General features: G+C 52.0%; 2 protein-coding genes across 2 annotated transcripts; one reads left to right on the top strand and one right to left on the bottom strand.

Moving 5' to 3' along the window:
- The first annotated feature begins 52,291 nt into the window (after positions 1 to 52,291).
- On the top strand, positions 52,292 to 68,838 carry LOC144947889 (inactive hydroxysteroid dehydrogenase-like protein 1). The gene is made up of 5 exons (XM_078877268.1): positions 52,292 to 52,532; positions 60,206 to 60,406; positions 61,876 to 62,120; positions 63,390 to 63,617; positions 64,163 to 68,838. Exons 1-5 carry the CDS (start codon positions 52,292 to 52,294, stop codon positions 64,241 to 64,243), a joined length of 996 nt encoding a protein of 331 aa, XP_078733394.1. The 3' UTR covers positions 64,244 to 68,838.
- A 5,699-nt stretch (positions 68,839 to 74,537) lies between these two features.
- Positions 74,538 to 254,426, bottom strand: ADGB (androglobin). Its single transcript, XM_078877269.1, has 36 exons — positions 254,314 to 254,426; positions 213,509 to 213,671; positions 211,474 to 211,566; positions 210,627 to 210,698; positions 199,737 to 199,964; positions 195,769 to 195,908; positions 185,429 to 185,518; positions 183,873 to 184,141; positions 182,619 to 182,720; positions 178,078 to 178,190; positions 177,107 to 177,284; positions 165,545 to 165,635; positions 152,809 to 152,905; positions 136,650 to 136,692; positions 134,137 to 134,278; positions 133,418 to 133,481; positions 130,430 to 130,552; positions 128,387 to 128,510; positions 117,555 to 117,699; positions 107,373 to 107,487; positions 106,340 to 106,513; positions 100,859 to 100,994; positions 97,311 to 97,445; positions 96,738 to 96,831; positions 94,939 to 95,073; positions 94,448 to 94,616; positions 93,603 to 93,787; positions 92,937 to 93,124; positions 88,753 to 89,000; positions 86,263 to 86,377; positions 84,400 to 84,590; positions 83,821 to 83,976; positions 82,915 to 83,008; positions 80,927 to 81,020; positions 77,255 to 77,441; positions 74,538 to 76,497 (listed from the first exon to the last, which is right to left on the bottom strand). Exons 1-36 carry the CDS (start codon positions 254,391 to 254,393, stop codon positions 76,297 to 76,299), a joined length of 4,974 nt encoding a protein of 1,657 aa, XP_078733395.1. The 5' UTR covers positions 254,394 to 254,426; the 3' UTR covers positions 74,538 to 76,296.
- Between the last annotated feature and the right edge of the window lie 33,932 nt (positions 254,427 to 288,358).

Genomic DNA, 288,358 nt, shown 5'->3' with positions numbered 1-288,358 from the left:
GAGTTTGGATCGTGTCATCTCACGCGCGTCTCCTCGTCTGTGCGGAGGGAGGAGAAGGGTGAAGCGGTGAGACAACTGCTGACCGGCTTTCCTCCTTCTTGTGGCTCATCAGCACCGTGCGGACAACGAAAAGGCTCACTCACGGCCGCAAAGTCTGCCTCTGGAAGCCTTGCACGCAGGGCCCTCAATGCCACAACGTGGGACCCATTGGCTTGGTTTCTCACAACAACAATAATCGCATCTGTAAATGACAATAAAACCTCGTGGTAACAGAACCGGAATGGCACGCGTTGTTGTCAACATTTCTATGCGTGCTCGGCAAACCGGTAACCGTTTACTAACACCGTTTTGTTGAATTTCGATTTAAAGCTTCTTTCGTGACTGCAGGGATTCATCTTCTTGGTTCTTTCGGTAAAGTCACGTAGAATGGAAATAATAAAATAATAAAAATAAAACATAATACAATTATTATTTTATTATGTTTTATTTTATTATGTTTTATTTTCATTATGTTATTATTTCCATTCTACGTGACTTTCCCGAAAGAATCAAGAAAACTTTTGTTTTTCATCCGGTTACCGGTTTTAAAAAAAAATAAAAACCGTGATTTTCGGAACGTTGCTTTTAACCACTTTTAAACATTGCGAAGGGCATCACTTCTGCTCACCTGTGGGGGTGGAGGTGTGGGCAAGGTAGACGACGTCACGCCACCTGTGTGTGAGACAGGAGGAGATGCTTCACAGCTCTTGCCAACTGTTCAAGTTCATTTATTAGGTATAGCCCTGTGAGCCATTCTGCTCTTGAATCGGGTGCAACAAACAAAAAACAAAAACATGAACAAAAAAACATCTTAAAGTGACTATGTGACTGAGTGCAAACAGAAAATCCAAGAAAAGACAGCAACATATTGCAGAAAAAAATCACCGTACACCAACGCTGTGTGCAAAAATCCCAGTGGGATGCAAGTCAAACAACCAACAACAACCACAAGACAACTTAGATTAAGGCCATCAGTCTAACTCTGTACTACAACAAACAAACACAGGCTAAACCAATACACTTTTCGAAATCACCAAAATAAAGCCATAAAACCAATGAAACAGTGATCATAGGATTGCCTGGTGATGTTGCTGGTTCATGGAACGCTTGCGCGCAGCTCGTCCGCCGTGGAGACGGAGCGATGTGTGCGACTCGTGGGGCAGAGCAATGCCAGAGGCATTTGCTTGTTGCATCACCACACGGCCGTGCGAAATGACCACGGCTTTGGAAGAGGCCATCACACAGCAGTGGAGAGATCATGGCCGATGACGATGACAATGATTTACAGGAAAGCGGACGCGAGAAGATGCGAGGTGCATTGACTCGCCATCTATTGAATACAGGTGTTCCCATATGCTGGGCGAAAAGAGCCGATAATGATGATTGATGATGGATAATGATGATGGATGGTGATGGCTGATGATGATGATGGATGGTAATGAATGATGATGGTGATGATTATGATGAATGAGCGTGATGCCTTTTCACTGCTCTGGTTGCATCGACTTATCTGAGTTTGCTTCCGAACTAACATTGAAGTCACCACGGTACGACAACGCTGCCTTAGAGAAGTGGTCTTTACTGATGTTCAGACGCGACGAGGGGTGGAGGGCGGGGGGGCATTTTCGCCGATAAGACATCATCAGTGGGAGAGCCGCCACACATGATTTGAAACCATTGGGCAGCACAATGATGATGATGGGGATGTTGTCACTCTTTGTGTATTGTCGGGGCCACCAGGGGCAGGCCGCCAGTGACCCATGGGCCTTGCAATAAAGAACAATGGGATAGAGTGTTACCCCTTGCAATGAAGAACAATGGGATAGTGTGTTACCCCTTGTAATGAAGAACAATGGGATAGTGTGTTACCCCTTGTAATGAAGAACAATGGGATAGTGTGTTACCCCTTGCAATGAAGAACAATTGGATAGTGTGTTACCCCCTTGCCATGGAGAACAATGGGATAGAGTGTTACCCCTTGCCATGAAGAACAATGGGATAGTGTGTTACCCCTTGCAATGAAGAACAATGGGATAGTGTGTTACCCCATGCAATAAAGAACAATGGGATTGAGTGTTACCCCTTGCAATGTAGGACAATGGGATAGAGTGTTACCCCTTGCAATGAAGAACAATTGGACAGTGTGTTACCCCAATGCCATGGAGAACAATGGGATAGAGTGTTACCCCTGCCGTGAAGAACAATGGGATAGAGTGTTACCCCTTGCAATGAAGAACAATGGGATAGAGAGTTACTCCTTTGCCATGAAGAACAATGGGATAGCGTGTTAACCCCTTGCAATGTAGGACACTGCGTTCATGTAACATACACAGCAATGCACGCCCCTGTTCGCGTCTCTCACACACGTGGGCTCGAATCTTTCCAAATCGCAAGTCGCGTTTGCCATCCACAGCTAAGATGAAGGCCGGCACGGCACACGAGGGTGTGGGTGGCCAGCACCACGCCCCAGCCCCCTGTATCTCCCCAGTGGCGATGTTTACACACCGCACCAGGTACTAATTTCAGGCCGAGTCGACCTAGGGGAGGCACAGGACCGGTTCAGATAATCGTCACTGGTGTTGGCCGTGAACGAGAATTGAACCCTGATCGCCGGGTTCATAGCGCAGCGCGCTAACCGCTACACTACCACGCAATCTCTCACACACACACAATCACACACACACAATCACAATCTCACACACACACAATCTCACACACACACAATCTCACACACAATCACACACACACACAATCACACACACAATCACACACACAATCACACACACACACAATCACACACACACAATCTCACACACACACAATCTCACACACACACAATCTCACACACACAATCACAATCTCACACACACACAATCTCACACACACACAATCTCACACACAATCACACACACACACAATCACACACACACAATCCCACACACACACAATCACACACACACACAATCACACACACACAATCACACACACACAATCTCACACACACACAATCTCACACACACCATCTCACACACAATCACACACACACACACACAATCTCACACACACACACACAATCACACACACACAATCACAATCTCACACACACACAATCTCACACACACACAATCTCACACACACCATCTCACACACAATCACACACACACACACACAATCTCACACACACACAATCACACACACACAATCACAATCTCACACACACACAATCTCACACAAACACAATCTCACACACAATCACACACACACACAATCACACACAATCACACACACAATCACACACACACACACAATCACACACACACACAATCACACACACACAATCTCACACACACACAATCTCACACACACACAATCTCACACACACAATCACAATCTCACACACACACACAATCTCACACACACACAATCTCACACACACCATCTCACACACAATCACACACACACACACACACAATCTCACACACACACACACAATCACACACACACAATAACAATCTCACACACACACAATCTCACACAAACACAATCTCACACACAATCACACACACACACAATCACACACAATCACACACACAATCACACACACACACACAATCACACACACACACAATCACACACACACAATCTCACACACACACAATCTCACACACACACAATCTCACACACACAATCACAATCTCACACACACACACAATCTCACACACACACAATCTCACACACAATCACACACACACACAATCACACACACAATCCCACACACACAATCACACACACACAATCACACACACACAATCTCACACACACACAATCTCACACACACCATCTCACACACAATCACACACACACACAATCACACACACACAATCTCACACACACACAATCACACACACACAATCACAATCTCACACACACACAATCTCACACACACAATCTCACACACAATCACACACACACACAATCACACACACAATCACACACACACAATCACACACACACAATCCCACACACACACAATCACACACACACACACAATCACACACACACAATCACACACACACAATCTCACACACACACAATCTCACACACACACCATCTCACACACAATCACACACACACACACAATCACACACACAATCTCACACACACACACAATCTCACACACACAATCACACACACACAATCTCACACACACACACACACAATCTCACACACACAATCACACACACACACAATCCCACACACACACACAATCTCACACACGCACGCGAATCAAAATCCTCCTTTCTGCTCGGATCTGCCCCCCAACCCGCTCACCACACCCACCGCCCGCATCTCGCTGGCTGCCCTTGACTCGGGCCCGGCGCGAGGAATCAAAGCGTCGCTCTTGTGGTGCTCTGCCCGTAATTGCTCGATTCGCGGGGCTCTGCATTTGTAAAAGATTCATTAGTAAAATAATCCCTTTCGCCATTGCCTCCCCCCCCTCCTGCCTTCTTCTCTCACTCCGCCGAAGCCGGTCCCCGAAGCCACGTGTTGGTGGGATTTATTAAATCCTTTATATTAAGTTCACTTGCTTGCTCGCTTGCGCGCTTACGACCATGCAAATCTTTCGGTCGTTTTTTAACCCACTTCCCGTGATCCAATCGAGCTGACATTTTGCACACAGACTCGTTGTGCGTGACAATGTATTTTCGTGAAAAAATTTTTTTGCAAAATTTTACACTTTTTAGGAAAAAATAAATTATATTTAATTACCAATTTCTTAATGGTGGCAGGCAATCATCTGACCCATAGGTGGCAGCCATCTCAAGCCAGAGGACGAGAGGTCTCTAGCCGCCACGCATATAAAGGATTTATAGTGAAAAACTTTGTTTTTACGGGTTAATTTATTTATTTTGGGTTGCAGTTTCTGACATTTGTCACTTTGAATAATGTCACGATGCTCTCTCTCCACCCCCGTCAAACCCACTACTTGCCCACCCTCCCCGAGCCAGCGGCACCACCCCTGTCCGCCTTTGTATCTCACAGACAGCGACGGCTGTGGCAAGTGAGTTGCTCAAATTAGAAATTAATCCTTGCCACGGCCACCTTTTAGCAGGGACATCACTGACCAATCCCGCGCTTCTAGACGCAGACTTCCACTCAGAGGGGGCATAGACGGAGAGAGAGAGAGAGCTTTATAGCTCATCGGATTCCTCCGATGCAAATAAATATTCAGATTCCCACTTCTCATCCGTGGGTGTTTCCATGTTGTTGTTGTTGTTGTCACGTGTGCGGGTCACGCAACTAACTTGCTCAGAACAAAAGTTTTTAAAAAACTCCCCCACTCCCCAATTCAAACTCGAGGCTCGTTACGTCTCCCCCCATGACATCGAATTCCTAAAAGCAGCTCCAGCACCCACGAGCATCTTCCTTCCCGTCACTCAGGAAGCAGCAATCGCATCGCTGCTGCCACAGTCGCCGTGAACATCGACTTCGCCCCTCCAGAGAACCGAACGACGCGTGTCGTTCTCGTAACCGTGGCGCATTAAACGCCTCCGCCAATCGCCGCCGTGTGTGTTACTCGAGTACGGTTACCACCCGATGCCTTTTTGGTGTTTTCAACTTTGGGCCCGCGGCAGGAAAATAAACCCAGGCACGCTCACGACTCAACACGCCGCTGCCGCCACTGCAACCAGGACAGGCGTACCGAGACACGAACGAAACGACGGAACCAGAGCAGGCGACGTTTTTTCATTTCTTTATTTTAACACATTCCTCCTGCGGAGGGAGCTGGTAGGAACCGTTGGGTTGCTCGGTCAATGGTCAGGGTCAACGGCGGCGTGGTGGATTCCGCAAATATGCCCGACTGTGAGGGCGGGCACAAGCCGGCGTGAGTAGGTTAAACGTTGAGTTTTATAAGGGCACCACGGGGTGACCAGCCCCTCCCCACCCAGCCCCACCCCTCCCACCCAGCCCCACCCTCCCCACCCACCCAGCTCCTCCCCACCCTCCCCACCCACCCAGCCCCCACCCTCCCCACCCAGCCCCTCCCCACCCAGCCCCTCCCTGCACGACGGACGGACGGACACAATAATCCCCTGAGGGCTGGTGGAACCAGTGGGTTCCTACCACTATATTCACGAACCCTTGAAATCGACGTGGCCCGCGTACCTCCCGGCTGAGTCCCTAACAGCAGCGCCAACGTCACGTGACGTTCGTTCCCTTCGTTGTCGCATCATCGTCACGAGCGCTATGCGATGTCCATTGCAGAGCACGTGACTTGGCAGTGACGAGCGTCCACCCACCTACTCACACAGCCCCCCCCCTCCTCATCCCCCCCATCCCCCAAACACACGTGTCGCATCATCACCCCACCACTTGCAATCCCAACTCGCGTCACGCATTACGCTTCGTGGGGTTACAAGCCGCGCGCGCCCGATGATTGGGAAACCCGTCCCGCCGAGTGACGTCAGAACGCCGACTCGTATGACGATGGGGTCACGTGTGTGTGTGGGGTGTGTGGCGTGTGTGGTGTGTTTGTGTGGTGCGTGTGTGGTGTGTGTGTGGTGTGCGTGTGGTGTGTGTGGTGTGCGTGTGGGGTGCGTGTGGGGTGCGTGTAGTGTGTGTGTGGTGTGTGTGGTGTGTGTGATATGTGGTGTGTGTGTGGTGTGTGTGGTGTGTGTGTGGTGTGTGTGGTGTGTGGTGTGTGTGGTGTGTGTGTGGTGTTTGTGGTGTGTGTGTAGTGTGTGTGTGGTGCGTGTGGTGTGTGGTGTGGTGTGTGTGTGGGGTGTGTGTGTGGTGTGTGTGTGTGGTGTGTGTGGTGTGGTGTGTGTGGTGTGTGTGTGTGTGGTGCGTGTGTGTGGTGTGTGTGGTATGTGGTGTGGTGTGTGTGGTGTGTGTGTGTGGGGTGTGTGTGTGGTGTGTGGTGTGGGGTGTGGTGTGTGTGGTGTGTGTGTGGTGTGTGTGTGTGGTGTGTGTGGTGGGTGTGTGTGGTGTGTGTGGTGTGTGTGGTGTGTTGTGTGTGGTGTGTGTGGTGTGTGTATGTGGTGTGTGTGGTGTGTGTGTGGTGTGTGTGTGTGGTGTGGTGTGTGTATGGTGTGTGCGGTGTGTGTGCGGTGTGTGTGTGTGTGGTGCAGTGCTCGCGTGCACAAGACGACACGCAGGCATCATCTTGCTGATTGTGCACACTCCCATTAGCACGGTTGGCTACGTACGGTGCGAAAGACGTTCAACGTACAGTGCACAATCAGTCATGGTCAATCCACTGCTGGATGAAGGCCTCCTCAAGCCGCCGACACCTCTCCGGAGCCTGCAACGTGATACTCCACCCAGCGTCCGTGCTGAGCCAGTCCACTCGGGAAGCGTTCCACTCCTTGGCTGCAACTCCACGACCACCCTCGACCATCGCCCCCCCCCCCTTCCCGCACCTCCGATTTACACAGTTAGCTAGGTAGGGTGCGAAAGAAGTTCAACGTACTGCACAAACATCCCTTCTTCTCGCCGTGTTCTGTAATGTGCTCTATGATGTACGTTCAATAAAGTGTGTCCTGTAATGTGTTCTAAGATGCAGGTTCTCTAACTGGTGTTCTGTAATGTGTTCTGTAATGTACGTTCTGAAACGTGTGTTCTGTAATGTACGGTCTCTAACGTGTGTACTGTAATGTGTTCTATGATACACGTTCTATAAAGTGTGTCCTGTAATGTGTTCTAAGATGCAGGTTCTCTAATTGGTGTTTTGTAATGTGTTCTGTAATGTACGTTCTGAAACGTGTGTTCTGTAATGTACGGTCTCTAACGTGTGTTCTGTAATGTGTTCTATGATACACGTTCTATAAAGTGTGTCCTGTAATGTGTTCTAAGATGCAGGTTCTCTAATTGGTGTTTTGTAATGTGTTCTGTAATGTACGTTCTGAAACGTGTGTTCTGTAATGTACGGTCTCTAACGTGTGTTCTGTAATGTGTTCTATGATACACGGTCTCTAACGTGTGTTCTGTAATGTGTTCTATGATACACGTTCTCTAACGTGTGTTCTGTAATGTGTTCTATGATACACGTTCTCTAACGTGTGTTCTGTAATGTGTTCTATGATACACGGTCTCTAACGTGTGTCCTGTAATGTGTTCTATGATACACGGTCTCTAACGTGTGTCCTGTAATGTGTTCTATGATACACGGTCTCTAACGTGTGTCCTGTAATGTGTTCTATGATACACGTTCTCTAACGTGTGTTCTGTAATGTGTTCTATGATACACGGTCTCTAACGTGTGTCCTGTAATGTGTTCTATGATACACGGTCTCTAACGTGTGTCCTGTAATGTGTTCTATGATACACGGTCTCTAACGTGTGTCCTGTAATGTGTTCTATGATACACGTTCTCTAACGTGTGTTCTGTAATGTGTTCTATGATACACGTTCTCTAACGTGTGTCCTGTAATGTGTTCTATGATACACGTTCTCTAACGGGTGTTCTGTAATGTGTTCTATGATACACGTTCTCTAACGTGTGTTCTGTAATGTGTTCTATGATACACGTTCTCTAACGTGTGTTCTGTAATGTGTTCTATGATACACGTTCTCTAACGTGTCTTCTGTAATGTGTTCTATGATACACGTTCTCTAACGTGTGTTCTGTAATGTGTTCTATGATACACGTTCTCTAACGTGTGTTCTGTAATGTGTTCTATGATACACGTTCTCTAACGTGTGTTCTGTAATGTGTTCTATGATACACGTTCTCTAACGTGTGTTCTGTAATGTGTTCTATGATACACGGTCTCTAACGTGTGTCCTGTAATGTGTTCTATGATACACGTTCTCTAACGTGTGTCCTGTAATGTGTTCTATGATACACGTTCTCTAACGTGTGTTCTGTAATGTGTTCTATGATACACGTTCTCTAACGTGTGTTCTGTAATGTGTTCTATGATACACGTTCTCTAACGTGTGTTCTGTAATGTGTTCTATGATACACGTTCTCTAACGTGTGTTCTGTAATGTGTTCTATGATACACGGTCTCTAACGTGTGTCCTGTAATGTGTTCTATGATACACGTTCTCTAACGTGTGTCCTGTAATGTGTTCTATGATACACGTTCTCTAACGTGTGTCCTGTAATCTACGTGTTCGTCCTCCACGGCTCTCAATGTGATTGCACTCGCTTGTATCACCCGCTCAGATTGTTTCACAAAACCTCTTGCACCCAGCCCCCCCCCCCCCCCAAATAAACAGATTACCAATATCCCAGACAAAAAACTATTCTACACAACAGCTGATTCTATATCGGGCTCCCAAATCCTTAGTTGACATCACGGTGGCGAGATGTTATCTACCTCGCCTGGTATACAGGACGTCGTGGGTTCGATCTTCCGATCCTGACGATGCCGGACTATCTGGAGCATGCATGTTCTCCCCGTGGTCGCGTGGATTTTTTTTTTCCCGTCCCCACTTAGAATCAACATCAACGCGTTTCGAGTATTTGGCTGCTATAAATTCCCACGTGACAAGCCACTTTGTTGAGCTATCATTTGCGATGGCCAGAGGTCGCCTGTGAAAAAGAGCTACATAGCTCAGTGGGCCTTCATCTTCTTGGTTCTTTCGGTAAAGTCACGTAGAAGGGAAGTAATAAAATAATAAAAATAAAACATAATAAAATAATTCTCGGTGAGAATAATTTTATTATGTTTTATTTTTATTGATATTATTTTATTACTTCCCTTCTACGTGACTTTACCGAAAGAACCAAGAAGATGAATCCCTGTAGTCACGAAAGCTTTAAATCGAAATCAGTGGGCCTTACCTGGTAAAACCAAAAAGTTAGAGCTGATCGTCTTGGTTCTTTCGGTAAAGTCACGTGGAAGGGAAATAATAAAATAATAAAAATAAAACATAATAAAAGAATAAAGTAATATTAATAATTTTCTTATATTATTTCCATTCTACGTGACTTTACCAAAAAAAAACAAGAATATGAATCCCTGCAGTCACGAAAGCTTTAAATCGAAAGTAAAAAAAGTGGTAGTTGAGTTTTAGTTCTAATATCACCACGAGGCGAAGCCCTCTCTCTCTGTCTCCCTCCCTCCCCCGTGTCCCATTGCCCCTGCAGGCTCGCGCCACGTGTGCGCGCAGAACGTGGAAGCGATTAGCCCAGGCGCTCGCCCCAATCACACGCTCACTCCCGCGTGGGATGAACAAACAAACACTGGGCACTGTGCTCCGGGGCTCGCGCGAGGCTTCAGACAGACTCAGAGGATAGAGACCCTGGGGCTCTGTAACTCACGTCTGATCCAACACGTTTGGAAGGATGTAAAAATCCACCCCGGGTTTTCCCAAGTCTCGGGCGATGATCACGTGGCAGCGTGCGCGTGGATTCCGTGAGATATTTGGAACGCGCTGGTCGGGGCTTCACCGTTTAGCAGCGCTTTCTTTATTGAACAAAACTATAGATTCGCTCAGAGACTCGTAGACTCACGCTGAGACGCATAGATTCACAGGGAGAACTACAGACTTGCCCACAATTGCATAGACTTACGCTGAGACCTATAGACACACACAGAGAACTATAGCCTCGCCAAAAATCCAAAGACTTACACGAAGACATATTTACAATAGATACGCCCTAAACCCATACAGAGGCGTTGTCCGTGCCACGTGGAACACGCGCGCACTGAGACCTCAATCTTAACTCGAATGGGCTCTCTATTAACGCAGGGAGCGTGCATTGCGTGGCGCGTCGCGTGAGACGTGTTTAATAATCATCGGGTGCGTGCAGCGTGCGTCGAGTTAATTTGTATTCGAATGCGGTCGCGAAGAAAAGCCTCAGCTATACCCTCCGGCACTCGAGAGCAGAGCAGCTGTAAGCACACGGATGATGCCGGAGGTGATCTGCAGCGAAACGTCGGATAGAGTTGGTTAGCAAACATTCGTGATCGATTTGCATCAACGTCACAAGTTTTTTCGTCCGAAAACAACAACTCCAAATGTGCACAACTTGGCTCAATTGGTGCAGGGTTATTGCTGAAAATGTTCATTATACCTACACCACCGATCTAACGTAACAATGCACTAATCTTGAATCTCGATTTAAAGCTTTCGTGACTGCAGGGATTCATCTTCTTGGTTCTTTCGGTAAAGTCACGTAGAAGGGAAGTAATAAAATAATAAAAATAAAACATAATAAAATAATTCTCACGACGTTTCGGCCACAACGCAAGCAGCCGTACTCAGGTCTTCCCGACAGACCTGTTCTTCACCTGAGGACGGCTGCTTGCGTTGTGGCCGAAACGTCGTGAGAATTATTTTATTATGTTCTATTTGTATTATTTTATTATTTCCCTTCTACGTGACTTTACCGAAAGAACCAAGAAGATAATCTTTAATCGCAACATTGATTCGTGTAAGTTGCTAAACACAGGCCGAAAAAGCCAACCCCCCCGCTTCCCACCCCCCCAAAAAAAACGCCAAGCGGCCAGTAACAAACGCCCTACCACCACCACTTCCTTATTGGCAACGCTGAATCTTCAAAGACGCAGAGAAGCCGGCGCTTCTCATTGTTGCATTTGGACGGCAGAACAAAGGGGAAGAGCGGCGAGGTGGTGGGGGGAGAGGGTCGATGACGACGGTACCAGACGGCTTAATCCGAAGCACAATAAACACCCAATTTAATAATAATCATCATCATCATCAAGCGGCGCTGGGCGCGTTCGTGACAGTCGACGTTCATTCATTCATCAGCTCCAACGTCAACAAACTCACGCGCCCCGCGCTCTTCCGAGACTCGCAGGGCACAGAGACCACGATTTCCCCTACCCGGGGAGCCTTTTAAAAGGCGGCCGAGTGCGCCGAGGAGGGGGTGGAGTGGAATGACAGCCACGCCCGGCCGCCTTTGTCTCCCCGATGCCAAATTACACAGCACGGGGTTTTGTCGGCGAAAGCTGGAGGCTGGGGAAGCCCGAATGATGAACCCCCCCCCCCACCCCCCCGTGCAGAAGAGGAGGGCGAATATACAAACATACAAACACACGAACATACATACAAACATACATACAAACATACCTACACACGAACATACATACAAACATACAAACACACAAACATACATACATATAAACATACATACAAACATACATGCAAACAAACATACGTACATATAATCAAACATACAAACATACAAACATACGTACAAACATACACACAAACATACAAACACACAAACATACAAACACACAAACAATAGGCTCAGTCAACCATTCTACACAACAAAGACTCATTTCCTGGCAGCGATTTCAGCCGCATCATCTCTACATAACAAAAAGGCTCAGTCCCTTTTACACGCACCTTTACATCATCCGCACCAAGTTTACGCAACAAAGGCTCATTCCTAACAGCGTGCTTCAGCCGCACCGAACCTCACAACAAGTAAACCCGTTAAAACAAAGTTTTTCACTCTAAATCCTTTATATGCGTGGCGGCTAGAGTCCTCTCGTCCTCTGGCTTGAGATGGCTGCAATCTATGGGTCAGATGATTGTCTGCCAGTATTAAGCAATTGGTAATTAAATATTTAATTTGTTTTCCCTAAACAGTGTAAAATTTTGGAAGAAAAATTTCACGAAAATTAATTGTCACACACAACGAGTCTGTGTGGAAAATGTCAGCTCGATTGGATCACGGGAAGTGGGTTATAAAACGAGCGAAAGATTTGCACGGTCCTAAGCAAGCAAGCGAACTTAATATAAAGGATTTAAAATATATTCGCCTGTGGAGGACGCGGGGATCGATCCCGCGACCTTTGGCATGGGAAGCGAGGGCGCTACCAACTGCGCTACTCCACCACGGCCTGTGGAGGGGTTACGCTCTGGGCTCTTATACTGTGACGTTCAGCCAAAGCGATGAATGAGTTATATTTGAATATATGTAAAATATATTTTTTTTGCCTAAAACGTGTAAAATTTTGGGAAGTTTTTTTTCACGAACATTAATTTTCTGGCACAACGAGTCTGTGTGGAAAATGTCAGCTCGATTGGATCACGGGAAGTGGGTTAAAAAACGACCGAAAGATTTGCACGGTCGTAAGCAAGCAAGCACGCAAGCAAGCACGCAAGCAAGCACGCAAGCAAGCACGCAAGCAAGCACGCAAGCAAGCACGCAAGCAAGCACGCAAGCAAGCACGCAAGCAAGCAAGCAACCACGCAAGCAAGCACGCAAGCAAGCAAGCAAGCACGCAAGCAAGCACGCAAGCAAGCAAGCACGCAAGCAAGCAAGCACGCAAGCAAGCAAGCACGCAAGCAAGCAAGCACGCAAGCAAGCAAGCACGCAAGCAAGCAAGCACGCAAGCAAGCAAGCATGCGAACTTAATATAAAGGATTTAAAAATAATATTCAGGGCCTACCTTGGCTCCTCCCACCCTCAACCAGTATAAATACAAATACTGTTTTCTTGGTATTTCTCTCACTTGATACAGCTATCGTGCTGTGACGGTTCCACCTGAAGACGGAAGCTTGTGTTGCCTCCGAAACGTCGTGATTTTAATTTTATTTTAATTTTACTTTTATTAATTTAAAATTTTTACCTACGTGACTTTACCGAAAAAAACCTCAGAATATACATACAAACACACAAAAATGCGCCCGAGTCGGGAATCGAACCCAGCCCGTGGGTGACCGCGTGAGTTTCTGGTTCTAAGGGCGAGTCCATCGTTCCCTGTGTGTGAGTACAGGAAAGGATCCTTCGAGTGAGGCTCGGGGTGTCAGCGTGAGTCGTCTGTGGGTCTCTGTCGAGTTGCCTTGATGTGTTAGAAAGCGCTGCTCAAGCAGTCGCTCGATCAGAAGAATCAGAATCTGTGTTCATACTGCGAGGAGGAATCCGATGAGCCATGAAGCTCTTTTTCACACGTGTTCAATAGGGGCGGGTCAGAAAGTTACAACAAAAAAATGTTCCTCCTCCCTCCCAGCTTAAATATACGCTCCAAGCCTGGGGTGTGTCATTCAGACTCTGTCGTCTCGACAGACCTGTTCTTCACCTGAGGACGGCTGCTTGCGTTGTGGCCGAAACGTCGTGAGAATAATTTTATTTTATTATGTTTTATTTTTATTATTTTATTATTTCCATTCTACGTGACTTTACCGAAAGAACCAAGAAGATGATTTCCTGCTGTCACGAAAGCTTTAAATCGAAAGTAAAACAATTCTAGATTTTAAGTTTTCTTGACTGCAGTGACCCATACTCTTTGGTTCTTTCGGTAAAGTCACGTCGATATAAAATAAAATAAATTAAATCACGACGTTTCGATCGCAACACAAGCAATCATCATCAGATGGGAAACCCACAGAATTGTTTTTTTACAACGGCACGATAGGAGTGTAAAGTAAGGTAAAGGTAAACAAATCACTCTTTTAAAAATGCTAGCAGATAAGGCGCAACTGAGCTTCAAGTTTATTTTCAGAAGCGACCTGGCCACTAACGATAGCTCAGCGAAGCGGGGATTAGCAGCACGCTGACACTGACAGCAGCATCTCTTCACAAGGCGTGCAGTGCGATTTGTACAACACGGGGTGGAATTGGGGCCAGGACCGCCTTTGTCTCTCTCCAGTTCTAGATTTGAAGCTTTCGTGACTGCAAGGATTCATACTCGTCGGTAAAGTCACGTAGGTAAAAAATTAAATTAAAATTAATAAAAGTAATAAGATAAATAAAATAATAAATCACGACGTTTCGGAGGCAACACAAGCTTCCGTCTTCAGGTGGAACAGTCACAGCACGATTGCTGTATCAAGTAAAGAGAATTCCCAAGGGACCCGACCTTGTATATATACTGGTTGAGGGGGGGGGGGAGCCAGGGTAGGCTCCTGGAGAGGAGTTTTTATGTTAAGGTTGGTACGGCTGTGGCTACTGCCGGGACTGAGCCTTTGTTATGTAGACTGGTTAAGCGTAGAGGAGTCAGGGTGGGCCGCGAGAGAGGAGTTGTTATATGGTTGGTGCGGCTACGACTTTCTCCGGTGCTGATGTTCGCACACCGCGTAAGGGTGCTCGTGTTAGGCCGAGTCGGATCAAGGTCGAGCACAGGGTCACATTGATACACAGAGATACTTTACCGTATACAATCATCATCATCATGAAGGCCTCCTTTGCCAGTAGCAATATATAATAATAGGGGTTTTCCACTTTTTTCTGGCGACAAAACTTAAACATTTTGCAAGGAATCATGTTTAAATTAACCACAATACTTGCAGTCAAAATGCAAACAAAAAACAACACTCTGATAACATTGGTCAACACACTTTTTCTGGCATAAGGTATTCCAACGGTTTTAAGGTAATTTTGGGGTGCTGATTCCAAATCTGGCATTTTCTCATAGTGTAAATGCTTACCCCGAGCTCTCAATACTCTGATAGTGCGCTGTCTTTGAGTTGTACGCCTTTTGGCGACATCTGGTCCAACACCAATGGAGACTAGGCTCTAAGAAAAGCTGTCTCGGGTGTGGACCAATCAACTTCAATGACAGTGCATATCATTATCATTATCAGAGTTGTTTCTTTTTGTTTGCATTTTTACTGCTTGTGTTGTGGTTATTGCAAATATGATGCCTTGTATAAAGGTGTCAGTTTTTGTACCAGTTAAAAGGGTAAAAACCTATTACTATATTTTGCCACTGGTAAAGGAGATGTCTCATAGTGTAAACACGGCTTTGTTTCGCTCCCTCTGAACGAAGTACATCGACAATCGCATCATCCTTCATCATTAGTTTTATACGATTGTTGTCATCGTTACACTTGTTTTAAACAGAAGAGGCTCAATGGGTGACTCCTTTAATCGAGTCCTGAAAATAGTTTATATTGCAGAAGCGGAGCGACGCTTGCTCTGTATGTCTATTTTAATTTAAGGGGCCGTCCATAAATGACGTCACGCGATTTTGGACGATTTTGGACCATCCCCCCCTTCGTCACACGGCGTCGCAAAAAGTCAGACCCCCCCCTCAAATATGACGTCACAAAGCTCTGCCCCCCCCCCAAATATATAAAACATGCTTCAAATCGCTTTAAACTTTTGTCATTGTAGTGCGTATTTAATGTGGCGCTGCACTCTGATGTAAGAGAAAACATGTATTAAAAAGTGTATTTAATGAAGTAGAACGTGTTGTATACATTTATTTAAAGTTATCCACGTGATGATAACCCATTTCGTTGAGCTATCGTTTGCGATAGCCTGGTCGCTTCTGAAAATTGAGCTTAGAGCGAGCTCAGTCAGCCGTACCTGGCAAAATCGAAAATCAAATAACAAAGGAAAATAAAAAAAATACCATTTAGTAGGGAACTCTTAAGAACTAAATTTCGATTTAACGCTTTCGTGACTGCAGGGATTCATCTTCTTGGTTCTTTCGGTAAAGTCACGTAGAAGGGAAATAATAAAATAATACAACTAAAACATAATAAAATAATTCGCACGACGTTTCGGCCACAACGCAAGCAGCCGTCATCAGGTGAAGACCAGGTCTGTCGGGGAGACAGCGTCTGAATGAAACAGCACCATGCTTGGAGCGTATATTTAAGCTGGGTTGGAAGGGGGGGGGAAGGGCGCCTTGACAAAATAATTTGCATATCAAGAGGAATTTTGCATATTTATGGGTATATTTATGGGAAATGCAGGTATGTGATTAGTACTACTTATGCCCGTGCATTATGCAGGACTAGCAGCATCAAAGGGAGGGGGTAGGGGTAGCACTAATACAGGGAAGGAGTGTTAATAGTATGTAGCTGCCGCAACTAGAAACCACCACTTTATTATCTTAAGAACTACTTCGAGTGAAGGCCTTTCCACCAGCAGTGGCATGAGCAAGCATTTGCAGGGCTGCCCCTTTACCTCCGTTGACCAATTCACGGAACTTGTGGGTAACGTGCGGACGGATACAGACAGCGACCGACGCACATATAAGGGACCGTGAAAATAAGCATCGGATAGTTCATTCAGGTTAAAGCAAGACTCGCTCTGTTGATGAGACACTGATTGTCGAAACCGGCCCTGGGTCGTGCTGCTAAGACGGACCTCCCAAAAGGCCGTGCGGCCAATGTGTCGTATGTAAAACGAGCAAATACTTCTATTTAAAAAAAAAGACTTTTATAACAAAAAAAATCGCGAATGATGTTACTATTTATTCGGGAGACAGGGTGGGAAACTGGGCAGAATGTTAAATTATTCCCTACGGAAGAAATCTAAAATGTGACACTTCCAATTCTCTGTTTTTGTTTTTACAAATCTCAGTTTCATAATACTGTACAGCTTTTTGGATTAGATCACGTAAACAAAAACTGTATTATGATTTAACCCAGAAAATGTGTATTATGGATATTGGTGGCGAAAGACTCCTGCGTCTTAAACAAACCTCACTTTAGCATCCCCCACGCCGGCTCTCTTTCCTCTCTCTTCCCTCTCCTACTCTCCCCCCCTCTCCTACCCCTCCCCTCTCCCCTTTCCTCTCCTACCCCCTCTCCTCCCCCCTCTTCTACCCCCTCTCCTCCCTCTCCTCCCCTCTCCCCCCTCTCCCTCCTCTCCCCCCCCCCTCTCCTACCCCCCTCTCCTACCCCTCTCCTCTCTCGTACCCCCTCCCCCCTCTCCTCCCCCCTCCCCCCTCTCCTCCCCCCTCTCCTACCCCCTCCCCTCTCCTCCCTCTCCTCCCCTCTCCCCCCTCTCCCTCCTCTCCTACCCCCCCCCTCTCCTCCCCCCTCCCTCCTCTCCTACCCCCCCCCCCCCTCTCTGGCCCTTCTCCTGCTCCCCTCCCCGAGCGAACAGCTGCTGCACAAGAGCTTGAGCGGTGCAGATTACGGAGGCTATTGCCCAGCACAATGCCACAAAAGCCGTGTTTGTTTATAGGTGAGTGCCGTGGCGAAATGGGCCAATGTGCGTGTGTGGGTACGTGTGTGTGTACGTGTGTGTGTACGTGTGTGTACGTGTGTGCGTGTACGTGTGTGCGTGTACGTGTGTGCGTGTACGTGTGTGTACGTGTGTGTATGTATACGTGTGTGTGCGTGTACGTGTGTGTGTGTACGTGTGTGTTTGTACGTGCGTGTGTGTACGTGCGTGTGTGTGTATACGTGTCTGTGTGTACGTGTATGTGTGTACGTGTGTGTGTGTACGTGTGTGTGTACGTGTGTGTGTACGTGTGTGTACGTGTGTGTGTACGTGTGTGTGTGTGTACGTGTGTGTGTACGTGTGTGTGTACGTGTGTGTATGTGTGTGTACGTGTGTGTTTGTACGTGTGTGAGTACGTGTGTGTACGTGTGTGTGTGTACGTATGTGTGTAAGTGTGTGTGTACGTGTGTGTGTGTACGTGTGTGTGTGTACGTGTGTGTGTAAGTGTGTGTGTACGTGTGTGTGTACGTGTGGGGAGCGGTAGTGTACCGGTTAGCGCTACGCTGCGCTATAAACACGGCGACCTGAGTTCGATTCCAGCTCACGGTCACCACCAGTGACGATTATCTGAAACGGTCCTGGGCCTCCCCTAGGTCGAGTCAGCCTAAAATGAGTACCCCTCGCCATGTGTAAACATCGACACTGGGGAGACAAAGGCGGCCGGGCGTGGTGCTGTTCACGCTCCCTCTCGTGTACTGTGCCAGCCTCCGCGATTAGCACTTGCCCCAACAGTCTGGCTAAGGCTATACGGGGGATCTTTGTCTTGTGTGAGAGCGTGTGTGAGAGACCACGTGCGTGTGTGTGTTTCATAGGTGCTCGCGATCAGCACTTGCCCCAAGAGTCTGGTTAAGGCTATACGGGGGATCTTTGTCTTTGTCTTGTGTGAGAGCGTGTGAGAGACCACGTGCGTGTGTGTGTTTCATAGGTGCTCGCGATCAGCACTTGCCCCAAGAGTCTGGTTAAGGCTATACGGGGGATCTTTGTCTTGTGTGAGAGCGTGTGTGAGAGACCACGTGCGTGTGTGTGTTTCCGCCGCAGGCAATCCAACACTCGTTCACTCCACCTACTCAGGTTCACTTACCCACCCATTCACACACCCACTTACGAAAACAAAGATCCCTCCTATAGCCTTTTAACAGGCTGTTGGGGCAAGTGATGTTAGAGCGAGGATACGCCGATGAATGCGGGCAACAGCGCACCAGGCGGTGGCTGACACCACGTCCGGCCAGCTTTGTCTCCCCGGTCATGATTATTTTTTGTCTATGACCGACTTACCCATTCATACACTCACACACTCGCTCACTCACTCACTCACCCACTCACTCACTCACCCACTCACACACTCACTCACCCACTCACTCACACACTCACCCACTCCCACACTCACACACTCACACACTCACTCACTCACCCACTCACACGCTCACCCACACTCACCCACTCACTCACCCACTCACACACTCACTCACTCACACACTCACTCACTCCCCACTCGCTCACCCACACTCACTCACACACTCACACACTCACTCACACACTCACTCACTCACCCACTCACTCACACACTCACCCACTTACTCACTCACACACTCACTCACCCACTCAACCACTCACCTATTCACACACTCACCCACTCACTCACAAACTCACCCACTCCCACACTCACACACTCACACACTCACCCACTCACACGCTCACCCACACTCACCCACTCACTCACCTACTCACACACTCACTCACACACTCACACACTCACTCACTCACTCACACACTCACCCACACTCACCCACACTCACTCACCCACACTCACTCACACACTCACCCACTCACACACTCACTCATTCACTCACCCACAGACTCACTCACCCACTCACCCATTCACTCACTCACACACTCACTCACTCCCCACTCGCTCACCCACACTCACTCACACACTCACACACTCACTCACACACTCACTCACTCACCCACTCACTCACACACTCACCCACTTACTCACTCACACACTCACTCACCCACTCAACCACTCACCTATTCACACACTCACCCACTCCCACACTCACACACTCACCCACTCACACGCTCACCCACACTCACCCACTCACTCACCTACTCACACACTCACTCACACACTCACACACTCACTCACTCACACACTCACCCACACTCACCCACACTCACTCACCCACACTCACTCACACACTCACCCACTCACACACTCACTCATTCACTCACCCACAGACTCACTCACCCACTCACCCATTCACTCACTCCCCCACTCACACACTCACCCACACTCACCCACCCATACTCACTCACACACTCACTCATTCACACACTCACTCACCCACTCACACACTCACTCACACACTCACCCACTTACTCACTCACACACTCACTCAACCACTCACCCACACACTTACTCACCTACTCCTACACTCACCCACTCACACACTCACTCACTCACCCACTCACCCACTTACACACTCACTCATTCACTCACCCACTGAATCAACCACTCACTCACTCACCAACTCACACACTCACCCACTCACACACTCACAGACTCACTAACCTACTCCGTCACTCACCCACTCACTCACTCACCCACTCACACTCACCCACTCACAAACATCCGAATCTACTCACCCACCCACTCACTCCCACACAACTACTCTCCCGTTCAGACACCTGCTCACTCACTCACTCCCCCACCCACAATCCTACCCACCCACACGCCTACTCACCCACTCACTCACCCACCCACACAACTACTCACCCACCCACAATCCTACCCACCCACACGCCTACTCACCCACCCACACGCCTACTCACCCACTCACTCCTCCACCCACACGCCTACTCACCCACTCACTCACCCACCCACACGCCTACTCACCCACTCACTCCCCCACCCACACAACTACTCACCCACCCACAAACCTACTCACCCACACGCCTACTCACCCACTCACTCCCCCACCCACACAACCACTCAACCACCCACACGCCTACTCACCCACTCACTCCCCCACCCACACAACTACTCACCCACCCACAAACCTACTCACCCACACGCCTACTCACCCACTCACTCCCCCACCCACACAACCACTCAACCACCCACACGCCTACTCACCCACTCACTCCCCCACCCACACAACTACTCACCCACTCACACGCCTACTCACCCACTCACTCCCCCACCCACACAACTACTCACTCACTCACACGCCTACTCACCCACTCACTCCCCCACCCACACAACTACTCACCCACTCACACGCCTACTCACCCACTCACTCACCCACCCACACAACTACTCACCCACTCACACGCCTACTCACTCACTCACTCCCCCACCCACACAACTACTCCCCCACCCACACAACTACTCACCCACACGCCTACTCACCCACTCACTCCCCCACCCACACAACCACTCATCCACCCACACGCCTACTCACCCACTCACTCCCCCACCCACACAACCACTCATCCACCCACACGCCTACTCACCCACTCACTCACCCACCCACACAACTACTCACCCACTCACACGCCTACTCACCCACTCACTCCCCCACCCACACAACTACTCACCAACCCACACTTCTACTCACCCATTCACTCACCCACCCACACAACTACTCACCCACTCACTCCCCCACCCACAATACTACTCACCCACCCACACGCCTACTCACCCTCTCACTCCCCACCCACACAACTACTCACCAACCCACACGCCTACTCACCCACTCACTCACCCACCCACACAACTACTCACCCACTCACTCCCCCACCCACACGCCTACTCACCCACTCACTCCCCCACCCACACAACCACTCAACCACCCACACGCCTACTCACCCACTCACTCCCCCACCCACACAACTACTCACCCACCCACACGCCTACTCACCCACTCACTCACCCACCCACACAACTACTCACCCACTCACACGCCTACTCACCCACTCACTCACCCACCCACACAACTACTCACCCACTCACTCCCCCACCCACACAACTACTCACCCACCCACTCCCCAACCCACACACCTACTCACCCACCCACACGCCTACTCACCCACACGCCTACTCACCCACACGCCTACTCACTCACTCCCCACCCACACAACTACTCACTCACTCACACGCCTATTCACCCACTCACTCCCCCACCCACACTACTTCTCACTCACACGCCTACTCACCCACTCACTCCCCACCCACACAACTACTCACTCACTCACACGCCTACTCACCCACTCATTCCCCCACCCACACTACTACTCACCCACCCACTCCCCCACCCACACACCTACTCACCCACCCACACGCCTACTCACCCACACGCCTACTCACCCACTCACTCCCCCACCCACACAACCACTCAACCACCCACACGCCTACTCACCCACTCACTCCCCCACCCACACAACTACTCACCCACTCACACGCCTACTCACCCACTCACTCCCCCACCCACACAACTACTCACTCACTCACACGCCTACTCACCCACTCACTCCCCCACCCACACAACTACTCACCCACTCACACGCCTACTCACCCACTCACTCACCCACCCACACAACTACTCACCCACTCACACGCCTACTCACCCACTCACTCCCCCACCCACACAACTACTCCCCCACCCACACAACTACTCACCCACACGCCTACTCACCCACTCACTCCCCCACCCACACAACCACTCATCCACCCACACGCCTACTCACCCACTCACTCCCCCACCCACACAACCACTCATCCACCCACACGCCTACTCACCCACTCACTCACCCACCCACACAACTACTCACCCACTCACACGCCTACTCACCCACTCACTCCCCCACCCACACAACTACTCACCAACCCACACTTCAACTCACCCATTCACTCACCCACCCACACAACTACTCACCCACTCACTCCACCACCCACAATACTACTCACCCACCCACACGCCTACTCACCCTCTCACTCCCCACCCACACAACTACTCACCAACCCACACGCCTACTCACCCACTCACTCACCCACCCACACAACTACTCACCCACTCACTCCCCCACCCACACGCCTACTCACCCACTCACTCCCCCACCCACACAACCACTCAACCACCCACACGCCTACTCACCCACTCACTCCCCCACCCACACAACTACTCACCCACCCACACGCCTACTCACCCACTCACTCACCCACCCACACAACTACTCACCCACTCACTCCCCCACCCACACAACTACTCACCCACCCACTCCCCCACCCACACACCTACTCACCCACCCACACGCCTACTCACCCACACGCCTACTCACTCACTCCCCACCCACACAACTACTCACTCACTCACACGCCTACTCACCCACTCACTCCCCCACCCACACTACTTCTCACTCACACGCCTACTCACCCACTCACTCCCCACCCACACAACTACTCACTCACTCACACGCCTACTCACCCACTCATTCCCCCACCCACACTACTACTCACCCACCCACTCCCCCACCGACACACCTACTCACCCACCCACACGCCTACTCACCCACACGCCTACTCACTCACTCCCCACCAACACAACTACTCACTCACTCACACGCCTACTCACCCACTCATTCCCCCACCCACACAACTACTCACCCGTTCAGACACTTGCTCACCCACTCACTCCCCCACCCACAAACCTACTCACCCACACGCCTACTCACCCGCCCACGCACCAACTCCGCAGAAGCGTGGGGCTTTGGGGGTCGGCAGTGAGGAGGGAAAATCCGGCTGTGAACTCTGCGGGCACCGCACTCACGGATTCCTCACGAATTCCTCACGGATTCCTCTCGCGCTCAGCCGCGCCGCTGCTGTTTGCATTGTGAGTCCTCGCGGGAGGCTGCCTCCTTCCCCGGCTCGGACATTAACATTAAATCCCAAGGCAGCCTTAGCCTGGCTCTGTGAGTCTCGGACATAAACACTGAACCCCCAGACAGCCTTAGCCTGCCTCTGTGAGTCTCGGACATTAACACTGAACCACAAGGGGGCCTTAGTCTGGCTCTGTGAGTCTCGGACATTAACACTGAACCCACAGGCAGCCTTAGTCTGGCTCTGTGAGCCTCGAGCATTAATACTGAACCACAAGGTGGCCTTAGTCTGGCTCTGTGAGTCTCGGACATTAACACTGAATCACAAGGCAGCCTTAGTCTGGCTCTGTGAGCCTCGGACATTAACACCGAACCCACAGACAGCCTTAGTCTGGCGCTGTGAGTCTCGAACATTAACACTGAACCCAAAGGTGGCCTTAGTCTGGCTCTGTGAGTCTTGGACATTAACACTGAACCCAAACGTGACCTTAGTCTGGCTCTGTGAGCCTCGAGCATTAACACCGAACCCACAGGCAGCCTTAGTCTGGCTCTGTGAGTCACGGACATTAACACCGAACCCCAAGGCGGACTTTGTCTGGCTCTGTGAGACTCGGACATTAACACTGAACCTCAAGGCAGCCTTAGTCTGGCTCTGTGAGTCTCGGACATTAACACCGAACCCAAAGGTGGCCTTAGTCTGGCTCTGTGAGTCTCGGACATTAACACTGAACCCACAGGCAGCCTTAGTCTGGTTCTGTGAGTCTTGGACATTAACACTGAACCCCAAGGCGGACTTAGCCTGGCTCTGTGAGTCTCGGACATTAACACTGAACCCCAAGGGGCCTTAGTCTGGCTCTGTGAGTCTCGGACATAAACACCGAACCCCCAGACAGCCTTAGTCTGGCTCTGTGAGTCTCGGACATTAACACTGAACCTCAAGGCAGCCTTAGCCTGGCTCTGTGAGTCTCGGACATTAACACCGAATCCCCAGGCAGCCTTAGCCTGGCTCTGTGAGTCTCGGACATTAACACTGAACCTCAAGGCAGCCTTAGCCTGGCTCTGTGAGTCTCGGACATTAACACCGAACCCCCAGACAGCATTAGTCTGGCTCTGTGAGTCTCGGACATTAACACTGAACCTCAAGGCAGCCTTAGCCTGAATATCACCGGACGTTGTACTTAGAGAAATGTCACGGGTGTGAGTGGAGCCAAGTGAAGTTCAGTCTGAGAAAAGTCAAGTTTGAAATCGTCAAAGATTTACACGTTGACTAAAAAAGAAGCGTCGGTTTCACTGACGTTGGTCGAATGGCGCTTTATACGAGGGGGGAGTTGGGAGTATGACGTCCCATTGGGGCCCTAAAGGGGGCCCTGGGGGAGGCGGGGGGGGGGCAGGGGTAGAGGTCAAGGGTCAGTGGTAGAGGGCAGATTCATGGGAAGTCGTGACTCATGGCATGGTGAAAAGGTGAGCTGGTGAATAAATAGGTAACAACGCACGCGTGACAACACAACGACGTTAGGCCGACTCGGTCAATATGAATAGCGGCCCTGCCACACAGCCACCCTCCTCAACCACCACCAACCACAACAACGAGGATCATTAATCCATTGTTGCTGAATGCGAGGGATTGATGCAATGCGAGTCAGAGGGCTCGGCCGAGACTGACTGAGGCCACGCGAGGTCGTGTGCACAGCACGCGGTTGTGCCGCTGCTGCTGTTGTTGTTGTGCTGCCACGAACGAATGAGATCACAACGTGACGTAAGATTTATGCACGCACGCGGTACGCATTTAGCCCCGCGCACGTACACACGTGGTGCGTATTTAGCCCACGCACGCACACACACACACGTGGTGCGAATTTAGCCCACGCACGTACACACACACGTGGTGCGTATTTAGCCCACGCACGTACACACACACGTGGTGCGTTTTTAGCCCACGCACGCACACACACACACGTGGTGCGTTTTTAGCCCACGCACGTACACACACACGTGGTGCGTTTTTAGCCCACGCACGCACACACACACACGTGGTGCGTTTTTAGCCCACGCACACACACACGTGGTGCGTATTTAGCCCCACGCACGCACGTACATACACGTGGTACGTATTTAGCCCACGCACGTACACACGTGGTGCGTATTTAGCCCCACGCACGCACGTACATACACGTGGTGCGTATTTAGCCCACGCACGTACGTACACACGTGGTGCGTATTTAGCCCACGCACGTACACACGTGGTGCGTATTTAGCCCCACGCACGTACACACGTGGTGCGTATTTAGCCCCACGCACGTACACACGTGGTGCGTATTTAGCCCCACGCACGCACGTACATACACGTGGTACGTATTTAGCCCACGCACGTACACACGTGGTGCGTATTTAGCCCCACGCACGCACGTACATACACGTGGTGCGTATTTAGCCCACGCACGTACGTACACACGTGGTGCGTATTTAGCCCACGCACGTGGTGCGAATTTAGCCCACGCACGCACGTACACACGTGGTGCGTATTTAGCCCACGTACGTACTCACGTGGTGCGTATTTAGCCCACGCACGCACAAATACACGCGCGCACACAGGCACGCACAGGCGCGTGGAGACAGGAAAGGAAGTTGTTCGCGTCTGAGATGGCGACGTCGCAAGTGGCGCGGGATGAGGTCAGCGGTAAAAATATGACACGGGGGGCGAAAATGGAACGCCGCGTGCACAAAGACAAAACGTCCCCCCGCGTATAGCCTCAACGGGCCGCTGGGGCAAGTGCTGCAGCGAGCAGCAACGTTGGCGCACACAAGGGGGCGGTGAGACCCGACCGTTTTTGTCTCCCCGTTGCTGATTTTTTTATGTTTTATACCGCACCTGCTACTAGATTTCTTTTTGAAGGCTGAGGCTACCTAGGAGAAGGCTCAGGACCGGTTCATATATTCGTCTATGATGGCCTGCACGTATGAAGCACCACGCCTGACCGCCTTTGCCTTCCAAGTGGCGATGTTTTACACACCGCGCCAGGTACTCATTTGAGGCCGAGTCGACCTAGGGGAGCTTCAGGAACGGTTCAGATAATCGTCACAGGTGTTGGCCGTGAACGGGACTCGGGTCGCCGGGTTCGTAGCGCGCGGCGCGCTAACCGCTGCACCACCGCTCGGCACTAGTTCACAGTTTACTCCGCACGCACGCGTCAAGGTAGAAATCCGCGGCAGCCACCCGCCACATCCATCAGCACCCGAGGAATCGTGAGCAGAGAGCGAGCGAGCGAGCGAACGAGTGGAGCGCACCACGCTAATCGCGGGCACACACACGGGTGTGCCTACACACGTGTGCGTACACCTGTAACGACTCATGCCTCAGATGGTATGCCATTGAGTGTCCGCGTGTGTGTGTGTGTGTCTGTGTGTGTGTGTGTCTGTGTGTGTCTGCGTGGGGAGCGGTGGTGTAGTGGTTAGCATGCTGTGCTATGAACCCGGCGACACGGGTTCGATTCCCGCTCACGGTCAACACCCAGTGACGATTATCTGTACCGGTCCCGGGCCTCCTCTAGGTCGACTCAGCCTCAAATGAGTAACCTGGTGCGGTGTGTAGTAAACATCGCCACTATGGAGACAAAGGCGGTCGGGCGTGGTGCTGGCCACCCACCCCCTCGTGTACTGTTCCGGCCTTCATAGGTGCTCGGTAACAGCACTTGCCCCTACAGTCTGTTAAGGCTATACGGGAGGGGGGCGGCTCTTTGTCTTTGTTGTGTGTGTAGTGGGGAGCGAGCGGTGGCGCCGTGGTTGGAGCGCAGCGAAAATCAATAGAGGACCGCAGAGCTCGGGGGTGGGAATTGACGTCGGCCTTCCCACTTGCCTGCAGTGCCCCCTCGCGCATCAGAATCGCCCTCTTTGCTCTGCGAGAGTGGCGAGCGAACGCTGCCTGGAGGCGGCGGCGGCTCGTGAGATCGCGTCCGAGTTAAACAGTAAAGCGATGTTATTCATCTTCTTGGTTCTTTCGGTAATGTCACGTAGAATAGAAAAAATGTAATAATAAAAACAAAACATAATAAAATAATTCTCACGACGTTTCGGCCACAACGCATTCAGACTCTGTTTCTCGACAGACCTGTTCTCCACCTGAGGACGACTGCTTGCGTTGTGGCCGAAACGTCGTGAGAATTATTTTATTATGTTTAATTTGTATTATTTTATTATTTTCATTCTACGTGACTTTACCGAAAGAACCAAGAAGATGAATCCCTGCAGTCACGAAAGCTTTAAATCGATGTTATTCACCAGGTGAAACCCACAGGGATATCGCCTCCTTTTTAACGGCGACGAAAGCTCATCCTGACCACACGTGGGAATTTGTAGCATCATCAAGCTATTAAAATATGTTTTAACCAGGTTCGGCACACTGAGATATACATATTGTTTTCAAAAGCTACAAATGATAGCTCAACGAAGTGGCTTATCATGTGGAAATGTATAGCCACCAAATACTCTAAACGCGTAGTTGTTGATTCCACATGTGGAGGGAAAAACTCCAAATATACAGCAGGCGTCAGGGTCGGGATGGAACCCACGACCCTCCTGTACACCAGGCGAGGCCGTTAACATTTCGCCACCCGGGCATCTGAAACGCGAGTTGAGTCCAAATGTGCAGGAGGAGGAGGAGGAGCAGGGCAAAAACCGGAGCAGGAACTCAGAGGGCACTCAACGCTGGGACCCCCACGGCATGAGCGAGAGAACACGCGAACTCCAAACACACAACAACAACAACAGGCATCGGCCAGGGTCAGCCATCGAACCCGGTCGGCTCCTGCGCGCGCACCGGGCGAGGGGGGCCAGCATCTCCAGGCGAAGGGACGACAGCCCCCCCGATGGTGACCACGCGAGTTGGTGAAATGCTCTCGGTGCGTTCTGCCATGCGGCGGTAGGAGGAGAGGGGGGGGGGGGCAGGGGGGTGGGGGACGTGGAGGAGTAGGAGGAGGAGGAGGGGGGGGGGGCATCAGCAGGAGGAGGAGGGGGGGGGGGCATCATCATCAGCAGCAGCGGCGGCAGCAGCAGCGGCAGCGATGTGGCGGTGCTGTCACTAATTCCGCCGGCCCGTGTCGCGGTTGGCACCTGCTCAACGCGTGACCCCGCAGAACGCGCCTCGCTCTCGAGAAGGTCACTGGGAGCCGACGGGGGTGGGTGGGGGGGTGTGTGAATTGTGCAGGATAGGAGGCAGTGGGGGTTGTGCGGAGGGTGATGGATGGAGGGGGAGGGGGGGGGGGTGTTGGAGCGGTGGGGCAGCGGTTGGCACGCTGCGAGACCCGCGTTCGATTCTCGCTCACGGGCAACACTGGTGACGATTGTCTGAATGGTTCTGGGACTCCCCTAGGTCGACTCAGCCTCAAATGAGTAACCTGGTGCGGTGTGTAAACATCGCCACGAGGGAGACAAAGGCGGCCGGGCGTGGTTCTGGCCACCCACCCCCTCGGTGTGCCTTGCCGGCCTTCATAGGTGCTCGCTAACAGCACTTGCCCCTACAGTCTGTTAAGGCTATACGAGGGATCTTTGTCTTTGTGGTGGCGGGAAAGGGGAGGAGGGGCGGGTGGAATGAGAGGTTAAGGTGCGTCGAGGGTGTTGGGAGCGGTGGCGCAGTGGTTAGCGCATCGCGCTACGAACCCGGCGCGCCGAGTTCGAATCCCGCTCACGGCCAACATCAGTGGCGAGCGCCATCCTAGACCGGCCCTGCCTGGAATGAGAACCGCGAACAGACATCACTACTGGGGAGACAAAGGCGGCCGGGCGAGTCGTGGCCACACCACTTTCGTGCCGCGCGACCTGAAGAAGCGCCACTCGCTCACCGCACTTTGCCCCCCACCCCCTCCAACGTCCTGCGCAGGCTACACGGGGGAGCTTTGTCTTTGTGGCAGAGTGTGGTTGTGATGGGGTGGAGGGGGGTGGGTGAAGGGGGGGGGTCCTCCCTGGCGCTTCATGGCAGCTGTGCGTTACAAATTCCCCGAGGTCGTGCGGAGGGGCGGGAGGGAGGGGGGCGTGGGGGGGTGGGGGGCGTGGGGTGGGGGCTGTGGGGGGGGCTGTGTGGGGGGGTGGTGGTAGAGACTTTGCGTTAATTATAGGCACTCGGACACGTGGCCATAAATATACGCTTAAAGGTTATTATGATGGCGTGGGGTGTTTTTTGTTTAAATATCTGTGGTGCATGGGCCGGAGTGGTGGCGCAGTGGTTAGCGCGCCGCGCAACGAACCAGGCGGCCAGAGGCTTTGATCTCCGCTCACGACTAACACCAGTGGCGGGTGGCATCGGCGAGCGCGCTGCCACCTGAGCCCCATGTCACCAGCCACGTCTCTGGCCGGGTCACCAACGACTGCAAAGAGACAATGCAAAAAAGATCCCCCGTGTAGCCTTCACAGACTGTAGGGCCAAGTGCGGTTAGCGAGCAGCACCTATGAAGGCCGGCATGGCACACGAGGGCGTGGGTGGCCAGCACCACGCCCGGCCGCCTTTGTCTCCCCAGTGGCGATGTTTACACACCGCACCAGGTACTCATTTGAGGTTGGGTCGACCTAGGGGAGGCCCTGGACCGGTTCAGATAATCGTCACTTGTGTTGGCCGTCACCGCTCCCTACACACACAGAGACACACACACACAGAGACACACACACACAGACACACACACAGAGACACACACACAGACACACACACACACAGAGACACACACACACAGACACACACACACAGGAGGTCACGGGGCAGACACAGCTGCCACGGGTCGACTGACCGAGATGACCGAGATGACTGGCTGATGCACCACATGTGCCACCTACTGTACCAACTTGCTGTGCTTTAGCCACCCGGCGCTCCGCTCGTTGTTGTGAGCGTCGCTCCTCCGCCCTCCGTTGTTGTTGGAGAGCGACTGCCTCCAACTGCCCAGTAGCGTCCTTCACGAGCCTCCTCCACAGAGGCCGATCTTGGCACCGCTGGTACCAGTCATCGGCAAGTCCACTCAGCTCCACGTCCTCCTGTACCACATCACTCCATCTCTTCTCTAGCCCGTGCCGCACACAGACACAGACAGACACACAGAGACACACACACACAGAGACACTCACACAGAGAGACACACACAGAGACACACACAGAGACACACACACAGAAACACACACGCAGAGACACACACACAGACACACACACAGACATACACACACAACCAATGCAATAGCCGCAATCAACACGTTCCACCTCTGAGACCTCTAACTCAATGCCATTCTCGACGGGCCATGCAAACAACATCCCTCTCCGTAGTAGCAGGGTGCGCGAGAAAGCGCTGCCCTCCAACGCCGACAAGAGGTGACGGCGAGGGGATCTCGGAAGTAGATCCGCGGTAGCAACTTCCGCGGAACTCCCTGCTGGTCTCCCCATTGCGAGCGCGGCAACACGGACGCGACACTCAGAGCAGGAAGAGGCCAGGGCGACATCGTGGCTCCGATCAGACCGCGTGTCGCTATCGAGCGCGCAGGCGGTGCAACTGCACCGGGACCCGCGGGTCGCTGGGTTACAGACGTAGGGATGCAAATACGGTCGGGTTTGGGGGGTGCAATAGACAGGGCGCCATCCCCCTCCCCCTCCCCCGTGCTCTCCTATCCCCTGCCCCCCATTTTGTTATTTAATTCGTTGCAGCAGGATCCATGCCAACCACGTGACTCGACTGGCGAGAAGCTGAGGTTGGCTGGGGGGGGGCGGAGGAATGAAGGGAGGGGGCGTATGGTTGTGATGATAGTGGTGATGGTGGTGGTGGAGGGGTGGTGGAGGAGGAGGAGGGAGGAAGAGATGGAGGAGGAGGCGATTGAGGAGTCGATAGATGAGGATGTGATGGAGGAGGAGGTGGTGGAGGAGGAGGTGGAGGAGGAGGTGATGGAGGAGGAGGAGGTGATGGAGGAGGTGGAGGAGGAGGAGGTGGTGGAGGAGGAGGAGGAGGTGATGTAGCAGGAGGAGGAGATGGAGGAGGAGGAGATGGAGGAGGAGGAGGTGATGGAGGAGGAGGAGGAGGTGATGTAGCAGGAGGAGGAGGGAGGAAGAGATGGAGGAGGAGGCGATGGATGAGGATGTGATGGAGAAGGAGGAGGAGGTGATGGAGGAGGAGGAGGAGGAGTAAGAGGAGGAGGAGGTGATGGAGGAGGTGGAGGAAGAGGAGGAGGTGATGGAGTGCGCTCCACCGTGTCTCCCTACTCCACGACCTCGTGATGGTCTGATGGCAGTCGCCATCTCGAGCGTTACCGCTCCTTCTCAATCCCTAACAACCTCCTCCAATCCTTCGCTTGCTTCGGAGTTTATTTTCTTTGCCGAGCCTCTGCTGATTTCCATTGTAATTCTCTCCATCTAATAATACATAATAAGCGTCGTAGCACTTTTATTTATTTATTTTGAACCCAAGACCACATTTTTGACTCATCTAATGGGCTCTGACAGTCGCTGCATAGGAACCTGGAATATTTTTCTTTTTGCTGCTGCTGCTTCAGCAAAATTCGTGGCATTTCTCTGTAAATATGAAACACTTGTCTTCTTAGAGAGAGAAAGAGAGACAAGAAGAGAGAGAGAGGAGCAATCATCGCCCTAGATTTGAAGCTTTCGTGACTGCAAGGATTCATTTTCTTAGGTTTTTTCGGTAAAGTCACGTAGGTAAAAAAATGCAATTAAAATTAATAAAAGTTAAATAAAAATAAAATAAAAATCACGACGTTTCAGAGGCAACACAAGCTTCCGTCTTCAGGTGGAACGGTCACAGCACGATAGCTGTATCAAGTAATTTAATTTTTTTAGCTACGTGACTTCACCGAAAAAACCTAAGAATATAATCATCGCCCTCCCAGTGTAGCTGGGGTACCGTGCGTGTTGTGGTGTTGGAGCGGTGGCGCAGTGGTTAGCACACCGCTGTATGAGCCGCGCTGAGCTCCGATTTCGAGTCCACGGTCACGGCTATTGTCAGTGGCGAGTAAGATCCGAACAATATCTGAATCGGTCCTGCGCCCCACAACCTATTCGCGCCGAGCTAAACGGACCAGCGTGGTGAAGTATGGCCACACAGAACCCACCACCTCCGATTGGCATGGTCGGCAAGGCACGGTGCGAAAGAAGTTCAACGCACACACAAAGAACCCGGATGACCGACGTGGTGTACGGAGTCCTTCGTCGAGCATTGGATTGATGAAGCGATGTTAATTGATAACAAAAACATCGCAATCAGAAAAAGAAAAAATAATAAATACTGCACATATTGGAAAAAAAAATCTTTAATCGAATCGCGACCAGATATGGCTTGGCAAAACATTAAAAAAAGGTGTCAGTTTTGTTGCCAGATAGAAGGGTAAAAAAGCAATTATCATATTTTGCTACTGGCAAATGAGGTTCTAATGGTGTAAATGCTTACTCCGAGCTCTCATACTCTGATGGTGCATTGTCTTTGAGTTGTGCGCCTTTTGGCGTCATCTGGTCCAACACCATGTGAGACTAGGCTCTAAGAAAAGCTGTCTCGGGTGTGGACCAATCAACTTCAAGGACAGTGCATACATTATCAGAGTTGTGTTTTTTGTTTGCATTATGACTGCAGGTATTGTGTTCAATGCAAACATGACTCCTTGTAAAAAAGGTGTCAGTTTTGTTGGCAGATAGAAGGGTAGAAACCAATTATCACGAGATGGGGGTTGTTTGACCATACTTCACCACACTGGGCAGGTACTCATGTGAGGTTCATGAATGTGCGAGGAAGGGTGGTATGGACCGGTTCGTGTTGATTACTCGCCGCCGGTGACAGCCCTGGCAAGAACTCGAACTCACGATGAACATCGCAGGTTAATTTGTCGCTTCTCTCCTTTTGTGGCACGATGCGCTAACCGCTGCGCCACCGCTCACTCCACGCATTCCCAAGAAGACCAGCGGGAGGGGGGGGGGCAGATCCCCCCCCCCCACCATGCTAAAAGTAGGGCCCTATTTAGAAAACCTTTAAATGTTTAGACCGCTACCCCCTCCCTTGCAAAGTTCCAATATCCACCGCCTCTGCTCATGAACATTCCGAAACCGCCTGTATGTGATGAACACACTGACACAGCCTGTGTGTAGTAGTAGTAGTATCACTCACACACAGCTGTTGAACACACTGATACTGCCTGTATGTGTGTAATAGTAACACTGATTTTTCTTTTCGATTTAAAGCTTTCGTGACTGAATGGATTCATCTTCTTGGTTCTTTCGGTAAAGTCACGGAGAAGGGAAATAATAAAATAATACAAAATAAAACATAATAAAATAATTCTCACGACGTTTCGGCCACAACGCAAGCAGCCGTCCTCAGGTGAAGAACAGGGCTGCCAAACTTAGCAGTGTTCATTAGGACGCTGTCTTTCCGACAGCCCCGTTCTTCACCTGAGGACGGCTGCTTGCGTTGTGGCCGAAACGTCGTGAGAATTTTATCTGATTATGTTTTATTTTTATTATTTTATTATCTCCCTTCTACGTGACTTTACCGAAAGAACCCAGAATATGAACACTCTGATGCTTCCCTTTCCTATACGTTGCACTCCTACTGGAAGTCTGTTAAACAAAAAGAGCTTCATAGCTCATCGGATTCCTCCTCCAGTCTAATTAAAAATTCTGGTTCAGATAATAATCGTCACAGACGTTGGCCGCGATCGGGAATCGATCTCGGGTGGCCGGGCTCAGCCGCTCCCCACTTCGGCAACGAAGATCCCCCCTTTCTATAACAATAGAGGTGTTACCCTTTCTGGCAATATAACACGAGTTGTGTTAAGACGTAACAACACCAAACAGAACCCTTTTGCAAGGAAGCATGTCCGCATCAACCACACGCACTACTTTGTGCTGAACATGCAACCAAAAACATGCTTTGGTAATACAGGGTGCTTGAAAACACATTCCTGCGGAGGGAGCTGGTAGGAACGTTGGGTTGCTCGGTCAATGGCCAGGGTCAACGGCGGCGTGGTGTATTCCGCAAATATGGCCGACTGTGAGGGCGGGCACAAGCCGGCGTGAGTAGGTCAAACGTTGAGTTTCATAAGAGCACCACGGGGTGACCAGCCCCTCCCCACCCAGCCCCACCCCTCCCACCCCCCACCCAGCCCCTCCCCACCCTCCCCACCCAGCCCCTCTCCACTCTATCCACCTAGCCCCTCCCCACCCTCCCCACCCAGCCCCTCCCTACCCAGCCCTTCCCCACCCAGCCCCTCCCCACCCTCCCCAGCCAGCCCCTCCCCACCCTCCCCACCCAGTCCCTCCCCACCCTCCCCACCCAGCCCCTCCCCACCCTCCCCCACCCTCCCCACCCAGTCCCTCCCCACCCTCCCCTCCCCACCCTCCCCTCCCCACCCAGCCCTTCCCTCCCCACCCAGCCCCTCCCTGCACGACGAACGGACGGACACAATAATCCCCTGTGGGCTGGTGTAACCAGGAGGTTCCTACCAGTGAAATGCTAACACTTAAATGGGACCATCGTTTTTAATGGGAAAAGAACGGATACATCACTGTAACATGATAACACATTTAATGTTAATGGCTTTAGAAAGTCAAAGCGTCTCTCCACTTGTCTGCCGTCGTTGTCAACGCGTGGCCTGGAATCTTCTCCAGGTGGTCTCCAGAGCTCGGAGGCGGCGCATTTCTCGTGGTGTCGTCGCAAATTCTCAGAAGTGTCAAAAACAAATGTGTTTTGAAGCATCCCTGTATATGCGTTGTCTTTTTATTTCCATAAAGGGTCAAACCTATTCTTCTTGGTTCTTTCGGTAAAGTTACGTAGAAGGGAAATAATAAAATAATAAAAATACACATAATTAAATAATTATCACGACGTTTCGGCTACAACGCAAGCAGCCTTCCTCAGGTGAAGAATGGAAACGTCGTGAGAATTATTTTATTATGTTTTATTTTTATTATTTTATTATTTCCCTTCTACGTGACTTTACCGAAAGAACCAAGAAGATGAATCCCTGCAGTCACGAAAGCTTTAAATCGAGGTCAAACCTATTGTTACACTTTGATACTGGCAAGGAAAGTTCCACGTTCTCCCCTCCCCATCTGCCGGAATCTGAATGTGCATTTACGCTGGAGAAATCCGATGAGCTATGAAGCTCATTTGCACGCACGCACACACGCATCTTAAGGCAGGCTCCAAGAACGAGTGTGAGAAGCTGTTCACAAACCGATGAGATAGATAGATCGGTGGGTTGCCTTTTGTCGAGGTTGTATTTATTTCAGCAGGCAGGGCCCAGTGCGATGTGAGACTCGATTTGAAAAGTGGTTCCTTTAGAACTGCTGTTTGTGCTCAGTTTGTTGTCCATCGCCCGCAACACCGACTACCACGGTCGTCTACGTACGGTGCGAAAGAAGTTTAACATACATCCACTCGCGCGCGTCATGCGACGGTACAGATGTTATGCGGTATCGTGCTTAGTTACAAATATAAAGTTACAAATATATCACTCCAGCCCCCCTCCATCCCTCCGTCCCGCCCGTCGCCCCCCACCTCACCTCGTAAATCTCCCCCTTCTCTAACCCCCACCACCATCACAACCACCACAACAACCACAACCACCGCCCCCGCTCACCTAAGCTCACCTCCAAATACCGCCGGTGGCTCACGCAGCGAACACACCTGCATGACGTCATGGTACAGACACGCAATGCACGGTGTGTGTGTGCCCGCCCCTACGCACAAAGACAAAGACCCCCCCCCCCCCCCCCCCAATATAGCCTCTACAGACTTTTGTGGCAAGTGCTGTTAGCGAGCACTTGCGAGGGAAGTGGGTGGCCAGCATCGCTCCCGGCCGCTTTTGTCTCCCGAGTAGCGATGTTTTGGCACCACACCAGCTACTGACTTGAGGCTGAGTCGGTTCAGATTTCGTACGCGCACGAGTGGATTCATTGCGCGTGGGTCAAGGCAGCTCTTGGGTTTGTGAGATGAAAGGGCCAGGAGCATGTATTCGTGTCCACCGCGATGACTCATTGATCAGGAACGGGGACGGGTACATACACACGCACACACGCGCACGAAAAAAAATGGAACGAAATCTCAAAAAACGCAGCGATATTAGCAGTTAAAAGTCAGGAACCGGTCATTGTAAAGTCCAGGAGCGGATCATTGTAAAATCCAGGGTCAATGACCATAAAATTCAGGCACGTATCACTTCAAAATCCAGGGACGGATCACTGTCGATTTCAGGAATGGATCATTGTAAAATCTAGGGAGGTATCACCACAAGATGCAGGCCCGGAACACTTTAAAATCCCGGAATGGATCATTGCAAAATCCAGGCACGGAACACTTTAAAATTCCGGAATGGATCATTGCAAAATCCAGGCACGGAACACTTTAAAATCCCGGGATGGATCATTGCAAAATCCAGGGACGGATCACTTTAAAATCCCGGAATGGATCATTGCAAAATCCAGGCACGGAACACTTTAAAATCCCGGGATGGATCATTGCAAAATCCAGGCACGGAACACTTTAAAATCCCGGAATGGATCATTGCAAATTCCAGGGACGAATCACTTAAAAATCCCGGAATGGATCATTGCAAAATCCAGGCACGGATCACTTTAAAATGCAGGCACGGATCATCGTAAAATCCAGGATTGGATCCCCCGCCCATGTGTGCGAGTCGTGGGACTTCAGTGCGTGCATTCTTCACCTTCAGACATCAAACTCGGGCAACCCTAGAGATGACCTCACTCATGCCTCCTTCCCCCCCACCTCCACTCCCCCCTCAACCCCCTCTCTCATCCACCCCTGCACCCTCTCCAAGTCTCCCGTCAACATGCACGACTTTGCGATGCTGTCAAAAGTTTAACCTTTCAACCCCCTTCATAGCTCTGCTGCTGCCCCCCCCCCACCCCCACCTTCGGGGCAGCCAAAAAACAAGAAATTGTATTTTTTTCATCTGAGCGGAGGGAGGTTTAAGGGGTAGCGGTGGTGGGGGTTTTTCTTTTATTTCTAAAGAAAATTCTGGAAGAGTTTGTGTGTGTCCTTCTGGTGCTGCACGGAGCGTTCAATGAAAATCAAAGCGATGCACGTGGGGGGGGGGAGGGAGGGGGGGTGCCTCCACGCCGAAAATAAAATTAAGTTCTCGATCTGTGCGCGTTGATGTCTCCTTTGAACGTAGCAGTGGACACATACATTTTAGGTGTAATTTGTTGTTGATTTTTGTTGATTTTTTTTATTTCGTTGAGTTTGCACTCTGCCGTTCTGCGAGGTCACTTTTGGTCATCCGTGAGAAGAGAGCCACTTGGCTCGCTGGGTACTCACCACCTCCAATCGTCCGAGTCTCGATGTAGCTCTTTTAATGTATATACATCTCTATGAGTCTCTATGTAACTCTATGAGTCTCTGTGTAACTCTATGAGTCTCTGTGTAACTCTGAGTCTCTATGTAACTCTATGAGTCTCTATGTGACTCTATGAATCTTGATGTAACTCTATGCGTATCTATGTCACTCTATGGATCTCTATGTGACTCTATGGATCTCTACGTGACTCTGAGTCTCTATGTGACTCTATGGATCTCTATGTAACTCTGAGTCTCTATGTGACTCTATGGATCTCTATGTGACTCTATGGATCTCTATGTAACTCTATGGATCTCTATGTGACTCTATGGATCTCTATGTGACTCTATGCGTATCTATGTCACTCTATGGATCTCTATGTAACTCTGAGTCTCTATGTGACTCTATGGATCTCTATGTGACTTTATGGAACTCTATGTGACTCTATGGATCTCTATGTGACTCTATGGATCTCTATGTAACTCTATGGATCTCTATGTAACTCTGAGTCTCTATGTGACTCTATGGATCTCTATGTAACTCTGAGTCTCTATGTGACTCTATGGATCTCTATGTAACTCTGAGTCTCTATGTGACTCTATGGATCTCTATGTAACTCTGAGTCTCTATGTGACTCTATGGATCTCTATGTAACTCTACGGGTCTCTATGTGACTCTATGGATCTCTATGTGACTCTATGGATCTCTATGTGACTCTATAGGTCTCGATGTAACTCTGAGTCTCTATGTGACTATGGATCTCTATGTAACTCTATGAGTCTCTATGTGACTCTATGGATCTCTATGTGACTTTATGGATCTCTATGTGACTCTATGGGTCTCGATGTAACTCTGAGTCTCTATGTGACTATGGATCTCTATGTAACTCTATGTGTGTCTATGTGACTCTATGGATCTCTATGTGACTCTATGGATCTCTATGTGACTCTATGGATCTCTATGTAACTCTGAGTCTCTATGTGACTCTATGGATCTCTATGTAACTCTGAGTCTCTATGTGACTCTATGGATTTCTATGTAACTCTATGGATCTCTATGTAACTCTATGGGTCTCTATGTGACTCTATGGATCTCTATGTGACTCTATGGATCTCTATGTGACTCTATAGGTCTCGATGTAACTCTGAGTCTCTATGTGACTATGGATCTCTATGTAACTCTATGAGTCTCTATGTGACTCTATGGATCTCTATGTGACTCTATGGATCTCTATGTGACTCTATGGGTCTCGATGTAACTCTGAGTCTCTATGTGACTATGGATCTCTATGTAACTCTATGAGTCTCTATGTGACTCTATGGATCTCTATGTGACTCTATGGATCTCTATGTGACTCTATGGATCTCTATGTGACTCTATGGATCTCGATGTATCCGCGGGGTGACTGCCGCCACTGCCGACGGCCCTGGCCCAGTGGCTGTCTCAGGTCACCTGACTCACGAGGGGCCTTGCCAGCTGAGATGACCAAGTGCGAGTCTCGGAAACACGGGACATTGAAAACGAGATTGAAACAGACATTGAAACGTGCGCACAGCAGCAAGATGAGCGCGCGTGGGCCTTGCACTGAGACAGCGGTTGAGGATAATGTACACTAAAGACTAAACTCATCAATAGTTAATTTTTACCAGGGTAAGACCGACGTTTCGAGAAGCGACCTGGCCACAAATGGATAGGTCAACCGGAGTGGCTTCGTCATCGTGTGGAAATGTAGAGCGGCCGTACGCTCCAGCGAACGCGTGAGTTTGATTCTAAATGTGGAGGAGGAGGGGGAGGGAGGGGGGGATTGGGAGGACCCTGGAGAAAAATCCACGCGACCACTGGGAGAGTCAGAGAGAGTTAGAGACGCGCAAAACTCCAAACAAACACTAAATCAGAGGGCATCGTAGCCTGGGCAAAGGGCACGTCAGGACGATGGCAGGCGGTCGAGCCTACGGATGGAACCGCAGCCCAAGTAAGGGACACGGCAGCTCGAGAGAGACACGTGGAGCGATCGCATCGGATGGAGCTGCGTGGAGTGGATGAATCTTGGGAACGTGGGAGGGGGGGGGGCCCTCCGACTCGGGGGGGGGGGGGTGGGAGCGACATCGTTCGTGACCGTTACGGAGCGTGGAGCGAAGCTGACTTAATTCTAGATTTGAAACTTTCGTGACTGCAAGGATTCATACGCTTAGGCTTTTCGGTAAAGTCACGTAGGTAAAAAATTAAATTAAATTTAGCTGTGACGGTCCCACCTGATGACGGAGACTTGTGTTGCCTCCGAAACGTCGTGATTTATTATTTTATTTCTATTATTACTTCTATTATTTTTTATTTTTTACCTACGTGACTTTTCCGAAAAAGCCTAAGAGTATAATCTGATCTTATTGGTTCTTTCGGTAAAGTCACGTAGAATATTTATTTTTTATTTTTTAAGTTTTTTTTTATTTCTATTCTACGTGACTTTACCGAAAGAACCAAGAAGATAAATCCCTGCAGTCACGAAAGCTTTAAATCGATGTATAATCTGACTTAGCCAGTAGGTGGGGGGGGGGGTTGCCGGCTCACGATGGGACGGGTGTCACAAGGCCACCAGAGGAACATGTGTAGGCCATTACTCGCCGCGTCCATCAAAGGGTGGCGGCAGGCGATGGCGGTGGGAGCACGGTGGCCGCGCTGCACGGGAAGTGGCCAAGGGGAAGGAATTGAAGGACAGGAGGCAGGAGGGGATGGGGTTGGAGGGGAGGGAGGAAGGGGAGGTAGGGAGGGGGGAGGGGAGGAGGTAGGGAGGGGGGAGGGGAGGAGGTAGGTAGGGAGGGAGGGGAGGTAGGGAGGGGGGGAGGGGAGGAGGTAGGGAGGTAGGGAGGTAGGGAGGGGAGGGAGGGGAGGTAGGGAGGGGAGGGTTGGAGGGAGGGGAGGGAGGGGAGAGGAGGGAAGGGAGGGGAGGTAGGGAGGGAGGTAGGGAGGGGAGGGAGGGAGACGGTAGGGAGGGAAGAAGGGGAGGGGGGAGGGTTGGAGGGAGGGGAGGGAGGGGAGGGAGGGCGAGGGAGGAAGGGAGAGGAGGGGAGGCAGGTGCCTTCGCCGCTATGGTGCTGGTAGCGCAGCAGCAGGGGATCTGGTGATGGGTTTTTGAGGGTGATTTGTTTTCTTGTTGGGGTCTATGAACACAGTAACACACAATGGGACTAATGTTACAAGGGAAACTCGCGCTATATCTTTGGAAAAAAAAATACGAAAAAAACGACATGATGAACGAAGTAAAGTGCCGAAAGACCGAGCATCTTTCTCGTCTGATCGTTAAAAAAAAAGGAGGGAGAGAATTGTCCGGTGGTTCATCTCTTAGTTGCGTTTCCGCGGTTTGCTACCGCGCGACGTCCAACGTTTCGCTCCCCCGTGCCCGGGAGATTCTTCTGGAAAAAAAAGTAATATTTTAAAAAACGTATTTAAAAACACGCTTTAATGAAATGTACCGCACTAGTAATGGAAGAACTCCACGACTCCAGGAAGTGGCCCCGAAGCTTGCCATAACGTAAAGGGGCCGTGGTGATTTACAGCCAACGTCAGTTCAGCGTGGACAATTAGACCCAAGCCGAAACATGACATATAAAAAATAATGTTTAAAAATATATTTTTTATTTTTTATGATAGAATATAGCAGTGGTGTGGACTCGAGTCATGTGACTTGGACTCGAGTCAGACTCGAGTCATGAATTTGATGACTTGCGACTCGACTTGGACTTGCATAACAATGACTTTGTCCCACCTCTGGAATATAGTATTGTCATCAGTGTGAGATAAGTATACCAAGTTTGCAGTCGATACCGCATTGGAAAGTGGGTTAAAGTTGAGTTCCAAGATTTGAGGATACAACAACGACGACAGAGTGAGTTAAATAAAAGCGTGTCAAAAGGAATTGCTGGTCCCGTAAGGTTTGAAAACGCAGTGCGCTGACCACTGCGCCACCGCTCCTCATGCGACAGTGTTTTATATATATCCGCACGTGTATCGGTGCATGTCAGCCCTGTACGTAGGGAGCGGTGGCGCGGTGGTAGGCACACTGCGCCACGAACCAGGCGACCCGATGTTTGATTCCCGCTCACGGCCAATACCAGTGACGATTATCTGAAGCGGTCCTGGACCTCCCCTAGGTCGACTTAGCCTCAAATGAGTATCTGGTGCGATGTATCAACATCGACACTGGAAAGATAAAAGCGGCCCGGCGTGATGTTGACCACCCAAGATCCCCCGTTTAGCCTTTAAGAGACTGCTGGGGAAAGTGCGATGTTTACACACTGTACCAGGTACTCAGTTGAGGCTGAGTCCACCTAGAGGAGGCCAAGGACCGGTTCAGATAATCGTCACCGGTATTGGCCGTGAGCGGGAATAAAACTTCGGGTCGGCGGTGTTGTTTTTTGTTGATGACACAACCGATTTAAGAGCTGCTTGCCTCACAGGGTAATTCAAAATGAACTATTACTACTAACCGTTGCACTACCGCCAACTAGCCCCAGCCACCCACCCACCCAGACACCCACCCAGCCACCCACCCACCCAGCCAGCCACCCAGTCACCCACCCACCCAGCCACCCACCCACCCAGCCAGCCACCCAGTCACCCACCCACCCAGCCACCCACCCACCCAGCCAGCCACCCAGTCACCCACCCAGCCAGCCACCCACCCACCCAGCCAGCCACCCAGTCACCCACCCAGCCAGCCACCCACACACCCAGCCACCCACCCACCCAGACACCGACCCACCCACCCAGCCACCCACCTACCCAGCCACCCACCCAGCCACCCACCCACCCAGCCACCCAGCCACCCACCCACCCAGCCACCCAGCCACCCACCCAGCCATCCACCCAGCCACCCAGCCACCCACCCAGCCACCCAGTCACCCACCCAGCCAGCCACCCACCCACCCAGCCACCCACCCACCCAGACACCGACCCACCCACCCAGCCACCCACCTACCCAGCCACCCACCCAGCCACCCACCCAGCCACCCACCCAGCCACCGCCCCACCCACCCAGCCATCCACCCAGCCACCCCCCCCCACCCAGCCACCCACCCAGCCAGCCACCCCACCCATCCACCCACCCATCAACCCAGCCAGCCACCCACCCAGCCACCCACCCACCCAACCACCCAGCCACCCACCCAGCCAGCCAGCCAGCCACCCACCCACCCAGCCACCCACCCGCCCAGCCACCCACCCGCCCACCCAGCCACCCAGCCACCCAGCCACCCACCCACCCACCCAGCCACCCACCCAGCCACTCAGCCACCCACCCAACCACTCACCCAGCCATCCACCCAGCCACCCAGCCACTCAGCCACCCACCCAGCCACCCACCCAGCCACCCACCCAGCCATTCAGCCACCCACCCAACCACTCACCCAGCCACTCACCCAGCCACCCAGCCACCCACGCACCCAGCCACCCACCCAACCGAGGGAGGGCCCATGTAAAAACATCACCACGAATGTTGGCCGCGAGTGGGAATCGAATTCGGGTCGCCGAGTTCGTGGCGCGGCGCGCTAACCGCTACGCTACCGCTCCCCATTAGTGAAGACTTTTACTACACACGCGCGCGCAGACGTGACGGTAGAAATCTGCGCAGCTACCCGCCCCATCATCACCACCCGAGGAATTGCCGCGCTCTGCTCCCCCTGCGTGGAGGAGCAGCAGAGCAGCAGAGAGCAGAGCGAGCGAGCGTCTCTGTCAACACCTGCACAAAAAAAGTTGCTGCTCCCTGCTAAAAAAACGTTCCCGCAAAGCCCCGGGTCGGCTTAGCGAGAGAGATCTCACACGAGGGACATTCCTCTGTGCGCGCACACTGAGAGAGAGAGAGGCGACAACGGAGCACGGCGAATGTGGTGGTGGTGGTGACGGAACGAGGACGAGAAGGATTTAGTATGAGAGAAGACAGGTCCTGAAACTCACCTGCGCTCGTGTCACGTGCTGTATTGTGGGGAGCGGTGGCGCAGTGATTAGCGCACTGCTCGACGAACCCGGCGACCCGAGTTCTATTCCCGCTCACGACCAATACCAGTGGCGAATACCTGAACCGGTCCTGGGCCTCGCCACGAATCTGATCTCATATTTCGTCATCAGGCAAAGGTGCCCGATCGCATTTAACAGACTGTTGGGGCAAGCGCCGGTGGCGTTCACCTATGAAGGCGGATACGGTGCGCAGCGAGGTGGGGTGGAGTGGCTGGCACCAAGCCCCTGCTGCCTGTCTCTCCAGCATCGACGTGATGGTCGGCCGGTGCTATGTTAGCCGTGGGCAGGGTTCGTACATGAGCAGTGCGCTAACCACTGCGCCACCGCTCCCCCCACCCCTCCCCCCCCCGACGCGCACGCCAGAGCCCCCGCTCGATGTTTTGTACACACGTGCCTCCATTAGCTGCGAGCAGGTCGAGTCGCGGCTTTCGGAAAATATTCAGGGGCTGTTGTCATTCCAGCGCGTAAATGAACACAGCATGAGTCACCACCATTACCACCACCACCACAAAGACGCCCCGTATAGCCTCAACATACTTTTGGGGCAAGTGCTGTTAGCGAGCACCTGCGAAGGCCGGCACGGCACACGAAGGGGTGGGTCGCCCAACACCACACCCGGCCGCCTTTGTCTCCCTCGTGGCGATGTTTACACACCGCACCAGGTAGTACGTTGAGGCTGAGTCGCCCTAGGGGAGGCGCATGTAAATACTCGTCACTGGTGTTGGCCGCGTGTGGGAATCGAACTCGAGTAGTTGGTTTCGTAGCGTAACCCAGCAACGTCTATGGGCAGTGTTGAATCTATGGGCAGTGCTGAGTCTATGGGCAGTGTTGAATCTATGGGCAGTGCTGAGGCTATGGGCAGTGCTGAGTCTATGGGCAGTGTTGAATCTATGGGCAGTGCTGAGTCTATGGGCAGTGTTGAGTCTATGAGCAGTGCTGAGTCTATGGGCAGTGCTGAGTCTCTGGGCAGTGCTGCTGACTGTACAAGGGAAGTTGATTCCAATTGGAGGGGTGCAAGGAGGGAAAAGGACTAGGGCTGAACGATTAATCGATTTCAAATCAAAATCGCAATTTGAAACAATGCGATTAGCAAAACGCAAAGGCTGCGATTTTTTGCAATTTGAAAAGTCCTATTACTTTCTTATTGTAATTGTTTTATTTTTTATTATTTTAACTTTATATATTTAACTTAAGAAATGTTCTATGTGTGACTGTTCTATTTCCATTAAAACATTTTAATAAATACATGTTGGACGCAAATGATATCTTTCAAGTTCTCATCCTTGCATTCGTATAGAGCAGTTCATATTTTTGATGGTACCATGTGGTAATGCTCCATCACATGTTTTAAATCTATTACACAGTGAATATTGAACTGAAGCTTGACTTAAAATAATTTAATCGCAAATCAAATCACAATCGCAATATCTGCAATTTCATATTTTCCCCAAATCGTTCAGACCGCGAAACGTGATTGGGAGAGACAGAGAACAAATTGCAGAGGAAGGTGGCGAGAGAGAAAATGTAGCTCGTGACCAGATCACCTTGGACGCGCCCTAACTCGTCGAATCTCCAAAGCTAAGCAGGTTTCAGCCCGGATAGCGCATGCAAGAAACAGGTGCTATAGGCTGCAGCTGCTGCGGGGGTCTCTACTTGCGAGCAGAAACATTTGTTTTTGCGCTGCACGTCTCGGCTCCCCGACTTCATCAAACCGCACTGACCAGCGTGGTGAAGTATGGTCAAATGAACCCCCACGGCGTGGGGGGAGAAATGCCTCCATCCAGCAGTGGATTAACAAACAGGGCTGGTAAATATTTGCACCGATCCTGGGCCTCCCCACCACCACCACCACCCACCCCCTTCCCTGGGTACATTGCGCGGTGTGTAATCAGCCATGGGAAGACAAAGGCGGAAAGGGCTTGGTGCTGGCTACCCACTTGGTCGCGTGCCGTGCCGATGGTCTTAATAGGTGCTCGCAAACAGCACTCGCCCCGACAGTCTGTCTAAGACATCACGTGGGGGGGGGGGGGTGGTCGTTGCCTTTACGTGAATGGGGAAACCGGCCACGTGCCTGGCTCCACGTTGCCCTGGAGGTTGTCGCCATCTGGCGGTGACGCTGGGGTTACGCAGCTCTTAAGAATAAATAAATAAACTCTCAACACAATCGCCAATAAAACACATTCCTGCGGAGGGAGCTGGTAGGAACGTTGGGTTGCTCGGTCAATGGCCAGGGTCAACGGCGGCGTGGTGTATTCCGCAAATATGGCCGACTGTGAGGGCGGGCACAAGCCGGCGTGAGTAGGTTAAACGTTGAGTTTTATAAGGGCACCACGGGGTGACCAGCCCCTCCCCACCCAGCCCCACCCCTCCCACCCCCCACCCAGCCCCTCCCCACCCAACCCAGCCCCACCCCTCCCACCCCCCACCCAGCCCCACCCTCCCCACCCAGCCCCTCCCCTCCCCATCCAGCCCCTCCCCACCCTCCCTTCCCTACCCAGCCCGACCCCTCCCATTTTTGGATGGACGACGGACTGACGGACACAATAATCCCCTGTGGGCTGGTGGAACCAGGTGGTTCCTACCAGTATAATTGCATCTAAAGATTGCACGTAAAACACGAGACGCAGTGGGCCCCTCTTCGGATCACCAACACGCGCCTGTTGCTTTGTGCACTGCTGCCCAAACGCAGCGAGCAGCATCGCCGCCTTAACACGCGACAGTTCTCGAGTTATAATCTCGGGCCACCCGAGTTAGATTCCAGTCCACGGCTGATATCCGTGACTAATGATATCTGAACTGGTCCTGGGCCTACCCTAGGTCGACTCAGCCTTAAATTCGTAACTTTTCCATATGCGTATGCTTGGGGTGGGCAGATATGCGTCCAGGTTTGGTGCCAATGGGTGCGTAGCTCCTGGCCAACCACTCCTTCGTGTGCCGTGCAGACCTTAATAGGTGATCGCTAACAGCACTTGCCCCGACAGTCTCTCAAGGCTATACGGGGGGGGGCATCTTTGTCTTTGTGACTCAATAACCACAGCTGGGATGCCGCGGTGGCGAGATTTTAACTACCTCTCCTGGTATACCGGCGGTCGTGGCTTGTACCTGCTGTGTTTTTGGGAGTTTGCGTGTCTCTCTCCCCGTGGTCGCGTGGATTTTTCTCCGGGTTCCTCCGGGTTTTCCACTCCACGTCGAGGATAAGCGTCACGCGTTCAGAGTTTTTTTGGCCGCTAGAATTTCCCACATTTTTCTATTCTTGGGTTTTTTCGGTAAAGTCACGTAGGTAAAAAATGTAAATGAATAAAAGTTAAATAAAAATAAAATCACGACGTTTCGGAGGCAACACAAGCTTCCGTCTTCGGGTGGAACCGTCACAGCACGATAGCTGTATCAAGAAACGTCGTGATTTTTATTTTATTTTACTTTTATTAATTTAATTTTTTTACCTACGTGACTTAACCGAAAAAACCCAAGAATATGAATCCTTGCAGTCACGAAAGCTTCAAATCTAGAATTTCCCACCTGGTAAAAGCCCACACTCGGTCCGGGCTCATCAATGTGCGATTGCCATGTCGCTTCTGAGAAAGAAAACAGCACAGCTCAGCAGGTAGGTGGGGTGGGGTGGCGCTTCCTTACCTGGTAAAATAAAAATAAAATAGTTGAGCAGTGTTCGTTGAGCTGGCGCCGTCTTCTTTCTCACGCGCGCGCGCGCGACGCAACTGCTCCAGAAATGTAAACAAGGCGGTCGCGAACGTCTAAAGGCGTGACAAGTTGAACCGCCCCGGGTCCATCAACGGAAGGGTGGAGGAGGAGGAGGTGGAGGAGGACGAGACGCCAGCCAAGCCCGTGAGACCGAAGTTGGCGAATGCAGCTGACAAAACAATCCTTGCGGTGTGGTTTGGCTGTGGTTTATTGCGTGCGGATACATCATCAGCATCATCAGCATCAGCATCGCCACTAAAAGACAACAACGATTCCCCCGTATACTCTTTGGTTCTTTCGGTAAAGTTACGTAGCGTGTAAATAAGTATAACCCGTAAAAACAAAGTTTTTCACTATAAATCCTGTATATGCGTGGCGGCTAGAGTCATCTCGTCCTCTGGTTTGAGATGGCTGCCACCTATGGGTCAGATGATTGCATTGCACCATTAAGCAATTGGTAATTAAATATAATATTTTTGTCCTAAAAAGTGTCAAATTTTGGAAAAAAAATTTCACGAACATTAATTGTCACGCACAACGAGTCTGTGTGGAAAATGTCAGCTCGACTGGATCACGGGAAGTGGGTTAAAAAACGACCGAAAGATTTGCACGGTCCTAAGCAAGCAAGCAAGCATGCAAGCAAGCACGCAAACAAGCGAACTTAATATAAAGGATTTAAAAATAACACTGGTCAACAACAACCAAAACTTTTTTTCTGGCCTGGACTTTTGCAGCTGTTTTAGACTAATTTCAGGGTGCTGATTCCCAATCTGATCTCAGATTTGATCTATCACATCTCATTTTATGCTATCGGCATACCCCATTTTCATTGATTTTACCCGAAATTAACTCCGTCACTTATGATTGCAAGTTGTTGCGAGTCAGTGACTGCTTTAGTGTTCAAATATGGTGCTGTATTTTTAGGATAGTGTGTTTTAATATAATTTTATGTAGATATCCACATTTATTTAATATTTTTCTTCTGCAGTTTTTATTGAAAATGCAATATTTGATATCTCAAAAACCTGATGTGATAGACAAAAACTGATGCCAGATTTGGAATCAGCACCCCAAAATTACCTTATAAACCCTTGGAATACCTTATGCCAGAAAAAGTGTGTTGACCAGTGTAATTGATCACGACGTTTCCATCGCAACACAAGCAATCGTCATCAGGTGGGACGACTACAGCAAGAAAAACAACTGCTAAAGTAGGCGAGAGAACTGCCGTGTCACGAGGTCATGCAGTGGTGGGGCACGTCCGGCCCGCGGGCCATGTAAGGCCCCGCGAAATCATTTGGTCTCTGGCCCTGCCAAGGCAACCGCAGGCGGGACTCGAAATTCAATAAATCTCGGAACAAACCTGGAAAAGCAATTGCGAGTAGCAGCAACATCATCGATACCAAGGATGGCACAGTCGTTTTTTTTACAATCGGGTTTGTCTTTTTAAATTAAACCCGATCATCTGAGATTGGGAGAAATCCGGTTGAATTGGTTCTAATTGCAGAACCGCACTTCGCCAACTTCTCAACGATGGGCTTCATCCATTCCAAGCGAAGGAACCAACTGGCGCCCACGATTGTGGAGGAGAAGCTCGTGTTCATCAAGACCAACCTGCCCGCCGCATTCTACGACCACCCCGTGCCCGACGACTCCCCCGAGTACGATAGCAGCACCGACGAGGAAGCAGCCTAAGCCTTGGATCAGAGTTTCGTATTCATTAAACCAGGTTTTAATTCCCCGAAATCGGGTTTAATTGTATTAAAGAAAAAACCCGATGCCTGCCGCTGGAAAAAAATCGGGTTTTTTCCAACCATGATCAATACCAGCTAACATCACACGCCTCGCCCAAAGAGAAGCAGTTCCAGCCATCACATTAGGGGTGCCGGGTTTGGTGGTACATGTTGTTTATGTCGTTTATTGTGAAAATTCGGTCACAGTTCCTATGATCACTGTTACATTGCCTTTATGGCTTTATTTTGGCGATGTCGAAAGTTTTTTGGTTTGGCCATGTTTGTTTGTAGTAGTACGGAGTTAGACTGATGGCCTTAATCTAACTTGTGGTTGTTGTTGTTGTTGTTTGACTTGCATCCCACTGGGATTTGTGCACACAGTGCTGGTGTACGGTGCTTTTTCTGCAATATTTTGCTGTCTTTTCCTGGATTTTCTGTTTGCACATCGTCAAATAGTCACTTTAAGATGTTTTCTTGTTCATGTTTTTGTTTTTTGTTGCACCCGATTCAAGAGCCGAATGGCTCACAGGAATATACCAAATAAATGAAACTGAAAACTGAAAGGGGTGAGTTAATTAAATGTTTGACCAAATATAACAGGCGAATTTGTGACTTTACCAAAAGAACCAAAGAGTATAGATTCCTAGTCACGAAAACTTCAAATCAAGATTGCCCCGTATCGCCCGGCCGCCTTTGTCTCCCTAGTGGCGATGTTTTACGGAGCACCACGTCCTATCCGGGCCCAGCAGAAGGTCCTCTCCAGACGGTGCGGGTTGTTTGACCATACTTCACCACGCTGGTCAGTGGCGGGATGTTGACGACGGGGAGCATAGTCGAGTACAGTACAACTGATTCGTGTTCTCCACTGCCCTCTGGGTGCTCCCCACGGCGTCAAAGCCTGAATTGACATGTAAGGGGTTGCTACCTAACGTACAGACGACCGGGCCACGTCATGGCAAGAGCGGAAAACCACGCCGTGCACTAAATGCATCGTCTCGAGCGATGCACTTTTAAGTTGAGTCAAAACCCGTGCAACCAGTTGCCGCAACCAGATCGCTTGAGTGTCTCTCGCCTGTTCAGCAACCCGTTGCGCAGACGTCCAGACAGCGAAGATCGAGTTGGGCAGACCAGTTGCAGAGACGTGCAAGGTGTAAGCGATTCCGTTGCGCTAACCACGGCACCACCGCTCCCCACACACAGTGCGCTAACCACTGCGCCACCACTCCCCACTCACACCGTGCGCTAACCACTGCACCACCGCTCCCCAACACAGTGCGCTATCCACTGCACCACCGCTCCCCAACACACAGTGCGCTAACCACTGCACCACCGCTCCCCCCACACACACAGTTAGCTAACCACTGCGCCACCGCTCCCCACACACAGTGCGCTAACCACTGCGCCACCGCTCCCCACACACACGCAGTGCGCTAACCACTGCGCCACCGCTCGCACACACAGACAGTGCGCTAACCACTGCACCACCGCTCCCCACACAGCCAACCACTGCACCACCGCTCCCCACACACAGAGTGCGCTAACCACTGCGCCACCGCTCCCCACACACAGTGCGCTAACCACTGCACTACCGCTCCCACACACACAGTGCGCTAACCACTGCGCCACCGCTCCCCAACCACAACTCTCTCCACGTGGTCGCAAGTTCCGGTCAGAGGCGGAAGTTTCGCGCAGCCTCGAATGTGTCCGTACCACCACTGACTTCCGGTTGTCAAACTCTTAAATAATTCTTTAAACCTTTGCCTTGCGTATAATCGTAAAAAATGTGAGAGTTTAACGAGTTAACGAACGGCAAGTTTTTTTGTACTAATTGCGATATAACTAATCGAATCCGAGTGTTAAATGCGCGTTGTTTTTCTTAAGGGAAATGGCTAATTTGTTTCCACGGGGTTCCGGGTTGACGTGTTTTGGTTCCGGGTTGACGTGTTTTGGTTCTGGCCGACGTCCCGGGTCTGCGTGCCCGGTCGGGATGACACGAAGAGGGGGCGGCGAGGAGGAGGAGGGGGGGGCGGCCCCGGGGTGACCTTACACCTCTGCCCTTTGGACACTGAGACTCCTCCTCTCCTGGCGCTCACTCGGGGACTGGGCGAACGAGACACCCTTTTGCTTCGAGCGCAGGAACCAGAGATCAGGACTCGAGACTTCGCCTGGATTCAACGCCGCCTGGAGCCCTTCTCACCAGGACCAAGACTTCACGCCTCTCAGATCCCCTCTGACCGCTTCTTCGTAGCCGCCTCGTCGCCCCAGTTGCACACACACACAGCTACACACACCCCAGTTGCACACACACACAGCTACATACACACACAGCTACACACACACACAGCTACACACCCCAGTTGCAGCCTTTCCCCCAGCCATCCCGACCCCTCGACCGGACTCCACACCGCGTCCGCTCCCTCCCCTACCTGCACCACCACCACCTACCACCCCCTACCACCACCTACCACCCCCTACCACCACCTACCACCCCCTACCACCCCCTACCACCACCTACCACCCCCTACCACCACCTACCCCCACCCCCTACCCCCACCCCCTACCCCACCCCCTACCCCACCCCCCACCACCACCCCCCACCACCACCCCCCACCACCACCCCCCACCACCACCCCCCACCACCACCCCCCACCACCACCCCCCACCACCACCCCCCACCACCACCCCCCACCACCCCACCCCCTACCCCCACCCCGCCATGGCCACTGCGGTGGACAGCTTCGCGCTGCTCTGGAGGGAGCTGTGCGGCTCGCTGGCCCCCTACCAGGAGGCGCTGGCGCTGCTGGGCGCCCTCTGCGCGGGCGCGTGCGCCGCGCGCGCGCTGCGCGCACTCGTGGGCGCCGCGCGCGTGCACGTGGGGACACGCCCCCTTCTCCTCCTGGCGCCCTCTGCCCCCCGCTCGCTCGCAGCCTCGCACGGAGCCTGGGCTGTGGTCACCGGTGAGGCCGTAGCGGGGGGAGGGTAAGGGGGGAGGTGTTGGTGGTGGTGGTGCAGGTAGGGGTGGTGGTGCTGGTAGGGATGGTGGTGGTAGGGGTGGTGGTGCTGGTAGGGGTGGTGGTGGTGGTAGGGGGTGGTGGTGGTGCTGGTAGGGGTGGTGGTGGTAGTGGTGGTAGGGGTGGTGGTGGTGGTAGGGGTGGTGGTGGTAGGGGTGGTGGTGGTGCAGGGGTGACGTCGGCTGCGCCCCCCTCCCTCCAGTGTTTTGCAAGTAAAGGTGGGGGTGATAGAAGGGGGGTGAAAGAGGGGGTGGGTGAGGGAAGTGGGGAGTGAAGGAAGGGGGCGGGGGGGGTGAAGAGGGAGGGGGGATGAGGAGGGAGAGGGGGGGGGTCCCATGCAAAGGTTGCTAATCCTGACCACGTTTCTGGAAGGCTCAACAGGTACAAAAGAGGGGGGTAAGAGTGTGGGTGTGGGGGGCACGAAGATGAACACTGCACCACCACCATCGTCCTACAAGAAGGGGGGCTTGGTGAGAGCCAGAGGCAGCTAAGGCTGCCCCTTTCTGGGAAGGCTCAACCTGGACACGTGGTGAAGCTGGCAGCGCCTCCCCCGCCAGCAGACTCCAATTCATAATTATGGATGATCAATCCACTGCTCGATCAGGCCCTGCGCGAGCCATCACCCAGCCACCCTTCACGATCTCGCGACGTTCACGATCACCCACAAAGTCCACCGCCTCCTGGGACCGAGGTGGACGTTCCTCTCCGGCCACTCGCCGTTCGACATAGGGGCAGCGCTGGCGACGTGATCGAGATCGTCCCCTCTCTCACTCGCCCTCTCTCCTCTCACTCGCCCTCTCTCTCTCTCGCCCCCGTGCGGAGAGGCCACACCTAGTGGTCGCTCCTGCTCCACCAGGTGAGCGGACAGAGGCCTGGGCTCAGGTGAGAGCCTGTGCCTGGCCTGAAAGGGAGAGTCATCGTTCTTTTCGTTTCCCTTTCTCGCTAAGACCTGCGGTTACTGCTGCCTTTCCACCATGGCGCAATATCCAAGGCTCGAGTGTCTTTCGCGAAGGAACGGTTTAATCTGCTATCCACCGCCCGAGATCACAGCCGACATCGTCGCTGCTGCTGTGGCCACGTGTGTGGGCCATGCGGGCATCCTCACCGCCCAAAGGCAAGATCGAGGTGTGGTGGTGTACGTGACCCAGGAGAGTATGGTGGCGCGCCTGGTAGAGACGGGGCTCGACGTCGGGGAAGGGCTGTTTGTGCAGTGCACCCCGCTCTCGTCGCCCGCCATCAGGGTGATGCTCTCAGGTGCGCCGCCATTTCTCAAGGGCACCGAACTGCGCCGAGATCTACAGCGCTTCGGCACAGTGATCTCGAATATAATTATGCTGCCTTTGAGGTCGAAAGACCCAAAGCTAGCACACGTTTTGTCGCTGCAGCGTCAAACGTTTATGATCTTAAAGGAAGGCAACACGGAATTGGATGTGAACTTCAAGTACACCATTGATGGTCACGTCTATACCGTGTATGCCTCCACGGCCGCGCCGAAGTGCTACGGGTGTGGTGGTGTCGGACACACCCGAAAACACTGCACGGCAAACAAACAGGAAAGGGGAAAAGCAGCTCCGCCTGCGCAGACAGCAGCAGCAGAAGTGCGGGAGCAGCAGAAGCAGCAGCAGGCGTCGCCGCCGCTGCAGCAGCAGCAGCAGGCGCCGCCACCGCGGCAGCAGCAGCAGCAGACCCCCACCGACTCTGCTGATGGTCACGCGCAGCCAATGACTGACGGCGGGGAAAAGGGTTTCACCGTCGTTGAGTCGAGAAAGCGGAAGGCGAGAGGAGGCAATGCGGGGGGGGGGGCGCGGTGGCACCTTTCCAAAACGCGTGGCCGCCGCCGCCGCCGAGAAAGACAACAGCGACAGTGACGAACGGGACAACCGCCCGAACGCAACAGCAGGGCGCGGCGGTGAGGCCGAGCCACAGGGTGAGGTGATCGTCATTGACGAGGCCCACCGGCCGGTTGATGCCGAGGCAGAGGGGCGACCACCAGACCCGGACTCAGCTGCCCCGGAAGGGGGGGGGGGTGCTGGAAGCCACCGATGAGCCTGCCGATGACACGGCGCTCGGGGGTGACGACCAGCTCACCTCCTCACCCGACCAGGTGAGGGAGGCAGAGGCCGCAGAGGGGAGCCGGCCCGAGTTGGAAGACACCTCCGATCGGCACGGTGCGTTGGAAGAGGTAACCACCGAGCCTCACACAAGCGTGCCGGGAGACTCAGACGACGGAGGGTCGGAGTTAGAGATAGAAGACAACTTGAGTGAGGGGAGCTACTCACATGTTAAGAAGAAACGAGAGTACACACCCGGCAAGATTGTCGAATTCCTCCGAACTAGTTACAAGAAGCGGGGGGTCGACATCGGAGATTCTTTCCCCGATGCGCAGGCCTTCTTGAAGGTCGCGCAGACAATCATCAGCGACATGGAAAAGCACAAATGCACCCCGCAGGAAGGCAATCGGCTGAGGGGTTTCATGCAGAAAGCAAGAAAGGGGAGCATGTCCCAACCGGAGTGCCCCCCCGCTGATGCTGTTGCTGAAGCCGACGCCTAAAGCCATGGCTTCCTCAGGTGTAAGGATCGCGAGTTTAAACTGCAACGGAGCTCGAAGCGATCAGAGGTGGCACCGCATCTGCAGCTTCATTAGCGAGCAGAAAGCGGATGTGACGTTTCTGCAAGAAACGCACCTTGACGCAACTCTGCAGGCCCAGCGCCAGCACCTCTTGGGCAGTCAGACCTTTTTCAGTCACGGAGAAGACAACCGCGCTGGTGTTGCAATTGTGTTTAGTCCAAAGTTTCTCCCGGAAGGCGTGGCCTTCAGAGAGATCCAAAAAGGCCATCTGATATCTGTAGACTTCGTGTTAAACAACACGAGGCTACGGTGTTTCAACGTTTATGCGCCGAGTAAGACCAGTGAGAGGAAACGCTTTTTCTCCGGCACACTGCGGAATGCCTTGGAGGCAGGCAGTGCGGACGGGGTGCTCACGGTCGTGGGGGGAGATATGAACTGCACCCTCGACCCGGCTCTCGACCGCAATAGTGCTGAGCCCCACCCGGAGTCCGCACGGCCATTAGCCGACATGGTGCAGCAACTGGGTTTGCTCGACACGTGGCGACTGCAACACCCAGGCCAGAGGCAATACACTTGGTGCCGCGCGGGCCTGCAGGGGAGGATGAGCCTCGCCAGGCTGGACCGGCTGTACATCAGTGCGGACAGCGCTAACCGGCTCGGGGGCAGCAACATCACCCCATCCGGTTTCTCTGACCACCACCTGGTCTCAGCACTGCTGCGAGTCCCCAGGGAGAGGCGTCGCTGCCCCTACTGGAAACTCGACGTGCAGCTGCTTGAGGACGAAAATTTCACAGAGGCATTCAGGGCCTGTTGGTCACACTGGGCAGCAACTAGGAGCAGTTTCAGCTCTGGTCAGAGATGGTGGGAACACACTAAAGCGCAAATTAGGGCCCTCTGTCTACAGCTTTCGAGCCAGCACGCCGCCGCCAAGGAGGAGACGGTGAAACACCTGGCGAGCGAGCTGCTGCTGCTCGAGGCTGAGATGGGCTCGGCCCAGGACGCGCACAACAACGAGGGCGAGGTGCTGCTGGAGAAGCGGCGACTTTTTAGGGCCGTCACGGACCAACAGGCACATAGTTCGTTTGTGCACAAAAAGGTGCAACACCTGGCACAGACGGACTCTCCCTCAAAGTATTTCTTTAGGCTAGGCAATAGACCCTCGAGCAATGAGAACAACATTTCAGAGTTGCTTACCCCAGAGGGGAAGACAGCAACTGCCGAGGGGGAAATTGCTAGGATCGCGAAGGACTTCTATTCACACCTGTTCAAGGCTGAGCACGTACAGGACGAGGCAGTTGAAGAACTACTAGCTGCGGGCCCTACTCTGGGGGACGCGGAGAGAGACAAACTGGAAAGCCCTGTCACCCTGGAGGAGCTGCACACTGCCATGAAAGGTCTGGCAGCTGGCAAATCCCCAGGGATCGATGGGCTGCCAGTTGAGTTCTACGAGACCTTCTGGGATGTACTCGGCCCTTGCCTGCTGGGGCTGCTGGAGGAGAGCCTGCGGGACGGGGAACTCCCGCAGAGCTGCAGGAGGGCGGTGGTCACCCTGTTGCCTAAGAAGGGGGACCTGCGTCGCATAGAAAACTGGCGGCCCGTCTCCCTCCTGTGCGCCGACTATAAAATATTCGCCAAGGCGCTGGCAAACCGCCTCAAAGAGGTGGTGGGTCAGCTCGTGCAACCCGAGCAGGCGTATTGCATCCCCGGCCGCTGCATCTATGACAACATCGGCACGGTCAGGGATGTGATCTCCCTCGCCGATATGCACGACATGGATGCAGGTCTCCTATTCATGGACCAGGAGAAGGCGTTCGACAGGGTAAGCCACGAGTACCTGAGAAGACTGCTCCTCTCCTTAGGGTTCGGCCAGAACTTCACGGCACACGTGCACCTCCTATATACGGGCATATCCAGCCTCATAAAAATCAATCAAAGGCTGGGCTGCCCTGTTCCCGTGACAAGAGGAGTCAGGCAGGGGTGCCCTCTCTCGGGGCTCCTCTACACCCTGTCCCTTGAGCCGCTCTTGCGACGCCTGAGAAACACCTTGTCCGGGTTCGTGGTCCCGGGGCCGGAGAATGCAGTCATAAAGCTCTCCGCATATGCGGACGACGTATGCGCCGTGATCAACGACGCGCAGGACGTCGCTGCACTCTGCCGGGCGGTGGAGGTCTATGAAAAGGCCTCCTGCGCCAAAGTCAACTGGCGGAAGTGTGAGGCGTTATGGATGGGGTCACAAGGTGCAGTGAGTTCCGTGCTCCTCCCAGGCGGAGTCGCCTGGCAGGGTGAGGGCGTGAAGTATCTCGGAGTGTACCTAGGGAAGCCCCAAGTCGTTCACAAAAACTGGACCGAGATGAGCGACGTATTTGATGCTAAACTGAGAGCGTGGGCACATCTTGCCCCACAAATGTCCTTCAGGGGGAGAGTGCTCATAGGGAATAACCTGGCAGCCTCGGTGCTGTGGCACAGAGCCAAGGCCCTCCAACCCCCGGGCTGGTTACTCACGAGGGCGAACAGGTCGCTTGCCCACTTTGTCTGGAACGGCAAGCACTGGATGAGGCCAGGGGCCCTCTGCCTGCCGGTGGGTGAGGGCGGCCAGGGCCTGGTAGACGTCACCGCTCGAGTGATGAGCTTCAGGCTCCAGGCCGTGAGAAACTTGCTATATGAGCAAGAAGAGCTGCCCCGGACGTCGCTGGCCCTCGCCCTGCTGAGAAATGCGGGCGGGCGGCTGGGATATGGGAGGGAGCTCTTCCTTATGGACCTGTCCCTAGTCGATTGCACCGGACTGCCGGGCTATTACCAGAGCCTGTTGGAGGCGTGGCGGAGCCTGGAATGGAGCAGGGCGAGCCCGCACCACGGCCTTAACGGCTTCATGACCGAACCCCTGTTCCACAATAGCCTCCTCGATGGAATCAGGGAGGAGGGAACGCTGGCCCTCCGTTTCGCCTCGGCAGGAGTGCGAACGGTTAGGGATCTTGTGAAGAGCCAGGACGGCCGCTCCAAATGGAAGAACGCAGCTGAGGTGAGCGGCGCCGCTGGGCTCCGCTCCATGATGGCCGGAGAAAAGTTGTTGCGAGAGGCGATCGCGGCGATGCGGAAGCTGCGTTTGCAGCTAGAAACGCCAGGAGACAGCGGTGCCGCACGGCCGCCGCCCTCCTCCTCCCCCCTCCCCTCCCCCCGCTTTCCAGGAGTTGCGCGTCTCCTGCATCCAGCCCCCCGGGCGCTGTGAGGCAGGGAGGTTGCTCAAGCTCGCGAACTGCAGAGACGTGGCCCTCAAGGGTGCCTCCAAGCGGGTGCTGTACGACTGCTGCGTCAAAACACTGCGGTGTCGAGAGCTGGAAAACCTACCGGACACGAAGTGGAGGGAGTTCTTCTCTCCCTTGATCGACACCACCCCCCAGTGGAAACAGCTCTACAAGGCCCCCGTGGCAAAGCGCAGCGGGGACCTCCAGTGGAGGCTGGCGCATTGGACGCTGCCCTCGGCGGCGTGGATCAGCAAGGTCACCCCGGGGGCATCAGACCTGTGCGTGTTCTGTGGCGCGAGGGAGGACCTCGCCCACCAGTACGTGGGGTGCTCGCGGCTGGACCCGCTGTTCAGACTCCTGGGAGCCGTGTTTAAGAAATTGGGGGTGCCCTTCTACAAGAGCGTCTTTATATGCGGGGTACCGTACCGGGCGGACAAGCGCCACATCCTGGCAAACTTTGTCTGCGCGCAAGCCAAGATGGCAGTATACAAAACGCGAAAAAGAAACTGCGAGGTGACACGGACGATAGTTGTTCAGCGGAGGCAACGCTGAAAGGTCTGCTGAAAGCGAGGCTCCGGCTGGAGCACGCGTACTTTTCCCAGGTTGGAGATGCGCACGCCGTGTTCCAGGAGCGGTGGGGGGCCGGTCAGGCCCTCTGCACCAACACGAATGGTGAACTGACCTTCACTTTTTAATGATCGAGTCGAAACGGGCGTTAGACGCGGCGACGCGGGCAGGACGTATGCGGCGGTACAGCGCGCGTGGTGGAGCGGAGCGCGTGACAGTCCGGCCGTGCAGCGCACGCGCCTGGCAGTGCGGCACATGTGCTGAGGTGTGGCGCACGCGGCGGTCTGAATAATGTGGTGTGTGCGCGGCGGTGTGGCGCGCTTGGCGGCGCGGGACACGCGCCGCGGTGTGTCACGCGGAGTGAGGCGGCGTGACGCACGTGGCATGGTGTAGCGCGCGTGGTGGTGCGGAACTCACTCAGCGGTGTGACGCACTTGGCGGCGCGGCACATGTGCTGAGGTGTGGCGCACGCGGCGGACCAAAAATGTGCGCACGTGCGCGGCGGTGGGTCGCACCAGGCGGTGCGGCGCACGTGCCGCGGTGTGGCGCAGGGCGTTGTGGCACGCGTACCTGTGGCGTGACGTGCGCGTCGCAGTATGGTGCATGCGGTGGTGTGACACACGTGTCGCGGAAATCTCGCGGGGTGGTGGTGCGTGCGCAGCGGTGTGGCACATGTGACGTGGATGAATGTGCATGTGGCGGTGTGGCTCGCGCGGTGGCGTGGCGCACGGGCCGCGTTGTCTAGCGGTGGTGATGTTACCGATGACTGTGACCTCGAACCATCAGGGGAGGAAGTGTGGAATAAGCGGGGGGGCCCTGCCAAGCAAAGAGGTGCCAAAGCTCGAAATGACACAGCGCGTCGGATGCTGTTGCGCGGCCGGTGCGTTCGGATTGTAGTGCCGGCGTTGCGTGTCGCGGGGCGGCGGTGGGATGGTGAGCTGTGCTTTTTGGTGTGGCCATTAAGGCTTGAATATTGCGAAATTCCAGGGCATTTTGCCGCTGGTGAATAAACTTATAAAAGTCAAAAAGTCTCACTCGCCCTCTCTCCTCTCACTCGCCCTCTCTCTTTTTTTACGATCAGTGGAAACAAGAAGATACTCGGTGTAGTCGGCATTTTGTTTCATTCATCATTTCGTAATATTTTTTTTTACTTTGCTTTATGTAAACCCCCACCTCTCTCTCATTCTCTCGGTCACTCTCTCGCTCTCTCACTCGCCCTCTCTCTCTCGCTCCTCCACCAGGTCCCACGGCCGGCATTGGCCGTGCGTACGCCCGCGAGCTGGCGCGCCGCGGGCTCGGCGTGGTGCTGGTGGGGCGCGACGCGGCCCGCCTGGGCGCCTTCGCCGAGGAGCTCCGTGGAGACTTCCCCGTGCGGACCCTCGAGATCGTGGCCGACTTCAACCACGGCCCCGCGGCCTACGGGGATATCGCGCGCGCGCTCGGTACAACGGGGGGGGGGGGGGGTCGTCGGTGCATCTGCCGCAGAGATCGCAAACGGGTTTTGATTCTTTACCCGTACCCGGCTGCACCAGGGTCGCAAACGGGTACCCGTACCCTACCCGATACCCGGCTACCCGTACCCGGCCGGGTATCGGGTAGGGTACGGGTACCCGATTGCGACCTCTGGGATGAAGCCATGTTGCAGGAGCGGGTGGGTTGATTCTAGGAACTTGGAATTGTGAGAAGAGACAAGACGTTGGGAAATGAGTGACAAACGGTTACTCACCAGTGACTCACGGTCTACCCGTACCTGGCCGGGTACGGGTAGCCGGGTATCGGGTAGGGTACGGGTATTGGGTACCCGATTGCGACCTCTGATCTGCCGGTCATCTCGGTCAGTCAAAACCCGTGGCACCACCCGTGGGTGGGTCTGTCCCGTGACCCTCTGCCAGCGCAGCCTTCCGTACTGCACGTGGCCTCAAGTTGCACCGAACCTGTCACGTGAGCGCAGTGGCGACCTGCGGCTCTTGGTACGGGGGGAGGGGTCCAGGAGTGAACTCGGCCCCCCATCATGTTGCAAGTTCAGGGGGTGGGGTGGGAGAGGGGTCGGGGGGGGGGGTGAGAACCGCGCATGGGTAGCGAATCTTGATTTGAAGTTTTCGTGACTGCAGGGACCAATACTCTTTGGTTCCTTCGGTAAAGTCACGTAGGTATCAAATAAAATAAATTAAATCACGACGTTTCGATTGCAACACAAGCAATCATCATCAGGTGGGAAAACCACAGCAATAAAAAATTTTCAGCAAAAAATTGTTACCCACCACATCGTTACCCACGCCACCGTTACCCACGCCACCGTTACCCACGCCACTATTATCCACGCCACCGCTACCCACACCACCGTTACCCACCACATCGTTACCCATCACATCGTTACCCACGCCACCGTTACCCACGCCACCATTACCCACGCCACCATTACCCACGCCACCGCTACCCATCACATCGTTACCCACCACATCGTTACCCATCACATCGTTACCCACGCCACCGTTACCCACGCCACCATTACCCACGCCACCGCTACCCATCACATCGTTACCCACCACATCGTTACCCATCACATCGTTACCCACGCCACCGTTACCCACGCCACCATTACCCACGCCACCGCTACCCATCACATCGTTACCCACCACATCGTTACCCATCACATCGTTACCTACGCCACCGTTACCCACGCCACCGCTACCCACCACATCGTTACCCACGCCGTCTCACCGGGAACATCTCGGCTGCCACGTGACCTCCACACACGCACTCTTTCTGGCTCCACCACCATCAGCGTGCTCGCTCTAAAATTCACTTGACACGAGCGCTCGCTCTCTCTTCCACATTTCAGACTCGCAACCGCGCTTGCACATATTTGTAATCTATCCCCCCACCACTCCACTACCTGCGCCCGTTCCAGAGGGAATGGACGTGGGCGTGCTGGTGAACAACGTGGGCGTGATGCCGGTGGTGCCGGGCCCGTTCCTGACGGCGGGCGAGGAGCACCTGTGGGAGCTGGTGAACGTGAACGTGGCGGCCGCGATGCTCATGACGCGCCTGCTGCTGCCCGGCATGCTGCAGCGAGGCCGTGGGGCCGTGGTGAACCTCTCCTCGGGCAGCTGCCTCCGCCCCATGCCCTACATGGCCGCCTATGCCGCCACTAAGGTAGGCCCCCCGCTCTCTCTCTGCTGCTGGGCGAAGGCCCACTACCCCCCCCCCCCCCCCCCCCCCGGTCTCTTGCGCATCTCTCACACCCGAGACGGATTTTGGCACTCCATCTCGCTTGGGCTACCACCGCCGCCGCAATTGTCCACCACCATCACAGCGAGTCGACCGCACCGGCCCGCTTGCTTCCTCTCAACCCATTCCAATTCCGATGACGCATGTGAAGAACTAAAATAAAGTAACTTCGTAGTAACAGGTTTTTACCCTTTTAACTGGTACAAAAACTGGCACCTTTATACAAGGCATCATCATAATTGGTTTTTTACCCTTTTATCTGGCAACAAAACTGACACCTTTGTTGCCAGATAAAAGGGTAAAGAACCAGTTATATTTTTTACTGGCAAATGAGGTACCAATGGTGTACAAGGCATCATGTTTGCAATAACCACAACACAAGCAGTCAAAATGCAAACAAAAAGAAACTGATAATGATATGCACTGTCCTTGAAGTTGATTGTTCCACACCCGAGACAGCTTTTCTTAGAGCCTAGTCTCCATTGGTGTTGGACCAGATGACGCCAAAAGGCGTACAACTCAAAAATGCATTGTATAAAGGTGCCAGTTTTTGTATCAGTTGAAAGGGTAAAAACCTATTACTATATTTTGCCACTGGTAAAGGAGACGTCTCATAGTAAAAGAACTTCATATTGTTAGGTTTTTTTTTTTTCGGTAAAGTCACGTAGGTAAAACATTAAAATTAAAATAAAATAAAAATCACGACGTTTCGGAGGCAACACAAGCTTCCGTCTTCAGGTGACAGCTGTATCAAGTAAATGAGAGATTACAAGAGCTACCACTCCGTATATATAATGGTTGGAGAGGGGGAGGGCCAAGTACGGCACACTTTTTATTAATATGGTAAGGTGAGGCTTAAGAGTAAGAATAGACTTGCATAACAAAAAACAAACCTAAGAAAAAAACCTAAGAATATGAATCCTTGCAGTCACGAAAGCTTCAAATCTAGAATTAAAAGAACTTCATCGCTGTCGAGGCTCCCGCAAGGCCATGCGGGCGTGTGCGTGCGGCACGGTGTTGGCGCCTGCTCTCACAGAGTGCAGCGTTCGCTACGGTTCTCTGCGGTGAATGTCTTTAAAAAAAACACCGGCGCTGCTACGCCCCTCTGAATGAAATGAACGCCGTACTGCTCGCGCGTGCCCAGATTCAGCGGCGAACGGGACCCAACCTCATCTCGGGCTTTTGCGCCCACAGGCCTTTGTGGACAGCTGGAGCTGCGCGCTGAGCCGGGAGTGCTCCGGCAGCGGCGTCGCCGTGCAGACTCTCATCCCCTTCTACGTGGCCACGCGGATGACCGCGCCCGGCCGCTACTTACGCCGGCCCTGGCTGTTCGTGCCCTCGGCGGAGGAGTACGCACGTCACGCCGTCGCCACGCTGGGCGTCGCGCGACGCACCACGGGTTACTGGCCGCACACTCTGCAGGTGCGCGGCCACCCACCCCCCCCCCCCGTGTCCTCCCCCCCACCGCCGCCACCACCCCCTCCGCGTGTTCCAGCGTCAGGTTTAACAAGCCACAGCGTGCAGGTGGATTCATTGCTGTTATCTGCCTCGCCTGGTATACAGGAGGTCGGAGGTTCGATCCCGACCCCTGACACCTGCTGTATTTTTGGAGTTTGCATGTTCTTGCACACGTGGATTTGTTTTCTCGAGTTCATCTGGTTTCACCACCCCCCCCCCCCGCACATTTAGATTATTTAGATTATTTCGCTGCTATAAATTTTCACGTGATGATAAGCCCACTTCGTTGAGCTATCATTTGTAGCCAGGTGGCTTCTGAAAAATAATCTAATGGCGTAAATTTTATGCCAAATTACACCGCAAATTATTAAATTGAGATAAAACACAAGACAGCAATCATCGCCCCCTACTGACAGACCGATGCCCCAGGTTACCATTGCAAATGAGTGCACCTGGTTAATCAACGTGAACTCGACAGTAAACTTGAAATTTCCCGTGTTGCTCAACAGATGTGGTTCACTCAACTCATGCCGGAGTGGCTGTGGACGTGGCTTGTGATGCACATCAACATCCACCTCTGGAAGCCGTGAAGACAAGGGCGGGATCCGGAACAATGACACCACCACCACTTGGAATCCGAACCCGATGAGCTATGAATGTATGATATCCACTCCGCTATTAGTCTTGGGCATGTTACACTGGTCAACACACTTTTTCTGGCATAAAGTATTCCAACGGGTTTAAGGTAAATTTGGGGTGCTGATTCCAAATCTGGCATCAGTTTTTGTCTATCACATCAGGTTTTTGAGATATCAAATATTGATTTTAAATCAAAACTGCAGAAGAAAAATATTAAATAAATGTGGATATCTACATAAAATTATATTATAAACACACTATCCTAAAAATACAGCACCATATTTTAACACTAAAGCAGACACTGACTCGCAACAACTTGCAATCATAAGTGACAGTTAATTTCGGGTAAAATCAATGAAAATGGGGTATGCCGATAGCATAAAATGAGATGTGATAGAGCAAATCTGAGATCAGATTTGGAATCGGCACCCTGAAATTAGTCTAAAACAGCTGCAAAAGTCCAGGCCAGAAAAAAAAAATGTTGTTGACCAGTGTTAGTCTTGGCCATATTCCATCATCTCTTCTATCCGTGACGCGTCCTACCCAAGCCCACTGACCTCTTCTTTTTCTTCTTCTATACAACGTTTATTTTACAAGAACCAAACCTTGCAGTCCTTCGCAAGGTATCACGTTTTGCGGGGGTTGAGACCTCTGAGGGCAGGTTGGATCCATCACCCCGTGCGTTGGTGATCGTGTCTACCACCACCCACTGGCTTTCCTTAACCTGCCGTACGTTCTCTAATTCCACGCGTTACTCTTTCCGTCACTCTGTGCACTTCTTCTGCACGCACATTCACGAACGGTGCACGAGCATCCCAACATAGGACCACAGAGTTTGGGAAGTTGTTGGTACAGCGCCGGTCCCTCTGTGCGCGTCATAAATCCCACGGCGTTTTGATCTGCTATTTACATGAACGACGGCGCCGCCATACAAAAGTGAAAGTAGATTATTATTATTCTGACGCATTCATCTCCGTATATATAAAAGGCAAAGTTGTGATTACGTGTGTCTGTTCAAAATGTTTAGCGTACTTCCCGACATGTAACAAACTTGAAATTTGCATTGTGGGTACTTTCCAGACTGTACACCATGCAACAATTAAAAAAATAAACTTTTTTGGGGGGAGGGGGGGAGCTCAATAATGCATATAGTTTTTTCACGGCAAGTGAGCTGTGACGTCACATCTGTCACGTGACCCGCGCACGTGGAAGCGTAACGCATTGTAGTGTAGTGGTTAGCGCGCCGCGCTACGAACCCGGCGACCCGAGTTCGATTCCCGCTCACGGCCACCACCGGTGACGATTATTTTAACCGGTCCTGGGCCCTCCCCTCGGTCGAAATCGCCACTGGGGAGACAAAGGCGGCCGGGCGTGAATCCAAGTCCCGGGCACAGCCGGGTAGTCAGTGGGAGACGTGTTAGAGGCTTTGAAATCAAAAGTCGATTCCTTTATAATTCCCTGTTCAACCACTGGCGAAGATTCGTTGCACGGGTGTTGCAGCATATGTGTGGGGGCCCACATCTTGTCCTGATCTCCAACTTTGCAGCCAAAACGAAGGTGATAGACTTTTCATCTTCTTGGTTCTTTCGGTAAAGTCACGTAGAATGGAAATAATAAAATAATACAAATAAAACAAAATTATTCTCACGACGTTTCGGCCACAACGCAAGCAGCCGTCCTCAGGTGAAGAACAGGTCTGTCGAGAAGACAGAGTCTGAATGACACACCCCAGGCTTGGAGCGTCTATTTAAGCTGGGAGGGAGGAGGAAGAGCGCCTTGACAAAATAATTTGCATATCAAGAGGAATTTTAGCATATTTATGGGAAATGCAGATATGCGATTAGTACTAGTGAAATGCGTAGGAGGTTTGGCGGGGGGTTTAAGACTTTCTTAACCATAGTGGTTGTACCGCGCTTTTGTGATGCAAAAGTTATTTCACAAACATGGCAGAAGTTATCTGCTCTGCTCACTCTGGCTGAACAGAAATGTGCCCATTTGCGAAATCAAACACTGACAAATACGAGAGCACGACACAGATTTCTGGAGCTGACATAGCTTAATGTGTTCAGCACAGGGATGTAAGCCTAGTTATGATTGCATCACCCATGCAATGAATATCATGTATGACGCAATACCAGGTTCAGATTGCATCATTCATTGTTTTGCTAAAAAACAAGTACTGTCCAAACCCAGTCATAGATTTATTCATCGATCCAGTCAAATATGTATTTTAGTCAATTCTGGTTTAAATAATAGCTCACTTAAATCCTCCGCTATTTCCAAGTCAAGGGTCGTATATACTGACCCAGTAGCATATCTTGAAAACTAGAGACAATCAACAATTTCAAGGATCAAACTTAATTTGGAGCTTTCGTGACTGCAGGAATTATTCTTTGGTTCTTTCGGTAAAGTCACGTATAAAGATAAAATAATAAATTAAATTAAATACTAGCATACGACGTTTCGATTGCTCTCTCTCTATGTATCTCTGTGATATCTGTCTGCTTATATGTCTGTCTATATGTTTCTGGTTGTGTTTAATCTCTCTCTCAAATTTAGCATTCTCAGGAAGAACGTAATCAACCAGGTAGGGTGTTGACTGTTATGTTATCCGACTCTCTGTTGTATTACATTAAATTTCTAAGTATACTAGATTTGTGTTTCTATTTAATTTATACCTGATGATGATTGCTTGTGTTGCAATCGAATCGTCGTATGCTAGTATTTAATTTAATTTATTATTTTATCTTCATACGTGACTTTACCGAAAGAACCAAAGAATAATTTCGAGGATCATTTTCATTCTCAGTGACCCACAATTAGCGCAGTTGGACTACATTTATTTCGGAAGCACTGTGGCTGTAGACCAGTGTAATTCATCCCGTCATTTTGGTGGGGTATTTATAAATGGATCGGCCTGTGTATTTGCTGGATTCACTGGGCCAAGTTTTGGACAGCACAGCAAAAATATCGTTGTTCTGTACTTCTATGTGACTGCGTCTCTTTCTCCTCCACATTCACCAAGCCGTGCCGACGAGCGAGAGAAAGTATGGTCACATAACCCCCATGACCAGCGGCCGTCACATGGATTGACAAAGGGCTGTAAATTCATAATCACTACATTTCGATTTAAAGCTTTCGTGACTGCAGGGATTCATCTTCTTGGTTCTTTCGGTAAAGTCACGTAGAATGGAAATAATAAAATGATAAAAATCAAACATAATAAAATAATTCTCACGACGTTTTGGCCACAACGCAAGCAGCCATCCTCAGTGTCTGAAGTCTGTCTTTCCGACAGACCTGTTCTTCACCTGAGGACGGCTGCTTGCGTTGTGGCCGATACGTCGTGAGAATTATTTTATTATGTTTTATTATTATAAAACACTTAGAAAATTAACATCCAACCTGCATTTTTCTGCGTGTAACATTGTGGTTGGTTTAGCGAGACGAATGCGTCCTTCAGGATACTTAGGATGCAATGCTATTTGACGGACACTAGGAGAGGCAGTACCATGAGTGGCACAAGCACTCCACACATTCGGTGCGTTGGGGTACTCGGCAGACTGGCGACACTCGCGTATCTGCCGTGCACGGTGTGTCCACTGGAGGGAGCGTTGTGCAGAGTCGATTGGATTGGGTTGGGCCCAGAGGTCGCAACCGGGTACCCGGTACCCGTACCCTACCCGATACCCGGCTACCCGTTTGCGACCCTGGTGCGGCCGGGTACGGGTAGACCGTGAGTCACTGGTGAGTAACTGTTTGTCACTCATTTCACAACGTCTTGTCTCTTCTCACAATTCAAGTTCCTAGAATCAACCCACTCGCGCCTGCAACATGGCTTTATCCCAGTGGTCGCAATCAGGTACCCGATACCCGTACCCTACCCGTACCCGGCCGGGTAGCGTACGGGTACGGCCGGGTACGGGTAAGGAATCAAAACCCGTTTGCGACCTCTGGTTGGGCCACCTTTGGTTCCAACCACATGTCCACGTTGAGTAGTTAAATGACACTTATCTATTCCACTACTTACCCCACCCGGCTATAGATGTGTCGTTTTTTTTTGTTAGGTGCGGAGACAGAGAACACTTTGAATGTCATGGATATTCACTCTTTCAAACCCACCGAGGAGAATAAACGACCCACCAATCACACTCGCTCTTGCAACGTTCACTCTCGGGGAACAGACTGAGACCAGTCCAACCGATGACGTCACCCGGCTGCTGCTGCTCTATATAAGACCGGGAGACACAGCAGAGCCTCACCATTCTGGCGAATTGCCTGATGATGCTGGATGCAATTACCAGCGAAACGTCGTACTACTCAAAAATTGTAAATGTTGTGGTTTCACGCTTCAACACACCGGTGGGCTAAAGCAGTGAACTATTTGTCTTTTGTCAACGTGACACTTTTTTACTGATTGGCCGTGTCGGGTGGTGGAGGGTTACGACACATTTATAAATAACGCGATCTAAACCCAAAAACGTTGATTATGAAGAATATTGGTCGCGAAAGCCTACGTGTTAAACAGTCCCACTTAATTGGCTTCTCAGGGGCACTGTGGGGGGGGGGGGGGGTGCAAGTGGCCAATCAAATGAAGGGGGGGGGGTGCAAGTGGCCAATCAAATGAATCCAGCACAAGTGGCTGTGAATTTTGAAGGGACCCCAAAAATAAATATAAAATCAAATTCCAGCCGTTCGTGATCCACAGATGGACAAAGGCTCCCACTATGCCTTGTTAAGTCATGGAAATTCTATTTTGTAAGCCATACTTCACCGCGCCGGTCAGTGTGGGTTGAAGGGGGTGGAGGGCAGGATCGATCCTGATGTTGGCCATGGCCAGGAATCGAACTTGGACGGCCGGTTTTCAAGCACAGCGCGCTAACCATGATACCACCACTCCAACACAACATCGCATGGTCATGACAGGAACGTAACAATGTGTAATAGTACTCTTGGAGACGGCTTGTGGAATCGGTCCTTTTATTTACTTATTTCAGTTCACAAGCACTCCCCGTTGCTGGCAGGCAACGGGGAGTGGGCAGACAGATCGCAAGAGACGCACCGCCACGTGGCACTCGGAGCCCCACTCGCGCGTGGCCCCTCTCTCTCTTCGTTCCTCGTCTGACCACGTGTCCCTCGGCTCCTCCCTTATTTAATGACTGGGTCACGTGGTACGCTCCAGCCAATCCTTAATAGCCTGCGCTGAATGTTCCAGATTCCCCATCAACTCCCGGGACCACGCCCCTGACTTGTCTTCCCATTGGCTGAGGCCAAGATCAGCAGAACCAATCATCCTAGCTGACATCCCTCGATCACGCCAGGGCCATGCTCCCAGGCTCTCCCCCCATTGGCTGTAGAGCAGGACCGGCAGAGCCGATCACCACGTGAGCCGGACATAGGCTCTCATTACAAATGTAGCACTACTACCACTTGAGCAGTGGTTCTTAACTTTTACTGCAGCCTTGCACCCCTTTGGTACTCAATCCTTAAACAATGTATGATTCTAATTACACGCATAGGTTTGATGAAAAAAGTTGTACGTACGTGCCCGTGCTTAATTTGTGTTTCGATGATTTACCTTCTGAAAAAATCTGTCCGTGTCTCGCACCCCCAGAAAGGGCACCCCAGGTTCAGGAGAACTACTACTCTAATGGTAGTAGTCGTAGTGCCTTACGCCAAATAAGCGCTACTTCAAAGCCAGCCAGCGCTAGCGGCGTGGCAGAAATTATCGAGTGAGAAGTGAAGCTCTGAGCACTTGGTATCACCGTGCGTGGGTGGTTTTAAAACGAGATGTTAACTACCTCGCCCGGTATACAGGATGTCGTGGGTTTGATTCCTACCCTGACGCCTGCTGCTGTATATTTGGAGTTTGCATTCTCTCCCCGTGTTTGCGTGCATTTTTCTCCGGGCCCTCCAGTTTTCCCCTCCACATTTCGAAACACGCGTTTAGATTATTTGGCTGCTAAACGTTTTCATGTGATAAGCCACCTCGGTGAGCGATGATTAGTGGCCAGGTTGCTTCTCAAAAATAAGCTAATAATAGTTCAGTGGGCCTTAGCTGAAACAATAAAAAAAAGTTTAATTTGTATTTGTTTGAAGTGATTTGTTTACCTTTCCTATACTTTGCACTCCTATCGTGGTTTTTGTATTGTTATGTTCTGACCTGCCCCTACCGGACATGTGAAAAAGAGCTTCATAGCTCATCGGATTCCTCCAGAATTTATAAAAAGGACCCCCCAAAGATATAATAACCCTGGGCCCCCCATCAAACTGAGTCACACTGAAGATGTGTTGGGTGTGGGGGTCAGGGCATTGCATAGTTTGTTCATCGCTGACCGACACAAGATCCCGATCTGAACTTTGCTCACAAAGGTCAACGTGTTTGTCTTGACGTGCGGAGAGGGTCAAGTGTTTTCACTCTCTCTCTGTACACACAGATACCATCCATCTCTGTACACACACAGATACCAGAAATCTCTCTACACACAGATACCATGCATTTCAAGATGCCCCCGCAAAAATAACAAAACACATTCGCATTCACTTCCTGGCGAAGGGTCGCAGCACGCAGAGCGAAACGACGGACACTGTGTGGAACCACGCGCGCTGCAGCCGGGAAGACGCGTCGCAGAGCTGTGACACGGTATCCCCCCCATAGCCATCAAAGACAAAGATCCCCCGTGTAGCCTTAACAGACTGTTGGGGCAAGTGCTGTTAGCGAGCACCTATGAAGGCCGGCACGGCACACCCCGGACAGCGATATTTTCACACCGCACCGGGTACTCATTTGAGGCCGAGTCGACGTAGGTGCGGCCCAGGACCGGTTCAGATAATCGTCACCGGTGTTGGCCCGTGAGCGGGAGTCGAACTCGGGTGGGCCGGGGTTCGTAGCGCTGCGCCGCCGCTCCCCACCCGCCTCAGCTACCTCAGTCTCTCTCACACGCAACCTCCTTCACCTCTCTCCTTCACCTCCTTCACCTCTCTCCTCCTTCACCTCTCTCCTTCACCTCTCTCCTTCACCTCTCTCATTCACCTCTCTCCTTCTTCACCTCTCTCCTTCACCTCTCTCATTCACCTCTCTCCTTCACCTCTCTCCTTCTTCACCTCTCTCCTTCACCTCTCTCATTCACCTCCTTCACCTCTCTCCTTCTTCACCTCTCTCATTCACCTCTCTCCTTCTTCACCTCTCTCCTTCACCTCTCTCATTCACCTCTCTCCTTCACCTCTCTCCTTCTTCACCTCTCTCCTTCTTCACCTCTCTCATTCACCTCCTTCACCTCTCTCCTTCTTCACCTCTCTCATTCACCTCTCTCCTTCACCTCTCTCCTTCACCTCTCTCATTCACCTCTCTCCTTCACCTCTCTCCTTCACCTCTCTCCTTCACCTCTCTCATTCACCTCTCTCCTTCACCTCTCTCCTTCACCTCCGATAACACTGGTCAACAAAAAAAAAAAATTCCGGCCTGGACTTTTGCAGCTGTTTTAGACTAATTTCAGGGTGCCGATTCCAAATCTGATCTCAGATTTGCTCTATCACATCTCATTTTATGCTATCGGCATACCCCATTTTCATTGATTTTACCCGAAATTAACTCTGTCACTTATGATTGCAAGTTGTTGCGAGTCAGTGACTGCTTTAGTGTTAAAATATGGTGCTGTATTTTTAGGATAGTGTGTTTTTAATATAATTTTATGTAGATATCCACATTTATTTAATATTTTTCTTCCGCAGTTTTTTATTAAAAATGCAATATTTGATATCTCAAAAACCTGATGTGATAGACAAAAACTGATGCCAGATTTGGAATCAGCACCCCAAAATTACCTTCAAAACCGTTGGAATACCTTATGCCAGAAAAAGTGTGTTGACCAGTGTAATCTCACGGAATCTGAACTAACCCCACGGGCCCCTCATATCGGACAGATTCAACCGCTCGGGTTTGACGACGACGACGCCACCGCCGCCTGCGCCGGTGTAGATCGCATCAGGGCCCAGATTCGCCACGTTGAAGGACGCTCCTTTTGGTCCAACATTTTTCGGTAAAACCGTGCCGATGTTGTACGTACGCACGTGGAACTTCTCTCGCACCGTGCGTAGCCAACCGTGCGAATCGGGAGGTGCGGGGCAAGGACGACGAATTAACCACAAAAAGCAGTTCGAAGGAAATTAGTTTTAAATCCAGATTTAAAAGTGCATAGCTAACGGTGGCTTCCGAATATCCGAAGAGCAATCCAGACGGCCGCAGAGGCGTGTCTGTAAGCGTGCGATGCGGTGAAATTCTTAAGAAAAAAACTATTCGATGAATTTGACGATTGGATTCATTGCCACGTTCCGATTCAAGCATTCCTTTCGAGTTGATTTTTGTTGAACCAAGTGGGACCTCGAGAGAAACCGGGGACGGACGCTTGTGTTGTGACCGAAACGTGTTTAATTTATTATATTATTTTTCTATCTACGTGACTTTACCGAAAGAATCAGAGTGGGGCGGGGGGGTTACTTTATTTGAATATTGTTGTGAACGTAGCGGCCACAACTGGGCTGCAAAGAACACGTGAGCCCATTGCATGCGACATTTACTAATCAAACTACAAATATTGATTTCTTACACACGCACAATCACTTGACAATCACTATTCATAAATCGATGCATTTTGCAACCCCCACCCCCACTGAACATGGCCATTAAGACTCTTTGAGACTTTCCTGTATAAGCATGTATGTATGTAGAACTTTTTTCTCACCGTACGTAGCCAACGTAATAACCGGAGGTGCGAACCACACTTATAATAATAATGGTTGCCCTCTTGATGAAACTGCCCCCCACCATAGCAACGTGGAATTCCCACTATCATGGTTAGATAAGCATCGGCCCACATTTTTCGATTTAAAGCTTTCGTGACTGCAGGGATTCATCTTCTTGGTTCTTTCGGTAAAGTCACGTAGAATGGAAATAATAAAATAATAATAATAATAAAACATAATAAAATAATTCTCACGACGTTTCGGCCACAATGCAAGCAGCCGTCCTCAGGTGGAGAACAGGTCTGTCGAGAAGACAGAGCCTGGGGTGTGTCATTCAGATTCTGTCTTCTCGACAGACTTGTTCTCCACCTGAGGACGGCTGCTTGCGTTGTGGCCGAAACGTCGTGAGAATTATTTTAATTTTATTATTTTATTATTTCCCTTCTACGTGACTTTACCATCGGCCCACAGTTCGCTACAGCGGGGCGGCTCGTGGCGGCACGTGGTGCTCGCGTGTCGGCGAGGGAACACAAGACAGCGAGTGGAGTTCGCGCTCGACAACAATATTCATCTCTTGCCCCCAATTCTATCTCCATCGCGCCGCGAGGGAGAAGAATCCAATCGGAACTCTCGCCGCCTCCGTGTTGGGAGAGCGGCCCACGGAAGCGGATATCACAGAGCTCCTTCGGATCAATTCTTCAAGACCACACACTGTCCCATCTGCTCTGCCACAGAGACTGATGGTTATCGCGTGACGGTCACACCAATATTTATTAATTCCCAGAGCTGGAATTTAGCCAAAGTAAGTGCAGAGACACATTTAACGCAACTTTTTTTTCTTTCATTTGGTCTTTATTGTTGTTGTGCGTGCATTTATAGGGTGACCGGGCTGAGACCATGGACTCGCTATACAGGGACTCCTCTAAGTACAAACATTCAACTTGTGAACTTTCAGAGATACGAACAAACCTGTCCGTGTGTCCAGTTGCAGCTGTTCGGATCGAGCGGCGTAAGTTCAACCGCCGCGCAATAGATGGCGGTGGTGGCATCTACATCTGCAGAACGTGAAGAACCAGTGGCATCTACATCTGCAGAACATGAAGAACCAGTGGCATCTACATCTGCAGAATGTGAAGAACCAGTGGCATCTGCATCTGCAGAACATGAAGAACCAGTGGCATCTACATCTACAGAACACGAAGAGCCAGTGGCATCTACATCTGCAGAATGTGAAGAACCAGTGGCATCTACATCTGCAGAATGTGAAGAACCAGTGGCATCTACATCTGCAGAATGTGAAGAACCAGTGGCATCTACATCTACAGAACACGAAGAGCCAGTGGCATCTACATCTGCAGAATGTGAAGAACCAGTGGCATCTACATCTACAGAACATGAATAATCAGTGGCATTTACATCTGCAGAACATGAAGAACCAGTGGCATTTACATCTGCAGAACATGAAGAACCAGTGGCATTTACATCTGCAGAACATGAAGAATCAGTGGCATCTGCATATGCAGAACATGAAGAACCAGTGGCATTTACAGAACACGAAGAGCCAGTGGCATCTACATCTGCAGAACATGAAGAACCAGTGGCATCTACATCTGCAGAACATGAAGAACCAGTGGCATCTACATCTACAGAACATGAAGAACCAGTGGCATCTACATCTGCAGAACATGAATAACCAGTAGCATCTACATCTGCAGAACATAAAGAACCAGTGGCATCTTTATCTACATGAGATTGTACAACTTTTAATGCTATTTCCTGTGTTTAATGTACATGCCGTACAACATGTTTGGAATCTATAGGTGTGAAGTTAGGCTTGCGAACAAATCGAGGTCCGAAAAGAATCCCTGTACTTGATACATCAATGTAAATCGATAGGCTCTATGTTCGAGTCTGCCAGCCTCTATCTAATCCGGTGGGTCTCTATGTTAAGTGATTGGTGACCGGGCTGAGACCACATAACAAACTCACTACATCTTCTTGGTTCTTTCGGTAAAGTCACGTAGAAGGGAAATAATAAAATAATACATACTAAAATAACATAATATAATAATATAAGACAATTTTTGTTATTTTTTTATTTCCCTTCTACGTGACTTTACCGAAAGAACCAAGAAGATGAATCCCTGCAGTCACGAAAGCTTTAAATCGAAATTTAAACTCACTACAATCTTACTCTTAGGTTTTTCGGTAAGTAAATCTAGCTGTGACGGTCCTACCTGATGACGGAGACTTGTGTTGCCTCCGAAACGTCATGATTGATTATTTTATTTCTATTATTATTTCTATTATTTTTTATGATTTATCTTTTACCCACGTGACTTTACCGAAAAACCTAAGAGTATGAATCCTTGCAGTCACGAAAGCTTCAAATCTAGAATCACTACAATCTAGCGAAGCCGATTTAGTCAGAGTGCTTGTGCGGCTGGAACCCGGTCCTCAGTGGTGCTGCCGCAGCGCTTCTGACCTCTGCGCTGCCACCCGACAGAGGCGTAGCTAGGGGGGGGGGGGGGGCAGGGGGGTACATGTGTCCCCGGACGCCAAGGTAAAGGGGCGCCAAAATGAGGCTTACGACGTTTCATTATAACTTATTGCGGCGGGCGCGGCAGCCTGAAACTACCGCACAAATCTACACCTCAGCTTAAAAGTTTATATATCCCGCCACACACAGCCTACATGTCATGCAATTACATTTTGGTATGTGATTAAACGGGGGGGGGGGGTGGGGGGCGCCAATTTTATAGTTTGTCCTCGGGCGCAAAATATCCTAGCTACGCCTTTGCCACCCGGTCACCTTCCCAGGAGCTTCCCCTTGGATTTCTAGTGGGGGGGGGGGGCTAAAGGTCAATTGTTCACCTCCCCACAGTCTGCCAACTGCCCCCAAAGACAAAGACCCCCCCCCCCCCCCGTATAGCCTTTACAGACTGTTGGGGCAAGTGCTGTTAGCGAGTGGCACCGATGAAGGCCCGCACGGCACACGAGGGGGTGGGTGGCGATGTTTACACACCGCACCAGGTATTTATTTGAGGCTGAGTCCACCTAGCGGAGGCCCAGGACCGGTTCAGATAATCGTCACTGGTGTAGGCCGTGAGCGGGAATCGAACTTCGGGTCGGCGGTGTTGTTTTTTGTTGATGACACCCGAATTAAGAGCTTCTCGGCTCACAGGGCAATTCAAAACAGACCATTACTACTAACCGTTGCACTATCGCCAACGTCCCCAACCCAGCCACCCCCTGCCCCCCTCTACTGCCCCCTCTTCTTGACGGCGCTGCCCTTGGGGCTCCGCTTGCGCGCCGATTTGGGGCTCGGCGCCGGCTGCGGTGCTCGGAGCGCCGCTTCCCGTGCCTCCCTCTCGGCCGCGTGGAGGCGCGCCGCCTCTTCCAGCCGCTCCACGAAGACGTCGCGCGGGACCAGCGCCCTGCACCGCGCCTCGCGCACGGCCGCCTGCGAGGTGAGGGGGGGGAGGCAGGGGGCGGCACTAGCGATGAGACGGTGGGTCGGAGGGCAGAGGTCGCTCTATAGAGTACGGGGAGGCCGTTGGAGGGCACGCGGCGAATGTGCATCGGCCAGTCGTCTCGGTCAGTCGATCCCCGTAACTCCTGGATCTGTCCCGTGACCTCCTCGCCCAGCAGCGAGCCTCAAACATTTCACGTGACGGCCTCAAGGTGCAGCTGGCCTGGCACCGATGCCGCGGTGACGAATGGCGGCTGTTGCGTTTGTTGTCGCTGCTGTTGGTGATGAGCAGCATTGCCGCCCCATTATTTGTGTTTGATAGCAGTGCGCTAACCAATGCGCACACACATAGACAAAGATCCCCCGTATAGCTTTAACAGACTTGGGGCAAGTGCTTTTAGCGAGCACCTATGAAGGATGGCACGGCACACGAGGGGGTCGATGGCCAGCAACACGCCCGGCCGCCTTTGTCTCCCCAGTGCTGACGTTTACACACTGCAGAAGGTACTCATTTGAGGCTGAGTCGACCTAGGAGATGCCCAGAACCGGTTCAGATAATCGTCACTGGTGTCGGCCGTGAGCGGGAATCGACTTTGGGCCGTCGGGTTCGTAGCGCAGCGCCCTAAACACTACACTACCGCTCCCCACACACAAAGACAAAGATCCCCCGTATAGCCGTAACAGACATTTGGGGCAAGTGCTGTTAGCGAGTAGCACCTGCACACAGACAGACAGACAGGACGGGCACCTGCAGCTGCTGGTAAATCGTCGTCAGCCGAGCGGCGTCTTCTGCCCTCTCCTTCCTGCCCCTCTCCCTCCTCTCCAGCAGCTCCTCGCGCCTCTGACGGAATTGCCGGATCTCTTCTTCGGCGCGCTTCTGCTCCTCCTCCTGCACCGTCGCCCGGTCCTTCACCGCGGCCTCCACACACGAGCCCCTGCGCTCCCCCCAGCACCACCACCGCCCCCCAGAGTCGACGCGTTAATCCTGACCCTGACCCTGACATGGACTCTGACACAGCGGCGGATCTGGCGCGCGCGGGCGGGCGGGCGGGCAGGCGATATGGGCACAACTAAAACTGTTTATCTTCTTGGTTCTTTCGGTAAAGTCACGTAGAATGGAAATAATAAAATAAAACATAATAAAATAATTCTCACGACGTTTCGGCCACAACGCAAGCAGCCGTCCTCAGGTGAAGACCAGGTCTGACGCTGTCTCCTCGACAGACCTGGTCTTCACCTGAGGACGGCTGCTTGCGTTGTGGCCGAAACGTCGTGAGAATTATTTTATTATGTTTTATTATTTTATTTTATTATTTCCATTCTACGTGACTTTACCGAAAGAACCAAGAAGATGAATCCCTGCAGTCACGAAAGCTTTAAATCGAAAAATAAAACTGTTTAGCCGAGCCACGGCTGAGCCGCTCGCTCAATGGCAGCAACTGGGTGACGTGAGCCTGAGAGCTGAGCCGTGTCAGAGGTCAAGCCAGAGGCGAGCCGCTACTCGGAAAATTGACGAGCAGGTTCATCGCGGCAGATTGAGTTACCTTGACAAATTCTGGTTCAGTGTTATTGACCGAATTGGAAGATTCACGACACGAGCCACAGCAACTGTGAGCATGCAACCCAAACTGTGGACCACGTAGTGGACCACTGTCGTCTGTGACGATAGCTCATCATCGCAGCGGCTGATATCATCATCATCATCATCACACAGGGGAATTTATAGCATCAGCCAAATAATCTATTAAAACTATTTAAACATTTTTTTTTATTTTACCAGGTAAGGCCCACTAAGCTATTGGATTCTTTTTCGATTTAAAGCTTTCGTGACTGCAGGGATTCATCTTATTGGTTCATTCGGTAAAGTCACGTAGAAGGGAAATAATAAAATAATAAAAACTAAAACATAATAATTTTATTTTATTATGTTTTATTTTTATTATTAGATTCTTCTTCAGAAGCGACCTCGCCACAAATGATAGCTCAACCAAGCGGCTTTTCAACGTGGAAATGTATAGCAGTCAAATACTCAACGCACGTTTCTAAATGTGGAGGGAAAAACTGGAGGACCCGGAGAAAAATCCAAACGACCACAGGGAGAAAGACACACAAACTCCAAATATACAGCAGGCGTCAGTGTCGGGATAGAAGTGACAACCTCCTGCACACCAGGCGAAGGAGTTAACATCACGCCACCGCACTGCCAAAAGACCTTTACAAGTTGAACATTTCCCTTCCTGAACCACAGCACTGCCATCAAGCGCAAGAACATAGCTGAATGTGATGATGCTCAAACAGAGACAGCTGGTAAAGCACGTGGTTTGTTGTACGTAGCTACGCATGTTGAACTCCTTTGGCACCGTACGTGGCCAACCGTGCTAATCGGAGGTCCAGGGGAAGGACAACGAACTAAACGCAACAACAAAGCAGTTCTAAAGAAATTAGTTTTTCAATCGAGATGATTGAAAAGTGCGCAGCTCCCAGCGGCTTCCGAATATCGCCAAGTGATGGGGTTTGGCAAAGAGAGTCGCTGTCACCGCAGTGACTGGAAACGCCACGAACGTTGCCGAACAAAACGCCGAACACCCGGCACGCGGGGGCAAGAGTCAAGCGCGCAAAGAATGAATGCGTCGGAGGGCCGGCGTCGCTGGCCGCGGTCGTGGCGCGAGATAGAAGGACCGTTGGGGTCGTTAACAATCGACAACTCCTCGGTGCGAGATCGAAGGACCGTTGGGGTCGTTAACATCGACGACTCTTCGGACCGAGATCGAAGGACCGTTTGGGTAGTTAACAATCAACGACTCTTCGGAGCGAGATCGAAGGACCGTTGGGGTCGTTAACATCGACGACTCCTCGGTGCGAGATCGAAGGACCGTTGGGGTCGTTAACATCGACGACTCTTCGGTGCGAGATCGAAGGACCGTTGGAGTCGTTAACATCGACGACTCCTCGGTGCGAGATCGAAGGACCGTTGGGGTCGTTAACATCGACGACTCTTCGGACTGAGATCGAAGGACCGTTTGGGTCGTTAACAATCAACGACTCTTCGGAGCGAGATCGAAGGACCGTTGGGGTCGTTAACATCGACGACTCCTCGGTGCGAGAACAAAGGACCGTTGGGGTCGTTAACATCGACGACTCTTCGGAGCGAGATCGAAGGACTGTTGGGGTCGTTAACATCGACGACTCTTCGGAGCGAGAACGAAGGACCGTTGGGGTCGTTAACATCGACGACTCTTCGGAGCGAGAACGAAGGACCGTTGGGGTCGTTAACATCGACGACTCTTCGGAGCGAGAAGGAAGGACCGTTGGGGTCGTTAACATCGACGACTCTTCGGAGCGAGAACGAAGGACCGTTGGGGTCGTTAACAATCAACAACTCTTCGGAGCGAGAACGAAGGACCGTTGGGGTCGTTAACATCGACGACTCTTCGGAGCGAGAACGAAGGACCGTTGGGGTCGTTAACATCGACGACTCTTCGGAGCGAGATCGAAGGACCGTTGGGGTCGTTAACAATCGACGACTCTTCGGAGCGAGAACGAAGGACCGTTGGGGTCGTTAACATCGACGACTCTTCGGAGCGAGATCGAAGGACCGTTGGGGTCGTTAACAATCGACGACTCTTTGGAGCGAGATCGAAGGACCGTTGGGGTCGTTAACATCGACGACTCTTCGGAGCGAGATCGAAGGACCGTTGGGGTCGTTAACAATCGACGACTCTTCGGAGCGAGATCGAAGGACCGTTGGGGTCGTTAACAATCGACGACTCTTCGGAGCGAGATCGAAGGACCGTTGGGGTCGTTAACATCGACGACTCTTCGGAGCGAGATCGAAGGACCGTTGGGGTCGTTAACAATCGACGACTCTTCGGTGCGAGATCGAAGGACCGTTGGGTTCGTTAACAATCGACGACTCTTCGGAGCGAGATCGAAGGACCGTTGGGGTCGTTAACAATCAATGACTCTTCGGAGCGAGATCGAAGGACCGTTGGGGTCGTTAACATCGACGACTCCTCGGCGCAGAGCTCTCGGCTGGCAACCGCTGGGATTCCAGGTTCCAATCTTGGTAGCGGCCTACGGAAAAACTGCGTTCTCAAGCGCAGTGTGTTGGTCTCAGCCCAATCAGCAAAACAAACAAAAATCCTGATCTCATTCAATTTGATTACGCGTTTAAGTTCCAGCCATGATAATTAACATATTAGTTTGACTGGCACGCAACGATCGTTATTTCTCGTATGCTCAGCGGGCGGGATAGTGCTGCCCCAAACTGTGTATGGGTCAGAGGTCATCTGAAGGGTTTCTCAGAGGTGGCTCTGCGACGTCCGCTTCCGCGGGCCGTTCTCTCGCGCGGGACGAGTTGCACCGCCCTGCGAGGAGACCCCGAATGGAGAGACGGCGAATCATTCCGTGCGATGCTCACCTGAAGAATGGCGAGGGGTCGAAGGTCAGGCGAAGCGGCTCGGCAGGAGGCTCATCGCACGGCACGTTCGCCTCTTGCCCTCCGCTCTCGTCGGCTGAAATCACGGGTCACACGCGCGCGGGAGTCACAGCTCGACACCCAGACCCCGACTCCAACCCTAACCCGCAGAGTTGGCGCGTTAACTCCCAAGCTCCGGCCCCGGTGCGGTGAAACGGCCCAACGGTGGCGTGTCCGCCACCCGTTGCAGAGGTGCGCGGTTCGAATCTGGCAGGCCGTCCTGGTTGTTGCTGCGGTGACGGTGTGTACGAACCGTACAAATACTACACGCCGTCCACTTCGCAATGGATGTGGAAGATTCCTTGAATCTGGCAGGCTGCCCTGGTTATTACTCATAGGTGGGGACATCACCGCTTAAAACGCAAACGTTTAGGTGTTCAGATGTCTCTATCTGCGAGGAAAGACGCAGAGGGGCTTGACGTCAGCCGGGTTTGTCTCCAAATATATTTCCGCACCCGGCACACCACATCCAGGATACGTCTGGGTATGGCTGTGGCTACTAGTGGTTCCGTGCCGCCTACTGCAGTCCATCAACCGGCCCGGACAATATTCGTCGGGAAATTAATTGGCAAAAATGTGAAGCCTTTCCCCAGCTCTTCCATGAAACCCGAATATAAATCAGTCGCTCAGTCACAATTGTGCGTGTGTGTGTATTAATTAGCCGAGAGCGATCGTTCTCAGGGGCAGGTGACCACAACACAGGGCGCTCCAATTCCTCTCGATGACAGGGGGAGGGAAAACATAAAGCAAAGCCCTGTCTCTCATGGTTAAATTTTCATGGCTCTATTTGCATAAATATTCCCCTCGCCTGACATTTCAAACATTGCGAGGGTGACATTCAGTCCAGCGATGTGACACCTTTGGTGCACACAGACAAAGGTGCCCCGCGTAGCCTTTAACAGACTGTTGGGGCAAGTGCTGTCACCACCTGTGGAGGCTGCCGCGGCACACGAGGGGGTGGTGTGGCCAGGGCCACCCCCACACCGCACCAGGTACTAATTTAAGGCCGAGTCGACCTAGGAGAGGCCTTGGGCCGGTCCAAATTTTCACGCCACTTCTTATTGGTCATGAATGGGAATCGAACTCGTGTCCCCCGGGTTCACAAGTTCAGTGCAGTAGTAACCACGATGCACACTCGCCCCTGTCTGCAAGCACGCAAGGCAAAGTAGAAACCAAGTGAATCCTCCATCATGAATAAGAATAAACCACTGTTGATTATATTTAAAAAAACCAAGAAGATTAAATCATAGTTCCTGAGCACGGGCCCAAAAGCTCCTAGATGATGTTGCCCGCAACAACATAGCACGATTAAAGTCTTAAGAGATTGGAGCGAATACGTTTCTTAAGTTGAGCAAAGCTGAAAGCACCTGGGAAAAGGGATGATGACGATGATGGGGAAGGAGGGAATTCTAAATTGGAGCGAAGCGAGGGGAAGAAGCCGAAAGAGGAGTCATGTGACCTGCAGTGTGGTGAGTGGGAGGGGGAGTTGAGTGAATGGGAGCGGTGGCGTCGCGATTAGCGCTACGCGGCGCTATGAACCCGGCGACCCGAGTTCGATTCCTGCTCACGCCCGACACCGGTGATGATCATTTAAACCGGTCTTGGGCCTCCCCTAGGTCGACTCAGCCTGAACTGAGTATCTGGTGCAATGTGTGAAAATATCGCCCCCGGGGAGACAAAGGCGGCGGGGCGTGCTGACCGCCCGCCACCTTGTGTACCGTGCCGGCCTTCATAGGTGCTCGCGAACAGCGCTTGCCCAAACAGCCTGTTAAACGGGGGATCTTTGTGGTGGTCAGTTAGCTAGCTCACTGATCTACGAACCCGGCAACCTGAGTTCGATACCCAGCCACGGCTAACGTCGGTGGCGAGCGATATCTGACCCTGGTTCCCGCCCCCCCCCCCCCGGTGAGGGTGGCTGCGGTTGTTTGTACCGAGTAGCGCCGGCGTCACTTCTCCCGTGGGCGGTGGGGCCGGTGTCTGAGCGGCGCGCATTTTGTCCAGGAATTCCTGCCGAGACTTCAGCGCCTGTGGGTCGGGTGGCGGGGTGCGTGGCACGCGCGCGCGGCACGTGCAGTGCAGGCAAGAGGGCACGCAGGGGGGCTCACGTCAAGTACGGCACACACAGCACAAAGACATAGAAACCCCCCCCCCCGTAGCCTTTAAATAGACTATATTCTTTGGTTCTTTCGGTAAAGTCACGTAGATAGAAAAAATTATAATACAAATAAAGTGAATATTCACGTATATATATATATTTTTTAATAATAATACAAAAGTTAATATTCACGTATGTAGAAACAATAATAATAATAATAAAATTAAAGTGAATATTCACTTTCTACGTGACTTTGCCAAAAGAACCAAAGAATATGAATTCCTGCAGTCACGAAAGTTTGAAGTCTAAATTTAATAGACTGTTGGTGCAAGTGCTGTTAGAGAGCACCTATGAAGGTCGACACATCACACGAGGGGGTGGGTGGCCAACACCACGCCCGGCCACCTTTGTCTCCCCAGTGCTGATATACACACCGCACCAGGTGCTCATCTGAGGCCGAGTCGGCCTAGGGGAAGTCCAGTACCGGTTCAGATAATCGTCACTTCACTGGTGTTGGCCGTGAGCGGGAATTGAACTCTGGTCGGTGGGTTCGTAGCACAGCGTGCAAATATCCACACATCATCACCATCACCACCACCGTGCACTTTGCTTGATCCCTTGCTCATGAGAATTCGGGTAGCTGTGTTCGTAGCGTAGCGCGCTAAGCTTGACACCACCGCTCCCGAAACACCCAAGAACACACAGCACCACACATACACCCGTGCCGCCCCCCCCCCGTCACCTTGGCCGCCCTCCCGGGTTCGGCGAGCTCCCACGCGAGCTTGACGTGGCGGACGCCGTCGGCCCGGTCGGTGTCACGCCACAGCGCGAGCGGCTCTTCCGTCGCGTCGCTCAGCACGCGCAGCGTCCAGTGCGGGCGGCCCACCTCCAACGCAGGCTGGGCACCCGCGCACAAAGCCAAAGATCCGTTAGCGAGCAGCAGCACCTACGAAGGCCGGCACTGCGGCACACAAGGGGGTGGGTGGGTAGGGTGGGTGGCCGGCACCACGCCCGGCGTACGCACGGCGTACGAAGAGAGCGGTCCCCTCCGCCCCGAGCGCCCTTTCACAGGCTGGTCACAAGCAATTAATTAATAAACATTCTACGGTCACGGGGGCGGGTAAAGCAACCCCAGTATTCTATCTCGGCAGCGCCGGCTCAGAGTCCACAAACCCTCTGCGACCCCACGACCTCCCGATAGAGAACCCGCAGACAATACACCTCCCTGCGGGTTTGGCAACGGGGAGCTGGACGGCAGGCTGAACGGGACGCTTTACGGGAGACTGGATGGCACGCTGGACAGGAGGCACCGCGTGCCCACCTGTGTGTCGGCCGGAGCGCCGCCCTGCTTGCCGCGGTCCTTGTCGCCAGCCCCTTTGCCGCGCCGTGTCGTCCTCGGGGTGGAACTGCCGCCGGCACCGGCGGCGCTCCCCCTCGGGGCATCTGCCTGCGCCGCCGAGGCGGGCGCCTCCTCCGTGCCCGCCGGTTGCTCCTCCGGCTTCTCCACGACCACTGCAGACGAAGGCGACACGTGCGGGCGCGTCACGCGCGTGCCCACGTGTGGACAAAGATAAACGACACCCCCCGCCCCTCCCCCCCAACAAAGTAGATCGTAAAGAATTCCAATGAAACTTGAATGGGTTTTAGAATACACGTGGGTTATCAAGTTCATCCATAACCCTCTAAATTGATCAGAAGCTGCATTGCCATCGACTGTTGTACAATCCGCAGAGCAGCGCCGTCTCTAAGAGCTGAAAGAACGTCTCTGATGGCTGTGAGAAAGTCAGAGATGGCTGGAAAAAAAGTTTCAGATGGCTGGGAGAAAGTCTCATATGGCTAAGACAAAGTATTAGATGGCTGGGAGAAAGTCTCAGATGGCTAGAAGAAAGCCAGAGATGGCTGAGAGAAAGTGTCAAATGGCTGGGAGAAAGTTAGCAATGGCTGGGAAAAGTTTCAGATGGCTGGGAAAAAGTTTCAGATGGCTAAGAGATAATCTCAGATGGCTGGGAGGAAGTTTCAGATGGCTGGGAAAAGTGTCAGATGGCTAAGAGATAATCTCAGATGGCTGGGAGGAAGTTTCAGATGGCTGGGAAAAGTGTCAGATGGCTAAGATATAATCTCAGATGGCTGGGAGGAAGTTTCAGATGGCTGGGAAGAGTGTCAGATGGCTAAGAGATAATCTCAGATGTCTGGTAAGAAGAGAAGAAAACCGAATTGGGAATACCAGGGCAGATAATGAGGCTGACCTAGAAATAAGTGGCTCCAAGTGATCAGCTGGAATATTAAGAGCTGTGGTTCAGGACGATGTGGTTGATGGTCTGGTCGTTGTTTCTGCAATCACTTTCTTTGAATATCCTCTTGTGAACGTAGTTGTGTTTGTCAATGTAAGTGTGTGTGTGCGAGGCTGTGTTGGCTGGGTAATATAGCCCGCATGCCCAGCCACCACATGTCCAAGCAGCTTTTGTGTGCCTAAAGAGGACTAAATAAGTGTGGCATGGGCTACAGATCAGATAGGCTGATGGGGTACAGGAGGATGTGGAGCTTAGTGAATTTGCCAATGATTGTTACCAGCGGTGTTAAGATCGCCCTCTATGAAGGAGGCTCGTGAAGGACGCTACTGGGCAGTTGGAGGCGATCGCCCTCCAACAACAACGGAGGGCGGAGAAGCAAAGCTCACAACAACGAGCGGAGCGCCTTGCGGCTAAAGCAAAGCGAGTTGGCACAGTAGGGAGCACAGGCGGTGCATCTATCAATCATCTCAGTCAGTAAACCCATGGCACCTGGATCAGTCACGTGACCTCTTGCCAGCAGTGAGCCTTCCACACTTCACGTGGCCTCGAGGTGCAAAGACAAAGATGCCGTGTATAGCCTTAACAAACTGTTGGGGCAAGTGCTGTTAGCGAGCACCTATGAAAGCCAGAAATGCACAACGCCCAGCCACCTTTGTCTCCCAAGTGGTGATGTTTACAACACACCGCACCAGGTACTCATTCGACCTAGGGGAGGCCCAGAATCGATTAAGATAATCGTCGCCGGTGTCGTCCGTGACCGGAAAACGATCTTGCGTCGCCGGGTTCATAGCACAAGCGCACATACCGCTACACTACCACTCCCCATGTCATCACCACCACCATCATCATCACGACCAGCATCAAGGTGCACCTAGCCTGGCACACACACTCACGCTTGAGCTCGGCGCGCTCCTTCTCGCGCAGCGTCTCCGCGAACGCGGCGTCGTCCTCGCTGAGCGGCCACGAGTCGCGCAGCACCCGCATCTCCAGCACGTACACGGGCGCCGGCTACACACGCACACAAAGACAAAGATCCCCCGTAGAGCCTGAACGGACTGTTGGGGCAAGGGCTGTTAGCGAGCACCTATGAAAGCCGGAAATGCACCACGCCCAGCCACCTTTGTCTCCCAAGTGGCGATGTTTACGACACACCGCACCAGGTACAGTGAGGGAAAAAAAGTATTTGATCCCCTGCTGATTTTGTACGTTTGCCCACTGACAAAGAAACGATCAGTCTTTAATTTAATGGTAGGTTTATTTGAACAGTGAGAGACAGAATAACAACAAAAAAATCCAGAAAAACGCATGTCAAAAATGTTACAAATTGATTTGCATTTTAATGAGGGAAATAAGTATTTGACCCCTCTGCAAAACATGACTTAGTACTTGGTGGCACAACCCTTGTTGGCAATCACAGGTCAGACGTTTCTTGTAGTTGGCCACCAGGTTTGCACACATCTCAGGAGGGATTTTGTCCCACTCCTCTTTGCAGATCTTCTCCAAGTCATTAAAGTTTCCAGGCTGACGTTTGGCGTATAGCCTGAACGGACTGTTGGGGCAAGTGCTGTAAGCGAGCACCTATGAAGGCCGGAACGGCACATGAAGGGGAAAACACGCATAACAGAGTTTGACTCCCGAGTGGCGATATTTACGCATCGTACCATGTACTCATTTGATGCTGAGTCGACCTAGGGGAGGACCAGGACCAGTTAAAATAATCGTCACTGGTGTTGGCCGTGAGCGGGAATTGAATTCGGGTCGCCGGGTTCGTAGCACACAGCGCGCTAACTGCGATACTATCGCTACAACAACAACAACAACCGCAATTCACCACTAAGTGGCGGTGACGTCACCACGGCACTTGTGCCAGGCTATGTGCACGTTGAGGCCACGTGAAGTGTTGAACGCCCGCTGGCAGGTCACGGGGCAGACCAAGCAGGTGCCACGAGTCGGCTGACTGAGATGAGTGGCCGATGCGCCACCTGTGCCCCCTACCGTGCCAACTTCCTGTGCTTTAGCCACCCGGCATTTCGCTCATTGTTGTGAGCGTCGCTCACAACTGCCCAGTAGCATCCTTCATGAGCCTCCTCAACAGAGGCTGATCTTGACACTGCTGGTACCAGTCATCGGCAAGTCCATTCAGCTCCACATCCTCCTGTACCACATCACTCCATCTCTTCTCCAGCCCGTGCCGTGCCCGTTTAGCCCTCTCTATCCGGCTGAACAAAAGTTGTTTAGGCATGCGGTGGCTGGGCATGCGGGCTACATGACCCAGCCAACGCAGCCTTGCCTGCCGGAGGAGCTCACCGATGGGACTTTGTCCAGATCTTTCAAGGATTTGTGAGCTCCTCACACAATCCAGCCTGGTTAAACCAAGGATGGATCGTAGGCAGGCCAACCTAAATGTTTCTAACCGGCGAAGATGTTCCATTAGGGGGGTCCACGTTTCGCAACCGTAGAAAAGGGAGGGCATGACTGTGGCCGAGAAGACCTGAAGCTTTGTGCGGAGTGACAGACCAGGTAGCTTCCACACAGCGTTACGCAACCAATGAACAGATAATGCCGCTCGACTGATTCGAAGTGAGACATCTGCTGTCAAACCGGAGCCGGTCATGAGCACACACTACCACTCCCCACATGCACACACAACACACGCACACATGCATGCACACACGCACGTACACACACGCACACGCGCACACACACACGTACACACACACGTGTACACACACACGCGCACACACACACACACATGGTGTACACGCGCAGACACACGCGCACACACAGAGCACACTCACACACATGGTGCACACGCACACACACACCTGCGCACACACACAACAAAGACCCCCCCCCCCCCCCGTATAGCCTTTAAACAGACTGGCGGGGCAAGTGCTGTTAAAACTCAACGATAAATTATTGAAATTTTACCAGGTAAGGCTCACTGGGCTGTATGTAGATTTTATTTTCACAAGCGACCAGGCCGCATATGATCGCTCAACAAAGTGGCTCATCGTGTGGAAATCCATTACATGTATTCCCATTGATTGTGCGGACATTGTCCAGGCCACAATGCTCTTCACCAAAAATTATATCGTAACCAATTTCATCCCGAGCGTTGCTATCAGTGTAACGTCACCACGTGACGGCAGCCCATCCGAGCGCTATCCAGGCTCAACCCCCGCTAAGCTTCCGAGACCGGGCGAGATCGGCCAGAGAGCCGTACGTGCAAATATCCGCGCCGAGACAGGAAGACAAGAGGTGGACTGTCAAGAGCGGTGGAGAAGATACAACGGGAAGCCGCCGTTATTGCCACCGCCGGTTCCGTCCGTGCGCTTTCTCCCTCTCTCACTCCCTCCGCACGACCCTCTCCCGCCGCTCACCTGCTCCGGCTCAACTCGCAGCGTCTCCGGAGCTGCAAGGGTCTGAGTTCGAGCCTCCGCTTCGGCCTGTGGGGGCGCGGGAGCCAGGCCGCTGGGGGGCCGCGACGTCGTCGTGGATGACGACGTTGACGACGCCGCGGTCGCCCTTCCCGTCTTCTGCCCACCGCCGGACTTCCTGGCGGGCGGCGGCGCCGGGTTCGCGGGGGTTGGAGACTTGGCACCGCCGTTACTGCCGGTGCTGGCCGGAGCTATCACGGGAGTGGTGGTGTGCGGGGGGGGGGCAGGGTGGGGGAGGGGAGATGGGGTGAGTGGTATTATGGACCAGCGATGTCGTATTAGCTGCTTGTTGTGGAGATTCGCGGTTGGAATATATGTAAGTTTAGATTTAAAGCTTTCGTGACTGCAGGGATTCATCTTCTTGGTTCTTTCGGTAAAGTCACGTAGAATGGAAATAATAAAATAATAAAATAAAACATTATTAAATAATTCTCACGACGTTTCGCTCACATGAAGACGGCTGCTTGCGTTGTGGCCGAAACGTCGTGAGAATTATTTTGTGTTTTATTTTATTATTTCATTATTTCCATTCTACGTGACTTTACCGAAAGAACCAAGAAAATATAAAGCCCACCGAGCTATGCAGCTCTTTTTCAGAAGCGACCTGGCCACAAATGATAGCTCAAATAAGTGGCTTATCACGTGGAAATGCATAGCATCTAAATACTAAGTGTGGAGGGAAAAATACACGCGGCCGCGGGGAGAGAGACACCGCAAACTCCAAATATACAGCAGCAGGCGTCAGGGTCGGGATCAAACCCACGACCTGCTGTACACCAGGCAAGGGAGTTAACATCTTGCCACCGCGGCGCTCCTTAACGGAACAATCACGCTCTGCCTGCGTCATTCGTAAAAGAGTGGGACATTGCGTGCCCGGTGACACGGGTCAAAACATCACACCGGCAAACGCTCCAATGGGGACCACGCATGATGGTGGTGCCCTTCTGGTGACGCGAGATGTACGGCGGTTGTCGCGCGAAGGAGGAGGGGGCGTCTCCATCAAAGACCGAAATCATCGTCGCCGTCGTTATGACGACGACGACTGCTATTCATACACCAATCGTCTCGGAGGGGCGACGCAAGGAGACACGTTGCTGAAGGGGACGCCACTCGCGACCGCTCGCCGCCGATTGATTTGCCCGAGTGTTGACGGACGTCGTGACAAACGACACTATTTTAGGATTATCTTGGCAGGGCAGTGTGCTGCATCGAAAAAAATAAAAAAACGAATAACGATGATAGTAATTTATACTTTGTAAACATTGCAGATATCCGAGGGGAGGTGCAGAAGTGTTGCGGTGGTTAATGACCGCACTGCACTGTAAACGCAGTGAGTGATATGACGTGTGATGTATGTGTGTGTGTATGAGCGTTACGAAACCCAACTACCCGAGTTCGATTCCCACTCGCGGACAACACCAGTGACGATTATTTACACGCGCCTCCCCTAGGTCGACTCAGCCTCAACTCACTACCTGGTGCAGTGTGTAAACATCACCACGAGGGAGACAAAGGCAGCAGGGTGAGGTGTTGGCGACCCACCCCCTCGTGTGCTGTGCCGGCCTTCATAGGTGCCCGCTAATAGCACTTGCCCCAACAGTCTGTTCAGGCTATACACGGCATCTTTGTCTTTGCACCTCGAGGCCACGTGAAGTGTGGAAGGCTCACTGCTGGCAAGAGGTCACGTGACTGATCCAGGTGCCATGGGTTTACTGACTGAGATGATTGATAGATGCACCGCCTGTGCTCCCTACTGTGCCAACTCGCTTTACGTGGGATCTTTGTCTTTGTAAGTGGGTGGGGAGCAGTGGCATAGTGGTTAGCACACTGTGCAATGAACCAACCAAATGAGTTGCAACACCGCTCATGGCTAACATCAGCGACGAGTGTTACCTAAACCCGTCCTCAGCCTCTGCGCACTTCACCAACTTGCACTGACCAGCATGGTGAAGTATGGTCGAACGACATGCATGACTGGCACCCTCTGCTGCCCATGACGTAGCCCCACAGCCTATGACCACCACCCAAGCATCATCCAGGTTCAACCTCGCTTAACGCCCGAGATATGACCAGGCCAGGTGCATTCTGGGCAATTTGAAAGTGCTCATCTCCGGTTTCACAGCCTTGAGCCAGTTCACCACGGAAATTCCACATTCCCATGGCAGGGGTGAATCTATCCAGAGGACAAGCACCGTTGACCTCTCAACAAAGTGGTACTAATTTTATCGACCCCTGGAGGGACAATGGGCTGAGTTCAAACCCCCAAACAGAACTTGAACCTGCGGCCCTTCTGTTGGCGAGCCGTTCGCTCTCCCGCTGCGACGCACGGCGCAGGGCACCGGGCCAAGCGCGGCCTCCCCTAATGCGCTGGCCTGCCCGGCTTGTCGATCGATCGGCAAGGAGCGAGCGTGCACGGGGCGCCCGGGCCCGGCCTTTTAATTTTACAAAACCGCACAGAGTTAGCTCTCGCGATCGAGACGCTTGCAAGACAGCCGCGTTCTAACGTAAAGTAATGGGTTTAATCACTCGGAATGTTGCTTTCGCTGCCTTGGGGGGGAGGGGGGTAGGCTGGCTAGTAGAGAAAAATGATTACGGCTTTTCTACCGCTTGGAGGAGACCTTTTAAAGAGCCGGGAATAATTGAAAATCGGTGCGGCGGGCACCCGGCAGGAATTGGCCTTTAGCGCAGCCTTGCGGGCTGGACCACTTCCGTGGGTCTCTGGGGTCGTGCCGTACGGCTCTCCCGTGTGCCACTCGCTCTGGGTGTGTTCTGCCACGCGATGTCCGACGTTCCGCTCCGCGTGCCGGGAGCAGTACGGCCCGACAGCGCGTTGGAGTATAACCGCGAGCGAGCTCATGGAAGTCGACCGAAGCTTCTGATTTGCATTCACCTGTCCGTGTGTTAATCGGTTACTGACGGAGACCCCGGCACGTGCAGCGAAACGTTGGACAACATGCTGAAACTGGTGTAGACTGGTTTAAATAGGGTAAAAAAACACGACCTCCGCTGAATCGAATCACCCGTAGACTGCGCGGATGTCATCAGATCGCGGAGGCTAAGCAATGGCTGGGCCTTGCTAGCCCCTCGAACGGGGAGACCGTCATGCATAGCAGCGTGTGATCACACACAGATGTCGTGAAGCTCACTTGCCGTGAGCATCGCGATGCCACACACTTGCTCGCCAGGAGATGCCAGTGGACCAAACGTGGACTCCACCCGTTCGATTCGTACGGGACAGAGCGTTGAGCCCTCACGCGCGGATATTCTGGCTGAGAACACCTCGATATGCAGAGGACTGCAGAGCTCGGGTGATTTTTTGGTCGCGCTTTCCCACTTGTCCGTCCTCGCACCCCTCTCATCGACAACGGTGGCGCGTTACGACTCGAAATTAATTAATAAGAGTTTTTTTTTGGGGGGTTAGATCGCATTAGTGTGTGTCGTGAACCTACCACCACCCGACACACTCAATTGGTAAGGTTTTATCAAGTAAACAAATCGTGCCAATTAGTTACTACTTCACCACGCCGGTTTCGTTGGAGAGTGAACCCGCGACGTTTACGATTCGAGTACAATGTGACGTTTCTTTGGTTGCTGCAGCTCCTTACTATTAACATTCCTTCCCTTTATTACTGCTAACCCTACTTCCTCCCTTTGTCGCTGCTAATCCTACATAATGCACGGGCATAGTATGACTTTGAGACCCCCCCCCCACCTCCTACGCATTCCACAAGTAGTGACTAATCCCATATCTGCATTTTCCATAAATATGCTAAATTCATCTGTTTATATGCAAATTCCTTTGTCAAGGCGCCCTTCCTCCTCTAACCCAGCTTAAATATACGCTGCCAAGCCTGGTGGTGTTCATTCAGACGCTGTCTTTCCGACAGACCTGTTCTTCACCTGAGGACGACTGCTTGCGTTGTGGCCGAAACGTCGTGAGAATTGTATTTTATTATGTTTTATCTTTATCATTTTGTTATTTCCCTTCTACGTGACTTTACCGAAAGAACCAAGAAGAGGTTTCTCTGGTGATTACAACAACCAGCTGGAAATGAGCCTGCCCACTTGCCCCCCTCCCCCTCTCACCCTCCCTCCCTCTCGGTGCGTGCCCACGCGCGCCGTCTCACCGAGCTGGGTGGCCGAGCGGCGCCGGGCTCCCCGCAGCGCCACCGCGACGATGCAGGCGTCACCGCTGCCCGTGGCGTTCGCCACCGTCCTCTCCCCCTCCAGCAGCTCCAGCGAGAGGCGAGCGCTCGCCAGCGACGCGTGCACGCGCAGAGACACCAGCTGGTCCACGCTCACTTTCATGCGGTACCTGTGCGTGCGTGCGTGTGTTCGCGGGCAAACGGCGGCGGTGCAAGTGGTGAGCGCGCTGCGCTACGAATCCGGCGGCCCGAGTTCGATTACCGCTCACGTATGCCGACACTGGTGGCGATTATCTGACAAGGACAAAGATCCCCCGTATAGCGTTAACAGACTGTTGGGGCAAGTGCTGTCAGCGAGCACCTTTAAAGGCCGGAACGGCACATGCCCGGCCGCCTTTGTCTCCCCAGTGGCGATGTTTACACACCGCACCAGGGACTCATTTGAGGCTGGGTCGCCCTAGGGGAAGCCCAGGATCGGTTAAGATAATCATCACCACCGTTAGCGGTGTACGGGAATCGAACCCGGGTCGCCGGGTTTCGCAGCCCGGCGAGCTAAACCACAACACGCGCGCAAACACACGCAAACACACGCGGGGTCGCCTCGACCCCTGACCTCATCGCAAGCCCCTGCACGCCTTGACCTCTGACCTCATGGCAAGCCCCTGCTCGCCGGGGACGTAGTATCTCCGAACGTCGCGGGCGGCGAAGGCGACGGAGATCGGCTCGGGCACGGGCAGCGCCCCGCCGGAGCCCACGATGCGCAGGAGCCAGCGCCCGCCCCCGCCCACGGGGGACTCCCCGCTCTCCGCGTCGCCCACAAACGTGTAGCCGCTCTGATCGGGAACACGGTGGGGGGGGGGGGGCAGCAGCGCTGAGTGTGGGGGGGGGGGGTGGGCGGCATTGGTTGCTGTCCGTGGCGTCTAGACAGGCATTGTGGGAGTATTCAAGTGCATTTCATGCACGTGATATACTGCGGCGTGAGAACAGGACAAAGAGAAAGATCCCCCGTACAGCCTAAACAGACTTTGGGGCAAGTGCTGTTAGCGAGTAACTATGAGAAAGGCACGACACACGAGGGGGTGGATGGCCAGCACCATGTCCAGCCGCCTTCGTCTCGTTTGTGCGATGTTTACACGCCGCAGCAGGTGCTCATTTATGGCTGGGTTGACCTATGCGAGGCCCAGGACCGGTCGGTTCAGATATCATCAAACTCGCGAACCCGGCTCAACGTTGTGGTACGTCCCATCTGCGACGTCACCACCGCCCGCATGCCAGTCAGGAAGCCAGCCAGCCAGAAATAAACTCTTTTCCTCGTCGAGTGCGATACAGCCACAGCGTCAATCAGGGCGACCAGCTGGATTTAAAATGCGAATATCTGTTACACGTGCCAAACACGCTGCCGCTAGGCGATGCCACGGTCCCAGTTTTAGAACCCTGTGTATCCCTTGCATATCTCCTGTGTATCCCCCGCTGCGTATCCCCCGCTGCGTCACCTTGTTGGGAGCGAACACAGCCGGCCTGACCAGGCAGCGGGGGCCGCCACGTCCGCTGCGGTGCAGCAGTCGCCCCGTGTCGTTGTCGACGATGCGGAGGGATGAGCGCGGAGCGGGCGAGTGGAGCTCCGCAGAGAGGCGAGTCTCCTCGGGCACGCGGAACACCACCCTGCACGCCGCACCGCACACGCCATTATCCGTGTTTCACCGTCGTCATCAGCAGCAGCGGCAATCGCTCACTACCTCGCCTGGTATACAGGAGGTCGTGGGATCGATCCCGACCGTTACGACTGCAACGGTCGGGATGTTCTCCCCGGGTCCTCCGGTTTTTCACCTCCACATTTATCAACGCGCATTTAGAGCAACCTGGCTGCAATAACGATAAGCCACTCGGTCGACCTGTCATTTGTGGCCGGGTCGATTCAGGAAAAAGGTCTACACAGCTCAGTGGACCTCACCTGCTTTAGCTAAATAGTTTAACGATCGCTCACCTGAAGAGCAGGAACCAGGAGTGGGGCGGCTGGTCCGAGCAGCTGCCCGAGTAGTCGGCGAAGGACGCGCGGCTCCCCTCGTCGGTGGCGAACGGGAAGCGCCCCAGCAGCCGAGCGTCTTGCGTCAGCACGTGCCTGTAACTCGCAAGCGGGGCGACGGGCAGGCCGGTGATGGCTCCGATGCGTTATCGGTCGCGGGGGTGGGGGTGGGGGGGAGGTGGTGTTGTACCGCGCGTTGTTCGGCACGATGTCCGACGTTTCGGCGCGCGTCCGCGAAGAGCCTCTCGGCACGTCGGGCATCGTGAGCGACGGCACGCAGGCACAACCCATTCTGCGCGTGGTCATCGCCCGCCCAGGCCCTATCTAGGCTCCAGCCCGCTTGGTTTACACTTCCGGCTTTCGGGATCCGAGAGGATCTGGAAGATTCCGGGTGATTCGATCGGAGGCGGTGGTGGAGCTCATCGAGTGTGCAGGCGGTGAAACTGCCCCACAGCCCATGAGCACGGGGAGGCCCAGGTACGTCCGGAACGCTCTCTTCCTTCCGATATTAGGAAGCCGCTGGAGCTATGCACTTTGAAATCGTCCCGTTTGAAAGCTCATTTAATCATCAATACTGATTGTTATGTTTAGTTTGTAGGCCATCACCCGCACCTCCGATTTGCACGGTTGGCTACGTACGGTGCGGAAGAAGCTCGACGTACATACACCTGGCCATGGTGGCGAAATGTTAACTACCTCGCCTGTTAACCAGGAGGTCGTGGGATCGATCCCGACCATTACGCCTGCACATGTGGAGTTTGCATGTTCTCCCCGGGTCCTCCGGTTTTTCACCTCCACATTTATCAACGCGCATTTAGAGTAATTTGGCTGCAATAACGATAAGCCGCTTGATCGAGCGATCATTTGTGGCCAGGTCGATTCAGGAAAAGAGCTACACAGCTGAGTGGGCCTCACCTGGTTGAGTTAAATAGTTTAGCACGGACAAATTCAGCCGTGTATATACATATTAATACTGGTCCTCCAACAATCCGAAACTAATTGCCTGCCTTAAAGAACATCCGTCAATAGACATTTCCACAAACGCATTGGCAGGGCGTCCGACAAAGGGTGACGGAGATGGGAGGGTGTGTGCCCGTTGACTCTCTCCGCATGCAACAACAACTGCTGCTGCTGAATGACTCCATTACCACATACAAAACAACTGGGGTAATTGGACAGGACCCTCCACTCACGTGTATACCGTTCCCTCTCAGTTTAACACGTAGGCTTTCGCGACCAATATTATTCATAATATAGGTTTTTTTGGGTCAGATCGCGTTATTTCTAAATGTGTCGTAACCCTCCACCACCCGACACGGCCAAACGGTAAAAAATGTGTCACGTTTTTTCAAAGGACAAAATAATTCACTTCTTTAGCCCGCCGGTGTGTTGAAGAGAGAGAATCAACAGCATTTAAAAATTTGAGTAGCACGACGCTTCGCTGGTAATTACAATCAGCTTCATCGGGCAAGAATACGTGCAGCTCTTCCGTTACTCCCGGTCTTAAACAGAGCAGCAGCAGCAGGGTGACGTCATCATTCAATTCAATCTGGTGCAGTGATTCGAGGCAAAGAGGGGTGGGGGGGGGGGGTATTGTAATTATATAGATTTGTGATCACGCGTCGGACGACACGGGACGCGTTCCTGCAGGGTTCGACGTGCTCGACGGGAACCGCGGGATTGGCCACCGGCGCGACGCCGACGGGGCGGCAGGCCGGAGTTCGTTCCGCCGCCGGCGTCGCCAAAGCGGCCGCACGTACCGCAGCAAGGTCGCTCCGTGCCGCTCCAAGTTCGGCTCGAGCAGCGCCCACACGCGGCCCAGCGTCCCCTTGACGGCGGCGCTCTCCGCCGTGCCTGCGGCGTCACACGCAACGTCGCGCCAGGGTCATCGCGACAGCGTCGTGCCAGTGTCAACCCAGCGTCACGCAAGCTTCGTGACGTCACACCAGCATCACACCAGCGTCACGCCAGCGTCACGCCAGCTTCGTGACGTCACACCAGCATCACACCAGCGTCACGCCAGCGTCACGCCAGCTTCGTGACGTCACACAAGCATCACGCCAGCTTCATGACGTCACACCAGCATCACGCCAGCGTCACACCAGTGTCACGCCTGCTTCATGACAACGTCACACCAGCATCACGCCAGCTTCATGACGTCACACCAGCGTAAACCCAGCGTCAACCCAGCGTCAACCCAGCGTCACACCAGTGTCACACGAGTGTCACGCCTGCTTCATGACAACGTCAACCCAGCGTCAACCCAGCGTCACACAAGCGTCACGCCGGCGTCACACGGCATCGCTGGTGTGTGTTTCGCGAGCGCTTCACACCTGGCTTGCGAGCGTTGCACAAGCGCCGTGTGTAGTGGCCCCTCCACAGCGCCTGCACTCTGACCGCCGCCGCCGCCTCCTCGCTGGTCACTAGCCGGGCCCCCCCCCACGTCTCAGGCGGCACCCCCACCCTGCCTGACGGGAGGGGGGGGTCAAACAAAACAACTACTGAAGGAAATAATGAAATTTTGTCGCAGTATCAGAAGAAAGGGAGCACTATGCTTGAATTTGTTGTTTTGATTTTTATTTCGATTTAAAGCTTTCGTGACTGCAGGGATTCATCTTCTTGGTTCTTTCGGTAAAGTCACGTAGAAGGGAAGTAATAAAATAACAAAAATAAAACATAATAAAATAATTCTCACGACGTTTCGGCCACAACGCAAGCAGCCGTCCTCAGGTGAAGACCAGGTCTGTCGAGGCGACAGCGTCTGAAGTGGTTTTCACCTGAGGCCGGCTGCTTGCGTTGTGGCCGAAACGTCGCGAGAATTATTTTATTATGTTTTATTTTTGTTATTTTATTACTTGTTGTTTTGAATTGGTGCACACACAACGCAAGACGACAATGACCACGACACCTTGGCGATCTCGACAAGGAGCATAAACCATCACCACGCAAACTCCGGTGGTCACCCTCGCAGTGGTCGCGGCTTTTGGCTGGCCGTCGAACAAAGGCTTTGTGGACACCGAATCGAGCAGCGCTTTCAGACGCGCTTCTGCGTCCGTCTGGAACGTTCTTCCTTCCGTTACTAGGAAGCCACCGGAGCTACCCACTTTTAAATGATCATCGAGATTGACAAACTCAGTTCTTTGTTGTTTAACTTATTGTCCTTCCCGCACACCTCCGATTAGCACGGATGGCTACGTAGGGTACATTCATACATGATCATTATTGACAAGTAGGCGTTCGCGACCAATATTATTCATAGTAAAGGTTGTTGGGTTAGATCGCGTAAGTATAGATATTGTCGTAGCCCTCCACCACCCGACACGGCCAGTACGGTTTGTCACGTAAAGAACGCGCCAATTGGTTTACAACTTCAGCCCACCGGGGTGTCGGAGAGTAAATCCACAACATTTACAATTTGAGTAGTACGACGTTTCGTTGACAAACCTTACTGGCTGTGTCGGGTGGTGGAGGGTTACGACACATTTATAGTGACGCGATCTAACCCAAAAAACTTTTATTATGAATAATCATTATTGTTGTCACAAAGAGTGCAAACGGACTTTTTAAGTCCCAAAAGAGCTGACAGACTACTCAGTACGGCACGACAACTGCTTCCTCAACAACACGAGGGGGCAATCCTGGGAAAACCAGGGCGGGTGGCAACCCCGACCCAGCTCGCACGTGCACAGCACACGCGTGTGGCGGTGAGTGGAGAGGGGGATGGAGGTAACGATGATGGGAAGGGAGCGGAGCGTAGGGGAGGGGAGGAGAGGGGAGGGGAGGGGAGGGAGAGGGTAGGAGAGGGGAGGGGAGGAGAGGGGAGGAGAGGGGAGGGGAAGGGAGGAGAGGGGAGGAAAGGGGAGGGGAAGGGAGGAGAGGGGAGGAGAGGGGAGGGGAAGGGAGGAGAGGGGAGGGGAAGGGAGGAGAGGGGAAGGGAGGAGAGGGGAGGAGAGGGGAGGGGAAGGGAGGAGAGGGGAGGGGAAGGGAGGAGAGGGGAGGGGAAGGGAGGAGAGGGGAGGAGAGGGGAGGGGAGGGGAAGGGAGGAGAGGGGAGGGGAAGGGAGGAGAGGGGAGGAGAAGGGAGGGGAGGGGAAGGGAGGAGAGGGGAGGAGAGGGGAGGGGAAGGGAGGAGAGGGGAGGGGAAGGGAGGAGAGGGGAGGAAAGGGGAGGGGAGGGAGAGGGGAGGGGAGGGGAGGAGAGGGGAGGGCAAGGGAAGGGAAGGGAGGAGAGGGGAGGGGAGGGGGAGAGAGGGGAGGGAGAGGGGAGGGGCGGAGAGGAGAGCGGAGGGGAGGGTGGCTTGTCAGAATTGAAACAAGAGATCGCGTGATGAGTGAATGAATTAAACAAAGCTCCATTACATGATTAATGGGGTGTGGATTTCAGTGTGGGCACGTGGGGTGCTGCTCGTGGCGGGGGACAAGGCTGTCGACTCACGCGCCCCGTGACTGACGGAAGAAATTGGGTTAGCGTCAAGCACACACCGACTCTCATTTGCAATTCCCACTTTTGTTGTTGCTGCTGCTGCTGCTGCTGTTGTTGTTGTTGTCTCGTGCTTGACCATTAATAAGGGAAATCATCAGGATAAGTGACATCTCCAGACAGCGACACTGACAGTGGCAGCCTCTGTGATGCATCCGTGCGGCATTCCTCTCTGCTATTACCCCCCCCCGCCACACAGTGTGGAGTGTGTGTGGGTGTGTGTCACTGTGTGTGTCACTGTGTGTCACTGTGTGTGTCACTGTGTGGGGAGCGATAGTGTAGTGGTTAGCGCGCTGCGCTATGAACCCGGCGACCCGAGTTCGATTCCCGCTCACGGTCAACACCAGTGACGTTTATCTGAACCGGTGCTGGGCCTCCCCTAGGTCGACTCAGCCTCAAATGAGAACCCGGTGCGGTGTGTAAACATCGCCACTGGGGAGACAAAGGCGGTCGGGCGTGGTGCTGGCCACCCACCCCCTCGTGTACCGTTCTGGCCTTCATAGGTGCTCGCTAACAGCACTTGCCCCTACAGTTTGTTAAGGCTATACGGGGGATATTTATCTTTGTCACTGTGTGTGCGGAGTTTGTGGGGAGCGGTAGTGTAGCGGTTAGCGCGCTGCGCTATGAACCCGGCGACCCGAGTTCGATTCCAGCTCACGGCCAATACCAGTGACGATTATCTCAACCGGTTCTGGGCCTCCCCTAGGTCGACTCAGCCTCAAATGAGCACCTGGTACGGTGCGTACACATCGCCACTGGGGAGACAAAGGTGGCCGGTGTGGCTGCTGGCGACCCATCCCCTCGTGTGCCACGTTGACCTTCATAGGTGCTCGCTAACAGCACTTGCCCCAACAGTCTGTTAAGACTATATGGGGGATCTTTGTCTTTGTTTTGGAGTTTGTATGTTTTCCCCCTGTTCTACACAGTGTGGGTGAGTGGGTGAGTGAGGGAGTGAGTGGAGTTTATGTGTTCTCCCCCTGTTCTACAGAGTGTAAGTGGGTGAGTAAGTGTGTGGAGTTTTGTGTTCTCCCCCTGTTCTGCACAGTGTGAGTGAGTGAGTGGGTGAGTGTGAGTGAGTGGGTGAGTGTGAGTGAGTGGGTGAGGGAGTGTGTGGAGTTTGTGTGTTCTCCCCCTGTTCTACAGAGTGTGAGTGAGTGAGTGGGTGGGTGAGTGGGTGGGTGAGTGTGAGTGAGTGGGTGAGTGAGTATGTGGAGTTTGTGTGTTCTCCCCCTGTTCTGCATTGGGTTCCTCCGGGATTTCCAGATTCCTCCCATGACTGAAAACATAACTACGTAACTAGTATCACCAGCTAATGATCCCAATAACTATCGGCTTTCCCGGATAAACAAGCACGCTTTATTATAAGCATCATAGACTCGGCAACAGTCAAATGCGCGCCGCACCTTCTGGGACCGTGCCGGTGGTGAGGCCAGGGAGGCTGAGTTCGCCTGTGAGGGCGTGGAGGGCGAACGGAAGGTCAGAGGGCACCGCTCCGGACAGGGCGCTGGCCAGCACGTGGCACAGGCCCCGCGTGACGATCTACACGCGCACACGACGACAAAGAGTACCCCGTAAAGCCTTGACAAGACTGCTGGGCACGGCACACGAGGGGGTGGGTGGCCTGCGATCAGCCCATCATCCTTCTCGGGCCGATAATTGAAGTGCCGCTTCGTGTCGAAGCCAACAGTGGCTGGCCAATGGATTGACGCTCTTATTTACACGGTCACCGCCCCAGGGCCGCGAACTGGAGATCAGCATCAATGCTTCGATGCGCACTTGAGCAGGAAGTCACTTTGACTCAATCCTTGTCACTCAAACCACCCCGACCATCGTCCGATCTCCGCACGCTCAGCGGGGTGTCGAGCAAGGATCGCGATTGGATGGATGTCAGCTGTGGGGGGGGGGGGTGGCGATTAGGTGATGCGCAGCAGGGGACAGTATGGCAGAGCTCACGTTGACTTGCTGCGCCCGGGACTCTACGCTCCAGCGTGCGCGTACTTGAGGCAGGACCCGGAGAAAAAAAATCCATGTGACCACGGGGAGAGAGAAAAACGCAAACTCCAAATAGACAGCAGCAGGCGTCAGGGTTGGGATCGAACCCACGACCTCCTGTATACCAGGCGAGGTAGTTAACATCTCCTAGCCACCGTGATGATGATGATGAGGGAGAGAGAGAGAGAGACGCAAACTCCAAGTATACAGCAGCAGGCGTCAGGGTTGGGATCGAACCCACGACCTCCTGTATACCAGGCGAGGTAGTTAACATTTCCTCGCCACTGTGGCACTCACTAATTTAACCTCGCACGGCACCGTGTCACTACCACTCACGTGTCAGCTGTGTCCCTGAGCCCCCCCCCCTGAACAAAATCCTGACCCCTCCCCATCCTCCCCTCCCACCTGCCCCCCCCCTACCCCACGAGATGAATCCAGTGTGACAACTCCCTCTGCCTCTGGCCAGCGCCGGCTATTTGCGGAGGTGGCGACGGCTCCTGGTGCCGCTCTCTGCGTCCCGAGAGGGCACTGGGGACAGGCGACACGGCCGAGCGTCGAACCGCGGCCAACGCCAACGCCGCCGCAAGTAGCAGCGGCCCGCAGGTTTCACGGTTCCAGCCCCGGCGGCCGCTCCCCAGTTGAGAACGGTGAATCGGCGCGCGCCACCACCAGCGCCACCACAACCGGCGCGCCGTCCGCTACGCGGCGGGACGTGAGAAACGAACGGAAGGGCAGGAGGCCGTGCGTGCCGCCGTCAGCGGTCGCAACGCCCGGCAGAGTCACACCGGGAGCCACGGTTACTCGACTCACTCGGGTGGTGCCGCCCAGGCAACATTGTGAAACAATGCCAACTGCACCAGACTTTCGCGACAGCCTCGCGCGATGAGACCGGCGCGTTCACGAAATGCACTCAAGAGTTGGGTTGTACCGGGGAGTCTCGCTGAGAACGCGGAGAAACCCCAGGACGCGCACGAGGGGATCGCACTGCAAGCTCCACACTGCTAGATTCGAGAACCCATTGCTGTGCAATGGATGTTCGGCCAAATCCATCTTTATTGAGCGTTTGGCTGCGTGTGTGGGAGGAGGAAACCGGAGAAGCACTGCCGGAGACGAGGGGGCGGCACTCGTCACAGTTGGGAGTCACTCTCTGCTCGCTCTGGGTGCTGGTGGTGCTGGTTGTGGTGGTGCTTGTGGTGGTGTTGGTGGTGCTGATGGTGGTTGTTGTGGTGGTGCTGGTGGTGCTGATGCTGATGGTGGTTGTGGTGGTGCTGGTTGTGGTGGTTGTGGTGGTGCTGATGGTGGTGGTGCTGGTGGTGCTGGTTGTGGTGGTGCTGATTGTGGTGGTGCTGGTTGCGGTGGTGCTGGTGGTGGTTGTGGTGGTGCTTGTTGTGGTGGTGCTGGTGGTGCTGATGGTGGTGCTGATGGTGGTGGTGCTGGTGGTGGTTGTGATGGTGGTGCTGATGGTGGTGGTGCTGATGGTGGTGATGGTGCTAATGATGCTGGTGAATCTGGTAGTAGTGCTGGTGGTGCTGATGGTGGTGGTGCTGGTGGTGGTTGTGGTGGTGCTGGTGATGCTGGTGGTGGTGGTGCTGGTGGTGCTTGTTGGGGTGGTGCTGGTGGTGGTGGTGCTGGTGGTGGTTCTTGTGGTGGTGCTGATGGTGGTGGTGCTAATGGTTGTGGTGGTGCTAGTAGTAGTGCTGGTGGTGGTGATGGCGGTAGTGCTGGTGGTGCTGATGGTGGTGGTGGTGCTAGTGATGCTGGTGATGCTGGTCGTAGTGGTGGTGATGGTGGGGGCAGTGGCTGTAGTCATCGCAACGCTCAATGATTTCTGTCCAATCACAGCCAGCGTTGACAAGGAAAAAACCTCCACTTCGTTTGGCAAATTATTTTGTCGCTAATCTCGTTAACAAAATTAATGCCGAACACAACCCGCTGGGTTCCGTCAGCGGGCGTTGAAATCTATTCTATTGCCCATTGTTTATCGTGTTTGCGATAGCAATAGAACAAAAATATGGATTTATTTTTCCACTTATTTATTTCTTCAATCGAATTAGGGCTGCCATGAATTTTTAATGACACACCCCCCCCCCGACCCTCGGAAAAATAAATAATGAAAACTTTCAAAAAACCATTCCCCTCTAATGGAAGCGAGCGCGGCGAGAGATGAGCGTTTGAAGTTGCGTGCTTCTCGCTTCTCCTCCCGCTCCTCCTCCTCCCGCTTAACGCACGTATACATATTCTTAGGTTTTTTTCGGTAAAATAAAAAATAAAATAATAAATCACGACGTTTCGGAGGCAACACAAGCTTCCGTCTTCAGGTGGAACCGTCACAGCACGATTACTGCATCAAGTAAGAGAAATTCCAAGAAAACAGTCCTTGCATATATACTGGGTGAGGGTGGGAGGAGCCAAGGCAGGCACCTGGACATTGTTATTGTGAGGTTCGGTGCGGCTGAAGCACGCTGCTAGGAATGAGCCTTTGTTGTGTAGACTGGTTGAATTGGGAGGTTCCAAGAGTTGTTAAGGTGCAGCTGATGTAAATGTGCGTGTAAATGGGACTGAGCCTTTGTTATGTAGAGGTGGTGCGGCTGGAACCGCTGCTAGGAATGAGTCTTTGTTGTGTAGACTGGTTGAAATGGGAGGTTCCAAGAGTTGTTAAGGCGCGGCTGATGTATGATGCTCGTTTACCCCCCAGAAAAGCCTCGGAGTCTCTGAACTGTTTTCAAATTTGGAACCATGACGCCCGGCGCACACCGGCATAGGCTCGCGAATGACGTCACCGGACCTTTTGACGTTCCAGTGTGAGGCGGACGTGCGTTGGAATGGTTCATTCACGCTGCGGTATCATCGGAGACTCTATTGAGATTCTAGATTTGAAGCTTTCGTGACTGCAAGGAATCATACTGTTAGGTTTTTTCGGTAAAGTCACGTAGGTCAAAAAAATATAATGATACAATAATAATAAATGAAAATAACTAATTTAAATCACGACGTTTCGGAGGCAACACAAGCTTCCTTCATCAAGTGTAAAAAAGGCACAGCAAAATAACTGTAGCACAGTTATTTTGCTATTTTGCTGTCGTGATTTAATTTAGTTATTTTCATTTATTATTATTTAATAATTATATTTTGTTACCTACGTGACTTTACCGAAAAAAACCTAAGCGTACTCTATTGAGACTGCAGGAGGAGGAATCCGATGAGCCATGAAGCCCTTTTGCGCAGATGTCCAGTATGGGCAGGTCAGCAAGTCCAAACAGCAAACAATTCGGTAAAAAAATTAACCCGTAACAACAAAGTTTTTCACTATAAATCCTTTATGTGCGTGGCATCGGTTTTATTTTATTATTCATTTCTGTTTTTCTTGAGTAAGAGTTTCATTTTTATCACATTGGTATTTTAAATTAAATATGAAATATTTTTTTTCCTAAAAAGTGTAAAATTTGGGAATTTTTTTTCTCACGAAAATACATTGTCACGCACAACGAGTCTGTGTGCAAAATGTCAGCTCGATTGGATCACGGGAAGTGGGTTAAAAAACGACCGAAAGATTTGCACGGTCGTAAGCACGCAAGCAAGCAAGCAAGTGAACTTAATATAAAGGATTTACAAGTATAACCCGTAAAAACAAAGTTTTTCACTATAAATCCTTTATATGCGTGGCGGCTAGAGTCCTCTCGTCCTCTGGCTTGAGATGGCTGCCACCTATGGGTCAGATGATTGCATTGCACCATTAAGCAATTGGTAATTAAATATAATATTTTTGTCCTAAAAAGTGTCAAATTTTGGAAAAAAAATGTTCACGAACATTAATTGTCACGCACAACGAGTCTGTGTGCAAAATGTCAGCTCGATTGGATCACGGGAAGTGGGATAAAAAACGACCGAAAGATTTGCACGGTCATAAGCGCGCAAGCAGGCAAGCAAGTGAACTTAATATCAAGGATTTAAAAATAAAAACCCTCAGTATGTCAAGAGCCGCGATGCGCGTGAATACGAGACGCTGGTCGTTAAGCCTCTTCCGTTGGGCGACGCCTGCAAGTTGCAGGGTGGGGTGTCCCGTTCACCGCCGAATCTCAGAAACGTCGAGCGGCTGAGTGTTAACGTCGTTAAGAGAGGCGTGGTAGCGGCGCTGTTTTCGAGGACATTGTTACTCACCGCAGAGAACCGCAGCGACACGACCGCCGCTGTGCCCGCTCGCCCTCCCGCATGGCCTTGTGGGAGGAGCTTCGCTGCCCATAGAGTTGTATCACTTCAGTTTTTATTCAGATTCCGTCACTGTGACGTACGCACGCATTGCTTTTATGGCTTTATTTTGGTGATTTTCGAAAAGTTTTTTGGTTTGGCCATGTTTGTTTGTTGTAGTACAGAGTTAGACTGATGGCCTTAATCTAAGTTGTATTGTGGTTGTTGTTTGACTTGCATCCCACTGGGATTTTTGCACACAACGTTGGTGTACGGTGATTTTTCTACAATATTTTGCTGTCTTTTCTTGGATTTTCTGTTTGCACTCAGTCACATAGTCACTTTAAGATGTTTTTTGTTCATGTTTTTGTTTTTTGTTTGTTGCGGTTGCACCCGATTCAAGAGCCGAATGGCTCACAGGGCTACACCTAATAAATGAACTTGAACTTCACGTTGAACGCGAAAGGGTCAAGAATAAATAACACGACGAAGCAGGTCCTTGAAGAGGCGTGCGCGGCCAGTGGTGAATGTACGCACGCGTGGTGAACGTCTTTCGCACAGCACGTAGCCGTGCGAAATCGGAGGTGCGCGGCGGAAGAAAAAAAACGTACGGCCCCAACCGTGAAGGTGCCGAGCTGGCGATGGCCGACTGGCCCCCCCCCCCCACCACTCCGGCCGCCCCCGCGAGGTGCCGCGGCGCGTCTCACCTGCCGCAGCGCGCTCCTCTCGCCGGGCGCGCTCGACCCCGCCGCCGCGTCTATTCCCAGCAGCCCGTGGGGCGTCAGGGGCGGCTGGGGAGCGGGGCCGTCGGCCCAGCTGTGCGCGACTCCCCCGAGGGTCCGCATGGTGGCCAGCGCGTGCTCCGTGAAGCGGCAGCTCTCCTGCGCGGCGGCAACATCGATAATGTCAACGACAATGTCGTCGTCGTCGTCGTCGTCAATAACGATGTCGTCGTCATCGCTACGATTTCATCGTCGACATCTTCATCGTCAACAATGTCGTCGTCGACGTGATCGTCAACCTACGATGTCATTATCGACATTGTCATCGTCAACAACGATGTCATCGTCAACGTCGTCATCATCATCAACAGTGATGTCATCTTCGACATCGTCATCGTCAACAACGATGTCATCGTCAACGTCGTCAGCATCGTCAATAACGATGTCATCGTCGTCATCGTCATCATCATCAACAGTGATGTCATCATCGACGTCGTCATCGTCAACAACGATGTCATCGTCAACGTCGTCATCATCAACAATAATGTCATCTTCGACGTCGTCATCATCAACAATGATGTCATCGTCAACAACAATGTCATCGTCATCGTCATCATCATCATCGACATCACTATCATGAAGGACGACATCATCGTCATCACCAATGTCATGATGGCCATCATGATCATCATCTTTATCGCTATCATCAGCATTATCAATGTGGCCATTGTCATCATCATTGTTATAATTGTCATCACCACCATCGTTATCACTATCATTTTCATCAACATCATCACCACCACAACTATCACCAAAATCGTTATCGTCACCATCACCATAATCATTCGCCATTATCATCATTATCAGCATGATGATAATGATGGATGAAGAGACCCCATCGCCATCTCTCTCACGTCCCTGCGATCACCGTCGCACGTAACGTCTTCACGTGTTCGCACACGCGTGTTCACATGCGCGTGTTGACGTGTTCACACGTGTGTTCACACGCGAGGATGACCTTGGCGAGGTGTGGCAGAACGGAGTCCTCATCTCCGAGCAGGAAACGCGTGGAGCTGCACGCGTGCAGGTGCAGCCCGTGCGGCGCCGTCAGGCGCAGGCACAGCACGTGCCTCCTGCAAGCGCGCGCACAAAACCACGACATAAGGTCGTACCTCTTGGGACTTCTCTTCACTTGATACAGATATTTTGCTGTGACAGTTTCACCTGAAGACGGAAGCTTGTGTTGCCTCCGAAACGTCGTGATTTTATTTATTTTATTTTTTATTTTTATAAATTTTAATTTCATTTTTTTACCTACGTGACTTTACCGAAAGAACTAAGAGTATGAATCACTTGCAGTCACGAAAGCTTCAAATCTAGAACAAAACAGAAACATCACCCGTGGAGCCTTTACGGACTGTTGGGGCAAGTGTACGCACGCACGGGCGCACGCACGGGCGTACACTTGGTCACGTGTGTGTGTGTACGCACGCACGGGCGTACACACACACACACACACGACCGTACGGTCAAATAGATGTAGACCTACACGCGTGCGTAAATCATGTTTACACATAGAATTGGAATATTTATTTAGACTGTCCGGTAGTTCTCACAGATGTCCGGTGAAGAAGAGCTTCATAGCTCTTCGGATTCCTCCAGGGCAATTACTGATTCTCATTCTGATACAAAGAACTCCCGTGTAGCCTTTACCAGCACACCAGAGGGTGGGTGGGCAGCACCGCGCCCGACACACACGTACACAAAGACACAGATCCCCCGTATAGCCTTTACAGACTGTTGGGGCAAGTGCTGTTAGCAACACCTATGAAGGCCGGCACGGCACACAAGGGGGTAGGTGGCCGCCTATCTCTCCCTAGTGGCAATGTTTTACACACCGCACCAGGTACTCCTTTAAGGCTGAGTCGACCTAGGGGAGGCCCAGGACACTGCCGCTCCCCACACGTGACTCATAGGGGGTCATGGGCACACGCCTGGGAATCAATTGTGCACACGCAGAAAGTCGCCGCCGGGTTTTGACACAGGAAAGCTCCCTCGGTCTATAGTTGACAAAGGGATCGTCCATAAATGACGTCACGCACCTAGGGGGAGGAGTGGGGTCAGACATTTGTGACGATGTGTGACGAGGGGGGGGGGGGGGTGAGAAACGTGACGTCACATCAAAATGCGCAACTTTAAATAAATATAGACAACACGTTCTACTTAATTAAATAGACTTTTAGAAACATGTTTTCTCCAACAACAGCAGAGTGCAGCGCCACATTAAATACGCACCACAATGACAATAGTTTAAAGCGATTTGAAGCATGTTTTATTTTCAAAATGGAAATATGGTTTTGGGGGGAGGGGGGGTAGAGCTTTGTGACGTCATATTTGAGTGGGGGTCTGACTTTGTGATGCCGTGTGACGAAGGGGGGGGGGTCAAAAATCGTCCAAAATCGCGTGACGTCACTTATGGACGGCCCCTTTAAATCTACTCAAGGCAAATGGCTTTCAAGCATTCACTTGACGCGTTACCTCGCCATTTTGTTTGTGTTTTTTTGCATTTCGCCAAATGATCGTTGCGCCGAGTATCTTGCTGCTGCTGCTGCGTATTGTACGCTGCGCTCTATCAAAACAGAACGATTGCTCCTGCTTGCTAGCAAGCCTGTGGCTGCGTACCGCCCATCGCCAACCACCTCGCGAGGGGAAAATCGTCGAGTCCACCAAGAGCCCACGGCCACGCGGTGTCGCTGCGCGTCGCACAATGGACCGTAGCGCGTCACGCCCCCTGCCCTCCAAACCACGCCCCCTCACCCACCCCAACCCCACACTCTTCTATGGCCAACCGCAACTGCACATAAACGACAAAAGACAAAGATCCCCTGTACAGCCTCAACAGACTGTTGGGGCAAGTGCCTACGAAGGCCGGCACGGCACACGAGGCGGTGGGCGCGCAGCACCACGCCCGGCCGCCTTTGTCTCCCCAGCAGCAATGTTCGTACCCCGCACCAGGTACCCATTTGAGGTCGAGTCGACCTAGGGGAAACCCGCGACCGGTTCAGATAATCGTCACCGGTGATGGCGGTGAGCGGGAATCGAACTCGGCTCGCCGGGTTCCGTAGTGCGCAGCTTTTAGCGCTAACCGCTGCGCCACCGCTCCATCACGACCGCCCCCTCCCCCTCCACCCCGCCCCTCCTACTCCGTGCAGAAGCTGATCGGAGCGAAGGTGCGAATGGATTCGGAAAGAATGTAAAGTCACGCAGCAGTGACCTGCAAACGAGAGGCGTTTCTCCCTCCTACTGCCTGGGCGCGCGCGCGCAAACATGCATGCGACATGCGTGCGACATGCGTGCATGCACCCACTCACGTGCGCACATGCATGTACGCGTGCGGGTGTACGCGCACACGAATTTCGTGCACTCACGCGGAGCACGCAGATTAAAAGATATCCGCTGTGTGAGCACCACGACCGCACGAACAAGAGCACACGCATGTGCACGTATAGCCACAAGGACACATGCACACGCACACATACTCACACGTGCACACACACACGTGTACACACATGCACACACACGTGCACACACACATATACCCACACGTGCACACACAAATGCACACACACGTGCACACACACATACCCACATGCACACACACATACCCACACATGCACACACACGTGCACACACACATACCCACATGCACACACACATGCACACACACGTGCACACACACATACCCACACGTGCACACACACATGCACACACACGTGCACACACACGTGCACACACATACTAACACGTGAACACACCCATATACCCACACGTGCACACACACACATACCCACACGTGCACACACACACATATACCCACACGCGCAAACGTATATCCACACACACATAGACATTGCACACGCACATACACCAACACATACAAACACATGAACACGTAACTAAATATATGGTCCTATTTGCACAGACATCCACAGAGACACGCGCGCACACACACACACAGATGTGCAACCTCAAAAGATATTCACAACAGCAACCCTGATTCTGCACCCGATGCGGAGGAAGCAAACACACACACACACACGTGTGAACAACAACTATTAGCTGCCCAGAGCTCTAAACACTCTGACATGCGGCGCACATGCACACATGCACACCTACACACAGGCCAACACACGCACGTGGCGATCTACACACACACACGCGCGCACACTTACGCCCACAATCGTGAACGCGCGCTACCCCACGCGCCCATACGCAGCAACGCACACGCACACACACACACCGCTGTGGATGCAGACAGCCACACGGGCGCGCAGTCACAGGCACACACACGCACACGCACGCATAGTCACACACGCAGGCACACACACGCACAACCACAGGTACACACACAGGCGCGCAGGCACACACACACACACACGCGCGCAGAGGCACACACACACACAGGCACACACGCACAGGCACACACACACACGCACAGTTACAGGCACACACACACACGCACGCACAGTCACAGGTACACACACACACACACGCACGGTCACAGGCACACACACACACGCACAGTCACAGGCACACACACACACGCACGGTCACAGGCACACAAACACACGCACAGTCACAGGCACACACACACACGCACGCACAGTCACAGGCACACACACGCACAGTCACAGGCACACACACGCACAGGCACACACACACGCATAGTCACACACGCAGGCACACACGCACAGTCACAGACACACACACAGGCGCGCAGGCACACACACACACGCAGGCACACACACACGCACAGACACACACACGCACAGTCACAGGCACACACACACACGCACACACACACATAGTCACACACAGGCGCGCAGGCACATACACACACGCACAGTCACAGGCCCACACGCGCAGTCACACGCACAGTCACAGGTACACACACAGGCGCGCAGGCACACACACACGCACACACAGTCACAGGCACACACATGCAGTCACAGGCACACACGCACAGGCACAGACACAGGCACACGTACACACACACGCACAGTCACACGCACAGTCGCAGACACACGCACAGACACAGGCACACGTACACACACACGCACAGTCACAGGCACACACACGCAGTCACAGTCACACACACACACGCACAGGCACACACACACAGGCACACACACACACGCACAGACACACACACACACGCCCGTGAAGGCGCGCATCCCGTCGCAGATGCGCACACGCGCAAAGAAGACAAAGGCACACACGATCACACGATCGGGTATGCAGGCGGCCATGCACGTGCGCATACCCACCGACATACCCACACAAAAGACAAAGATCCCCACTTCCCCCAACCCGTAGCCTTGACAGGCTCATGGGGCAAGTGCTGGGAGCGAGTAGCACCTATGAAGGCCGGGACGGCGCATCAGGTGATGGCGTGGAAAGCACCATCGAACCAGGTACTCATTTGAGGCTGAGTCGACCTAGGGGAGAGGCCCAGGACCGGTTCAGAATAATCGTAAAACGGTGTTTGTGGCCGTGAGCGGGAATCGAACTCGGGTGGCTGGGTTCGTAGGGCAGCGCGCTCCCAACAAAACCCATTCCATGACCCACACACAAAAACAAAGACGTAGATACCACAGTATAGCCTTAACAGACCGTTGGGGCAAGTGCTGTTAGCGAGCACCCACACACGCACACCCACATAAACCCACACGGAAAAAAGATAAAGATCTCCCGTGTAGCCTTGACAGACTGTAGGAGCAAGTGCTGTTAGCGAGCACCTATAAAGGCCGGCACGGCACACGAGGGGGTGGGTGGCCAACACCACGCCCGGCCGCCTTTGTCTCCCGAGTGGCGATGTTTACACATCGAACCAGGTACTCATTTGAGGCTGAGTCGACCTAGGGGAGGCCCAGGACCGGTTCAGATAATCGTCACTGGTTTTGGCCGTGAGCGGTAATCAAACTCGGGTCGCCGGGTTCGTAACGCAGCGCGCTAACCACTACACTACCACCCACACACGCACACACACCCACACACACACCCACACGCACACACACACACACCCACACGCACACACACACGCACCCACACCCACACGCACACACACACACACACACCCACACGCACACACACCCACACACACACCCACACCCACACACACACGCACACACACCCACACGCACACACACACACACCCACACCCACACGCACACACACACACACGCACACCCACGCACACCCACACGCACACACACACACACCCACACGCACACACACACGCACCCACACCCACACGCACACGCACACCCACACCCACACGCACACCCACACACACACCCACACCCACACCTACACCCACACACACACACGCACCCCCACACGCACACCCTCACCCACACGCACACCCACACCCACACGCACACCTACACCCACACCCACACGCACACCCACACCCACACCCACACGCACACCCACAAGCACACCCACGCACAACCACATCCACACGCACACCCGCACCCACACGCACACCCACACCCACACACCCACACACCCACCCACACACACACCCACACACACACGCACACCCACAAGCACACACACACACACACCCACATGCACACCCACAAGCACACACGCACACCCACACACACACACACACCCACACCAACACCCACACACACACGCACACCCACAAGCACACACACACCCACACGCACACACACACGCACACCCACACACACACCCATCCAAACGTTCAGGCGCTTCAACTCCAAGTGGCTCTGGCCGAGTCTCGCTGCCCTGCGACCAGCGAGCCCCTCGCCTCCTGCCGCGACCACGACCCTCGCTGGGTGCCGCCGTTAATCGGGCGCCTCTCTGCCTATCGCCGGCGAGCAGGACGGACCCCGCGCGCCGGCATTTCCACACAAGGGGCTGTCGACCGGCAAACACGCTCGTTGTTGCCGTGGTGCGCGGTGGCGAGACGTTACACCGCCTGGTGTGAAGAATAAACATCGCCACTAGGGGAGACAAAGGCGGCCGGGCGTGGTGCTGGCCACCCACCCCCTCTTGTGCCGTGCCGGTCTTCACAGGTGCTGCTGGCTAACAGCACTTGCCCCAACAGTCTGTTGAAGGCTACACGGGGGACCTTTGTCTTTGACAGCTCGTTCCTACGGATGGGACGGGGTGAACGCCAATCCGTCAAAGTCAAATCACGGGAACACGTTGGTGCTTGCGCTGTTCCGATAAGAGCGCGAGGCGACCGCGGAGGGAGGCACCGGGCCACACAGACGGGCAAAGACGTCTCGCCGTGGGGAGGGCGGAGCTGCGTCGCTACGTCGCTCAACTCATCATCGGGTAAAAAAATAAAAAAAAATTCGCGAGCGGCGTCTTCAGCGTTCGGCAAAAATTTCGCGAGCCGCAACGCCGGCGCGCGACGGCCTAACCTGCCGAACCTACTCTTTACAAAAAAACAATTCCGACTGGAGGCCGCGGGGATCTCGAACGTGTCCGCTGCGGTGCGCACGGGGCGTTAAAACCGCCGCTGTTTGTTCAGCGGTCCAGCGAGCGGCTCGCAAGCGGACGAGTTGTGGTGAGGGGGGGGTGGTGGTGGCGTTGATGCAGCCCCGGTGGTTGTTCTATGGCGGGACTCGCCCATGCAAATAGGAATTTGGAATTCCACCACTGGCTGTTCAAGCAGCGGGCCGCTGCACGCTGCGACAAGCCGCGTCACCACGGGGTCGGCCGGCAGACGCGAGAATTTGGCAGCACGAAGGAGAGAGGGAAGGGGGCAGACGCCTCGGCTGGTGAGGGCAAAAAGGAAGGGCAGGCGTCGGGGTGGGGGGCAGGGGCAGGGCGGGCGTGGGAAGGTCAGAAAGGAAGCGGTGATGTCAATGGATCGCGAGGAAATTTGAAGGCGTTGAGTCACCCACAGCCTGTTCATCAAGACCATTCCTGCCACAAGCTGTCACCTTAATTACACCGGACATTTATATTTTTTTATCAGCCAAAAATATATAATTACGGCGAATCCATTATAATTATTATCACAAGAGGGTAGGCACCTGTGTAATTATGTGTCTCTCTCGGGCCACGTGCAGATAGTCGAGTATGCGCGCAGTGACGTGGGTTTACTGACTCGGTGATTATAATAGAGTGGTTGTCATGCCAATTCGTTTAACCAGAAAAGCCTCAATCAGCCTCAAGCCTCTTATTAGGCAGGAGGGTGCTGCTACATTGCGACGTTTGACGATTTCCGTTCAGTGAGAGTCTGGCTTTGAATGGGGAGGCAATCGGAGCGTACGAGGTGATGACCCGAACAGATAGCACGATAACCCGGGCAGCCCTGTGTTTTTCTGATTGCACCTGCCATGTGTTGTCCGACGTTTCCGCTTCAGGTGCAGGGAGCTCGTTCAGGAACTAAATTCAGGCTGCGTGGAGCGAAACGCCGGACAGCCGTAACGGCAGAGCTCGCAGAAAAGCCGGCGCTAACCCTAACGCTTAAAACTCCGTACAGATGGGATTCCAGAAAACCCACTGCTTTGCTGTTATCCGCTGGTCTCCTTTGCAGGCCGAGTTGGCCATTCCCCGGGCAGTCTCCCGTCAAATCAGTGACCGGGCCCGAAAACCTGCTTAGAATTCCGATATGTCACGAGAGCCGGGTGAAATTCTGGGTGATCTGGCCGAAGTAAAACAGGGCAAGGTCGCACGGTTAGATCTGGTGACGAGGCTGAAGCCCAGCGGCTTGGGGGAGTGGAGGGGGGGTTCAGAATGGCTGTGCAAGAGAGACACGCCGTGCCAGTAACCACTCGACAACAACAACAACAACACCTGGACTCGAATCCAGGTTTCAGCCGCACGCGATTAAACCGAATTCTCAAGTGCAGTGGGTAGATGGCCTGCCTCAGCCCCGCAATCAGTGACTGCACAATAAAAGCCATCACCGTTAAATAGTTTTTCAGTTAATTTGGATTAATGCAGCTGAGAGGATTATAATTCTTGACTTGATTACCACATGACACGCGGTCTTTGCAGGTTTATAAAGAGTGCCACTTTAGATTGGGTAAGGGAGTTTAGCAGTGGCTCTGGGATGACACCTGAATGAAGTCATTCCAACACGAGGTGTGGTGAGGTGTGTGGTGACGAGTGTGAGTGTGGTGATGAGTGTGAGTGTGGTGATGAGTGTGAGTGTGGTGGTGAGTGAGTGTGGTGGTGAGTGAGTGTGGTGATGAGTGTGAGTGTGGTGGTGGGTGTGAGTGTGGTGGTGGGTGTGAGTGTGGTGGTGGGTGTGAGTGTGGTGATGAGTGTGTGTGGTGATGAGTGTGAGTGTGGTGGTGGGTGTGAGTGTGGTGGTGGGTGTGAGTGTGGTGGTGGGTGTGAGTGTGGTGATGAGTGTGAGTGTGGTGGTGAGTGAGTGTGGTGGTCAGTGAGTGTGGTGGTGGGTGTGAGTGTGGTGGTGAGTGTGGTGATGAGTGTGAGTGTGGTGGTGGGTGTGAGTGTGGTGGTGGGTGTGAGTGTGGTGGTGGGTGTGAGTGTGGTGATGGGTGTGAGTGTGGTGGTGGGTGTGAGTGTGGTGGTGAGTGTGAGTGTGGTGGTGAGTGTGAGTGTGGTGGTGAGTGTGGTGATGGGTGTGAGTGTGGTGGTGGGTGTGAGTGTGGTGGTGGGTGTGAGTGTGGTGGTGAGTGTGTGAGTGTGGTGGTGAGTGTGAGTGTGGTGGTGAGTGTGTGAGTGTGGTGGTGAGTGTGTGAGTGTGGTGATGAGAGTGTGAGTGTGGTGATGAGTGTGTGAGTGTGGTGATGAGTGTGTGAGTGTGGTGATGAGTGTGTGAGTGTGGTGGTGAGTGTGAGTGTGGTGGTGAGTGTGAGTGTGGTGGTGAGTCTGGTGAGTCTGGTGAGGTCTCCGTGTTGCTGAGTGTGTGGGGAGTCGGGCTGAACGATTAATCGATTTCAAATCGAATTGCAATTTGAAACAATGCGATTACCAAATCGCAAAGGCTGTGATTTTTTTGCGATTTGAAAAGTCCTATTACTTTCTTATCGGAATTGTTTTATTTTTTATTATTATAACTTTATTTATTTAACTTGATAATTGTTCTATGTTTGATTGTTCTGTTTCAATTAAAACATTTTAATAAATACATATTGGAAGCAATTCATATCTGTAAAGTTCTCATCCTTGCATTAGAATATATAGAGCAGTTCATATTTTGATGGTATCATGTGGCAATGCTCCATCACATGTTTTAAATCTATTACACAGTGAATATTGAACTGAAGCTTGACTTTAAAAAATGTAATCACAAGTCAAATGGCAATCACAATATCTGTCAGAAACATCGCAATTAGATATTTTCCCCAAATCGTTCAGCCCTAGTGGTGAGGTGTGTGTGGTTGAGTGTGTGTGGTTGAGTGTGTGTGGTTGAAAGATCTGGACAAAGTCCCATCGGTGAGCTCCTCCAGCAGGCAAGGCTGCGTTGGCTGGGTCATGTAGCCCGCATGCCCAGCCACCGCATTGCTAAACAGCTTTTGTTCGGCCGGATCGAGGGGGCTAAACGGGCTCGGCACGGGCTAGAGAAGAGATGGAGTGATGTGGTACAGGAGGACGTGGAGCTGAGTGGACTTGCCGATGACTGCTACCAGCGGTGTCAAGATCGGCCTCTGTGGAGGAGGCTCGTGAAGGACGCTACTGGGCAGTTGGAGGCAGTCGCCCTCCAACAACAACGGAGGGCGGAGGAGCGATGCTCACAACAACAAGCGGAGTGCCGGGTGGCTAAAGCACAGCAAGTTGGCACAGTAGGGGGCACAGGTGGTGCATCAGCCAGTCATCTCGGTCATCTCAGTCAGTCGACCCGTGGCACCTGGGTCTGCCCCGTGACCTGCCAGTGGGCGTTCGACACTTCACGTGGCCTCAAGGTGCACATGGCCTGGCACAAGCGTCGTGGTGACGTCACCGCCACTTAGTCGCGAATGGCGGTTGTTGTTGTTGTGGTTGAGTGTGTGTGGTTGAGTGTGTGTGGTTGAGTGTGAGTTGAGGTGCCCACGTTGCTAAGTGTATGGTCATGTGTGTGCTACTGTGTTTGGTGAGATGTCTGGTGAGGTCCGTGCTGAGGTCTCCGTGTTGACGAGTGCGCGGTGAGCTGCGGTGAGTGAGGCGAGGGGTGCTGTGCCGTGAGCTCGACTCTCACCCGGGCGGCAGGCAGAGAGCCGTGGCTTTGCTGGCGGAGGTGTGGATTCTCAGGGCGGCCGAACCATACTTCACCGGCTGAGTCCACGAGTGGTGACTGGCCACCAGCGAACCGGGCCCCGCGCTCCCACCGACCTCCGCGTCGTCTGCACAACGCCAGAGAGCACGCGGCACGCAGAGGTGAAGCCGCAGTGGGGGGCAAAGGGGGGCTCTGTTCAAAGTTCAAAGTTAATTTATTAGGTATAGCCCTAAATTTCGATTTAAAGCTTTCGTGACTGCAGGGATTCATCTTCTTGGTTCTTTCGGTAAAGTCACGTAGAATGGAAATAATAAAATGAGGACGGCAGCTTGCGTTGTGGCCGAAACGTCGTGAGAATTATTTTATTATGTTTTATTTTTATTATTTTATTATTTCCATTCTACGTGACTTTACCGAAAGAACCAAGAAGAGGTATAGCCATGTGAGCCATTCGGCTCTTGAATCGGGTGCAACCGTAACAAAAGAAAACATGAACAAGAAAACATCTTAAAATGAATATGTGACTGAGTGCAAACAGAAAATCCAAGAAAAGACAGAAAAATATTGCAGAAAAATCACCGTACACCAACGCTGTGCAAATATCCCAGTGGGATGCAAGTCAAACAACAACAACCACAAGACAACTTAGATTAAGGCCATCAGTCTAACTCCGTACTACAACAAACAAACATGGCCAAACCAAAAAACTTTTCGAAAATCACCTAAATAAAGCCATAAAAGCAATGAAACAGTGCAGGTCATAGGAACTGTGACCGAATTTTCACAATAAACGACGTAAACAACATGTACTACCAAACTCTGCAGCCACAGCATGTTGCCCCCCCCATGGTGAGATGTTAACTCCCTCGCCTGGTGTACAGGAGGTCGTGGGTTTGATCCCGACCCTGACGCCTGCTGCTGTATATTTGGAGTTTGCGGTGACTTTCTCTCTCCCCGGTGTCACGATCATTTTTCCCCGGGTCCTCCGGTTTTTCTCTCCACATTTAAAATCAACGTGCATTCAGGGTATTTGGCTGTTATACATGTACGCGTAATGAGCCACTTCCTTGAGCTATAATTTGTGGCCAGGTCGCTACATAGCTCAAATGACCCGACTTGCTGAAATAAAAAAGGCATAGGATAGAAACACTATCCTATGCCATTGAGCTAGAGACTAAAAATACATGTGGACTGGGTTAGGGCTAACTGTCATCATAATACTACTCATCATTGCGTCATTCATGCTAATAGCATCCCATAACGCCGTACATTAATTATATATGACAATCAAATCCCATACACAGCCACTACAAAAGCAAATGAAAACCCTACAATCAAGCAAAATCGAAAATGTATCATACAATGGTAACAGTACAAGGTCATCATCATCGTCGTTATCATCATCATCATCACTCACAGCCCTTGCCCCCCGTGCCTGACCTCCTCACACACCCCCCCCCCAACCGAAACGTGTTTTCCCAGCGAGCGCGTACCAAGCTGATAAATCCGACGCTGCTTAAGACGTCCTAGGCGGCGATGATCGATACGAACGGGGCCCCCGGGTTACGACGAGAGCTGTTTACCGGGGGGCCTAAATCGGCGTCGTAAATGCTGCCGTCACCCCCCCCCCACCCCCCAGCCGTGGACGGCTTACCCCCCCCCTACCCATCCCAGCCAGGGCACAATCAGCTCCAGGGCTTTCATCCTGGGTAGGCTCGCCCGCGAACACGGCGGGGTCATCCATATTTATGACGGCGCTGTTCTTCCCGCGAATACTCCATAACCCCAACACCACCACCACCACCACCGCCGATGCCTCCCCCCCCCCCCCGGCTTGGCAGACTCGTTGGGGCGAGCGCTGTTGGCGAGCAGCAGCTGTGAAGGCCGGGAACATCACGCACGGGAAGAAGTGGACCGTGTGTGGCGGTGGTCGACGTTCAAGAGGCGCACAAGTGCAGAAACGTCAGACAAGGATGCCCCGTGTAGCCTCAATGAACTGTCGGGGCAAGTGCTGTTAGCAAGCACCTACGAAGGCCGGCACGGCACACGAGGGGGTGGGTGGCCAGCATCACGCCCGGCCGCCTTTGTCTCCCCAGCGACGATGTTTACACACCACACCAGGTACTCATTTGAGGCTGAGTCGACCTAGGGGAGGCCCAGGGCCGGTTCAGACTCGGTACTGGTGATGTCAGTGAGTGGGAATCAACCTCAGGTCGCCGGGTTCGTAGCAGAGCACGCTCATTGCTACACTACCGCTCCCCACAGACACACACGCGCCGCCCACACATCATACATAATCTCCCAACCACACCAAGACAAAGATCCCCCGTATAGCCTTAACAGACTGTCGGGGCAAGTGCTGTTAGCGAGCACACGAGGGGGTGGGTGACCAACACCACGCCCGGCCGCCTTTGTCTCCCTAGTGACGATGTATACACACTGCACAAGGTACTCATTTGACGCTGAATCGACATCGGGGAGGCCCAGGACCGGTTCAGATAATCGTCACCGGTGTTGGCCGTGAGCGAGAATCGAACCCGGGTCGCCGGGTTCATAGCGCAGCGCGCCAACCGCTACACCACCGCTCCCCACATATAACCGCACGCACGCACGCACGCACACACACACACCGCCCACCACCCACACACGCACACACACACCGCGCACACCACACACAACACCGCGCCAGCAAGCACCACCCACGGCACGCAACAGATCTTCATCGCAACAGATCTGCACCACCGCCCGCACAACCCCCCCTCCCACCCCCCTTCACTCCCCACGGCATCAGCACATCTCTGCCGAGCCCACCGTGGCACCAGGCAGCGAGAAGCGGAGCTTGCGAGCTCCGTTGTGTAATTCTCCGCAAGCGCACGGTGGCTGCCGGGCGCCTCGCCTGGAATTGATTTTAATTGCCCTGGGCTGTCGGGGAGAAGAATACGGTAGAAAATTTCGACTCTCAATTCTCACTCCCCCTCTCTTCTCTATTTCTCTCTCACCTGCCGCCGCTCCCTTAATCCGAGATCCCCTCTCCTTCCTTCCTTCCCGCCCACTCGCCCACCTTCCATTCATTCCTCCTTCTCCTACATAGCTCCCACCTTTTCAAAAAACACACGGGCATCACCCACACACACACTGGTTCATTAACCACACAGCTCCACCACACACACCACCCACACGCACATCTCCACCACACGCACACACGTGTCCACCAGACGCACACACGTGTCCACCACACACCACCCAGACTCATATCCACCACCCACAAACAGCTCCATCAAACACCCACACACGTCTCCACCACAACACCCACACACAGACCACCTACACACATCTCCTTCACACACACACACACACGTCTCCCCCACACACACCACCCACACACATCTCCTTCACACACACACAGATCTCCACCACCACACCCACACACAGACCACCTACACACATCTCCTTCTCACACACACGTCTCCACCACACACCCCTCACCAAACACACACACAGAGTCGCCACACACACACACGCGCAGTACAAGCGAGCTGCAGTTTTTCTTTAACTAAATTTAAATCTTGACAGTCAAACCTCGATTGAGAAAGTGTGGGTTCCTATTTGGTGTTCATACCATGAAATAGTGGAGCATGGCGGGAGAGGGGGGGGTCAGAGCTGGGATTATTCCACCTCCCCACGGAGAGGGCGGCTGTGCGGATCACAGAAACAGCAAGTTGTGTGTGTGTGTGCGGTGTGACTGGGGAGCGGCAGCTTCGCGTACAAGGTGCTGCACTACAAACCCGGCGACCCGAGTTCGATTACTGCTCACAGCCGACACCAACGGCGATTATCTGAACTGGTCCTGGGCCTCCCCTAGAGGTGTGGTGTGTAAACATTCGGGAGACAAAGGCGGCCGGGCGTGGTGACGGCCACACACCCCCTCGTGTGCCGTGCCGGCCTTCATAGGTAATCGAAAATAGCACTTTCCCGAAAAGTCTGTGCAGGTGTTTGCTCGTGTGTGTCTCCTCATGTTAATGCATTTAGATCGGGGTGATTAAGTCGGTGAACAAGTAAGTGGTTGGGTCAGCGAGTAAGCTATCGGGCAGCGGAGCAGGTTGGTGAGTGGGTTGGTGAGCGGGAGTCTGGTTGGGCGAGACGGTTGAGCAAATTGGTGGGTGGATGGGTAAACGAGTAAGTGTATGGATTGGGCGAGTGGGTGAGTGAGTGGGTGGCTGGTTGGGTAAGACAGTGAGCAAGCGAGGGAGCGAGTGGTTGGGTGAGCGAGCAGGTGAGTGCGTGGGCGAGAGAGAAAGTACGAGCTAACGTGGGTGAGTGGGCAGGCGAGAAGGTGGGTGGTGGAGCGAGCGAGCGAGTGAGGCAGCAAGCGAGTGGAAAGGAAAAAAATCGCTCGCCTACTGGGAGCACACAGCTAAGAAATGTCATCTCATTGTTTTTTTTTACTAATTTCACACGCGGCTCCCAGCTGACTTGGACACACCACCCCACACCGCCAGCCCAGAATTAAACTAAATCTGGACGTGGCACCAAAGATTTATTTCATCTAAAATGTTCCGAAAACTTCCCCCGGCTCAAACTGGGGAATATTGCACCCATCCAATAATTTAAAAAAACAGTCGAAATATTAGACAATGTGATTCACGTGGAGGTGGGCCGAATGACTCAGGAGGTTAGGAATACTGAGCCGACCACGATGGTATCCTGGGTTCGAATCCAGGTTTTAGCCACCCGTGATTAAACTCGGTGACCGTTCGTTTATATGTGCCATGATGAACTTCTTTCGCACAGTACGTAGCCAACCGCGCTAATTGGAGGTGTGCGGGAAGGACAACAAACTAAACACAAAAAGGAGTTCTAAAGTAATGGGGTTTTCAATCTAGATTATCCAACTGTACATAGCTCCAGTGACTTTCTAATATCGGAAAGAAGAGCTTTCCAGACGGACGCAGAAGCGCATCTGAAAGCGCTGTGCGATACGGTGGCCGTCTTTGTTCGATGTCCAGCCAAAAGCCGCTGCTGCTGCTGCAAGTGTAACCGGAGTTCGCGTGATGATGGCTTATGCCCCTTCACAAAGATCAGCAGCGAGGTATCGTGGTTGATTTGTGGCAAGCTCTTTGTGTGTGTGTGTAATGAGTGCGACCTCATTACAATGTATTCGTTTGGCAACCGGCAGCGAATCCAGCTCGGCAACCACTGACACGGTCGGATCTTCCAGTACCCGTCACGACCACGTGCCAAAGAATTTCGCTGTCGTTTGCTGGGTGGGTTTGGCCGGGCGGTGGCGGGCGAAGATTAACAAGGCATCAGGATTAATTGTGAACAACCAAACCAATGCAGATATCCACTGTAATTTATGTGAATGTGTAATGTGAGGATATATCCGGCTCACTGACGTATCACAACTCGTCATGATGATTGGCTCTGCCGGTCCTGGTCTATAGCCAATGGGGGGAAGCCTAGGGGCGTGGCCCTGACGTAATGGAAAGGTGACAGCTGTAAGTAGAGGATTGGTTCTGCTGGCTTTGGCCACAGCCAATGGGGAGATGAGTCAGGGGCGTGGTCCCGGGAGCCTACGAGGGAGCCTGGAATATTCCATGGAGGCTAACCAGGATTGGTGGAAACGTACCACGTGACCCGGGTATTAAATAGGGGTGGAGACGAACGACACGTGTTCAGAACGGGAACGAACGGAGGAAGGTGCCACGTGGCAGTGCGTCTCTCTCTCTATCTGTCCCTCTCACGCGGCCTGTCAGCAGCGTGAAGGAGTGTTGTAATGCAAGTTGAATAAAAGACCGGATTCCAGAAGTCGCTTCAACGACCTTTATTACAAATGCATTAACCCCCTCCCAATAACATTTATCCATCTATTTAAGACCGACACAGGAGGAGGATTTCTCCACAGCTCTGGCTGTCGCCTGATGATGCTGGTTGTTGTAATCGCCGGCGAAACGTCACGCTACTCGAACTGCAAATGTTGTCGTGGGTTTACTCTCCAACATGCCCGTGTGCTGAACCGGTAACTAATTGGCACGTTTTGTTTACGTGGCAAACCTTTCTAATTGGTGGGCTGTGGCGGGTTTAACGACACATTTATATTTACGCGATCTAACCCCCCAAAAAACTCTATTATGGATAATATTGATTGCGAAAGCCTCCTCCTACTACTACTACCACCACGTGTTACACCACCTAGATGCCGTTTGCTTTCAATCAGAATCGTAGCTTAGAGAAGGGGGGCTTGGTGGCTCAAGACACCAGAGCGATGAGACGGGGAACCCTTAATAGCCTGGGTTCGAATCCAGGACTAAGCCTCCTGTGACTAAACCGAGTTCTCTAAGGTGACGAGTTCATGTGTCACCGATGACTGCACACACACACGCACGCACACACAAAAGTTGTTGCGACATTAAACTTGGCGAATACATTGTGAGGGGGGGGGGGGGGGGTGAGTAGAGATGGTGAGGGGGGGGGGTGAGTGGAGTTGGTGAGGGATGGTGAGTAGAGTGAGGGAGGGTGAGTAGAGATGGTGAGGGGGGTGAGTAGAGATGGTGAGGGGGGTGAGTAGAAATGGTGAGGGGGGGTGAGTAGAGATGGTGAGGGGGGTGAGTAGAGATGGTGAGGGGGGTGAGTAGAGATGGTGAGGGGGGGTGAGTAGAGATGGTGAGGGGGGGTGAGTGGAGGTGGTGAGGGGGGCTGAGGGGGGGTGAGTAGAGATGGTGAGGGGGGGTGAGTAGAGATGGTGAGGGGGGGTGAGTAGAGGTGGTGAGGGGGGCTGAGGGGGGGTGAGTAGAGATGGTGAGGGGGGTGAGTAGAGATGGTGAGGGGGGTGAGTAGAGGTGGTGAGGGGGGTGAGTAGAGGTGGTGAGGGGGGTGAGTAGAGGTGGTGAGGGGGGGTGAGTAGAGGTGGTGAGGGGGGGTGAGTAGAGGTGGTGAGGGGGGTGAGTGGAGGTGGTGAGGGGGGGTGAGTAGAGGTGGTGAGGGGGGTGAGTGGAGGTGGTGAGGGGGGGTGAGTAGAGGTGGTGAGGGGGGTGAGTGGAGGTGGTGAGGGGGGGTGAGTAGAGGTGGTGAGGGGGGTGAGTGGAGGTGGTGAGGGGGGGTGAGTAGAGATGGTGAGGGGGGGTGAGTAGAGGTGGTGAGGGGGGTGAGTAGAGGTGGTGAGGGGGGTGAGTAGAGATGGTGAGGGGGGTGAGTAGAGATGGTGAGGGGGGTGAGTAGAGGTGGTGAGGGGGGTGAGTAGAGGTGGTGAGGGGGGTGAGTAGAGATGGTGAGGGGGGTGAGTAGAGGTGGTGAGGGGGGTGAGTAGAGATGGTGAGGGGGGTGAGTAGAGGTGGTGAGGGGGGTGAGTAGAGATGGTGAGGGGGGTGAGTAGAGGTGGTGAGGGGGGTGAGTAGAGGTGGTGAGGGGGGTGAGTAGAGATGGTGAGGGGGGTGAGTAGAGGTGGTGAGGGGGGTGAGTAGAGGTGGTGAGGGGGGTGAGTAGAGATGGTGAGGGGGGTGAGTAGAGGTGGTGAGGGGGGTGAGTGGAGGTGGTGAGGGGGGTGAGTAGAGATGGTGAGGGGGGTGAGTAGAGGTGGTGAGGGGGGTGAGTGGAGGTGGTGAGGGGGGTGAGTGGAGGTGGTGAGGGGGGTGAGTAGAGGTGGTGAGGGGGGTGAGTGGAGGTGGTGAGGGGGGTGAGTGGAGGTGGTGAGGGGGGTGAGTGGAGGTGGTGAGGGGGGTGAGTGGAGGTGGTGAGGGGGGTGAGTAGAGGTGGTGAGGGGGGTGAGTAGAGGTGGTGAGGGGGGTGAGTAGAGGTGGTGAGGGGGGTGAGTGGAGGTGGTGAGGGGGGTGAGTGGAGGTGGTGAGGGGGGTGAGTAGAGATGGTGAGGGGGGTGAGTAGAGGTGGTGAGGGGGGTGAGTGGAGGTGGTGAGGGGGGTGAGTGGAGGTGGTGAGGGGGGTGAGTAGAGGTGGTGAGGGGGGTGAGTAGAGGTGGTGAGGGGGGTGAGTGGAGGTGGTGAGGGGGGTGAGTGGAGGTGGTGAGGGGGGTGAGTGGAGGTGGTGAGGGGGGTGAGTAGAGGTGGTGAGGGGGGTGAGTAGAGGTGGTGAGGGGGGTGAGTAGAGGTGGTGAGGGGGGTGAGTGGAGGTGGTGAGGGGGGTGAGTGGAGGTGGTGAGGGGGGTGAGTAGAGATGGTGAGGGGGGTGAGTAGAGGTGGTGAGGGGGGTGAGTGGAGGTGGTGAGGGGGGTGAGTGGAGGTGGTGAGGGGGGTGAGTGGAGGTGGTGAGGGGGGTGAGTAGAGGTGGTGAGGGGGGTGAGTGGAGGTGGTGAGGGGGGTGAGTGGAGGTGGTGAGGGGGGTGAGTAGAGATGGTGAGGGGGGTGAGTGGAGGTGGTGAGGGGGGTGAGTGGAGGTGGTGAGGGGGGTGAGTGGAGGTGGTGAGGGGGGTGAGTGGAGGTGGTGAGGGGGGTGAGTAGAGGTGGTGAGGGGGGTGAGTGGAGGTGGTGAGGGGGGTGAGTGGAGGTGGTGAGGGGGGTGAGTAGAGGTGGTGAGGGGGGTGAGTAGAGGTGGTGAGGGGGGTGAGTAGAGGTGGTGAGGGGGGTGAGTGGAGGTGGTGAGGGGGGTGAGTGGAGGTGGTGAGGGGGGTGAGTGGAGGTGGTGAGGGGGGTGAGTAGAGATGGTGAGGGGGGTGAGTGGAGGTGGTGAGGCGGGTGAGTAGAGGTGGTGAGGCGGGTGAGTAGAGGTGGTGAGGAGGGTGAGTAGAGATGGTGAGGGGGGGTGAGTAGAGATGGTGAGGGGGGGTGAGTGGAGGTGGTGAGGGGGGTGAGTAGAGGTGGTGAGGGGGGTGAGTAGAGGTGGTGAGGAGGGTGAGTAGAGGTGGTGAGGGGGGTGAGTAGAGATGGTGAGGGGGGGTGAGTGGAGGTGGTGAGGGGGGTGAGTAGAGGTGGTGAGGGGGGGTGAGTAGAGGTGGTGAGGGGGGTGAGTGGAGATGGTGAGGGGGGGTGAGTGGAGGTGGTGAGGGGGGTGAGTAGAGGTGGTGAGGGGGGTGAGTAGAGGTGGTGAGGGAGGTGGTGAGGGGGGGTGAGGGAGGGTGAGGGAGGGTGAGTAGAGATGGTGAGGGGGGGGTGAGGGGGAGGTGAGTAGAGGTGGTGAGGGAGGGTGAGTGAGGTGGTGAGGGGGGGTGAGTGGAGGTGGTGAGGGGGGTGAGTAGAGATGGTGAGGGAGGGTGAGGGAGGGTGGGTAGAGGTGGTGAGGGATGGTGAGTGTAATTAAACTCTCTCTCCCCTCCGCCCCACTCGCCCTATCTGCGCCGTTTGATCAATTGTTCAATTATTCACGTGGACGGGACAGCATTTTTAATTATTCCGTATTTTACATAAACGATTACTTGCAGCGAAGAAAAAATAACAACGCATCACCATTACCCTCCACGGGCACCGCCACCTCTTGTGTTGCCACGACACCACTTGGCCCCGGTGGCAACGGGTACCACCAATGTACGCCTGATGAAGCTGGCTGTAATCGCTGGTGAAACGTCGTACACTGATTGTACATGTTGTGGTTTTACTCTCCAACACACAAGCGTTGTTTGCTGGACTAGTAACGAATTGGCCACGTTCTGTTCAAGTGACAAACCTTACCGATTGGCTGTGTCGGGTGGTGGCGGGTTTAACGACACGTTTACATATTTGCGCCATCTAACCCCCCCAAAAAAAACAACCTGCATTATGGATGTTGAACTTATTTAGCTACGTACGTAGCCAACCGTGCCCATTGGAGGTGCGACCTTCTCCAGTCCACCCAGCGATCCGGAAAATACTCCGCGAGAGATTGAATCCCGAGCGACCGACTCGGATTTCAACTGGCGACGAAGGAGCGGTCAATCGGCGCACGGCTCGGCCACGGTGAAGAAGGCAAGAGTGGAGGAGGTGGGTGGAGCAGGTGAGGGTGAGCAGAGGTGAGGGGTGAGGATGAGGGACAGTTGAGGAGGAGAGGGTGAGAACGACAAACAAAGACGAAGATGATAATTGGATTTTTACCCTTTTATCTGGCGACAAAACTGACACCTTTTTTACAAGGAGTCATGTTTACATAGACCACAATACCTGCAGTCATAATGAAAACAAAAAACATAACTCTGATAATGTGCACTGTCCTTGAAGTTGATTGGTCCACACCCGAGACAGCTTTCGCCAAAAGGCGTCATCTGGTCCAACCCATGTGAGACTAGGCTCTAAGGAAAGCTGTCTCGGGTGTGGACCAATCAACTTGAAGGACCGTGCATACATTATCAGAGTTATGTTTTTTGTTTGCATTACGACTGCAGGTATTGTGGTCTATGTAAACATGACTCCATGTAAAAAAGGTGTCAGTTTTGTTGCCAGATAGAAGGGTAAAAAACCAAATATCATATTTTTACTGGCAAATGAGGTTCCAAAGACGAAGATCCCCCATGCAGCACTGCCCGAGGAGGTCCAGGTTTAAGTCGCCTGAAATAAAACCGCGCTCTCCAGCCTTACGTAACGCTCCTGCTGCTAGAAATAAAACAAACAAAAAATCCCATTGCCCAACATTTCTCCCCGTCTCAAGGAGGTTGGGTGAGTGCTACCCCCGAGTGTGTGTGGGTAAGAGGTCACTTGACGAGATCTCAGAAGCAGTTCTGTGATGTCTCCTCACAACTGGCGTGCAATTACATTTATTGAACGTTGGCAACAACGGAGCGACGGCATCAGCCCTCGAGCGCTGCATCGCGCACTGGGTGCATTGCGGGGACAGTGAGAGTTGGCAACGGCTCGTGGAGACCTTCGTCCATCCAGCAGTGGGTAGATCATGCGCCTCACCTTTCTGAGATTCATGCCAGCCAAACACTCCCCAGCGGGGCAGCACAGAGAGGCAGACGATCAGCTGACTCGGACCCACGCTGTCCATCAACAGGTAGAGTGGGGCTCTCTCCTCTACCCCAGCCTGGCACAGGAACGCACAGACAAATGTACACGCGCTCACACAGGCACGAGTGCACGTACGCACGGACGACAATAGGTCGTCCCGCGGGTCACCGGGTTTGGAGCGCGGCGTGCTAACCGCCGCAACTACCGCTCGCCACACAAGCAGAGATACAGACACGCACGCGGACGCAGAGACGACGTTGACCCTTGTAGACTCAACAGACCGTTGGGGCAAGTGCTGTTGATGTTTGCACACAGCGTTGGTGTACGGTGCTTTTTCTGCAATATTTTTCTGTCTTTTCTTGGATTTTATGTTTGCACATAGTCCCATAGTCACTTTAAGATGTTTACTTGTTCATGTTTTAGTTTTTTGTTTGTTGCGGCTGCACCTGATTCCAGAGCCGAATGGCTCACAGCGCTATACCCAATACATGAACTTGAACTTGAACGCGACACACGAGGGGGGGTGGAACAGGGGGAGGTGGCTAATGACAATTCGGCACATTGTTCGGGAGTGGGGTGGGTGGGTGATCACCCAGAGACCACCCGAAGTCTGGATATTCTGGAAGCCAAGCAGAACTGAGCCTGCATACCGCGTGGATGATGAGCGTCCACCGGTGTGAGAGTCTGCCGCGGGGCTACGTTGCACGATCCACTGTTGTACTGCACTATTCTCCCGCGTCTATGCTCGCCAACTTCACCGACGCGCACTGACCACTGCGTGCGCCGCGTGCGTCCACGGGACGCTGCCGCCGCCACCCGTTCGGCTTAACTCATCCCCAAAGTCACACCCAACGTATCACGGTCACGGCGGTGAAATTTATGCAGGCCGCGGTATAATTTAATCAGCGCCGCCGCTACCTGCGAGCAGCCTGTCTGGCAGTTATCGCGGCTCTGGCAGAATGAATTGCCCCATCCAATTGTGTTTTAACTCGCGGCACGAATAGGCCAGCCGTGGTGTAATGTTGCCAAGCACGCGCGCGCACACACACGCACACACGCACGCGCACACACGCGCTCTCGAGTGCACGGGAGCGCACATTAACACTCTCGCGCATGACTTGTACGCACGCTCACACTCAATTGGCACTTGCAAGATTACGCTTGCAAACTCGACTCCGCGATCTAACGCATCTATGTAAAAATACACTCGCACACGCATCGATACAGCCGGCGTAACGATACACGTAGATTCCAACGGAGTGATTTCGCGGGGAAGTTTTCGAATTCGGCAAATTTGGACCCTGACGCCGTGAGTAAAGCGGATGATGCCGAGTATCATAATCACGGTTAATTCGCATTAATTCGCAGTATTAATAAGGGCGGCCGCTGGGTTCGAACCGCAAACCTCTGCAACAAGCAGCGAACACAGCGCTAGCGCTGGGACACGTCACTACTCCACTGGCGCGCACACTGGCACACACACTGGCACACACACTGGCACACACACTTATACACACACTGGCAAAGACAAAGATCCCCCGTATAGCCTTAACAGACTGTAGGGGCAAGTGCTGTTAGCGAGCACCTATGACGGCCGGCACGGCACACGAGGGGGTGGGTGGCCAACACCACGCCCGGCCACCTTGGTCTCCCTAGTGGCGATGTTTACACATCGCACCAGGTACTCGTTTAAGGCTGATTCAACCTAGGAGAGGCGCAGGACCGGTTCAAATAATCGTCACTTTCATTGCTCATGAGCGGCAATCGTACTCAGGTCGCCGGGTTCGTAGCGCAGCGCTTTCACAATGACGCTACCAGCGCGCTGGGATCGCGAATGTGACAATTCCACACAGGTGCAGGGATCTAATCTAAAGGCGGCACGCGCGCGGAAACATTACACGTCCTGCTCCGGGGGGGGGGGGGCCCTAACGAGACCGGCCCCCCCCATCAGCGCTGGGCCTCTAACGAGTATCTGCTTTAATGGGTCGGGCGCACCTGTGGGGCCTTGGCGACGGTGGCGGTGAGGCTGGCGGTGAGGCTGGCGGTGAGGCTGGCGGTGGAAGAGGTCGCCGCTTTTCCTCCAGCGGCTGCGGCTGCGGCTGCGGCGGTGGCGGCGCTCTGAAATCCACGGGGACGGGAATCAAAACGAGCGGCGCACTTTTGGTGGAGAAGAGGAGGCCTGGGTTCCAACTTGGGCTTCGTACGCGATAGGCCGCATGCACAGCATCACCCACCCACCCCCACCCCCGGGCTTACAAATACGTAGTACAGTTGTTTCGTTAATTAAAAGCCGCGTCTGATTACAGCCACCGTTTAAGCCCGGGGGAGCATCGGGTCGCTTGACATGCGATACGCGACTTGCATCGCACCGCAAATCGACACGTTCCCAAAGGGCATCCCCAGTGGCAGCTTATCCCTGTGTGGCACAAGGCGACTCCGCACTTGGCCTGCGAGTGGGCTTAAGTCTGCCGGTGGGGGGTGGGGGGGGCGCGATGAATGCCCGCTGCATGTAATCCTAAACGAGCGTTTATTGGGTCACGGGACGCTGGCACGCGAGGGCCAAACTCTGTTCCGCACGGCGTCTCTGACGCCCACAGGCTGACGGCGCAGAGCATTTTTACGGTGAATCAGAGGTCGCAACCGGGTACCCGATACCCGTACCCTACCCGATACCCGGCTACCCGTACCCAGCCGGGTACGGGTACCCGTTTGCGACCCTGGTGCGGCCGGGTACGGGTAGGCCGTGAGTCACTGGTGAGTAACCGTTTGTCACTCATTTCCCAACGTCTTGTCTCTTCTCACAATTCAAGTTCCTAGAATCAAACCACCCACGCCTGCAACATGGCTTCATTCCAGAGGTCGCAATCGGTTACCCGATACCCGTACCCTACCCGTACCCGGCCGGGTACAGGTACCCGTTTGCGACCCTGGTGCAGCCGGGTACGGGTACGGGTAAGGAATCAAAACCCGTTTGCGACCTCTGCGGTGAATACACCCGGCGGTGTTGATCAGGGCGGCCTGCCAGATGCGAACCGCAAACTCCTGCAACAGGCCGCTTTGCAACCCGCCCCCCACCTCTTAACCCCCCCCCCCCACGCTTGCCATGTAAATCCCAGCGCATGACAAACGATTGCCCGGGTAGTCCGTGTTTGAAATGCAACCGATTGCAGCGCAAGGCTCGCCATACTCTGCCCCGACACATGTTACATTTCATGCAATCGTGATTGCAACACTTGTTTTTCGGATGAGCGGAATAATAAATGTCACGTTACTTTTAAAAGTATATATATATCTGTAAAGATTTTTTCTTATTTTCGATCGGGGCCCCCACGGCACTTCTGAGAATTAATCATTTCAGCCGCACTGATTCAGCGCAGGAAACAACTCTCGACCGGTTTCAAGGCACGGAGTCAGGCTGGCGCGAATCAACGCTGGTGCACTGCCGTTTGTCGAAGGCGAGGATGTTCGACATGGGTCCTAGACCAACGCAAAATTGTACGTAACGTAACGCTAAATAATCAATCGCGTCATCGCGGAAAGAATAAAAATAACGCAACGGACGGGCGGACAAAGACGTCCGCATTACACATCCGTCTGCACATATAACAATAAAATAACAACAGTATTTCTTCACGCAATCCACCGGGGCTCCCCCCCCCGCACCCAGCGCCTTCTGGGAGTGAATAGATTCAGCGGCATTGATTCGGCGTGAGCAAAAACCCTGGATCGGTTTCGACACCCCGGCGTGTCGTCGCACGCACCGTCGGCCGGCTCGGCGTTGGAAGCGAAGACTCGCCGCCCGTCCCTCGAGTTCGCCGCCCATCGACCCGAACAATTTTCTTCCACCTTCGACGTCGCCGCGTCGGGTACAGATTCTCGCGGCAATTATCTAATTTTCAAAGAGCCACTCGCGGCCAAATTCTTGCAGCGGATTTTTCAAAAGCTCCCCCCCCCACCCACCCACCCACCCCCGCCAATACCCACACCTCCCCCGCCCCCAAGAGACACCCTGCGCTCAATTCCTCTTTGAAACCTAAACAGCGGAACGCGATGCGCTCGCCGCGAAAAATGAAAAGAAAAAATTCAAGAAGAACAAAAGAACGTTGCACGCAGCCGAGACCGGGAACACAGAAGGCCTTGGGGGGGGCGGGGGGGGCGGGAGGGGGAGGGGTGGCGGGGAGAAATCGCGGATGGAGACGGCGGGATGACAATGGAAGGGGGAACTCTCTCCCTGCGGCACCGCGGCCGGCAAGGCGCGGGGTGACGTGCTTGGTTCGCGGTTCGATCCCCGTGGCCGCCGCGGTTAATCCAGATCAAGTCTTCTTGGTTCTTTCGGTAAAGTCACGTAGAAGGGAAATAATAAAAAAAAAGAAAACATAATAAAATACAATTCTCACGACGTTTTGGCCACAACGCAAGCAGCCATCCTCAGGTGAAGAACAGGTCTGTCGGAAAGACAGCGTCTTCACCTGAGGACGGTTGCTTGCGTTGTGGCCGAAACGTCGTGAGAATTGTATTTTATTATGTTTTATTTTTATTATTTTATTACTTCCCTTCTACGTGACTTTACCGAAAGAACCAAGAAGATGAATCCCTGCAGTCACGAAAGCTTTAAATCGAAATATAAAGCTCTTTTTCACAGAACGTTACAACAACCAACAGTCCAACAACAACGCTTTAGGACCCAGTGGTGTTTGTTTAAACACCACGCCAGGTACTCATTTGAGGCCGAGTCGACCTAGGGTAGACACATAACCAGCTCAGACAATCGTCAACTGGTGTTGGCCGTCAGCGGGTATCGAACTTGCACGCACACGCGCAGACATCCCCCCCCACGCGCGCATGCACACGCGCGCACTCTTCGGACGAAATCAAAAATGCGTGCGGAGTGGCGGTCTACAAAGTGGCGGTGTGACACGTGGCTGTCCCCACCGGCTGCCCGTCCCCCCTAACCCCAGTCCCCCCCGCCCGCCCCCTACCCACCTTCATGTCGCCTGTGTCGTGGTTAAACGCGTAGGTGTGGGGCTTGTGGTAGACGCGCAGGGACCTTGCGACACAAAAGGGAAACACGCCAATTAAATGCGCAGCAGTGCCGCTCGCTCGCTCGCTCATTGATTTCTGTTTTCCTTTCATATTCAAGCTTTCATTTGTCAGGTTTTATTCTTTTTAGATCGCTCGCTTTCTCTGCACTCAAAGGGAGGTTGTTATTGTATTCTTAAACGAGAGATGGGATGGTTGATTATCATCGTTAGGATGATGAATAGGATGAATAGTAAGGTGATTATGATAATGAGGAGGATGAATTGGGAGGTGTAACATGCTGACAATGATTGTGGCAGTGGTGACGGTGGTGGTAATGGTGACGATGGTAGTGGTGGTAGCGGTGGTTGTAAGGTTGGTAGTGGTGGTGGTGGCGATGGTGAGACAGTGGTAATGATGATGATGGCGGTAGGTTGTAATGTTGGTAGAGGTGGCAGTGGTGTTGGTAATGGTGGTAATGATGGCGATCGTGGTGATGGTGGTGATGGTGATGATAGTGGTGGTGGTTATGATGATCGCAGTAGTGGTAATAATGATAATGATGACGATAGCTGTGACGACAATGATAATGATGCTTGTGGTAATGTTGACAAAGATAATAGCGGTAGTGGTGGCGATGATTACAATGATTTGTGATGGTGGTGCCGATGGAAGCCGCTCACTGAAAGGCCGTGCAGAAGTCCTCGAAGTGAATCCACGCGTCGCCCTTGTCCCTCGGGTCTCTGGTTGCTTGGGTCTCATCAGCGGGCCGGGCTTCCCCCCTCCCGTCCACGGTGCCCTGCGGCACTGGGCTCTCAACGGGACCTGCGGCGGGGGTGGTGGGGGTCGTGGGGGTGGTGAGGGGGGCGATGGGGGGGTGAGGGGGGCGATGGGGGGGTGAGGATGTGAATACCCAGCTGTGTATAAATGGTTTTATTTATCACGCTTGTTTACCCAAGAAAGCAACGCTGAGTCTCACGATTTGTTTTGAGGAGGGTCCTGCCAAGTTAAGTTTTTATTTTGTATCGCTATGTATGGGGAGATGATTGCTATGTATAATCCTAACCGAGTAATTTTTATGGATTAATTTTTCAATCTTGATTTGAAGCTTTTTGTGACTGTAGGAATCCATACTCTTTGGTTCTTTCGGTAAAGTCACGTGGGTATAAAATAATAATGAATCACGGCACAACACAAGCGTGTTGATGACGGACGCTTGTGTTGCACCCGAAACGTCGTGATTTATTTTATTTTATACCGACGTGACTTTACCGAAAGAACCAAAGCGTAATAATTTTTCAAATTTGCCAAAAAGTTGGAACCATGAGGCCGGCACACAATGGGCCTGCTTGTTTCGAACAACGTCACCGGATCTTTAACGTTCCCTGCGAGCGAAGCGGACGGCCTGAGGTATTTTCACGTTTAGAACGCCCCCGGTATTGACCAGGGCTGCCGCCGGAGTCGAACCGTGAAGCTCTGCAACAAGGTCCAGCTCTGGTCAACCTCGCCATCTTCAAGATCCCCCACAGACCCACTGTCCCCCCCACCCCACCGACCAAATTTTTCCCCACCAACGCAATCTGCCGCTCAACTCACTGCGGTGTAACCCATTTACACCGCTAGATGGGCAGTGTCTATTCGTAATCGAATGGGTACCCATGCCGTCGAGATTATTACACAGGCGGCACAGAATGACGTGTGCCGTGTCTGCCCTCGTAGGTGCCCGCAAACAGCACTTGCCCCAAAAGTATGTGAAGGCTATACGGGGGATCTTTGTCTCGTGTAAGAACCAACTTTTTTCTTTCAGTTTAATCAAGGTCGGGCAGCCGTAACCTGGATTCTAACCCAATTCGCTGCCTCACCGTGCGCCGACATCGTATTAGTGCCCCTGAAGCCTCCGAGCCAGCGTGTGGTTACACCTCAAGTTATATTTTTAGTCTCGAGTTCAAAGTCTCCCCTCCCAGGGTTGGCTTGGGTTAGGGAGGGTGGATGGGGGAGGAGGGGGGGTTCTGGTGCCTGGCTGTAATCCACGGAGCGAGGAGGAGTCTTCGTTGCGAGGTTGGCCACGCGGCTCTTTCGCCTCTGCAAAATCGCACCGTGCCGAATAGCAACCGCCCTGATTAGGAAGGGTCACGGCGGGTCACCGTGATTAAAGCGCCTCGCCGGAGAAGGCGACACCGCTGGACGCGCTCTCGCGAACGTCGAGCGGAGCCGGTCGGGAATTTCGCGTCCGCACGTTCGCGGGCGCGCATCGATCCGCTGCTGGATGATGGGTTCGACCCCCTTAATGCGCGCGAAGTGAGTGGGTTGGCTGAAGCCTGTGGATTTTACAGGTGTGGTAGCTGTACGTATACGAGGATTTGAGAATTTAAAAGGTAGTAATAGGTTTTTACCCTTTCCTACTGGTACAAAAACTGACACCTTTATACAAGCCATCATGTTTGCAATAACCACAACACAAGCAGTCAAAATGCAAACAAAAAGAAACAACTCTGATGATCATTATCATTATCATCATCAGAGTTGTTTCTTTTTGTTTGCATTTCTGATGATCATTATCATTATCATCATCAGAGTTGTTTCTTTTTGTTTGCATTTTGGCTGCTTGTGTTGTGGTTATTGCAAACATGATGCCTTGTACAAAGGTGTCAGTTGTTGTACCAGTTCAAAGGGTAAAAACCTATTACTATATTTTGCCACGGTAAAGGAGGTCTCATAGTGAATTTAAAAGGTACAAAAAAACGCTTAAACATGTTTTTATTTCAGCGGGTAATGCGCAATTAGATATACAGCTCGTTTTCAGAGGAGGCCTCGCCACAAATGATAGCTCAACGAAGTGGCTTATCGTCGTGTGGAAATTTAGAGCAGCCAAAAACTGTAAACGCACGTCGGTTCTAAATGTGGGGGGGAAAAACCGGATGACCCGGAGAAAAAAACAAACGTGACCACGGGGAGCGAGAAGACGCAAACTCCAGTTCCGATTGGATTCTTCATCCCCCGATGCCGATAGCAAGAACGGGGATAAAATCGGAGGGATAGATTTGAAAAGATCGCGGTCTTTGTTCTAATCCAGAGAAGCGTACAAACACGACGGTACATCTTATTATTATACATCTCAGAAACAAGCTCATTGCTGGGCTGTGTGGATGGATCAATGCGAGGCAGACGCCTCATTACAGACAACGGGGGCTCTCACCTGCTACCACGGGGCTGGGCTCACGCTCGGGAAACTGAAGCTCCTGTTAAAGAGAGAGCAGAGGAGGACATAACAGCTCAAGGAGCGTGGGCGCCAGCGCACAGCGAACAACACGAGCAGGCTTTTCACATCACGAGAGGGTGCTTTTTTTTGTTGCTTTGGGATTAACCCTTTCCCATTCCGATAACTTTATCGGTCGGAAGACGTACCGATGTTCCGAAATTGCCATGCGAGAGTTCGTGCGGCGCAGTTTGGCGCCGGCTATCGTAGAGTTCTGTGTGGCTAGTAACAATGTCTTTTTAACACGTTAGGCTTTCGCGACCAATATCATCCACAAGAGGTTTTTTTTTTTTTGGGTTAGATCGCATAAATATATACATTTTTTATTTAAAGCTTTCGTGACTGCAGGGATTCATATTCTTGGTTCTTTCGGTAAAGTCACGCAGAAGGGAAATAATAAAATAGTATTAATATTAAACAATAAAAATTATCACGTTCCGACTGGAACACAAGCTTATCACGACGTTTCGACTGCAACACAAGCTTGTGTTGCAGTCGAAACGTCGTGATAATTTTTATTGTTTAATATTTATATTATTTTATTATTTCCCTTCTACGTGACTTTACCGAAAGAACCAATAATATAATATATACATGTTCTGTTTACATGACAACCCTTACTAGTTGGCTATGGATGCGGGTTTAATGACACATTTATATATTTACGCGATCTAACCCAAACAAAACCTCTATTATAGAACAATGCATTTAAAAACGACGGCGCTACGACGCCTCTCAAGATAAAATAAAACGCTCAAGCCGCTTGCGCCTTCCGAGATTCAGCGGAGATCGTGACACCGCAAATCCCCCTGCGGATTGCAGACGTCTCGAGACGGGAGAGGGTTAAATGGACGGGAGATGACTTCGCAGACAACAGCGCCATCGTTACCGGCGCCATTGTTACCCACCGCCACCATTACCCAGAGCGGTGATACTGGACAAAAGGTCCCATTTTGTAGCTGCTCACTCCGAGCTATAAATGCTCTGATGGTGCATTGTCTTTGTGCTGTTCGCATTTTGACGTTCTCTCGTCTGACGATGGTGATGAGGTTAGGCCCTTAAGAAGGCTGCTTATCTCTGGTTGTAGGCCAATCGGTTTCAAAGATAATGCAGATATTTTATTATTAGAGCATGTTTTATTTAGTTTTTTTCGGTAAAGTCACGTAGGTTTAAAAATATAATAAATGAAAAAAACTAAACTAAATCACGACGTTTCGGAGGCAACACGAGCTTCCGTCTTCAGGTGGAACCATTACAGCTAAAGTCACTGTGATTTAAATTGGTTGTTTTCATTTATTTGATTTTATTTTTTACCTACGTGACTTTACCGAAAAAAACAAAGAGTATGAATCCTTGCAGTCACGAAAGCTTCAAATCTATAATTCTTGTTTTATTTGCATGTTCACCACAAGTCCGTGTGGTTAATGCAGACTTGATGCCATGCAAAAGATTTATATTTGGTGTTTGAGCATCTTAACACCTAAATTTCGATTTAAAGCTTTCGTGACTGCAGGGATTCATCGTCTTGGTTCTTTCGGTAAAGTCACGTAGAAGGGAAATAATGAAATAATAATAAAACATAATAAAATAATTCTCACGACGTTTCGGCCACAACGCAAGCAGCCGTCATTCAGACGCTGTCTTTCCGACAGACCTGTTCTTCACCTGGACGGCTGCTTGCGTTGTGGCCGAAACGTCGTGAGAATTATTTTATTATGTTTTATTTTTATTATTGTATTACTTCCCTTCTACGTGACTTTACCGAAAGAACCAAGAAGATGCACCTCCTGTTTTCTTGCCAGAAAGGGTAAACCTATTCTTATTTTATCACGCCGTGAACAAGATGCCGTCGCCCGTACGTCGCTTGTATATTTTTGTTCCCTCTTAAAGGCCAAACACACGGTGTTATTGACGAGTGCGTTGAGGGTTTTTTTTTGTTGCTCAGCAAAGTCTCAGTGAGTCTCAAAACCACGTGTTGTAAGAGGGCTCTGCTACGCTGAGATGTTTGGCCAATTCCATGATAACGGTTGTGGGTTTTTTTTCTCCGTTGTTAGATCGCGTTAATGAAACTGTGTCGTATGCCCACCTCCACCCGACACAGCCAATTAGTAAGGTTTGTCACGTGAACAGAACGTGCCAATTTGTTACCACTTCAGTACACTGCTCAAATGTCGACATTTTAAGGCACTTTGTTGAGCTATCATACAGACGCTGTCTTTCCGACAGACCTGTTCTTCACCTGAGGACGGCTGCTTGCGTTGTGGCCGAAACGTCGTGAGAATTGTATTTTATTATGTTTTATTTTTATTATTTTATTATTTCCCTTCTACGTGACTTTACCGAAAGAACCAAGATGACTATCATTCGTGGCCAGGTCGTTTCTGAAAACAAAATAATAATAGTTCAGTGGGCTGTACCTGGTAAAATGATTTTTTGTTTTTGTTAGTTTTGTCATTTGCTTACCGTTTCTATACTTATCACTCCGATCGTGTTTTTGTATTGTTTGTTGTTGTAATTTTTCTGACCTGCCCCTACGGGAGATCCGTGAACGAGCTTTGTAGCTCATCGGATTCCTCCAGTTTAAATACACATTCTGATTCTGATTCAAAACATTTTACGACTGAGTACGACGTCTTGCTGGCGATTGCAACCGGCATCATCTGGCGTTTGCCAGAAGTGTGTGGAGAAGTCAACAGTGGCTGTCCTGAATAACATTGGTCGCTGCAAAAAGCATGCACGTAAAAAATGTGGCCACTTCCACTCGTGACAGTTTGGCTTCGTGTAGGGGGAGACCAGACAGTCGTCATCACCACCATCCACGGTCGATCCACTCCCCTCAACGGCAGAGTGAGCGGCTCGCAATTGGAAAGGTCGCGAGGTCAAATCCTGGTTGGTGGTCGACTCGGTCCATCGTCCCTCTGGGCTCACATTTTTTTAAATAAACACTTTGTAGGGAAGTTGACCATGTAAGGCCCACTGAGCTATATAGATTTATTTTAAATCCTTTATATTAAGTTCACTTGCTTGCTTGCTTGCGCGCTTACGACCGTGCAAATCGTTCGGTCGTTTTTTAACCCACTTCCCGTGATCCAATCGAGCTGACATTTTGCACACAGAGTCGTTGTGCGTGACAATTTATTTTCGTGAAAATTTTTTTCCAAAATTTTACACTTTATAGGTTAAATTTTTTTATATTTAATTACCAATTGCTTAATGGTGGCAGGAAATCATCTGACCCATAGATGGCAGCCATCTCAAGCCAGAGGACGAGAGGACTCTAGCCGCCCGATTCAAAGACCAATGTGGGCTGGGTTGTGGCCCATTGAATACGCATATAAAAGATTTATAGTGAAAAACTTTGTTTTTACGGGTTCATTTTTTCAGAAGCAACTTGGCTATCACAAATGAAAGCTCAGCGAAGTGGTTTAGCGTGGAAATTTAAAGCAGTCAAATATTCTGAGCGCGTGTTGTCGATTTTAAATGCGGAACGAAAAAAACCCGGATGACCCGGAGAAAATCCACACGACCACGGAGAGAGAGAGAGAGACGCCAAACTCCAAATGCACAGCAGGTGTCACGGTTAGGATTTAACCGACAACATCCTGTATACCAAGCGAGGTAGTTAACATCTCGCCACCGTAGCTGTCCTATGTAAAGACTCGCCCCCCGCCACAGTAACGTGGAATATTCCACCCATGGCTCAGGCAGGGGCTATAATCAGACGTCTCTTCCCATGGTGCAAGGCGAGTATGTGTAAACTACACGTCCAGGCACGAGCGTTGTGAGGCGTGTGATAACAGCTTCTGCATTAGTGCCACTAGCGCTCTCCTTGGCGCCAGTTTCAAAGTATGAAAAATAAGAACAGGTTTTTTACCCTTTCTGGCAATAAAACATGTGATAAGACGTCCAAATAGATACATTTTGCAAGCAATCAAAGTCTGCGCTAACCACATGTACTTGTGGCAAAACATGCAAGGGTATCCAGAAAGGGTAAAAACATCATTTTTCATAACGCTGCCCAGTCCGCCGGGGGACCGCGGGCCCAATCGACCGATGCCATCGATGATCGCGATGTGGTGCACGGTGTGGTTCTGGTGGCCGCGGTCCCTCCACCGTGAGGGTGAGAGGGGGGGCCCCTGCCCCCCCCCCCCCACCACGTGTAGAAGAGAGAGGTGCGAGCAGCAGTGACGTCAACCGCCGTTCCGAGGCGGTTGAAGGGAGCCGCCACGGTTTTCGGGGCGGAACAAAGTCGCGTGGGGAGCAGCGGTGGGGCCTTCGACGAGCGTGTGGGTAGGAACCCCTCGGGGTTGTCGGACGGTGGCCTTCCCCGAGCGTCGTCTCACCGCGCCAACTCACGCCGTCGCTCGTTTCGCGCAAGTTGATCGCCTTGACGTTGAATCCGGCACTGGGTGATCCCGCGAAGCTGCGTTCCCTCTCTCGTTCTCCGTCCCTCGCGGTCCCGCGGCGTTCGAAACTCCCCTCCCCCCCCACGTCGTTTGCTCCGCTAAAGGCAAAATCCCCGTCACCGTCACCGACGCTCAACGGCACCGCTTTCATCCTTCGGCTGAGAGGCAGCCAACAACACGCTTCTCGCTCCACGTGGGAAGTCGCTGCGGCGTCGGCGGCGTGCCGTGAAACTGTCCCCGCGGACATCGGCAGAGGCGAGCGGCGCTCGTAATTGTGAGCGAAAGGAAGGGGCGCTCAGCCGACGCCACCACCATTACTTCGCTTCGGTTCCTTGGGGCCCACGGGGCCAAAAAATGGCTTATCCGGTACCTGCCAGGGTGGCAAAAGCTACCAATGATTTTATTGAGCCATTTTATCTCTCGACCACGAGTACCTGCGATAGCAAGCACTGCGCGGTAGCTTCACTCTTCACGTGCCCAAAGAGGGGGACCGTAAAAGGTTAGGTAGAAATGTTCGTATTGGGGGAAAAGCGAATTTGATATGAAACATCTGGGGAATAAGACAACTAAGAAGTGTGTGTGTGTGTAACAGGCAGTACATACGCACAGACTTCTGTTCATGTTGGACACTGCCCAAGGCAAACATGGCCCATGGTGGACACTCCTCATGGTGGAAAGTGGTCGCATTTGCCACCCCAGGTGGTACCGACGAACCCCCTTGGCTCATGGGCTACTTGTCACCGCGTGTGTGCAGTGTGTGTGCGTGCATCCGTGTGTATGTCCATGTGTGTGCGCGCGCGCGCGTGTGTGCATGTATGTCAGTGGGGAGTGATAGTGTAGCGGTTAGCATGCTGTGCTACGAACACGGCTACCCGAGTTCGATTCCCGCTCAAGGCCAACACCTGTGACGATTATCGGAACCTATCCTGGGCCTCCTCCCCTAAGTAGACTCAGCCTCAATTGAGTACCTGGTGTGTAAAAATATTGCCACTGGGGAGACAAAGGCGGCCGGGTGTAGTGCTGCCCATCCACCCCCTCGTGTGCAGTTCTGGTCTTCATAGGGGCTGACTAACAGCACTTGCCCCAACAGTCTGTTGGGGCTATACGGGGGATCTCTGTCTTTTTTGTATGTCAGTATGCATTTTTGGAGGAGCAGTGACAGTGTTTATCGTACTAAGTTACAAACCCAGTAGCAAGCTCAGACCCATTCCACATAACAGCTGATATTAGTAGCCAGTTATGTTGGAACCGGTCCTCCGTGTCAGCCATGTCGGCCTAAACAGGCGCTCGCTAACAGCACTCGCCTCACCGGTCTGCGGGGTGACACGGTGGGGGGTTGGGACGGGTAGCCAACTCCGTCCTGGATGTGCGTGTCACCGCAGTCATTGACGCGGGTCAATTCACTCAAAACAACGGCACCTGCGCCGGTTACCACTCGGCCCGAAAGAAAAAAAGCCGCACCCAGCCCTGGCACAAGCGCCGTGGCGACGTTGCCACCGCTCAGTGCCCGGCGGGGCGTTGTGACTGATGCTGTTGTTCTTCCGTGGACAGCTGGGCAAATGTTTTGGCTGCGTCGCTGCGTTTGTCTCCTGGCTTCTGTGCGCACCTCAAGCGCTTAACCCTGCAGCAATCCACCGTGGGTAACGGGCAAGGTGTGGCCGGAACCCTGTCCCTCCGTCTCTCGCTCTCTCCCAGATGCGGACAGAAATCCGAGTGAGTCCACCAACCTCGGTGGCTCTCCCGGATCAACGCCGTCAAGCAGCAGCACTTGTTCGTGCAGAAAAAAAAAACTGTAGACCGGTTTCGACATTGTGGGACTCATCAGCATGTGTCAAGGCTTGTTAATGAAATGCTGTCGGTGTTCCGGACGTTATTGGCAAGGGCACTGAGTATACAACTATGGGGACCCGTTCAACGCACAAAGCAATGTTGTGTATAAACTCACAAAGCGTCGCCGTAGAGCATTATGGGTAAAGGCAAATAGAGGGGGAAAAAACCTTTGATTTATCTCTCCATATATAAATAGTAATAGTGTTTAGCCCATCGGCCTATTGGCTTTTTAGACCAACACCATCAATCGGCATTACTATGTAGGACTGGGGAGTCCAAACACGCTGTTTCGAGGGCGTATCGACCAACATTCAGAGGACTGCACACCACAGCCGTGGAGGAAATAAATACAGAATCAAACAGGACCGAGGTAAAATATATCCATGCTCGGGCGAACGACAGACGGAAACAAATATTCAGCAGAAACATAAAAGAGACGGGAGGTGTGTGAGTGAAGGCCAGAGACGGATCTGGAACCTTCCCAGAGGGGTGACAGTGATCCTCAAGTTACCCCAAGTTCCGAGCTTGTTAAACAGGGCCCTTTACGTCAATAATAAATACGTTCAACATATCTTCTCTGGTAAATATGAATAAAATACCAATGTCCATGGTCTCGGCAGGTGGAGGTGGGGTGGGGGGTAGCGAGGGGGGGGGGGGCACTAGCACCCATCGCCCCCCTCGCCCCCCTTCTTCCATCCGCCACTGTTAAAGGTTAACTGGGGGCTTCAACAGAAGGCCTTGGTTGTAGAAGCGGATGTATGTATGTACGTATGTATAATATTATCATTGTTAATCTGATCATGGATACGAGTTGAATATATATTTTTTATTTTATTATTTCCCTTCTACGTGACTTCACCGAAAGAACCAAAAATATGAGTTGCATACCACTAACGATGTTGAACTTCTAATCGGAAGTGCGGGTGTGAGGTCGAGTGAGCTGCAATTCTGCCAAATTAAATTGCATAAACTCATTATTTGGTTCTTTCGGTTAAGTCACGTCTAAAGATAAAATAATAAATTAAATTAAATAATAGAATACGACATTCTAAATTAAATAATAGAATACGACATCGTATTCTATTATTTAATTTAATTTATTATTTTATCTTTAGACGTGACTTAACCGAAAGAACCAAATAATAATTCCTGCAGTCACGAAAGTTCTAAAATTAAGATTGCATAAACTCATTTAGTTTTCGCCGTTTTGTCGTTGTTTGTCCGCGTGCAGTCGCTGGCGGCAGGACCGAGGTCATCGGCTGGCGACGGTCGCGAACCCCGTTCAACCACGGAGAGCGGCTGTGAACCCGGACTCGAACCCAGGCTCTCAGCGGCACCGGCTCAGCATCTACTGAACCTCTCTGACCAGACGTGGCGCACCGCTAAATAATGTCGATCACACCGCGGCTCTTGCGGCGACGTTTAAACGCAGAATCTCGGCGACCTCCGACCTCTGCGCCACCCGGCCCACCGCTCCACTTGCCAGGCCTCACAACGGTGGCCATGCGAAATTCGAATGTTCACCCTTTCTCTCTCTCTCGCCTCCTCTCGCCTCGTGTCTCTCTCGCTCTCTCTCGCCGCGTGTCTCTCTCGCTCTCTCCTTGCGTCGGGGAGGTGCCAAGCGGAAACAAATCCCATCTCCCCGTTCCATTCGGAGCGGGCACCTAACCCGCTCCATCAATTCTTAAGGCTCCACCAAACATCGCGAATCTAATTAAGCTGCCGAGGGTCCATCGGCGCCTCTCATTCTTTTATTTTATTTCAACGCGCCGCCATCATTACCCACTCCGTTTTCCTTGGCGGCTCTAAGCGGGGCGGCGCGTGAGATGCATTAAACATGAAAGGGGGACGCTGCTTGAAATTAAAAAATAAACGAGCGTCTTGCTCGAGAGACTTGTGAGAGAATCGCTTAATGGACGGAGGGTCGGCCGAAAGGTCGAGTGCACGATCGAGACGAGATGCCCGTTAACCCTTAGCGGCGGCCCGCGCTGCCATGGCCATCACCATCACCATTACCATGGCCGTCAACATCACCATCATCGTCACCATCAACACCACCATTACCATGGCCGTCAACATCACCATCATCGTCACCATCAACACCACCATTACCATGGCCGTCAACATCAGCATCATCGTCACCATCAACATCGCCATCAGCATCACCATCAACATCACCATCGCCATCAACATCACCATCGCCATTAATATCAACATCATCATCGCCATCAACATCACCATCGCCATCAACATCACCATCACCATCGCCATTAATATAAACATCACCATCGCCATCACCATCGCCATCAACATCACCATCGCCATCAACATCACCATCACCATCGCCATTAATATCACCATCATCATCGCCATCAACATCACCATCGCCATCAACATCACCATCGCCATTAATATCACCATCAACTTCGCCATCACCATCAACATCACCATCAAAATCACCATCGCCATCGTCATCAACATCACCATCGCCATCAACATCACCATCACCATCGCCATAAATATCACCATCATCATCGCCATCAACATCACCATCAACATCACCATCGCCATTAATATCAACATCGCCATCACCATCAACATCACCATCGCCGACCATGGCGGAGCGTCACGCTTCGAGCCCGGCGTGCGCCCGGGGTCAACACTACCGGTGCCAGTCCTGCAGTGCCTTGTCCCATACCGCTGCTGGCGGCAGGCGGATTACCAGGGCGCGCTTGGGCAGACGTCTCGTAAGAGGTGGTTCTGCCCACGCTTTACCCCACCACACGCAGCCTGCCGATCGACTCACACTGTGGGTGTATCCCATTTATACTCAAGAAGGGTGGACAGCGGTGGGGGGGTGCGGGGACTTGAGAAATTCCCCCCCTCCCTAATCCCTCCATCGCTCAAACTTCCGCGTCAAGAGACGCAATCGAACCGTGGTCCTCTGTGACAGCAAATCCAGTGGTGCCTCTCACCGTCACGCCGTCCGTGGTGTATCGGCCATCAGCACGCGGACGTACGCGTCACACTTGGGACGTCAAAGACCCTGAGTAGCGCTATAAAGGCCCGAACTGCACACGAGGGGATGGGTCGGTGGCAAGCACCATGTCCGGCCGCCTTTGCCTCCCGAGTGGCGATGTTTTACACACCGCTCCAGGTACTGATTTTGAGGCTGAGTCGACCTAGTGGAGGCCCCAGGATCGGTTCAGATAATGGTCACTGGTGTTGGCCGTGAGCGGGAATTGAACTCGGGCCACTGGGTTTTTAGTGCAGCGGGCTAACTGCTACGCCGCAACTCCCCACGACGAGCTGTGCACACACAAGACAAAGACAAAGATCCCCCGTATAGCCTTAACAGACTGTAGGGGCAAGTGCTGTTAGCGAGCACCTATGAAGGCCGGAACGGTACACGAGGGGGTGGGTGGCCAGCACCACGCCCGACCGCCTTTGTCTCCCCAGTGGCGATGTTTACACACCGCACCAGGTACTCATTTAAGGCTAAGTCGACCTAGGGGAGGCCCAGGACCGGTTCAGATAATCGTCACTGGTGTTAGCCGTGAGCGGGAATCGAACCCGGGTCGCCAGGTTCATAGCCCAGCGCGCTAACCGCTCGCTACACTACCGCACACAAACACCTGTTGACCGATCGCAGCAAAGCTGCACGGTTGTTTACTATTCATTCTCGTAGTGGTATTATAATTGGGGACGATGGCACAAGGAACACTCGAGTTGCCGATCTAGAAGCCTGTGTTGGAAGTGCCATCGAGCACCAAAACCGGCTGACGATTCGGCTTCTAACAAGGCCATGAAAACTGCCCGTGACCTCAATGACCCGCGGCCGGCAGCCTCCCGGCAGCAGCTGGACCGTAGCACGAGCCACGTGTGTGTGTATGTGAGTGTACAGACATCAATCAACACGAGAGCCAGGTGGCCCGGTGGCTCAGAGGTCAACGGTGGCGAGCCGGCGCTGCCGATATCGTGGTACCCCAAGGACGGCGATGGTGTATGGAGGTCCTCCATCCAGCGTGACAGATCATGACTGACTGCTGCTGCTGATGATGATGATGAACTGGTGCCTATCAAGATAAATACTAGGCGGCCGGATGGCTTAAAAACCAAAGATGTTGAGCCAGCACCGCTAATGAACCCAAGGGGTTTGAATCTGAATTTCGGTCTAGAAGTTGCCTGGACACTGCTCGTGACCGACACCAAACATCAGGAGGAGTTTGATAGGCGCTGTCCATCGGCAGGCCATCGTCCTTGGTATCATCATCAGGTGGTCTGACAGGAGCCAGGAGACACAAATTGTCACCGTGAACAGCCCACACCGAGTCTCCCCAACACAGAGGAGCTCCTCATCCGACACCATCACCCTATTCGGGGCACGTAGCTCGTGTTCAAGTGGACGTTCCGGCTCGGCTGGTCCTGCGGTTGAGCTTCGGCGTCAGATCTAGTTCTGCTCACGGATCATCGAGCTTGCTGATGCGGAGAGCGAGACCTGTCCAGCATTCCTGGCTCGGGGAGATTGATTGATCGCGACACCCAGAAGAACATTCTTCTTCCGATCTTCTTCATATTTGTGGATCAGGGCATTGCGTCATCATACGTTCTGTCCTTGATGACCACAGTCGCAAACTCCTGGAGAGTTTTACATTTTACTTTTGTGCATCCGCTATCCGTACCTACTACCGTGGTTTGTTCAGTGGATGCGATTTAGGTTGGACCACGAGCTTTGTGGAAGATCAAACCCGGAGATCTTCTGACATTGACCACTGATAAGGAGATGGAATTGGTGGCATCGTGGTTTTATAAGAAATGTTGACGGCGTGGAGGGGACTTTCTCCACCAGCAGATAGACCATGACTTATGATGATGATGATGTTGATGATGATGGACTGGTAACCATCCATCTTCCAGACAAACTCTTCTGCCACCTTACTGAGAATTGCGTTGAGTGCGGAAACACCGCTGAGATCCTGGGCTCCAATCCGAGTTTCAGTTGTGCAACCACCGTGATTCAACCGGACTCTCAAGTGCAGTGGGGTGATGATCTCAGCCTGGTCACCGATGACGGCACTAAAATTCCCTAGCATATACACGAACTAAAACTAACTAAACTATTTCTTATTTTACCAGGTAAGGCCCACCGAGCTATGTAGCTCTTTCTTCAGACGCGACCTGGCCACAAATGATAGCTCAACGAAGCTGGCTTATCTTCGTGTGGAAATTTCCAGCAGTCAAATACTCTAAACGTGTGTTGATTCTAAATGTGGAAAGAAAAACCCGGAGGACACGGAGAAAAATCCACGTGACCACGGGGAGAACATGCAAACTCCAAATAGAAATGCGTCAGGATCAAAATCGAAGCCACGACCTCCTGTATACCAGGCGAGGTAGTTAACATCTCCTAGCCACTGTGGAGCCCCTTATACATGTGGTGCTGCATCCCTTCGACACAACCGAGCTCTCAGAAACGGAATAATGCTGGGGTTTGATATGCGCCGTTGACCTCACACCTCCAGAGCAGGTCGAGCGAGCAGCCGATACTACCTAGTGTGGATAAGAGGCTTACGAGAAGCGGATGTGCGCTGAATGGCTGAACGCCGATTGATTTCATACTCGAGTGTGGTGTGATGCTGTCCGATGTAGAGGCACATTGTGTGGCTTTATCAGAAGGGGATCGCAGGTAAACGGTTAAACGGCGCCAATATCACATTCCTGCGTGGCACGGTGACGCATGCCATTATCGTAAGGTGCCTTGCCGGGGTGACTCTTTCACACATGGAGCCGTGACGTAAACGTGATTAATTATTCGAATTACTTTCCGTTCCGTAGTCTTCACATCGTATTGCTCATTTCGTCCTCCCTTCGCGTGGCAAGACCTTTTTTAAATTCAATGGGGGACAATAACGTCCCGGTACTGAGCCGCAGCCACCCGTGTCTCCTTCCCGGAAATAAAATCATCTGAAACGGCGGCTACGCTGCACGTGAAGGCTGCCTGTGATCCAGCACCACTGTGTGTAGAGGCAGTAGAGGCAGCAGCGAGGGGTTAGTGGATCGCATGCTGATGCTGCGGAAACTCCCTTCTTCCCGTGGGCGTCCAGGAGGAGCCGTAGCCCCTGGCTCGCCAGGAGAAGGCGGCACGGCAAATGTGGACTCCGCCATTGCACAGGGTACGCATTTGAGGCTGAGTCGACCTAGGGGAGGCCCAGGACCAGTTCAGATAACCGTCACTGGTGTTGGCCGTGAGTGGGAATTGAACTCGGGTGGCCGGGTTCGCAGCACGGGAACTGCTACACTACCGCTCCCCAGATATACACACACACACACCAGAGGTCACAAACGGGTCTTGATTCCTTACCCGTACCCGTACCCGGCCGCGGCCGCGCCAGGGTCGCAAACAGGTACCCGTACCTGTACCCGATACCCGGCTACCCGTACCCGGCCGGGTATTGGGTAGGGTACGGGTGCAAGTTTGCGACCTCTGGGATGAAGCCATGTTGCAGGCGTGGGTGGGTTGATTCTAGGAACTTGAATTGTGAGAAGGGACAAGACGTTGGGAAATGAGTGACAAACGGTTACTCACCAGTGACTCACGGCCTACCCGTACCCGTATCCGGCCGCACCAGGGTCGCAAACGGGTACCCGTACCCTAGCCGGGTATCGGGTAGGGTACGGGTATAGGGTACCCGATTGCGACCTCTGACACACACTCAAGAATTGTTCAACACCATCTTCATATATGGAGGACCGCAGAGCTTGTGGAGTGAATGTGGGGCCGGCTCAGCCTGTGGCCGTGGTTCCTCCTCGCACCGCTGAGTCGTCCTTTCTCTCTCTCTTCGAGAGCGAGTGAATACTGCGCGGGAACGCGCTACAAGCTGAAATGATTATTATCTCATTTAGATTCATTATTGGCGACGACTGAATGAGGGCTGCACGGCTATTATGCAGCAGCTCACACAGATATGGTAATCACAGCAGCGAGGCAGAGTTAATGACTGGCAGCAGGACTACCGTCGTTTTGCATGTACGTATGTATGTTGAACTTCCTTCGCACCGTACGTAGCCAACCGCGCTAATCGGAAGCGCGGGAGGAAAGGACAACAGACTAAACACAAAAAGGAGTTTTAAAGAAATGAGTTTGTCAATCTCGACGATGATTTCAAAGTGCATAGCTCCCAGTGACTTTCTAACATCGGAAGGGGAGAGCGTTCCAGACGGCCGCATAAGCAGCGCATCTAAGAGCGCCGCGCGGTGAGGCGTCCGCCATCTTTGTTCGATGTCCCAGCCAAAAAGCCGCCACCGCTGCTGCGAGGAAGACCCCGAGTTCGCGCGATGATGGTTTACACCGTGGTTGCAGTTGGTAAAATCGCAGGCTCTCTCCGCGGGTCAGCAGAGCCCAAGAGCATTCGGTTCTTTAAAGTAAACAAATAACTGCACCGCCACACCGCTTTGGCGGTGGCCGAAAGTCCAAGTGATGTCCCAATCAAATAAAACCGACGCATTGGCGCCCATCTCCTGCTTTACAGTCCCCGATGCAGTGTCGGGAAATTCCACATTCACGTGGCCGGCGGCAGCGTCTCTCTGTTGCGCAACCGCTGTTGACTTCTCCACAAAGTGGTACCCATTGCATTAGCCCCGGAGGGATGGTGAGCCTGAGTTTAACCTCCCCCAGCCAGGGGTTGAACTCGCACGCGTCCCCCTCACGAGCTGTCTGTCACCTCTCTCCAAGGGCCTTGCTATGAAGAAGGGCTGTTGCCCGGAAAATGCGGCGTTTTATAAAACAAAATTCTTATCATCATTTTCAGGGCAGTGTTATCGACGAACGTGTCAAGTTATTTTTTTCACTGTAAAATTAATTTTAGAAAGTCCACATAAAAAAAAAAGTTATATATTCTTTGACTCAAATCTCACAAAGTGCTTTAAAAATACAACTGACCGGATCCTTGCCAACTCCACCAATCGAAGCTACCGGTTGTTATTCTCCCCCTCTCTCTCTCTCTCGCCCGTGCGTGCCAATCATCAAACCAAACATTGCACTGAAAATGTTGTTGGAGGTTTATTTTCTCCCCCCCACCTCCCCCCCCCCGAAAAAAACCAACCCAACAGAGCGCTGAGATGAGCGGAGTGGCAGCCAACGCGAGGGGCCGTCCACCACCATGGGAGATGGAGCGACGGAATCGGCTCACGTGCAGGGCGGATCGTTACAATCGCGGGATCTGACGGCAAGGAGACTTTGACAAATCGCAGCCTGTCACTTACAGTGGCAGAGTTGGCAGACTGTGGTGAAATACCCTTAAACAAAAACCTGGCAACGTGTGGCAGCACCTGGGATGTGATGAACGGCTGTGGCTGTGATCCCAGTGTCTGCTGCTTGGGGAGGCCTTCATCCAGCAGTGGATTGACAATAGCTGATGATGATAATAGTGGTGGCGTGGTGAGACCTTCATCCAGCGGTGGACTGACCATGGATGATGATGATTAGCTGTGAATAGTAATTTAGAATGTCTGTTATTTGCTGCATTCTTATAGCGCAGGCCTATAACGTAGGCTCTGTGCTTCGTGGCCGGATGAAATCTGCCAGTAGGGGGTGACGCCGCTCTGTGTAATCCCAACCGAGTAATTCTCGCGGTGTGTTTATTTAAAATTCGCTCAACTTGGGCCGTGACGCCGTTCATTCGTTTCGACTGACGTCACGCGGCTCCTTAAACGTCCGCTGCAAGGCAAACGACGCGTATTAATCGCAGTTAATACGCACCCACCGCCGCAGCAATAGCCAGGGCGGCCTGCCAGATTCCGATCGCGAGCCTCTGCATCACCGCGCCTCCTGTCTCCGCCGTCGCCCGCCGGGAGGAATGATTTACTCCGCTGGTCGCTGCAGCCGCCCACACCAAGCGTGGGTGAAAAAGAGCTCCACAGCTCACTGGATTCCTCCTGCAGCCTAAATGAAGACTGTGATTCTGACGGTAAAGAGGTTTTGAAAAAGTGGCAACCTGCCACTTGCGGCGACAGAGTTGGCAAACTGTTGGCTCCGTGTGGCAGCCCTCGGGGGACTGTGATGAACGGCTGTGGCTGCGATCCCAGCGTCTCCTGGATGTTGAATAAGGGAGTGAAGACCACAGCGGGGCGATGTGCATGGAGGGTCTGAGGCGGCGCGGAGATTTTCAAGGAGCCGTCATTTGATCTCCACGGAGCCACCCTCCTTGCAGCTGAACGATTTTCGGAAACCAACTCAAAAATACATTTCAGAGCGTTGCGATCTCCGGCGGCAAAAAAAAACACGTGCGTAATTTCATTGATTATTTTTGCCCTTTCCCCAAATTTGATTCGGATCGCACACATCCGTGTCACGTCCGTGGCCCTGGATTTAAATCCAGAAAGCGAGCTGCATTGCATAGAGACCCATGGCCATCACAGACACCCATAAACTCACGTGGAGACCCAAAGACTGCTGCTGTTGCTGCTGCTGCGAGGAGGGCCAGAGTTCGTGCGACGGTTTACGCTCCTCGACGAGCTCGGCGAGGTGCCGTGGTTCAATAACGCGGAGATTCCCGAACGGACTCCATCGTTTCGCGGATCATTTACTTCCTTTATAAGTTGAGCCTGCGCTCAAGCCTTTGGGACAAACTGTCCGCCTTGCCACTTCTGAAAACCCAAGCAAGACCCGGGCCCATCGATTTACAGCGGCGGCGGCACCAAGTATTTGTGGAGGACACTTGAGACCATTCGAGGGAGTTCAGGCAGAGCTCGCTGCAAGGAGCAGGGGACGTGCGGTGGTGCTGAGTGCTGGTGGATGTGACGTGTGTTGTGGAAGGAGAGTGTTGGGGGGCAGAGGTGGGGTGGGGGTTGGCGGGGAGTCGTACCGGTGGTGGGGGATGCGGAGCATCCCAGGGTTTCTCTGCCGTGGGTTCCGCCAGACGCTTCTGCGACTCTTCACCCTGCTCCTCCGCCTCGCTGATGCTGTGCGCGTGTGATTGTACGTGCACACACAGTGACACGAAGATGAAGAACCCCCCCCCCACCTCCCCACCACCACCATATACGCTTTAACAGACTGTTGGAGCAAGTGTTGTTAGCGAGCACCTATTAACGCCGGCAGGGTACACGGAGGGGTTGGGAGGCCAGCACCGCACACCATGACCGTCCCCTTGTTTTCCGAGCACCCCGTGTTTACGCACCGCAACCGAGTAATTCATTTAAGGCTGAGTCGACCTAGAAGAGGCCCAGGTCCGGTCCGCGAGCGGGAATTGAACCCGGGCCGCCGGGTTTATAGTGCGGCGTCCCAAACCGCTGCGCCACCGCTCGCCGCACCGCGCCGCGTCACGCACACAAGCGCAGACGCACACCCCACATCCCCAGAGAACCCCCCCACCACCCCCATACGCCCCCCCCACCCCCCCCCCCCGCTGCTTTGAAATGCAAATCTCCTCCGTGCAGTTTGGGCAAGATTAGTTAAAAATACAGGGTCGGCCGTTTGACGGCAGCGTTAAAAATAAATAGGATTTCTTTTCTTTTTTTAAATACATTAAAGTCTGCACATTTCCTCGCTTCTCTCCCGTCCACACGCTTTCGGTCTCCACCCACGACCCGCGAGTTCTTCTCATTAATTTTCAACAGTTAATGTTACATTGGCTCCGAAAGCGGCAACGGCATGTAATGTAACCCTGCTACGGGATCCAAAAGCATTGCACTACCCCCCCCCCCAACCCTCATCTCGGTGGTTGCCCGAGTGAGTTTGTGTTTTGAGCTCACGTCTTGTTTCCCAAGGCCAAGCAGGGTCAGCGCTGGCTAAATAATCATAACAAAACAGGCTGTAACGGCGCCAGCGCAATATATCACAGGCACGTAACGATGGTGTCACTCGAAAAAAAGTAGAAAAAGATCGGGGCCTTTAAGCAAGAGATGGGGCCTTTAGATGACCCTTAAAAGTCGGTGTGGATTGAACGCTGCTGCTGCGAATGTTCAGCGAGATGACGACGATGATGACGATGGTGATAAGATTAACACGTAGGCTTTCGCGACCAATATGGTCCATAATGTAGGTTTTTGGGGTGAGATCGCGTAAATATAAATGTGTATTTAAGGAACAAAACAGGAGGATTTCTCCACAAATCTGGCTGTCGCCTGATGAAGCTGGTTGTAATTACTGGCGAAACGTCGTACTCAGATTGGAAATGTTGTGGCTTGGCTCTCCAACACACCGGTTAGTGCTGTACTAGTATACTACACTATACACTACACTATACACTACTATACACTACACTATACACTACACACTAGTGCTGTACTAGTGACGAATTGGCCACGTTCTGTTGACGTGACGAACCTCACTAATTGGCTGTGTCGGGTGGTCGTAGGTTTAACGACGCATTTATATTCACACAATCTAATTTAAAAAACCTATATTATGGACGATGACGACGATGACGACGACACTGATGATGATGACGACGACGATGATGATGATGATGACAATGATGACGACGATGGTGACAGCAGCTGTAGTGCAGGGTGACAGGATCAGTAGTGCAGGGTGACAGGAGCTGTGGTGCAGGGTGACAGGAGTTGTGGTGCAGGGAGGCAGGAGATCTGGTGCAGGGTGACAGGAGCTGTAGTGCAGGGGGACAGGAGCTGTGGTGCAGGGTGACAGGGGCTGTGGTGCAGGGTGACAGGGGCTGTGGTGCAGGGTGACAGGAGCTGTAGTGCAGGGTGAAAGGGACTGTGGTGCAGGGTGACAGGAGCTGTAGTGCAGGGTGACAGGAGCTGTCGTGCAGGATGACAGGAGCTGTGGTGCAGGGTGACAGGAGCCGTAGTGCAGGGTGACAGGGACTGTGGTGCAGGGTGATAGAAGCTGTAGTGTAGGGTGACAGGAGTTGTGGTGCAGGGTGACAGGAGCTGTGGTGCAGGGTGACAGGAGCTGTAGTGCAGGGGGACAGGAGCTGTGGTGCAGGGTGACAGGGGCTGTGGTGCAGGGTGACAGGAGCTGTGGTGCAGGGTGACAGGAGTTGTGGTGCAGGGTGACAGGAGCTGTGGTGCAGGGTGACAGGAGCTGTGGTGCAGGGTGACAGGGGCTGTGGTGCAGGGTGACAGGAGCTGTAGTGCAGGGTGACAGGGACTGTGGTGCAGGGTGATAGAAGCTGTAGTGTAGGGTGACAGGAGCTGTAGTGCAGGGTGACAGGAGTTGTGGTGCAGGGTGACAGGAGCTGTAGTGCAGGGTGACAGGAGTTGCGGTGCAGGGTGACAGGAGTTGTAGTGCAGGGTGACAGGAGCTGTAGTGCAGGGTGACAGGAGCTGTGGTGCAGGGTGACAGGAGCTGTGGTGCAGGGTGACAGGAGCTGTGGTGCAGGGTGACAGGAGTTGTAGTGCAGGGTGACAGGAGCTGTAGTGCAGGGTGACAGGAGCTGTGGTGCAGGGTGACAGGGGCTGTGGTGCAGGGTGACAGGAGCTGTGGTGCAGGGTGACAGGAGTTGTGGTGCAGGGTGACAGCAGCTGTGGTGCAGGGTGACAGGAGCTGCAGTGCAGGGTGACAGGGGCTGTGGTGCAGGGTGACAGGAGTTGTGGTGCAGGGTGACAGGAGTTGTGGTGCAGGGTGACAGGAGCTGTAGTGCAGGGGGACAGGAGCTGTGGTGCAGGGTGACAGGGGCTGTGGTGCAGGGTGACAGGAGCTGTGGTGCAGGGTGACAGGAGTTGTGGTGCAGGGTGACAGGAGCTGTGGTGCAGGGTGACAGGAGCTGTGGTGCAGGGTGACAGGGGCTGTGGTGCAGGGTGACAGGAGCTGTAGTGCAGGGTGACAGGGACTGTGGTGCAGGGTGATAGAAGCTGTAGTGTAGGGTGACAGGAGCTGTAGTGCAGGGTGACAGGAGTTGTGGTGCAGGGTGACAGGAGCTGTAGTGCAGGGTGACAGGAGTTGCGGTGCAGGGTGACAGGAGTTGTAGTGCAGGGTGACAGGAGCTGTAGTGCAGGGTGACAGGAGCTGTGGTGCAGGGTGACAGGAGCTGTGGTGCAGGGTGACAGGAGCTGTGGTGCAGGGTGACAGCAGCTGTGGTGCAGGGTGACAGGAGCTGTGGTGCAGGGTGACAGCAGCTGTGGTGCAGGGTGACAGGAGCTGCAGTGCAGGGTGACAGGGGCTGTGGTGCAGGGTGACAGGAGTTGTGGTGCAGGGTGACAGGGAACTGTGGTGCAGGGAGACAGGAGATCTGGTGCAGGGTAGCAGGAGCTATCATATATTTTTAAGGCCACTTTGTTATTGACGAATGTGTTGAGTTTTTATTGCTGTTTGCGCTTGTGCACCACTAGCAACGCAGTAGCAGCATCACTCTCTAATGTATTTATCGTATGTAATCTCACACAGAGACCCATCGACTCACACGGACTCACACAGAGATGGGGCATGACCCTAACGATCAAAGAGGCTCACACAGAGACGCATGGACTCCCTGCCCCCTTCCTAGATTTGAAGCTTTCGTGACTGCAAGGATTCATATTCTTAGGTTTTTTCGGTAAAGTCACGTAGGTAAAAAATTTAAATTAATAAAAGTTTTAAAAAATATATCTATGATAATTGGTTTTTTACCCTTCTCTCTGGCAACAAAACTGACACCTTTTTACAAGGAGTCATGTTTGCATAGACCGCAATACCTGCAGTCATAATGCAAACAAAAGAACATAACTCTGATAATGTGCACATTATCAGAGTTATGTGCACATTATCAGAGTTATGTTCTTTTGTTTGTATTATGACTGCAGGTATTGCGGTCTATGCAAACATGCAAACATGACTCCTTGTAAACATGACTCCTTGTAAACATGACTCCTTGTAAACATGACTCCTTGTAAAAAGGTGTCAGTTTTGTTGCCAGAGAAAAGGGTAAAAAAACAATTATCATATTGTTATTGGCAAATGAGGTTCCCATAGTGTAAATATATATATATATTTATTTTACTTTTATTAATTTTAATTTTTTACCTACGTGACTTTACCGAAAAAACCTAAGAATATGAATCCCTGCCCCCTGTTCAAACCCAGGTGTCAAGACCTCTCTTTAGCCCCCCCCCGACATATGACTGAACTGCTTCTCACATCATTGAATACTCATCATCATCACAATAATAACTGCATGTTATATAGCGTCATCCATGCTAACCGAATGCCACACCGCTGTACAATAATTCACTACACTTGGGTTTACCGAATGATTCAATACATTCCAACCCACATTGATCGCATCTAAAAACAATCTAAAATAGGGTTTTTATGTGGCTTGGCTCTCCAACACACCGGTGTTGCTGTACTAGTGACGAATTGGCATGTTCTGTTTACGTGACAACCCTTATATTTAAGACCACTGTGTTATTGACTAGTTGGACGTGTCGGGTGGTGGCGGGTTTAACGACACATTTATATATTTACGCGATCTAACCGCCCCCAAAAAAACCTCTTATGGATAATATTGGTCGCGAAAGCCTACGTGGTAAACAGAAAGGTAGCACCGTTTCCCCATTGCGTTGTGCCTGCAAATTGCTGAAATTGTCATTTCACCCCTTTTTAAATCCTTTATATTAGTTAACTTGCTTGCTTGCTTGCGCGCTTACGACCGTGCAAATCTTTCGGTCGTTTTTTAACCCACTTCCCGTGATCCAATCGAGCTGACATTTTGCACACAGACTCGTTGTGCGTGACAATTTAGTTTCGTGAAATTTTTTTTCCACTTTTTAGAAAATTTTTTTTTTTATATTTTATTTAAAATACCAATGTGATAAAAATGAAACTCTTACTCAAGAAAAACAGAAATGAATAATAAAATAAAACCGATGCCACGCATATAAAGGATTTATAGTGAAAAACTTTGTTTTTACGGGTTAATTTTTGACGACTGTGCGTTGCTTACAGATCAGCTAAAATGAAACACCAAACAGACTGAACCCGCTTCATCATTCTACTCTTCGATTTGCACTGGGTGTACCATACAGGACCCATCATTGTGACCTCTACATAAATCCCAATCCTTATTTTACTTGATTCAACGGGAAATCTACATCGGGCCCTGTTCATCCATAACAATGGATTATTTCCGGACGCAGCCACATTCGCAGCTGTGATTTAAAACGATGAGCCCAACCCGTGTATCGAACGTTCAACGTCAAGGTGCGATGTCGTGGAAGGACTGTGCTGTTGTCCTGGTGTGGTCTTGGCCTTGATTCTAGATTTGAAGCTTTCGTAACTGCAAGGATTCATACTCTTAGGTTTTTTCGGTAAAGTTACGTAGGTAAAAAAAAATACATGAAAATAACTCTATTAAATCACGACGTTTCGGAGGCAACACAAGTCCCCGTCTTCAGGTGGGACCGTCACAGGCAAATTTACTGTATCAAGTGAAGAAAAATCCAGGCGACAAGATCTTAAGCTCCTCCCCCCTCCCTTTAACCAGCATTTAAGATAATGTATGGTCTTGGCCTGTTGTTGTTGTATTGCCCATGCTTGCATTCAAAATCCCCGTACAATTTATACTTCCATGTTTTATTAACATTTATTTCAACATTTTTTAAATTATTTTTTTCTTCAAAGTGGCTTTCTTCACCCGTCTGTCTCTCTTTCTCCAGTAGCCTTTGTTGTATCGTTTGTTGATGTCAGAATCAGAATGAGAAGATTTATTTGTACTAGAGGAATCCGATGACCTATGAATCTCTTTTTCACACGTGTCCAGTAGTTTTCACAGACGTCCAGTAGGTTTAACTTGCTGACCGTGACCCCCGACTGGACATCTGTGGAACAAAACTGCGTAGTTTCATCACATTCCTCCTTCTTCTCCGGTCTAAATACAGATTCTGATATAAAATAAACATGTTGCTGCTCAGGGTCTTGAGATGAGAATTAATTTAGATGCTGCGGTGTGAACCCACGTAGCATTGCATTGTCCGCGGAGTTCCAGATACGTCTAAATTTGAGTCACAGGCATGAGAACCAACACGACAGTGGGACTGACCGTGGGACTGACCCAGTCGCTGCCCTGGGTAATACTGCGGGTTATATTAACCGCTATAATAATAGTACGTGTCTGCTTCGGAGTACACGATAAACATCCCGCGACATCGTTCGAAGTGAGTGGGGCCATCGTGTGTCGGGCGTCGCGGTTCAAGCTTTGCACATTTCCGCGCTCCGATCAGCGCGGTATGATGCTACGTACGATTGCGAAAGAAGTTCAACACACACACACACACACAAATACGTACTGTTGAAAACACTCTATATCTCCCCTCCATGGGAGACAATTATAACATGACGAGTGCGCTTCGATCAGTTAAGAGCCTTTCAGTAATTCTGTCCTGCAGTGATCCAGGCCATTTCGCTAAAATGTTGTGAAGTAAATGGGGCACGAACCTGATATATAGAAATTAATTGTAATTACAGCTCTTTATCAATCCACTTGCAAGCTGAATGCCTCTCCACACTGTGTCAGTGCTGTGGCTTGTTTAATCATACTTCACCGTGCTTTTGCAGCGAACATGATAAGTGACGGTGGGGTGGTGGGGGTGGTGGGGGTGGTGGTGACCCACGGCCGACTCAAATATCGCTCGCCACCAACGTTAGCCGTGGCCGGGAATCGAACTCGGGTCACACCGTGTTCGTAGTGCGGTGCGCTAACCACTCTGCCACCACTCCACCCGGGCCCTGCTACTGGAGTGCGCGCATTTAGTCCACATTTTTTTCCCATCACATATCACGTGATAAAAGTTGACTGCCCTTAAACAACTGCAAAGTAGAAGATGCAGAAAGCCGTTATGGGTTTTGTTGCCCTCTGATGGTGTGAATATATAAATGTTTAGGTCCCAGATCTGACAACAATGGGGAGCATCGCGGGCGAGTGATTTGGTCACGAGCCTTTGCTCATGACGTTAAACTTTGTTGGCGAGTAAAGATCGAGTCTTTGACCACACACCTCCTTGGCCACGGGGGAGCAGTCGCTTGTTTAATCTCGACTAAAACACACACGTGTTTAAAATAGCCTTCCCTGTCTTTAGTTATCTTCAAACGTCCATCTCACTCCTTCTTTCCTTGGTTAAATGTTAAACTATTTACGCCTTTTCACGCACGGCTCTCTGACAATGACTGTTTACGGGCGCTTTATAAATCTGAATTTTTATTTACCCAGGAAGCATCACGAGGATCCTGCCAAGTTTTCATACTTAGAGAGAGAGGGGGGGGGGATTTTTGCTGCATTGGGATGATCGGCCAATATCAATCACTATTATTATTACTACGGGAGAAAAATCGGAGAACCCCATGCATAACAGATGGAGAAGACAAATCTCCACACAGTGCACAAGTTGGGAATCGAACCCAGGCCCTTCTTGGTGTGAGGCATGAATGTCACCAGCGTGCCACCCGGCCACCAAGGAGGAAGAGGAAAGGGGGGGGGCAGGAGATACTTAGAGGGAGAGGAAGCGGAGTTCAGGGATGTCTCGCGACTCACGGGTCGTGATCGTAATGTGGGAATTGTAAACTGGAGCCCTGTCGCCCATCCTGGGCCACAACTGGGCCACAACTGGGCCAGAACTGGGTCAGAACTGGGCCAGAACTGGGCCAGAACTGGGCCAGAACTGGGCCAGAACTGGGCCAGAACTGGGCCAGAACTGGGTCAGAACTGGGCCAGAACTGGGCCAGAACTGGGCCAGAACTGGGCCAGAACTGGGCCAGAACTGGGCCAGAACTGGGTCAGAACTGGGCCAGAACTGGGCCAGAACTGGGCCAGAACTGGGTTAGAACTGAGCCAGAACTGGGCCAGAACTGGGTGAGAACTGAGCCAGAACTGGGCCACAACTGGACCAGAACTGAGCCAGAATTGGGCCAGAACTGGGCCAGAACTGGGCCAGAACTGGGCCAGAACTGGGCCAGAACTGGGTTAGAACTGGGCCAGAACTGGGCCAGAACTGGGTTAGAACTGAGCCAGAACTGGGCCACAACTGGGCCAGAACTGAGCCAAAATTGGGCCAGAACTTGGCCAGAACTGGGTTAGAACTGGGCCAGAACTGGGCCAGAACTGGGTTAGAACTGAGCCAGAACTGGGCCACAACTGGGCCAGAACTGAGCCAGAATTGGGCCAAAACTTGGCCAGAACTGGGTTAGAACTGGGCCAGAACTGGGCCAGAACTGAGTTAGAACTGGGCCAGAACTGGGCCAGAACTGAGCCAGAATTGGGCCAGAACTTGGCCAGAACTGGGCCAGAACTGGGCCAGAACTGGGCCAGAACTGGGCCAGAACTGGGTTAGAACTGGGCCAGAACTGGGCCAGAACTGAGCCATCCCGTGGCCAGCGGAGCCCGCTTCCCAGTATTCATGGAAACGAGTCGCGAGGGATTTGAAAGGATTGAGTTGGAGAGGTGATACATCCTCGAGCAAAGCCAGGCTGCAGCCACACGCGCACGCACGCACGGGGTACGCGCGAGCAATCGACCACACAGCCGACACGCGCAAAGGAAATCATAAATCGTCTTATAAACGTACGTTAAGAGCTTTGGCGCGGGGAGGAGGCCGGGTGGCTCAGAGGTCAGAGAGCTGAGCTGGCACCGCTAACATCCTGGATTTCAATCCGGGCTCTCAAGCTGCACAACTGCGATTGAAAACTGGCTCGGTGTGACAGCCCCCGGGCTCTGATGAACGGTCGTGGCTGTGATTCCAGTGTCTCCTGGATGTTAATTAAGACCACAGCAGGGCAACGTGCATGGTCTGTCTGAGGTGGCACGGGGACTTTCAGGAGCTGTCATCGGACCTCCACGGATCCACTCGCCTTGCAGCTCAGTGACTTTGGCCCACGAACTCGAAGACAATGTTCGGAACATAGTGATTGCTGGCGGTACAACACACCCGTCTGATATATATTTTTTGGTTCCTTTTAAATTGTATTTTTCCATCCAATTGTATTGTGATCGTGCTGTTGCTATCATGTCTGAGGCCCTGGGTTCGAATCCTGGAAGGTACCTGTGATTGAACCGGCGTCTTGAGTGGAGTTAATTGATGGTCTACGTCCGGTCAACGACGATCAAATAAAATTATAAACTTTAAAATCTGGTTCTCCACTTAATTCGGCCGAGTTCCAGCTCTGAGAATTATTAAAATTACATTTTTTTGCGAATAGCATTCGCTGAACATTATTCTCAAACGCAGAGCGGGTGGGAAGGTCTTGCCCTCTACTGCGCGTGGACCAGATGCCACTCGAAGGGATCTTCAGAGGTAGGTCTGTGATATCCACTTCTGTGGGCCGTTCTCTAACACGAAGGGTCCGTGCTGCTTTGCGAGCGATCCAAACGGATTGTTCGTCTGGTGACGCAACGCTCATAGCGCAATCGTGTGGCATTTCGTTAAAGATATATATATAAACCCATTCCAAATAGCATGCATGCAATTGGATTATGTAACGCTTTCCAACATGATGTGGTTTCTCGGACGTATTTAATTAACAGTGTGAAAGCCGACGGTTAGCTTGTCAGCTCAATTTTCATTTGCATATTTGAAAATATGATGGCTGGCAGAGCACAAGAGGGCGTGGGTGGCCAACATCACGCCCGGCCGCCTTTGTCTCCCTCGTGGCGATGTTTACACATCGCACCAGGTACTCATTTGAGGCCGAGTCGACCTAGAGGAGGCCCAGAACCGGTTCAGATAATCGTCACTGGTATCGGCCGTGAGCGGGAATCTAACCCGGGTCGCCAGGTTAGTAGCGCAGCGCGCTAACCGCTACGTGACCGCTCCCAGTTACGCACACACATCCACGCCAACATGTCCACGCACACACACACACACGCACGGCCAAGTGAGGAAAAGACCGCGCTGGAAAGGCAGCGGTGATTTACGCGGCTTTGAGGAGCGGGGCTGGGTGATTGTGTTGTCAAAAGAGGCTAAATAACAACAAACGGCAAAGCTAAATAAATCAGGCCCCCATTTCCCGGGAGAGCTCGGGGGGCTATGCCGCACATTAGCCACGTGGCGTTTAATGTGGCCGGCGAGCGAGTGATGGACTGAGTGGAGAGCGGAAGAGAGCGAGAGAGAGGGAGACAAAGAGAGAGAGAGAGACAAAGAGAGAGAGCGAGAGAGAGAAACACAGAGAGAGAGAGAGCGAGGGAGAGCGAGCGAGCAGATGAAACCGTTTTAAATGTGACCTTCCGTGGTCGCTGTGCAGCTCAGCGAAGGTGAGAGCTGGGCCGCGTGGTCTCCCAATAGGCCTCAGCTGGCTGCCTACCTCCCCCGTAGCAGATTGCCAACAAAATTGGACGATATATCACGCGACGTTACATTAAGCGCACGCCTTAATTTCCCGCCGACGAAAAAAATGTTTCAGGTCGCTCGCCAGACTGAAGTAGATTTTGGCACGCGGTGAGTAGGAGCCACGCAGCCAAGCCGAGGGGGAATGATGGATGTGGTGTGCCGGGTGCGGAAATATCTTCTGGGATGTTGAGCCAGTTAGATCCGGCTGCGGGACGTTGGGTGTTGCTTGACTACACTCGGCTTTCGCGACCAATATCCGTGACAAAGTTTTTGTTTGGGTTAGGTCACATTAATATAAATGTGTCGTTAAACCCACAACCACCCAACACAGCCAATGGGTTAAGGTTTGTCATGTAAGCAAAATTGCTCGTCCAATTCGGGCTAATCGCCTGATGAGGCTGGATGTAGTCACCAGCGAAACGTCGCACTCGAATTGTAAACGCTGTGGGTTTACTCTCCAACACACCACCACAGTGTGTTGGAGTAGTAACTAATTGGCACATTTTGTTTATGTAACAAAACCTTTCCAATTGGCTGTGTCGGTTGGTGGCGGGTTTAACGACATATTTATATTTACGCGATCTTACCTCAAAACACCTTTATTACGGATACTTCTCCCCGCTTGTCATTGGCCTGAATGTCACCAATCATAAAAAAAATGTTTTCCCTTTATAGAGCCGCAGAGCTGTTGAAGATTGCATTTGAACTTGTCTTGCTTTGAGCTCAGAGCGCAAGTGCCGACGCAGTGTCGCGTCGTGCCCTGGTCGGTGTGGAAAGAAAGATGACTTTGTTCCCAAAAAAATAAATAAGTGGCAATGAATATTCAGAAGCGGGAAGCCAGAAACCAGACACCAAATAACGAGCCACACAAAATGTCCCCTTGCCACATCTGTCACCCCACATAAAAATAATTGTAAATTTAAGTAAAATATATTTTTTTCGATTTAAAGCTTTCGTGACTGCAGGGATTCATCTTCATGGTTCTTTCGGTAAAGTCACGTAGAAGGGAAATAATAAAATAATAAAAATAAAACATTATAAAATAATTCTCACGACGTTTCGGCCGCAACGCAAGCAGCCGTCCTCAGGTGAAGAACAGGTCTATCGGAAAGACAGCGTCTGAATTGGGTTTTTTAAAATTCTTTTTATTATTAGTTTTATTTTCACCTACGTGACTTTACCGAAAGAACCAAAAAGTATGGATCCTTGCAGTCACGAAGACTTCAAATCTAGAATTTTTACATGCCATCATCCACTCGACCCTGTGGTACTGTGTAAGCTTCAGGTCTTCTCGCCGAATGGCTCACAGGGCTATACCTAATAAATGAACTTGAACTTGAACAGCATTGGTTCAACACGGGCAAAACTCTGGACCGGTTTTGACATTAAAGTGTCCCATCAGCAGCAGAGTCACGCTCACCTGAAACAACGCCGGTGACCTGCCACGAGTTCATCGGCAAGGACCCTCCCAGGAACCGCTCTCTGGTTAGAAGATGAGTCCAAGTTTGACGCAATGTCCACCAACGATCGGCCTTCTCAGACCGAACGAATATTCGGGTGGAAAGTAATTTACCCGACACAGACCGCGGGCCGAGTGAGGCTAACCCTGGGAATCTAGGACCAGGTGACCCAATCGTGAACCGCCTCGACAAAGCTTTCCAATGGTCATGGGGACACGGCGTTAGACCATACTATGCACTTGGTGTGACGATACGTATAAATATTTCAGCTGGCGTGCCGCTGTGAATACTAATATTCTACAGTCAAAACTCCTCCTCTGCACCGTGTGTAGAAGATGCCTTGATACACCATGGCACAGTAAAGCAAAAAATGCGTTTTTGATTAAATTTCTTCAGTTGCTTGGGATTTTCAGGTCACTTTCGTATTTGATTTTCGCGTATATGCATTTTTCCGATTTACATCTGCGAAATGGGAATGACTTCCATTGCTTGCGCGCTAAATGTAATCGTTTTAACGATTGTAAATATGAATAATTAAAGTCGAATTTTAAACGCGAAGCTATGAAGAGGGCAAAAGCCTAGTATATAAACGCATTCCACACATGCACACATATGTCCTCTCGCACAATAACATCAAAATGCACACACAAGACATCGCACACACACAAAGACAAAGATCCCTTTATAGCCTTAACAGGCTGATGGGACAAGTGCTGTTAGCGAGCACCTCTGAAGACCGGCATGGCACGCGCGGGGGTGGGTGACCAGCTGCACAACGCCCGGCCGCCTTTGTCTCCCCAGTGCTGATTTTTACACACCGCGTCAGGTACTCACACGCGTACACATGCACACACGTGTGCGTGTGTACACACAGACTTACAAGCCTGGAGCGGAGGGGATGCGACTCAGCCGCTGGTCCAGGAAGGGAGAGGAGATCTCCACAAACTGCTCGGCTCTCTTCACCACCAGCTCTGCAGGGCAGACAGCACAAGCAGAGAGAAAGACAAAGATCAAGATCCCCCGTATAGCCTGAATCGAGTTGTGAGGCAAGTGCTGTTAGCGAGCAGCACCTATGAAGGCCGGCACGACACACGAGGGGGTGGGTGGTCGGCACCGAGTGGCGATGTTTACAAACCGCAGCAGGTACTCATTTGAGGCTGAGTCGACCTAGGGAAGGCCCAGGACCGGTTGAGATAATCGTCACAGTTGTTGGCCATGAACGGGAATCGAACTCGGGTCACCGGGTTTATAGCGCAGCACGCGAACCACTGCACTACCGCTCACCACACAAGCAGAGATACAGACACACACGTGGACAAAAAGGCAAATATCCCCGCATAGCCTTTAACAGACTGTTGGGGCAAGTGCTGTGAACGAGCACCTATGAAGGCCGGCATGCCACACGAGGATGTGGGTGGCCAACACCACGCCCGGCCACCTTTGTCTCCTGAGTGACGATGTTTACACACCGCAGCAGATACCCGTTTAAGCCGACCTAGGGGAAACCCATGACCGGTTCAGATAATCGTCACTGGTGTTGGTCGTGAGCAGGAATTGAACTCGGGTCACCGGGTTCCTAGCGCAGCGCGCTAACTGCAGCGCTACCGCTCCACACACACGGATGACTCTCAAGAGATAAAAAAAACAGGACACACGCACGTACGCACGTACGCACACGTGGAACTCGGCAACGACAGCGCACTGGGCGAGACTGTGACGGGTGGGTGGACAGACTGGCGGGCAGGTCGATCGGATGAAGCGGTGAGGAGTTAGCAAGAGCCGAGATGAATGAGTGGTGAGTGAGAGAGTGGGAGAGAGATAGAAAAAAGGAGTGCAAGGCTTGGGTGAGCATGGCCAACACTCACATTCGACTCATTACACCGGAAACAATGCCAACCAACGCCACATGCCCATAAGCAGTGGCAGGCAATATATAAATGACATGTACGGTCATTTAGATATGTAATTTCATTACATGTGTAATGTGTAATTGATATCTAAATTACACACCTCAAAGCAATTGGTAATTTGTATCTGCATTACGCGAGGCTAGGCTAATTGGTCATCAGTATCTACATTGCATTGCTCCAGTAATTTGTAACTGCAATGTATGTTTGCCGCACATCCGATTAGCATGGTTGGCTACGTACGGTGCGAAAGAAGTTCGACGTACATACGTACACACATTTGCACATCTCTGCAGCTGAAGGATGCTGCCGTGGAGTGGGCATGCAATTGCAGGGCTGCACCCTTACCTGCGGCATTCACATTTAATGGGGAATGCTACACGATACAATTTTGCCTCGCGGCTTGCGTTCACGTATACGTTGTTGTTGTCTCGGTTGATGCAACCCGCAGCATTAACCAGGGCGGCCCACGGAACCGTACCACGAACCTCCGCAAAATGTGCTACCGCTCGGCCGTGTCACCACCCCGTGAGGGGGAGGGAGGGTTACGAAAACATCATGCGATGGAAATTCCACATCGAAACTCACTCTGCCAACATGAACTGCGCTTTCATAAAATCTGACACGCCATCTCGTTGGCGAAGACAACGCGAGGAGGCTGGACTTGCGCAATCCAGAAGTTGGCCAGCGCGGTTGTATCTCCCGGCACGGCAGTCGTAACAGAGGTGCGAGTTTCTTAAATCCCTCGGCCACACTACGCCCGTGCCTCCTCCATCGCATGCATCCCATGACATCGCCAACCCTCTGCTCACTCGTTCTTCTCCCAGCCCTCCCACTCACCGCAAAGACAAAGATCACCCCCCACAACTCACCCTCCCCCCCCACCACCACGTATAGCCTTTAATAGACCATTGGGACAAGTGCCGTGAGCGAGCAAATATGAAGGCCACCACGGCGCACAAGGCGGTGGTGTGGCTATCGCCCGCACACCCCCAGCGGTGATGTTTACACATCGACCTCGGGGAGGCCCGGGACTGGTTCACCAGTGTTGGCCGGGAGCTGGAATCGAACTCGGGACGTCGGGCTCGTAGCACAGAGCGCTAAACGCTGCGTCACCCACACACTGGCACACACGCGCACGCCCACGGTGCTACACCACCGCCGCCACCGCCGCCACCGCCGCTCAGCTCAGCGGTGGGATTTCAAAACCGTGGCCAATGTTCCAATTATTTCGGAGGAGCTGGAACGCCGCAGATAAGAGATTAGCGGAGAGAAGAGTCGAGACACTTTGGCTGGCGAGTGTATACAGACGACTCACCCCCACCCTTCACACCCCGCCTGCCTGCCCCCCCCAGCCAAAACCCTGCTCCCCCATGGCTCGGAGCTATAATGTCGCTTAATGACTTCCGGTCAGAGCTGAGACGAAAGCCTCGCTCTCGACTCGCCGAGTCTTGGGCAAGGTCGAGCCGCGGTGACCGCGCCAACTTGAAACCGGTCCAGGGTTTGCTGCTGGGGGTGGGGGGGTGGGGGTTGGGGGGGTGGGGGGGTGGGGGGGGATATTTAAGAAAAAGTCTGGCGTCAGAAAAACCCATCGCACAGGCGGATCCACCCAAACAGCAATACGATAAGACGCGAGTTTTATGGAGTTTCTGAGTGCAACTGCATATCCAGACAGTGGGCATAGCTGTGTTACAGAGAATAAGGCAGTGAGTCGTAGGTCTCTATGATAGTATGCGGGTCTCTATGAGAGTATATGGGTCTCTGTGTGAGTCTGTGGAACTCTATGTCAACCTGTGGTTCTCTGTGTGAGCCAACGCACTACATTGCGGGTGTCTAATTGCAACTGCATATTAGAACGCTGCACAGAAACAGTGGGCATAGCTACAAGCTAGATCAGTGATTCTTTACTTTCACTGCAGCCTTGCGCCCCCTATGGTTCTCAATCGTAAAAAAAATGTATGATTTTAATAAATACATATAGGTTTGATGAAACAAAGTAGTTGTACTTACATGGCCGTGCTTAATTTGTGTTTTCTATGATTAACCTTCGAAATAAAATCTGGCCATGTCTCGCTACCCCCAGAAAAGGCATCTCAGGTGAAGAAGTCACCGGTGTAGAGAAAGGAAGCCAGTCATAGGCAGAGAAGAAGAGGAAGATCTTGAGCCTGGAGTAGAACAGGAGCAGGGAGAAGACAGCGTCGGTGACTGAGGGGGAGTTCCAGACGATGGGGGCAGAAGAGGAGAGTGCGCAACCTCCCACTGAGAGAAGGTTGACTTGGGGCTTTTACAGAAACCTTTGGGTACTGGAGCAGAGAAGTAGAGCGAGTGGGGTGAGTGGTAATGAGAGGGGTGAGAGGGGTGAGTGGGGTGAGAGGGGTGAGAGGGTTGAGTGGGGTGAGTGGGGTGAGAGGAGTGAGAGGTAGCGAGTGGGGTGAGTGGTAATGAGAGGGGTGAGAGGAGTGAGTGGGGTGAGAGGAGTGAGTGGGGTGAGTGGGGTGAGAGGGGTGAGAGGAGTGAGTGGGGTGAGAGGGTTGAGTGGGGTGAGAGGGGTGAGAGGGGTGAGTGGGGTGAGTGGGGTGAGAGGGTTGAGAGGGGTGAGTGGGGGTGAGTGGGGTGAGAGGGGTGAGTGGGGTGAGTGGGGTGAGAGGGGTGAGTGGGGTGAGTGGGGTGAGAGGGGTGAGAGGGGTGAGTGGGGTGAGTGGGGTGAGAGGGTTGAGAGGGGTGAGTGGGGTGAGTGGAGTGAGAGGGGTGAGTGGGGTGAGTGGGGTGAGAGGGGTGAGTGGGGTGAGTGGGGTGAGTGGGGTGAGAGGGGTGAGAGGGGTGAGTGGGGTGAGTGGGGTGAGAGGGGTGAGTGGGGTGAGTGGGGTGAGAGGGGTGAGTGGGGTGAGAGGGGTGAGAGGGGTGAGTGGGGTGAGTGGGGTGAGAGGGTTGAGAGGGGTGAGTGGGGTGAGTGGGGTGAGAGGGGTGAGTGGGGTGAGTGGGGTGAGAGGGGTGAGTGGGGTGAGTGGGGTGAGAGGGGTGAGAGGGGTGAGTGGGGTGAGTGGGGTGAGAGGGGTGAGTGGGGTGAGTGGGGTGAGAGGGGTGAGTGGGGTGAGAGGGGTGAGAGGAGTGAGTGGGGTGAGTGGGGTGAGAGGGGTGAGAGGGGTGAGTGGGGTGAGAGGGGTGAGAAGAGTGAGTGGGGTGAGTGGGGTGAGAGGGGTGAGAGGGGTGAGTGGGGTGAGTGGGGTGAGAGGGGTGAGTGGGGTGAGAGGGGTGAGAGGAGTGAGTGGGGTGAGAAGGGTGAGGGGGGTGAGAGGGGGTGAGAGGGGTGAGAGGTAGTGAGTGGGGTGAGAGGGGTGAGAGGGGTGAGTGGGGTGAGAGGGTTGAGAGGGGTGAGTGGGGTGAGAGGGGTGAGAGGGGTGAGTGGGGTGAGTGGGGTGAGAGGGGTGAGTGGGGTGAGAGGGGTGAGAGGAGTGAGTAGGGTGAGAGGGGTGAGGGGGGTGAGAGGGGTGAGTGGGGTGAGAGGGGTGAGAGGGGTGAGTGGGGTGAGAGGGGTGAGAGGAGTGAGTAGGGTGAGTGGGGTGAGAGGGGTGAGAGGGGTGAGTGGGGTGAGAGGGTTGAGAGGGGGTGAGTGGGGTGAGAGGGGTGAGAGGGGTGAGTGGGGTGAGAGGGGTGAGTGGGGTGAGAGGGGTGAGAGGAGTGAGTGGGGTGAGAGGGGTGAGGGGGGTGAGAGGGGTGAGTGGGGTGAGAGGGGTGAGAGGGGTGAGTGGGGTGAGAGGGGTGAGAGGGGTGAGTGGGGTGAGTGGGGTGAGTGGGGTGAGAGGTAGTGAGTAGGGTGAGAGGGGTGAGTGGGGTGAGAGGGGTGAGAGGGGTGAGTGGGGTGAGTGGGGTGAGTGGGGTGAGATGGGTGAGTAGGGTGAGGGGGTGAGTGGGGTGAGAGGGGTGAGAGGGGGTGAGAGGGGTGAGTGGGGTGTGTGGGGTGAGTGGGGTGAGAGGTAGTGAGTAGGGTGAGAGGGGTGAGTGGGGTGAGAGGGGTGAGTGGGGTGAGTGGGGTGAGTGGGGTGAGAGGGGTGAGTAGGGTGAGAGGGGTGAGTGAGAGGTAGTGAGTGGGGTGAGAGGGGTGAGTGGGGTGAGAGGGGTGAGAGGGGTGAGAGGGGTGAGTGGGGTGAGAGGGGTGAGAGGGGTGAGTGGGGTGAGTGGGGTGAGTGGGGTGAGAGGGGTGAGTAGGGTGAGAGGGGTGAGAGGGGTGAGAGGTAGTGAGTGGGGTGAGAGGAGTGAGTGGGGTGAGTAGGGTGAGAGGGGTGAGAGGAGTGAGTAGGGTGAGAGGGGTGAGAGGGGTGAGTAGGGTGAGAGGGGTGAGAGGGGTGAGTGGGGTGAGTGGGGTGAGAGGGGTGAGTAGGGTGAGAGGGGTGAGAGGGGTGAGTAGGGTGAGAGGGGTGAGAGGGGTGAGTGGGGTGAGAGGGGTGAGTGGGGTGAGTGGGGTGAGAGGGTAGTGAGAGGAGTGAGTGGGGTGAGAGGGGTGAGAGGGGTGAGAGGGGTGAGTAGGGTGAGAGGGGTGAGAGGGGTGAGAGGGGTGAGTAGGGTGAGAGGGGTGAGAGGGGTGAGAGGGGTGAGTAGGGTGAGAGGGGTGAGAGGGGTGAGTGGGGTGAGTGGGGTGAGAGGGTAGTGAGAGGAGTGAGTGGTAGTGAGTGGGGTGAGAGGGGTGAGAGGGGTGAGAGGGGTGAGTAGGGTGAGGGGGTGAGTGGGGTGAGAGGGGTGAGTAGGGTGAGAGGGGTGAGAGGGGTGAGTAGGGTGAGAGGGGTGAGTGGGGTGAGTGGGGTGAGAGGGTAGTGAGAGGAGTGAGTGGGGTGAGTGGGGTGAGAGGGGTGAGAGGGGTGAGAGGGGTGAGTAGGGTGAGAGGGGTGAGAGGGGTGAGAGGGGTGAGTAGGGTGAGAGGGGTGAGAGGGGTGAGTGGGGTGAGAGGGTAGTGAGAGGAGTGAGTGGTAGTGAGTGGGGTGAGAGGGGTGAGAGGGGTGAGTGGGGTGAGTGGGGTGAGAGGGGTGAGTAGGGTGAGTGGGGTGAGAGGGGTGAGAGGGTGTGAGTAGGGTGAGAGGGGTGAGAGGGGTGAGTAGGGTGAGAGGGGTGAGAGGGGTGAGTGGGGTGAGAGGGGTGAGTAGGGTGAGAGGGGTGAGAGGGGTGAGTAGGGTGAGAGGGGTGAGAGGGATGAGTGGGGTGAGAGGGGTGAGTGGGGTGAGTGGGGTGAGAGGGTAGTGAGAGGAGTGAGTGGGGGGTGAGTAGGGTGAGAGGGGTGAGAGGGGTGAGAGGGGTGAGAGGGGTGAGAGGGGTGAGTGGGGTGAGTGGGGTGAGAGGGTAGTGAGAGGAGTGAGTGGTAGTGAGTGGGGTGAGAGGGGTGAGAGGGGTGAGAGGGGTGAGCAGGGTGAGGGGGTGAGTGGGGTGAGAGGGGTGAGTAGGGTGAGAGGGGTGAGAGGGGTGAGTAGGGTGAGAGGGGTGAGTGGGGTGAGTGGGGTGAGAGGGTAGTGAGAGGAGTGAGTGGGGTGAGTGGGGTGAGAGGGGTGAGAGGGGTGAGTAGGGTGAGAGGGGTGAGAGGGGTGAGAGGGGTGAGTAGGGTGAGAGGGGTGAGAGGGGTGAGTGGGGTGAGAGGGTAGTGAGAGGAGTGAGTGGTAGTGAGTGGGGTGAGAGGGGTGAGAGGGGTGAGTGGGGTGAGTGGGGTGAGAGGGGTGAGTAGGGTGAGAGGGGTGAGAGGGGTGAGTAGGGTGAGAGGGGTGAGAGGGGTGAGTGGGGTGAGTGGGGTGAGAGGGGTGAGTAGGGTGAGGGGGTGAGTGGGGTGAGAGGGGTGAGTAGGGTGAGAGGGGTGAGAGGGGTGAGTAGGGTGAGAAGGGTGAGTGGGGTGAGTGGGGTGAGAGGGTAGTGAGAGGAGTGAGTGGGGTGAGTGGGGTGAGAGGGGTGAGAGGGGTGAGAGGGGGTGAGTAGGGTGAGAGGGGTGAGAGGGGTGAGAGGGGTGAGTAGGGTGAGGGGTGAGAGGGGTGAGTGGGGTGAGTGGGGTGAGAGGGTAGTGAGAGGAGTGAGTGGTAGTGAGTGGGGTGAGAGGTAGGCAGTATGGAAGATGTTGAAGATCGATCTGGTATTGGATTGTGTGGATTGGAAACCAGTGGAAGGATTGGATTATCGGGGTAGCTGTGTCCTCCTTTACAGGGACTGGTAAAACGCTATTGATTTATTGGAGGACGTTTGTCCTGCCACTTATAACTGGAGATCTAAGAGGAGTACAAGGATAAACAATTCACCACAAAGGAAAAACAACAAAGAGTCACCTTTACAGGATGCAAAGTTTGTTTTGACAGAGGCCATAACCTGATCTGGAGAGCAGACAAAAATGTTTAACGGAGCGAACGGGGGGGGGGGGCGGTTGTAATCACTCGGTAGACACGCTGATTGACCGACGGATGAATGACAATTTGTTTTCTCAAATAATCATCATCAGCCATGGTCAATCCGCTACTGAATCAAAGCCAGCCACTCCTCACGATCCCACCCGGCACCTGCAGACCAACTGATTTCATTGCTCCATCTCTCTAGGCGGATGTCCGTCATCTCGGACGCGTTCCACTGCCCGGCTGCCACTCCGTCATCTTATTTATTTGTTTGATATTCATAGAGCGCCTTCGCACAAGGCGCTGAACATTGCTTAAAAAGCAGCTCACAAAATCGAGCCATTTAGATGGCAGGGGCAGTGCAAGTGCCGACGAACAGGTGACCGCAACAGATGGCACAACAACATCCCCAGTTTTTCCGCGCGGCGTCTTGAGCCGCGGTCTCCGCACTTAAGAATGCGTATAGTCGGGGCTGATCGCTGCTAATGACCGAAGTGATCAGGTCTCCACGGTGAGATGCATCTGTGCCACCATCCCCATGACTCCTGGGCAGGCAATCTCACGGGGCCGGAGCATGGTCCGCCGGCTATGGATTTTCGCTAACAAGGCGACGTGTGAGATTTTCTCCAAAAGCGCAATTAATTTCGGCCAAGTGAGTTTCGATTGACTCCGTGGAATTTCCACGCATGATGTTTTCGCAACCCTCCCTCCCCGCCTCCCAACGGGGTGGTGATACGGCCGAGCGGCAGCGCACTTGCGGAGGTTCGCGGTTCAGTTCCGTGGCCCCCCCCCCTGGTTAATACTGCGTGTTGCACCAACCAAAAAAACAACCGCGTCACGTGAACGAAAGTCATGCGGCAAAATTGCGTCACAACTAAAGGCGCAGACCCTGCAACGCCAAGCTCCACTATAGTGAGATCTAGAGAACTCCCACCCACGAGAGGGTAACTTGGTCTACTCCTCCACGTTGGCCAGACTTCTTCAGAAGAGTCGCACGCGGACATGCCGGTCGACGGTTTGACACGGCACATCTCCCCAGGTCATCGAGCGGTGCCGCTGGCCACAGCCGCAGGAAGCCCCTCTCCTCACCGGCAAAGGTCTGTGGAGGCCGGCGACGATTGTTCGCGAGCGTGGCAGGCCACTGAGCCCAGCCGGAGACGGATGGCCTCATTTAATCTTGACTAATTTACGTTGGCTGGCGGCGGGTGACGTTACACGCAAAGGGGATTCACCCTCGCGTCCTCCACCCTCTACTCACACCGCCCACTGCCTCCCCACCCCGCCAATCGTGATGTAATGAATTGTCCCCAGTCGGTGGTCACGGTTACATTCCAGAACAGATTATTTTTCTCTTTCCGCCTCGTTTGTTGCGTCTGGGCTGTCCTCTCCCCCATATGTGTTTGTTTGGACAAGCCTTGATTGCTTATCAACTCTCCACAAGGACGTTTGATGATTTTTGTTTGTGTGTTGTGTGCTAGGACCCATGTTTTAGGTCCTTAACTAAAAACATCTGGCAGTCCAGCAGCGCTGGTTCAAGCAAGCTGATGAGACGCTGAAAGTCGAAACCGGGTCTAGGGTTAGCCAATGCTGCTGAAAAGATGCACTTCCAGGAGGCTGTGCGGCTGACGGGATGTGTGAAACATACTTTCATGTTTTGTGTGACAATACAAATATGGCAAGAAGGTGGAATTCGCTTCATTATCCCAACGGATTGACGATTGAGGCTCCTCCCGAGTGCCTTTTCTCCGGGTTTTACAGTTTGCTTCCACACAAAGCCAAACACTGATCGCTAATGAATTGGGCCAAACATCCCGGCATGGCAGGAGCCTCGCAACAAAAAAAAACACGTCTCCAGACTCAGTTTCATTGGGTAAATACAAGGCATTATGATTATTCTTACCTGTGTACTCATTTCCACGAGACAAAGAATCCATTCGGAAATCTCGCAGAGCAGCACTACCTACCCCCCCTCCCCTTCCCCACCACCCCCTCATGTTGGAAAACAGCCCGTGGAAGCATATATCACAGAACTACTTCCTGGACGACTGTGAAAAAGAGCCTTCAAAAGAGCTTTAAAACTCATCGGATTTGTCTCCAGCACAAGTAAATATTCTGATTCTTGCGAGGATCATCCCATGTAACCTCTGCTAAGAGACAAGTAGGGGGCAGCACAATTCCCCGCCACTAACTCGGCGCTTTGCCGGGCGATAACAAGCCGCCACTCAACCGGCACCGAATGTACAGCGGAGCACGAGGGCGAGAGGCCGAGAGGCAGAGGTCACAACCGGGTACCCGATACCCGTACCCTACCCGATACCCGGCTACCCCTACCCGGCCGGGTACGGGTAGACCGTGAGTCACTGGTGAGTCACCGTTTGTCACTCATTTCCCAACGTCTTGTCTCTTCTCACAATTCAAGTTCCTAGAATCAACCCACCCACGCCTGCAACATGGCTTCATCCCAGAGGTCGCAATCGGGTACCCAATACCCGTACCCTACCCGGCCGGGTACGGGTACAGGTACCCGTTTGCGACCCTGGTGCGGCCGGGTACAGGTACGGGTAAGGAATCAAAACCCGTTTGCGACCTCTGCCGAGAGGGCGAGAGGCCGAGAGGGCGACATCGTTGTGGTGAGCACGAGGAAGCCACCGCCACCGCCGCCCCTCCCCTCTCCCAAATATCACGTGGAGGCAGCGACGATCTCCGGGGCAGCCGCGTCTATCTCGCGCGCACCGGTGATTCAGGCCCGGTGTCCAAATCCCTCCGGCGCTCACCTGCCGGGCAATTTAACGCGTAAATGAGTGCCAGCGGGGGTTGAAATTGCACCGATTGGTTACGCGGTGAGAGCTGTGCGCACGCCGGCGGGCACGGGGCGCCATCGCCCGCCGGTGACAGACGGCTGGCGCACGGCCGAGCGACGACACGTCAGCTGCTGCTACTGCCACGTCGCAGGCAGCGGAGGCAGTGACAATGGGGGACCGTTCAGCGATTCGTCAGGGCCCGTCTCGCTGCAGGCATCCCGCCCGCTTTCGCTCACTCACCCGATCGTTCACTCGCCGGCTCATTCGTATGCACACTCGCTCGCTCACCCGCTCGCTCGCCCGCCCGCTCACTCACCCCCGCACTCGCTCGCTCGCTCACCCACTCGCACACGCACCCGTTCACAATCTCACTCACACCCTCAGAGGCCCAGTCAATCATCTGTCCGTTCGCAAGCCTTAATCCACCAAAATGCATAAATGGGTGAGGATGATGACTAGAATGGTGATGACGTTCCCCGTTACGACGCAAGGATGATAACGTTTTCACTGACAAAGAGGGCTTTAGAAAAAAAAAATCCGTTGAGCGCATCAGGAGCTAAGCCTCACTCAGGTAAGACGGTGGAAAGGAAGTGGGGGATGACTGATGAAAGCTAGTCAAGTGAAACCCACCTCACCATAGATCTCCTTTCTCGCCTTCACAGACTGTTGGGGCAAGTGCTGTTAGCGAGCACCTACGAAAGCCGGCACAGCACACGAGGGCGTGGGTGGCCAGCACCATGCCTGGCCGTATTTTACTCCTGAATGGCGAATTAAAAATATTATATCAGGTACTCATTTGAGGCTGAGTCAACTTAGGGGAAGACCCAGGACTGGATAAACGATCATCATTGGTGTTGGCCTGTGATCATGTTATAACGATGTAGAAACAGGTGCCAACATGCTGTCTAGAGAGTTGGAAATACTTTAAATATTTAACAGGAGGCCATAATGGGGAGGGTTCAACAGAACAGGGAGGGAGTTGAGGCACTTGATGAAGAGACGCAGAGTCCCATCACCACCACGACCATCACCATCATCACCTCCACCCTCATCACCACGACCACTACGACCATCACCACCTCCGCCACCACCACCAACACCACCACCACGACTACCGCCATTATCACCACCTCCGCCACCAACAACCGCTGTTCGCCACTAAGTCGTCGTGACGTCACCATGGCGCGTGCGCCAGGCTAGGTGCACCTTGAGAACGAGTGAAGTGTTATGAGTCTATCCCGCAACCGACCCAGAACACAGAGGTATGTCACGGGACAGACCCAGGTGTTATGGATTGACCAACGAATGACTGACAGATGCCCCGCCTGTGCACCCCACCTCCACCAACACGCCACCACCACCTCTACCATCACCGCCGTCTCACCTTCGGGCTCATCACGTGGCAGGGGCTTGTTCTTGCGTGGTCGCACGAGCTTCCAGGGCGGCACGGGTGGCGAGCGCGGGGGCGGCACGAGCGGGGAGCTGCGAGTGCGGCTCACGTGGAGGAGGTGCGGCCACATGGGGGAGAGGCCGGCCTCACGCAGCTTCTGGGCCGCGTCCGCCTGCGTGTTCGTGTTTGTGTGCGTGTGCGCGTCGTGTGTGTGTGCGTGTGGGAGCGATAGTGTAGCGGTTAGAGCTCTGCGCTATGAACCCGGTGACCCGGGTTCGATTACCGCTCATGGCCAACACCCAGTGACGATTATCTGAACCGGTCCTGGGCCTCCCCTAGGTCGTCTAAGGTGCGGTGTGTAAACATCGCCAATGGGGAGACAAGGCAGTCAGGCGTGGTGCTGGCCACCCACCTCCTCGTGTACCGTTCCGGCCTTGATCGGTGCTCACTAACAGCACTTGCTTCTACAGTCTGTTAAGGCCATATGGGGGATCTTTGTCTTTGTGCGTGTGGGTGGAGGGGGAGCGGTACAGGAGGGGTCACAGGTGGTGCAATTTCCAGTCATCTGAGTCTGTAAACATCATGGCACCTAGGTCTATTCCGTGACCTCCTGCCAGCAGGCATTCTTCGACATTTCCCGTGGCCGAAAAGTACACATAGCCTGATACAAGCGCCGTGGTGACGTCACCACCACTTTGTGGCCAATGGCAGTTGTTGTTATTGTTGGGGGAGCGGTATGCCACACGAGGGGGTGGGTGGCAAAGATCAGTGGCGATGTTTACACACCGCACCAAGTACTCATTTGATGCTGAGTCGACCTAGGAGAGCCCCAGGACCGATTCAGATAATCTTCACTGGTGTTGGGCGTGAGCCAGAATCGAACTCGGGTTTCCGGGTTTGTAGCGCTGCACTACCGCCCCCCGCAACATACATACATACACACATACACGCACACTGACACTCACCATCCTGCCCAGCACAGAGAAACTTTCGCTGCCGCTGGCTGGACACCTGTAGCTCGCGAACACCACCACCTCCGGCTTGTCGGGCACCGTCCCAAAGTTAGCGCTCGATCTCTCTGGAGGGAAACGGTCAGTCATTCGGAGAGTCAGAAAATCAGTCGGTCAGGCAGATGGACAGACAGACAAGCCACCGGCTTGCGAGAGTCAGGTAATACGTCGGTGTGAAAGTTAGATAATCCGTAAAACGGTCAGCCAGCGACACATTTAGAAACAAGCATTGAGATTATATTATTTTGCTGCTAAAAATTTCGACGTGATAAACCACTTTGTTGGGCTATCATTTGTGGCCAGGTTGCTAGATCTGAAAAATAAGTGAATAGGTCAGTGGGCTTAACCTGGTAAGATGAAAAGTTAATTTTTATGTAAGTGATTTGTTTAACATTCCTATACTTTGCACTCCTATTGTGTGTTTGTATTGTTTGTTGTTGTAACGTTCATCATCAGATTCCTCCTGCAGTCTGAATAAATATTCCCATTCAGTTAGAGAGTCAGGCAATCAGGCACGCAAATAAACTATTTTTATATTACCATGCAAAGCTTACTGAGCTATGTAGCTCTTTTTCAACGGTTTTATTTAACTTCACCTGCGTTTGTCGTGGTCAAAACTTGTCATCAAAAGTTAGTCTACTTCCTGTTGTTCAATCAATTCAAAATTTTGCACGCGTACTCAGATCCGGTGACAATGCATGCCTGTATCAAAATCGGCATCAATTAATCAATTAATTGGCTCTTTTAAAACAATTCACATTTGTATGGACGGTTTATTCATTAAATATTTATGTGGGTGACGTCAAAAACGCCGCGGTCCCTAAACTCTGGAATTGCCTCACCCAAGAAGCAGGTGCCGCATGTCTCAGGCGCATCATTGACAAACTTCTCTACCGTGAGTTAAACGAAGCTGTTAATACAACCGTTGATTTTTAAAAACTTTTTTAAAGGAGTTTATTCAGAAGCGACCTGGCCACAAATGATTGCTCAACGAAGCGGCTCATCACGTGGAAATGTACAGCAGCCAAACTCTCGTGATGTTGATTCTGAATGTGGAGGGAAAAGACCAGAGGAGCCGTAGAAAAAAATCCACACGACCACGGGGAGAACATGCAAAACTGCAAATATACAGCAGCAGCAGGCGTCAGGGTCGGGATCGAACCCATGACCTTTTGTATACCAGGTGAGGTAGTTAACATCTCCTAGCCACCAAGGCCCGAAGGCCCTGAACGTCGGGGTGACTCACAACGAACGGCACTCTCTCCGTTGTAAGCGACGAGAGTCTACGTGGTTTCTAGAATAAAATTGAAGAGCGGGGAGTGGCCAATATGCGTGCGCACGTGTATTTTGCTGGACGGCGCGATCCGATTATAGATACCCCATTAAAACAGCAGGGAGAAAAGAGGAATGGAAACAGTGCATTACGTCACAGCCCCCCCCCCCGCCCCCCCCCCCCCGCCTACCCCCACACGTCTGCCACCAATTCCAATACGATGAATTATTCTCCCTCTTCATGCCACTCCTCTGTAAGATACGAAGCGATCGCCTTCACAATGATCAATCGGCCATTTAACAAAAATATAAAAATAAGAGGGGCCATTTAGAAATCGGCGGAGTATCTGTAAATGGATCGCCCTGTACGTACGCGTTATTTACATGCCGGCGATCCCGGGTCACGGTGAGGCGCGCGGCGGAAGAGGCGCGAGGCGGGAGAGGCGCGAGGCGGGAGAGGCGCGAGGCGGGAGAGGCGCGAGGCGGGAGAGGCGCGCGGCGGGAGAGGCGCGAGGCGGGAGAGGCGCGAGGGGCGCGAGGCGGGAGGGGCGCGCGGCGGGAGGGGCGCGAGGCGGGAGGGGCGCGCGGCGGGAGGGGCGCGAGAGGCGCGCGGCGGGAGAGGCGCGCGGCGGGAGAGGCGCGCGGCGGGAGAGGCGCGCGGCGGGAGAGGCGCGAGGCGGGAGAGGCGCGAGGCGGGAGAGGCGCGAGGCGGGAGAGGCGCGAGGCGGGAGAGGCGCGAGGCGGGAGAGGCGCGAGGCGGGAGAGGCGCGAGGCGGGAGAGGCGCGAGGCGGGAGAGGCGCGAGGCGGGAGAGGCGCGAGGCGGGAGAGGCGCGAGGCGGGAGAGGCGCGAGGCGGGAGAGGCGCGAGGCGGGAGAGGCGCGAGGCGGGAGAGGCGCGAGGCGGGAGAGGCGCGAGGCGGGAGAGGCGCGCGGCGGGAGAGGCGCGCGGCGGGAGAGGCGCGAGGCGGGAGAGGCGCGCGGCGGGAGAGGCGCGAGGCGGGAGAGGCGCGAGGCGGGAGAGGCGCGCGGCGGGAGAGGCGCGAGGCGGGAGAGGCGCGCGGCGGGAGAGGCGCGAGGCGGGAGAGGCGCGAGGCGGGAGAGGCGCGAGGCGGGAGAGGCGCGCGGCGGGAGAGGCGCGCGGCGGGAGAGGCGCGCGGCGGGAGAGGCGCGAGGCGGGAGAGGCGCGCGGCGGGAGAGGCGCGCGGCGGGAGAGGCGCGCGGCGGGAGAGGCGCGAGGCGGGAGAGGCGCGCGGCGGGAGAGGCGCGCGGCGGGAGAGGCGCGAGGCGGGAGAGGCGCGCGGCGGGAGAGGCGCGAGGCGGGAGAGGCGCGAGGCGGGAGAGGCGCGAGGCGGGAGAGGCGCGCGACGGGAGAGGCGCGAGGCGGGAGAGGCGCGCGGCGGGAGAGGCGCGCGGCGGGAGAGGCGCGCGGCGGGAGAGGCGCGCGGCGGGAGAGGCGCGCGGCGGGAGAGGCGCGAGGCGGGAGAGGCGCGAGGCGGGAGAGGCGCGCGGCGGGAGAGGCGCGCGGCGGGAGAGGCGCGAGGCGGGAGAGGCGCGCGGCGGGAGAGGCGCGCGGCGGGAGAGGCGCGCGGCGGGAGAGGCGCGCGGCGGGAGAGGCGCGAGGCGGGAGAGGCGCGCGGCGGGAGAGGCGCGCGGCGGGAGAGGCGCGAGGCGGGAGAGGCGCGAGGCGGGAGAGGCGCGCGGCGGGAGAGGCGCGCGGCGGGAGAGGCGCGCGGCGGGAGAGGCGCGAGGCGGGAGAGGCGCGAGGCGGGAGAGGCGCGAGGCGGGAGAGGCGCGCGGCGGGAGAGGCGCGCGGCGGGAGAGGCGCGAGGCGGGAGAGGCGCGCGGCGGGAGAGGCGCGAGGCGGGAGAGGCGCGCGGCGGGAGAGGCGCGAGGCGGGAGAGGCGCGCGGCGGGAGAGGCGCGAGGCGGGAGAGGCGCGAGGCGGGAGAGGCACGAGGCGGGAGAGGCGCGCGGCGGGAGAGGCGCGAGGCGGGAGAGGCGCGAGGCGGGAGAGGCGCGCGGCGGGAGAGGCGCGCGGCGGGAGAGGCGCGCGGCGGGAGAGGCGCGCGGCGGGAGAGGCGCGCGGCGGGAGAGGCGCGCGGCGGGAGAGGCGCGCGGCGGGAGAGGCGCGAGGCGGGAGAGGCGCGAGGCGGGAGAGGCGCGCGGCGGGAGAGGCGCGCGGCGGGAGAGGCGCGCGGCGGGAGAGGCGCGCGGCGGGAGAGGCGCGCGGCGGGAGAGGCGCGCGGCGGGAGAGGCGCGCGGCGGGAGAGGCGCGAGGCGGGGGAGGCGCGAGGCGGGAGAGGCGCGCGGCGGGAGAGGCGCGCGGCGGGAGAGGCGCGCGGCGGGAGAGGCGCGAGGCGGGAGAGGCGCGAGGCGGGAGAGGCGCGAGGCGGGAGAGGCGCGCGGCGGGAGAGGCGCGAGGCGGGAGAGGCGCGAGGCGGGAGAGGCGCGCGGCGGGAGAGGCGCGCGGCGGGAGAGGCGCGCGGCGGGAGAGGCGCGCGGCGGGAGAGGCGCGAGGCGGGAGAGGCGCGCGGCGGGAGAGGCGCGAGGCGGGAGAGGCGCGAGGCGGGAGAGGCGCGCGGCGGGAGAGGCGCGAGGCGGGAGAGGCGCGCGGCGGGAGAGGCGCGCGGCGGGAGAGGCGCGAGGCGGGAGAGGCGCGAGGCGGGATAGGCGCGCGGCGGGAGAGGCGCGAGGCGGGAGAGGCGCGCGGCGGGAGAGGCGCGAGGCGGGAGAGGCGCGAGGCGGGAGAGGCGCGAGGCGGGAGAGGCGCGCGGCGGGAGAGGCGCGAGGCGGGAGAGGCGCGAGGCGGGAGAGGCGCGCGGCGGGAGAGGCGCGCGGCGGGAGAGGCGCGAGGCGGGAGAGGCGCGAGGCGGGAGAGGCGCGAGGCGGGAGAGGCGCGAGGCGGGAGAGGCGCGAGGCGGGAGAGGCGCGAGGCGGGAGAGGCGCGAGGCGGGAGAGGCAACTCTGATTAACACGGTTGGTTACGTACGACGATGTGAATGAAGTTGAGCGCACAACGTCAAGTACGTGAATAGGTTTTTACCCTTTCTGGCAAACAAAAGAGGTGTCAAGATATTCTTGGTTCCTTCGTTAAAGTCACGTAGAAGGGAGAAAAAAAAACAATAATAAAATAATAGGTGTTAAGATGTTTGCAAGGAAATAATGAGCGAATTAACCACACGTACTCATGGCAAACAGACAAACACGACACGAACAAGCTCCCACCTTCAGGCACTGGCGACACAGATTCCGAAGGAGCGGCCTTCCTCTTGTCCTTCTCCAGCTCCTTCCCTTTCCGTCGGCCGCCCTCCTTCCCATCCGTCCTGTCTGCGGAAGCGACAGCGAACACCGGGTCACCTGGGGGGGGTTCCCTCCGTTCTCTTCCACCACACCCCCCCGCCCCCCCCAACAGATTCGGCCTCACAGACAACGACGGCCGTGGCCCGTCCGGTGCCGGCAACGTTCGCCGCTCGGTGCAGAGGTTCGCGGTTTGAATCCGGCGGGCCGCCCTGGTTAATACTGTGTATTAACGTAATAAGTTACCGCGGTTCTCATTAAAGGTTTCCCGTGTGTCACGATTGAGCGTCGCATCCCTGACAACAACAAAAATAATACCACCCACGCGCCGTCTCCTGCTTGAGCGCACGTTAAAAGCTCCCGCGGCGTCATCCGAAAAGAGTAGGCTTGGCGCGACGGACCCAATGGGTCAAATTTGAACAATTACGCACACCGCAAATTACAAAAATTGGTGCAGCAACGTCGTCCCCTGCTGTGAAACTACTCTACAATGGTGTCCGTGACACGCAGCACGTATGAATGTTAAACTTCTTTCGCGCCTTACGTAGTCACCCGCGCTAATCGGAGGTGCGGGCGAAGGACAACAAACTAAACACAGCAGCGCCTTCATTCGTGATAGCACTCGAGACAGATATGAATGGCACAGCAACAGAATGCGCGTACACGTTTCATTCTGTGATAAAACAGCCTGTGCACAGACTGCAATTTTAAATATGATAATAAATAATAGTCTCATTGCCGTATTTCGAGATTATTTTAGAGCATTTTTTGAGTATCTGCTGAATGCACAGCCCACTGCTGCAACGTTTTCTCTTTAAAGTAAAAAAATAAAACGCACGTAGAATCCACAGCGCAATCATCGGCTGCGACTGACAAAACTCAGCAGGACTCTCCTGAAAAAGTCATGAGGCTCTGCGAGGCTGGGCAAACACGCACAACTATAACTTACGGCTGTCACGTCCGATCCGCTGAAAATCATCGTCGCCATTCATTACTCATCCTGCGCCTCTCACGCTGCGCATCTCGCAGCAGGGGGCCCTGGGGCCCAAGATGACAAGCGACCAGCAGCAAAAACATTTCTTGAATCGAGATAATGACGCGAGGAACCATCGCCACGGAAGCGACCGCGGGCCCAACTCGGAACGAAACGACGACGCTCAGCCCCCTCCATCCCGCACCCACCGGCTGGCGTCCCACGCTCGGTGGCCTTGGGGGGCGCCTCCTTCCTGCAGTCCTTGCCGGGCACCGTCGCGGGGGGCTCCGCCGCGGGGTTGGGGGGACCGGAATCCGCCGCCGCCGCGGCCGGCGGGGGCTCTTCGACCGCCGGCTCCGCCGAGACCCCCGGGGTCGCGTGCTCCTCTGGGCGAGCACCCTCTCCGTCCTCCGGGGGCAGGCGGAATTCGGGCAGCAGCTCCCGCAGCAGGCCCCAAACGTGGGCAGCGTGGGCCACCCTGGGGCGGGAGGGCGGGCGAGCGGGCGGGCAAAATGGCAAGGGGCAGACTCGTTAGAAGGCCCGTCGGTCGGTTAGACAGACGGTCGGACAATAAACGATGAAAAAAAATTTAGCCAGCAATGCAGTAAGTCAGTTGGGCCAATGAGGCAATTAGTCACGTGAGCAATCAGTCAGAAAGTCAGACAATCAGGCACGCAGTGAGCCAGTCAGAGAGTAAGACAATTAGGTCATCAGTCAGACAAACATTAAGTTGGTTATTCAGTCAAATATTTAGTCAATCAGTCCGTTAATTAAGGAGGCAATTATTTCACCTGAGGATTCAGCAAGCTAGGCAAATTAGTCTGTGGATAAAATAATCAAGCAGCCAGTACTGAAGTCAATCAGTCAGCTGGTTGATAATTTGTTAAGTCAGTCAGTTGCTGAATCAGTCAGTTAATCAGTTAGTCAACCAGTAAGATAGACATTATATCAGTCAGTCAGCCGTTAGGTCAAATCATTCACTCACATTTCCATCACTAAAGCACTCAGTTTGCATCATAATTGGCATTGAACATCGTTTTAAATCTGTACCAGGACACGAGCGCTGTTGTTGCTGTCCTTGTTGTTGTTGTGATGCTGGGCAGACACAACGTGTGCCAAGTTACACTGATTACCCCTGATTGGTGCTCGCAGGCTCCTCCGCGAGATGTAAATATAGCCTTAAATGTCAGCGCACACCACGCTCGCGAGTTTGTGCCACCGTGCAAATGGCATGGGAAATTGCCCAGTGAGCCCAGACGGATGGAGCTAAAGCGTCAACCGTTTCAACCTTGTTTGGAAGGCATTCACAGGAAGGACGAGAGGTGGCTGGATGGCTCAAAGGTCAGAGGCGATGAGCCGGCAACGCAGAGACCCTGGGTTCGAATCCGAGTTTTGAGCCACTGCCCGTGATAAAAACCGGCTGCCCTCAAGTGTAACTGAGTTGATGAGCTTAGACTAATCACCAATGACTGTGTCATTTTTTTCATTTCCAGCGATGATCCCGGATCAATATAATTGTATACATTGCCCTCGATGGATGAATGAGTGAGTGGGTGAGTAGCTGAGTGAGTAAGTGGCTGAGTGAGCTGGTGAGTGAGCGAGCGAGCGAACAAGTGATTGAGCAACTGAGTGGTTTTATTGAACAGCTAAGTGAGTGAGTGGCCGTGTGTGTGTGGCTGAATTAGTGAGTGAGCGAATGAGTGAGCGAGTGAGCGGGGTGAGTGACGGACCCATCCACACGCAGTGTGCTGCGGCTGTCACTCACCGTAGAGGGATGACTTCAGGGATCCAGCCGGTGAGGCAGTGCAGCACCGTGAACTCTCCCAGCTCACCGTGGCAACTGTGCCCCACACAGCTAACGCACAGACAAAGACAAAGATTGCTGCGGTGGTGAGATGTTAACTACCTAACCTGGCATACAGGAGGTCGTTGGTTTCAATCCCGACCCTGACGCCTGCTGTATAGGGTAAACCACGGTGGCGAGATGTTAACTACTTCATCCGGTATAACCTCCTGTCGTTGGGGTCGATCCCGATCCTGACGTCTGCTGTGTATTTGGAGTTTGCATGTTCTCCCAATGGTCGTGTGGAATTTTCTTCAGGTCCTCCGGTTTTAACCCTCCACATTTAGAATCACCATGCGTTTAGAGCATTTGACTGCAGTGAATTTCCACATTGATAACCCACTTGTGACTTACAGTGAGGGAAACAAGTATTTGATCCCCTGCTGATGTTGTACGTTTGCCCACTGACGACATGGCACACAAGGGGGTCGGCGGCCAGCACCACGCCCAGCCACCTTTGTCTCCCTAGTGGCGATGTTTTACACACCGCACCAGGTACTTAATTTGAGGCTGTGTCGACCTAGGGGAGGCCCAGATAATCGTCACTGGTGTTGGCCGTGAGCAGGAATCGAACCCGGGTCGCCAGGTTCACAGCGCAGCGCACTAACAGCTACACTACCGCTCCCCCACACGTGTGCACACAGACGCAACAACACGCTGTTCTGTTTTGCTCCGATGAAACGAAGCTCGCTTCCCCGTATTTTCTTTAAAGGGGGGGAGAGAAAAGCGACGCGTTTATTCATTGGGAAACTGCAAATGGAGCGTGAGCTTCAGAGCGATGGTTCACCAAACTTGCATTTCTGGAGGCTGCCACTAACCTCGGAGACGACCTCCTCAAGGTCACGTCCCTGCACGGCGCTCGTGCACACACGCAAACAAAGACACACAAGCATACACGCACGCGCGCGCGCGCGCGCGCGCGCTCACAAACAAAGATCCCCCGTATAGCCTTAACAGACTGTAGGGGCAAGTGCTGTTAACGAGCACCTATGAAGGCCGGAATGGTACACGAGGGGGTGGGTGAGTCAGCACCACGCCCGACCGCCTTTGTCTCCCCAGTGGCGATGTTTACACACCACACCAGGGTACTCATGTAAGGCTGAGTCGAACTAGGGGAGGCCCAGGACCGGTTCAGATAATCGTCACTGGTGTTGGCCGTGAGCGGGAATCGAAACCGGGTCGCCAGGTTCATAGCGCAGCGCGCTAACCGCTACACCACCGCTCCCCACACAAACAAAGACACACGCGCACACACAAGCACACAACGCACACGCTCACTCACACAAGCACACGTGCACACACGCACATCCGTCGCCCGCGCGGGCTCTTTCATCATCGTTTACCTAATTTCCCACGGAATAGACAGCGCCAGTTGTCTCCAGTTGCCCCGATTCAGCCTTACTTTGGTTCAGATCTCGCTCCCCCGAATTCGAGCCGAAGTGGCGACTGGAGTTGGCAAAAATTAAAAAGGGGTGCGCGCTTCTACAGCGCTCGCACGGACTAGAGCTATCAGGTGAGTCAGGGGCGACACTGGGCGCCACGCAGAGGTCGCAACCGGGTACCCGATACCCGTACCCTACCCGATACCCGGCTACCCGTACCCGGCCGGGTACGGATAGAGATCAAACATTGAATTTATGAACTTCTTTCGCACCATATGTAGCCAACCATGCTAATCAGAGGGAAAGACAACAAACTGAACACAACAAGTAGCTGTAAAGAAAGAGTTTTCAATCTAGATTATTTAAAAGTCCATAGCTCCAGGGGCTTCCTAATATCGGAAGGAAGAGCGTTCCAGACGGCCACAGGTGCGCATCTGAAAGCACGCGATGCAGTGACCGTCTTTGTTCGATGGTTAGCCAAAAGCCGGTGCTGCGAGGATGACCGGAGTTTCCATCATGACTTATGCTCTTCAACAACGTAAAAGTGTGCTTGTGCACAGGAAATAGTTGAATGGTTCTACCCCACATTTAATTCCCCAAACTTTCTCTGCCTCAGATACGAATGGCGGTGAAATTCCTCCTGTTGCAATTCCAGCGACTGGGACCCAGGGAGACACCAGCAGTGGGATTACCGCCTGACATGTCTTCACAAGAGCAAACCTTCCCACAATTCACTGTGCCAGCAACATTTTCACCGTTTTACTTCGAATGTAAAGGAGTTCATTTAGGCGCAATGCATTTGTGATTATTGACGGGTTTGTGATTGTTAAATGGTGTTCATACTCTTTGGTTCTTTCGGTAAAGTTACGTAGGTATAAAATAAAATAAATCACGACGTTTCGGGCGCAACACAAGCGTCCGTCATCAGGTGGGAAAGCATGGTCTGCTGCTGAGGCAGATTTATTTTATACCTATGTGACTTTACCGAAATAACCAAAGAGAATGGATTCCTGCAGTCACGAAAGCTTCAAATCAAAATGGTGTTTGCCTGTGATCAAATAGCTATTGTTAGATAACTGTTCATAGACCAATCTATAAAACTGAGTTATCAGAATTTTTTTTCTAAAAATGTAATTCTCATCAGGCCCCATGGTGTAAACCAGTGCAGTGTACAACACTTATCGTCCACTCCGTCTTTCTTCTCACCTAGCTATTCACGTTTTATGAAGAAAGGTCATTACCCAAAACGTTGCCTTTTTTCATTTTAAAGCCACAGTGTTGCCGAGTGTGTCGAGTTTTTAGATAGATTAGACAAACGCAGCAGCAGACAGCAGGCAGAGGGCGATGACAGCTTTCAGGATGATCCGTCCCTCCCCCTCGCTCTGATGCTGCGTTTCCACCGTCGTTAGAAGCCAGACCTGAGCCTTGCCAGGCTCTTCCAGGAGCGTGGCTCACTACCCGTGCCAATGGTGCAGGAGCCAGACGGCTCCGTGGTGTTAGAACCCTTCCCTCCGTGCCACCACCACCCGCTCTCCCTCAATATGACTCGTTCTTATTAACAAGGCTCACCGTATGGTTGCGTTAGGTTATGCTACCCCAAGCCAAAAAACTATTATCTTTGTAATTTCCCACTATTTTATTTTTAATGAAAACACGGCCCTCAATTTTGACCTATGCGAAAGACGCTATTGACCTGTGTCATTATTCCATTGACCCCGTGACAACATGACTGGCTCCAAAGGGCAGCCTGGGAAAATGCACGCAACTCCCATATGAAAGAGAGCCACGTGGCCCCTTGGAACTGGTTTCGACCGGTATGGCTGCCAACGGGAAACCTGGGCCGAGCCCTTTTGCCCGATTCATGAACCAGTCCGGGCCTCCTTTAAGGTGGTCATCGGAACGTGGCATTGTGTTTCTCTCTGCCTTCATATGCACGTTTAGCAGCACACCAACCCAACGCTGTACACTGCCACAATCGGTTAATCAATTAACACATGTTCTGTGACAGTGAAGTCACCTTGTTCGCATTTTGCCTTAGTGAAATTCTAATAATCAAATCTCATGGTCCTAGCTTAAAGGAAGCGAGCAGTTTTAGAAGGGAAAAAAAAGCCTTTGAAACAAGAAAAAAAGGCCTGAGATTGGTCAATGACATCATTCCACAGGGACAGGATCTGACAACTGTCACAAAGACAAATATCCCCCCATGGAGCCGCCACAGATTACACTGGTCAACAAAAAAAACACATTTTTTTCTGGCCTGGACTTTTGCAGCTGTTTTAGACTAATTTCAGGGTGCTGATTCCAAATCTGATCTCAGATTTGCTCTATCACATCTCATTTTTATGCTATCTGCATACTCCATTTTCATTGATTTTACCCGAAATTAATTCTGTCACGTATGATTGCAAGTTGTTGCAAGTCAGTGAGTGTTTTAGTGTTAAAATATGGTGCTGTATTTTTAAGATAGTGTGTTTATAATATTATTTTATGTAGATATCCACATTTATTTAATATTTTTCTTCTGCAGTTTTTATTGAAAATGCAATATTTGATATCTTAAAAACCTGATGTGATAGACAAAAACTGATGCCAGATTTGGAATCAGCACCCAAAAATTGGAATACCTTATGCCAGAAAAAGTGTGTTGACCAGTGTTATTGGGGCAAGTGTTGTTTGCGAGCTCCTATGAAGGCTGGCACGGTGTGGCCAGAGCCACACCCAGCCACCTTTGTCTCACCAGTGTGGATGTTTACACACTGTACCAGGCTGAGTCGACCTAGGAGAGACTCAGTATCGGTTCGTATGTTATTTGTCACTGATGTTGGCCGTGGCCGGGAATTGCGCAATGCGCTAAGCACTGCGCCACCACTCCCCATACACCCTGTAACAAACAGATACGTGCAAAGCCTTAACAGACTGATGTGGAAAGTGCTGTTAGCGAGCACCTATGAAGGCTGGCACTGCACACGAGGGGAGGCCCAGGACCGGTTCAGATCATCGTCACTGATGTTGGCCGTGAACGTAAATTGAACCCGGGTCGCTGGGTTCCTAGTGCAGCTTTCTAACCGCTCCCCACATACATACGCACGCGCACAAACAAGTGTGCACACATTAACACGTGTACACATATCCCACAACAACATAGCCAGTGGAAATGCACTAAGTGCTGTGACATCAGCGAGCCACTTTTGCCAGGCTAAGTGCACTCTGAGACCACATGGGCGAAGAAGGGTCACAAGACAGGCAGAGATATCATGGGCTGCCAGGCAAAGATTCCCCGTGTAGCCCCTTACAGGCTGTGTGGACAAGTGCTGATCACAAGCACCTATTTAATGGCGGTATAGTGCCTGGCCACCTTTGTTTCTCCGGTGTAGATTATTACAAACCATGCCAGCTACTCATTTGAGGCTTAGTCGACCTAGTGGAGGCTCAGGACCGGTTCAGATAATCGTCACGGGTGTTCGCCATGAGCGGGAATCGAAGCCGGATCGCCGGATTCATTGCGCACTGCCGCTCCACGCACAAGCTAACGCACTCACACACATACACACATGCACATGTATGTAACAGAAGCAATGTTAAAACACCTCGTGTCCCAACAGACTCTGCCCCAATCCACACACGACCAGCACCCACCACAGATGTGCGAGCGACAAGACGCGCGTGCATGCCGGCCGCCACTCTCCTACAGATTCTGACAACAGCAGGAACAGTCTGTTTCTAGATTTGAAGCTTTCGTGACTGCAAGGATTCATATTCTTAGGTTTTTTCGGTAAAGTCACGTAGGTAAAAAATTAAAATTAATAAAAGTAAAATAAAAATAAAATAAAAATCACGACGTTTCGGAGGCAACACAAGCTTCTGTCTTCAGGTGGAACCATCACAGCACGTATCACTTGATACAGCTATCGTGCTGTGACGGTTCCACCTGAAGACAGAAGCGTGTGTTGCCTCCGAAACGTCGTGATTTTAATTTATTTTTATTTTACTTTTATTAATTTTAATTTTAATTTTTTACCTACGTGACTTTACCAAAAAAACCTAAGAATAGGAACAGTCTACCCAATTCGTCGATGTGGGTGATGATACTGAGCCATGTCAAACCAGCTCAAACCATCTCATGCCACTCACGCCATCTCAGACCATCCAATAGTCTCCACCTCATCCTCAGTTTGTACGTCTTCGAAACCAGATGTCGAATCACTGCATGGGTTCGGCTGCTCGTATTTTCTTTCTCCACGAGCTCCTATTGTCTGCCTGTATGTGTTTGTGTTGAACTTCTTTAGCACCATACCATACGTAGCCAAACCGTGCTAATCGCAGGTGCACCGTCCTCATGCACCCTCTCACCTCACCCTCAATCGGCCGCTGCTCCTCCAGCCCTGTAACCGGTGGCATCTCCATAGCACGTAATTTTTGATTGGCCTTTCCTACAAGCACACTTGGCCAGACCTGAGCACAGACGGTGGTTCTTCTGGGGCATCGGCAACACTTCCTCCACCGTCTACGCCATCGGCTGCCATCCCAAACGATGTCGACCGCTCGCGGTCCCTTTCAGCGCCTGTCCCCATCTCACCGAGACAAAACCGCGTGCCACCAACGCGGACCTGCGAAGAACGATCGGCTGGGAGATCGTCCGTACATATGTAATGAGAGCCTATGTCCGGCTCACGTGGTGATCGGCTCTGCCGGTCCTGCTCTACAGCCAATGGGGGGAGAGCCTGGGAGCATGGCCCTGGCGTGATCTAGGGATGTCAGCTAGGATGATTGGTTCTGCTGGTCTTGGCCTCAGCCAATGGGAAGACAAGTCAGGGGCGTGGTCCCGGGAGTTGATGGGGAATCTGGAACATTCAGCGCAGGCTATTAAGGATTGGCTGGAGCGTACCACGTGACCCAGTCATTAAATAAGGGAGGAGCCGAGGGACACGTGGTCAGACGAGGAACGAAGAGAGAGAGGGGCCACGCGCGAGCGGGGCTCCGAGTGCCACGTGGCGGTGCGTCTCTTGCGATCTGTCTGCCCACTTCCCGTTGCCTGCTAGCAACGGGGAGTGCTTCTGAACTGAAATAAGTAAATAAAAGGACCGATTCCACAAGCCGTCTCCAAGAGTATTATTACACATACATGGGGTGGTAGAGGTGACTGCGTGCCTTTGCGGGGTGTCAGAAGACCCTGCCCAGCCAACACCGCTGAGTTCCTGGGTCCGGATCCAGGTCTTGGCCGCCCAGACCCAGCTCGCGGTTGAATGCTCGCCATGACCGTGAGTAGAATTCAGGTCACCAGCTTTCTGGCGGAATACGCTAAACCGCTATTACGCTGCTTAATAGTAGGTACTCTCGTACTGGTAGGAACCTCCTGGTTACACCAGCCCACAGGGGATTATTGTGTCCGTCCGTCCACCGTGCATCCAAAAATGTGAGGGGTGGGGCTGGGTGGGGAGGGGCTGGGTGGGGCTGGGAGGGGTGGGGCTGGGTGGGGAGGGGCTGGTCACCCCGTGGTGCCCTTATAAAACTCCACGTTTAACCTACTCACGCCGGCTTGTGCCCGCCCTCACAGTCGGGCATATTTGCGGAATACACCACGCCGCCGTTGACCCTGGCCATTGACCGAGCAACCCAACGTTCCTACCAGCTCCCTCCGCAGGAATGTGTTTATACTTTCCCGCAGTGATATATGACAGAGATGCTGCTACCCTGGTGTAATGGTTAACCTTTAGTAGGCCAAGGAATGGGTTCTCTTGGAGCTCCCCCGAGTGGAAGTTCTATCCTCCGCCAGCGGTGGGGTAAGCAAAAAAAAAGTTCGGGGCTACATCTTGAGAAAAAAAAAACATAACCAAATGGCTTCATCGCTACACGGAGGAGGGGGGGGGCTTCGGGGGGAGAGGACTGAGGCTGCCCGGGCTGGTGGCAGCGGCGGTGGTGCCGTGAGCGATAGATCCGTCCGGCGTTTCGGTGGAGTCGGGGGTGCCCCCCCCCCCTTACCACCACCCCCCAGGGCTCCACGTGAGTTACGCTGATGCGGGTTAAGTGATGGAGGAGGCACAGAGCGAGCGCCGTCTCTGGCAGGCTCCGCCCCGAGCGGGGCCGCAGCCGTCCATTTGTCAGCGTTCTCTCCGGGACCGGCGCTTTTGGGGAGGAGAACGGGCGCGGCGGCTCAAAGCCCCCCAACCGGTGATGCCCGACAGACGCGGTGAAGTTGCGTCTGAAAAAAACCTCTCGGTGCCTCTGTGCACACTTGTCGGCTCTTGTTCCATTTTCGGAGGCAGGCGACTCCCACCACCACCACCACAACCACCACCACAACCACCCACCACAACCATCCACCACAATCACCACCACAACCACCACCACAACCATCCACCACAATCACCACCAACCACCACCGCCACTTCAAAGGGATTACCTTGACATTCAGTCGCATTTAGGTAAAAAGTACAGTCCTGCAATTTCTTTCTAACGCCACTGCTGGCTGAAGGAGCCACTATATGTGTTACTTGGCCTACTCGTGCACGCTGGCCAGACGTATTATAAGAGGCAGGAGTACCCACACTTTACCCCACCGGACGCGACCTGCCAATCGACTTAGCTGTTGTGAAGTCTTCTTGGTTCATTCGGTAAAAGTCACGTAAAAGGGAAATAATAAAATAATAAAAATAAAACATAATAAAATACAATTCTCACGACGTTTCGGCCACAATGCAAGCAACCGTCCTCAGGTGAAGAACAGGGCTGTCAGAAAGACAGCGTCCGAATGACGCTGTCTTTCCGACAGACCTGTTCTTCACCTGAGGACGGCTGCTTGCGTTGTGGCCGAAACGTTGTGAGAATTTTATTTTATTATGTTTTATTTTTATTATTTTCCTTTTACGTGACTTTACCGAAAGAACCAAGAAGATGAATCCCTGCAGTCACGAAAGCTTTAAATCGAAATGTTGTGAACTCTTTTTATCGTTTTAATTTGATTATTTTATCTCATTGTTTTTCCCTTCTACGTGACTTTACCGAAAGAACCAAGAATACGTTGTGGACTCATTTACAGAGCTGGGTCGACGGGGTGTGTATGTGGGGGGGGGGAAGGGTGGTTGGAACATTTGAGAAACCTGTACCATCGATTCAACTGCCGGACGGACAGGGAGCTGGAATCGAACCGGTGACCTTTGGATCGTCCAGTGCACTTTCTGACCATTACGCCGCTGTTGCAACTGAGAAGCGATATCATTCTGAATCGTATCGATCTAGCTCTGCTTCTCGCGCTGCTCGTTTCCCATTACCATGATTGGACAACTCCACCGTCTTCTGGATGCCCCCCCCCCACCCCGCCGCCCTCCTTCACTGCGTTTGTGCTTTTGAATGTATTCGTGTTTCATTGATTCATTGCGAAACAAAAAATATACACAAATGTGTTCGTGACCGTTTTATAATTAGAGCGGCGGCGGGGCTGCGGTGCGGTGCGGGTGGTGAGCGCAACTCACTATAAATCCACCAAATCTGGGTTCGACTCACGGACATGGCTAACATCACCAGCGAGTTGTTTTTTTTGCTCGTTGATTTTTAAATGCCACGGTAGCCAAGCACAGGCGCAAAGGCCGAAAATGCCCGTAGCCAGCAACAGACGGCGCTGGAAAAGCCGTAAAGCTAACAGCGCTTAACACATTTCTAGAAATGAGCAAGGTTACTGTAAGGACGTGGAATTAGGGACAATGGGAGGGAATTCCAAAGTGGCGATTGTACCCCGACGCCAATGTGAAACCAAAAAAGACAAAAGATTTCCCGTATAGCCTTAATAGACTGTTGGGGCAAGTGCTGTTAGCGAGCACCTATGAAGGCCGGCACAACACACGAAGGGGTGGGTGGCCAGCACCACGCCTGGCCGCCTTTGTCTCCCCAGTGATAATGTTTACACACTGCACCAGCTACTTATTTGAGGCTGAGTCGATCTAGGGGAGGCCCAGGACCGGTTCAGATAGTCTCCACTGATGTTGTTGAACCGTGAGCGGGGATCGAAACCGGGTCGGCGGGTTCGTAGCGCAGCGCGCCAACCGCTACACTACCGCTCCCCTAATGTGCTATCACAAAACAACAACAGCAACAACAGCAACAAACAGCTCGAATTTCTTAAACGAAGAAGATCACAAAGGTCACTCGTTTCTCCCTCTCTCTTCATGGGAAGACCCCAGTGACCGCCCGCCCGCCCGCAACCACCACACGGCCTCAATCCGCCCGAATCTGCGCGGTCAATCGTGACTGCGCCTGACAAATAATCCTTGTGCGCGGGGCGGGGGGGGGGAGAAGGCGCGGTGGGGGGATGGGGGTACGGGGGTCTCCCGGCGAGGGACCGTGTGCGGAGGACGGCTCGATCGTCATGACGGAGGGGCGGCGCTCAGCTTCGTGAATAACTGAGCGAGACCGCGGTGGCAGCGGCGGAGGCGGCGGAGCGTGCCAAAAAATCGGCGCGCACAACAACAGAGAAATCGAGACGGAGAATACGTGGCGAGATGGGACGAATGGGGGCCTGGGATGGGGAAGATGCATGCGCTAGCAACGATCTGACACACAAACGATTGGAGACCTAGATAAATGTGCGTGTGTGTATACGCTCGAGAGGGAGATAGCAACCGGCGGGCAGATGACGGAATAGACGGATGGACGGATAGATGGACAATCGGGCTAACAGTCAGACTGAGAGATAGGCTAATAGACGGACAAATAGGCGAACAGACAGATGGATGGACAGGTGGAGGAACGAACAAACAGACTTTATACAGACGGTGGGGTGTGTAGGTGGGATCGTTACTGCGCGCTGGCGAGCAGACAGACACAGACAGACCGTAGACAGACAGACGGTGGGGTGGGGTGAGTGGGGGTGGTGGGTGTGCCGCTTACTGCACGCTGGCGAGCTTGACGATGGCCTTGGTGAGCAGCGTGGGCCACAGCTCGGCGGGCCCGGCGCACGTGGGCAGCAGGGCGCGGTTGGCCTCGTCAAACGGGACCGTGTCGTCCACCGTCACGCGGCGCCAGCAGCCCTGGCACGCAACGCACGCACAGAGCTCCCCTGTACAGCCCCCCGCCTATTACGGCGGGCACGGCACACGTGCGCACTCGAGCGCTGGTTGCCCACGTGTCTTCTTGGTTCTTTCGGTAAAGTCACGTAGAATGGAAACAATAAAAATAATAAAATAAAACATGATAAAATAATTCTCACGACGATTCGGCCACAACGCAAGCAGCCGTCATCAGGTGAAGACCGTTGTCTCCCCGACAGACCTGATGACGGCTGCTTGCGTTGTGGCCGAAACGTCGTGAGAATGATTTTATCATGTTTTATTTTACTATTTTTATTGTTTCCATTCTACGTGACTTTACCGAAAGAACCAAGAAGATGAATCCCTGCAGTCACGAAAGCTTTAATTCGAAAATTGCCCACGTGTGTTTAGGCACGCGCGCACATGTACACACGGACAAAGATCCCTCTCCACCCCGATAGCCTGTGTGCACGTTCGCTCACGACGTGCGTCACACGTGACTCACAGAACAGTCATGCTTTCAACCGGGAAGTTGCCCGTCTTGTACAATCCTCGGCCTTGTTCGTTGTTATTTCGCATTATAACCGGGTGGCTTTATTGTCTTCAATCGAACGTATATTAAACATTCGCGATTGTCGACGTGAGTAGCGCTGGAGAAAGCGTGCGCGTCCATGCCGCGCAGTCGCAGTGTAGCTGGTTCCAATTTAGTTTTTCTACCCACGTGACTTTACCGAAAGAGCCAAAGAGTATGGATTCCTGCAGTCACGAAAGCTTCAAATCAAGATTGTTCCAATTTTGTTGTCTTTTTTCTATGATTATGAATGGGAGAAGTTGTTCTATTTCTAAACACTTTCTAAATATATTTATGGACCAGAAATATGGGAATTGGCTGGACTGAGAACATAAAATTACTGCACTTGATAACTGTTTAATCACAACTCAGTCTACGTAGCTATGTGGGTCTCTCTGTGAGTCTAATGGTCTCATTAGTGAACGAGCTGAGACCATGAACTCACTATACTTCAGAACTTAGTCTATATAAATCTAGGGGTTTCGACGTGGGTCTATCTAAGCCTATGCGTCTATATGCAAATGTATGGGTCTCTGTGTAAGTCTATGGGTTCTGTGTGAGTCTACCGGTCTCTACGCAAGTCGTTGGTGGCCGAACTGACACCATCAACTCGCTCGCTGCAAGTGAGAATGTGCTGTAATCAGGGTCGGGCGGCTGCCATCCGGGTTGGAACCCAAAGGTCGCAGCGGTGCCAACTCAGCGCTCTGCAGAGGTCGCAAACGGGTTTTGATTCCTTACCCGTACCCGACCGCACCAGGGTCACAAACAGCCGGATACGGGTAGCCGGGTATCGGGTAGGGTACGGGTATCGGGTACCCGGTTGCGACCTCTGCCGCTCTGACCTCGGAGCCACCAGGCCACCTCCCTCGTGGAAGTGTACGTTAAAGACCCTCTGGCACCAGGTGCCAACATCTGACTCCTGGAAATGACCCACACCGAAGGCTGTAATGGCAGGAATAGGGGTAGCTCATCTTCTTGGTTCTTTCGGTAAAGTCACGTAGAAAGGAAATTATAAAATTATCAAAATAAAACGTAATAAAATAATAAAAATAACACAACGCAAGCAGCCGTCCTCACGTGAAGAACAGGGCTGTCGGAAAGACAGCGTCCCTCATTGGGACGCTGCCGAAACGTCGTGAGAATTTAATTTGATTATGTTTTATTTTATTATTTTTATTGTTTCCATTCTACGTGACTTTACCGAAAGAACTAAGAAGATGAATCCGTGCAGCCACGAAAGCTTTAAATCGAAAAATAGGGGTAGCTGTTCCTTCCTTGTGTGGAGGACCAAGGCTAAATTGTATTTCATGTGGACGAACACAGGACATTGAATGGTTGGATGGTTTATTGACTGACAAATTGACTCACTAATTGACCAATTGATTGGATGATTGATGGCCTGACTGAACTACTGGCTGACCGATTGATTGGTTGATTGATTGACTGACTAATCGTCATCCTTAATGGATACCTGGGGCTGTGGTCACTTTCCCTTGGAATCTGAACATTCCGATCGGAATGTTGAGTCGGCAAAGTCCCGGTCGACTTAGCAGCCTTCTCCAGTGATCAAGGTTAGCGCTGACCTCTCCAGACAAGCAACGATGTGTGGCTGATGGGATTTGTCATAAGTAATATTTAAAAATACTTTTTTTAAACACACTTTAATGAAATGTACCGTACTCGTAATGGAAAAACTCCACGACTCCAGGAAGTGGCCCCGAAGCTTGCCATAACGTAAGGGACCGTGGTCAATTACAGCCAACGTCAGTTGAGCGTGGACATATAAAAAAGATTGTTTAAAAATATATTTTAAATTGTTATGATAGAATATAGTATTGTCATCAGTATGACATAAGTATACCAAGTTTGCAGTCGATACCACATTGGGAAGTGGGGTAAAATTGAGTTACAAGATTTGAGGATATGACAACAACAACAGACAGAGTGAGTTAATAGAAAGCGTGTAAAAAGATTGTTTGAAAATAGATTTTTTTTTTACGATATAATATAGTATTGTCGTAAGTATGACATAAGTATACCAAGTTTGCAGTCTATACCACATTGGGAAGTGGGTTAAAATTGAGTTACAAGATTTGAGGATACGACAACAACAACGACAACAGACAGAGTGAGTTAAATAAAAGCGTGTAAAAAAAAAGAAGGGATGTGGGAAGGAGGCTAATTGTCTGCTCATTTATTTTGCTACTTATCTCTGAGATATTAGGCGGATGAAGCGGTAACATCTGTGTTGCTGCCCTTATGTGAAAATGGATGCTGCTCCTCCAAACAGCTCACTGCTCTTCCTGTTCGCTGGCTCCTTCTGTACTCTCCCTCTCTTCCCCCCACGTGATGATGATGAGCCACTTCGTTGAGCTATCACTTGGGGTCAGGTCGCTTCTGAAAAAGAACTAACAGCTCAGTGGGCTTTAGTTTTAGTTCATTTGTTTGTTTCTAGTGATTTGTTTACCTTTCCTATAGTTTGACACGCCAATGTTTTTTTTAATTATTATATTGATGTTATTGTCATTTTCTGACCCACCCCGACTGGACATCTGTGAAAACGAGCTTCATAGCTCATCGGATTTCTCCAAGGTAAACAAAGATTTTGATTCTGATCATCGTCACCACCCTCTCATCATCTCTCGACATCTTAGACCCGGTCGTTCCCTCTCCTCCTCCTACCCTTCCAGCCCAGCACCCCCCCCCCCCTCCTTCCCTCACGAGCCATGCCGCCTTCCGCCATCCCTTGCCCTTTTCCCAGCCACCACGTGACCCTCACTGCTGCCCCTTTTCCCGAGAACCGACTCCAACTACGACTGCTCCCCTGCCCAAGGGCGGCGGGCGAGGTCGGCACAGGCAACAATAAGATAACCCGTAAAAACAAAGTTTTTCACTATAAATCCTTTATATGCGTGGCGGCTAGAGTCCTCTCGTCCTCTGGCTTGAGATGGCTGCCACCTATGGGTCAGATGATTGCATGGCAGCATTAAGCAATTGGTAATTAAATATATTTTTGTCCTAAAAAGTGTAAAATTTTTGAAAAAAATTTTCACGAACATTAATTGTCACGCACAACGAGTCTGTGTGGAAAATGTCAGCTCGATTGGATCACGGGAAGTGGGTTAAAAAACGACCGAAAGATTTGCACGGTCGTAAGCAAGCAAGCAAGCGCGCAAGTGAACTTAATATAAAGGATTTAAAAAGGCTCGGCAGGCTCTCCGCGGCGACGGTGCCCCACGATTCCGTGCCGCCCTTACCATCCAGTAGAGACGCACGATGTATTTCCCGTAGCCGTTGAACTGCGGCACGTGCGGCGCCCGGCCGGCCTTGCAGAGCGAGTAGACGTGCTCCCAGGGGTTCCACGGCCGCTGACCGGGGTGCCCCCCGCCACCTGAGCCCCCCGCAGGATCGTCGGCTGCGGCACCTCCGCCCGATCGGGTCGCACGCCAAAGCGACGTGACGTCGCTGATCACGCTGCGCATCAGCTGAGCGAAACCGCGACAGCGGCAGAAGAGCGCAGAGTGTCGGGGTTAACGGCCGTGAAGGGGCGACGCGATGGTTGGGCGAGGGCCTGTTGAGGCTGAAGTTGCATGTGATGGGGAGCGGTGTGGCCGACAAAAGGCATACACCCGGCGAACCATGTTCGGAGGCTTCGTTATCATCAACAGCATCGTCGTCGTCGTCTTTATCGTCAGCGCCATTGTCATCAACATCATGTTCACCATCAATGATATACATACAATCTTGAAAAATACAAAATCCAGCAATTCTAAATCCACTTACGGATTAAGTGCTCGCCACACCATGTCAGCCTTGTGAGTTTGTGACCATACTTCACCATTCTGGTCAGTGCGGGTTAATGAAGGGGGGGAGAGGAAGTGCAAGGGGGGTGTAGGTCGGGACCAGTACTGACATCACTTGCCACTGATGTCAGTCGTGGCCGGGAATCGAAACACGGGTCGCCGAGTTAATATCACAGCACGCTGACCACTTTCACCACCGCTCCACCCAACACGTGATATTTACGAGGCGAAAAACATCGAATCCTGGACACACAGTGTGCTTCGTGTATCATGAGCTTAAGGAACGATGCTCATCGATGACTCGCTCGATGACTGGGAGTTGAACCCAGGCCACGGGGAGTGCGGTGCACGGACATCACGCACGGACGCTACTCACAGGCACAAAGCAGGGCAGCTAGATGTTGACTGCCGATGTAAATTCATCCACTCGAGTGTCACGAGACGTGGAATGGCAAGGGCACTAACTCTGAGAAGAAATTAAACTTCACTTCCAAAGGGCAGGAGCTTGAGTGATGGGTGTGTTTAACGTGTGTACTGAGTGCGCTGCGTGTGTTGTGTACTGTGTGTGCTGTGTGTGTGCGAGTGGTGCATGTACACCGTGTGTGTTTCATGTGTACTGCGTGTACTGCGTGTGTTGTGTATGGTGTTTCGCGTGTGTGTGTGGTTAGCGCGGCGCTGTGCTACGAATGCGGCGACCCAAGTTTGATTCCCGCTCACGACCAATAAACACTCGCGAATATTTGAACCGGTCCTGGGCCTCCTCTAGGTCGACTCAGCCATAAATTAGGACCTGGTGCGGTGTGTAAACATCGCCACTGGGGAGACAAAGGGGGCCGGGCGTGGTGCTGGCCACCCACCCCCTCGTGTGCCATGCCGGCCTTCATAGGTGTTCGCTAACAGAACTTGCCCCAACAGTCTGTTAAAGGCTATACGGGGGATCTTTGTCTTTGGGGTGGGGGGAAGAGGTGGCAGAATGGATAAGCACTACGACCTGGATGTCCTGAGTTCGATTCCCGACCACGGCTAACATCAGCGGCATCACCCACCGCGCACTGGGCAGCTACGACTCTTGAACCATGCGGTCCATCCTCTCGGCACAAACGGTTGCCACCTGTGCTGGTTTTCCGAGGGTCATTCTCTTGTACAGGCAGCAGCTGTCCTGGGCAAATCTGTAAGTCTTCCCCCAGGGAGATTCAAAGTCCCAGGTTTTTTTCTCATCAGTTGCGCAATAATAATTATAATACGACACTGCTCTAGACCCGTGCTTCTCAACCTTTCCTGGACCCCAATTCGAATCTGCGAACGATGGGAAAACTCACTCGCCTACGGGGACACTCGCGCGGGCTGCATGCAAACAAGTGCACTGGTCGCATGTGCAAAGCGCTCAGCCTTATCCAGACCACCAGCTCCAAGGAATTGAACGTGTGGCCGCTTTGTCACTTAGATCGCCAGCTCACAGAATTAAGAAAATGTGATTATGCCAACAAAGACGTATGGCAGCAGTGAACATTGACGACTGCACTAAGTTGATGAGTCCTAACGAAGATGAAACCGGTCTACAGGTGTGTCCTTGTTTCACCGCTGCTGCCTGTTTCGATGAGCCAAATCTTCTGAACCCCTTGAGTGGGTGGTTGTAAACAAAAACAACACGGCCACGCATACAGTTCCCACTGAGCTGGAGGTCTGGCCAAGGCTGAGAGCTGTGTTCGTGCACGCGACGCTGCACCACCTCCGTTGCGTTGTTAAATCTACTTTCTGGACCCGCAGAGCCGTGCCCGACCCTTCACGTCGTTCCCACCGACTATCGTGGGGTGTTCGTGGAAATATAATAATCAGATCCTCAACAACTCCCACGTGGCCTTACGGACCAGGCCGCAGGTTACGCTACCATGGCTCCAGACAATACATTTACGAAATTGCTATAAATAGGATTTTTGCCCTCGATATGATTATGTACGTAATCATTGTACGGTGTGAAATGTGATTGCATGAATGACGCGATATGAAACTGAATTATTATTGTTGTTATTCCACCCACCCGCGCCCACCCACCGCCCCCTTAAGGTAGTGTCAGATATCTGTCTGGGGTCGCACCTAAGAATTGGCAAACCTTGCGGCGGCACGGGGCGGACACCAGCGGAGAGCTGGGACATCCGGCAAGGACTGGCTGTCTGCGTCACTGGACCCCATCTGCGCAGGCTGGGGCACCCCAAGTTCCCGCGGTTAATAGCGCCGGCCCTCTCTGGCGCCGGGCGCACCTGTTTATCTGGCACACCCCTCGCGAGAGGAGTCCTCTTTCTGTTGATTTAAAAAAAAATTAACGCTTCCCAGGCCAAGGTTGAAAGTGTCAATGCATTGGCTCCGTTCGCTCCGTCCGTTCTTCCGTCTGTCCATCCATCCGTCCGTCAATCTCACGGTAACTCTCGTGCAGATGATCGAATAACGAACTAAAACTTTTGTGTAAAGTCGTGTTGCTCTTAGAGACTCAGCTGAGAGAAAACCGGCGGCATTGATCCAAAAGGTTTCCCAAAACCTAGAGACATGAACGATGAAAAAACGGACTAATTGCAAACATGCAAAATGGCTTCAGCGTTTTGCCTGAACGCTACCCATTGGCTTCTGTAATGCTAATATTTAAAAAATGATGCCTTATGAGGACAAACGCAAGTTGGAGACAGTTACATAACCCATCCACATGGGTGATTTTCCCTGCCCACTGCTATTTCTGACCGTGATGTCGGCGTCACGTCGCGTTCATTCGGAAATCTCATAGGGCCGCCCCCCCCACCCCGCTCCATCCCCATGTTGGAAAACATCCCGTGGAAGTGTATATCATAAAACTACCTCTGAGATAATTTCAATTGACCTCTCGTACAGACAAGTAGGGGGCAGAAATCTTGATTTGACGCTTTCGTGACTGCAGAAATCCATACTCTTTGGTTCTTTCGGTAAAGTCACGTAGGTAAAACATTTAATAAATCACGACGTTTCGATTGCAACACAAGCGGTCGTCCTCAGGCGGAAAAAATATAATCCAGCAGTGGAACCGCTGGTTCAGCAGTTCGACTGCTGGATTATTTTATTTTATACCTACGTGACTTTACCGAAAGAACCAAAGAGTAGGGGGCATCACTTTCCCTCTACTGACTCGGGGCTTTCCTGGGTGGCTGGCTGGGTAGGTGGGGTGATAGGTGGGTGGGTAAGCGGATGAGTGGGTAATTGGGTGATTGGGTGGGTGAATGAGTGGGTGGATGATTGATTGGGTGGGTGGGTGGGCGAGCGAGTAGATGAGCGAGCGAGCGGGCGGGCGAGCGGGCGGGCGAACAGGCTGTCGTCATATGAGGAACGACACAGGCACAGCCAAATGTGTCAAATCAAATGTAAGAACCTATTTTGTAACATCGGTTGATCCTTGAGCTGGAACGATCGACCCAATGGTTTAAATAATTGACGGAGTTTTGTTTTTTTTGTCAATGTAAAGGGGGCGCTAGGATGCTGTGCATGCTAATCATGTGTAGGAGCGGCATGCATTATATTGTGCATGCAAGACCAATTAAGGGAGACCGGACGTCAATTGCAGAAGAGACGCCAGCTCATCCCAGGCTCTATGAAGCGTCACCGACCAAAGAGAAATTCAGAAAAATGTGCTCTTAATTAATTCTCGGGGCACGACAAAAGGAAACTGTCTTTTATATATATTTTTTTTACGCGAGGCATCTTGGGTTGCGAGATTTTGAAAACCCGTGTAAGCAAACGACACGGCGGCAAGAGCGCCACTAATGAGACGTCGTCGTTTCTGGCGGGTGAGCGCTGAAGCGGCGGGTGGGCGGGCATGGGGGGAGGGGGAAGAAGAGATGCCGCTAACGAATGTGCCGAGTAAAAAGGAAAAATCGCAATACAAATCGGATTTAAAAAGCGGCGCTAAACGCAAGGGAATCGTAGGAGGTGGCCAACGATTCACTCCAAGGTCTACTGACGGAGCCTCCCCCCCCCCACACACACCTGCCCTGCCCCCCTAAAGTCAACTTTTGCTCACCTGGAGGTCGCTCAAGGTAATGTAAAAGGTATAAAGCAACGAGCCTACCTTTTACCCTTACCCCATACAAATTACCCGATTACAGGATAATTACCGGGGTACTACACATGAAAAAGGTTTAAAACAGGTAAATGCGAGGTAGAGCGCTTGATTCGTATAGAATACTCTCGAATCGGGCATTGAGGCTGTCGACGACACCGTCCTCCAAAACCTCCCCGTCCCAATCGTCTTGGTCGATGACGATCTCATCAACAACCTGATCAAGTTCGTCATTGCCGTCGTCCTCAGACGAACGGCGGGGCAATAAGATCCTGCGCCGCTCCGGCCCGGTTAGACGGCACCTTCAGGCAGCCGGCCGATATCCACGAGCGCAAACACATGGACATGATGAAGAGCGTCGACAACGGCGACTGGCGAAGGCACGTGAACTCGCGCCCGGCTCCGCTATTCGCGCGTTCGCAGGGAGTTGACGTCGCCGGCGCTCCCAAGTAGTCGCAGGACATCTTGTAGTGGGCGGGGAGCAGCTCTTTGCGGGGAGACCACCCCACTGCATAACGTCAATGAAGGCGCTGGCGGTCGTGACGCCCGTGCTCAGAAAACGATCGACTTCATCGCCGTCGTCGATGGAGCTGCCGACGTTGCTGAACAGGGTGCTGAACAGCGACCCCTCCTCCATATGGGCAGCGACTGCCGTAGGCGGGATCGCGAGCACGTCCGAGTAGCGATGCTGCAAGACAGAGCGGATTGTGGCCTTCAGTGTAGCCAGCTCGTCTTGGTCTGTTGTTTTCGGCAGCTGTGGATTCAAGTAGGATGCCACAATGGCGGGTTTCCTGAACCAGGAAGTCGAGGTACCGCACCAGCTCGGCCTTCAACCCGTCGCGGTCAAGGGCTCATCGATCGCTCTAAGAATGGCTTCACCACGATCAGGTGCTCCATCGTCACCGGCACGAGATCCAATGTCGACTTGCGGTCCGCCGACAACGAGGTCATGACCTGGCGCGGCATTCGCAGGAATGCTGTCACGCCCCCGATGTTTGCCCACTGCAGTTCAGAGAAAGCACCGACGCCGATCACATCCTGGAAGCGCGCCATGATAATGTCCAATGGGACACGCTTCTTGATGGCGTCGTCGCCCATGTGAAACGTCGAATTCCACCTGGTCGGCGAGTCCTGGTGCGTCGGCACCTTGCTGGCGAGCTTGGCGATCTCGGCCTCACGGCGGTACGACTGCCGGACGACCTTGCTGCGCCTGATATTGACGAGCGCCTCGCTCAGTTCGGTGTTGGTCGACTTGATCAGTTTAAGAAGTTGGACGACGCTGATATGGACCGAATGATCCGCGCAGTGAATATGATGGCAAGCCCGCAACTGCTCATATCCGGCGTCCGCGTTGACCAGGGCGAACAACGTCTTGACAGCGCCGATCGCATCGGAGCCATTGTCGCTGGTGACAGCGAGCAGCTTGGTCGAGACATTGCGCCCGAGGCTTTGGAGGTGCTCAAACAGAGCGGTGCCGAATGCGCTTGCCGACACCCCTTCCGGACTGCACATCGAGGATAGTCAGCAGCATGGATTTCTACGCACCAGATTTGGTGTCGATCCAGTGCACCGTGACCATCCAAAATCCCTTCAGGGTGCGTTTCGACCACCCGTCGTTGGTGAGCGAGATGGCGACGTCCCGACGATGGGCGGCAGCATGATGGCGTGAAGCTCCACAATCCTGCGAATGACGGTGCGGGTCGACGGGCCCTCGTATCCCTGCGTCAATGTGTTGACCAAGGTCTTGAACTTGTCGCTGACGGCGGCTCGCAAAGAGATTGCACCTTGGATAACAAAATCGACCACAGCGTTCTCAAATTTTACCAGGAGGCGATTTGGGATTGCTGGATCGCCTGCCTGGGGCGAGCACGTTGTGCTTCTTGAGGTGTGCTTTCCACCCCGACGCGTTCGTGTCGGAGGAAAACCACTTGCAGCAGTGCACGCACTGCCGCTTTCCTTGCAGCACACGGGGATCACCCTCCATCCAATCGTGCGTGTGCTCCCACGGGAACGCATGCCGCTGCCTCTTTCGATTGCTGTTCGCAGCGACACCGGAAACGCCGTTGCTGGCATCCTCGACCTCATCCTCTACCTCAAGAACGTGGTCCGTCTCCATCTGGTCCCACATCAATGATTCCAATGTCAAATGGAGGCCACGGACTGCGCCATGGAGCTATTAGCGAGCGGTAAACAGGGTATTTACCAGATAATACTTCGCGCTAACTTTACCCTACCGGGTAATTATTCCGCGCTACCTTTACCCCTACCCTTTACCTTACCCTTTTGCATGGTCGACACCTTTACCCTTTTACCCAGTAAAAAGGGTAAATTACCTTACCTTGCTGAGGCCTAGCTCTATAGCTCTTTTTCAGAAGCGACCTGGCCACAAATGATAGCTCAACGAAGTGGCTTATCTTGTCACGTGGAAATGTATGGCGGCCAAATACTCTTAAAAGCATGACGTTGATCTAAATGTTTAGGGGAAAAACCGGAGGCCCCGCAGGAATATCCACGCGACCACTGGGAGAGAGATACCGCAAACTCCAAATATACAGCAGGTATCAGGGTTGGGATAGAACCCACGACCTCCTGCATACCAAGCGAGGTAGTCAACATCTCGCAACCGTGCCACCAATTCACCTGCACGCCCCCCATTGTCTGGAACTCCCTTCCCACAGACATCCGTGCTGCCGACTCCCTGTCCCTGTTCAAGCCCAATTTCAAAATCTTCCCGTTTAAAATTTTGTTCTGTTTGTCTCTGCCCACGACTAATGGTGTCAATGCATTAAATATGTCCACTGGTCCTGAACAGAGCCTTGAGACGCGGTCCTGTCGATAGTATACGTAACGTGTGTGGGTGTATATACAATGCACACTGTATTGCATTGTATCTAGTTGTTAGTTTGTTGTCCTTCCCACGCAACTCCCATTAGCACGGTGGGCTATGCACGGTACGAAAGAAGTTCAACATACACACGTGCATACGTACACGGACACTCAAATTGACCCGTGGACTCCCACGTAGACCCACAGTCCGGGCTCAAGACGTACCCTTTAAACCACCGTCTATGATTGTCTGCCTCTCTTGTATAGAGTAAGTGGCGTGACCCGCCCAAGCCCACTTACCCTGTTTCACAGTCAATGTGATGTCTCTCTCTGTCTCTGACTTGCGCCTGTGTTTTATATGATCCAATCGCTCCTCTTTCCGCCAGCGTGCATCTCCCCCATCCCCCTCTTCACTCCACACACCGAAGTGACCACTCGCCCGGGAACGACACGACATCGCTCGATATGTACTCTTAGTTTTTTCGGTAAAGTCACGTAGGTAAAAAATGAAATAAAAATGACTAAAAAATAAAAACAATAAAATCACGATTTTTTTTTTTTTTTTGCTGTGACAGTTTCACCTGAAGACGGATGCTTGTGTTGCCTCCGAAACGTCGTGATTTTATTGTTTTTATTTTTTATTAATTTTAATTTCATTTTTTACCTACGTGACTTTACGGAAAGAACTAAGAGTATGAATCCTTGCAGTCACGAAAGCTTCAAATCTAGAATCGCTCGATATCCGTGTTAAACAAACGAATCGGCGATGCTGATGCTGCTGTTGCTGCTGTTGCTGCTGCTACTGGCTGCTGCATTTGCAGCAGTGCACAAGCACAACATACCAATGGAACCCAACACATTCGTCAATAACATCGTTGGCCTAACAGAACAAGTACACCCGAGACGACGTCTTGAGCAATGGCCCTTCTTCGTTGCACGTAGCGAGAGGCCAGAGAGTAAGAGTATTTTCCAGGGATTAATTGCAGCCGGGTCTGTCTCAGTCGACAACCCAGAAGATGTTTCTGTACACAAAACATCACATTCAGCAAACATCGCCCTATGAGCCGTGGCTACTAATAGTCACGCACCACCTACTCCAGTCTAGCAGCTTCTGTACCCATCCCACCACATCCAGTATACATCTCCCTGTGGGTCTGTGCGTTCTAAGTCACGTGCAACCCAGCGCAAGTCCAACAGTGACTTGGGGAAAATATATATTTGGAGGGAAAAAAAAACAAAAAACAGGACCCCTGGTACACAATCGCGAAGGGCTCGCCGCTCCGTGGAGGAGATGGAAGCAACTGCGGATAATGAGACGTCGCGGCGTTTGGCGAGGAGCAGAGGAGGGGTGTGTGGGCGTGCGCACGTGCGCGCGAGGAGCCGGCGCCGCTAACGTGAGGCTCGGAATGAATGGACGCACATTACGGAACGACCTGGCGCTGTCATGGCGGGTAAAGCGTGACCGCGTCATCTCGAGCGGCCTGTGCAAATGTGGGAGGAGAAACAACCGTCGGCTCGAGAGCTTGAGGTGAGGCGTTGCTTTCCGACTCGGGTTGAAAGCGTCAACGCACTGTGAAGCAGACGCAGAGTGTGTATTTGTACGGTCGATACGCACGGCAGGATTAACCAGGGCGGCCTGCCGGATTCGAACCGCGAACCCTCTTCAACAAGCGGCAAAACGTGCTACCGCTAGTGCTGCATCACCAACCAGGGGCGCCAAGGTAGCGAGATGTTAACTACCTCGCCTGCTATACAGGAGGTCGTGGGTTCAATCCCAACCCACATTTAGAATCAACACGCGTTCAGAGTATTGGCTGCTATACATTCACACGTGATCAGCCACTTGGTTCAGCTACCATTTGTGGCCAGGTTGCTTCTGAAAAAAAGAGCCCGATAGCTCAGTGGGCCTTACCTGGTAAAATAAAAATAGTATTTTCAAATTAAGATCGCTCCCTCTTGTAAAACGAGACCCATCCTGGGTCCCTTGAGACCTCCCCTCGTTAAACACTCTCAATTCGAAACGCAATGCATTGGACGATATCGAGCTCACTCGGTAGAATCGCTGGAAAGAGTTAAAAAAAAAACAATGGGACGTGCGCCGCATTTCGGCATCACCGGGAGAGAGCTCGCGCGAGCGGCAACGGCACAGCGGCACCAGTTGCTAGCACTTAATCTGGACGGACAAATCTGCAGCTCACGGTCCTCTGCTCCGGCCACGGCTCACAGAGTGGGGAGGGGGATGGGGGGGGGGATGCCTCCAAGGCAGCGGAGACGCAAGCGGGCGACACAAGCGCGCGATGCAAGAGGCGACGCAAGCGGGAGACGCAGGCTGGATACTCGTGGCCACGGTGCCGCGTGGACGATCATGCGGCAAGAGCCGGTTCGTGCGATGATGAGCGGAGTAAAAAGTGCAGCGGAGCAAGCAGTGCGGCCAACACCAGTGGCAATTATCTGAACCGGTCCGGGCCTCCCCTAGGTCGACTCAGCCTCAAATGAGTACCTGGTGGGGTGTGTGGACATCGCCACTGGGGAGACAAAGGTGTTCGAGTGTGGTTCTGGCCACCCACCCCCTCGTATGCCGTGCCGGCCTTCATAGGTGCTCACAAAAACTCCTTACCCCAACAGTTCCGTTAAGACTATATAGAGGATCTTTGTTTTTGTGTGTGTATGCACACACACATGTTTTTCTCCATAGTTTCGTGGCAATTGAGTTGCAGGTGAAGTTGTCACCAGCCCCCTGCACCTTTCCAGAGCCCCAGTTGGCCACTGTTGTGGCTGTGAGCGTGCTATGAGGGTTACAACCAATCAGTAACGAACGCCTAGCAATGGCACTGCTCACAACCACCACAGCGTTACCGATCGGCAAGCATCACCACCACCACAGCGTTACCACCCGGCAGCGCCATGGTGATGCCACCGCCTCTTAGTGGTGACTGGCAGCTGTAGGTGTTATACACACATACAAACGTGTCCTATGTATCCTCAACAGACTGTTGGGGCAAGTGCTGTTAGCGGGTACCTATGAAGACCGGCACAGCACACGAGGTGGTGGGTTGCCAGCACCACACACACCGCACCAGGTACTCAGTTGAGTCGACCTAGGGGAGGCCCAGGAAGGAATGGTTCAGATAATTGCCACTGGCGTTGACCCTGAGCGGGAATCGAACTCGGGACACTGATGTTTACGCACCGCACCAGACATAAGCCTCTCGTGTCGACCTAAGGACGGTTTCAAATATTCGGGTCGCCGTGGTTTTAAGCGCAGTGTGCTAACCACCGCGCCACCGCTCCCCACGCACGCACACAAACACGCACGCTCGCGGTACCCACACGTTGGAGACACGCGGCTGTTCAAGAGACAGACAAAATAAATAGAGGCACGCAGTTTCCCTGCAGGAAACGAACTGGGCAAAGCCGGAGGAATAACTTTCTTTAATTCTCACCTCGCTGTGCAGGAGATGTGTGTTGGGAGTTAGCAGATCAAATCCCGTCACATCCTCCACCACCACTGGGACCTGTGAGAGATAATAAATAGCACCCTCTTCACCGCCACGTGGATATTGCTTTTCCCCTGCCTTTCCTCGCTCACTTGACGCCCTCGTTCCCCCCGCCCGTGCCAAGGAACGCGTGCTTCCCGTATGAACATGTTGAACTTCTTTCGCACCGTACGTAGCCAGCCGTGCTAATCGGAGGCATGTATGTGTGTATGTTGAACTTCTTTCGCACTGTACACCGCCTACCGTGCTAATCGGAGGTGCGGAGGGAAGGACAACAAACTAAACACAAAAAGCAATTCTAAAGAAATTCGTTTTCAAGCTCGACTTAAAAGTGCATAGCGCCCAATGGCTTCCTAATATCGGAAGGAAGAGCGTTCCAGACGGCCGCACAAGCACATGTGACCACCGTCTTTGTGCTTTGGATGGGCGACTACCGTGCGTAATGAAATGGATACCCCCTCGATCTAATGCCTCCCTCTCTTCCAATGCCTCGCTCTCTGATGCCTCCCTCTCTTCGTAGTCTGGGTCCCTCCCCCGCACCCCCACGTGACCGTGAACCCCGAGGCAGCTGCACGGCCCGTTAGTTATTGAACTTAAACGTTATTCATATTTCATTGCGGCAAAGAAACAGAAGACCATTCCGTCCGCCCGCCCACACCCCACCACCTCGTTTCACCTCTGGCTGCATCTCTTCTCTCCTCTCTCTCTCTCAAACCCCCCGCCCCCCCCCCCACACACGGCGCGAGAGAGCGGCGAGCGTGAATGTGCGGCGAAACAAAGACGTCCAACTCACAGGGTCAGTGATGAAGTCCTGGGGCCTCTTCCAAGCGTGCACCTTCAGCGAGGGGGGCAGCTCGATCTTGCCCTCGGGGTCCTCAAAGAAATTCTGCGAGACGGGACAACGTGGGAACTCAGGGGCCACCCGCCGCATCCAATGGGCGCTCAACACGTTAGGTGTCGGGTCGTGCTTCACTCTGGACCGGGGGTTGACAAAACCTGCAGCTCCGGAGGCGGCTCTTAGAAGGACTGCTTCGTTATGTTATTCACATGCAGTGCAATGTTTTTTTTCCACCGAATTCGAAAACAAAAATGGCTCTTCTTGTTATTTTGCTTCGCCGACCCCTGCTCTGGACGCTGCCGGGGGCCTCGCAATGCCCGCACCTCCCCGATCAGCACGGTTGGCTACGAACGGTGCGAAAGAATGTGAACATACAAGCATACGTATATTCCAGAGGGTACCGGTTCGTTCGATTCGAACTCCCGGTGCGGCAGATCAACACAATGGGACAAGTTTCTACGTCTGTCCACTCAGCCGTGTAAATGGGTTTAGCACAGTTAGTCGATCGGCAGGCACGTGCTACGGTGGGGTAAAGAGGTGGTTACACCCACCTCTTGCGACGACGTCTTTCAAAGCATGAAAGAGCAGGCCAAATACACACTGGGATGGGGGTGGGGAGGGGGGTGGCTCTGCTGGACATCAGCGAAAGAGAGCTTCACCGGGGGGGGCTGTGCCTACACCTTCGCGGGGATCTTCGACGACGGCGGAAGTCGGACGGGAGCCGCGCCGCCGTTGCGTCGTTTATCGCTTTTTGTCTCTTTAACCTTTGAACGCCGCGGCGCGACGCTCCACGTCGCCGCAGCTCATTGAGCGAGCAAGCTAGGCGCCCTTCCGCCCGGGAACGGCCGCCGCGTCCGAGACTATGAAATTAACAATATAGATTTAACTTGAGCAAATTCATTACCGCCTGGTAATAAATTACCGGCGTGGCGATGAACGAGCGTGGGGTGGGGAGGTTTGGAGTGGGGGGGGGGGGCGGGGGACGGAATGATCTTCTGTTTCTTTTTGCCGCAGTGAAATATAAATGACGTTAAAGTTCACTAACTAATTGGCCTTCTGGACAGAAAATATTAGCCGTGATAATAATAAACAACAATTTTCAGGAGGCTGCCGTTACGTTGCGATGTTTGGCTCTGAATTCGGTTATGCAGAAATCAATGAGAGTTTGTCTCTGTCTTGTAGGAGGAAGCCGGAGAAGCCCCGGAGACCCTCAGCACCACCACATCCTGGCCACGACCTCGCAGCAACCACGCGCCTACAACACCAAGTAAGCCCCTGGTGGTAGTCAGCTGTCAGTACGAACCAGGCTAACATCCGGCTTAGCGTCCCAGAGGCCATGAATGCAAGGGGATAATGCAAGGGAAACCCTGGACAAAACCCTGCTGATAAGACTCAAGGGCGCCGAAACTATTCCAGCATTTTCTTCCGAACAAAATGCAGCTGAAAAACTTTTGTCGTGAAGGTTCATAGGTTAATGGACATAAACATAATTTTATTTGGATTGAGGGTTATCATAATAGTGCATAAATTAGCACAAAAATATCAGATTCATATTAACCAAATAATAATTCGACAAGAGCCCGTGTAATCGACCACAAATAAAGTAGTCACTGACAATCTATCAATTGGTTAATCCACGCAATCGACTCATCACCCCAGCTAGTTAAAACAAGCCACGGTTCACAATGACGGACAGACGGATGGACGGACCGACAGATGTATGGACAGTCGGACAGATAGGCTGACAAACACATGGATTGACGAATGGATGGACAGCATAGATGGAAAGACAGATGGAAGGACAGATGGATGGAGGAACGGACGGACGCACGGACGGACAAATGAACGGATGGACAGACAATTGAATGGATGGATGGACGGACACACAAACGGACTGAACAGACGAACTGGACGGACGCACGGACGCACGGATGCACGGACAGACACACGAATGGACGGACGGACAGACAGACGGACGAGAGTGCCGCACCAGGCTGGGGCTCCTGCCCTTCTCCTTCCCGCCCCCAGCGCGCGGTCCATCCCACTTCTCCGCGTTGACCTCCGCGTCGCTCCACTCTGGCCAGGGCGGGAACCGTCCCGCTCGCCCCTCCACTGCACCCCCGGCGGTGCCGGTGCCACTTTGGGATGTCGTCCTGCGGCAACATCGTCGTCACCATCATCAATGGTGATGTAGCCACTGCTGCCGGATGAAGGCCTCCCCAGAGCCGTCGCCATCTCCGCAATTCGACGAGCTCGTGCATGTAACTTTAAATCATCGGTACATCTACGCGGAGGACGTGCTCTCGGATGCCGCTCCATCGACAAAGAGAGCAATGGATTTAGAAAAAAAGATACACACTTCCATAGAGACTCACAGACTTATGTAGAGACCCATAGGTGACCTTCATTAATGGGCAAGCGAAAGCCCATGAGACCAAAAGTCTCGACCTTGCTGCAGACCTGGGCTTTATGCGGACTTAAACAGAGACCCATAGACTAAATAGGGTGTCACAGGCTTGACACCAACTCACACGCTTACTGAGATATTCACAGACTTACACAGGTCCCCATAGCAGTGGCGGCTCCTGCAAAATCTCTCAGGGGGGGCAAATGTCTGGATGATTGATAAGGTCCACCCATGCAATGAATAAATTAACAGCTTAAGCATGTAAAGGCAACTTCACTTCTTTAATATTAATGAAAAATAAAGTGACTCTTACAATACATCTTGTTTGTTTATATACTCACTATTAAAACAAACCACTCAAGTTTATTTTATTAAAGATTCCACTAGGTGGCGATAAATTATATTGTTGGATGAAACGTGCTTACGTATGATGACGTTAGCACGTATGATGACGTAAGCACGTTAGTGCATGCCCTCCCGGAAGCCATAGAGAATGCATTGCAGCGCCCCCGTTCTAAAAAAAACATCTTTGAATGTAAGTCTATGGGGCCACTCGGGGCGATTCTCAGCCGTAGTGAAATCGCCCAAAAAGAGGCGGTACTCCACAGAACGTGACATGACGCTGATTGGACTATATCCAGAGGCTGACAGTGACGGCTAGCGTGACTCTGTGGTTGAATGACATTGGTGGTGCGTCGCCCAATCGCCCTAATGAAGAAACCGCCCTTGCCCCATAGACTAACAAAGAGACCCACAGACGTACATGCGCAGCCACAGACTCGCGTATATTCACAAACTTACAAAGATGTTCAGACTTACGCAGACACCCATGGAATTACATAGCGGCAAATAGATTTACAGACCCATAAGTCATGCCCATCGAGACCACAGCTCTCACGGTAGGTAAAGGTGCAGCCCTGAAATGCCGTGCTCACGCCACCGCTGGCAAAAACGGCATCAGCTAGAGAGCTCCGGACAGCCTTTAAAGAGGGTGATTTGGCCTACTCCTCCACAATGTAGCCTGCTGATCGCCTGATCCTGGCGTACCCATTAATATTGCTCGGTGGACAGAGACAGAGTGGGGGGGGGGGCGTGAGAGGTGGATTTAAGAATCGCACCGTTGACCTGGGCTTAAAGAAACATTGCACAGCAATGTGCCGGCGCTTGCTGACGGGTTCCAGGTATCCGTGCTCTCCGTTTGCCAACTCGTTGCTGCTGGATCGATCCGTTCACCCCATTGGGTAATTGCCTCCCGTCACACTCTTTCCCTTCCTATCTCTCTCTTTTTTTCCTTCTGTCTCGCTCTCGTTCTCTCCCTCTCTCTCTCGCGCGTCTTCATAATTCCATTCCCACTGCTCTTCTGTTTGTTCCCTAGATTGCAATTCGGGGCCGCCAGGCGGTTTCGTCCGTCCATTCCGATTACACCAATGTCCTTCGTCCTCGTCACAACTCACTTTCACACTCAGCAGGGGTAGTAGGAGGAGGCTTTCGCGACCATTCTTATTCACAGTAAAGGTTTGTTTTTTGGGTTAGATCGCGTAAATATAACAACAACAAAGTTCCCCCGTACAGCCTTAACAGATTGTTGCGGCAAGTGCTGTTAAATTTCGATTTAAAGCTTTCGTAACTGCAGGGATTCATCTTCTTGGTTCTTATTTTTATTATTTTATTACTTCCCTTCTACGTGACTTTACCGAAAGAACCAAGAAGACAAGTGCTGTTATCGAGTAGCACCTATAAAGGCCGGCAGGGCACGCGAGCGGGTCGGTGGCCAGCATCACGTCCGACCGCCTTTGTCTCCCCAGTGGCGATGTTTACACACCGCACCAGGTGCTCATTTTAGGCTGAGTCAATCTAGCGGAGGCCCAGGACCAGTTCAGATAATCGTCAGTGGTGTTGGCCGTGAGCGGGAATCGAACTCGGGTCGCCAGGTTCGTAGCGCAGCGCGCTAACCGCCACCCTACCGCTCCCGTAAATATAAACGTGTCGTGAAACCCGCCACCACCCAATACATCCAAAGCGTAAGGTTTGTGGCTACAACTGCATATTTTTTTCTTCTCTTTTTTTCTTTTCTTTTTTAAACAACATGTATGGTGAACAGCGGCAGCAAAATTTTGTAGGCACGACGCTGGGCGCGCGGGAGCAGGGAGCGCACGGCAGCTCAAGGCGTTGAACCCAGCCGCACGGCCAGTTGCTTTCCTCTGCGTTCAACATCGGCGGTGGAGACGGAGGCTCGAGAGGCGAGCGACCTTTTCGGTGCCTCCATCGAAGCGTGCGGTGCACGGGAGGGGATGAGGTGCCACGTGGCAGGCGCTCGCTCCAACGTTCCTGCCGGGAAAGCAGCGCATAGACAACAAAGACGCCCCCCCCCCCCCCACGTCTATAGCGTCCGTCGGTAACACCGTGCGGTCTTAAAAAGGAATTATGAACATAATAGGCCCGTCCCGATAGCTAGCACATGACGATACAGAAAGCGACCATGACCAAAAACGCCACCTATCACATATATGTAATTCTTTTTGATATGCAAATTCCTTTGTCAAGGTGCCCTTCCCCCTCTAACCCAGCTTAAATATACGCTGCCAAGCTTGGTGGTGCTCATTCAGACGCTGTCTTTCCGACAGACCTGGTCTTCACCTGAGGACGGCTGCTTGCGTTGTGGCCGAAACGTCGTGAGAATTGTATTTTATTATGTTTTATTTTTATTATTGTATTATTTCCCTTCTACGTGACTTTACCGAATGAACCAAGAAGATATATGTCATTTATTTTACGGCCAGAGCGTTGTTATTGGCAATGGCGTTGAGTTGTTTTTTTCTTCATTGTGCACCTCCGCCACCGAAGCAGCTGCAGCATCAATTAATTGGTTTCCTCCAAAGCGATCTTTTATTCAACAGAGGCAGATGCACGACACTCCTGAGAGGACTGCTCTCAGTAGCCGAGCGGGTGGGAATGTGCTGCCCTCAGCTGCGCGTGGACAAGAGGTGACTTAACACGTAGGAGGCTTTCGCGACCAATATCATCCACAATACACCTTGTTTTTTGGGTTAGATCTCGTAACTATATAAATTTGTCGTTAAACCCGCCGCCACCCGACACAGCCACTTAGTAAGGTTTGTCACGTGAACAGAACGTGGCCAATTCGTTACTAGTACAGCACTAGTGTATAGTGTAGCGTGTAGTGTATAGTGTAGTGTATAGTGTATAATGTAGTGTATAGTGTAGTACACTAGTACAGCACACCGGTGTGTTGGAGAGCAAAGCCACAACATTTACAATCGGAGTATGACGTTTCGCCATCAGACAGCCAGTAACAAATTGGCACGTTCTGCGTACGTGACAAACCATATTAATTGGTTGTGTCGGGTGGTGGCGGGTTTAATGACACATTGATATATTTACGTGATCTAACCCCAAAAAACGTGTATTATGGAAGAGGTGACTTGAAGGCATGTCAGAGGTACCTCTGTAATATCCGCTTCCACGGGGGCGCGTTCTCTAACACGAAGAGCCAGCGAGCTGGTCTGCGTGAGATCTGAACTGATTATTTGCCTCATTACGACTAAACGCTGATCCCACAATCGGGGGGAATATCTTCCTTTTTTTTCAAACGTACAAAAATGAGAAAGGATGCGGTCGCATTGGGACATTCTAAACATCCGAATTTTCTCTCATTCCATATCTCCCCCACAGAGCGGTGAGGCACAGCATGCCAGCGAAAGGCCGGGGACGGGTCAAGTTGACCCGTGTGGACTCGAGTCATGTGACTTGGACTCGAGTCAGACTCGAGTCATGAATTTGATGACTTGCGACTCGACTTGGACTTGCATAACAATGACTTTGTCCCACCTATGAGATGTGGACTCGAGTCATGTGACTTGGACTCGAGTCAGACTCGAGTCATGAATTTGATGACTTGCGACTCGACTTGGACTTGCATAACAATGACTTTGTCCCACCTATGAGATGTGGACTCGAGTCATGTGACTTGGACTCGAGTCAGACTCGAGTCATGAATTTGATGACTTGCGACTCGACTTGGACTTGCATAACAATGACTTTGTCCCACCTATGAGATGTGGACTCGAGTCATGTGACTTGGACTCGAGTCAGACTCGAGTCATGAATTTGATGACTTGCGACTCGACTTGGACTTGCATAACAATGACTTTGTCCCACCTCTGCGGTCAACCCTTCACAGAATCACACGGTGTCCTCAAGGCACTTGGAGCAGCCCTTTCGTGCTCACTATGGGGGCACGACGTTACGATGACCCGATTAAAAAATCAGTCACCCTGTTCTCCTCCTAAATAATAATCATGACGATGTACTTATAGCTCTCCCATGCGTGTGTTGGGTTGTACCACGACGGGATGTTTGGCTCGATGTCTGACGTTTCACTGCACGTGCTGGTAGGCTTCTTCAGCGCATGGCTCGACATGTCAGGCACCGTGCTGAACAATGGGTCTCTGTGCGAGTCTACGGGTCTCTTTGTGAGTCTCTGGATCTTGTGTGTAAATCGATGGGTCTCTGTGCGAGTCGATGGGTCTCTGTGCGAGTCGATGGGTCTCTGTTCGAGTCGATGGGTCTCTGTGCGAGTCCATGGGTCTCTGTGCGAGTCGATGGGTCTCTGTGCGAGTCCATGGGTCTCTGTGCGAGTCGATGGGTCTCTGAGCGAGTCGATGGGTCTCTGTGCGAGTCGATGGGTCTCTGTGTGAATCGATGAGTCTCTGTGCGAGTCGATGGGTCTCTGTGCGAGTCGATGGGTCTCTGTGCGAGTCGATGGGTCTCTGTGCGAGTCGATGGGTCTCTGTTCGAGTCGATGGGTCTCTGTGCGAGTCTCTGGGTCTCTGTGCGAGGCCATGGGGCTCGATGCAAGTCTGCAGGGCTCTTGTCAGTGCCGTGATAGCATTAAAAATAATAACAATAACGCACCACCGCTCCAGACGATACGTTCACACGTGGGTCCTCCCCCCTTCCACGAAGACAAGATATTCCTGATCTTCTTCTTCACAAAGAGATGCCCCAGATTTTGTTGTTGTCGTAGCGGTAGAGCGAGCGGCTCGCAATCGGAAGGCCGCCGAGTTCAAGTCCCGTTGACTCAGCCCATCATCCCCTCCGGGTCCGATAAAATAGGTACCACCTTGTGGGGAAATCCACAGGAGTGTTGTCTTAGGAATGTGGAATTCCACACCACTGTCTCGGGTCTGTAAAAGGAGATGAGCAGGAGATCACTCTGCCTTAGCGGAAGGTGGCAACACAGGCTGCATCGGAATATCGCTTCTCAAGGTCACGATCAAAACACCCACTCGTTCAACCTCACGGCACTCGCAGACTCGCAAAGCCAACCTTCATTTCCTATGCTGCTCCAGCTGCCAATAGTTTCGTTGTTTTGTTGTTGCTGCAGACCTAAGCGTACGTGACAATGCAATCTCATTTTAAACTCTTTGAAAGAATATTGCCGCGACCACGGTTGATGCTGAGGGTCGGAGGGGGAGTTGCATCTGATTCTGATTCTGTTCGGGGTCACCGGTGAGAGCCGGAAGCTGCCGAGGGCTCAAAGCTTGAAACCTGGGGGCCACATTCAGCGGGAATCTTTGCTCTCCGTGCCCCCTGCTCGGCTGAGCCCTGAGAAGAGTTCGCTTCGGCTCCGAGTGAATCGATGCTGCTGATGACGAGGATGATGATGATGCTGCTGCCTGTTCGTGTCAGCCAGGTCATGAATCGTAGAGGTAACGAAACCTACAGTATGTTGGTAGCAAATTAGCGATGTTGATCATGAAAAGCAACGTAGCCATGTGGCCTAAAAAACAATGTGCTTAATCAGTGTGCACTGCCTGCTATGACGCGTGGTTCAGATACACGGTCATGAATAAAATGTGCAAAAAAAAAATGAAAATTCACGCAAAGAAGCGTGGGGACATGGATGGCAGGTCGCTCATTCTCCTCTGCTGCCCCCAGTCTGGAACTGCCTTCCCCCAACCACCCGTGCTGTGAACTTCCTGCCCCAGTTCAAGGCCCAGGCTCAACACCTTCCTCATATCCTCTGCCTGTGACCGACTCTCTCTCTCTCTCTCATCTCTCCTACACCGCTTCTCGAGATGCATTGGCACGTCGACGTGGCTATATATACATCCATCTTCTTGGTTCTTTCGGTAAAGTCACGTAGAATGGAAATAATAAAATAATAAAAATAAAACATAATAAAATAATTCTCACGACGTGTCTTCTCGACAACGCAAGCAGCCGTCATCAGGTGGAGAACAGGTCTGTCGAGAAGACAGAGTCATTCGGACTGTCTTCTCGACAACGCAAGCAGCGGCTGCTTGCGTTGTGGCCGAAACGTCGTGAGAATTATTTTATTATGTTTTATTTTGACTATTTTATTATTTCCATTCTACGTAACTTTACCGAAAGAACCAAGAAGATGAATCCCTGCAGTCACGAAAGCTTTCAATCGAAATATATACATCCACTTTGTCCATTACATTCCTGCGGAGGGAGCTGGTAGGAACGTTGGGTTGCTCGGTCAATGGCCAGAGTCAACGGCGGCGTGGTGTATTCCGCAAATATGCCCGACTGTGAGGGCGGGCACAAGCTGGCGTGAGTAGATTAAACGTTGAGTTTTATAAGGGCACCACGGGGTGACCAGCCCCTCCCCACCCAGCCCCACCCTCCCCACCCAGCCCCTCCCCACCCTCCCCACCCAACCCCTCCCCACCCTCCCCTCCCCACCCAGCCCCTCCCTGCACGACGTACGGACGGACACAATAATCCCCTGTGGGCTGGTGTAACCAGGAGGTTCCTACCAGTATTAACATCACACAATACCGCATTGCCAATGCTGCAAACAGCACTTAGGCACGCTTTTATACACATACATATACACGTGCGGTGAGCGCATGTTGACTTACACAATTATTTCTGGGCCAGCTATATTGGGTGAGTACACATGCTTTCCAAGTGCTTATTAAACAACGATAAAGGAAGACGACGCAGCCACAAGCAGTTGGGCTTTGTTTTCACAGATGTGCGAATTAACATTTTAATACAGCTGCGTCCGTCTTCTTTGCCCGCGGGCAGCGCAAAATCATCGCCGCCAATGTCTCTGCGGTACTCCGCTGAAAAACAACACCGCAATGTGCCTAAAGGATAACGTTTTTAATCGGCGTAAATATATGAGTATGAGCTGCTATGGCGTATGGATCAATGGGCGCGCGAGTGGGTAGGCGAGTGAGTGAGCGAGCGATTATATTGGCGACGTTTCACTTGAAACAGCGTCGAGCAACCTCGGGACAAGATCCAGGAGGTCGGATCGAGTCATCGTGACAACCTGATTCCGGCTGCTTACAAACAGGCATGTTGGTGATGAAGATCAAAACGTACAACAACAGCAACATCTGGAAAGTAGCGCAAAGAAGCACGGGAGAGTTACTGAGAGACAGAAAGAGAAACGTGGATTGGAGAGCGTATATATGTTGGTGACACCATCCAAACAATTCAGGGAAGCGAGTGGGCTCGGGCAGGAGTAATCACGGCTAGAGGACACGACGGACGAGGAGATGGAGCGACAAAATAATTCGAAGAGCCGGATGGCTTGTCACATCACGGGATCGTGAGCGGTGGCAGCGGCGGGCAGCTTGAGGAGGCCTTCATCCAGCAGTGGACTGACCATGGCTGATTCTGCTTCAGCATTTTACTGCTGTACTGTAGTAGCAGTAATATTATTCTGTTTTGCAGCACCATAGGTCAAGTCACTGCTGGATGAGAGACAGGCAATGGGAACACACGGATCGGGGAACACATACGCGGGTGAGTAACATCGCATGGACGGATAGGAAATAGAAAGGGGGGCTTTGGCAGAACGCATCGCTGGGCAGGATGGAAGCCGGCAGGTCCAGACTAACAGCGGAGTGGCAGGGAATAGAACACGGCCCGCGCGGACGTCCTACGTGGAGATGGAGCGATTAAATCAGCTCGTTTGGCAGGTGCGAATCCGTGGATTGATCCACTTTCGTGGCCACGAGAGACGGCGATGGCTTGGTGAGGCTTACATCCGACCAAAGCTGATGACGACGATGATGATGACTACACTAAACAGCATCCGTGGATTGCTCCTGTCCATGTCATCATGGCAACGCAGCGGCATTAATTTCATGGGCCACACCCTGCTGATGAGGCTCATTGAAGGCGACCCAGGGGGTTTTGCCTGCCTTAAACAATCTCTGCAGGGGGGGGGGGACATTGCTCCAACAGGCCAAACAAACATTCACCGAAGGACGTGAAAAGTTATTTCGTGTTGGCAGACGACACATGCGCAAAATTGCCCGCGTTACGCGCTTGCTGGGCCCATCAATTCTCCCGGCTACACCACCGCAAAGCCCGAGCCAAACTCTTAACGAGAAGCCGCGTTCTGTCTGTGTCAAGACACATTGGCTCGTTCCATGGCCTTGGCAACAACTAAAACAACAACAAAACAAGGAAAAAAAATCATGCGCACGCATCATGGATTCTAGAACTCCTCACATCATGCATTTGTCCACGGAGGTCTTTGTACATATGATATGCTGAACTTCCTTCGCACCGTACGGAGCCAACCGTACTAATTGGAGGTGCGGGATTGACTAGATCTTGCGTTCGAATCCATGTTCTCAAGTCCAAATGAGTTGATGGTCTCAACCCGGCTTGCATATCAATAATGACTCGTAAAGGCAGCTATAGAGTTGCGATTAAACCGAGTTCTCAAGCGTAGCGAGCTTTGGATCGTCTTATCGGGCCTCCTCCCGTGACACAGACGGGGACAGAGCCAATTGCATCGACGCTTTCAACCCACACTGGGAAGCGTCCAAACTAAAATCCCCGTCTGGTTGGTGCGACTCTTCTATCCCAAGCCATTGTGTGTGGCCTCGGTGCTGCGGCGGCGATACAAACGCAGGACTCGGGGGGCTGGTGGGGGTGTACGCACACGGTGTGTTCGGTACAAAGGAGGCTCGCTCGCTCGTTCGCCGCAGCCGCCGCTATAAAATGACGCCAGCGATGGCGGCGTCAGGGCACGGACCGTCCCTTCTGTCCCCTCGACGGCCACCGGTCAAACCTAGCCAAGTCACTCCCGGCCGCCCCCTCCCCACTCTTCCTCGCATCCTCCCCGCCATCGCCCCTCTCCCTATAACCATGGCAATTTCAACGGATTTTCACAATTCAATCGATGACATCTTTTTTGGCACCGTGGCGAAAGTAGCGGTCTCTCGTTGCTGCAGGGTTTGCGCCGACCAATTACATACGAGGTGTAATAATGCTTCGTAGTAGACGTTCGGGGGTTGGGCCGCGGAATGATCTGGCCGAGATGTGTGTCGTAAGACCCGCCACCCACCCTACACAGCCGAAGGTAGCAAACAGTAACGTGTACAAGCGCACACCACGCCAATTAAATCTCTTAGATACATGTGATAATATTAACAACGATGTGCAGCCCTCTGCTATGATTCACTAAAGAGACGAGAGATAAAAATGTGCGTAATGTAGCAATCATTCCAATAGCTCTTGGTTAATCTACTGCTGGATGAAGACCTCTCTATGACGTGTCTGGCATTGGGGTTGTTTGGCCATACTTCACCACACTGGTCAGTGCGGGTTGGTGAAAGGGAGGTACTCTAATCTGGTTCAGACGCCACTCGCCACAGACAATGGACGTGGTCGGGAAAGGAACTCAAGTCAGCGGTGTTCACTGCGTAGTGCGCAAAGCGCTGCGTAAATGCTTCCCCAAAATGACATCACCGTTATATTCATCATCAGCCATGATCTATCCAATACCGGATAAAAACATCCACGCTCCCAAGCACCCAGCCAAACCCAGACGCAGGAGTGATACAATCCCGGTGAAAATTACAGATTTCTGGTTTGTGAGCGAGTGGGCGAGTGAGTGGGCGAGCGACCGAGCGAGCGAGTGAGCGAGAGAGAGGGAGAGCGAGTAAGGGAGCTAGGGAGTGGGCGAGTGAGGAGAGAGAAACTCCTGGTTTGACAGTGCGCGCTCTCCTTTGAGGGCACTATCAGCACATCACTCGGGCAGCTGTGGTTCATTGTGCCACAGCAGCATATCATAAGCACGCCGTTGTAATTGCGTAAATGTTTATTCATCGTCGTTTTGCAGACGCCGTGTGTTGTACGCATGTGTCCATATGTTCCTGTGCGTGCGTGTGTGCCGTGCCTGCCTGCGTACACATGCCTGGCAAGAGGGGGGTAAGGGGGTATTACTGATGAGCATACCGGACAGGCCCCAAGCCCAGATGGGGCCCCCCAAAAATTACAATAAATTTCACGTCAATTTATATGGTAGTTCGTTGAGCACATATCGCACGGATTCCGATGATAAGTACTAAATGTGTAGGTAACATGGCAATGTAATGTTGTGGTTGATATCGCAGCCGCCTCCGCCAATTCGCTTACAAAAAATATTTCCATCTGGTCTGTATCCAAAATAAAAGAAAAATTGCCTGCACGCTTCGTAGAATTTATTACGACCACGTGGCTCAGCGGTAGAGCAAGCGGCTCGCAATCCGAAGGAACCAAGTTCTAATCCTCACCCCCCGCCATAGAGATGTGGAATTTCCACCCGTGGCTCAGCAAAAAGAGAAATCACTTTGACTTTGGGTAAATACTGAATGCAATCTGACATTGGGTACAACCCATGCCTGGCAAAGTTGATCCCTTTGACAACTGTAACGTAGCGGGCTTCCCTACATTCCTGCTGATGGGCGCGTGCGTGCGTGCACACGCATGTGCGTGCGCGCCGTACCGATATAATTGCAGCGTTCATAATTTATAGGTGTCTGAATAATTTTACACCGCGGCGTTATTCCGCGTCCATATATGTAGGTCAGGCGGGCACACGGCGGTACATTGCTTGCAGGGTAAGACATCTCTTCCTGAAATATTGAAGGGCCAGCCAGACAAAGGTCAAGATTATATTTTCTTGTGTATGGCTTACCTCTCATGTTAGATGTGCTGCAGGGTACAATGACTGCAGCCCTCCGCCAAGCCAGTGTTGAGAATATATGTCTCTCACAGAAGCGTTGGGCTGTGTGTTGTTACGACGTGTGGCGGACACACAATGGGCATGTTCCATCTCGGGCGATGAAATTGACGCAAGCTCACAGTTGATGTTGCTTATTCTTCGGCACAAGCCGAGTGTGTAATTGGTAGGTTTATGCCGAGCCCGTCGTCAATCCACCGTTGTAGAAACCAGAGGTGTGGACTCGAGTCATGTGACTTGGACTCGAGTCAGACTCGAGTCATGAATTTGATGACTTGCGACTCGACTTGGACTTGCATAACAATGACTTTGTCCCACCTCTGGTAGGAACCCCCCCCCCCCCCCCCCCTCAGCGTCGTGGACAGTTGTTTGACCATACTTCACAAGCTCGGTTCGTGCCGGTCGGCAAAGAGGATTGGTTTGGATGTCACTCGCGGCTGACGTGAATCGTGACCAGGAATCAAATTCAGGTCACCGGGTCTGTAGCAAAGCGCACGAGCCATTGCACCACCACTCCCCCGGCACTCATACACATGTACAAAGGCAAAGATCCACCGCATAGCCTCACAGACTGTTGGGGCAAGTGCTGTTAGCCAGCACCTATGGTAGCCGGCATGGCACACTAGGGGGTAGTTGGTGAGCACAGTGCCCGACCGCCTTTGTCTCACCCCAATGCTGACATTTACACACGTTACCAGGTACCAATTTAAGGTTGAGTCGAGCTAGGGGAGGCCCATGACCGGTTGAGATATTCATCACCGATGTTGGCCATCGGCGAGAATCTAACTGGGGTCACCGGGTTCATGATTGAACCGCAGCGCCACCGCTCCCCTTGCACATGTACACACGCGCGCACACACGCGCACACACGCACACACACGCACACACAAAGATCCCCCGTATAGCCTTAACAGACTGTAGGGGCAAGTGCTGTTAGCGAGCACCTATGAAGGCCAGAACGGTACACGAGGGGGTGGGTGGCCAGCACCACGCCCGACCGCCTTTGTCTCCCTAGTGGCAATGTTTACACACCGCACCAGGTACTCATTTGAGGCTGAGTCGACCTAGGGGAGGCCCGGGACCGGTTCAGATAATCGTCACTGGTGTTGGCCGTGAGCGGGAATCGAACTCGTGTCGCCAGGTTCATAGCGCAGCGCGCTAACCGCTGCACTATCGCTCCCCACACGCACACACGCGCACACACGCACACACGCGCGCACACGCGCACACAGCTGTAGGTTTATTGTGCCGGAGTGTGACAGCTTAGTGTAATAACTGAGGGAGACCGATTCCACTGAGATTCGTACAACCACGGAATACCAAGCGCCGTGCAGCAACGGCGGTGTCAGCTGCGCCGCGGTGGCTAGGAGATGTTAATTACCTCGCCTGGTATACAGGATAGTCGTGGGTTCGAACCCAACCCTGACTCACGTATACTTGGAGTTTGCGTGTCTCTCTCGCCGTGGTTACGTGGATTTTTTTATACGGTTCCTATGGTTTTTCTCTCCACATTTAGAAACAGGCGTTTTAGGGTATTTGGCTACGATAAATTTCCTACACAATGACGATAAGCCACTTCGTTGAGCTATCGCTTGTGGCCGGGTCACTCTGAAAAAGAGCTATATAGCTTAGTGGGCCTAACCGTGTAAAACAAAAACACATTCCTGCGGAGGGAGCTGGTAGGAACGTTGGGTTGCTCGGTCAATGGTCAGGGTCAACGGCGGCGTGGTGTATTCCGCAAATATGCCCGACTGTGAGGGCGGGCACAAGCCGGCGTGAGTAGGTTAAACGTCGAGTTTTATAAGGGCACCACGGGGTGACCAGCCCCTCCCAACCCAGCCCCACCCCACCCACCCCCCACCCAGCCCCACCCAGCCCCTCCCCACCCTCCACACCCAGCCCCTCCCCACCTTCCCCACCCAACCCCTCCCCACCCTCCCCTCCCCACCCAGCCCCACCCTCCCCACCCAACCCCACCCCTCCCATCTTTGGATGCACGACGGACGGACGGATACAATAATCCGCTGTGGGCTGGTGTAACCAGGATGTTCCTACCAGTAAAATTGTTGAGTTCAGGCTGCTTTGGACAGGACCAGTCTGAGATGTACTGGAGTGGGTGAAAGCGCAGCATCGTGCAATTGCTCACTCGTGCCACCGCTAGAGGAATCTCTGAGCACATATTTTACCCTACGCCGTGGAAGAGGCCAGAGTACCCACACTTTGCCTCACCGCACGTGACTTGCCGATCGACTTGCTGACCGTGGCTGCACCCTTTAACGCTGGCAGGTGGACAAAGGCGGTGGTGGGGGGAGCTGAGAAACGTGCACCGTCAGTTCAGCCGCCGCGCCGGGAGATACGAGTGAAACCGGTGACCTCTGGATTGCGGCCGCAGTACGCTAACCGTTACACTGCAGCAGCGTCCACATTTGAGATCAATGCACGGGTACCCGTGCTGTAGATGCTAAATATGAAATGATATCAGTGTATGCTATTCTCAACTATTTATTTTTATTTCACCAGGTAACGTCCACTGAGCTATGCAGCTCTTTCTTTAGAAGCGACCTGGTCACGAGTGAGAGCTCAACGAAGTGGCTTAGCATCATGTGGAATTGTATACTTCAGGTGTAGTGTCAATCTGCACTCAGCAACACCCAAATCCATTTTGTTTAGCACTTGTCATAGACTCTCGCTATTATTTTAACAGTTAAAACAATATACGTGTTCATAATTACAAATACTTTATGTTGCCAACATTAATCACATTGGCTACTTGCCCGGTCCACTGGGGATTTAGATCTATAGTTTGCGAGCACTGCCCCCCCCCTCCAATCTGTAATATAATTTGTTTTTAAACCTCAACAAATTCGTGAATAACCCTGCCTTAAAAAAGAGGCAAAAAAGAAGCCTCTCTAGGTGCTGTGAAGAAGTGGCATTACCCGAAACGGCCACACGTTATAAACACAGTATATCCTTTTTTCTGTTTAAGGCCGCTGTTATATAACAAACTTAACTTAGATATTTTTTTTTATTTTACCAGGTAATAAGGCCAACTGAGCTACATAGCTCTGTTGAAACCTGGCCAGAATTGACAGCTCAACGAAATAGTGTTAATGTCCACACTAAAGGCTCTTAGTAATCGCAGAACGTTTGTCAGGTATCGTTACACATGTACACCACTGGCAAAGCAGCAGCAGCATCAGCAGATAATTTGTGTAATATAATGAAGTGATACCCTCTTATACCCCCGCCCCACCACCTCTCCCCACCTACCGTCCCCCCCCTTCTCCGACCTAGACTCTGGGGAAAGAATACAGTACTCAACTCCGGACAGGGTGAAATATTGTATATTACATGCAGGTCCCATGCCGCTAGCAGTCTGTCAATACAGCTGACGCCTGTCATTGCAGACAAGCGGGAAGATAATGCACAGACACACAGACACACGTTTAACTAATCTGTAAGCTTCAGCGATCGTCGCGCGCTCAGAGTGTAAAACACAAAATACAATATCAACTGCAATGGCCAGGAATTGAATTTAGGTCAGTGTAGGTTCAGAGTTCGGTGTGTGAACTGCTGCACCATGACAAAATGAAACAAATCTTCTTGGTTCTTTCGGTAAAGTAATATTTTTTATTATATATATATTTTTATATATTTTTTTATGTTTTATTTTTCTTATTTTATTATTTCCCTTCTACGTGACTTTACCGAAATAACCAAGATGATGAATCCCCGCAGTCACGAAAGCTTTAAATCGAAAAATAAAACAAACTCTACACGGCTGAACATATTATTTGGTAATGCTGCTGCTGCTGCGTTGGCAGCGGTACAACAAGAACAATTAACGAAAATAAGAAACTCAACACGCTCGTCAATAACGTTGTCGCCTTAAAATGAAGAAAGAAAAAAACATCTAATAGCCGACATTTTTCTAAATGTAATTCTCACCAGAACCCCGTAGTATTAAGTGCAGTCTCCAACCCTTATTAACTCTCGTCTCTCTGTCCATGTCAGAATCAGAATCTCCATTTATCCAGCACAAATCCGATGAGCTATATGAAGCCTTTTTCACAGTGCTTTCAAGAAGGGGCATTTCCCAAAACGTTGTTAATTATATTTTTTTTTATATCTGAAGTCCACAGTACTCTTGACGGATGTGTTGCATTCTTTGTTTATTATAAATAGGTTTCGTTGTTGTATTGCATTTGGCAGTGGTGCACAAGTACAAAGAACAACAACTCCCAGCACAGGCGTCAATAACACTACGGCGCAAAAATGGCAATATATATGCGTTCCGTGACTTTTTAGGCATTGTCCATCTTTCTTAACATGCCTGGCGCTGCTAATGAGACACCGCTGCATGTCTAAATTGGTCCAGAGTTTGCTTGTACTGAATCAATGCCGCTGAAATTATTTATCCCCAGAAAGCCCTCGGAACCAATGGGTTGCGGCAATAATACTTTTAGATTTCACTGTGGAGGCACAGGTAGAGGAATGAGACGTTATTGTCCGCTCATCTATTTTTTTGCTCCTGAGCACATTGATCAGTCTGAAAGGGTATCGCGAAAACAGAGACGATGCCATGACCAGGCGGAAAGAGCGAAAGCCATCGCCAAAAATGAATAAGAGTGCAGGCCGGAAAACCATGAGGTTCAGATGATAACAGCACACAGCCTTTGTGGATTATGCAAAAATTAATTTACTGAACCACTGTATTGTCCTCATCTGGTCTTTGGCGTCAATCAAAGTAAATTTTAGCAAATGTAATCAACTGGCAGCAGCAGTGATAGATAACTGTGCACCGGTTTCATCCTTTATATGACTCATCACCACCGCATAGTCACCAAATGCTCACTTCAGCAAAGTCTGCCTCTGGAAACCAAATTATTTCCACCCATTAGCTTGACCAATACCAACAATAATTCCATCTGTAAATGACGAAATAAACCCCATAATCATCTTAACAGAATAACAGTGCAGGCTAGAAAACCATGAGGTTCAGGCATCACACAAGGGTTAGTAAAAACCAACAGCATTTCCTGAAGAAATGCATTGTGGTCCTCTTATCTTCGGCCACCATCAGGGTAAATTTCAGCACGTACGTATGTATGCTGAACTTCTTCTTGGTTCTTTCGGTAAAGTCACGTAGAATGGAAATAATAAAATAATAAAATATAAAACATTAAATAATTATCACGACGTTTCGGCCACAACGCAAGCAGACTCTGTTTCTCGACAGACCTGTTCTCCACCTGAGGACGGCTGCTTGCGTTGTGGCCGAAACGTCGTGAGCATTATTTTATTGTTTTATTTTTATTATTTTATTATTTCCATTCTACGTGACTTTACCGAAAGAACCAAGAAGATGAATCCCTGCAGTCACCAAAGCTTTAAATCGAAAAATATGCTGAACTTATTTCGCACCACAAGTAGCCAACCATGCTAATCGGAGGTGCGGGGGAAGGACAACAAACTAAACACAAAAATAAAAATGTGACCGACCGACTGTAATGATGATGGGTTTTTCTATGTATGCACAACCCTTTCAAGTCCACTGCTGGATGAGGGCCTCCCCTAACCGGGAGAAGGCATCGGAGATAATGTCACCATACTTCACCACGCTCGTTAAGTGCTGGCTGTGCCACTTATTTATACAAGAAAGCCTCAAATGATTCTCAAGACAATTTTTTTCAGACGTGTTCTGAGATCAATCTCCAAACATCACTTTTCACACACACTTCGACACCTCCGATTAGCATGGTTGGCTACATACGAAAGAATTTCAACATACATACATACGCACATACACACCCACATCACCGTGGCAATCGTCTCCATTACGACCACCACCACCATCATTATCGTCATCATCATGAGCACCACCATCACCACCACCGTCATCATAATTTTCAGTATCACCATCACCGTAATCGCACTGTCGCCAACTCCACCACCGCCACAACCTCATCATCATCATCAACGCAATCACCACTACCATCATTACCATGACCTTCACTATCACAACGACCACCATAACCAACACCATCACTACAACTAACCCCACCATAAGTACGACTTAAAAATTAATGTTAATCGACGAATCGATGTATCATTCTACCCATCATTAACATTAAGTACGATGCAAAACATTTGATTTTAAATCTTTCCGAGAAATAAATTACAGCAAACAATCTAGCCAGCTTAACTTCAGCGTGATGAAGTATGGTCGAATGACCCCCACGACCCCCACGACGTGGGGAGGGGCCCTCACGACGCGTGCACTCATCTTCTATAGAAATATCAAGGCACTCCGTGGCTAAAATTATCCTCCTGTTAAAATTAAACAAATGGAATTTAAATCAGCGCTACCTGAAGGATTTAACCATATGCAGCTTGCAGAGGTTGAACAGAATGTACTTTTAACAGCGGTATATCATTTGCTTGTTGAGCAAGTGGGAAATGATTTGAAATTCCATCCCAATGATGAGTCCCGTATCATTACAACGGTAATTATTTGCCCAGGAGAAGCATCGCTGAGTCTCCAGACTTGATTTTTTTTCAGGAGGATGCTGTGATGTTTGGCTATAAATACCTCGAGTAGTGATTGGTTCGGATTCGTGTGGGAGGAGGTAAAGCAGAGAACACGCAACAAAAAACCCACCAAGCATAAAAGGGGATATCAGTTTGCACAGATGGATTCAATAATCCGTTGTTATAAATTGGGATAAATTTCGATTTAAAGCTTTCGTGACTGCAGGGATTCATCTTCTTGGTTCTTTCAGTAAAGTCACGTAGAAGGGAAATAATACAATTTTATTATGTTTTATTTTTATAATTTTATTATTTCCCTTCTACGTGACTTTACCGAAAGAACCAAGAAGATAAATTGGGATGTTTGGCCGATTCCATTTGCAATGAGAGTTTGGCTTCGTGTGGGAGGAGGAAACCGGGGAAGCCCGGGAGACGAGTGGTGAGGGTGACACTCAGCAGTGACATCTCCTGGACACCATTTGCACATGCAACACCTGGCCAGCCTTGGTGCAGATGGTCACCCACACCCAGGCACTCACCAAGCTCAATCTTCTTAACCTCCAAGATCTGCCGGTGGTTTGGGTTATGGATAATGTGTAAATGGATAGACGGTGAAGTCACGTAGGTAAAAAATAAAATAAATGAAAACAACTCAATTAAATCACGACGTTTCGGAGGCAACACAAGCTTCCGTCTTCAGGTGGAACCGTTACAGCCAAAGTCACCTACGTGGCTTCACCGAAAAAACCAAAGAGTATGAATCCTTGTAGTCACGAAAGCTTCAAATCTAGGATAGACGGTGGTTTGACAAAAGGCATGTTCATCACTCTATGCCCATCTTGTGCCACCTCAATGTGTCTTGCCTACTGTTTATTATCACCAGTGGCAATGAGTATGTTGAACTTCTTTGGCACCGTACGTAGCCAACCGCACTAATCGGAGGCGCGAGGGAAGGACAACGAACCAAACACATAAAACCAGTTTTAAAAAAATTAATTTTCAATCTCGAATTAAAAATACATAGCTCCCAGTGGCTTTCCAATATCGGAAGAGCGTTCCAGACGGCCGCAGAATGAGCTCGGCGCAACATAGAGGAGCATATCTACATCTCCAAACTAAATAAATACACAAACAATTCGCCCCTCGTCACATATGTCACCATCCACTGCAAAGAATCAAGGAATAAAGTGCATACCCCATTAGCCACGTGGCTTTTCTGGGAGTGGATAATTCCAGCAGCATTGGTTCAATACAAGCACGCTCCGGGCCAGTTTCAACATTGAGTGTCTCATCAGGAGAGTGAGGCGTGCTTTACCCTAACTGCCAGATCAGAATCTGAATATTTATTTATGCTGGAGGATTCCAATGAGCTATCAAGCTCTTTTTCACAGATGTCCATTTCGGGGCAGGTCAACTTACATACACACAATGTTACAACACCAAACAATACAAAAACACGATAGGAATGCGAAGTTTTGGAAAGGTAAACAATTAAAACACATTCCTGCGGAGGGAGCTGGTAGGAACGTTGGGTTGCTCGGTCAATGGCCAGGGTCAACGGCGGCGTGGTGTATTCCGCAAATATGCCCGACTGTGAGGGCGGGCACAAGCCGGCGTGAGTAGGTTAAACGTTGAGTTTTATAAGGGCACCACGGGGTGACCAGCCCCTCCCCATCCAGCCCCACCCAGCCCCACCCAGCCCCTCACCACCCTCCACATCCAGCCCCTCCCCACCCTCCCCTCCCCACCCAGCCCCACCCTCCCCACCCAGCCCCTCCCTGCACGACGGACACAATAATCCCCTGTGGGCTGGTGTAACCAGGAGGTTCCCAATACTTAACTAGTTTTATCTTACCAGGTAAAGCCCACTGAGTTGTTAGCTTCCTTTTCAGAAGTGACCTGGCCACAAATGATAGCTCAATGAAGAGGCTTATCACGTGAAAACATTTTAGAGCAGCTAAATAATCAAAGTAATCGAAACGCATGTTTCTAAATGTGGAGGGAAAACCCGGAGGAAAAAAATCAACGCGACCACGGGGAAAACACAAACTCCAAACATACAGCAGGCGTCAGGGTCGGGATTGAACCCCCGACCTCTTGCATACCCGGCGAGGAAGATGACATCTCCCAATCGTGGCCCACGCCCCTTAAATAAATGGGTCCTAATTTGACGCAAAAGCTGTATAATAACGATCTGACCACATTGATTCCATGTCCCTATCCCCCACTCTCCCCTGAGAGATGGGATATCGCGCACCACTTTACCGCATTAATGATCCGTGGCGGTGGATCATTACAAAGTGTGGGCTCAAGCGTCAATGCAGAATATTTAACTTTCAAATGTTTCACCATTCCAATGCCTAATCCTAATACTGAATGTTCCATTTATTTATATAGTTTAAGTCCAAGTGATTTCCTGCTGAAATGAGCATTGAGCTTGGGTGCTTACATCCTGTTTAAAGCCCTGAGCCAGTGAGTGGAAATTCCGCATTCTGATGGCAGGGGCGAGTATATCCATAGGACAACCATTGTTGACATCCTAACAAAGAGGTACTCATTTTATCGACCACAGAGGAATGATGAGCTCTACCGCTGGGCCACCTGGCCAGATTATCTTTCTTGCACGTACTCCTTTCAAATATTTTACGCGATAAAAAAAAGTGTTTACATTGCAGGGTTTTCTGATATCAACGGTAAATAAAAAAAAATAATCACAACGGGTGTAAACAACACACGAACAACCAGCATCAGCCAAAAGACCCACAAAAAAGAAGTACATACCTGTCGACCCCTTATCAGTGCCCACCTTATTACAGACCAACACAGACCTTATTGGTCACCCCGTGCCCCTTATTAATCTCAACGTTCATCCGACAAAGTCCCATTACAAGGGAGAAACACAAACAAATAAAAAAAACATTCTTTTTTTTGCCCGTACTGAAACGGCTGCACGCCGTATGGACCCTGTACAAAATACGGGTAAACCGTACGGGTTGACAGCTATGGAAGCTTAACAACAACAAAATAATGCAAACGCGTGGCTTTCTCACGGACTTGCTCCACACGCTTACACGGCGCTTCTCAACGTGCGTTTGTCTTCACGAGTGCTTGTGTCGGTGCAGCTGCATTGTAAGAACGGACGTGGCGAGTATGTGTGGTGTTCACGTCGCAAGAGGAGCAGGTTTATTGCAAGAATTCTTTTTCGATTTAAAGCTTTCGTGACTGGAGGGATTCATCTTCTTGGTTCTTTCGGTAAAGTCACGTAGAAGGGAAGTAATAAAATAAAAAAAATAAAACATAATAAAACAATTCTTCGATGTAAAGCTTTCGTGACTGCAGGGATTCATCTTCTTGGTTCTTTCGGTAAAGTCACGTCGAAGGGAAATAATAAAATAATAAAAATAAAACATGATTAAATTTCGATTTAAAGCTTTCGTGACTGCAGGGATTCATCTTCTTGGTTCTTTCGGTAAAGTCACGTAGAAGGGAAATAATAAAATAATAAAAATAAAAATAATAAAATTTCGATTTAAAGCTTTCGTGACTGCAGGGATTCATCTTCTTGGTTCTTTCGGTAAAGTCACGTAGAAGGGAAATAATAAAATAATAAAAATAAAACATAATAAAATTTCGATTTCAAGCTTTCGTGACTGCAGGGATTCATCTTCTTGGTTCTTTCGGTAAAGTCACGTAGAAGGGAAATAATAAAATAATACAACTAAAACATAATAAAATAATTCTCACGACGTTTCGGCCACAACGCAAGCAGCCGTCCTCAGGTGAAGGTGAAGAACACCTGAGGACGGCTGCTTGCGTTGTGGCCGAAACGTCGTGAGAAATATTTTATTATGTTCTATGTTTATTATTTTATTATTTCCCTTCTACGTAACTTTACCGAAAGAACCAAGAAGCCAGAATTCTTCTTATAATAGCAAACGATTTGACGAAAATGGAGCCAGTTGATAGAACAACGATATCCTACATCTATCCATTTTGCCTATTTAACAGATTATCAGCCAATGTTACATTTAAGTATTTAACGTAACTTGTCACTAAAGTTGAGTTCACGGTGGGATCATCTTTACGAGAGTTGTCGTCACCGTGCCTGCAAGTTTTGGGCAATAACGCTTCGATTAATGTGGCCCGTTTTTTCAAAAGGAAGAGCAAGTTCCAAATAGCAACGCAACTTCACCCTACAGCTTGCTAAATATAGGGTCCCATTTACAAGCATCACCACGCTGCCACCCCGTGACAGGCGAACAGAGCAAATGCATTGATACCTTAAACCGCGGTTGGAAAGCGTTGAAGAGACCCATAGCCGTGACCGAACGTGTCACATGCACACGACGCTTGAGCGTTACTGAATCAGCGAACATCTCGAATCTAGTCACGTAACTATAGGCCAACGCAACAGAGGACTCATCGGTCATTGCCGAACTACTGTTTTTTGTGATGAGCGCCGTCGTGCGTGGAGACGTCAACATTGGTTGCCCTATGGCGGGATTCACCCCCACTCCGTCATAGGAATGTGCATTATATAAACTTGCTCAGGGCCGTAACCACGAGATGAGCACAGCATGAATTATCCTTTGAGAAGGAAATCACTTTGACCATTTCACAATTTTGCCCATCCTATTGTGGCGCATAAAGAGGCTATTTTGACCTGGGTCAGAATAATCTGTCCCAATCGAATTCCTAGAAAACCCAAAGAACAAATAGATAATCGCACTGCACATCGCGCACAAAGATGTGACGCAAATCAAAGGGACAAAACATTATTGAGCATTCGCCAATTTTACAGCCCGCATACACTGCAATAACCCTTGAGAGGGGAACAGTGGCGGGGCGGGTAGCAAACTGCACGGTACGCACCGTGAGTTTTCTCCGGGGCTCTCGGATTTCCTCCCACATGGGGAGTGGCAAACTCTCATCGCAAATGAAATTCATGACCAAACGTCCCAATGTAGCAGCACCCTCCTGTAAAAAGAGTCTTGAAACTCAGTGAGGCTTTCCTGGATAAACAAAAGCCATTTTTGTTGTTGTTGTTGTTATTGTGCAGTGGAGTGCTCGCGCAGTGGCTTTGCACGCCGCTGCGCTATCAATCCGGCAACCTGAGGGCGCCACGGTGGTGAGATGTTAACTCCCTCGCCTGGTATTTAGGAGGTCGTGGGTTCGATCACGATCATGACAGCCTGCTGAAAATTTGGAGTTTGAGTGTCTCTCTCCAACGTGGTCACGTGGATTTTTCTCCAAGTCTTCCGGTTTTTCCCTCGACATTTCGAATCAACATTTGTTTAGAGTATTTGGCTGCTATAAAGTTCCACGTGATGATAAGCCACTTCGTTGAGCTATCATTTGCGTCCAGGTCGATTCGAAAAAATTAGCTATATAGCTCAGTGGGCCTTACCTGGTAAAATCAAAATACTTCAGACTAGTATTACCCGAGCGCAGCTAGCATCAGTGGTGAGTGATATCCAAACTTCTCCTCCTGGCCCACCACGCTACAATGACCAGCGTGGTGAAGTATGTTCAAACAACCTTCATGACGAGAAGAAGATCTAGAAACTTCTCGGTGTGGTGGGTGGGGAGGTGATCCCAAAATATCAAGCTATGTAATGGGGGCTTAAATTAATATTACAAAAAATATTTCATCTCAAAAATATGAATAAAATACTCATTTTCAGGGTCTAAAGGGGTAGGGAGTGATCGCTCCCATTGCTTCCCTCTTGGTCCCCCCCCCCAACTTATTCGTAATTGGCGGCATCGGCTAGGGAGGCCTTCGTTCAGCAGTGAATTGACAAAGGGCTGTACATGTTCACAATAACCTGTGCTGTCGAGCTTTAAATGTAGTCATTGGAGCTGGCATTCCCACTTAGGGAAAAGTCCCAACACCAGACAGAGGAGAAAGGGAAATGTATCTTCTATTAATCTTGGTAATTGGCTGCTAAAAGGGGTCCCCGGGTGAGTGTGTTTATGCTCGTTTGCCCTTGGATAAAGGGGAAGCATTACACCAATTGGTACGCTATGTTCCTTATATTTTTAGAGTCGGGCAAGTCGCAGCCAGTGAGCGTCATTTATTAAAACCTAAGCGCCCGTCTCCTGCGCGGTGGATGTTCAATAAGCCCCGGCGTCATTCGAAACGAGAAGGCCTTTGTGCGCCGAAATCACGGTCCAAATTTGCCATTTCGCAACAAAAGAAAATTAAACGGCGAAAATTACGCGGTAACAAAACGACAAGGCAGTTAGGTTTCGCACAGCGGCACTCATCGCCTGCCACTGGCGAACTGATGCCTGCTTGAAGGCCAGCTGATGAGTCACCTTGTGCCAACACAGAGACAGCTGCCACCGGGGGTGCCCCTCGAACTCGTTGAGATTGGATGCACGCCGCTTGCCGTGTGCAAAGCGCTCTGCGTACGCGGCGGAGAGAAGGGCGCTCTTTGAGTTTTATTTTTAGCCAGGAGATTTAAAAAAAAACACGTAGACGCGTGGAAACACAGGCCTCTTTTTGCAAGGGGCGACCTGAGCAACATCAATTAACTTTAAATTAATGGGATATTTAAAAACATTCCAAATTTGGCAAATGCATCCAGAAGAAATACATCGAAATTCTACTCACAACCTGAACGAGGTTGACAAAATGAAGTGACTTTCACTCGAATGAGTATGCCAAGTCACGGCTCGCGATATATCCTGAAACATGCCGACCGCCAGACCACCCGGAATGCGCAAGATCTCATCCGCTCTCAAAAGCTAAGCGGTGGTTAAGCCATAACAGTCGCCAGTGCTCGCACGGGCCACCCCACCGTGCCGACAACAAGTACTGTCAGTTTAACACGTACTAGGCTTTCACGACCAATATCATATTGTAGTAGGTGTTTACCCTTTCAACTGGTACAAAAACTGACACCTTTATACAAGGCATCATGTTTGCAATAACCACAACACAAGCAGTCAAAATGCAAACAAAAAGAAACAACTCCGATAATGATAATGATATGCACTGTCCTCAAAAACAGCGCACTATCAGAGTATGATGCCTTGTATAAAGGTGTCAGTTTTGGTACCAGTTTAAAGGGTAAAAACCTACTACTATATTTTGCCACTAGTAAAGGAGATGTCTCATAGTGTAAACAATATCATATTCTTATCCTTTCGGTAAAGTCACGTACAAGGGGAATAATAAAATACGTGACTTTACCGAAAGAACCAAGAATATGAATCCTTGCAGTCACGAAAGCTTTAAATCAAAATTTAACCAATAGCATGCTTAATACAGGTTTTTTTGGTTCGATCGCGTAAATATATAAATGTGCCGTTAAACCCGCAACCACCCAACACATCAAATGAGTAAGGTTTGTCACGTAAACAGAACGTGCCAATTCGTTACTAGTACAGCACACCGGTTGTGTGTTGGAGAGCAAATCCACAACATTTACAATCTGAGTATGATGTTTCACCAGTATTACAACTGGCATCATCGTCAATAACACTGCGGCCTTGGAAGAAAAACTATATAAATCGACGACGTATCACGCAACGGCCCTCCTTCACGGAGCAAACTACCTTCTTGTCATCGCCGTGGTTGCATTTGCTGCAATCCAGCCCCAAAAAATATGACAAAACCCACAACAATTACAATCTGAGTACTCAAATTGTAAATATTGTGGCTTTGCTCTCCAACACACCGGTGTGCTGTACTAGTAACGAATTGGCTACGTTCTGTTTACGTGACAAAACTTACTAATTGTTGAGTACGACGTTTCGCTGGTAATTGCATCCAGCATCACCATTCTGGCGAATTGCCCGATGATGCTGGATGCAATTACCAGCGAAAAGTCCTACTCAAAAATTGTAAATGTTGTAGTTTCACGCTTCAACACACCGGTGGGCTAAAGCAGTGAACTATTTGTCTTTTTTCAACGTGACACTTTTTTACTGATTGGCCGTGTCGGGTGGTGGAGGGTTACGACACATTTATAAACAACGCGATCTAAACCAAAAAACGTTGATTATGAATAATATTGGTCACGAAAGCCTACGTGTTAAACTGTACGGTGTTATTTATATTTTCCCGAACAGCTGGGCATGTTCGCATGTTTGTCAAAAGGAATTGGAGCTGCTGAGACATATTACTTTCATCTATTCTTACATTTTTTCAGTTTTCTTGGTTCTTTCGGTAAAGTCATGTAGAAGGGAAACAATAAAATAATACAAATATAAAACAATAAAATTCTCACGACGTTTCGATTGCAACACAAGCAATCGTCATCAGGTGTGAAAACCACAGCAAGAACATTTTCTTGCTGTGATTGCAATCGAAATGTCGTGAGAATTGTATTGTTTTATATTTGTGTAGAGGAGTAGAGGAGAGTGGTGGCGTCGCGTGCGCTGTCCGGTGCTGTGACATCACGGGACGTGGGGTCGCACGCGCCGGGCAGTGCACGTGACGTCTCGCCTCAGAGGGTATTTAAGGGAGACCCCGTGACGTAAGCGGGGTCACTGGAGGAACGGGGATAGTGGAAGGGGTGAAGAGGGAACCCTTATAGTGATACCTGTTAATAAACCCTGGCGGAAGCCCCTAACTCACCTCCGTCTCCGAGTACCTCCGTCTGCAACAGCAACAACTACTTAACAACTGGTGTCAGAAGTTTACACCGTCGCCAACATGTCAAAAGCGGGCGCACGGCGTAAGAACCCACCGGCACATGACTTGGAGGGTGCCGAAGGCGGAGAGGAGGCTCCAGCAGTGACCCCGGAGCCCGGGACCCCGGTGACGGTCCCCATGGAAACGAGCGGGCCGGAGCGGGAGGATTCGGCTGCGGGGAGTGCCAGCTCACCGCCGCCGCCAGAGACGGAAAGCGTCCCCGCAGCTCTGCTGCACCAGCTCCTGCAGGCGGTGGGGCAGCTGACCGTCAGGTTGGCCGAGGTGGAGGCACGGACGCAGCCAACCGCCCCGCACTCGAGACGGGAGCAACTGTCAACTGCCAACGTTGAAAGCGCCGCCGTTTTCCCAGCGACCGCTCCACCGGAAATGGCCGTCATGTTGGCTGCGACGCAATCCGCGGCGGCCATGTTGGCTCGGGAGACGTATGCGGCCGCTACTACGGCTGCGACGCGGCGGCCGGCGGACATGGCTGCCATGGCGACCGCGACGCCGCGTCTCTCCACCGACGCGGCCGGGGTTTCTCGGCACGCCGCTCCTGCGGGACCAGCCGCCGGCGACGACGCGGCCCTACATCAAGCTGCGCCCGCCGGGGGGGCCCCGGGTAAGTACGCGCGTGCCGTCCTCGCCGGGCAGCCGGGGTGGGCAGCGGCGGCTGCCGCTGCCCCGTACATCGCCGTGCCGCCGGAATGGGCCGCGGGTGCTGCCATGGCGACCGCGACGCCGCGTCTCTACACTGACGCGGCCGGGGTGTCTCGGCACGCCGCTCCTGCGGGACCAGCCGCCGGCGACGACGCGGCTCTACATCAAGCTGCGCCCGCCGGGGGGGCCCCGGGTAAGTACGCGCGTGCCGTCCTCGCCGGGCCGCCGGGGTGGGCAGCGGCAGCTGCCGCTGCCCCGTACATCGCCGTGCCGCCTGAATGGGCCGCGGGTGCTGCCGCGGCTCCACCTGTCGCTGCGCTCACGGGGCCGGCCACCGGCGATGCCGCGGCTCTGCACCTCGCCGTGCCTGCGTCCCTTGTCATGGATGACGCCGCGGCTCCGTGTTATACCGCCGCGTCTTCGGCGTGGCCCATGGAGGCTGCAACGCCGTGGTGCCTCGCCGCGTCGCGAGAGGTTGCGGCGGCTGCGGCCGCTGTCCCGCACCTCGCTGCGCCGGCGGGGTGGGCCGCGGGGGCAGCCGCAGCTCCGTGTTATACCGCCGCGTCTTCGGCGTGGCCCGGGGAGGCCGCAACTCCGTGGTGCCTCGCTGCGTCGCGAGAGGTTGCCGCGGCTACGGCCGCTGTCCCGCACCTCGCTGCGCCAGCGGGGTGGGCCGCGGGGGCCGCTGCAGGCCCGATTTATACCGCCGCGTCTTCGGCAACGCCGTGGTCCCTCGCCGCGTTGCGGGACGACGCCGTGGCTTCGTACGCCGCCGCTGACAGGTGGGTCGCGAAAGCGCAGGTGCCTTCACACCTCGCTGCATCTACGGCGTGGCCCATGGGGGCCGCAACTCAGCCGCACTTCGCTGCGTCTACGGCGTGGCCCATGGGGGCCGCAACTCAGCCGCACTTTGCTGCGTCTACGGCGTGGCCCATGGGGGCCGCAACTCAGCCACAATTCGCTGCGCCTACGGCGTGGCCCATGGGAGCCGTAGCACCACCGCACCTTTCCGCGTCTTCGGCGTGGCCCGCGGGAGCCGCAATGCTGCCACCGCCGCACCACGTCGCGTCCGCCGGGTGGCCCGCAGGTGCCGCTTGGCTTCCACACCTCGCGGCGCCGCGCGGCCAATGGCAGCGCCGGTTACCCGACGTTGCGCCGTTTGTCGCGCAAGGAGGCGACTGGTCGGCCTTCCAGGACCGGTTCGACGCGGCATACATGTCGGTCGGCTGGTCCATGGAGGAGGCCTTGCCGGCGCTTCCGACCTGCTTGGACGAAAGGGCTCTGCAGGCCTTCAAGTCCATCCATCCGGCCAATCGGGCTACACTCCCGGCGGCCTATATCCAAATGGCCAACGTTTTTGAGCCGCCGTCCACCGCGCAGCTAAAGTTTTCATTGCGGCGGCGGGAGGAGGGGGAACTGCCGCTGGCCTTCCGCTGCTCGCTCCTGGCCCTGGCACAGGCTGCATACCCTGACCTGTACGGCAGGGCACTTGATTCTATGGCCTTGGGGAAGCTGCTTGACCTGGCAAGGGAGCTAGGAATTGCTCTGTCGATCAACAATGATCGGCAGATCACATCCTTGGCGGTCGCCGAAAACATTCAGGCGCACCTCTCCCTCCGCCAACGGCCTCAGATGGCGGCGTGTGCGGGGGTCCCGGCGCCGGACGGGGGGGTCACCTCTCAGGGGGTGGACACCCTCGCGGCCCTGGCGGTGCCCGATCGTCGAGGAAGGGGGGCGGGTGGTCGCCGTCCGGAGCAGCGGGGGCGGCCGGGACCTTCCCGTCCACAGGAGGCGGACACGGTGGCCTGCTTCCGCTGTGGTCAGCGGGGCCACATTGAGCGGGGCTGCCAGAATGCCCCGGGGGCCTTTGGAAAAGGGACTCCACCTTCTCCTAGACCCTCCTTGGCATCGGGTCCGGGGCCCCAGGCGAGTCGCGACGCATCATCTGCGCGGCCGCTCCCTTCACCTCATGCATCTAGCGGGGCTAGGACCCATCGTCATGGGGTTGTCCTCGAAGGGTCGGGTGCACCATCGTCATCACCCCCTCAATGGCCCAGACAGACCCGCCACTGGGATGCACTTGCGCATAGGATGGTGGCGGCAGCTGCCGGCTCCTCAGCGGTGGCAGGATATGTGCAAGGGGTGCACGTTCGCCTCCTGGTGGATACGGGGGCATCGGCCACCATTATTTCGGAGGCCATTTTTGGGCTGCTACCCCGCAGCGTGGGTCCGTTAAGGCCGGTTCGCGGGGCTTGTGTCGCCGCGAACGGCGGCAGTTTGGGCATCTTGGGCCACGTTGTAGCGTCGGTTCGGGTTGACGAGATTGAGTTGGCCGGGCCGATTTTGGTCTCCAGGACCTTGGCAGTGCCATGCCTCTTGGGGACCGACTTTTTGTCTAGGATGCCCATCCGAATTCTCGTTGACCAGGGCTGTGTGGAAATGCCGTCAGGGAGGCGGCTGAAATTCCTACAATCGCCTACCGTCCTGTCTCCCTTGGTCGCCGGTGTACGGGCCTTGAATAAAGTGCCGGTGACCGTACCACCGGCGTCACAAATCCTGATACCCCTTAGGTTGCGCAAACCGCTCGAAATGGGCTCCACGGAGACGGGTATCCTCCTGTCTCCGTCAAGCTACTTTTCAAGGACGAAGGGGTTGGTGGGCGCCTTGACAGCCGTGTCGGGGGGCCAGGACCTTTTTTTGCAGGTCCTCAATTCGGGACCCTTGCCGGTCGTAGTCCCGGCCGGCGCCGTTTTGGCACACGCGACCCCGGCTCCTCCACCCGAGAGCGCTGCCCCGGATGGAGGGGTCGTGGCGGGCGTGATGCGCACGGGGGACCCCGACGCATCATGGATTGCCACGTTGTGCGACGAGAATGCCTCGTTGTCCTCCGGGGAACGTCGGCAACTCCGCGACCTCATCGAGCGGTTCACCGATGTATTCAGCCAAAGTAAGTTTGATCTGGGTCGCACTACTCTTTTGGACCACCACATAGACACGGGCGACGCAGCCCCTATACGACTTAATTCCCACCGCTTTAGCCCAGCGGAAAAAGATCATGTCCGCTCGGCTGTCGAGGAAATGTTGGCGGCGGACATCATCTCCCCATCTACTAGCCCTTGGGGTGCCCCCATTGTGCTAGTCAAGAAACGGGACGGGAGTCTCCGGTTCTGCGTCGATTTTCGTAGATTGAACAAGATCTCGGTGGCTGATGCATATCCATTGCCTCGCATGGATGATTCCCTGGACGCCCTCTCGGGCGCGCGGTTCTTTTCGACTTTAGATTTGCTCTCCGGCTTCTGGCAATTGCCACTGGATGAGGCCTCTAGACCCAAAACAGCGTTCCGCACACCCCAGGGGTTGTTCGAGTTCAATCGGCTTCCTATGGGTCTCCATTCGGCCCCGGCCACCTTCCAGCGTCTCATGGAGATGGTCTTGGCGGGGCTGCAGTGGGAGTCTTGTCTAATCTACTTGGATGACGTTATTGTTTTTGGCCGTACGTTTGGCGAGCACTTGCAACGCCTTGAGGCGGTGTTCGTCAAAGTGCGTGCTGCTGGCTTGAAATTCAAACCCCAGAAATGCCACTTGCTACAACCATCGGTGAGGTATTTGGGACACATTGTTAGCACGTCAGGTGTCGCCACGGACCCGGATAAAACGGCTTGTGTCCGGACGTGGCCGACTCCCACATCTGTCGCGGAGGTGCGTAGCTTCGTTGGCTTCGCATCGTACTATCGCCGGTTTGTCCGCGATTTTGCGACCATTGCGAAGCCACTGCACGCCCTTTCCGCCAAAGGCCAAAGGTTTCACTGGGGCGCGGAGGAGGAGGCGGCTTTTGCGGCGCTTCGCACGGCCTTGGCGGATGCGCCGCCCTTGGGGTACCCGGATTTTACGAAACCCTTCCTGCTCGATACCGATGCCAGCGACACGGGAATTGGGGCTGTCCTGGCCCAGGTGGTCGACGGGGTTGAGAGGGTGGTAGCCTATGGCAGTCGCGTTCTGTCCTCGACGGAACAGCGATATTGTGTGACCCGGAGGGAACTTTTGGCCATAGTTTATTTTGTTCAGTTGTATAGACCATATTTGTACGGTAGGCTGTTTACGGTCCGAACCGACCACGCGGCCCTGCAATATTCGCTGAAGATTAGTCAGCCCTCGAGTCAGCTGTCTCGCTGGCTCGAAGTGCTCCAGGATTACCCCTTTGATGTAATCCACAGGAAGGGGACACAGCATGGAAATGCGGACGGTTTATCCCGATTGCCGGCAGGCGGTGGGTGTGCTTGCGCCCTGGGCTCTAGCCGTTGCAAGGCCCCAGGGGACGCCGCGGCCCAGTTGGTCGCGTCGGCCGAGGCGGACACCCCTCCAGGTGCGGCGTCGCCCGCGGATTTCGGCCTTGGACTTCCCCGGGAGGTATGGTCCGGCTTGCAGATGGAGGATTCCTCTCTGCTGAAGCTACGGCGCCGTGTCGGACATAAGGCCCGGAGCTCAGCTTCGTCGGCTGCCCCGGAGATCGCCGTGCATGACGGACTACTCATGCGTTGGGATGCCCAATTGGAACGCTATTGTGTGGTTGTGCCCACTAGCCTGCGTGGTAAATTAACCCGAGCCATTCACGAGAAGCTTATGCACCTTGGCTACCACAAGACCTTATTGACCCTTAAGCGGGACTATTACTGGCCGGGTGTTGAAGGTGACGTGGCACTGATTTTAAAGGGTTGCCACGACTGCGCGCGGAGGAAGGCCCCAGTTGTCCGGGACCGGGCCCCGCTGCAGTCCATCCGGGTTTCTCGCGTTAATGAGCTCGTGGCGCTCGACATTTTGGGGCCATTCCCTGCATCCCAACGGGGCCACAAATACCTCTTGGTGGGCGTTGAGTACCTCACACGTTGGCCCATGGCATGGCCTTTGGTCGATCAGTTGGCCTCTTCTATCACCGAGGCCTTCGTCCAGGGGTACGTGTTTGACAAGGGCGCGCCGGAACAATTGTTGACTGACCAGGGGCGGAATTTCTCGTCTAGGTTGCTCAAGGAGGTGTGTGACCTCCTTGGCACCAAGAAAATCCGCACCTCGCCCTACCACCCCCAGTCAGACGGGATGGTAGAGCGCTTGAACCGCACCCTTACGTCCATGCTGTGCCACCAGGTGAACACGTCCCAGTCTGACTGGGACCTGTTCGTCCCGGGGGTCTTGGCGGCGTATCGGTTGGCCCCTCATGCCTCCACGGGATTTTCGCCTTTTTATTTGATGTACGGTAGGGAACCGGAGCCCCCGGTGCACGTCCAGATGGACGTTGGCTCCTCCAAGAAGGGGTCGGCGGTGCCGACCCCTTTGAAGGTCGCGCTTGACCGGCTGCGCGAGGCGCGACAGGCCGCTGCCGAGAATTCCGCAAGCCGGCAGGCGGCTAATGAGCGGCTGCCCAAACACCAGGCAGCTGGCCTCCCGTGGATAGCGGGTCAAAAAGCGTGGCTGCATTGTCCCCAGGTCCCCGTTGGCACATCGGCCAAATTGCATCGCCCTTGGCAGGGCCCTGTGGAGGTTGTGGAGGTCCGCCGGCCGCAATGCGTCCGGATTCGGTTCGGTCGCCGGCAGTGGATAGTGCACCCGTCCCGGCTCAAACGTTATGTTCCATCTACCCTGGGGGATCCACCCCCAATTCCGGAGCGGCCGGCTGATGATGTGTCCGGCGTGCCTGACCGGCCGGGTCTCGCTGACGGAGGTGACGTCCGACCTGTGTGTGTGCCCCCAGGCCCCTCCCGAGTGAGGCCGACAGAGACCCCCCGGTCACCGGAGGCCACGGCGGTGGGCCTGTTGCCCGCTGACGGGCCACCTGCATGGGAGACGGACATCATACGGGGGAGCGGGCCAGCAGCGCATACCCGCTCGAGGGGGATGCGGCTCCGGTGACGGCCCTGATGGCCGTTCAGCGGGCCCAGCCCCTGGCGCCCGTTCGGCGCTATCCGGCGGATGAGGCCTTCGGGGTCTATTTGTCTTGTTTTTTGTTGTTGCTGTTCTGCTTGAGGGGCCGTGCTGCCCTAAGGTTTAGTTTCTAGCAGCCGGTTATACCTTCAGGCACACGAACTCGTGAATATTCGGTCTTCGGTCCGGTGTGGGGCCCCGCTTGCGGGGTGCTTGCAGCCGGGTCGGCTGTTTTTTTTCACGGGGGGGGGTGATGTAGAGGAGTAGAGGAGAGTGGTGGCGTCGCGTGCGCTGTCCGGTGCTGTGACATCACGGGACGTGGGGTCGCACGCGCCGGGCAGTGCACGTGACGTCTCGCCTCAGAGGGTATTTAAGGGAGACCCCGTGACGTAAGCGGGGTCACTGGAGGAACGGGGATAGTGGAAGGGGTGAAGAGGGAACCCTTATAGTGATACCTGTTAATAAACCCTGGCGGAAGCCCCTAACTCACCTCCGTCTCCGAGTACCTCCGTCTGCAACAGCAACAACTACTTAACATTTGTATTATTTAATTGTTTCCCTTCTACGTGACTTTACCGAAAGAACCAAGAATATGAATCCCTGCAGTCACGAAAGCTTGACATCAAAAATAATTTCAGTTGTTCTTCATCTTTATTGATGCGCAGATCGTTTGTATGTACAGTGAGGGAAAAAGGTACTTGATCCCCTGCTGATTTTGTACGTTTGCCCACTGACAAAGAAATGATCAGTCTATAATTTTAATGGTAGGTTTATTTGAACAGTGAGAGACAGAATAACAACAACAAAATCCAGAAAAACGCATGTCAAAAATGTTATAAATTGATTTGCATTTTAATGAGGGAAATAAGTATTTGACCCCTCTGCCAAACATGACTTAGTACTTGGTGGCAAAACCCTTGTTGGCAATCACAGAGTGTAGTTGGCCACCAGGTTTTGCACACATCTCAGGAGGGCTTTTGTCCCGCTCCTCTTAGCAGATCTTCTCCAGGTCATTAAGGTTTCGAGGCTGACGTTTGGCAACTCGAACCTTCAGTTCCCTCCACAGATTTTCTATGGGATTAAGGTCTGGCTAAGGTCTGGAGACTGGCTAGGCCACTCCAGGACCTTAATGTGCTTCTTCTTGAGCCACCCCTTTGTTGCCTTGGCCGTGTGTTTTGGGTCATTGTCATGCTGGAATACCCATCCACGACCCATTTTCAATGCCCTGGCTGAGGGAAGGAGGTTCTCACCCAAGATTTGACGGTACATGGCCCCATCCATCGTCCCTTTGATGCGGTGAAGTTGTCCTGTCCCCTTAGCAGAAAAACACCCCCAAACCATAATGTTTCCACCTCCATGTTTGATGGTGGGGATGGTGTTCCTGTGGTCATAGGCAGCATTCCTGCTCCTCCAAACACGGCGAGTTGAGTTGATACCAAAGAGCTCCATTTTGGTCTCATCTGACCACAACACTTTCACCTAGTTGTCCTCTGAATCATTCAGATGTTCATTGGCAAACTTCAGACGGGCATGTATATGTGCTTTCTTGAGCAGGGGGACCTTGCGGGCGCTGCAGGATTTCAGTCCTTCACGGCGTAGTGTGTTACCAACTGTTTTCTTGGTGACTATGGTCCCAGCTGCCTTGAGATCATTGACAAGATCCTCCTGTGTAGTTCTGGGCTGATTCCTCACCGTTCTCATGATCATTGAAACTCCACGAGGTGAGATCTTGCATGGAGCCCCAGGCCGAAGGAGATTAACAGCTCTTTTGTGTTTCTTCCATTTGCGAATAATCGCACCAACTGTTGTCACCTTCTCACCAAGCTGCTTGGCGATGGTCTTGTAGCCCATTCCAGCCTTGTATAGGTCTACAATCTTGTCCCTGATATCCCTGGAGAGCTCTTTGGTCTTGGCCATGGTGGAGAGTTTGGAATCTGATTGATTGCTTCTGTGAACAGGTGTCTTTTATACAGCTAACAAGCTAAGATTAGGAGCACTCCCTTTAAGAGTGTGCTCCTAATCTAAGCTCGTTACCTGTATAAAAGACACCTGGGAGCCAGAAATATTTCTGATTGAGAGGGGGTCAAATACTTTTTTCCCTCATTAAAATGCAAATCAATTTATAACATTTTTGACATGCGTTTTTCTGGATTATTTTGTTATTCTGTCTCTCACTGTTCAAATAAACCAACCATTAAAATTCTAGACTGATCATTTCGTTGTCAGTCGGCAAACATACAAAATCAGCAGGGGATCCAATACTTGTTTCCCTCACTGTATATACGTACGTATTAATTTGTATTCTCACCCAGGTCTCCCTTGTAAGACTTAGTCTCGATGGGCTCTCACCTGGTTATAAATAACGCCCATGCCTGTACCTCTCCTTCCTGTCATCACACATTCCTGACCTTTCTTAACAACCTTGGGACCTCTGGATTGCATGAGAGGTCAAGCCTATTCCCCTCTCTCACTACACACATATGAGAAGAAGAAGAATAATGGCAATTATTTACCGGGGGAAAGCCTCACAGGCCTCAAGCAGTGTCGAAGATATCAAAAGTGTGCAGGCGGTTCAACTGCACCAGGGCCAACAGGCCAGATCGACCCAGGCAGCGGGCAATGAAGAGGGAGAAAAGTGGACAGGAGCTCCCATGATAATTGTTTTTTTACCCTTTTATCTGGCAACTAAACTGACACCTTTTTTACGAGGAGTCATGTTTGCATTGACCACAATACCTGCAGTCATAATGCAAACAAAAAACAAAACTCTGATAATGTATGCACTGTCCTTGAAGTTGATTGGTCCACACCCGAAGACAGCTTTCCTTAGAGCCTAGTCTCACATGGGTTGGACCAGATGACGCCAAAAGGCGCACAACTCAAAGACAATGCACCATCAGAGTATGAGAGCTCGGGGTAAGCATTTACACCATTTCACTGACAGGCATTGGTGAAGTATGGTAAAATAATCCCCACAACTGACATGGCCTGGGGAGGTCTTCATTCAACAGTGAATTGACAAATGGGTCTCTAAATTAGATTATTATTTCGATGTAAAGCTTTCGTGACTGCAGGGATTCATCTTTTTGGTTCTTTCGGTAAAGTCACGTAGAATGGAAATAATAAAATATTATTATATTATTTTATTATGTTTTTTTTAATTATTTTATTATTTCCATTCTACGTGACTTCACCGAAAGAACCAAAAAAGATAGTTTATTATTCTTATTAAGACATATTACTATAAAAAATCTTAACCTCACCGCTTTCACACGCAAAAAATAAGTGAAGTCCGTCTCCGTATGGTTGGGGAGGCCTCCATCTAGCAGTGGACAGATCTTGGTTATGGAATTTTACGACGGGCGCTGATCCAGTTATTAGCACTCTGCACTGTGAACCCGAAGACATCACTCGCGACCAATGTTAGCGAGCAATGGCCAGAGTTCACCAAGATGATGATCCTGATGATGATCGTGGCGATTCATATAGAAAATCTTAACCTCAATACCATGCTGGACCAAAAATACATTTTTAAAGTACAGCTGCCTGCAAATCGATCGCCTTGCTCACACACACACACACGTGAAGAAAAAAAAACCTCGCTTTCCCTGAACAGCGCATTGATCCGTATCTCGTTTTAGTTTTGCACGGGCCCCAGTCACTTTTTCTCATCATGGGCTCCAGATATCGCTGCCATCATCAACAGGAGGTTAAATCCCCGTCTGGCCCTGCCAAGTCTCGTCTCTATTGCACCGTGAACCAATTAAGAGTGGAACTGCCAGGCGAAGAGAAGTGATCCCTGGAGGGGTCGCATTTGAAAGCGGGTCCCCACCCCACCACCCCCGTGCACGCCGATGGTGCCAGATCCATCCCGAGGAATCGCGATGCGCCGGGCATTCTCGCCGCACACGGTCCATCGGAAAGGAAGATTCGGAGAGACTTACGTTGTCCAGATTAGAGGCTGCTGCTGCTGAAGCGGTTTAACGGTTAGCACGCTGGGCTTGCACAACCTCAGAGGTCGCAGGTTCGACGTGTCAGGAATTTGAAACAATGGTGCAAGTTTATTAAAACAACCTCTGTATCAATGGGTGCACCTCTGTGGTACCCATTTGAAGACTAATTAGGGTAATTGCCACCCCCCCCCGCCATCAGTCTCAGCTGTCGACTCCCCGACCCATGTTCATGTCCAGGCTCAAAGCCTTCCTCTGTCTGCTCCACTGTCTATGACATAGAGATACCCACTCATATAGAGACCCATAGACTCATATAGAGACCCGTAGACTCACAGAGACCCATATACTCACGTAGAAACCCGCAGACTCACAGAGACACATAGACTCATAAAGAGACCCGTAGACTTACATAGAGACCCATAGACTCACATAGAGACCCATAGACCCATATACTCACATAGAGACCCATATACTCACATAGAGCCCCATAGACTCACATAGAGACCCGTAGACTCACAAAGACGCATAGACTCACATAGAGACCCATAGACTCACATAGAGACCCATAGACTCACATAGACACCCGTAGACTCACAGAGACACATAGACTCATATAGAAACCCATAGACTCACATAGAGACCCAAATACTCACATAGAGACCCATAGACTCACATAGATACCCATAGACTCACATAGAGACCCATAGACTCACATAGAGACCCATAGACTCACATAGAGACCCATAGACTCACATAGAGACCCGTAGACTCACAGAAACTCATGGACTCACATAGAGACCCATAGACTCACAGAGACGCATAGACTCGCATAGATACCCATAAAACTCACATAGAGACCCATAGTCTCCCATAGAGACCCGTAAACTCACAAAGAGACCCGTAGACTCACAGAGACGCATGGACTCACATAGAGACCCATAGACTCACATAGAGACCCATAGTCTCACATAGAGACCCGTCGACTCACAGAGACACATAGACTCACATAGAGACCCATAGACTCACAGAGACACATAGACTCACACAGAGACCCATAGACTCACATAGAGACCCATAGACTCACACAGAGACGCATAGACTCACATAGAGACCCATAGACTCACACAGAGACCTATACACTCACATAAAGACCCACAGACTCACTCTAATAGACCTGTGACTGACTGCCTCTTGATAAAATAACTATTGCCAATGGTACTGCACAGCTTGCGATTTAGATGCTGCGATCACATTTAGATGCTGTATAAATCCACATTGCATTGGGTTACGTCAAGCGCAGGCCATCGATATTCTTAGCTAGTCATAATCGGATATTGTCCCATTCCTTATATATGTTTTTACATACAATCCAAAATTATTGTGACGTGAAATTGCATCATAATTTTTAGCCATGATAAATCCACTGCTGGATGATAACCTCCCCTGATCCGTCGAAATCTGCGCAGCGGATGATTTAATCGATCCGCTCCAGGCTGGGGTTCCTCGATCGGTGATCAACATTAATCAATGAATCAATATATCCTCACATATCTATTTATATATTTTTTTTACGTAACCTTTATGAAGGCTATTCGTACACCGGTCACAATCGTCCACGACGCAATTCCTTCTTTTTTTTTACACGACCCAGGGGAGTGGTGATTATGACATTACATCATCATCACCATCAACCATGATCACTCACTCCACTGCTGGATGAAGGCATCCTCCTCCCCCGAGGCGGCTCCATCTCTCGCGCTCCTACGAAGCTCGCGAATCCGAACTCGCTGCGCCCGTAGCACATGCGGAGCTGATGTGACACGTTGCATTCGGTAAATTTATACAAAGCCAATATCTCTGGGTCTTTATTGTGGTGTCACTGATGCGGACATCAATTGATAATTGCCTCACCGGGGGGGCGGGGGGGGAGAGGGACTCGTGTCTTTGTTAAATAAAGGAGACAATTGTTTCGAGAAAACGGCATAGAAAATGGAAGAAAAAGCTGAAAAGTGCAGGAAGGCACGGGTAGAAGGAGGGAGTGCAGAATTACAGAGAGATAACAACGACAATATGGCATCAGATTTGTTTTTTTTTAAGGCAAAGATCCCCTGTGTAGCCTGCAACAGACTGTTGGGGCAAGTGTTGTTAGCGAGCAGCACCTGTGAAGGCCGGCACAGCACACGAAGCAGTGGGGTGGCCAGCACCACGCCCGGCCGCCTTTGTCTCTCCAGTGGCGATGTTTAATACACCGCACCAGATGCCGTACCCATTTGGGGCTGAGTCGACCTCGGGGAGGCCCAAGGCACGGTACAAGACAATCGTCGTCGCTTCGTGTTGTGGGCTCGCAGCGCAGCGAGCGTTAACCCTTCCACCTTGCCAATGCTGGATTAAGCTAATGTGGGACCTGTAGCATACGTTATAAAGGGGCCCTAAATAAAATAAAACACATAAATATTAAACACATATTTTTCATATATCATGGGACCTCCATTGCCAGTACCAAAATATGATAATAGGTTTTTCCCCTTTTTTATGGCAACAAAACAGGTGTTAAGATGTTAAAACACCAAACTGAAACCTTTAACAAGGAATCATGTCTGCGTTAACCACAATGCTTGTGGTCAGAATGCAAACAAAAAACACACTGATAATCTATGCATTGTCCTTGGAAATTATTGGTCCACACCAGAGACAGCTTTCTTTTGAGCATCGTCTCAAACGGTGTTAGACCAGAAGACACCAAAAGGCATACAGCACAAAGACAATGCACTATCAGAGTAATGAGAGCTAGGGGTGAGCATCTACATTATGGGACCTCCTTTGCCAGTACCAAAATATGATAATAGGGTTTTCCCCATTGTTCTGGCAACAAAACAGTTTCAAGGACAATGCATATATTAACAGAGTATGTTTTTTGTTTGCATTCTGACCACAAGCATTGTGGTAAATGCAGACATGATTCTTGGTAAAAGGTTTCAGTTTGATGTTTTAACATCTTAACACCTGTTATGTTGCCAGAAAAAAGTGGAAAAACCTATTGTCACAAATGTTTTACTTGCATAGTGAAGTGATGATGGTGCACGGACGAGAGAATGGGATGGGGTGCTGATGGTGATGATGATGGTGCAAGGACGAGAGAATGGTATGGGGTGCTGATGGTGGTGGTGATGGTGATGATGATGCACGGACGAGAGAATGGGATGGGGTGCTGATGGTGGTGGTGGTGATGATGATGATGGTGCACGGACGAGAGAATGTGATGGGGTGCAGATGGTGGTGATGGTGCACGGACGAGAGAATGGGATGGGGTGCTGATGGTGGTGGTGATGGTGATGATGATGGTGCACGGACGAGAGAATGTGATGGGGTGCTGATGGTGGTGGTGATGATGATGGGACGCATCACACACGGGCACGACCACTTTGTAGATGCAGCCGTGGTATCAAGCCTCGTCTGCGGGAGGTGCTAAGTGTGGATAAAAAACAAAAACGATCCCTGCCATCATCCAGCAGTGGACTGCCCGTGGCTCATCATGGTGATGATAAGACGATACGAATGTGGCGTGAGAAATTCGCGGAAGTTTGTATCGGTGTGTGTGTGTGTTGGTGAGCGTGCATAGGTGGTGGGTGGTGATGGAGGGGGGATGATAGCTACTCACTCCTTGTTGTTGGAAGGTTGCCCAAGGCTGGGCGCATTCCCTTTTGCCGAGAGTTCTTTCTTTCTGGGAGTTTTAGACATTTTTGTTGATTTGCCTTCAAGCCGACACGGAAGCCGCACGGCGCCCCTAGCAACAGCTCCACGCCGTTGCTAGGGACGGAAACGGAGCAATCCATCTTGGCTGCATTTGGCGAGGGGTGCCTTTAATAATTATTATAAAAACGCCACTATTCTCTTACTATTTAAGTACTGCCACGAAGTTACACTGATTTAGATGTATTTATAATTGTATACGTGTGTTTGGGTGAATGCAATGAGCGTGTGATGAAGGTGGTAGTGACCGTTCACTGCAGAATACACCCCCCTCTCTCTTCAAGGCCAATGGACTTGCCCAAATGTAAACAGTGCGGACCACGTGGTCGTTGATTCTTTCGGTAAAGTCGCGTAAGTATAAAATATCATAAATCACGACGTTTCGGGCGCAACACAAGCGTCCGTCGTCAGGTGGGAAAGATTCAAATCAAGAGTGCGCACCACGTTTTCGCGTCGATTTGATTATTTAAAATCGATAATCCATTCGAGAATCGATTACTGTGAATGTAGCGGCCCCTATTGGCTGCTTGCGTCAGGTGAAAACCGTGCCATGCAATGTGCAGAATACGGATATCGAAACATCGATTGACTTGCACTTTCGATGCGTTTAGATTATCGTGCGTTTAGGGGCCGTCCATAAATGACGTCACGCGGATTTTGGACGATTTTTGACCCCCCCTCCCCCCTCGTCACACGGCGTCACAAAACGTCAGACCCCCCCCCCCAAATATGACGTCACAAAGCTCTGCCCCCCCCCCCCAAAAAATATTTATAAAACATGCTTAAAATCGCTTTAAACTATTGTCATTGTAGTGCGTATTTAATGTGCCGCTGTACTCTGATGTTGTAAGAGAAAATATTTATTAAAATGTCGACTTAATTAATTCTCCTGAATCTGCCCATCAATCAGCAGCAGCGTATGCACTGTGTATGAATCGCTACACAAAGAATCATAATGTTTGTTTATACTGGAGGAATCCGATAAGCTATAAATCTCTTTTTCCACAGATGTCCAGTTGGGGCAGGTCAGCACGTTACAACAACAAACAATGCAAAAAAAACACGATATGAGTACAGATTATAGGAAAGGTAAACAAGTTACTTAACTTTTGATTTAAAGCTTTCGTGACTGCAGGGATTCATATTCTTGGTTCTTTCGATAAAGTCACGTAGAAGGGAAATAATAAAATCATGTTTTACATTTTTCTTATTTTATTGTTTCCCTTCTACGTGACTTTACCGAAAGAACCAAGAATATAAGTTACTTAGCATATAAAAAAATAAATTAAACTTTGTTTTTATCTCACCAGATAAAGCCTCCTGAGCTATTACCTTCTTTTTTAGAAGCGACCTGGTCATAAATTATAGCTCAACGATGCGGCTTGTCATGTGGAGATGTGTAGCAGCCAAATAATCTAAATAATCGAAACGCAAGGCTCACGTGGTGGTAACTCCCATGTCGTGGAAGAGTAGGCCAAAGTGCATACGTATCCTCTAAGACTCCAGGAGACGCTCGCTCTCTTAGAGAGAAAGAGCACGCAGGGGCATGAGCAAGCAATTGCAGGGCTGCGCCTTGACCTTGCAATATGAATGGGTGTAGCACCTTGACTCGATAATAGCGTAATTCAATAGGGTTTGGCCGCTCATAAACGGTGATTATGTAACACGTGTGTGTTGTGTGTGTTGTGTGTGCTGTATGTGTTGGGTATGTGTGGGTGTAACAACACAACGTTTTGACATTCAAATTTTTAGCAGATGCGCCCCTGCCACAATTCTATTGAAATTATATCTTCAACCTCATGAATACATTTTGAAAAGCGAATTAAACGTATGAAAAGCACGAATTGACCTTTGGGAAAATATTCACATACACACACACACAACAACAAACACAGACCGCTCAACATACACGCAAGTTGGCTTGGACACAATGACACCGACAAAAGACAACGACAAAGATCCCCCGTATAGCCTTAACAGACTGTTGGGGGCAAGTGCTGTTAGTGAGTAGCACCTATAACACCGGCACACACACACACTGGCATACACACACAGACACAAGTACACACACAGACTTGTACACACACACACACAAAACAAACAAAACAACGTCGTACTTAGATTTTAAATGATGTTGCTTGGCTCTCCAACAAACCCGTGTGCTGTACTAGTGACGAATTGGCATGATCTGTTTACGTGACAACCCTTACTAGTTGGCTGTGTCGGGTGGTGGCGGGTTTAACGACACATTTAGATATTTACGCGATCTAACCCAAAAAAACACTCTATTATGGATGATATTGGTCGCGAAAGCCTACGTGTTAAACTGGCAAAACAAAGACACAGAGACACACACTGATACCGACTCACAGGCACTCACAAAGACCACCCCCCCCCCGTGTAGCCTCTAACAGACTGTTGGGGCAAGTGATGTTAGTGGAGCACCTATGAAGACCGGCACAGCACCACGCCCGGCCGCATTTGTCTCCCCAGCGGCGATGTTATTACACACCGCACCAGGTACTCATTTCAGGCTGAGTCGACCTAGGGAAAGCCCAGGACAGGTCCAGATATGTGTCACCCATGTTGGCCCAGCAATCGAACTCAGATCACTACGCCACTGCTCACCACTCGGCACAGGCACACACACAAATGCAATTCCCCATACAGTACCTGAATGTATCCCACACTTCCCTTCTCAGCGACAAAGCAGCCCAGCGACGGCTCAGCCAGTTCACGTTGTCAACACTGGCCTCATCTTCTTGGTTCTTTCGGTAAAGTCACGTAGAAGGGAAATAATACAATAATAAAATAAAACATTATAAAATAATATAATAAAATAATATTATATAATAATATAATTAAAACATATATTTTTATTACTTTATATTTCCCTTCTACGTGACTTTACCGAAAGAACCAAGAAGATGAATCCCTGCAGTCACGAAAGCTTTAAATCGAAACACTGGCCTCCACTGCAGAGATTTGGTCACAAATGGACCTTTCGGAAACGGATGTCTGGTGCGTGTCGCAGAGTGGATCGGAGGGAGAGCACGGGGCGCCTTTCAAGAGCTCCCCTTTTTGAATCCTTTATATTAAGTTCACTTGCTTGCGTGCTTACGACCGTGCAAATCTTTCGGTCGTTTTTTAACCCACTTCCCGTAATCCAATCGAGCTGACATTTTGCATACAGACTCGTTGTGCGTGACAATTTATTTTCGTGAAAAATTTTTTCCAAAATTTTCCACTTTTTAGGAAAAAAAATTTTCATATTTAATTTAAAATACCAATGTGATAAAAATGAAACTCCTACTCAAGAAAAACAGAAATGAATAATAAAATAAAACCGATGCCATGCATATAAAGGATTTATAGTGAAAAACTTTGTTTTTACGGGTTAATTTTTTGCGCTTAAAAAACAAACCCCTCAATGGGAAGTGGACTGTGACAAGATCACCCTGAACGTGGCAGATCTCGTGAAAACTAAGCAGGGTGGTGCTTGGCACGGGTGACAACCAAAGCGCTGTCCACGCTCGGGCTAACAGGGCTTCTTGACCCCACTTAATCCTATCGACCAGCTGGCGGCATCCAAACAAGGCCGACACGGTGATACCTTCCTCTCGAAGTGAGAGACCTGCAGGTTCGCGTATTTAGACGGTTCATGTCCAACAGCGAGAGAGGGTGCGCGTGGGTGGATGTGATGCAATCGGTGAACTTTTTTTTAGACGAATATACTCGACATTTGATAAATTTCCACTTGCGCATCTGACCTGTGCCGGCACGGGGCCAGCACGGCACGGGTGGTTTTCCACTGGCTCTCTAACTAATTTAAGTAAAAACTATTTTACTTTTTGGTTCTTTCGGTAAAGTCACGTAGAAAGAAAATAAATAAAATAGACCCACCTCTCTCTCTGCCCCCCCACCCCTCTCTCTCTATTTAAGGCCTCGACACAGAGGCATTGGGTCTCTGTGTGTATATGTTGTGTGTCTCTGTGTGTCTCTGTGTTGTCTCTCTCTGCTTGTGTGTCTGTCTGTGTGTCTCCGTGTCTGTGTTTTGTCTGTCTCTCAAATGTAGTTCTACCTGATGACGGTTTCTTGTGTTGCAATCGAAACGTCGTATTCTATTAATTTATTTTCTTTCTACGTGACTTTACCGGAAGAACCAAAGAGTAATTCCTGCAGTCACGAAAGCTTCAAATCAAGTTTGTAAACTATTATATTATTTCTAGATTTGAAGCTTTCGTGACTGCAAGGATTCATATTCTTAGGTTTTTTCGGTAAAGTCACGTAGGTAAAAAATTTAAATTAATAAAAGTAAAATAAAAATAAATACAAATTTTTATATTATTTTACCAGGTAAGGCTCACTGAGCTATGTAGTTCTTTTTCAGAAGCGACCTGGCAACAAATGATAGCCCAGCGAAGTGGCTTATCGCGTGGCAATTTATAGCAGCAGCCGAATACCTCGAAACGCGTGACGTTGATTTCAAACGTGGAGGGACAACCCAGAGGGACCCGGAGAAAAATCCACGCGACCACGGGGAGAGCGAGTGAGAGAGAGAGAGACACGCAGACTCCAAAAAATTAACCCGTAAAAACAAATTTTTTCACTCTAAATCCTTTATATGCGTGGCGGCTAGAGTCCTCTCGTCATCTGGCTTGAGATGGCTGCCACCTATGGGGCAGATGATTGCCTGCCACCATTAAGCAATTGGTAATTAAATATCATTTTTTTTCCTAAAAAGTGTAAAATTTTGGGGGGAAAAATTTACGACAGCGTCTCATTCAGACGCGTCTAATTCAGACGCTGTCGCCTCGACAGACCTGGTTTTCACCTGAGGACGGCTGCTTGCGTTGTGGCCGAAACGTCGTGAGAATTATTTTATTATGTTTTATTTTTATTATTTTATTACTTCCCTTCTACGTGACTTTACCGAAAGAACCAAGAAGATGAATCCCTGCAGTCACGAAAGCTTTAAATCGAAATTTGTATCTTTACCTCTTCTCCGCTCGGCTCTGCAGGAGCCTCTCCCGGAGTCTGGCGGCCTGCACGGGGCCGTCGTGGGTCCCCTTGGCGCCGCGACACGGGGTCCGCAAGGCTCCCTGGGGGGACCGGGCCCCGCTGCCGGGGAGGGACCCTCCTCCGTCCGAGCGGGGCAGGCGCCGAGAGTTCTGCGTCGGCGCTCGTGTGCTGACGGGCCACGAGGTCGTTCCCGACGCCTCCATTGCGGATGCCTGCAGGGCGGAGGACGCAATGTTGCGCGTTGCGGTGGAGATGCTCGAGGGGACAGGCGTAGAGGAAACGTCGCGGAACGAGGGCATTCGCGGCTCATCGAATTACTAATCTTCCGATGATTGTGATCGTGAACGTTTCCCTGTACGAACTAAGACTTTGTCAAACGCCTTCGATGGGGCAGCGAACGTCAACCGCCGTCTACCACTGATCGACGGTCACAAACGAAGATAAAGGCAAAGATCCCCAACCCCCAATGTGTCGTTAACCCCGCTACCACCCGACACAGCCAACTAGTAAGGATTGTCACGTAAACAGAACATGCCAATTCGTCACTAGTACAGCACTAACCGGTGTGTGGGAGAGCAAAGCCACAACATTTACAACCTGAGTACGATGTTTCGCCAGTAATTACAAGTAGCTTCATCAGACGACAGCCACATAATTACAACTAGCCTGATGAAGCTAGTTGTAATAACTGGCGAAACGTCGTACTCAGATTGTAAATGTCGCTTTGCTCTCCAACAAACCGGTGTTGCTGTACTGGTGACGAATTGGCACGTTCTGTTTACGTGACAACCCTTACTAATTGGCTGTGTCGGGTGGTGGCTGGGTTAACGACACATTTATATTTTTACGCGATCTAACCCTCCCCCAAAAAAACTCTGTATCATGGATGATATTGGTCGCGAAAGCCTCCTCCGTGTTCAATTGTACTCACTTGTCCGTGCCTAATTGGGCTTTTCGAGTATTCACCTTAAAAACAAATCATGCACGTCTCGCACCCCCAGGCGCTGGTTAAGAACCACTGACCTAGAGGGAGATCAGGCCAGCTTCTCTGCAGGATATTTGGCCTACTCTTCCACACTGGCGAGGCAACACGCAACCTGCTGCTCGACTGACAGTGACCGTACCGATGTACGTATCTCCCCGCGGTGTCACATCTAACAGGGGAGTTCCAGCATCGTAATAGATCAGACTCGGGACTTGATTTCAGCGGCTAAGGCCCATTGAGCCGAGCTGCTTTAACTTTCACAAGGACAAGCAAGCGGTTCGATCGATGCTCTAATTGAAAAACGCCGTTCTTGATCAATGCGTTTCGAAGACGGACGGAGGCTGCGTCCGCTGAGTCGCGGACCGCTGGGACAACTCTCACGAACATGCGTCCCCTCTTTTAGCCCCGCCCCCCCCCCTCCCGATACGTTCCATTCATTGGCTACCACATTCTGATAAGTTCCTCCCTCCTCTCATCCTCCTGAACTTGTATTTAAGAGCTTGCATCTTGAATCCCTGCCTCACTTGACGCAGCAAATCTGGCTGTGACGGTCTCACCTGATGACGGAGACTTGTGTTGCCTCCGAAACGTCGTTTTTTTATTATTTTATTTTTTATTAATTTTAATTTCATTTTTTTACCTACGTGACTTTACCGAAAGAACTAAGAGCATGCGTCGTCACACGGTGATACTGCGTTGGCAGTGGCTCGCTGCTTGCAGGGAGGTCGCGGGGCAGATCAAAGTAGCCGTGGGTTGATTGCGATGGACTGGCAGATGCACTGCATGGACTCCCTGCCGTACCACCGTGGCACACACGCGCGAGACAAAGATCCCCCCATATAGCCTTAATAGATTTCGATTTAAAGCTTTCGTGACTGCAGGGATTCATTCATCTTCTTGGTTCTTTCGGTAAAGTCACGCTGTCTTTCCGACAGACCTGTTCTTCACCTGAGGACGGCTGCTTGCGTTGTGGCCGAAACGTCGTGAGAATTGTATTTTATTATGTTTTATTATTTTATTATTTCCTTTCTACGTGACTTTACCGAAAGAACCAAGAAGATGAAAGCCTTAATAGACTTTAAGGGCAAGTGCTGTTTGCGAGCACCTATGAAGGCCGCAACAACACAGTAGGAGGTAGGTGGCCAGCACCACGCCCGGCCGCCTTTGTCTCCCGAGTGGCGATGTTTTTACGCATCGCATCCAGGTACTGATTTGAGGCTGAGTCGACCTAGGGGAGGCCAAGCAGCGGTTCAGATAATCATCACTGCTATTGGCCGTGACCCGTGCACACACACACGTACCCAATTCCTAAACAAATACCCTGCACCCCGTTAGGCAAACACACGCACGCCTCGCTCCGTTGTTATTTACAAAGGCGACACGCAGTCAAATAACAGACTCGCGTCCGCCTCCAGAGTTAACAAACAGCGGTCACGAAGGCACGGCCCCAAATCGCTGATCTCCCTTCATCCAGCAGTGGAGAAGCCAGAGTCTACATTGCCTCTGTATCATCATCATCATCATTCTCAACTCATCCACCCACTCACTCACCACACTGCAGGTCACAACAACACACTCACTCATCCACTCACTCACTCATCCACTCACCACACTGCAGGTCACAACAACACACTCACTCATCCACTCACTCACTCATCCACTCGCACACCGCAGGTCACAACAACACACTCACTCATCCACTCACTCACTCATCCACTCACCACACTGCAGGTCACAACAACACACTCACTCATCCACTCACTCACCACACTGCAGGTCACAACAACACACTCACTCATCTCCTTGATGTCCACTCACCCACTCACTAACCTATTCACTCACCCACTCACCACACTGTAGGTCACAACTACACACTCACCCACCCATTCACCCACTCACCACACTGCAGGACATCATCACCGTATTTTGTCCGCTCAAGCTCTTACGATGAATATAACTCTCATCTAATACAACGTTGACTGCGCTATTTGTGGCTGGCCGTTTGACCTTTTGAGAAGTAAAAAAAACAAGTATTTGACACATCCCATCAGCCCAACCTCCCTTGCTGGATAGTGCATCATTTCTCCAACATTGTCTCAGCACCGCAGGTAATTTCTGTCCGAGTTTCACCATTCAGCGTCTCATCAGCAGAGTTCAACTTGCTTCAAACAATTACAATCTCAACATTGAGGCGCCCACAGGTCAAAATGTAATCAGCCCATTAACCATGAACATCGATACGAGCTGGTGACCTGCTCGAAATCGCCATATCGCTTTCAAGACAAAGATCCCCCGTATAGCCTTCAACAGCCTGTTGTGGGCAAGTGCTGTTAGCGAGTAGCACCCGTGAATGGCATCCGATGGGGGTGGGTGACCAGCACCACGCCCGGTCGCCTCTGTCTCCCCAGTGCTGAAGTTTCACTGAAGGCTGAGTCGACCTACGGGAGGGCCCGGCACATGTTCAGATATTTCGCAACTGTTACGGGTCGTAAGTGGAAATCGAACTGGGGTCGTGCGGCGCAGTCAACGTTGTATCAGATAAGAGTTGTATTCATCGTAAGTGCTTGGACGAACAAAAGACGGTGATGATGATGATGGTGGGAGGAAAATCCGCAGTGGAGCGATGCGAGGCCGGAAGCAGAGAGAGAAGTGAGATGACCTGCAGTGTGGTGAGTGGGTAGAGGCAGGCGGGGGGATTCCACAGTGCAGTGCGCTTGCTAACCACTACAACGCCGCTTCCCCAAACCAACTCTCCATCGCTGCAACTCCACTTCTAGACACCCACCTTCTCGCTGCACGTCCGTCCGTCTTTGTGTCCGCGCCGGAGTGAGAGAGCGCTGCGTTTGGGCTCGCACGAGCGTGGGTTTATTGGTTACGGTGTTTGCGTCTCGAAGCGTCCCGATGCGAGGCATGGGTAAATGATTTACCGAGTGCGCTGGACAAATCGTTTCTCAACCCCAGTTGAGGAACCAGACGGCACGTCCATAAACACATGTAGCTCTTTTTAAAATATGCTACCTGGCTATCGCAAATGATGGGTCAACGAAATGGCCTATCGCGTGTGAATTTATAGCAGGAGATGGAATACTGATTTTGATTCTGAATGTGGAAGGGGGGAAAAACGGGAGGAGCCGGAGAAAAATCCACGCGACCACGGGGAGAGAAACATGCAAACTTCAAATATACAGCAGCAGGCATCAGGGTCGTGATCGAACACACGACCTCCTGTATAGCAGGTGAGGGAGATAACATCTAACCAACGTAGCGTCACCACTTCCAGAAAAATAAAAACCTTCTGGCGGGCAATCACAAACGACGACATATGATCCGTACGTACCCATAATAATAATAATGCAAATTTGTTTATTTTTTTCCAGGAGAACCACACTGCCTTGTAAGACTATTTTTCAGGAGTGTCCTAATGCGTTGAGTTTTTGTTTTTAATCTGAAGAAGTTTGCCCTGGAGGAAACCGGGTAGACGCAACAACACTCCATCCCCGTACGGATGGAACGGACGGCATTGAGCACACGTTTACTGGCATCGCCACTACCTGGCGAGCCAGAGGCTCGGCTCCTACTCGTGGACTCGACACCCATGTCAGGTGCCTTTGCAAGTGACACGTGTTTGCATTAACCACAACACTTGCGCTCAAAATGCAAAAAAAAAAGACAACTCCAAACACATTCCTGCGGAGGGAGTTGGTAGGAACGTTGGGTTGCTCGGTCAATGGCCAGGGTCAACGGCGGCGTGGTGTATTCCGCAAATATGCCCGACTGTGAGGGCGGGCACAAGCCGGCGTGAGTAGGTTAAACGTTGAATTGTATAAGGGCACCACGGGGTGACCAGCCCCTCCGCATCCAGCCCCACTCCTCCCACCCCCCACCCAGCCCCACCCTCCCCACCCAGCCCCTTCCCACCCTCCCCACCCAGCCGCTTCCCACCCTCCCCACCCAGCCCCACCCTCCCCACCCAGCCCCTCCCCACCCTCCCCTCCCCACCCAGCCCCTCCCTCCCCACCCAGCCCCTCCCTGCACGACGGACGGACACAATAATCCCCTGTGGGCTGGTGTAACCAGAGGTTCCTACCAGTATAATGTATGTGTAGGGGTGTTAGAGAGAGAGCCGTTATGCATGGCAGCTTATGGGAAACAAACACAGTGGGCGGGGCTACGTGAGTGCACGGGGGGGGGGGTGCTCTCAACGACGTCCGCACCAGGCAGCCCGGGGCCCCACCCCTCAGCGGGGGTTGAGTATAAAGGGGGATGTGTCAGAGGGCTCGGGGCAGAATGTTAAAGCTAAACCAGTGAAGACCGAAGATCGTCTAGCTAGAGCCCTGGACTCCCCTGGGACGCCGCCCTTGTCAGGGCCGCGCAGGACCGAGCCAGCGGCGTGGTCCCGAGAACCAGAGTTAGTGCTCTGGGACTCCGGGTACCGTAGCCCGACTTACCAGTGTCGGGCCAGACAGCCTCCCCTAGCCCGTTAGTGGAGGACTAGGAGGTAGGTCAGAGATAGCTAGCAGTGTATTCCCAGCTAGCCGGGTGAGGGGGCCGATACCCCCTCTAGTATTGTATATCCACAGTTGTGACTACTTGTACGGAATAAAAACGTGTGCCTCACCAACGGTGTCCAAGAGTCATCAACGGTACTTCATATGCACTGTCCTTGAAGTTGATTGGTCCACACCCGAGACAGCTTTCCTTAGAGCCTAGTCTCACATGGTGTTGGACCAGATGACGCCAAAAGGCGCACAACTCAAAGACAACGCACCATCAGAGTATTGAGAGCTCGGGGGTAAGCAAAGCAGGTCTCATAATGTAAAGCGAATACTGTGTTTGGCCTCGCGCGTAAGTAGCAGGTTCCTCACCACCCCTCTCTGTCTGCAACGGGTGCCCCAAGGGCCTTCTTAAACGCTGCCAGCCGAGATGCCCTCCTTGAGCGGCAGACCGGGCAGGATCCCGGGAGATTCGTTCGCATTTCGCGAAATGTTCCTCCGAGGTGCTCGCCCAAGGACGCAATCATTAGCGGTGCCAATTAGGGAGGGCCGGCTGTCGCGGACGATGTCGCGAAGTAAGTCGTGAGCACGATTGTAGCAGCGGCGCAGTTAGAAATAACACACAGACACACACTTGGCAATCCTTCGCCACCCGATTTTGTCTTCTGCCGTCCGCATTGTCTGCTCCAGCGTGAGCCTCGTCCATGCTTTGATGTCACACTCCCATCGTCACCCTCGGTCTTTCTCGCGCACGTTCAACGGGGTATTGTGCCTCGCAGAATCTGCTCTTGCAAACAAGTTCCACGTTTTTGTTCTCACGATGTGACCGTAGCAGGCTAAGCTCTCTTGACTTTATCACTTCGAACAGTTTTCTTTCAACGGCAGCTTCTCCGGAAGCCGTGCGTTCGTTTTATTTTCAGTCCACGATACGCGCAGTCACATCCGCCTGAGTCCTTTCATTTCAAAGTCGTTTATTCGTGGCCTGGTCGTTCTTCTTGCTTGTCCACACAACAACTCAACGCATTCGTCAATAACACCACGTGTGTGTACGTGTGGCCTCGACAAGAACAAGTAAATGATAGGTGACGTTTCGGACAATGCCCCTTCTTTACAGCGCGTAGAGAGAGGACAGAGAGATGGAGTGGAAATATGTTTGAGATAAAAGGGCAGCGATGGTGGCGATGTCGGGTCTTTGATGAGATCACGGTGACCATGATGATGATGGTGGTGTGTTGGTTGTGGTGGTGGTGGTTGTGATGGTGAAGAAAATGGTGATGGTCGTGGTGATCGTGGTAATAATGATAATGGTGGTGAGGTTGTGATCGTGGTGGAGTTGACGATGACAATGAGATTACGGTGATGGTGATAATTATGATGACGGTGGCTGCGATCGTGGTGTTAATGATGATGGTGGTGCTGATTATAATGTAGTTCATTGCCATGGCGATGTGGATGCATGGATGTTGAACTTCTTTCGCACCGTACGGAACCAACCGTGCTAATGCGGTGTGCTGGTGTGGTTGTAGTGGTGAGGCTAAACTAAAACTGTTTGATTTTATTTTACCAGGTAAGGCCCACTGAGCTGTGTAGCTCTTTTTCAGAAATTACCTGACCACAAATGAGAGCTCAACAAAGTGGCTTATCATGTAGAAATGTATATCAGCTAAATCCAGTCCTCTGATGATGATAATAATGGTGGTGAATATAATGATGATGCTGGCAGTGTTGATGATGGCGATCATTCTGAAAACAATGGTGGTGGTCGTAGTGATGATGAGCATACGGAAAACAATGAAGGTGTGATGATGATGACGACCGTGCAGGAAATAATGATGATGGTAAAAATTGATACTGATATGAAGATAAATCCACGAGCATCGGTTCATTAAAGCAAGTCAGCGAGCCTGACGCTGCTGATGAGACATCGAATGTCGAAACCAGTCCAGAAATTCCGCCGTGTATTCAACCAAAATGCTGCTGACAATGTTCACTCCCATGCAATGTGGGCTGGCTTGACGGCAGATTTATACATCGATATATATTTTACATTTAATGTTGGAGGGAAGAATGTGTGCATTAGGCGAATTGTAGTCTTGCTGCTGATGCGTTCGCTTCTGCGCGCCAATGTCTTAGCACTTGCCCTCCCTCCCTCTCTCTCTCTGCCTCGCGCCCGTGATTCTATTGACGTGCCCGCATGGGTTTGTAAACAGAACCTTTGGAGCCCAAACACAATTCAATTCGTGTCGCCGTGTACAATGGGTTCAACACAGACGCGGGGGGTGGGGGGGGGGCCTGCGTCTGTCTTTGTGTGTCTGTGCGTCTTTGTTCGTGCGCACGTGGGGATTAGGGAGCGTCGCGGTTGGCGCTACGCTGCGCTACGAACCCGGGCTACCCCCGAGTTTGATTCCCGCTCACGGCCAACACAAAGTGAAGATTGGCTACACCGGTCCCGGGCCTCCCCTAGGTCGACTCAGCCTCAAATGAGTACCTGTTGCGGTGTGTAAAACATCGCCGCGAGGGAGAGAAAGGCGGTCGGGCGTGGTGCTGGCCACACACACACCCCTCGTGTGCCGTGCCGGCCTTCGTAGGTGCTCGCTAACAGCACTTGCCCCAAAAGTCTGTTACAAGGCTGTACGGGGGATCTTTGTCTTTGCACGTGTCTGGGTACACCATCGCACGCGTGCATGTTTTGTCGGGGTGGTGGGGAGCGGTGGCGCAGCGGTTAGCGCGCACTGCACTCACCCGGCGACCAGAGTTCAATTGCAGCTCACGACCAACAACAGTGGCCAATGTCTAAAGCGGTTTTGGGCCTCCCAAAGGTCGACTTAAATGTGTAAATATCACTTCTGGGGGAGACAAAGGCGGCCGCGGGTGCCCCAACAGCCTGTGTAGAATACACGGGGGGTCTTCGTCTCTGCTGTGGGGAGCTGGTGGTCAGCGCGCTGCGCTACGAAATCGGCGACCCGAAAATATGCAGCAGGCGTCAGGGTCGGGATCGAACCCACGACCTCCTGTATGCCAGGCGAGGTAGTTAACATCTCCTAGTCACCGTGACACCCCAATGGACAATAGAATACTGAACATGTGTGAAAAAAGAGCGTCATCGCTCATCGGATTCCTCCAGTATAAATACAGATTCCGATTCTGAGAACAATTCCAGCTCGACGGGTGGGATTGGACCAACAGAGCCCCATGTCTGAAGAAGTACCACGTGACCTGCCGGCCCCAGTCCGTCGGCACGTCACGTGGGCTGGCTGCCTACCTGCCTGGCTGGCTGTCTGCCTGCCTGCCTGGCCTGCCTGGCCTGCCTGGACTGTCTGGCCTGCCTGCCTGGCTACCTGCCTGGCCTACCTACCTACCTACCTGCCTGCCTGCCTGGCCTACCTACCTACCTACCTGCCTGCCTGCCTGCCTGCCTACCTACCTACCTACCTGCCTGCCTGCCTGCCTGCTTGTCTGCCTGGCCTACCTACCTACCTGCCTACCTACCTACCTACCTGACTACCTACCTACCTACCTGCCTGGCCTACCTACCTACCTGCCTGCCTGCCTGCTTGTCTGCCTGGCCAGCAGGCTGGCTAACCTCTCGGCCGACTGGCCGGACTTCGTATTCCGGGAAAGGCTAATCGATGGCTGAAGCAAACAAATCAATACGTAACCTGCGACACAAACAGATACGCAACGATTTAAAGCACGCACACACACATCGATACGTTTGTCAGTAAACACCGCGTGGCCGTAGCAATGGAAATACATTACACACGCGACGTTTCGAGCCATGGCCCCTCTTTTTACGCGCTATGAAGATGGCACTTACTTTCATACTCCATACTCTATTCGATTTTTTTTTAAAGTTTGACTGGCTGGCTGGACGTCACATCCGGAATGATGGACGGACGGTCACGTCCAAATTTTCCTGCGCGATGCTCGTTACAATCGTGATACGAACATCAATCCTGCGATTTTAACTTGAAATGCTCTGCCACTGAACAGTATTCGCCCATCAGTTTGGCTACGTGCGGCGCAAAAGAAGTTCAACATGCGTAGGGCACACACATCACTCTCAACGAGAGAGAGAGCGATGACAATTCAGAGGCGCGATGAGGCGCCAGGCACGCGCGGCAGAACCAGGGCTACCAACAATTGTCCAGGCTCTGCGGTCCTCTATGTGCGAAGGTGTTTCGGGCCAATTCATTACGAGTGCTTACTACACGTGGGACGAAATCGGAACCAGTCGGAGAAGCGGCTCGCAAACCCTCACTTCGGAAATCAATTTGTGTGAAATGTCATGGCTTAACACTCCAAAGACAAAGACCACCCCCCACCCCTCCACCGTGTAGCCTTAGCAGACATTCGGTAAAGTCACGTAGAATTGAAATAATAAAATGATAAAAATAAAACATAATCAAATAATTCTCACGACGTTTCGGCCACAACGCAAGTAGCCGTCCTCAGTTGGAGAACAGGTCTGTCGAGGAGACAGTCTGAATGACAAGCCCCAGGCTTGGAGCGACTATTTAAGCTGGGATGGAGGGGGGAAGAGCGCCTGGACAAAATAATTTGCATATCAAGAGGAATTTAGCATATTTATGGGAAATTCAGATATGCGATTAGTACTACTTTTGAAATGCGTAGGAGGTTTGGCGAGGGGTTTAAAGTCATTATGCCCGTGCATTATGCAGGATTAGCAGCATCAAAGGGAGGGGATAGGGGTAGCATTAATAAAGGGAAGGAGTGTTAATAGTATGTAGCTGCAGTAAAACATAATAAAATAATTCGTGAGAATAATTTTATTATGTTTTATTTGTATTATTGTATTATTTCAATTCTACGTGAATTTACCGAAAGAACCAACAAGATGAATCCCTGCAGTCACGAAAGCTTTAAATCGAAAAATAAAACCTTAGCAGACTGCTGGGGCAAGTGCCTATGAAGGCCGGCACGGCACACGAGAGGGTGGGTACCCAGCACTACGCCCAGCCGCCTTTGTCTTCCCAGTGCGAGGGAGAAACACTCTATGCCTTACAGCCAGTACAGGTGGGAGTCCACATTGTTGCTGCACCGCCTTCTACTGGTGAGTCACGGGGTGCGCCTCCTCCTCGAAGCCCAAGGGAATCATGCGGTGATCCGCCAACCCTAGCTTGCTGCCTCCAGCAAGCCACGTGCGTAGCCACCACCACCACCACCACGTGCTCTGAATAAGATAAATTGGCCAAAACGTCGTCTATCAATCGATCCCGACCCTGACACGTGCTGTATTTGTGGAGTTTGCGTGTCTCTCTCTCTCTCTCCCCCCGTGGTCGAGTGGATTTTCCCCGGTTCCTCCGGCGTTTCCGTCAACATTAAGAGTCAACGTCCACGCGTTCAGAGTATTGGGCTGCTGTACATTTCGACACGACGAGAAGCCGCTTCGCTGAGCCGTCAACTGCGACAGCCATGTCGCTTCTGCAAAATAAAAGAGCCGTATAGCTCTGCAGTTGGGGCCTTACGTGATTAATTTTTAATAAATTGTTTATAAAGTCACGTAGAAGGGAAGTAATAAAATAATAAAAATAAAACATAATAAAATTATTCTCACGACGTTTCGGCCACAACGCAAGCAGCCGTCCTCAGGTGAAAACCAGGTCCGTCGAGGCGACAGAGGACGGCTGCTTGCGTTGTGGCCGAAACGTCGTAAGAATAATTTTATTATGTTTTATTTTTATTATATTATTACTTCCCTTCTACGTGACTTTACAGAAAGAACCAAGAAGATGAATCCCTGCAGTCACGAAAGCTTTAAATCGAAATTGTTTATAGTTTAGTTTAATAACACTGGTCAACAAAACAAAAAACATTTTTTTTCTGGCCTGGACTTTTGCAGCTGATTTAGACTCATTTCAGGGTGCTGATTCAAAATATGATCTCAGATTTGCTCTATCACATCATTTTTATGCTATCGGCATACCCCATTTTCATTGATTGTACCCGCAATTAACTCTGTCACTTATGATTGCAAGTTGTTGCGAGTCAGTGACTGCTTTAGTGTTAAAATATGGTGCTGTATTTTTAGGAAAGTGTGTTTATAATATTATTTTATTTAGATATCCACATTTATTTAATATTTTTCTTCTGCAGTTTTTATTGAAAATGCAATATTTGATATCTTAAATACCTGATGTGATAGACAAAAACTGATGCTAGATTTGGAATCAGCACCCCAAAATTACCTCAAAACCGTTGGAATACCTTATGCCAGAAAAAGTATGTTGACCAGTGTAATCAACACGAAAACACGGACGCGCGTATTCCGACGGAGAGAGAGGCGAGGAGCTGTGGTTGGTCGCGGAAACTATGATCTTAGCGCATAGGCGGTCGTGACTTTTATTGATTTTCGTAGTGAATGGGCATGTTCAGGGTCTCACCTAGAGGCGCTGAATACCGTGGGAAGATGCGGTGTGTGTGCTGAGCTCTGCGTTGGCTCGTGATAACGGCAGTGAAGGCGGCCGCGTGACACAGGGATCAGAGCTGCTGAGGTCCCAGAACCGCTTGAATCCTGGGCTCGGATCCGGGTTTTAGCCACTGCCCGTGGTTGAAAATTGGGGTTTCTTCAGTGCGGTGCAGTGACTTAATCTCACCGCATGTAGATTTGGATAGCGCCTAAGAGCAAGGCGCTTAACAATAATTAGAAAATTGTGCATGAGATGAGAGCGATTTGAGATAAAGAGTGGGGTGGTGTAGTTATGGTGGTGACAGTAAGGAGGACAGTCGGAAGTGGTTAATGGGGGGCTGGGGTAGGGGTCGTGATAGGGGTTGGGGTAGTGATAGGGGTTGGGGTAGTGATAGGGGTAGTGGTAGTGATAGGGGTTGGGGTAGTGATAGGGGTCGTGATAGGGGTTGGGGTAGTGATAGGGGTAGGGATAGTGATAGGGGTAGTGGTAGTGATAGGGGTTGGGGTAGTGATACGGGTAGGGGTCGTGATAGGGGTTGGGGTAGTGATAGGGGTAGGGATAGGGGTAGGGGTAGTGATAGGGGTAGTGATAGGGGTTGGGGTAGTGATAGGGGTAGGGATAGGGGTAGTGATAGGGGTTGGGGTAGTGATAGGGGTTGGGGTAGTGATAGGGGTTGGAGTAGTGATAAGGGTTGGGGTAGTGATAGGGGTTGGGGTAGTGATAGGGTTGGGGTAGTGATAGGGGTTGGGGTAGTTATAGGGTTAGTGATAGGGGTTGTGGTAGTGATAGGGGTTGGGGTAGTGATAGGGGTTGGGGTAGTGATAGGGGTTGGGGGAGTGATAGGGGTTGGGGTAGTGATAGGGGTTGGGGTAGTGATAGGGGTTGGGGTAGTGATAGGGGTTGGGGTAGTGATAGGGGTTGGGGTAGTGATAGGGGTAGTGGTAGTGATAGGGGTTGGGGTAGTGATAGGGGTTGGGGTAGTGATAGGGGATGGGGTAGTGATAGGGGTTGGGGTAGTGATAGGGGTAGGGGTAGTGATAGGGGTAGGGGTAGTGATAGGGTTGGGGTAGTGATAGGGTTGGGGTAGTGATAGGGGTTTGGGGTAGTGATAGGGTTGGGGTAGTGATAGGGGTTGGGGTAGTGATAGGGGTTTGGGGTAGTGTTAGGGGTTGGGGTAGTGATAGGGGTTGGGGTAGTGATAGGGGTTGAGGTAATGATAGGGGTAATGATAGGGGTTGGGGTAGTGATAGTGGTTGGGGTAGTGATAGGGGTGGAGTAGTGATAGGGGTTGGGGTAGGGATAGGGGTTGGGCTAGTGATAGGGGTTGGAGTAGTAATATGCTAGTGATAGGGTTAGTGATAGGGGTTGTGGTAGTGATAGGGGTAATGATAGGGGTTGGGGTAGTGATAGGGGTTGGGGTCATGATAGGGGTATGGGTAGTTATAGGGGTAGTGATAGGGGTAGTTATAGGGGTAGTGATAGGGGTTGGGTATACCTGGTCGTTGCTGAGGGTTAGGGAGTAGCAGTAGCAGGATGATGGTGGGCTAGGGTTGTTTTAAGGGAGGAACGGAAGCAGGTTAGTGAAGATGATTGCGTTATACTGGTAGGAACCTCCTGGTTACACCAGCCCACAGGAGATTATTGTGTCCGTCGTGCAGGGAGGGTGGGGAGGGGCTGGGTGGGGAGGGTGGGGCTGGGTGGGGAGGGGAGGGTGGGGAGGGGCTGGGTGGGGAGGGTGGGGAGGGGCTGGGTTGGGAGGGGCTGGTTGGGGGGTGGGAGGGGTGGGGCTGGGTGGGGAGGGGCTGGTCACCCCGTGGTGCCCTTATAAAACTCAACGTTTAACCTACTCACGCCAGCTTGTGCCCGCCCTCACAGTCGGCCATATTTGCGGAATACACCACGCCGCCGTTGACCCTGCAGGCCATTGACCGAGCAACCCGACGTTCCTACCAGCTCCCTCCGCAGGAATGTGTTGTAATGGTCACCAGTAACCCACACAGAGACCCATATACTAAGTTGTGATCCAAAAACACGGTGCCTTGCAGGTCACCATTGAATTACAGAGAGACTCATAGAGTTGCATAGACTTACATACAGGTTAATACACTTGAATAGAGTCGCATAGGCTTAATATAGAAACCCATCAAATGTCATCGAAATGCATTGGCTTACATCGAGGCCCATAGACATGTAAGACTAACCCAGCGACTCACGCAATCACACGAAGACCCATAGCCTCAAGTATATCCACAAGCACAGAGCCCCATTAGATCTGCCCTGACAGGACCTGGTGCGGTCTGTAAACATCGCCAGTGGAAAGACAAAGGCGGCCGGGCGTAGTGCTGCGTACCCACCCTCTCGTGTGCTGTGCCGGCCTTCATAGGCACTTGCCCCAACAGTCTGTTGAGGCTACACGGTGGAGGGGTGGGGGTGATCTTTGTCTTTGGAGTGTTAAGCCATGACATTTCACACAAATTGATTTCCGAAGTGAGCGTTTGTGAGCCGCTCTAATCAATCACGCCCTTTATTTAAGCAGGCGGTGGGGGGGGAGTCGGGAGGGGAGGGAGGGATTACGCGAACGGATTGGTAAGCTGTGAGCGCAAAACGTAGCTGGCACGTGTGAAAGAAGTCCTCGTTTTGATGATGATAATAATCACGAAATTTTTCTTGGTTCTTTCGGTAAAGTCGCGTAGAAGGGAAATAATAAAATAATAAAAATACAACATCATCTTCTTGGTTCTTTCGGTAAAGTCACGTAGAAGGGAAATAATGAAATAATAAAAATACAACATCATCTTCTTGGTTCTTTCGGCAAAGTCACGTAGAAGGGAAGTAATAAAATAATAAAAGTAAAACATAATGAAATAATTCTCACGACGTTTCGGCCACAACACAAGCAGCCGTCTTCAGCTCTGTTCTCCACCTGAGGACGGCTGCTTGCATTGTGGCCGAAACGTCGTGAGAATTATTTTATTATGTTTTATTTTTATTATTTTAATATTTTCCTTCTACGTGACTTTACCGAAAGAACCAAGTAGACGACATTTTTCTTGGTTCTTTCGGTAAAGTCGCGTAGAAGGGAAATAATAAAATAATAAAAATACAATATCATCTTCTTGGTTCTTTCGGTAAAGTCGCGTAGAAGGGAAATAATAAAACAATAAAAAATAAAACATAATTAAATAAAATTCTCACGACGTTTCGGCCACAACGCAAGCAGCCATCCTCAGCTCTGTGTCTTCACCTGAGGACGGCTGCTTGCGTTGTGGCCGAAACGTCGTGAGAATTTTATTTTATTATGTTTTATTTTCATTATTTTATCATTTCCCTTCTACGCGACTTTACCGAAAGAACCAAGGATATGAATCCCTGCAGTCACGAAAGCTTTAAATCGAAATTTAATGACGACATTTATAGCGCGCCAGATGTTGCAGACAAGTCAACAACTCACAGGCGCGGAGCCGAGCTTAGGGGCTGCTCGAAAGCCCTGAGACCCAGACACAGACAGATATGTTCCTTGAGACGTTTCTTGAGATGTTCCTTGAGACGTTTCTTGAGACGTTCCTTGAGATGTTCCTTGAGATGTTCCTTGAGATGTTCCTTGATACGTTTCTTGAGATGTTCCTTGAGATGTTCCTTGAGACGTTTCTTGAGATGTTCCTTGAGATGTTCCTTGAGACGTTTCTTGAAAGCAGTCGGAGTGCCTTTGATGTTGCCGATGCACACAGAGATAGAGTCCCACACCGAGGGGGCGTGAGTCTGTAAGAGTGTAGTGTATAGTGTAGTGTAGAGTGTGGTGTACAGTTTAGTGTATAATAGTGTAGTGTATACTAGTGTATAGTGTAGTGTATAGTAGTGTCGTGTATAGTAGTGTATAGTAGTATATAGTGTAGTGTACAGCAATGTAGTGTATAGTAGTGTATAGTAGCGTATAGTGTAGTGTATAGTAGTGTAGTGTATAGTAGTGTAGTGTATAATGTAGTGTATAGTAGTGTAGTTTATAGTCGTGTACTGTATAGTAGTGTGTAGTGTATAGTAGTGTATAATACAGTGTATGGTAGTGTATAGTAGTGTATAGTGTAGTGTATAGTAGTGTAGTGTATAGTAGCCTAGTGTATAGTAGTGTATAGTGTAGTGTATAGTAGTGTATAGTGTAGTGTATAGTATAGTAGTGTAGTGTATAGTAGTGTAGTGTATAGTAGTGTATAGTGTACAGCATTGTAGTGTAGAGTGACGCGAGGCTGTAACACCTTGGTGGTGATGCCGCCTACCCCACCCCTTCCCGTTACGCACGATCAAGCTTGGAAGAAGACGCAGCAGCAGCCTAATTAGCCCGCAAACTCGCGCAGCTAAATCAGGCGCAACTTCAGCCGTCGGTCTACGTTCCAAGCGAACTGCGACCCCCCCCCCCTCTCAAAGGAACGGCACCCACACCCCACCTCGCCCCCCCCCCACCCCGTGACCTGTGGATCAAACGATCCACTCAAGACGCCGGTGTTTGGCAGCGAGAGCGGGTCTCATGCAAACGCTGTCGCGAGAGGTCACGTGCGGTCGGTCGCAACGCTTCCTTCGTCGTCCACGTGGCGATGGATGAATGAACGAGAGGCGCGCGGGAGCTCACTCAAGCGCGGTGGTTCTTCTACGTGTTCATCATCATTATTATCATTTTGGTTCTTTTGGTAAAGTCACGTAGAAGGGAAATAATAAAATAATAAAAATAAAACATAATAAAATCTTATTTCATATTATTTTATTATGTTTTATTGTTATTTAAATAAAACATTATAAAATATTATTTTATATTATTTTATTATGTTTTATTTTTATTTAAATAAAACATTATAAAATATTATTTTATATTATTTTATTATGTTTTATTTGTATTAATATAAATATTATTTTATTGTTTTATTTTTATTATTTTATTATTTCCCTTCTATGTGACTTTACCGAAAAGAACCAAAAAATATTATTTTATGATGTTTTATTTGTATTATTTTATTATTTCCCTTCTACGTGACTTTACCGAAAGAACCAAGAAGATGAATCCCTGCAGTCACGAAAGCTTTAAATCGAAATGATCATCATTATTATTGTTCACCTGCAGTGCACGCAACCCCCTTTCTTGGGGTATCGAGACACGGGCAGATATATTTTTTATTTTTAGAAGGTAAATAATCGAAAACACAAATTCAGCACGAGCATGTAAGTCACAGGTTAGGGGCCGTCCATAAATGACGTCACGCGATTTGGGACGATTTTTGACCCACTTCTCCCCCCCCCCTTAGTCACACGACCTCACAAAAAGTCAGACCCCCCTTTCTTAAATATGACGTCAAAAAGCTCTGCCCCCCCCCCCAAAATATAACATGCTTCAAATCGCTTTAAACTATTGTCATTGTAGTGCGTTTTTAGTATGGCGCTGCACTCTGATGTTGCAGGAGAAAACATTTATTAAAAAGTCGATTTAATTAAGCAGAACGTGTTGTCTATATTTATTTAAAGTTGCGCATTTTGATGCGACGTCGCATTTCTCAAACCTCCCCCCCCCTTTCGTCACACATCGTCACAAATGTCTGACCCCCCCCCCCCACCCCTGCTAGGTGCGTGACGTCATTTATGGACGGCCCCATACTTTGTTTCATCATACCCAATGTGTTTATTGGCGTTGTACATTCATAACAATTGATAACCAAAGGGCTGCAGTGAAGAACCAAAGGGCTGCAGTTGCAAGGCTGCAGTGAAGGTTAAGAACCACTGCTCTGGTGGAAGCCCCTTCCGTTAGCAGTGCAGTGAGTCAAAGGAATTGCAGGTCTGCACCTTGCCGTATTTTTTTTTCTTTAAACTTTTGTTATTGCTGCTGCTGCTGCTGTGCTCACGCGACACCACGGATCTCCCGTGTAAAATATTCCGGGCAGCAATTGGCTAAAGGGAATCGCCATCCGTGTAGGAAATAAAATAAATGAACTCAATCCGATACCGTTGTTGTTATGCTTGCAATGAGTTAAAGTGTGGGTAGCGGTCGTGTAGCGCTACGAATCCGGCGACCCGAGTTCGATTCCTGCTCACGGCCAAAACCAATTGCCGATTATCTGAATCGGTCCTGGGATTTCCCTCAGGTCGACTCAGCGTCAAAATATTGCTTGATGTGGTGTGTAAACATCGCCTCTAGGAAGACAAAGACGGCGTGGTGCTGGCCACCCACCCCCTCGTATACCACTCCGGCCTTTCATAGGTGCTCGCTGACAGCACTTACCCCAAAAAGTCTGTTGAAGGCTACACGGGGCATCTTTGCCTTTGGTGAGTTACCGTGGCGCATCCTAACCAGAGCATTGCCCTGGGCCTCATCATTACCCCTACCATTACCCCTACCATTACCCCTACCATTACCCCTACCATTACCCCTACCATTACCCCTACCTTTACCCCTACCATTACCCCTACCTTTACCCCTACCTTTACCCCTACCATTACCCCTACCATTACCCCTACCATTACCCCTACCTTTACCCCTACCATTACCCCTACCATTACCCCTACCATTACCCCTACCTTCGATTACCATCGCCTTCGCGTACAGCGAACGATTCGTCACGCTGTGCTAACGATGCACAATCACCCGCAGCAAAATCATTGACATCATCACCACCACCACCACCGCCAAGATAAAGATGCCCCGTATAGCCTGTAACGGACTGTTGGGGCAAGTGCTGTTAGCGAGCACCTATGAAGGCCGGCACGGCACATAACGGGGTGAGATGACCAGCACAACGCCCGGCCGCCTTTGTCTCCCCAGTGTCAATGTTTACACACCGCACCAGGGACTCATTTGATTCGACCTAAGGGGGGGGGGGGAGGCCCAGGCAGTAATGGTTAAGAATCGATCTCGGGTCACTCGGTTCGCACGAGTGTTCAGCGTGCTAACCACTGTGCCACCGCTCTCTGCATTCGTGACCGCTAGCGCGCCGCGAGGAGGAGTCAATGTCGCGACCAATCAATGCGCGTGGCACCGACGAAACGGGCTGCATTGTGAATGAGTGATAACATTTTGACTTGAGAGAGGAGAGAGAGAGGAGGGGGAGAGAGTGTGCGAGTGAGCGAGAGGTGGGGGTTTACATAAAGCAAAGTTTAAAATTTTAAAAATAAAAAAAACGAAATGATGAACGAAGCAAAATGCCGACTACACCGAGCATCTTCCTGTTTCCACTGATCGTAAAAAAAAAGAGAGAGAGGAGGGGGAGAGAAGGAGATGGGGGGAGGTGAGAGAGAGTGAGAGAGGGAGGGAGAGAGGGGAGGATGAGAGAGCGATAGATACATTAAAGGAGAAAAAACGCTAGCGGGGAGTAGGGAGAGAAAAGGAGAGAGCGAGCGAGCGATAGAGAAATTCAAGTAGAGAGTTCGCTAGAGACACTGAAGGAGAGAAAGAACGTCGTGTGGTGGGGTAGAGAAAAAGAGAGCGCGATTGAGGGAAGGAGAGAGGAAGGGTGGGGGGAGAAAAGGGGAGACGGTGAATGGGGGGGGCGGGGGAGAAAAATAAAAAACATGAGAGAGTGATGGAGGGAAAGCGACAGAGATTTATACGTAAACTATGGATCTCTATGTTAACTCTATGGATCTCTGTGTAACTCTATATATTTCTATGTAAGCTATGGATCTCTGTGTAGACTCTATGGATCTCTGTGTGACTCTATATATAAACTCTATGGATCTCTGTGTGACTCTATGGATCTCTGTGTAACTCTATATATTTCTATGTAAGCTATGGATCTCTGTGTAGACTCTATGGATCTCTGTGTGACTCTATATATAAACTCTATGGATCTCTGTGTGACTCTATGGATCTCTGTGTGACTCTATATATTTCAACAACAGAGGGAGAGAGAGACACACAGAGAGAGAGAGAGGAATGGAGAGAGAGACAGGCAGGGTGAGCAGGTGATCTGGGGGCGACAGTGGAGTGGTTTGCGCGCAGCGCTACGAACCGGGAGATTCCCGCTCAAGGCCAACGCCGCATCATCGGTGACGATTATCTGAGCCGGTCCTTCCTGGGCCTCCCCAAGGTCGACTCAGCCTCTAAATGAGTACCTGGTGCGGTGTGTAAACATCGCCACTAGGGAGACAAAGGCGTCTGGGCGTGGGGGCTACTCACTCACCCCCTCGTGTACCGCCTTCATCGGTGCCACTCGCTAACAGAGCGAAACGGGGGATAATTGTCTTTGATGCGTAAAAGTGACCACATCCTAACCCCAACCCCCACTCTCTCGTGCGCCATGCCGGCCTTCATAGGTGCTCGCTAACAACACTTGCCCCCAACAGTCTTCCAATGGCTATACGGGGAATCTTTGTCTTCTTTTTTTTGCGGGCGGATCGAGGGAGGGAGGGAGGTGAGCGAGCGAGTCGGGAACTCGAGAGTTGAACCATAATTAAGTCACCGCGAGGACGAACGAGCGAGCAACGCCGATTAAGAATTCCGCACAAACGCCTCCAAACACCGCACCCCCCATCCCCCTCCTCCTCCTCGACCATGAGCCGCGCGCTGTCGACAACTGCGAGTCCGTGATTGGCACAATCCAATGTCGCGCTTAGGATGCGCGCCGAGGGACGCGAGGGAGTGGAGAGAGATTTACCTTCCTCCCCCACTCCTCCCCACTCCTCCTCCTCCCTCCTCCACCACCACCGCCACAACCTCCTCGTCCCCCACTACAACCTCTCCATCAACCACCTCCTTACCCCCTTATCCTCCTCCTCCCTCCACCACCACGTGGTTCCATCACCTCCTCCACCATCGCCACGTGGTTCCATCTCCTCCTCCACCACCACCACGTGGTTCCATCACCTCCTCCACCACCACCACGTGGTTCCATCTCCTCCTCCACCACCACCACGTGGTTCCATCTCCTCCTCCACCACCACCACGTGGTTCCATCACCTCCTCCACCACCACCACGTGGTTCCATCTCCTCCTCCACCACCACCACGTGGTTCCATCTCCTCCTCCACAACCACCACGTGGTTCCATCACCTCCTCCACCACCACCACGTGGTTCCATCTCCTCCTCCACAACCACCACGTGGTTCCATCACCTCCTCCACCACCACCACGTGGTTCCATCTCCTCCTCCACCACCACCACGTGGTTCCATCTCCTCCTCCACCACCACCACGTGGTTCCATCACCTCCTCCACCACCACCACGTGGTTCCATCACCTCCTCCACCACCACCACGTGGTTCCATCTCCTCCTCCACAACCACCACGTGGTTCCATCTCCTCCTCCACCACCACCACGTGGTTCCATCTCCTCCTCCACAACCACCACGTGGTTCCATCACCTCCTCCACCACCACCACGTGGTTCCATCTCCTCCTCCACAACCACCACGTGGTTCCATCACCTCCTCCACCACCACCACGTGGTTCCATCTCCTCCTCCACCATCGCCATGCCTCTCCTTGGCAGCAGCAAACCCAGCAAGGCACGGATCCAGATTCTTCCCCCCCCATCACCCCCAACACACCCCCCCCTCCCCGCCACCCGCCCCTCCCCACTCCACGTTCCGCCGGCCACCCGCTGGTGGTCGTTGTGGCGCGATCGGAGCGCCGTGATGATGCGTGGCACGGTCCGTCCCGGCAGCCCGCGGGCGTCAAAAATTCGCGACGACAGCGGTGGAATGAAACGACAGCGCGTCTCCATCTCGTCGCGGATACAACAGCAGCAGCGGCGGCGGCTGCAGCGGCAGCGGCAGCGCGGAGAGTAAACCGAGTCTCAGTCAAGTTGATGCTGCATCGGCGAGGGGGGCGGTCGAGGTGGCGAGGCAGTGGGTTCGATCCCGGACCCTGACGACGCCTGTTGTTGTTGTTGTAGATTTGGAGTCCGCGTGTGCTCTCTCTCTTTCTCTGCCCGTGGTGGTCCCAGCGTGGGTTCCTCTCCGGGTTCCTCCTCCCCCTCCTCCTCCTCCACCTCCTCCTTATCCTCCTCTTCCCCCCCTCCTCCTCCTTCCCCCCCTTCTCCCACCCTCCTCCCCCTCCTCCCCCTCCTTCCCCCTCTCTTCCTCCTCATTCTCCTCCTCCTCCCCCTCGTCCCCTCCTCCTCCCCGTCCTCCTCGTCTTCTCCTCCTCCCCGTCCTCCCTCCCCCTCCTCCCCCTCCTCCCCCTCCTCCTCCACCCCCTCCTCTTCCCCCTCCTCCTCCACATTTAGACTCAACTCGCGTTAACATGATTTGGCTGCTGCTATGAATTCCCACGTGTGGTGGTGATGTTGATGATGATGGTGATGATGATGGTGATGATGGTGATGATGGTGATGATGTTGATGATGATGGTGATGATGATGGTGATGATGATGATGGTGATGATGATGGTGATGATGATTATGATGTTGATGATGATGATGGTGATGATGATGATGTTGATGGTGATGATGATGATGGTGATGATGTTGATGATGATGGTGATGATGGTGATGATGTTGATGGTGATGATGATGGTGATGATGATGGTGATGATGATGGTGATGATGATGACGATTATGATGTTGATGATGATGATGGTGATGTCAGCCACTGCGATGATGAGGAGCTATCGTCACGCGTGGCCAGGTCGCCTCTGAGAAAGAGCCGACGGCTGCAGCGCGCTTCACCAGGCGAGTAAGTTTGTTTTAACATGAACCAGGTGAGAAGAGCTCAGGACACCAGGATGAGTCTCGTCTGCGAGAGAGTGACATGGGTGCCGCCAAGATGAGAAGAGCAAAAAACAAAACCGAGTAGCAGCAAATCGAAATCAGTGCAAACAAAAGAAACAACAACTGAGTCGGAGTCGCATGAAAACTACCACCAGCCCACAGGGGATTATTGTGTTCGTCCGTCGTGCATCAAAAAATGGGAGGGGTCGGGCTGGGTGGAGAGGGGAGGGTGGGGAGGGGCTGGGTGGGGAGGGTGGGGCTGGGTGGGGTGTGGGAGCGGTGGGGCTGGGTGAGGAGGGCCTGGTCACCCCGTGGTGCCCTTATAAAACTCAACGTTTAACCTACTCACGCCGGCTTGTGCCCGCCATCACGGTCGGGCATATTTGCGGAATACACCACGCCGCCGTTGACCCTGGCCATTGACCGAGCAACCCAACGTTCCTACCAGCTCCCTCCGCAGGAATGTGTTCATTTCATCAGTTGTTGGTGCTGCACAGAGGCGATATTATATTTGAGCCACTGGGTTAAAATATACAAAGACATTTTTTTTCCATTAGAGCCAAACCTGCTAAGGGGCCGTCCAAAAATGACGTCACGCGATTTTGGTCGATTTTTTACCCCCCCCCCCCTCGTCACATGGCGTCAAAACCATATTTCCATTTTGAAAATAAAACATGCTTCAAATCGCTTTAAACTATTGTCTTTGTAGTGCGTATTTAATGTAGCGCTGCACTCTGATGTTGTAGGAAAAAGCATGTATTAAAAAGTCTATTCAATTAAGTAGAACGTATTGTCTATATTAATTCAAAGTTGCGCATTTTGATGTGACGTCACATTTCTCACCCCCCCCTCCCCCCCGCTCGTCACACATCGTCACAAATGTCTGACCCCCCCCCCCCCCCTAGGTGCGTGACGTCATTTATGGACGGCCCCTAACGCGGCTTTAAAATCGTGTTGAATTTTAGCGGCCTTTAGTGGGTGGAGGTGTGTCACGTTCAGCTCATGAGGCGCATCGATGCGTACACACGCCATACGATTGTTGCAGATACGATCCGTGCGTTGTGAGTCGATATCGATTCATAATTCACGGTTCGAAACGAGCGGCCGCCCTGGTTAACACTTGTGCGCGTGTTAACATCCTGCACCCACCGTCTGCTTGCATTAGATGTTAAAGCTCCAGCATGCAATGCGTGTACGTTGAACTTCTTTCACGGTCACGTTATTTTTTTTTGTAAATTTGAAAAAGAAAAATGTGAGAACGAAAAATACACTCTGTTGGGATTGGCATAGCAATCGCCCCCCCCCGACCCCCACCTCCATACTGATAACAAAAATTGCAAGACCCTCCTGAAAGTCACGGGGACTTTTAGTAATTACTATAATAATAATAGTGGCAACACAGAATGAAATCCGCTGGGTTCAGCACCACGGACAGCGCGAGGTGAGAGAACTCGTTGGGGGATATTTCGCCATACCTAGCCGTCCTATGAATTACAACGGCCCTGCGTTTTACATTATACAGCGCGCATAAGCGGCGAAACGAAATGCAAGAGTATTATTATTATCTGCTCTCTACGGGGCCAATGACGCCAACTGGATCGGCACGCGCCTGTGCGGGGCATTATTAAAGGACAACGTTTGAATTAATTATAGAAAATTGCCCACAAAAAATTGCACATCACGTCAGGATTTAAATCCAAAAAGCTATTTCCGAACTCTGCCCGGTGCCGGGGAAATAGTTCGCAAGTGACGCTGCTGAGTCTCTGCAATCGGGAGGCCTACGGTTCGATCCGTCGAAATAAACTGGGTACGTCTTCACTATGGGAACCTCATTTGCCAGTAAAAATATGATAATTGTTTTTTTACCCTTCTATCTGGCAACAAAACTGACACCTTTTTACAAGGAGTCATGTTTGCATAGACCGCAATACCTGCAGTCATAATGCAAACAAAAAACACAACTCTGATAATGTGCACTGTCCTTGAAGTTGATTGGTCCACACCCGAGACAGCTTTCCTTAGAGCCTAGTCTCACATGGGTTGGACCAGATGACGCCAAAAGGCGCACAACTCAAAGACAATGCACCATCAGAGTATGAGAGCTCGGGGCAAGCATCTACACTATGGGAACCTCATTTGCCAGTAAAAATATGATAATTGGTTTTTTACCCTTCTATCTGGCAACAAACTTCAGTTTTGTTGCCAGATAGAAGGGTAAAAAACTTTGGGAACCTCATTTGCCAGTAAAAATATGATAATTGGTTTTTTACCCTTCTATCTGGCAACAAACTTCAGTTTTGTTGCCAGATAGAAGGGTAAAAAACCAATTATCATATTTTTTACTGGCAAATGAGGTTCTAATGGTGTAAATGCTTACCCCGAGCTCTCATACTCTGATGGTGCATTGTCTTTGAGTTGTGCGCCTTTTGGCGTCATCTGGTCCAACCCATGTGAGACTAGGCTCTAAGGAAAGCTGTCTCGGGTGTGGACCAATCAACTTCAAGGACAGTGCACATTATCAGAGTTATGTCTTTTGTTTGTATTATGACTGCAGGTATTGCGGTCTATGCAAACATGACTCCTTGTAAAAAGGTGTCAGTTTTGTTGCCAGATAGAAGGGTAAAAAACCAATTATCATGGGTACGTCTTCTTCTTGGTTCTTTCGGTAAAGTCACGTAGAAGGGAAATAATAAAATAATAAAAATAAAACATAATAAAATACATTTCTCACGACGTTTCGGCCACAACGCAAGCAGCCGTCTTCAGGTGGAGAACAGGTCTGTCGAGAAGGCAGAGTCTCGACAGACCTGTTCTCCACCTGAAGACGGCTGCTTGCGTTGTGACCGAAACGTCGTGAAACGTCGTGAGAATTATTTTGCTATGTTTTATTTTTATTATTTTATTATTTTACGTGAATTTACTGAAAGAACCAAGAAGATGAATCCCTGCAGTCACGAAAGCTTTAAATCTAAATTTATGGGTCCTTCTTTATTATTTAAATTATAAAACTACGATTTGTTTATTTTTATTTTACTAGCCAAGGCCCACTTAGCTGTACAGATTTTTTAAAAGAAGCGACCTGGCCATAAATGATAGCTCAACGAAGTGGCTTATCGTCACGTGGACATTCATAGCGGCCAAACACTCTAAACGCGTGACGTTGATTCTAAATGTGAAGGGAAAAACCGGAGGACCCAGAGAAAAATCCACGCGACCACGGGGAGAGAGAGACAAAGAGAGACGCAAGCTTCACATATGCAGCAGGCGTCAGGGTCACGATCGAACCCACGACCCCCTGTATACCAGGCGAGGAAGTTAACATCTCCTAGCCACCGTGATGATGATGAGAGAGAGAGACACGCAAACTCCAAATATACAGCGAGCGTCAGGCTCGTGATCGAACCCACGACCTCCTGTATACCAGGCGAGGAAGATAACATCTCTTCAGTGCCTGAGTTCTAACCGCCCCCCCAACGCCCAGGCCCCCCAAACTCCCCCCCCCCTTCGCCGCCTCTGTCCACCCAGCAGTACAAACGGGCACACCACGCATCTTCTTGGTTCTTTCGGTAAAGTCACGTAGAATGGAAATAATAAAATAATATATATAAAACATAATAAAATAATTCTCACGACGTTTCGGCCACAACGCAAGCAGCCGTCCTCAGGTGAAGACCAGGTCTGTCGGGGAGACATCGTCTGAATGAAACAACACCACGCTTGGAGCGTATATTTAAGCCGGGTTGGAAGGTGGGAAGGTGCGCCTTGACAAAAGAATTTGCACACCACGCATGTCACACCCGATCGCCTGGTGATGGGGTAAGATGTTGGTACTCCCACCTCTTGCAAGACGTCTGGCCATCGTGGAAGAAAAGACTAAAGACACCCTCTCGACTGTAGAGTCGATCGCCAGAGCTCCCTCTAGTGGAGGCCGTATCGCCAGCAGTGGCGTGCGCGAGCTATTGCAGGGCTGCGCCTCTGTATTTCACGGTACGCGTCGCGTGACATTCCACGTCGCGCACAGCCAGTATTGAGGCCCTCCCTATGCCGTGTCTCAGTTACGGGGGCTGTTTGACCATACTTCACCGCGCCGGTCCGTGTGGGTTTGGTGAAGCAGAGCAGTGGATTGAGGGGTTGTTGAGGGACCGGTTCAGATGCCACGCACCACCGATGATATTAACCGTGGCCGTAATCGAACTCACACCACAGACCCTCTACGCCACACCTCCCCATAATTGATGTGCTGTGCGTGATGCGAATGTCAGATTTTGTGCCCGTGTATCTTTGCACCAGGGTTAATATATATTTATATAGCTACCTTCATTTTATTGTTTTTATATTCCGGGCCAGACGGTGGCAATAACGCGGCAACGCAATTACCAAGCCCGGAGGAGCCTTGCACGCGCCTGGAGGAGGGTGGCTGCACCTGCAATTACCACGGAGGAAGGAAGGCAGGAAGAGAATCGCGCTCTGCTCCCATTGCAAACATTTTAACCCGCAGCAGTAATCGCCGGGAAGAGCCATTCAACAATCGCGTCAATTGTAACGAGACGGCGCCGCGCAGAATTCGCTCGCTCGCTCTCTCTCTCTCTCTTTCGTGGTCCCCACCTGAAGAAGGACGCTTGTGTTGCGCCCGAAACGTCGTGATTTTATTTAGTTGTTTTCATTTATTTAAATTTACCGAAGAAACCAAAGAGTATGAATCCTTGCAGTCACGAAAACTTCAAATCTAGAACAGAGAGGAGCGGCTGGGGGAGGCATTGAAGGCAGCAGCAGCAGCAGTCGCCAGCCACGCGGTGATGCCAACAATTGCCCAAACTCTGCGATCCTCTGTGTATCAAGGTGTCGTGGGCGAATTAACGAGTGTCCACAACCTGGGGGGTGGGGGGGGGGGAGGAGGTAGCGGGTGGAACAGGTGGAGTCCACGTGCGACTGTTGCGTCTTCTGGCGAGACAGGGTAACTCATGCCAAACGAGGTTCACGCCACCTTTGTGTGATCCGCCAACCCTCCCTGCTGCCCCACGCAAGCGCTGGCTTTACAGGTCACGCGCATAGCCGAACACCGCCCGGTTATGTATCATCCGCCTTTTATGCGTGGGATCGAGTGTTGCCCCCTCGCACGTGTCGGTTTTTCTCCGGGCGCTCCGTGCTCCTCCCACGTGTATAATGCGCCCTCGTGAATTGGCTGGAAACATCTTCGTACGCAGAGGAGCGCAGAGCGTCGGCAAATTGTTTGGTAGCGCCGGCTAACCCCCACCACGCTGCTGCTGCCTTCCAGCTGTGTCCGCGGTAAGCGGGATGATGGTGAGAGATGCACATTTGCACGAACGACCACGCGTTACGTACAAAGAAGCATCATTACTCACACTCTTACATTCCGTAACAGAGGATACACGTTAAAACTCGGGACTCAGAGCTCGTCCTGTACCCGGCAAACTTGGGCAAACGGTTGGAACCGTTGTGCCAACGACGGCACCAACATTGAACCAACGTTGGCCCAACGTTGAACCAACGTTAGCCCAACGTTGCACCAACGTTGGTCTAACGTTGCACCAACGTTGGTCTAACGTTGCACCAACGTTGGCCAAACGTTGCACCAACGTTGGTCTAACGTTGCACCAACGTTGGTCTAACGTTGCACCAACGTTGGCCAAACGTTGCACCAACGTTGGTCTAACGTTGCACCAACGTTGGTCTAACGTTGCACCAACGTTGGCCAAACGTTGCACCAACGTTCCTCCAGCGTTGCACTAAAGCTGGCCCAACGTTGCTTATTTACCGAACAGCTGTGAATGCCACCACACGCGCGTAGTCACGTGCTCCCCAATGAGTGATATAGCCGCGCGTAATTAAGCGAGTGGGTACCACAAAAACGAAGATGGTCTGGGCTGATGAGACCCTGTGGTCTTCCTGCTATACCCTCCCCCCCCCACTGCCACTCCTCATCCATCCTCCTAAACTATTTAAAAATAAACTTTTTTATTTTTTATTTCACCAGCTATATAGCTGTTTTTCAGCAGTCAATCTTGCCACAAATTATAGCTCAACGAAGTGGCTTGTCGTCGTGTGGAAATGTAAAGTAGCCAAATACTCTGAAGGCGTGATGTTGATTTTAAATGTGGAGGGGAAAAGCGGAGATAAATCTAAGCCACCACCGCGGGAAGAGAGAGAAAGAAACACGCAAACTCCACATATATAGCAGCAGGCGTCAGGGTCACGATCGAACCCAAGACCTCCTGTATACCAGGCGAGGTAATTAACATCTCCTAGCCACCGTGATGATGATGAGAGAGAGACGCGCAAACTCCAAATATACAGCAGGAGTCAGGGTCACGATCGAACCCAC

This window comes from Lampetra fluviatilis, chromosome 47, assembly GCF_964198595.1.
Source record: "Lampetra fluviatilis chromosome 47, kcLamFluv1.1, whole genome shotgun sequence".
NCBI classification, from domain to species: Eukaryota; Metazoa; Chordata; class Hyperoartia; order Petromyzontiformes; family Petromyzontidae; genus Lampetra; species Lampetra fluviatilis.
The sequence above is the reverse complement of the archived record's forward strand: the minus strand, read 5'-3'. Positions and strand labels throughout refer to the sequence as shown.

Excerpts from the sequence above, each read along its gene's own strand:
- LOC144947889 (XM_078877268.1), top strand. The coding sequence starts at position 52,292 with ATGGCCACTGCGGTGGACAGCTTCGCGCTGCTCTGGAGGGAGCTGTGC. Across the intron at positions 62,121-63,389 it reads CCGCCTATGCCGCCACTAAG|GCCTTTGTGGACAGCTGGAG; the intron begins GTAGGCCCCCCG and ends TTGCGCCCACAG. Across the intron at positions 63,618-64,162 it reads ACTGGCCGCACACTCTGCAG|ATGTGGTTCACTCAACTCAT; the intron begins GTGCGCGGCCAC and ends GTTGCTCAACAG.
- ADGB (XM_078877269.1), bottom strand. The coding sequence starts at position 254,393 with ATGTCTAAAACTCCCAGAAAGAAAGAACTCTCGGCAAAAGGGAATGCG. Across the intron at positions 97,446-100,858 it reads CACCGGCACGGTCCCAGAAG|GCAGGGTGGGGGTGCCGCCT; the intron begins GTGCGGCGCGCA and ends CCCTCCCGTCAG. Across the intron at positions 94,617-94,938 it reads TCCTGGTTCCTGCTCTTCAG|GGTGGTGTTCCGCGTGCCCG; the intron begins GTGAGCGATCGT and ends TGCGGCGTGCAG.